This window comes from Suillus clintonianus, assembly GCF_016758775.1.
Source record: "Suillus clintonianus strain FC179 chromosome Unknown DEU56scaffold_53, whole genome shotgun sequence".
Taxonomy (NCBI): Eukaryota; Fungi; Basidiomycota; class Agaricomycetes; order Boletales; family Suillaceae; genus Suillus; species Suillus clintonianus.
This window is the reverse complement of record NW_024539277.1, coordinates 1-254,414: the sequence shown is the minus strand read 5'-3', so window position 1 is coordinate 254,414 and position 254,414 is coordinate 1. Positions and strand designations below refer to the sequence as shown.

Here is a 254,414-nt window from a genome sequence, read left to right as displayed (position 1 = left end):
AGACTTATGTCCCCAGCCGCCAAGCCTACGCTACGAGATCTCTCTAGCTCCAGTTCTTCCGCACGTCGTCGAGGAGTCGAGTGAGGCAACTCGGTGAGTGCGACATCCTTTGTTTGTTTGGGTAGTGGAGGGACAATTGGGGTATTTAGGAGGAGAGTGATGATGTCAGTGATTGAGGAATAGACTGATTTTGGCATCGGTGGAATGATACAATGCGGGTCAGGTTATGTTCAGAAATATCTAATGCTGCGGGTCGAAGAATCAAGTGAGGCGGGCACAGGTGGAACGGACCCATGCGCCCCACTGGCCCATGGCCATGGGGTTCAGTCTAGCGTGCCAAACTCAAATCCGGATGACATCACCGAGCTTCGCGGAGCCAGGTCATGAAAAATATAAATTTCCTTTAACGGCTTGCTTCACTGTCAGGCTGCGCACAAACTAGTCCCAACTTCCAGGTATATCATCAGATAACGACGTAAAGTTCAATTAACCTACAACCAGCACCAAGCGAAGATTGCATTCTTCTCAACCAGCCAGGCTTTCCATACCTGGGCGGCAGAACAAGGTGGAGCGGCGAATTCCTCGAGTTCTGCCAGTGCCAGGATGCGCTATCCTTCGAGTGGTAGAATTCGTGCGCGAGAGGTGTGGACATGACATAGAAGGACTCTATCATCAAGTTCCAGCAACTAACACCCCAAAAACGATTGCAACGACGGCTCCAAGGGCAAATGCCATGGCAGCAATGGAGTTGCGTGCAACCGGGAAGAAACCTCGCACGAGGGCCGCCTGGGTCATGAAGTAGCGAACAAGGCCTAAGGCTTATGAGAATGAATGAGGAACCAGCACAATTGTGGGACTCACCATAAACTAGGATGAACAAACCCAACAGCACCACCGTGGCACCAAGTGGTCGAGCAAAACGCTCTGGATCAATCCCTTCTTGAGTGGTATTTGCGTTTGTGGAACTGGAAAGCGTGAACAGCTGTACAAGGGCTGTGAATTAACATATGCCGTAAGTGGTTGTTATAGGCTGAGATAGACAAGCCACAGTCTCACCTACTCCTGCACTTGCGCATGCGAGACTGGTGCGAACATAGGCAAGATAGGTTCGTTCTGATGCAAGATGATCGCGAGCAACATTACCCTTGTTCTCGAGCACTAAACTCAGTTTCAAGGGAGCAGTGAACTCGCTAATGACTTCCCGAAATTTGCGAGGCTCAGTTGATGATTGTTTGCCGACTGTCTGGCTCGCGGTATGAGCCTGAGAGCCAGTTGATGAAGTACTAGGCTCGCTCGGGTGAGCAGAGTTGAACATGGATTCTGGCAGGGGGACAGAGCCAGACAGTTGACTGTGCGTTTCTTTGTACAAAACTCGCGTACGAGCGCCATCATCTGATGAAATTTGCTGGCCCATTTATTGTAATTGGAGTGTCAATTTTGGCACTTCCCCGTATTCGCGATCACAGAATCTCTTGATGAGGTAAAAGGCGTGGGTCTGATTCTGTCGCCAAATGGAAAGGGGTATACGTAGACGAGGGCTTCGTATATCACGAGAACAAAGCAAATAGGTGGGCGTTGAGCGCACTAGAGAAATTCTAGGCGTATGCGTTCCTAATCAGGTCAGCTTGGGTCATGACTCAGGTACATGTTTCACTGCATGCACATTCTTATCTTGCACGACAAAGTATTGGCTACTGACTAGTACTACCAATCTAACGAGAATACTCGAGCGCAAGCGCTCAGCGGTTCAAGTAGTATCACTATTATCCGATGCCCGGAATTCGAAGGCTACTAAGCGAGCTGCGGTCCGACTCCTTTACCCCATAGGACTTCAAGGGGAGTGACGGAAATGAAACTGGTTTCTTTGTAGTCTGGTCTGCTGGACCAGTATTGTTGATCAAAGAAACCTTCAGCATGTGAGCGTTCCATAAAATCCTTCCTTAGCGGGAGCGAGAAAAAGCCTATGTATAAATACTTCATAGCTGAAAGGTTTGACTCCAAGTTCAATTCAGCACCCAAGCGAAATGCTGGTGTATAAACACATATTCCGTACAAAAAGTGGGAATTATGTCGGAAAAACTTTGTATGGTTGTATTTGTACAGTGTGGCTAACTAGGATTAAGGCTTCTCTACACACCGCCGACTGGTTTGGAGTCTGTGATAAACCCATTGCGTGCAAGTTGTTCACGCCAGTATCATGATGATGTCAACAATTGCAGCAAACACTCGATTGATTAAACAGAATCACTGGCAGTCTTGTACAAGAAACAAAACACTCGTTCGCTTGAGTATATAGCACCGACACAAACCGCTGTATATCATTGTCCTACACTGGGGGATGAGATATGAGAGCACAACTACGCGGCTATAAAGTGCACTCACCATTGTTCTACTCCAGTTGCTCCGTTCTCCTCTGAGTGATGCATTCTTGGACCTCTTTCCATTTTTCTTCCCCTTCGAACCATTCATTATGATTGGAAGGATCTTCGTAATCAAGATCTACGGGACGCGCGCGCGAGATGTAGCTCAAGTTAGGACACATCCCAGCTAGCAGATTGCCAATGGCCGCGACATCATTGCATTCCGCATACCCAACATCTAAGCCAGCGACTTTCTCCCTGGTGATGCCAGTGTATTGGTTGTCGACGTAGACAGGTGAGTCGTGAGGGGTCAAGGTGTCTAGGTTGACCCCTAGGGAACGCAGATTTGGGCAGCGCTCAAGAATACCTGCAAGCCCGCGAAACGTCACCCCCAAACGGGTAACTCCCCAGTCCCAGTCCGTGGCAAGGTAGAGATGTTCCATTTGTGGCCAAGCAGAAACGAGGTCTAGAACTTCGTCGTCGGTGATTGAGATATGCATTGAACTGAGATCTAGATTAGTGAGCCCTGTGAAGACTCGTATCTTCCGGAAGGCGGAAGCAGTTAGTTCGAATAGGGCGTGATCGTCGAAATGGACAGGGCGATCCACCCTAACACCCAATGATTCTAAAACACTGGGTGTGAAATGCTCTGGAAGGGAGGAAAGTAGATGGTCGAGATCAACTGCGTTTGGAGCTGTGTCGATATTCAGCTGCACGCTCTTCGCTGAAATCTGCAAGGGCGCCAAAAAAGCGAGAAGCAACTCGATCCTTGCGGCAGTTATGCTGAACTTCTCCAACGAAAATATGACGCTGGACGTCGATGTCGGGTCCAGGCTGTGGCCCTCTGGCACGAGCATCTTCAGCTCCCTTAGCGGTTTTAGGGATGCAAGATACCGCAATGCCTGTGCATTGACTGCCCCCGTCTCTAAGATCTCCAAATCATCCCAACAAGCGACGAGATCAGAAAGCATGGCGCATGCACTAGCGGGCGGCATCGAACAACGAAACTCTTTGATCTTAGGGCAGGCCTTGCCCAGGCCTGCCACAAGATCGACCATTGCTGACGGCCAAAGCTTCGAATGAATGACTAGTCGAGTAAGGGTTGCAGAAATGCAGCGCTGCAGACAAGGTAGGAGCACATCACGCTTGTCATACCAATACAACTCGCGGAGCAAAGGAAACGGTAGGGATGGCGAAGCATGAGAGTCGAGGAGAGCAAGCGCGGCGTTATCGTGCAGCCTACGAAGTCTCATAGTATCATCTTCTTCAAAGGTGAGTGAGCGCACGCGGGGCGCATACTTTTGAAAAGAAGCCCAATCATCATCGGCCAAGGGTCTGAGAAGCCTCTAAAATTGATATACCGTGAGTTTCATTCAACAGAGAAGAACACCAAACCCACCACACTGTATCGGAACATTCCCGACATGACGCGATCCCTCCTGGTCAATTTTACGGGCTGAGAACGAGCGTCCTGAGGCAAGCACATGACAAGCACGTCTGGCGTTTGTATGTGCGCCCATAGGGCGTCCAGTGCCAGCTCTTGGAAAGCTCGACACGTCAACGCCAGGTGGTACAGAGTGACATACAATGGTCGGACGCCGCCGCTACCCGTAACCTGTGTCACATCCGCAAAAATGACTTTCAAAATCTCTGAGATCTGCAGGCAGGCGTGCATTTCTGGCGCAAAACACGACTGGTGACGTTGGGTGGTTATTAATTAGTATTCAAGTGGAGCAACGTGTTTGGTAGGATCTGCTACTCACCAGGCTTTACCAGGAATTATCGTGATAGAACGAGGGTCAAAAGGTCAAGGTGACTTTACTGCCAGGTGCTCGTTTAAATTTGGGGTGGTAGTACTTATCGGTCGGAAGTCTTGGAGAATCTGAACGCGTGGCCTATTGTTTACCACTAGCTATAGGGCAACTTGAGGATCTGTGACACGGCCGCGATCGCAAGAAGCTAAGACTTATAAGAAAGATGATACATCGAGTGTAAAAATCCTCTAGATAGGCTCAAATACAAGTAAAGTCAATTCATGAACGCGCCCGCAGGTACGACGACCTTTATTATGCTTTATACCATAGAACTAGACTCGTAACCAGTCTGGACTACGTCTTTGATATTGTTAAGTCTTCGTTGCTTCGACTTGTCCGTGGCATTGATAAGCTCGAAAACCCAGTGCCCACGGTCCTAGCGAACTTCGAAGGTGAACTTGGTGAAGCCACTTGTGCGCAGATGGCAGACCTCGCAATTTACTGAGCAAGCAACGTATCCATCACGTACATTCGCAGGCAGACCCAATAGAATGAAGAGGAAGGAAGACAGTCTAATTTCTTCGGCGGTCGTCATCATGCTCAAAGTTGACGACACGTGGCCGACTCACTCAGGCTTCGAGGAGTCTGGCGTTTAAATTTTTAAAGCCCGTTACATAGTCCTTATCGCACATAGTTGAGTGAAAGAGAACGTAAGATTTTATGTGAAAGAGTGGCATTTGCATCAAAAGTCTGATAAGGAGCGCCTACAACTTCCTAATGCCTAGTATTGCACAGCTCTTTTCCTGGCAGTGCGCACCTTGTCCTGATGCGTCAACCCCCTCCTCTCATTGTGCTTCCCCGGATGGTACTTGCCGTCGTCGATCTTGGGATCGGGATGGTACTGACCGTCGTTCAACTTTGGATCAGGGTGGTACTGGCCATCGTCCGAACGTTTGCCTCCAGTGGAGCTGGCGTGATACTTACCGTCGTTGAACATAGGATTGGGATGGTACCGGCCGTCGTCAAGCTTCGAATCAGGGTGGTACTGGCCATCGTCCATGCGTTTGCCAGTGCCGGCTACGGTGCGGACTGCAGTCTCGGTAGGGTCGCCTGCTGTCGTGGTAGTGGTTGCAGAGGAAGCAGTGGCCGTCCCCGTTGCAGATGTAGAGGAGGCAATCGTCGCTGGAGTTGACGAATGGGTGGTTGCGGGGGCGGTGGAGTCCGTTTGGGAGGTGGTTGCATTTCCATTGCCGGGTACTGAATTGAGTATGGTATCCACCAAAGGCGAGAGTCCGCCGGGAGCCGCAGTGGGGACGGGGTTCGCGACAGCAGCGTTTACAGGGTTGAGAGCAGCATTGGGATGGTATTGACCATCATCGTAGGCTGTATTGGGATGATACTGGCCATCATCGTAGGCTGTATTGGGATGGTACAATCCGTCGTCATACGTCGCGGTGGAAGTGGGGCTGGGGCTGGTAGTGGTCGCACCTGTGTTTGTGGGAGAGACAGTGGGAGTGGGAGTGTACTGCCCATTGTTAAACGTGGGGTTCGGGTGGTACTGGCCGTTGTCGTATGTGGGATTCGGGTGGTACTGACCATCATCGGTCCTCTTGGCCTTGCTTTGAGTAGGCTTGGCACTAGCAGCTTTGCTATGGGACTGCGTCTGTGAAGCCAAGTCAGCGAAAAGATGGCACTTGTCAGGCGCGACGACATACTGGGCTCTGACTGGACTGTACTTGGGCGTTCTTGTCCACGACAACGTCATGTTGCAGGCTGGGGGTGTTCTGCACGCCGGGGGTAATCTGCACCATCAATTTAGCAACATGACGATTTGGATAACATTGGGAAGATATACCGGATCTTGTCCCTGAGCCTGTTCGTGGGAATGGGGTTCAACGATGTATACGGGGTGTTTGTTGGTGACAGCGACAGCCCTAGCGGTGCGGTTGGAGTGAGTCCCATTCCCATTATAGCCCTGAGTAGGGTTGTTGACGAGTAGGGTATTGTTGTAGAAAACGACAGAGACATCCCTATTGGTGTGATTGGCGTGAGCCCCGTTGGGGCCCTGACTCGGAGTAGGCTGGACCAAGCCTGCGCTGACAGACGCGTACGGAGTGATAGTAGAGGAAAAGAGGGGAGTAGCGGATGCAAGGAAACAAAAGGCGAGTAGGGCGGCGAATCGAGGGGCTAGTTGGACCATGATGCTAGATATGTGGATGTAAAGAACGTATTGTAATTCTGATAGCGATGGGGAGAGAAAGAAGGAAGAGGGATACTGCAGTTCGTCCTGGCTGGCGACCGCTTTTTATCATTTTTCGACATTGCGGCGGGGGACCAATCACAGGTCGAAAAAAAAGACATAGTATGTCGTCGACGTCATCGGTGACTGAGTACACTGAGCTCAGTATTCCTGTCAGCAGCCTGGCATCCTGATTTGCCGCACTGTGCATTCGCACCAAACAGACTCATCGATGCCACATCCACATCACGAACCTGCATAAAAAAACATTTGAATGCTCAAAGGAATTGGTAGAACATACTTACCTCCAAGTCGGCGCTTTGTCGGACGTGCGACGTGACTGCAGGATGCATGTGAACTAGGCATCCTGTGTTGAGAATGCAATGATTGAGCAGTAGTGTTCAGTGATCATTGTGGTTGTCGCAATTATTCGGTACTAGTCATCGTCACACACAGTGAGCATAAGTTTACGTACGTCATGGTGCTATTCGAACGGGTCTGTGCCAGTAGCACGTGTTTCAAGCTAAGCTTGACCTCGCTCGCGCGCATGAGAACACAACCTCCGGATGCAGCTACTCACAAGAATTACTCTAGCCATCGCGCGCTCGACCTCTGTCACTTCAAGTTGCTTTGGTCCACTACGCTATGGGGTGTAGATCTTAATCTCGAGGTGCTATGGACAACTCTGGCCCAGCACTGAAGAACTCTGCGACGTTCAGATACCGAATGTTCCGCGCCGCCCGCGCTCATCAAATTTCTCGTTCACGCCATCAAAAGCTCAATGGAGCTCATGCCGAAGTAACCAGCCTTGCAGTTACCTCATGACTCTGTTGCTCAGTAAGTGTCTGTCCACATTCCACCATATTTTGCGCAGCTGATGATGGCGTTTATCCATAGGGATCAATCCACACCATTCGTCCATCATGATGTACTTATTGTTATGTCAATTCAGGACCTGGTAACAAGACGTGGAATGGAATAATGTCTTGCCTATTACGCAAGTTTACAATAGGTAGCGTGAACATCCTGCTAGTGACTGTACTAGCCTACTGAGTCCATGTCTCCATACCTCCTCTAGAGCCCACCCTCGCATGGTCCTGTTGCTACCGCCACGGTCACATTTCCCCGACCTCGTCTTTCAAATATAGAGACAGATGAGTGAGCATCACCGCGCTATTCCTGTCTGAGCCCAGTGATCATTAAAGTTTGTATGGAGAGCATACACTAGGACCATCGTGCCTCGTTGGTATCATTTTTCAAGCAGGCCACATGACACATATGCCCAATGCAGATGCGTATCAATCGCAGCGCTGGTATGCTGATGGGCTCCTTGTTACAAAGCAGAGGCGCTGATACAGCCTCTGCCCCGCCACCTCAGTCTTTCCCTGAGGATGCTGGCCGCCACTTTGAAAGTATAAATAGTATCGCTCGGTATGCCCTCCCAAACACAAGTTCTCACTTCTTGACATATTTTTGACCATGTTGACCTCTGCCAGACTCACAGTTGTAGCGCTCTTCGTGACCACAGTTCTGGCTGGAAAGCGGGGCCTATGCTGGACTTACTGTGAGTTTCATCTCAAATTATGAGTGTAACCACTGTGTTCACCATAACCGAACAGTCGATGGATCACTGTAGGATCACATTTCATGCTTCATAAGGTTCACTAACCCGTCTTTTCCCAGCGATCCCGGTGTTTTCAACAACGGAGATGGAGAAGTTGTCGCAATGTATGCCAGATGAACACCCACGTTCGCAGTCTCACTAACAGTAAATAGCTACGATTATGAAACATATGCTCCGCCTTCTACTAATGGAAATGGTGGTCTCGGATTCATCGGGATGCAGCGCTGCCTTGACTGTTCATCCAGTCCTATTGCAGATCTTGCGTCGCGTCAAGCATCACAAGGCTGGGCTAGTTAGTCACCACTCGTTACTGGATGGACTTTAGATTGATCCGTCTCATCCTAGCCGTGTTTACGCTGAATGAGCCTGATATCAACGGCATTACCCCGAGCCAGGCCGCTTCCTGGTACATTCAATACATAAACCCTTTGGTAAGGTCTTATCGCATCAACTCGAGACTTATGTCATATTTATCTGTGCTTGTAGGCAATTAAGAAGGCTCTCCCTGCTGTTACCTCCAGCACAACGTCTGGACAGGGTCTTAGCTGGGTCTCTCAAATGATCAGCGCTTGTGCAGGACGGTGCTACTTCGACTACATCAACTTGGTGCGTAGCTGTACGTGAGCTTGTTCTATTTGACGTTGAGTTTTTATCTTTCAGCACTGGTATGGGTATGTAGCAATTGGAGCTTGTTTGGTGCATCTCGTAACCTCATTCGAATTTTGAAATGCAGACAGACCTTTGCGGCATTCCAGAGCTATGTACAATTAGCCCACAGTCAATTCCCAGTAAGTTTCGCGTGCGTACGCGGTATCTATATCTCACAACAGCGAATATCCAGAATTATCAACTCGTCATCACAGAGTTTGCTCTTCAGAACCCTGCAGGTGGTCAAGCAGCTCAGTAAGCTACGACGCAGTACCTTGTTGATCACCCTGCTAATGCGCTTTTATGTATCGTGTAGGGTGACCTTCTTCCAACAAGCGTTCGCGTTCCTTGACGGGGCGTCATACGTCCAGCTTTACTTCCCCTTCTTAGCAACTTCGCCAGCGCTCTTCCAAGCGAACAACCCTTCTGGTGTCACTCTTGTGGGAACCGGGTCGTGCCTCTACAACAACGACGGAACTCCGTCTGCAGTCGGAAACCTCATGTACTAGGTTTCTTTCATCACCCCGTCCTGTGCATGCCTTGGTGAAAGATGCAGACCACAGGGCATGAAAGTTTTCGCTCGCTTCTTTATTGTATCTATTCGTTCCTAAACTTGAAATTTTTTGTTAAATGCATCAAACTGTGCCCAGATACATCCTGACTTCTACCATATGTAAGTCTACCATATGTAAGGACCAGGCGTTTGATCCCGCGGAACCAATTCGCGTCACCTCCATGTGCGCGCTCCACTCGAGATTTTCCACTCTGACTCACGCGTGTACCCCAGTCAGGCTTGGCGCTCCAATTGTGCCCCTTTCATGCCCTGGTGCGTTGTGATCCCTCCCAGTTCAACTTCCTTCGTCATGGCGTCCTGCTGCTCCTTCCACGGTATTGTTGGCATTGTGCCTCTATAGAGATAGAGGACGGTTGCAGCAATCTTACTGTCTCCGTTCTCACTTTCGGTGGTGGAACTGCGCCGCCCGATCATGTCAATATTAATCGTAAGGGCGCGGGCGCCAGTCCCCGACTCTCCTTCGTTGTCGATTTTGTCCCGAGAATCTCCGTGGCTCTCCGAAACCCTCCCCTTGTTTGTATTTTCTCTCATTATTGAATACAGATAACGACTCATCATACGTACCCTTTCTGAAATTCTTGTCTGCCTTTTTTTTGTCCCGAAAACACGAGAACTCAGAGTGAATATAGGGAACAAAATCCACAATACAGCGGAAAAAATCCAAATCGCACTGCTTTTGCATAAGGCCTTTTCAACTGACCTAACACCTCCTAACACCAAAGGACGACAATCGGGATGGAATTTTGTCAGTAGCTCACGGAGACGCGAAATTGAAAGGCGACTGAGTCTGAAAATCAACAGATCAGATGCTGCGGAACGCAGGAAACCCACCACGGATACAAAGGATCAGCAACTATCAGAACAGGCAGTCTCAGACCATCGAGCCTATCAAGAAATCTGTTGTTTAGAATCAAACGAGGAGGAGTAGACAAGTCCCCCTCGTCACATAAAGAAGAAAGTGAAACGATGTGCCTGCAAAGGATCAGCAACTATCAGAACAGAGTCTGATCAGACTATCAGAGCACGAACCACACTCTCTCTACAAAGAGCCTATCAAGAAATTTGTTGATTAGAATCAAACGAGGAGGAGTAGACAAGTCCTGCTCGTCACATAAAGAAGAAAGTGAAACGAGCAACTCATCAGGTTGGCAGAGCTCGAATTCGGCCCACGCGAGAAAGGAAGAATGTTTATTTCGACCTTTTTCTCCTGCCGACGGAAATATATTCAGACGCGACAAATACTCTCGAATCTCATTATGAGAAAGAGGCTGCAAAGCACGCTGTAAGTGAAAATGGTCACAGTCTAACTGCAACGAAGGAAGCTGGACAAAGACGAGAATACGCAACAAGTAAGCGGCAGTGTAACAAAGTTTCAATCCACCAATCTGAGATGCTCCACCCAATCTAAGATCACGATGTCTTTCAAGACATGCCGATTCCGCAAACCAACCAAAATGGCATTTCCCAGTCCGACATCCGAAAAAGACACACGGACTGTACGAGTTTAATAGAACGAACGACCGATCATGACCGTAAAATCCCTCCTCTGGAGAGTCGGGGATGCTCGCATGATTACCGCAATTGCAGGTGATGAGACCGTCGTCCGCAGGCGAGCGGATCACTTGTTAGATAGCAAGCACCATCATGATGGTGCTTCACCGGAGGGCACGAACGGGGTGACTGCTTCAAGCAAATGTGATGTGCTGAAGTGAAAGACTGCCCAAGGCAGCCCGTGGAAGGCCCACTGTTCTCGGAGTCTCCCGCCGCTGTTTTAATTTTATATTGTTCATCTAATTAGTACATATATGGTCACAATTGTGGACGCACCTTGAGTGCCACAAAAAATACCACATATTCCGTGTGGGGGGTATTTCTTCTCTTTACACCTCTTTCCATCTTTCCCTCCACTTGTATCTACTTTGTACAGTAGGGATGATGTTCTCCATGAGTACTCATGGAGAACATCATCCCCCCTGCCCTCGATAGTCGACGAGTCGTCTTTAAACTCGTTGACCAGCTTTCGAGTTGCTCTAAAGAACAATTTCTACACGCTATAAATGACATCTTGAAATTCGAGCAATCGTGTAAGGACAACATGTCCTCTGACGTCCCTTTTTCCTTTGATTTCACATTTTCACATAGTCACGCCTCGAGGCACTTCTCTTTTCCTTTGTCGTGTTTTCCTCATGCGCACCCTCTCATCAAGCCTTTGAGCCACCCTTAGACGTATATAGCCTTAAGCTTGTTTCTTACACTAGAATTAGCAGCAATAGACCGGTTTTCCCCACTCTGCTCTCAAGTCCCTCTTAGAAAATCCCTCCAGAACATCCAGCAAAACTTACTTCACGTGTTCAAATCTCACAACGAAGAACAAACGTCTTTTCATTCATTCCCCTTCGAACTCTACGGACGAAAGGTACTTGTCTTTACTGTTAATGATCGATGTTCTTTTATAGTCAACTGACGATGTTTCCGTGCAGATCATCGGACTCACTGAGGTAGATACACATATTTTCAATCATCGCAAGCTCATTCAATACTAATACTCTCGGTGATCAAGGTGGCGCTCGGCACTCTTAAATGTTTAGGCGCGGAACCATACCTGTTCGTTGCTTGTTCAGAGGTTCTCCTGCCGTTCAAGTCGGCGTACTTCAAAGTGCTGCTATTTATCAAACGCCGCAAGGGTGCATTTCCTCATGACGGTAAGTATTAGTCGCTCTTTTGTTGTATCACGCCACATATCACCATACGAGAATGCAGAGCACTCAAGAGCCGTGTATACTCGTATGGTGATATGTGGCGGGGAAGTCGATCCCCGTGCCCAACTAGGCCTCCAAGAATTACCACCCCCTCCTAAGATTCCAGCTGCTTGGACAACCTCCAGCAAGCCTGAAGCGCTTGCTGATGTCTCAGCAGCACAACAACCAGATGCGACATATGATTTTGACTTGATGCCACGTATGTGAACCTGTTGCGATATTCAGGGAGACCCACATTGACAATCAAACTTTAGCACCGGACGCTTTCGCGAGAAAAAGGCGGAAACTCGACCGGCTTGGGGAATTCATCCTGCATTGAAGAAGTCTCAACTTGCAACGTCCTGTGCTTAAGCAATACCTAGCGGGCGACGTTTAACAAACAAATGCCCAATTTTGATATTATTTGATTGGAATAGCTACCGCATCGCATCTCATCACGACTCTGATATCTGCATCTCCGGCACTTGTCATAGCAGTGTCACGAATATGGAATCAATCTATGTACTTTATATCGCATCTGGGGCGAAACGTTAAAGCCATATAAGTACAGCAGGCGATAATATTCCTGCTGTACTTATATATATGGCTTTAACGTTTCATATTTGTAATATTACATTCCTTCTACCCAGGACGAACAATCCATCCACCATCCTCGGCTGCTGGACTACTGATCCTTGAAGCTTGAAGTCTGGGGCTCTTATCCTCCGCCTGCAAATCCACAGTATTCTCCATCCCCGCCTTCAAATTCTCTTTCATTTGTAACACTCGCCTTGGGATGTCGTTCCTCATCGATGACAGTCTTCATTACCTCTGTAATGGATTTACTGGTTTCCGGGTTTCATTGTATCTTTTGTTGTCTCATCCCGTTCTTCGTGACTCTCCTCTATGGTGGGGGACTAACCCTATACCATGGTCCATGTGCGCACATAGTACTAGAATTCATGATATCATGACCCAAATTAGTTTAGCGACGTTAATATTAGAAGTTAAAACGTCGATCGATTATGAGCAATCATCTATCAATTTCGTGAGCTTTGGAATAGCCCTGCGGCTGGAAGTGTTTGACGTTAGTGCGAGCCCGAGGACAACTTGAAGCATGTTCGATCCGTGTGGAGACAGTCCTGGACATAGAAATGATAGCACATATGATGCAACTGGACCGGATCCCAAGCTGTGAAGTCTCCATTTTCAGCAACTCCGCGTAGTCAGTCTTAGTGTGATCTCACACTTCATCGATCGACGGCGAATAAGCCTCGCGATTCTGTACTGATACTGTACATGCTTCTGGCAATCTAGTATTATCTATCCTTCATCTATGATCGATCGGAAGCCATGATGATCGTTTACTTGGCATTCTGCTTCTCCCGCTCAGCACTGGCTTCTCTCCACTTCCTACCTTTGTACAGCACCAGTAAAATAATGCATTCAGTCACGACCATCAGTCCAGCCCAGAGAGTATACAAACCACCGTCGCCAATGCTATCCTAACCAACCTCAGATCCAATATTCTGTGAGCTATGATGACATCGACTCACTTGTAGAGGAACAGCAATCTCGGCAGCGACAAAAGCAAACAGACCACGGAAAGAACTGTTGGTCGCTACTGCCGTTGATGAGCGACCAGTGTTTGCATCGACAATATATGCCAATGTGCTCGTGTAGATCCATCTATCGCAGATGAGTGCAAAAGACAGTGTAAAACAAAGTAAACGTACATGGATAAAAATCCAGCGAGAAACAGCATCACACACACAGCGGCGACGTTGACCCGTTCTTGGCACACCCAGGCGTATCCGATCACGGAAAGAGGTAGCCACACCATGGCGACTTTCGTACTCTCGAGGCGCATCTGCACAAATTCGCGTCAAACGGGGAGATGGAGGCTGAACTGAAGATAGTGGGTCACCTCTGGAAAGCTAATTCCTCCATTCGCGGCCTTTAACCGAGCAAGTGTCCGATCGGACCAACGTCCACCCAATATGCTGCCGGCTACACAGCCTAGGATGGATGCGTCAGGCAGGTGCTCGCAGTTTGCTTGCGATTTACTTACCAACACCATAGGCAAGCAAAACAAGGCCGGTCTTCAGAGCATCGTAATTATAATACATCGACAATGTTCTTGCGCATGTATATGCAATGCTAAAGCTGAATGCAAAAATTAAACCTAACGCAAGAGGACATAAATTTAGTTTTAAACAACTCTCAGTAACGGAGGCATTCACCTGATGCTATCAAGATAGCAAAGTTGTTCTTGCGGCTGATAATCGATAGGTACGGAGGGAAAGGGTTGACATCAGAAATGGAGAGCTTTACTTCTCTGATGGCTGATGCTGGTATGACTGTAGGGTGTGCTTCAATGTCCTTCGAACTCGTCTGGTTTTCTCCATTCACTTGTGATTCCTTCTCTGAAATCTTTCGCGACTCGTCCATCGCTTCTGACAACTGTTGCTCTCGGAGCCTCCTCTTCAATACATTCTGGTATGTCACACTCCTCTCCTTCCGGAAGGTGTCCTTGAACAAGAAAAGGAATGCCGAGAAAATTATACCTCCCCAGATGACTAGGAACCAGAAAACCGCCCGCCACCCGAGGCCCTGTGTGAGTGCGCCACCAATGATTGGCCCCAATGAGGGACCGAGGAGAGGTGCAGAATAGAAGACACCCATCATTGTTCCTCGTTGATGTGGTTCGTATATGTCGGCCAGAGTGGCAGCTCCGATAGCGATAACCGCGCTTGAACTACTCCATGTGAGCAAGGGATTGAGGGATTGAGGAACTGCCCTACCCTGCGCCTTGCAGAATACGCATGCCGATCACCAAACCAATGGTTTTGGATACGGCTACGATTGCAGATCCGAGTGTAAACAATGCTACGGAGAAAAGGTACACCAGCTGAGCTCGGCAATGTTAATAAATGACACCCTCAAGACACAGAAACCCGAACCTTGCGGCCTTTTATCTCGCTAATTGCGCTCCAAATAACAGGAAAATTGCCTTGAATGAGAATGAAAAGAGACAAACTCAGGCTGATGTCCCCGCTGCTGGTACGTAGTTGCTGCTCAATTTGAGCATTGGCGGCTGTCCACTGGCTGTTCAACCGACATTGGTCACGATAGCATCAAGGAAACAATTTACGATTTTGTATATTCGCGCACAAACCCGCAATCATCGATGCTCCAGATATGATGATCAATATAGCGTTCTGTATATGTTTGATCAAACTCTAGTTACACAATTGAAATGGAAGGATGTACCTTCTTGGCGTTTGGCCACATTCGAGGGTCATCTTCAACTACTGCATGTTCTATGTCAAGCTTAATAGGGTCATTTGAGACATTTGAACTGGAGATGTGCGTCTGGGTGTCTGTATCCTGGATTTCCACACTCTGGACGTCAGTAGGCGACAAAGTTGTACTTTGGGTTTCTGCCATGGGCGTAAAGGCTGTCAGATGCGGGAGCTGAAACTCAAGGTCGTATGACAGGGTATGGTTTTATAAATGGTTCAGCGATGAAGCGGGTGACAAAAAGCGCACATGGTTTTCCAATGCCGATGATCAAAATATCCTACTGAATGGAACAACTATAGGGTGTCGGACAAAGTGGCCGATCGAGTAGCATGGCTACTGTAGAACTTTGTCTTCATTCTGACTATCAGATAGCCACCCTGAGGAAGGCCCCCGGGGCCGAACAAGTTATCAAGGTTACCGTTTGGAATCGTAATCATCCAGAGTGTCTGCTTGCTACCGAATGTCGGGGCCCGGTTAGTGGGAGGTGAAGTCGAGCTAATAATAGGAAGAGCTGGCCCTAGTCAACCATCCAAGTTGACCCTGTTATCCGTCCACACAAGCCTTATTACATGTACATTCTGTTATCAACTTACTAAGTATGAGTCTCACGACATGATGTGACATACCCTGACCTTCGTAATATGTCCCAAGAGCTCCCAAGAGATTGAGCTCGAGGAAACTTGATCCGACTTCGGTGAGGAAGTCCGACTGAGTCAGTCACGACTTTGGGTATAAGTCCTGCGTCAAAAAGTGGATGAGCATATTGGCCAGCACACCTGCAATTACCTGTGTGAACGAGGAATTGATTGCAGATGGCAACCAACCACGCAGATACGAAAAGCACTCTGCAGTCGTTAAAGTAACTTGAAGGCCAAGAACAGCAGTGATTACGTAAATATATCAGTTGTCTTCATTTCCGAATCCGAGTCCCGATAACACGAGCAACTTTACTTTTCAGCAAGCTTCGAGTTCAAGTAGAAGATGAGGCCTTCTGCCGCGCGGTTGCTCAACATATTGGTCCCTATAAAGAGGTACGCATCAAGTGAAACAAAAAATGTCCTTCCAGCTCTCACAATGCGTTTGGAAGGGCGGTAGACTATGCCGTGAAGATTCGCGTGAATCCTGAGCAGACAGGCATCGATCTCAATGTTAAACATTCCATGGTATGTCAAGTCTACAATTCATAAACCAGTCCGGCTGACATTAGCAATTGCAGAATCCATTTGATGAGATTGGTACGTTTGCCGTCAGCATTCGGTGGGCACGGTCATCTGACCATGTGTTATAGCTGTGGAGGAAGCCGTTCGGATACGAGAACGCCTGAAGGATGCAGTAAAATCTATCAAGGTCGTCACAATCGGTCCACCCAAGTCCGCAGAGACACTCCGTACCGCACTCGCCATGGGTGCCGACTCTGCTGTCCACGTTGAAATCCCGGAATCTGCTCCGGCCCCAGAACCTCTCGGTGTCGCGAAGACTTTGAAGGCTCTCATCGAACGACAGAAGGAGGGTGTGGACATAGTGATCCTGGGGAAGCAAGCTATTGACGATGATGCTGGACAAACTGGACAAATGCTCGCTGGCCTCATGGGCTGGTCACAGGCAACATTTGCAAGCAAGGTCGTGGTGGACCCAGAGCAGAAGGTTGCGAACGTCACTCGTGAGATAGATGGGGGCCTTGAGGAGCTCAGGTGCAAGCTTCCTGTTATAATAACAACGGATCTTCGGCAAGTCCATTTGCGTGTATTCACGAAGGTCTCAGTGGCTGACGAATACTCTCAAAACTAGGCTTAATGGTGCGTTTCATGCCCAATATTTCATCACTCTCAGTTAATTTCCGCCTATTCCAGAACCGCGGTATGCCTCGTTGCCGAACATCATGAAAGCCAAGAAGAAACCTGTGGAGAAGTTGACAGCTGTGGAACTTGGAATTGACCTCACGCCTAGACTAGAGACCATCAAAGTCACAGAACCCTCAAAGCGCGTTGGTGGTGGCAAGGTGACTCCTTTTTCCATAGCATATCCCAGTGCTGACAATTATATCCAGGTGGCAAATGTGGACGAGCTTCTCGCCAAGCTCAAAGACGCCGGCATCACTGGAAAGCGTGCGTAGCAGCAGCTTGAATGTTCCCCGCACTCACCTGCACCATGAGCTGTATGCCAAGTACTGATGATAACACACAGGATAATACGATCTTCTCAGTGATAAAAGATATTTTCTATGTGTCGTACAGTACAAATGACAACGGGTGAAATCGTATGGACGATGATACTCAGCAGCATTATAATAAGCTGAAGAAAGAACAACAGCGATGAAGTGATGAAATTGCTACACGAATCGCAAGACGGATCAGATGTGAAGGTTTGTTACAATCGAGATGAGGGGAAGATGATGCAAGGGAAAATACTGCTTAATTAAGGATGCATGTCATCACGCAGCTGCTGGCTGGGGTGTTATGGTTGAACTCGAAGCGGATGGTTCAGTGGAGGGGCTAGTCTCGTCGACGCCCTGAAATAGATGTCAAAAACTGATCGCTTGCCGCCAAGTAAACGTACCTTTGAACGACAGGCAGGGCAGTTGTTCCTTCCAGTCTGCAACCACTTATCTACACAACCTTGGTGGAATGCATGTTTACAGCTTAAGATACGTAGGTCGTCGTCTGGCACATAGTCATCGAGACATATGAGACACTATATGCAAAATAAGCTCGAAAAACATGAGAAAAGCAGGGTTGCATACCCGGTCGACGCAGTTGGTAGCGACACGTCCTTCATTTGCATACTCCTCAAGTGAATTTGCCTTAATGACTTCAAGCCCGGACTTGTCAATATCTTCTTTAGAGACAGTAGGTGGTTTCACTTGGCCGAGTAACTCGGCTAGCTCCCTGCATGAAAGTGAGCATGACACTATATCACACTCGTACCGCGTACGTACCACAATGCTTCGAACGAATCCAAGTTCCCGCCTGTGATGATTTGGTGATCGGGTGGATAATAGCCTTGAAATAAATATCAATATCCATTATCTGAAAATAGGGCAAAAAGGGTGAACTCACCACCAATGACGTAAATGAGGAACGTTCTAGAGCCAGGGGGCTCTAACGCTGCCTGTCTTGCCACAGCGGCCCTGCGACCAGGACGTAAATTCCTGATAGCATCTGCTGCACGGGACTGCCAAGAGCGGCCGCGAGATTGTCGATCCTCGGGCGAGAGTTCTGATGGAGCAATAGGGGCTGAGGTTGGTAGAGGCATCCCAGATTCACTGCCAAAGTCTAAGTCCATCATATCTCCTTCAGTGGTGCGCTCGTCTGCGAAATCGGGTGGCTGATGATGAAGGTGAGGATGGAGGTGGTGAGGAGGATGTGGCGGCATAGGCGATTGACGTTCCGCGTGCACTGATTGCAACCCCACAACGATGACAGGAATAACGACATTGCGTTGTTCATTTCCGTTACTCGGCGGTACTCCGGCGGTCGAGTCGGCGTCTGGCGTTGCGTGTGTAGTGTCCGACATCTCTGAGGGAGTAGAAGGAAGAGAAGACGAAACCGCTGGTGCAGCACCTGCATTTTGTACCCCTTCACCGTCTGCGTGTGATTGTTGTTGTGGGGCAGATCCTTGCTGTACAATCGTGTGCGCCTGTGTACTGCGACTCGCTGGCGCGCTGATAGCAGGAAAACGGTACAATCGCCACCAGTTGATAGGTGTGTGCTCAGTGCGCGACGTAGAACCAGGGGAAATACGCGGTATGCGAAATGGCATGTCTGTCTGAACAGGCTCTTGTGCAGCAGTTGAGGAATCAGTGAAAGAAGTCACACCTGGGGGACCAGATGATGGAGATGATAAGGAAGGTTCTGCTGGAGACCCTGACAAACCAGATGAAGCATCTTGAGACCCTATGCCTGTACCCGCCTCTCCAGAAAGGGTGTCAGCGTGGGCAATGCGAGGCAAGGTTGCTGTGGCATCATGAACTAGGGCGTTGTCAATTTCCAAATCTGGATCACCGCTACGTCCTAGATTGTCATCGGCTGTGCCTGGGCTCTCGCGGGCAGTGTGGGCGTCCGAGATAGTAGACGCCTCATCAGAAACGCTTTGAAGTTCAGGCATGTTATCATCGATGTCGGATGCGGCGGTGTCGTAAGACTCGTTGTCGCTCGTGCCATCCGGCACGTCTTCAGTCTCATGGTGTTCGCCTTCATGGTCATTTTCATCACCCACACCTTCATCATTGCCCTCGCCGTCAGTGTCAATAGGGACACTATCTTGCGCAAGCGCGACCCTTAGATCTGATTGGAGATCGATGAGGAAACGCTCAAAGCTGCCAGGCGGTGGCATAATGGGAACGTCGCTGGTCCCACCTCCATTGGCGGAAGTTGCTTCAACTACGGGCGCTGCGGGCCCGCTGGCGTTGGCTACACCAGGAACAACAGGTGGTCTTCCTAGACCAAGGCCCAGATTGAAAGCCCGAGCCATCTCCGTAAGCAGGAGCTCCCGTGCATCACGGGGACTGGGTCTACCTGTGCCCTCATCAGCGCCGGGCGTTCCCATTCCAGGTGTGCGAAGGCCAAGGCGATCACGTAAACTGCTCCAGACATGACGCATTCGCCCAGCATCACCTGTGGGTGTTGGCGATAGAGGTCTATCGGACATACTTTGAGGGGGCTGATTTGGTGATTGAGATAAGGGCGCCAGTCCAGAAGAGAAAATAGGCTCGGAAGTGCCTGTGAGGAGGGAAGCAGCTGTTGCTGCTGCTGCAACACTGCGATGGAGAACAAGTCAGTATTGTAATACGCATGAATCAGTCCAATGGTACGATGGGGTGGAGCATTGCCATGGAGTAAATTGAATGCACACCTGAGTAACGTTCCCAATACATCAATGCTACTCGGCGAAAGTGAGCCGGAGTTGGCACTAGATGTTTCAGAGGTTGGTGGACCAGCCCCTGTGTTAGAGCCCGTCCCCGCGGGAAGAGAAGCCGTACTTGACTGCGTGTCAACGGGTAATTGTTGTGGATAGTCAGCAGCAGTGCGGTCAACAGCCGTACCGTCTTCTGACATGAGCGGTACAGACGGCAGCATGCTGGAGGGGCGCGGTAGGATTCCAGACAAGCGATTGCGCAAGCGATCTCCGGGGGTAGACGACGATCTTTGGCGTGAAACAGAGGATGACCTGCCAATTCCTGGTGGCGCCAGATTGCCATCATTCATGGAATTTGAATTGTTTGAATTATTGTTGTTGGCGGTATTTGCCTCCGAAGCGCGGGACACGTCAGTGGTGTGCACAACACCTTGCACAACAACAAGTGTTCCCGCAGGTGGAAATTGGCGACCTAAGGGCTGTGCAGTTATGCCTACGTGAGGCTGGGGTCCAGCGGGTGCAATCGGAGGTATGAACGGCGGGTCTTCGCTCTGATTTACGGTTGGGATGTGTACTTGAGAAGATGGGTCAATCAACTCGGTAGTTGGAGCGATGACCACTTCATCTTCATCTTCCTCCGAGCAATGACGAGAAATTGAGGGAATGGGTTGAACCAAAATATCAGATGCCGGTTCAACCAATCCTCCATCCGAAGTGGTCGATATCATATCTTCTAATGGTGGACTGGGGGATGTTGACGCTTCTGGGGCTGACGGGAAGTCGTCCACAGCTTCATCTTCTCTTGCCTTGCCCTTACCGCTCTCTACATCCGCAGGAGGGCCTTGCGATCCGTTCTGTTCGTCTTGAGGTTCTGCAACCTCACGAACAGCGATAACATTGGCTGCCGGAGATGGAGAGACACGTCGCGAAAGCCGCCATTTTTTGCGCTGCGAGGCCTGAGTAGCCGAACTGTCTGTTTGGGTGCGTGGAGTTGAAGTCCTGGGAGCAAGCGATGAAAGAATGCGGTGCGACAGGGATGCACGACGAGTACGTTTCGTTTCTGCGGTGCCCGCAATTTGAGGCTCTGACAAAGATGACGATGAAGGAGTGGGAATGGAAGTTGAGGGTTCGGACAATGACTGCGATTCGAAGGATGGCGGGTTAGATCTCGCTTGTACAATGCCATTGCGACGGATCTGGATCCTGGAGGGTGTTTGGCCCATTGTACTGGTTCGACTTCAGAGAGAATTTAAAGGAATGAGAGTAGGAAATTGTGGCGGAATATAGCTAGCTTCAGAAGAAAAGCGAGAAAGCCAAGTTGGATGGCAGCGTTGTTTACTTTTAGGCGAACAAGCACAAAACAAAGGATAAGACTAAGGTACAGTAGAAGATTGTTTGATACAGAGCTCGTTGTCTGCAGTGTCTCGGCGACGGCGAAGACGGCGACGAAGTGGTGGTAGACGGCAGTGATGAGTAAGTTCAACGCATCCCCAAGTCGTGTCCGATTCGGTTATTTCCGCCACAGTACCCTTTTCTGGACACTGAGAAATCATGCCCAGCCATCTGCGAAGCTGTGTGCATTGGGCACAGCAAAAAATAAATTGGTGGGCTATCACATCCACAGGAAATACGCCTTGTTTAATAAAACAAATGTAACATGCCCTTGATCAGGCTAGCATGGTCCGTACCGTAGTTCCACATCAGCCAATCTTCCATTGCTGCCGCAACCATGGTCGTGCGGTATGTCCATCCGAGTCATTTCGTTCCGAGACGAACACCTCGTCTAGAGCTCCCTCCCACCTTCCTCTTACAACCAAAATGATGTTCACGCACGTGGCGGGCATAATTGTCCTTCATCAATACATTGCCGTTGCAAGGGCCTTCGAGACATCTGACCTTTATCCTGTCATTGTCTCGGAATATCTCGTGGTCAGTCTGCATAACAGCACTGGATCTGAAAGACGCCCTCTCGCTGGGACTAGACTGGCGAGTCGCTGATCTGCTAGATTGGGAACCTGTGTGACTCGTCGAAGGTGAACTGATATTCGAACCAAATTCATCTATTCCCATCTGACCGTGCATAGGATCGGGGTCTGCGATGAGATATAGTGTGAGCGATATACGTATAGGATAAATGATGATGGGTGACCTGGGGTGTCCCACTGCCCACTACATATTCGAATTGCTTGGTCAACGGTCATGCCCGTCCCAAATGTCAGGCGCATCTGGTGGAGATAGTTTGCAACAAAGAGAGCCGTTTCATCCAGTGATGAAGCATCCGTAATCCCGCAGTCATGATGAGAATGGATCTTAGACAGACTGTTCATGTTCTTAGCCGATTTTTCCGGTGAAAAAAAATATAGCTTACTGAGTTGTGCCATGAGTTTGACTTGGCTCCAACAAATCTAGGGGGCGATAGTTGTTATCATAGCTGAGGCTACACGGTTGGAGTGGAAGTTATTATTTGTCCTGTAGAAAGACCGAAACAACGAGCCATACCTTGTTGAAAATGTGGAATGATTCATGTCGAGGCCATTCAAGGAGCCTTGGCTTGGAATATTGGAGTCCGTGAGCTCGGTGAATGGTTCCCCGTAGGAGTCAATAGGTAGTGCTCGTCTGCGCCCAGTCATCAGCAAGGCCGCTGTCAACGGAGTATGAGGTTCCATTAATAAGAATGTGGGTAGTTAATTATGTCGTTTTCGAATGCGCGGTTCTTTATACTTTGAGTATATAAGATATACTGGAAGTTTCAACAGGCGGTCAGAAACATAAAATATATTTACCCTGAACCGTTTATGATCCGAAAACAAAATCAAATCTCAGCTTGCCAACTGTTCGATGCGTAAGCCACGGCGGCGCTGCGCCCTATCAGTGTGAAGATTGTCATGGCATACCTAGTGAGAAAGTCGGGATAACGTTAAAGGAAAACTAAGAAGTGATTGGCTTTTCCACGTTGCCACAGCTCCGAACTGATTATGGTACAGACACGCGCCAACCACGCCTCCGGATAAAAGGGTAGCATGAACAGCAGTACGACATGTGCCTGCCACCGCCAAACTTAAAATCGGGCGTGGATCTCGGAGAGGATTGACGTGCTATGGTGAATAAACAAGTAGGTCATCATTTTACTGGGTTTCACATAGTGCAAGATGACGGTGCCTTGTTATGCTTGTGTATCCTAATTCCCCCTCGTTTACCGGCGAATGTTAGATTTAGATGCAGTGTGACGGTAGGACCGCATGGAGTGTTGAGAAGAGACGATACCGTACTGAGACTTGACCTTAAAGGGTTGCACGCCCTGGGAAGTGGGTGAGGCCTCGTTAATTGTGACACCATTGCGAATCTCCTTCAGCTATGCATTCTTGTCCTGAGATTAGCATGTACTGATCAAATCAGAGGGAGTGAGTTACCATTTCAACTATTTCACTGCCTTTCCATTTTGGTAGCAATCAGCCAGGCTGTTACTAACATGGCCGCCTGATTTGTATGTATGTTACTTAGTAGTTGGGCTCAGTTAGGCCAGGATCCTGTCCTTACAAACAAAGAGTCATTAATGATCATCATGGTAAGGAAGTGGTGTACATTACAGGGTTACATTTGGGCCACCACCGAGATTCTCACAGGGCCATCGAAAAAATTTCTTCACTGACGGCAGAGTCCTTGGGAGGGATTTTGTAGGACCATTTGAATAATTTACATGGCTCACACTGAGGAGGCAGTCACAGTGGGGAAAGGGTCTTCGGTACCGGTCTTTGCAGTGCCAGGAACCGAATCAGATGAGTTAGAAAGATGCGTTGATCTTACGAGTAACGATCAATGACTTGATGTACATGTGGACTAGACCAGCTGAAACATCTCAACTTTAACTCAGCGCTCAGGGCTGGCTTCCTCGAAGCAAATTGCTCAGCTTGAACTTTTACTTTCAGCGATCCATCGACGATCGCTAAATGGGGTTAAGTGGTTTAGGATGGACTGGGCCACCATAGGCCACCATTGTGCATTGAGCCTTTTTGGTAATTTTACAAGGGACAGAGTAAGCTGTACACCGGTTACAATACTACTGACGGGCCTGGTTGATATCAATATTTACCACAGGACCGAAGCTCAATGTTAACGCCCAACTTGGGTACACAGTTGCTTCGTGATATCATCTGATGGCTTCTATTTGTGATTCGTCTAGACATATTAGCCCGACTGCTGGTAAACAGGCCATATGACAGCATGGTGTGGAAAATTCGGTGATGCAATGTCCACCCGACACAGCATCCACTGAAATGATGCTATCAGTTTGCAGGATACCCTTGCTCAAAATGCTCTGAGCGAAGAAATTCAGTATTTAGAGGCATTTGGTCCGTTGTAACTGAAATCCATTTCAGCAAATTATTATAAGTACATGAAAGCAGAACGTTCAACTTGGCTGGTTCTAACAACACCCAACTGAAAATGTATTTCACTGATCGGACGGATTCTTGCAAATAGGTGTCTGTACCGCTGTGTTGAACGGAATCGTGTGGTCTGAAACACGCCCTATACTGCCGTCCCTAGAGGCGATTTAGCACTTCAAAAGGGACAAGAAGACTACATAATAATGCCGGACATAGGGTAGTACACCCCAATGAACAATAATTCGAATCGAAAAAGGACAAGATGTGACGGACACGTTTAAGATTCATGCGTGCCCCACAAACTCGTGCCTGCAGTGTTCTGCTTGCGCTGAAGATTGTACTGAAGTGGACAACCAATGGCGGTAATGGCTAAAGAGATTTTCTTTTATGTCGTTTTTCCGTGACTGTATGGCGTGCTCGTCTGGCAGGGATGTCTAGTAGTGTGATCACTGATTAACCTCCTTTTGGAACGTCCGCACATACGTACAGGAATGTGGAATTTCCCGTCCCTTGCTTGATGGTTTTGCACTGGAGCACCTGCTGTACGTTGCTAGAGGAACAAGGCATTATACATTAATATTGTTGCACGGCTTGTTGATGTAAGCAGTGATGGTTCACCTGAAACAAGAAATCCATGACGAGACAAGATGCCTCGAGGCAGCACAATTGCAAGTGGCTCGTGGCTAGAATCCCTCTATAGAACGATCCGTAAATCACACGGTCACCAAAAACTAAAAAGTTGAACCGACATCTCGATATTTGATGGCTGCGCCGCCAATAGCAGGAGAGCCTGCCCACTGCCAGGCAGCGTGGTACAGGGCCAACTTTCCTCCTCGGCAGTCCTTCTCAATGTAAATCCATCATCAGGCCCAGTAACGAAATATCCATCAATGAGCAGGACAGTGCGCATCCGAACGGTCGCGTTTCCGTGCGTTGGATCCAAGTCCAAGGATATCCTTTACGGTCGGGATGTTAGGTGCGTCCGGATGACAGGAGCCTGCTCTCACGATGGAGTCCTGTGGTGGCGCACTTATTGCTCCCAGTGCTATCTTCACGGGTCATCCGAAGGCGATACGATGGAAGTCGGTTTACTTACCCTCGCTCGTGATGCATTGATGTGACGGTGTGCACTGTTTGTTCGGGTGCTTCGTACCTTGACGTTACTTGTGACGTCATCGTAAAATTCACATCAAACAAAAAGTGATTACGGTAAAGTTTTGAACTGCAAGGCAATCTCGAGCTCGTGGACCGAGTGCATTTCCATCCCAGCCGTCTATAGGCGTTTGATGGATACCCCACCCTCAGTGACACCAAACGCAGATGTCCCCAGATCGTAAAACGTTCTTTGATGCTGGCAAGCATCGCGCGTCTTTGAACAAGAACGGAAATTCGCGAAGAAGCAAGATTCCTGAATAAAATCCGTCATCCTGTTCTGATGGCTGAAGAAAAGTATTCGGCACCTTAATCGTTGCTGTTCTCGTGGTGAAGACAGATCGCTTGTCCGAGGTAGAGCGTTCTATGATAAAATATAATCCAGGCTCTAGCGTCATGTCGCCAACATTGTGCGCTGGAATTCCAGATGCGGAAACACCTGTAAGATTGAGAACAATCAATACCTACGAAACACTGAGCGCTTAGCAGTCGCACAGCTAACGGTACTGGCAGTCTGGAAGAAGACGACACTCACGGTTGTCTGGGATTTGCACCAGCTAAGTCGTAATAAGTGTGACTTCCGGGTTCGACACGTGACTACCAGTAGCCGCTATCATGGTACACAAGAAGCGCCGTTACGGGTGTCGCAGGACAATTTCATGCTGGTAAAGTTCAATTCAGTTTTTGCACTGGACCTTGAACCGTGAGCGCGAGATTTATCAATTCAGCCCACAATGATCATCTAACATGTTTTACCAGGTCATTGAGCGAGTTTCGCTGAGACTCATAGAGATGGAAAAGATTTGCGGGGCTGGTGCAACTTGTAACACAAGCTCGCAATTCGTACTCTACCTTCGAGTCGTTCCTTACTGCATGTCATTGATGTGGTCTAAATGATAGATCACTTCATTGAACACTGAATGCCTATTTAAGGCTGAACAAACGTCGGTCAACGTACAATGGAAGGTATGCATCACGTCCAAGATTAGTTCTCCAAAGGCGCTACCGTCAGACACGATGTTCGTCCCGTGAACTCCGAGGCGCAACATTTAGGACCATGGGATGAGTGATTTTGAGGCTCCTTGCCACCGGTGGACATGCGATATAGGGAGCAGCGAGCGTCCTGTGGTTGTACATAAAGACAACATTAATGTTAAATGTAGCAAGGCATGATCATGATGAGCAGTAAAGTAACATAAGGGTACTCTGGATGTCAAGCTGGAATATTCGACTTGATCTCCTCTAGCAAATCTTGTGCAATCTTCGCGTTTGAAACCTGCGAGAGGGTCACTATAGATGTTGTGAAAACAACGCAAATGAAAACAACTGACTCTGAGGTTGTAATGTGTCGTGACCCCATCTTCGATTACGCTCAACCGAATATATCGCGGATCCTGTGCGATAAAGCATTTCATTCCGGAGAACAGTGTAACATTCAGTATAACTGTGTAGACCGCTTCCTTGCGCATCACTGATACCCAATGTTAGTGAGACGAGCTCCGAAGATGACGTAACTTGCGCACAAAGACGAGCACCTCCACCGTCTGACCGTCGGACATTGAGTTTGAGGAGGCCAGTGCCACGCTCCTTCCACTGGTTCTGGGGGCATAGGGCATAGAGCTTGGCGCGCACGTGGTGTATCGTCTCTTCATCCTCTTCGCCAGTTACAACTGCCACAAATTTAGGCATCTGCACACCAAGGAATTGAAACATCGCACCGTCCTGTTCTTGAAGCTTCTCTTTCTCTTTCTCCTCCTCAGGTTCGTCCTCTTCGTCATCCCTACCTGCACGCAGTCTCTCACCAAATGTTGAAGGTGGTCTCTCACTATCCTGCTCCTCATCATCATCTTCCTCTCCGCTTCCGCTCTCATCAGCACTTCCATTCCACGTTGAATCCAGTACATTCACTCTAGTGCTGCTTGTCCGTTCAAGTGAACTGCGTGACGATCCTCCGTTGGGTGAATCTGCCCTCGCGCGTTTAGGATGAGGCGCAGCAAATAAAGCTTGCATGCCACCACTGGCATATGACGAAAATGCACTGCTCATGCTGAGAGGAATACGTCTCGGGGGTGACCTGCTCCTTCCGAGTGCGCTCTTAGCACGTAATGGTGACTTGGGTCTAGAAGGGAAGGGAGAAACACCTGCTGTTGCGAAAGTAGAAGTGGGACCCATGAATGCCTCGAAACCCGTACGCTTGATGGCTGTACTAGCTGGCGTCTGCTGTCCAGACCACTGGGCGAAGCTCGCAAACGGAGAAGGCGTAGGGGCATTGTTCGTTGGCAGGGGGGAAGGTGATGGTGATGGCGAAACAGATGGTTTTTTGGACGTGCTGGAACTAGCTCCTGAAAAGATATTTTGACCTTTGACAGCAGCAAACGGAGATGCTGCGGCAGCGTAGGCCATAAACCCTCCCTGATAAGAAATTTTAGTAAAAGCCTGCGAATAATAAAAAGTGACAGACGAATTTAGGTGCGGATGTCTCTGCTGCCACGGGTTTCTGTTCGGGAGGAGGCGACGGTCTCTTGGATTCGCGAGGGTTATCATCTTTGTCGGTATCATCTCTAGGACGCTTGGCAGGCTCGGCAGAGGGTAAAGGCACCAGGTTCTCCGGCCCCTGACTTGTGCCACGGTCAGCTAGCTTGCGCTTCAAACCCTTTTCCGATTCGCCACTATCAGAATCTGAAGGGCGACAGGCTGGAGGAAGACCAAGAGCCGTATCATGTGTCTCGCCAGCATCAGGCTCAGCATCTTGACTTGAAGAGACGCTAGAGGAAACAGAAGACCGCGTTATTTCAATCTCGCCTGCAGCATCCCCTTGTTGGATCGACTCCACCGCGTTCTCCTTATCTTCAGGAAATACCTCGAAGTCATCAGCATTCCCCTCGGGATCGTTCTCTTGCCCACTGAACGGCGGGGGATCATCGTTAGTGGTGGCGACGATGTCGTTGACGCTGTGTGACATTGACGGTGGTGGTCTGTGCGTTGGAAAGAGTTTGTCGGGCTGAGGAAAGCACGAACAACAACACGGTATATCCGGCCAAAACGGGAACTCAGGTATCACCTTGCTTTGCAAGGCATCCCAAATGTGGATTCAATACAATGACAAATAAAAACCACATTGAGTCAGTGAAATCCGGAATTTGCCGTTTTCCCTCTTGTTCGCATGTCCATCTGAAACCCGGCAATGTCCGTTTCTCACGGGTCGCCCAATCAGCCCCATCCAATACATCAAGTCTAATGCTAGTTTGCAACTATCATGAAAGGTGAAGTACCGCAGACAATGACGGGACAAATAGAAACGACATGAGAGTTAATATGGAGACCTGAAATAGATGGATCAAACCAGTGGCGTGCGGCTGAATAGAACTTTCGCAACTTGGTTGGTTTAATGTGCCAGAAGAAAGACTCGACATCGGCTGCAGCTTGTTTCATACCCAACACAGGCGGGCCCGCCCACCAGGCAGCGTGCAGGGCCAGCTTTCCTCCTTGGCGTCCCTTCTCAACACAAACCCATTCTCAGACCCAGCAATAAAATTCCCGTCAACCACCAGGACGTCATTTTCGAGGACTGAGGATGGAGGCTCGCCACCAATGGAGTCAGGTGTTGCAATGAGCGAAATGGACGCGTTTCTATGCGTTGGCTCCAAGTTTAAGGCCGCTTCATCTCTCCGTGGCAAATATAACATCTGTCAGAATGTTAGGTACATTCATTCAGATGATAAAAGACCCACTCTCATGATGGAACCCTGCGGTGGTGCACTAGTTGTCCCGAGGGCAATGGTGCCGCGTGAAGGGTCACCCGATATTATACGGTGTAATCGTTCTACCTTCGTTCATAAGTATGTGCATTTGATCAACTATGAGCGGGGACTTCGTACCTTGCCATTACTCATAACGCCAACATAAAATTCATCGTCCTTGAGCAGGACGTCACGACTGTCAAAACCATGCTTGTTCATTGCAGCAAGGAGGAGACGTGTAGGGTTTCCATTATCAATCGTGAATATGAGATTTCCCTCAGAGCTCAGACCACTCAGCATACGACGGGTGAGGGAGGGAGGGATGCTACCTAGTTATTCGCAGATCCGGAGTCAGATCGACCAGACCAGGAAACTCGACCGTTAGCGAAGTATGACCCATAGAAGGCTGAAGGGCAATTCCGATTGCTCCATCTGAATATATCTCGCCGTCGTAGAAAAGCGTCACCGGTCGACCTGTGATGAAAGGAGTCGATGCCGCCAAAAAGCCTAGCTGAAGGGGAAATAGGATTCATATCTTACTATCTGAGATATATGATGTACCCGCCTCATGTGAATGCGGAAAAGTGGCCTTCAGTGCCTTCGCAATGCCTTCCGGGGCTTTGTCCGAGAAATATAGTATCGAAGACACATCTTCAGGCCTGGAGTATGCATATAGCCAAGATATCATGGAAACAGGGCAATCTCAGGCCCACCTCGCCATTCTCAGCTCCACAGGCATCATCTCCTGAGAAGACGTGGCGCTCTTATCCCATATGTCGTCCCAGTTAATTCGGCCCAAATCTCCGTGAAATTCCTCGAAAAAGTTCGACTGTGCTGCAGGTAGTTGTCGTGTACTTGAGCGCCTTGCGGCATGCCATCGACCAACCTGAGGATCGGCGCGACCAGCAATCGTCGACCGGAATGTAATTCCGTCTAGCAAAGCAACAGCACACATGATGTGCGAACGGTACGCCGGTAGTGGTGACGATAGACATCCAATGTGGCGAGGAAAACGTGATTTTAAATGTGAGGTTATCACAGACAGAGTTTCCGAAGGCGCAGCAAGGGCAAACAGGAGCGTACCAGCTGTCGCTTTGGACTGCAAATGAAACCGATCAAGAGAAGTAAGAAGCGCACTTGGTGTACGAGCCACGACAGTTTGCATTCTAATCATCGCGGACAGTGTGATGCTCGTAACTTGTGTCGAGTTGGAGTTGAAAAGATATATCTCGAGGCGCAACAAGCCCCAAGTATGCAATTTTCTCGTTCTTGCAGCGTTAGAGCCTTGGCTGTCACGCGACCAGTTAGTTCACTAGCAACTTACCAGCGCGTTCAACTGTAACGATCACGTGTCACGCAGAGAGATCATTTCATTTCAGATGCACATATATACTTTATTCTATCGCTATATAACCAGATAGATAGACCTGCCCTGCATGCTCCATACCTGTCTAACAATATGAATGTGTTAGAAATTCGAATATTCATTTACTTAGCATTTTACGCTCTTTCTCCTCATTCTCATTGCGCCACGATTCTCCCTTGTACACCACTATTATAATCAGTAACTCTGCAATAGCCAAGACGCAAGCCCACGCCGTGAATAATATGCCATCTCCCCAAGCGTTCTGCAGCGAGAGCGAGCTAGCGTCAAAATCTGTGAGATATAGCAGATAACACAGGAAACCTACTTGAAGCGGTACAGCAGTCATGGCTGAAATAAAAGCCAGTGTTCCTCGGAACGAGCTATTCGTGGCTACCGCCGCGCACGAGCGACCAGGGTTGGCATCAACAAGGTATGATAACGTACTTGCGTACATCCATCTGGAAGATGTCAGAGCAACCACGACCGTGAATAACAATTCCACACACATGGATGAGAATCCAACAAAGACAAGCATGACGCAAATAACAGCGACATTGAGATGCTTATCGCACACCCAACCATAACCAATGACAGACGGGGGTAGCCACAGCATCGCCAGTTTCGAGCTCTCTAATCGCATCTTCGTAAAGAAGTTAATCAAGAGGGTTCCAGTGCAAGGGTATCAGAAAGGTTTACTTCTGCGTACCACTTTCCCTTGTTCGCTTCCTTCATCTTCCCAACTACCCGATCAGACCAACGCCCACCAATTACACTCCCAGCGACGCTCCCTTTATAGGAAATTAGTCTCTACCACCGTCTGTCCAGATGGCGAGGATCTCACCAGCGCCCAGGCAAAGCAATACCATGCCAACACTCAGCGCATCATAACCATACGCATTGGCAAGAGTGCGTTCGCATGTGTATGAAAGACAGTAGTTGAAACCAAAGACAAGTCCTAGCGAAGTCATTAGCGACATGTAATACGGGAAGCCAGCCCTCACTCACCATTAGCAGTGAGAATTAGAACATTGTTCTTTCGAGACAAAATTTGGAAGTATGGTGGAAAGGGGTTGATGTCCTTTATTGATAGCCTGATATCGTCAAGCTCTGGTGTAGAAATCACCGCTGGAGTCTCCTCAGGGATAATCGGGAGTTGGAACTGCTTCTCGAGGTCCTTGTCATGTGTTTTGTTCTTACTGGACTCAGATCCTGCGATGGTAGACTCGCTGGAACGCCGGACGGGTTCTCGGGAGGCAAGACGTCGTTGCAGGGCAGAGCAATAAGTGAGACTTCGGTCACGTCGATATGTGTCCTTGAACAGGATGAGGAAGGAAAGGAAGATGATTGCTCCACAGATCAGCAGGAAAAAAAAACTTGCACGCCAGTTGAAGCCTTGTGATAAAGACCCGCCGATTATAGGGCCGAGTGCGGGTCCTAAAAGGGGTGCAGCATAGAAGACGCCCATCATGGTCCCGCGTTCGTGAGTCTCGTAAATATCGGCCAGGGTCGCGGCCGAAATAGCCAAGAAAGCGCTTGATCTGCAAGACATCAATCCGTGCTCGAGCGTCTTAGATAAAGCTCACCCCGCTGCTTGAAGTACTCGCATAGCGATCATTACCCCGATGGTCTTTGAAAGTGCTATGATAACACTTCCTACCACAAATAAAGCCGAAGACAGCAGATAGACAATCTACGATGATCAAGATTCGCATTCTTACGTAGATCAAGAAAGGCGACCAACCTTGCGGCCTGTAATTTCAGCCATGGCGCTCCATATCAGAGGAAAGTTGCCTTGTATGAGTATGAAAGCCGCTAATGACCAGCTAATCTGACTACTTGTGGCATGTAGATCTTTCTCTATCAGAGAGTTCGAGGCTGTGAGACAATTTCAAATCAAAACCATTCAATAGGCAAAGACATGCGACGAACGATTTTGAATGTTAGATGCTAACGCAGACACCATTGTAGCTAGTGACACAATGCACAATGTTACGGTCTGGTGATACAGCGTTAACCTGGTCAGTTGAGAGCACATCATGATTTGAACGAACTTTTTTGGCAAGACTCCATTGACGGGGGTCGTCGTTAACTGGAACATGTTCTATATCGATTGTATCTTTGGTGTCAGGTGATGGCTTGACATCAGAGTTATGGGGTTGATATTTGGGTTCGGACACAGAAGTCGCTTTTTCAATGGTTAGAGTAGTCATGAGTTGCGCATTAAAAAGACGAAGCAGAAGAAGTTGAAGCCTCCGACGCAAGACGTATCGCTTCTTATACAGTCAAAGGGGTCACTCACGAGGTCATCTTGCGCTCTCCAAAAGAATATCACAATGCCGGTCACCGTGACGAGACGGCTACCGAAAAATGCACCGAATACGTGTACGCACCTTGGCGTGAAGGTAATCCTGGCCTGGCTATCCACAGCCGGAAATTGTTACGACAGAACTCCAGGCAAGTCTGTTCCAGATTTCGAAAGATACTGCCGATTTAGTCCGTCTGCCATACTCAAGCGTCAGCATTTTGCGTTTGCCTCGTGGTATTGGTCTGTATGTTTCAAGTTGCAAGCCGAGTCCAATAGCACAACGACAATCTCTGTCCGAAAACCTCAGCATGGTGTCCACTCACACGGGAGCAAAGTGATGTTGTCGAGATCGCACATAGGAGCGACATAGCATATAAACAACACCTGCCAGGATGTGAAAGCACAGATACAACGTTATTCTGATGAATTGTCATCTAAATGTATGAGTTTTGTTACCACTCTTAACCTCGCGCATATCCCGCGGTGGTGCGCGAAAATTGCCGTACTCTACGACTCCAGTACCTGTCATCAGTCAGGTAAGCATAAGCATACAACATTTCGGCCGAAGGAAAAAGGGGACAGATGATGATAAAGCGACATGGCGGCCAAAGAAGATTGTGGGATGCTGGAGGATTGCAACCAAAGAGATCGAGAAAATAACCGATCACGTACCCTTTGCTTTCTGCTTCTTTTTCTTCCTCGTGTCGAGCTCCTCAGGGGCTGGTGGCACATCATCGAGCAGGTTCGGCACTGTCGCATAATCGAATGCCTCGTCCTCGCCCGTGTCGTCCTGGTCTCCAGTTTGAGGTTTGCCCAAAACAGTGGACTTGATCCGTTTGCGCTTCTTCTGCCTGGCCTGACCCACGACTACAATGGTATCATCTGAAACAGGGGCAAGACGGTGTCGCTGATCGGGAGGAATGAACGGGATTTCTACTTGTCCAAGGATAGTGGTTTCGTCAGGCGCTTCTGCTGAAGCCAGGGTAGAGACGGGCGTCGCTGGTTGTGTTGTGATAGAGCCCGAGGAGGTGCTGGATTGGAAGATTGTCTGAGAACCGACTTTGATAATCTAAATAATGAGATGGAGATAAGAAATGTGCGAATGCAGGGATTGGCTTGCCTGTGGTTGGTTGGGTGCAATGACGAGGGTCCGGTGTATCCGTGTCACGAGGTCATGAAATTTCTTCCTATTGGCCGATATAATTGGTGCTGAACTCTGAAAAGGATGATCGCATCATAAAAGTATGCAGGTGAACGGACTTACTTGAGGCGTCGTGTGAGAAGTTAATGAGGAGCCGAATAATGAACTTCGCGAAGCCGAGTATGAACTTCCTTCGTCGGCCGCTGCGGTCCGCGGGCCGAAAAGAGACGAGGATGATGCGCGCTGAACAACTGAGGGAGACGAAACTTTCACAGACCCCCACAGTCTGGAATTTGCAGTTACTTCATCAACAACTTCATTCGAGACAGCCGAGTTGACTATTTTGACGTCTGTAGTAACCATGGGGGCCTCAACAACAACACCTGAAGATGTCACTCGTTCCACAGTGGACTTGATGACCTCTGCAAGTTCGCCTGCTCTTCGTCGTAAGACAGGCGGAACGCTGGCGTGTGAGAAGAGCGCAAGGAGCTGGGCAGCATTGGAAGGTGACCGCTCGGCTACGGTGAAAAGTTGGTGATTTGGCAGAACATATCTGTGTGTCAGGTCAGTCTTCATAAGAGCAAAGAGAGGGCCCGACAACTTCATAGAACCACATCACCGTGGTCCCTAGATATGAAGGCAATGTTTACCTCGTACTTTCATCCTCCTCCCTTGCTATATTCTCCCGCCACCGATGCAATGCCCTATACACCTCTCCAGTTACACCACCTCGTACACCATTAATCTCGCTAGCACTGTTGGCCAATGCACTCTTGTTCCATTTCCGCGCAAGTGTATCCCAACCACCTGTACCAACGCCGAGCTCTGCATCGTATGCCTCGCGGTCATATAACCTTAATGCCGTGCGAGTCGAACGCGCCAACACGTCGTTCAGTAGCACGTGCGCCGGCTTGTCAGATATGCTGCCCTTGATTATAGTAGATATTGTGGTCGACAGAGATGCTTCTGGAGCAGTCATCGTCTGCGCACGCTCGATAAGGGAGAGTCGAAGTCGATCATAGATATATAGCAGGAAGTGAGTATCAGAGCGTGCATACGTGAGCATCTCCTCTGGCAATGGACTTCACAAATTGAAAGTTAGTTGACATATCCTCCAGAGGAAAGGTGGAGGTGAAGCAAAGTTGATAATATATACAGAAACAGTCTAAGCGCGGCACAAGAACTCCTTTTGCGCGGAGCTCACACATAGTGCGGAAGCGAATTGGTTCTACAGAACCAACGTTGCGTCCCTACAATACTTTCAAGACAAAACGAGGGAAGAGAGAAGTGAAGCAAATGTGACAATGTGACAGGAATAGGCTGGCTGAAATAGTTTCAATCGATCCTATTAGGAACACGTAGGCATCAAACCCAAGGGCGTCACCCCATGTAAGATCTGTCCTGCGATTTGGAGGGGCAAGGAAAGAAGAGGAGACAAAAATAATTTCGACGCACCGAATGCGCCAATCGGCAAGCTGATACCGCTTATCAGGTATGAAGTCGCAGAATGCCTCTAGTAAATTTGCAAGGCCATGCTTCTGAAAGTCTAGCGCCTTTGAGGCATGATATGTGTCGAACAGTCCAACTACAAAAACATTGAAGTCTTGTTGAAGCCACACAATATCACTCTCTGCGCCATGGAAGACCTGAAAGTTGTTGTAAGAATTAATCGAGCACAAAAGCGCCACCTGCGAAATATCCAAGCGTACCTTGACAATCTCTGGATCTGCAAAAATTTCACCAAGTGCGTTGCTTATTGAATCCCGCACACTTGGTACCAGTAAGTCGATTATGAAATCCTCCTCACGTGTGCTGATTTGCATCAAGCAAAGAAACCCTCTGTATGTACGGTATGAGTGGTGTTCAAGGTCAACAGCAATTTCTTTTGCTGCTTTGAGTTTTGTAGCCATCGCCGAGAGAGCAGATGGAGTCGAGACGTATGTGTGCTTCGAGACGTCGGTCCCTGTGAGAGAAGCAGGTAGAATGGTGATAGGGGTCGGATGGAAGAGATGTGTAGGGAACGCTGGATGGGTGAGCTCATAATAGTAGGGGTGCGCCGATCTGCAAGAATTGAGACAGCAGTCGTCGCAAAATCAAAAAAGAACGAACAGCTTTTGTTTTTCTTCCTCGTCCATGCTCCCACTCTCGTCTTGGTCATGGAATATGTATCCAAGCGGGACACGGGCACACCACTTGTGTTCAAGAGTACGGGCCGGGATGTACGGCGAATCATTATGGTTGTCCACTTTTGTATTGAACAGCAGTTGAGGCTTTGGTAAATGAGAAGCATGCTGAAGCGCAGGGTCGAGGCGTCCTCTCTGGGCTGGGGTTTTCTATGAGACAATGAATACGTAGTACTTAGTGGTTATAAATCACAAATATTACTGGATGCACCTTTGATGAATTGTTACTCTGATTCGGTAGAGCGGGAACAGCGATAGCAGGCTCTTTCTTACGCCCCAAATAATCATCTAAACACATGTCCGTCCTTTCGAGAAGTCTATCCACCGGGTCAACGATCAGAGATTTGAAACCATCCAAGACGTCCTCCTCGTCATCCAGTGTGCCACGCCCCGTAGTACCGCTACCCACAGTGCCTGCAAGTCGCACAAGCCGGTTGGTAAGCCGGAGGACTCGTGTGGAAAGCGAGTCAAGCTCTGCAGCAAATGACACATGTATAGAACGATGGAATTCTATGTCTTGTGGTAGTGTAGTAGCAGCAAGACCAGTTGTAGCCAGTGCAGCCGATTGCACGGAGGTCGCGTAATCAGAAAACGTGTTAGGCAAGATCATAGAGGTAGATGGCCCAGCCACGGTGTTCGTGCTTGCCATGTGTTACAGCACCGAAATCTGTTTCAGTGTCGCGTACCTGGCAGCTGCGCGTTGGAGAAAGATTTGTCAAGAGTCGAGAGTCGAGACCAACGCAGCAAAATTATTTGTCACGTGAGAGATCAAAATAGCGAGTCCATGAGATTTGCAGTGCACAGGCTAGGGACACCAGTACTGACCATGGCCACTTGCATAGTACTGTAAGTCCTCAGCGACCTCAATCGCATATTCCAACACCCCGGGTTCTTACACATAGGATGAATGTCGAGAATCTCATGTTCTCGTACTATCTGATATTGTGTGGTTGAGATAATTCACTCTGAGGAGGCGAGCGGCAGGTTCGTCATATTATTTATTTTCGGTAAGTTCTGCTCGTACTTGATACTATGCACCGCCAGTCACTGCACGGGCTATATCCACTGATTGGAGATCGCGCAGATATCAGTGTTACGTTGAACCATCTATTCAAATTCTCGTCCCTGTACGAAGAGTCAGCTGGACCTTCCTCGGTCCTGCAAGCGCGGACAAATTTGTAAAGTTCAATTATGTAATGTTGGCACATTCAAGCTGATTTGTAATAAGTTCTGCACTGCCAGATTCGGAATTTTACAAGCGTCTTTGATCGCTTAAGCCACTCACCAAAGTAACACAGGAAGATGGTCCTCAATTTCTCATTTGATCAACTTCAGCGTCGCCTTGCGGGTCTGCACTTTGAGAACACACACTGAATGATGTGCTCATGGCCACGCTGGCCAAAATCCTTCCAACTTATTCCAGAATTTCAAATTCCTTCGTTATACTGCGGTCGTCTCTGTCCGGGAATATCGAGGATGACTCCCCGTAAATGCCTGATATAGTGTCTAGGCGTCAACTATGCGCTGCCGCGAGTTGTAACCACTCACAACGTGTATCAGACCGCGTACAGACTGGCACTGCTACATAGAACTCAGCGAATGATGTCCTCATGTTCTACGACCACTGATAAATACTTTGCTTAAGGTATGTTGCTGTAGATCGGTCTTTGATTGTTGCGTTTGTTGCCGGTTTGCCGCCTATATTTTCAACGGTACTCTATAAATTTGCTTCAAACACCGTATCCCCCTGTTCAAATTAGCCACCCTTCATGAATTCACAATGTCGCACATTGGAAGAGCTGACAGCAATCCTTGAGGGCTGTCAGATTCATACCAATAAGGACAATTTCATTGGTTCATGGGATTTCCACATGAACGAAAACCAGGCGTTGTGAGTAGCGCTCGGCTTTGACTCGACTGATACCCTCTAACTCCCACATTACTTACGCGATCAACAGCATCGATGGCGTTAGACCAGCTGTCTCGCCAGTAGATTTGACCTCGCCCGTAGGGTTGTCTCCATCTATTGATTTCACGGAGCATCAGTGAGTCCTGTCTCCTGTAAGGCTCCAGTAATTGACCGTCTCCCAGGTCATGGGAAAGCTTCGTCTTGAATCAAATTGCTCCTCCTACGGTCGACATACGGATGGCATCCTCTGTTGAGGCCTACCTCGTTCGTCTTCAGGCGTCACACGGTCAACATCTGACCGTTGACGAGGCAATTTTGATTCTCAGGAATTACCTGCGGTTGGCTTATCCCTCCTTGCGCAATGCACACTTTGGACATTTCGCATCTCCCTTGACGCCCGTTGTTCCTCCTGTCGGAGTTGCTCCCATGTCTCTTGACATTGTCGGCATAGGTCCAGGAACCAACGCAGGTACTTCCATGGAAGTATCAGCTATGTCTGACATGAGCTCTCATCGTCGTATCTTTGTAGACGGAGACCGCGTCAAAGTGGAGTGCTTGTGGCCTGAGTGCGGAAGGATACTTATGAAAGATAGCCACCCCCGTCATGTACGGGAGTGTCATTTGCGTTCTAGGAGAGGAGCCGTGCGCACAAATAATGATTTTCACGGCTGATGCAAGGAGCTTTGTGATGGACTGCAGTTCTCTCTATTTGACTGATTTTTGTATTAGAACATAGCGTTATAAAAGGATATCGTACGATACAATGTAAAGAATCAAAAGGACTTGATAGATTTTTCCACTTTACGGATCATCAAGAAGGAACGACTGTCTTCCTTCTATATGGTCTGGCTAGGGGAGACTAACTTTAAGGCTGGCACCATTTGGGCACCATGCACATCAATGATAGATCACGTGATCGAACGCGTGAGCGGGGCTCGAAAAGTCGAACCAACTACATAATTGCACGGCCCCGCGTTTCGTAGCATCCCTTCAACACCCGAAGCCTCTCGCTGTAAAGCCAACTGGTTTTCCGGAAACATGGCATCAATAGGCGCGGTCACCAAACAAATCGCTGCCCTCGAAATCTCCTCGAAGAAGCACCAGCAATCTTCGCGTCCCGGCCATGCCAAGCAGCCCTCCCAAACAAACGTTGCCAAACTCCTTACAAAATACGCTGCACCCCATCCTCCTACAGCAAAACCCACTCAACCGTCTGCTCTCCGCAACCAAACAAACGCAAATGCTCCAGCTCGAACTAGTAGAGCAATAACTGCCTCAGAACCGCAACCCCCACTTGACATCGGCAAGTATGATGGTGGCTTCGAGTTAGACAACGAGAAGAGGGGTGAAAAGGTCTTTGGAGAGGCAGCCGAAGCGCTTGCCCTCGATTCTAGTGTATCGGGGTGAGTGAGAATAATGTTGGTGGCATCTTATCATCAACATCTCCCTCAGAACACGTCCCACTCGAGAATGGAGTCTCCCCTCATTTGATATAGGTCGCCCTCTAGGAAAGGGAAAATTCGGGCGCGTGTACATGGTCCGCACTAAATGCGAGCCACAATATATCCTCGCCCTCAAATGCCTGTACAAATCCGAAATCATCGCTTCTCGCGTCGAGAAGCAGATCCGACGTGAGATAGAAATTCAACAAAACCTTCGGCACCCCAACGTGCTTCGCTTGTACGGTTACTTCCATGACGAGAAACGCATCTTCCTCATGCTCGAATTCGCTGGCAAAGGCGAGTTATACAAGCAGCTCTCCAAGCATGGTAGCTTTTCAGAGAAGCGCAGCTCGAGGTATATCGACCAGATGGCAGATGCTTTGACATACTTGCATGGCAAGCACGTCATTCATCGAGATATCAAGCCGGAGAATTTGTTGTTGGGAATCAATGGTGAACTGAAGATAGGCGACTTTGGATGGAGCGTACACGCACCCGGAAATAGGCGCATGACACTCTGCGGGACACTTGATTACCTGCCACCTGAGATGGTCGAGGGAAAGGAACACAATGAGAAGGTAGATTACTGGGCCCTGGGCGTACTAACATACGAGTTCATGGTTGGGAATCCTCCCTTTGAAGACCGGAACAGCGTTAACGGTAAGCAGCCTTGTTATACTTGCCCTTTCTTCAGCTGACATTTGTAATTCAAGCCACTTACCGTCGAATAGCTAAAGTCGACCTCAAAATACCATCACACGTCTCTCCCGAGGCTAGAGACCTGATAACACGGGTATGTCCACGCTGTCACTTGGTGATCTACAGACCCTGATCGCCTTGCAGCTGCTCAAATATAATCCTGAAGAGCGTATCGCATTAACTGATGTCTCACGACACCCATGGATATTGAGACATCGGCCCAAAGGGACGTCCAGAGGCGGAAGCGAGGTGTAAATATTTGTTGATCTTTAGTGTGCTAGTCTGTGCCAATGGTTTGCCATTGGACACTGTGTTTTGACTTGGACTAATATATTTATTTGTAACTGTGTCCTACGGGAGACTAACGACATCGAACTCTGGATAGAGTAGTGTACAGTTGACCGTGCGCAAATGAATCCGTGCGAAGGTCAAGTACGGCGCACCAGAGGGTGAGACTATGCGAGCCATTGGAAGTTGTGACGTACGCGGGTCGTGAAGAACATTAATTGCGATTAAAAACAAACGTCGACACGGCGTAGCTCCGCTGCAGTGTGGTCTCGACTCACAGGCAAAATTATCACGAAATGGACGGGGCATACCAATTTCGTGTGGTGCCTGCTAGAGTTAAGATGGTCGTCGACTCGTCGCGACGTCGAGTCTTGAGCGGATCCTTCGATGGGACTGCAAGGCAATGGGATGTAGAGAACGGAAAGATCATCCTCGCACCAATATTCGAGACAGGGCACGAATTCGTGAGCGCAGTCGTCTACTCGCCAGAGATGACCATGAAGTTGTCACTGGTGGAGACGCCGAAGGCGAAGACAAAGGACATCCCGGGGTCAAGTGATCGCTCGATTGGGACATGGATTAATACTACAACCTGGAGATTGCAGGATGCCCAACACGCGCCATCCTATGACCCCGGTCGTCCTTCCCACTGGGCTTGAAATCGTGTCTCCGCTGCTGGTAGATCAAGTGGTGCAAATATCGAACTGAAAGAACGTCGCTCGACAGTAGTTGACCTCCCTTGTGCACCAAGGGCAAGCGCGTATTTCCTATCTTCCTTTCTCGAATGTACTCCACCTGATATCACGGAGAGAAATGATTCAGCAAGAGATACAAAAGCTAATCCAAAAAAAACTAATGCAGGAAGCTCGCACCTTCCCAATAACGCCGTCATGCAGCAATTCAATGTATATGGCATGGCTCAAACCCAGTCATCTTTGCAACCACCGGCTCAGGCTGCCATCTCCACATCTCCCATCACTACTACGACTTCAAGCTTAAAGCACTAATCGTGCAACGATAAAACACGCTGGATACCGCCCCTAGGCCTTCGTGTACTATATGGATTCCCAGTAGTGCGACACTGTGTGGTATCTGCGCCTGGGCCCACCCAGTTCGCACAGCACCCCAGTGCTTCAATTTGAGGTAAGTACTAGGTCACTGCAGGGCATCCCCTCTTTCAAAGTCGAACCGAGACCACTTGATGAAATTGTATAGCCGCTTGACAATTTGTCCATAGAACCTTCAGATCTACGGTGAGCATCCTGTCCTTTCCCAATCATTTTTTTTACTAAGAAAGCCCATAGAGAACCAGCTCTGTACAGTCTGCTAGCTCACAAGGGCTCTAACACTACAGGACTTCTCAACCTCCAGTAACAGATATCGTTCCACTGCTTGATTACCCCAAACTTCGCCTCTGCCGCCATCAAAGTCCTTGCTCCACTCCCAATGGTCGAGCATCCGATCAAGGCTTCACGTGTTATGCCATCAACCATACTGCACCGACGTGAAAGCAGAGACATGACTCACTGCCACGCTAGTAACAAACAAAGAAGATCTTTCACGCCGATAAGTCACGCGGTTACATCCAGGACGCAAACTACTCATACTCACGCATTCCCCACCAAAGCAGCCTGAACAGGTTGAATCATGTACGCAAAACCAAGGACACCCGTCACTTTCAGTGTCGCTGGCAGATGTTGATACTATCAAAGCAGCAACAACAGCGAAAACAAAGGAGAGACGCATTGCTTAAAGAGGATGTGATGTTGGGTCTGAAGGGGACAGCAGGAAAATATTTTCCTTTTATGCGCTGAATATTGTTGTTCACACCGGTGTAGGAAAAGCCTATCTACCTGAAATGCTCTTTCGAACAGATGCATATCTGAAATTCCAGCAGATTGCCACCTAACTTCTACCTTACCTTGCCACTGGCAGTGTGAAGCAAGGTATATTGGCAACCTGGCGTGGAACAAAATATCACTTCGTAACGCGGGGTCAATGCCAGCTCGCAACACCCCTTTCGAACAAATAATATCTGCCAAATGGGTCGAGAACCGCATACATCAGCTAAGTGGATAGCAGATGATCATTTATTCAAGGGACGGCTCGCTGCGGGCATGGAACTTAATGGAAAACAGATAGGAGACGACTGAAGGGACGGAGAAAGTGAAGTACGGACCGCAGCGATGTCTCCGGACAACATATACAAAGTCATGGGGAGATGGATAGGGCATACAGATATGGTGAATTATGTCTGCTGGAGACAATCATCGCACCAATCAAGATCGGGCACGAAATACATACACGCAGTCGTTACTCGCCGGACACGACCATGATTGTGACTGGTCACTGGTGGATACAGATTATACGAGCCCTCGACTGCTGAATATCTTTTCCCCCTTGAATTTACATATTATCAAGATCTGGGATGACAAGACAGTCAAGCTTATTGCCACTCTCCGAACAAATGGGATTGTCAAATGATCGCTTGACTGGGAGATGGAACAACTGCCCGTTCGCAGTGCTGGATCACACCGACAGTATACTAGTATATTTGCCATTGCAAGTAGTATAGTCGGAATTCATAGACGTTCAATCTGCTCTGACTCATTCGAAGCCAAGGTACTGATGAATTCATGATTCAAAATCTATTTGTCAAGCTTGTGAGGGCGCTGTATCGGTGGAAACCTGCTGAGATCTTGTGTGTGATAGCCTGTTCATGACAATGGGTCTACCCGTAGGCCTCGTGAGGATAATCTCAGAAGAATATGTATCCCCGACTCCCTTAGTACGTGCATGTCCCCCTAAGGAGTCAGCGACTGGTGCTGTGCACCGTTACTATACCTCCGTTGTTGAGTGCCATACTGGGGAGTCTTGGATGCAGCACTCGAAATTCGGAAAAAAAGAGCAACAATTACTTCCATGACGAGAAACGCATCTTCCTCATGCTCGAATTCGCTGGCAAAGGCGAGTTATACAAGCAGCTCTCCAAGCATGGTAGCTTTTCGGAGAAACGCAGCTCGAGGTATATCGACCAGATGGCAGATGCTTTGACATACTTGCATGGCAAGCACGTCGTTCATCGAGATATCAAGCCGGAGAATTTGTTGTTGGGAATTAATGGTGAGCTGAAGATAGGCGACTTTGGATGGAGCGTACACGCACCCGGAAATAGGCGCATGACACTCTGCGGGACACTTGATTACCTGCCACCTGAGATGGTCGAGGGAAAGGAACACAATGAGAAGGTAGATTACTGGGCCCTGGGCGTACTAACATACGAGTTCATGGTTGGGAATCCTCCCTTTGGAGATCGGAACAGCGTTAACGGTAAGCAGCCTTGTTACACTGGCCCTTTCTTCAGCTGACATTTGTAATTCAAGCCACTTACCGTCGAATAGCTAAAGTCGACCTCAAAATACCATCTCGCGTCTCTCCCGAGGCTAGAGACCTGATAACACGGGTATGTCCACGCTGTCACTTGGTGATCTACAGACCCTGATCGCCTTGCAGCTGCTCAAATATAATCCAGGAAGCGAGGTGTAAATGTGTTTTGACTTGGACTAATATATTTATTTGTAACTGTGTCCTACGGGAGACTACACTCCTTCCGGAAAGTCTTGACTCACGTGTTCGAACTTCGAAATGGTTCAAAAATAGTGAAAATGTAATCAAGAAGGAACGACTGTCTTCCTTCTATATGGTCTGGCTAGGGGAGACTAGAAGGCGAAGGCATCTCAAAGGACATCATGGGGTCAAGTGATCGCTCGATTCAAGTTGGGACCTGGATTAATACTACAACCTGGTGATTGCAGGATGCCCAATACGCGCCATCCTATGGCCCCGGTCGTCCTTCCCACCAGGCTTGAAATCGTCTCTCCGCTGCTGGTAGATCAAGTGGGGCAAATATCGAACTGCAAGAACGTTGCTTGACAGTAGTTGACCTCCCTTATGCACCAAGGGCAAGCGCGTATTTCCTATCTTCCTCGAATGTACTCCACTTGATATCACGGAGAGAAACGCTTCAGCAAGAGATACAAAAGCTAATCCACAAAAAACTAATGCAGGAAGCTCGCACCCTCCCAATAACGCTGTCATGCAGCAACTCAATGTATATGGCATGGCTCAAACCCAGTCATCTTTGCAACCACCGGCTCAGGCTGCCATCTCCACATCTCCCATCACTACTACAATCTCAAGCTTAAAGCACTAATCGTGCAACGATAAAACACGCTGGATACTGGACTCACTTCTGGCTCTTCATATGTTGTACTATCAGGCATCAAACCAATGAGTAATAAGCAGGGGCTTTTTCTTGCTAAGTTTCGAGACTTTTGTTTGTTTCGTATGAACACCAAGCAATCGGCGGAGGAGGAACAAACTAATTTCAAGCTCTCATTTTTATAAGTATAGACTTTCGGGAGCTTACCAACGCTTGGTCCCGCCCCTAGGCCTTCGTGTACCATATGGATTCCCAGTAGTGCGACACTGTGTGGTATCTGAGCCTGGGCCCACCCCAGTGCTTCAATTTGAGGTAAGTACTAGGTCACAGGGCATCCCCTCTTTCAAAGTCGAACCGAGGCCACTTGATGAAATTGTATAGCCGCTCGACAAATTGTCCATAGCACTTCCAGATCTACGGTGAGCATCCCGTCCTTTCCCAATCATTTTTTTTTACCAAGCAAGCCCATAGATAACCAGCTCTGTACAGTCTGCTAGCTCACAAGGTCTCTGACACTACATGACTTCTCAACCTCCTGTAGCAGATATCATTCCACTGCTTGATTACCCCAAATTCGCCTCTGCCGCCATCAAAGTCCTTGTTCCACTCCCAATGGTCGAGCATCCGATCAAGGCTTCACGTGTCATGCCATCAACCATACTGCACCGACGTGAAAGCAGAGACACGACTCACTGCCACGCTAGTAGCAAAAAATCCATATCTTCCACGCCGATAAGTCATGCGGTTACATCCAGGACGCAAACTACTCAAACTCACGCATGTGCCAATATCGCAGGCCGAACAGTCTGAATCATATACGCAATACCAAGGACATTTTTTGTCACTTTCAGCGTCGCTGGCAGATATTGATACTGTCAAAGCAGCAACAACAGCGAAAAAAAAGGAGAGACGCATTGCTTGAGAGGATGTGATGTTAGATCTGAAGGGGACAGTAGGAAAATATTTTCCTTTTATGCGCTGAATATTTCTCCACCTGAAGACCCACATTTTTTTTCGAACAGATGGATATCTGAAATTCCAGCAGATTGCCACCTAACTTCTACCTTACCTTGCCACTGGCAGTGTGAAGCAAGGCATATTGGCAACCTGGCCTGGAACAAAATATCACTTCGTGACGCAGGGCCAGCTCGCAACACCCCTTTCGAACAAATAATATCTGCCAAATGGGTCGAGAGCCACATTCATCAGCTACTAGGTGGACAGCAGATGATCATTTATTCAAAGGACGGCTCGCTGCGGGTACGGAACTTAATGGAGAACAGATAGGACATGACTGAAGGGACGGAGAAAGTGAAGTACGGACCGCAGCGATATCTCCGGACAGAGGAAGTGCTTGGCGGGAGTGAAGATAGAAGTGGACTGAAGTTGTGAGACATCAACATATGCAAACTCATCGGGAGATGCATACAGATATGGTGAATTATGTCTGCTGGAGACAATCATCGCACCGGCACGAAATACATACACGCAGTCGTTTACTCGCTGGACACGACCATGATTGTGACTGGTGGATACAGATTATACGAGCCTTTGACTGCTGAATATCTTTTTCCCTTGGATTCAGATATTATCAAGATCTGGGATGATCATGACAAGACAGTCACTCTCCGAACAGATGGAACGTCAACTGATCGCTTGGCTGGGAGATGGAATCACTACCCGTTTGCAGTGCTGGATCACACCGACAGTACTAGTATCTTTGCCATTGCAAGTACCATAGTCGGAATTCATAGACGTTCAATCTGCTCCGACTCATTCGAAGCCCAGGTACTGATGAATTCATGATTCAAAATCTATTTGTCAAGCTTGTGAGGGCGCTGTATCGGTTGAAACCTGCTGAGATCTTGTGTGTGATAGCCTGTTCATGACAATGGGTCTACCCGTAGGCCTCGTGAGGATAATCTCAGAAGAATATATATCCCCAACTCCCTTAGTACGTGCATGTCCCCCTAAGGATTCAGCGACTGGTGCTGTGCACCATTACTATACCTCCATTATTGTGTGCCATGCTGGCGAGTCTTGGATGGAGGACTCGAAATTCGGAAGAAAGGAGCAACAACCCGTTAATGTGATTACTCACGATGGAAATTTGGTCGACAACCTGCACAGGTCACCATAATCAATTTGCTGACAGAAAATTATGAAGGTATTAAACGTCATTTATTCCGCCATCTACTCGGAAAGAACAACAGCGAACAGCATATCGTCTAGCTAGCGTCCCAATAACAATCACACCTGATCATCCTGCGACTTGTGAGTACATGACCTCATGCAAACGATAAACAAAACTGACCTTTAATATATCATGGACGACATGTCTGAGCGAATGCGGTTGTAATCAAGAAGACCATCGAGCGGGCCAAGAGCTGCAATAGCGATCTACAGAGGGGTGATTAAGTGAACATGTGCGGCTTCAATTCGATAAGAAAAAATCTTACGTCCTTGTCCCACAGGTATTTCTGTGCAACGCGCTTGATCTCATCCGTGGTCACAGCATCGACGGCAGACTCGATCTGCTGAGGGGTGAGACGGCGACCAGTAGTGACGAGTTGCCTTCCAATATCCTCGGCAATAGCAGTCGTCCCGTCAAGAGAGAGCAACAGGCCGGCTTTGAGCTGGCTCTTGGCGCGCTCGACCTCGACATCAGTCGGAGCCATAGACATGCGGCACCATTCCTTCAGAGTGAAATGTGCCATATCGTCAAGGTTCATGAGGTTCTCGGATACTAGGTAAATACCCCAGAGACCGGTGTCGGAGTAAGACGTCGAGAAGGACATGAATGAGTTAGCAAGGTTGTTCGAGGAGATAACGTGGGAAAGACGAGAGGAGAGGAGAGGAGATGCGCCGAGAGAGCGATCCCAGTTGCCCATGATGCTCTGCATGACCTGCATGGGGAAGTAGTCAGGTGAGCTCCAACCGACACCCTCAACGGCAATGGCGACGTGTGCACAAGGAATTGCGTCATCACGGAGACGAACGTCTGAACCGACAAAGTTTGACCGGGCATGAGCAAGACGGCCGAGAGGGATCGGGTTCTGTGAGACGGGAAGCGAAGAGAAATGCTTTTCAGCAAGGTTCACCAGCTCCTGGTGGTCAACACCTCCAGCACCAACGAGAACCATGCGATCGGCGGTGTAGTTGGTTTTGATGTAGGAATCAAGGTCGTCGCGCTTGATGGAAAGGATGTTGGCTTTGGGGCCAAGGATGGTACGACCAAGCGGTTGGTCTACAAAAGATGACGCATGAGTCTTGGGTGCGGAGGTAAAGCGAGCATGTGATGAAAGTGAAACACGCACGTTGGAAAGCAACAGCATGAAGGTGATCGAATACAACCTCTTCGAGCTGCTTGTCGACCTCCTGCTGCTCTCGAAGGATGACATCACGTTCCCTCTCAACAGCTGTAGTCTCCAATTTGGAATTCTGTAGAATATCGGAAATGATATCAACGGCGATCGGAACATCCTTTCGGAAGCTCTTTGCATAGTACACGGTCTGCTCGCGAGAAGTGTACGCATTTAGGTGTGCGCCAAGGTTCTCGACCTCGAGCTCCAACGCGTGTTGGTTGCGACGCTTGGTGCCCTTGAAGGCCATATGCTCGAGGAAGTGGGCAGTGCCATTAGTTTTGTCAGTCTCGGCACGCGAACCGGCATCAATCCAGACGCCAATTGTTGCGGTCTGAGCATGAGGATGAGACTCTGTTGCGACAGTTAGGCCATTGGAAAGAGTTGTGGTTTGCGTGATGGGAGATGGAATGTTCACAGCTGTGGCAAATGACCGCAAAGGCCGCTGGTTGGGGATGAAAATCAAGGTAAGACGACCTAGAAAAGATCAAAAACTTACAGGATTGCGCGCTGCAGTCCTGAGTGAACGAGCTACCGACGCCGACAGTGTTCTCGAGACCATTCCGAAGAAGACAGTAAACGAAAGTCCCGCAGTGCAGTTCACCAAAATATTCACCTCTTCGGAAGTTCTCGGTCTCGCGGCATATCCCGACACATTTTAATCTCCGATTTTAGTCATGACCCGTGTAGTACTAGCGTTTGATCGTGTAGTACTACATACTGTGTAACAGCAAGTATCTATATGGGATTCTGCCATCAATGCTAAACATCGCAGAGCCGGAAAGATCGTGTTGGTCGAGACCCCAACATTCTGAGCTTACTGGCCAGGTTTGTCAATGAATGCGACGTTGGACACACTTGCGCAATTATTTTTGTGGTGGACAGACTCATTCTATCTCAGACCCATACTATCATCTCCAACTGCTACATGCGCACTTAATATTCTCGTTCACAGTTCACGCTTATTTGCCGCAGAAACATGTCCAACACGCCAGATACTTCACATTCATACGATCAGACCACTTCTCTTTGGCTCGTCAATGATTGGCCTCGAGATCCTTTCACACCTTTTGAAACTCAGTGGCTGCCTTGACACTGCAATTAATTCTTCCTTCAAGATAGGGAGCGCAGCCCAGGTGAGTAAACAATCATCGGATGTGGATCGATCGCGAGCAAGCCCCTTGGGATATCTATCGGCCTTTCACTGGCAGGCCTAGCAGCTCCGTACGTTCTTCTTTGAGGACCGGAAATACACTAGATGTCAGTGTCGATGCACGTCACGTTATTATGGACATCTCTAGGTTACCATCCCATCGATCTTTGATTCTATCTTACTAAAATCAAGCAGTGAATCTTGATACACGGCAGATAGTCAGATGCCCACTGCGTCTGTGTGGGACCGCCTAGCGGGAATATACAGAACCAAGGACGACAGTTTTGTCCGTCTGCACTTGGGCAGATCTTTCGTGGCCAACGATCACCGAAGTCACCCAGAAGGCATCCTCAATATTTCGCAGTGTGATCCCACTTGTGATGCCATTCAAGCTGTGTTACTGCAGTGAAATGCGGAAGATTTGGAAGATGCAGCAAAGCAGAAAACGTGTGTTTCTGCTCATAGGTCATTCAAGGAGTGGGATAAGCATCCGCATGCACCTGCATTAAGAGGAACACTTCTAATTCAACTCATCAAGATCGGTAGCGCTCCTAAACGGGTCCTCGGGAATTGGTGTGTTAAATCTGTGTCGGGTACTTTCAGGGCCGGTGTGCGGCCGAACGCTCGCAGGTATGCGACAACATTCCTTTGTCAAAGTGATCCGGGTTGCATGATTGATCTACAAATTCGACAGTGTACGGCGCTGATGTGTTCCTCATTACGTCCTCAAAGCTTCCCAAGTTACCCATACTTGATATTGATACATCTCGTGGCAAACGTACGACGCAGCTTGACCTCACCGAAGCCACTCAACGCGACTGCCTGAAGGAATTAGTCAAGGATGCTAACGTATTCCTGCAAGCATACCGACAAGGTGGCCTTCAGGAGAAAGGGTTTGGACCCCGGGAACTTGCTAAAGTGCGACATGGTATTATATGCACCAATTTGACCGCACATGACTGGGAGGGTCCCTGGAAGAATAATCGCAGCGTAATATCTTTTCAGTTTTTATCACTACAATAACACCTCTCATTCGACTCGCTCATGCAGACTGCTACGGGCTTAATTGGGTGGAGGCTGAAGCTCTTACTAAATTCAATGGGCAACCCGTTGCGGACAAGCCAGAACCTCGAGCACTCGCTATGCAAGCCTTGGATCATGTCGTAGGCGGGTACTTCCTTGCATTCGGCATTCAAGCTGTAATCACAAAAACGATCATTGTGAGCCCCGAGGCTCAGCAACGTTCGTCGTTGTAGTCAAATTCACATATCACTGGACAGGTAAGGCAGTTACTGGGAAAGTCCGCGTCTATTTAGCAGCGGTTGCGCAGTGGCTCCGATCACTTGGGCAACTTCCACTAAATGTCGCGTTCGGAGATGGCAAACCTCTTACAAAGCGGACGATTCTACGAGATCCAGAGGTAGCTGTATTATCAGTTACACTCCGCGAGGCGACAGGTGACAAAGGAACGTTGACGGGCCTCTCAGGATGATGGCAGCTATTAACTATGTAGTGCAGCTAAGTATGTGTTACACCAGTTAAGGACGCGGTGGAAGCTCCCGTGTGCTTCGATCGGCATCAACCTGCGTGGCTGCCGCGTGTGTGAGATGCGAGGAGTTAAGTGAAATGAACTACTGGCCAGAATCAGTGCGACAGATTTCTGTCGCCAGAGTCTTTTCAAGTACAATAGGACATTCTCAATTATCAATACTCGTAATTAAAGTCGATCCACGCTGGTGTACCGACAAATACTTTCTCTACTGTGAAGGCCGCCGCCTGTGCGGAACTTAAGATATGGTCTTGCGCTACACGTTTCGTCGTGCTCGCTCCAGGGCCTGCGAGTAGCGTAAGGATCTGACGCTGGCAGCATGAGAGCACGAGTCTTACCAGACGAACTATACTCCGCATAATAAGTGGTGGATGGAATGGTCCCCCTGCCATAAACAAATCAGCGACTGGTGTCGTCCCCCTGCAATGGTACTTACTGTCCAGACCAGGGGGTGAAACCCAGAGGTCGAATACTCTCGTCCATGTAGGTGCGTAAGTATACAGCAACTGCCAGTGCATTCCATGGGCGTCCTAGAGGCATTCCGAGCTTAGCATTGCACTTAAAACACGTGTTCCGTTTCCTTAGCTTACCGAGGGAGCAGCTGGCATCAGTCACAGTGGTTGCATTTGCATCCGGTGACTAAATTGAAAATGGGATATTCATTGAAGAGAGAAACTTGAGCATCAGACCAAAAACTGACCCGGATGATTTTGGAATCGGCGATGTATGCCCCATTCTTAGTGCCACTCGTGCCTTGCCAGGCCGTGATACCACCACCACAAGCTCGGTTGGCCAAGATTACGTTTTGGAACCATCTGTTCTCAAAGTTACTCGGGGAGTTTATACATGGATTGATACACACTTACGCCATGCCAAATCCGAAAAGATCTAGCCACAATGTCAGCAGCTGCAACCCACATAATCCAAGACAATATGGCTCACAATCAGTTTGACCGTATATTATACTATCGACGACATATGTGTGTGCACCACTGCCGGTGTACCACGTATCCTGATAGCTAGCAAAGGCGCAGCCATAGAAGGAAGCATTTGCATAACTGATGGAGGTGACGAGCGCTTGAGAAATGGAATATTTGGCCTGAATCGGGTGAGATTGTACAGATGTGTAAACATAAGAACTATGCTTACAGCACGATTTTCGAAGTCGATGTTATATGCTCTGAAGTCAGTGTTACCGAAATTCTGTCCAGAGGCAGGGGCAACAGTGAAAGTTGCAGTTTCCTCGTCGGTCACCCCAGACTTGACATATAAATTATTCCAAATGTGAACAAGGTTGCGCTGAGAAGCATTCCCCGCTGCCTCGTAAGCAGTGGAAGGATCAAGCTGACCCTACACAAAAAAAAACCTCAGCAATTGAACTTCACGCCTGGAAAAGTGATTACCAAAAGAGTGAGAGGTGCGGACCGCGCAACATTGACCATTTCAAAGTATTCTCCTTCTCCAATCAGAATTGTAGCGTTGCCCGTCTGTGGCCTGGGGAATATCAAGACAGGAGACATTATATAAATGTGGGCTACTCACAGTGAATTTACAGCAGCTTGGACAGTTTTGAAATTTGCTCTGCTATCTGTGAGCGACACGTACAGGGTTCCTGACGGGCAACCGCTCAACGGGGAGGTTGTCCCACTCTTTTGCAATTGGCATGCGATATATTCCGGGGAGAGTGCCTGAACTTGCACACTTAGGCTGACTAGAAATGCAAAAAGGAGTGTAAGGTGAGTCGAATATTGTGCCATTGGTGCGTTGCCTGGGGAGAGTATAGGCCATCTGCCTACCATCGCTCATCGCGCTTATATACTGTGGAATCTCGTCAGGAGAATCCCACATGCATTTTCCAGGCTAGCAACGCATGCAAAAGAGCTGGATAGGTAGCAATCACGCTGCAGAAAAAGACCTACATTGCTACTTACGCCGTATCCAAGAGATGCAATTTCCGAGGTCATGCAGGGTTATGCCAGTCAAAAGTGTTAAAACCTACACCAACTCAGTGTACGCGTGGGAGAGCATCCAAGTCATGATCTGACCAGGAACACCACCGTTGAACGGGTTGCAAGGGGCTGGTCTCCCTGAGCCAAACTAATGGAAGGAAGTGGGTGGTTCATTCTGAAGCCGACCCGTCACTCGGACTTCATGATGTAGATCGCCGTCATGGCTGCTCATACCACTGGGGGCACACACGGCGGAATGTCACATAACCTAAGAAGCGGGAGAAAGTGATGGTACCAGGTAACCAGGGCGCTACCGGTCTAATTTTTATTATGATTAAATCGAGGAAGGTTACTATCACGGCCACTCACAATGTGTACATGACATTGATCCAGTTTAACCAGCTTTAGCTCTGAGCAGCAATTGCAATTGCAACCTCCTGTATTGGAATGGGCTGAAGAAAATGACTTTGACTCATAGAGATCGGCTAAGTAGGAACTCCGAAAATGAGTTAGAGACGCGATCGGGATTCGAACATTGCGACGTCGGAACGACCGTCACTGAGCTAACCACTCGGGTGGGGAGGGGCAACTTAAACGCTCAGTCAAAGCCAAGCTCTGACTGTGATTACCTCTTGCCGCACTGCGGGTGTGTGCGTCAAGAAATATGTTGCATGTTGCAGGTTGAAAACACGATTTTGAGACGGGGGTCTTGACAAGACACAGGTATGTATTGACTGGTGGATTGTATTCTTAGTAACCAATTTCAACAGGACGCCGCTGCTCATAGGTCACCCTCTCAATAGAAGCATTTGCACACTGGGACAGGTTGACTTACACAACACAAGCTTTAGTGCGCTCTCAAATTGTGATTCTTTTGAAATCAATCGAAGTGAAAATCTATCTCACCAATAGCCGCCGGATCAGAGACGACCGTCATCAAGGGGGGAACCTGGCCGGAGAGGGGCCCCGGCTGAGAGCGTCTAGTTTTGGTACCTCCCAACATTGTTACAAGGCCCATGGGCCACCATTGGTCCATGTGGAAAGTTCCGAGAATCAAAATTTCGGATCCGCCATGGATGTATCGAAACGCCTCGATGATCTGCATAATGGACAACCTACCTAGATGATGTATCCTGGTTTTAGGTTACGTGCCCAGGCGATTACAATCACATTCTGTCTCCTCCACGGCGCGTTGAGGCGAGCAGCCGTGCGCAATGTGGCTCGGCAAGTTCTATTGTCCCCCCTGTGCGAACCATCCCTTTCGCAGCGAATTCATCAATCTCCGGCGGATTCTCCGCTACTCAGCCTCGTTTAAGCACGATATTTTCTGCTAAAACAATACTCCAACTATCATAAATCCTATTAGTCTAGTTACTAGTAGCGAACATGCTGACTGGCCTTTAGCCTCAACTTCCGACCAGCGAAATATTGTCAACATTATATAATTTAAATCCTATTGATTCTCTACCTAGTCCGTTACGATAGAGTTGTATTATTTTACTTAGGGGACACCTGTTGAGAGCACCAATTGTACCTAAATGGACCCAGTCACTCAAAAGAGTGACAGTGACATGTGAACGAAGGCTTCCAAATCGGACTGAGTTCTGCTCAGTGGCCTTCAAGGGCTCGTTGGGTATTCCTCGTCAGCGCAGGACGCGACACTCAAACTTAAAGAATCATTTGCGGGCTTTCTTTTTGTTTTCCCGGTTAAAACACTTCAAAGATCATTTAAAGTCATCTGGACTCGGTGGACGCCAGGTCCATCCACCACAGGCCATCCTTCTATACCCGCCTTGATACCGACCATATCCCATCCAAGGCTATGGCAACTCCTTCGTCGACTTCAATCGGTCCCGGAAAGCGCGCAAGCACGTCGAAGCTTCTCAATGACTATGTTTGTTTGCACCGGACAAGCATTGTGGCATTGTGCTGAATATGTTTGCAGCAACTCGGGGACTCTCTTGGAAAGGGCGCGTTTGGTCAAGTATACAGTGAGTAAGAGGAATTCTGCGGAAATGGATTCTATACAAGCGTTGATGCATGCAGGGGCACTTAACTGGGCCACTGGTGAGACCGTGGCCGTGAAGGAGATACAACTCAGCAATATACCAAAGGGAGAGCTTGGGCAGATAATGGTGGGTCCAGGACTACGTTATTCAAGGCTTCGGGTGCATCGTTCAAGACTTCCTTCTAGTCCGAAATTGACTTACTCAAGAATTTGAACGTATGTGGCTCCCGAAACCTACATTCCGATCGTTTACCCGATCCATTCCTTAGCACCCTAATATCGTCAAGTACAAGGGCTTCGTCAAGACCAGGGAGTACTTGTACATTATCCTTGAGTCAGTACTCATCCCATCTCAAATGATGAAATTGAATGAGCTTACTTACCGTGTCAGGTTCTGCGAAAATGGATCATTGCATAATATCTGCAAACGTTTCGGTAAATTTCCAGAGAACCTGGTAGCGGTCTATATCTGTCAAGTCCTAGAGGGGCTTGTATACCTTCACGATCAAGGTGTCATCCATCGCGATATCAAGGGCGCAAATATTTTGACTAACAAGGACGGCTGTGTAAAGCTTGCTGACTTTGGTGTCGCTAGCTCTACTACAACTGGTGCCATTAATGATGATGCTGTTGTAGGCAGTCCCTATTGGAGTGAGTAGTTATGGTATATGTCCTCGCCACGATTTAACAGCATTCTGCACCAGTGGCACCTGAGGTCATTGAACAATCTGGCGCAACTACTGCTTCAGACATCTGGTAAGTACAGTCGAGCTGCTTGCGAATGAATGCAAATACCGATATATTATTCAGGAGCGTTGGTTGTGTAGTTATCGAACTCTTGGAAGGCAAGCCTCCATATCACTTCCTCGACCCCATGCCCGCCCTCTTTCGCATTGTTCAGGATGACTGTCCTCCCATCCCCGATGGCGCATCTCCGATTGTCAAGGATTTTCTACTTCACTGTTTCCAGAAGGACTGTAACCTCCGAATCTCAGCTAAGAAGCTGCTTCGTCATCCTTGGATGGTATCTGCGAGGAAGCAGATGAATGCGGCTGCGGGAAAGGAATCGAGGTCTCCAGAAGGTGGCCCGCAATCATTCACGGCAGGCAAGAGACCCACAAGCAACTATAACTACGACGAGGCTGTCCTCAAGGTACAGGAGTGGAATGAAGCCCTCAAATGTGATTTATCATTGTTCTGATCAATGCCCCGCTCATGCCCCATTAGCCCCTACACGACCTACGAAGAAAAATGGTCGCAACTCCGTATCAGAAGGTCAACCACCATCCCCAACTCGTGGTAGTCGAGATAAGCCTGCGGTGTCGCTCCTTCAGCATTCAGTCCTTGGTCTCCAGGCTTCGACCTCTGGGAACTCTGCTCTCAAAGGACCCAATACTGCCCCAGGAAAGCCATCTGCCCCCGTCGCTCTAGTGGAGAAGATCCGGGAGCCACTAGCTTTTGTCCTTCAGCCTCCAGAGGAGCAGACAGACAACTGGGACGACGACTTCGAGGATGGACCCTCATTCACCAAGTTACAAGGTTTGTGCGAGATTGAAGGATTGTCGTGGTCTTACCTTGTGTTGTTACGTAGCCTCTGCCCTCGAGAAGACGTCCATCGAAGATGACAAACCGGAGGGTGATGATAATGCGCAGACCATCAGACCAAATCGTAGCCCAGCTGGCCCCGGGACAATACCACTTGCAAGGGCACCATCTGCCGATATTGTACCCATCGTCGAAGACTATTCCGATATTGCAACTGAGGAGGACGAGCTCTTGCTTCAAGAGAAAGTGGCAGATTTCAAGGTCAGTGCATTCCTTTTTTTCCTAATTACTGACTGAGAACTCTCACAATGTCAAAGATGAAGAATTCGGTGCGCAGAGGACTCTTCCATCCTGACGATATCAAAGTCCTCGGACTCCTTTCTGGTTCTCCTGGTCCTATGTCTGCACCTCTTCCTAGTCTGTCGAGGAAAGCATCCCGCCCGTCTCTCAGTCCTATATCTGGCATGGGTCTACCACCTACAGGTTCGATACGATCACATTCGCGTTCATCTTCCTTTGTTGGATCTGGTTCAAGTGCTTCTGGCTCATTTGGTCCCGCAGAGGCGAGACGTGCGGCTAGCCATGCTGAATTTGGCAAGTATGCTGAGGACGACGATGAGGACTACGATGACATCTTTGGAAAGCCTGGCGGAACTAGTAAGTAGTTTTAGGTTAATGTATGTATGATTTCAAACTTTAGCTTCGCAGCTCTCGAACAGCCAATGCAAACCTTGCAACTCAACACGAGGTTGTCGAACAAGTCATGGGTAAGGTCTACAGTTTATTTCAAACATCTTGGCGATTGATTTCACTGCAGCTCGGAGACGATTCGGACGAAGATGATCCTTTCGCAGAGGCGAGTTATTGTGTGCCATCCATGATTCTGGCTGACCAAAAATCCTCAGATCGACGAGGGTTTTGCTGAAGATGATCTCGAGACTAATCTCCAACGTGACAAACATGCCCGGTTGTGCAACATGGTCAACCAACTCATCGATGAACTGACACCCTCGGCGCCTGATTTCCAACTGCGTGATGCTTGTGACCAACTGGTCTGTTCAATCTGACTCTATGCTTTTACAGTCTGATGCATTGCCGCATTTTTAGATCAATATCATGACAGAAAACCCTGATATGCTCGTGCAATTGGTGTCTTCACATGGTATGCTGGCAATTTTGGAGGTACTGGAAGGCAAGTGCTCCAGAGATGTCCTCATGAAGCTACTTCACATCATCAACTTGGTAAGTCAGCGAAGTAATTTGCGAGCATTGACCGAACGTTGTTGGCTAGTTGGTCACGAGCGATCTTGGGTTCTTAGAAAGCTTCTGCCTAATCGGAGGGATTCCGGTCATGATGGGTAGGTGTTGTAGCCTCGGAGACATTGATCATGAAGAATTGACTCATTTTGCAGGTTTTACCTCAAAGAAATACCCTTCTGAGTGTCGCGTGGAGGCGTCCAACTTCATTCGATTGCTGTGTCACACATCTATATTGACCTTGCAGATGTTCATCTCGTGCGTGCTTACCTCACTTTTTGTGTGCGCGCCCTCACCCCCTAACAGATGTCGTGGCCTGAAAGTTCTTGTTGACCTCTTGGACGAGGACTACACCGACCAGACTGAGCTCGTCGTCGATGCTCTCAATGGCATAGGAAGCGTGTTCGAATTGCAAACTCCAACGACTAAGAATGACTTCTGTCGTATGTTCATTCGCGAAGGCCTCCTCGATCCCCTTTCCTCCGCTTTGCTCAACGTCATGGGCAATTCCAGTCCCAACGCAGTCGAGATGAAGCACAAGATCATACAGATTCTTCTCGTATTCTCCCAAGTGACGCAAAGTGACATTCACGTACGTAACGCCATGGGGACGCGGAAGATCATCAGACGTGAGATTTTCGTGTCAATCATCAGATTTGATGCACCTAAATGATGGCAGGTCTATTACGCGCATGCGAGCTTCTGGAGATGGAATGCCTCGTTCATATGTTGAAGGCTGTGAAGCACTTGTCCATGAATGCTAATTTGCTCGAGGTGCTTCAAAATGCAAATGTCATCGAGATACTCATCAAGCTGCTGGACGAAGAGAAGGCCGGCCCTCACAGCACGGTAAGCATATGGGATCACGACTTGGACGTCACTCAGATCAAATGGTATTTCAGGAAGTGTCAAATCACATTTTCCAGACCTGTTATAACCTCTGTCGGCTGAACAAGTCACGACAAGAGGAGGCAGCTCAAGCTGGCATTATTCCATGCTTAAAGCGAGTAATCGAGACGAGCTCACCTCTCAAACAGTTCGCGCTGCCCATTCTGTGCGACTTGGCGAGCGCTGGGAAAAGCTGCAGATACCTCCTTTGGCAGCACAATGGTCTTGCGCTTTATTTGAAGCTCCTAGAAGACCCATACTTCCAGGTCAGCGCCTTGGAGGCAATCCTGTCATGGTAACGAGAATTCTGAATTGCACCCTGCCTTACAACTCACGTGAACTCAGGTTGCAAGATGAAACCGCCAAGATTGAAGATGAGCTAATTAGATCCGAGTCTCTTGAGGCGTTGCTCAAGTGCTTCGTATCCGCAAAAGCAAACTCCTTTGAGAACCTCCTCGACCCCCTCCTCAAAATCTGTCGTATCTCCACCGCACTCACCATCGGCCTCGCCAAATCTCAATTCTTCAAGCGCATCATCGACAGACTCAGCCACAGCCGCGCAGTCGTTCGTCTCAACCTCTTACGTATCCTCCGAACCGTTTGCGACGTGCACCCTAACCGGGCGATGTTGGTGGAGCGCTATGGTTTGCACGACATCGTCATGAAGCTTAGCAAGGATGATGGCGCTGTCCTGGTGCGCGAGTTGGCGAGAGAGATCCTCCCGGCGCTAGCACCAGCTCTTAGACCAGCGGGCAACAGGTCCCTGCTCAAGGGGTATGATACTCCGAAAAGCAGTCTCATAGCGCCCAAGAAAGCCAGGCGGACAGCATCGGAAACGTCTGCGGTTATGGGATCAAGCTCGTCAGTGCTGGGTCTTAGCACGGGTCCTCCTCCGACATCGAGGACGGGGATAGAGAGGGCGTTCTCGTCATCCAGACATAGGTTGGGTGATATATCTTGGCAATCTCATGGGGGACAAAGATGATTTATATATTGTTGGGTCAGACAGTGTGCTTTTTATTAATTTATTGTCCGTTCTTTATCGCTGGCTCTGCGTCGTTACCACAGACAGTACTCTCGTTTGCACATACCATATATCTCTCACTAATGACATGCAGAGAACAAACAAATCCGATTAACAATGTAATCTGAACATAAAATGTGAGCAAATTAATAGACGACAGAGCAAGTTAACGAAGACGCACAAGTAATCTACTTGCGAGCAAAGGGTATTTGGAAACCAGAGACCAGTGCCCTTGCACGATTTTGTGCACCGAGGCCCACTGCATTGGTGACAAAGTGTATGTGCATACCGTAAGATTTGGGGTACGAGTCCAAGTTGACCTCGATTTGGGGGAAGTAGCCCATGGCCTCTGGCGGCAAGCCAAACGAAACAACACCAGCCACACCGCTCGGAGACTTCATTGTTGATGATGCGGGGGGCATAACTATGCCCGGGAACTCTCGAATTCTCGGAAGCACAAATTCCGCCAAGGTGCTCATGAAGTCGTACATCTTGGGTCCCTTCAACTCGACCTTTGCACCCACTGGAAGTCCAGGGCGCATCCACCCACCAACATTTTTTTTCCCTTTCACGATCTGCACTCCATCACTCGAAGGACGACCTCCTCCGCCCTCGGTGTCTCCCGACATTGCGCGGAATGCAGCGATGAGACCAAGTAAATTACTCCGGTTGGTGAGTGCTTCCTTGAGCATGGAATGAATGACAATTTTTTCCAAACGGACGATATTCTCTGAAGTAGTCGGAGGAGCCGGCTTCTTGCCTGCCTGGGAACCACCGACGGGAGGGTTATAACGGTTTTTAGTGTATGGGTCGTTGGGGTCGTAAGTGAGACGGATTTGGCGTGGTGATGGTGGAGTGCCAGACTCGTGATTGTAAGTCATGTACATCAAGTTGTCTTGGAGAGTCGTATGGTAGTGGTCCATGAAACGACATGGGTGGGTGTCGCGGACGATGAGATTCCTGACGTGCGGAACTGGAAGACCATTCTCGTCGCGTTTGAGGAATTTGCGAATTTTTGGAGGTTTCCTGAAAGGACGGACTACCTGCGCGACGCGAACTGCTGCTGCACTCATCTAAAATGATTATCTGTGAGAATGGGTTCGGGTGTTTGAAAACTTGAACGAACCGAGCTAGTGCGAGGTCGAAGTAGTAGTATGGAAGCAAGCGGACAAGTATGGAAATAATATTTATTTGTGAATTATTTTTGTTCGGTTAACGCGCGGTGTCAGCCTTGGATCGATTGCAGTCCTCAACGTTGTTAACGACGTCGACGGTCAACTTTATCTTTCTTTCTTTTTCTTCTTCTTCTTTCTTTTAATTGTTCACTTAATAATGGCTCTGACTGCACCAGCGCAGTCCGCTCTCCCAATGTGGGACGATACAATCGTACCAACTCTGCGTAAAAGTACGTATAACATAATAACGTTCTTGTCCAGAAGCTCAGGTATCAGATTCTGACCGAGCCCGTCTTCTCTTCCTTTTTTTCCAGGACTAGAAAGCGAAAGTCGTATCCTTGCTAAACGCCTGTCAGTGGCATCTTTTTCTTCTGCGGACGACACACCAAGGTCGAACGCTCCTTCAATTTCTGGCCACACTCTGCGAGATCTGGCTCCAAATTCACTTTATTCTCCAGAACATAAGAAATTTAGTGCTATACCCAGGCCAAGCTTGCAACAGTCAAGAGGTCCTTCAGAAGCTTCCCGTCCCAGCGCCGCTTCCTCGCACAATCCTCCATATACACGCGCTCGCACAGTCTCTCAACCATACTTGTACGATTCTTCTTCTCAACCTAACGGCTACCCGAACGGACACGCTCTCCCAACCCCAGATTCTTCCTGCCCTACTTCCCCCCGCACCTCTGACGTGAAGCCCACCCGAATACCGATGGTCGCGCGGGGGAGAACCACAAGTACCTCTAGTCACGCCCAGAGTGTCGCGACCCGTACCGAAAGTCGCAATGGCGTCCTTTCCCATCAGACGCCCACTCCCGATACGTCTCCTGATCTCTGGATTGTTGACGAGACTGACCCCTCTTTGTCAAATGCTACTATTCGACATCAGAGATCAAATATCATGAACGAACCTGCTCCATTTAGCGCAAGTTCTATCAGCTCCTCTGTTCTCTCCAAGCAGTCTCACCATGACACTGGCTTCGCCCCTCCGCGGCCTTCCAATGAATCAGAAGAGCGTCCATTTGAACATTGGTACAGAGGAGACGTACATAGAAACGGTGGCGTCGGGGAGTTGCGGGTCGGTAAACGCATGGAGATGTTGCGCATCGCCAACTTCGGACACGACATGAAGTCAAACACGCATCGTTTTGCACCGAGGGACTTCTCTGCCGCTTTGGAGTACAGCCGTAGACGGAAGAGAGCTGATAGCGCTTCTGGCCCAGGGGAAAGAGAGAGTTTGTATTTGGATGAACAGGGAGCAAAGGAAGCGGATATGGTATTGGATGAGAGCCCACCGACGGACATTGATGGTGATCCTGACACTGATACGGATGATATCTATAACGCGTACGCCGGTACAGAGGACGTCACCATTCATCCATTCAGCGCGTCTACGCCTGGTCTAGTCAGATTATCTGCAGAGAATACCCGCAGCGAAGCACACCCCAATATTAACACCGAGATACCACCAACTCGGATACCCGTCGCACGTACAGCCTCGGAACCCCTCAGAGCCAACACATCTATTGAAACAACACGCAGTTCCGAAACTCTGATCCCATCTCCTCCTGATTCTATCGCAAGTTCTCGCCGGCGGTCATTTTCACGATCACAGAGTCAGTCGCCTGATCATCCACCGAGTAACAAACGCCGCACGAAGAGACCAGTGTCGCCGTCCCAGTCTTCAACACCGAAGAAACCCAAGTCGAAGGCAAAAACGCCGTCTTCCGCTGTGCGACGGAAGGACGACAGTCGCGCTTCGATCGCCTCATATCCGACTCCCGAAGGAGATGGTATGGTTGACGCCATACCTACATGGACCCAGCCAGTTCAAAAGTCGGGCACCTGGGACGAGGTGATAAGATAAGAGTAGCTATATTAATTGTTTCGCTGATCGCTTTCCAGGTGGTTCTACCGGTTGTGGCGCGGAAAAAAGGTCTGGATGGTCAATACGAGCAAGCAGATGGCAGCCCTCGTCCCAAACCTCCGGATCCTGTTGCTCCGGTGAGTGTATTCTCCGATCTCGTATCCGACCCATTGCTGATGAACCTGCATAAGGCTCCTGGCACTTTTGGTTACGATTACTCCAAGTATCGTGCGCCTCGGGGAGAGGAGATACCCATGGATGAATTCGGAAATCTACCAAGTCCAATTCAGGAGGAACCAGCACCGATACCTGAAAGTCCACTTCCAACACTACCACCCCTCACTGAAGAACCAGAGCGACCCATCCGTCCCGCCCGACGGAAAGCGGCCGCACGTCCTCCTGATTCTCCCGCACCGTTCTCGCAATACCGGCGCACAGACATTCCGACCATCAATGTTACGCGACCATCCACCGACCTCGAGTCACCACAGCAAGTACCTCACAACGATGAAGACGCAGGCGCTGGGTGCTGCAAGTGTGTTGTTATGTGATTGCGACGATTTCAAAGCATTTGCTCGTTCTCTTCATTGTCCCATGTTTTCACTTTCCTCTTTCTCATCCACACTTGCACATATGTCATCTTCATTCCTCTCTTAGCCACGCCGTTCTGATTTCATTGCATACTGGGTGTTCCTCCGTTTCCCGCATACCTTACCACTCAAGACAACTGGAGTGTCATGACTCTCGTTCACTTTCCGCTTCTTATCCTCCACCCATACTATCGCCCTGTCGCAGAACACATCTGTCCCTCTTCTTATGCCGCTCGTTTACCTTGTGTACTATGGATCCATGGCCGGTATTCACTCTCAAACTATTCTAGTGCTCTAGTACTCCGGGTAGTCAGACTCGTTTATTACATATACATCATCTTTGGTATTCTTGTTGTGCATCGCAAGTCGCAAGTCGCAAGTCCCAGAATTAGTGCAAACAATTGATAAGTGTGACATTGCTTGTGGGACGTTGGGCACGGGGTCAGGTGGTATTTTTGTCATGCATAACAACCTCAAGCGCAAGTCTCAGTAACAGTGAATGATCTACTAGCTGAAAGCAGTCCATCCTTATCTACACGCACTTCCTCCGTCAAGAACTGAACGTCCACACGATACGTCCCAACCTCATCACTCACATCTATATGTGTCATATTAGCAAACTGCGGAAGGACTTTCCCGTCCTTCGACCAGGCGATCCTGTAGCTTTCCTCGCTGGAGACAGGGCTTTCTCTAAACTCAGCAAGTGGAACCAGATCAACCTTGAAGGATCTGTGGTGATCACGTTCGCACGTTATCCTGAATTCCTCGATGAGATCGATACGTTTGAGTAGCGATAGCCAAAGGCCCTCCAAGCACACTTTGCAGAAGTTGGGCTTGGTGACGCTGCGCATGAGGCAATCGTCATTCGTCGGGCGATAAGACGTCTCATTATCTAAACTGAATCTGCGCACCAGTCTATGGCTTAAACTCTTTGGCATGAAAATAAACCACTCACGTCGGGAACATGCCATAGTGATTAAACGTCGCATTGAATCTGTTCTCGGTGTTAGATCTTTAAGATAAACGAGACAGGCGTTCAACAACATACTCAGCTTCTGTCCCATATTCCAGAATCTCTACGCTGCATAACTGCGCGCTTCCTTCGAGAGCGCTGTTCTTCAAGACAAACGAGATTTCATGCGAGCCAGCGCTCAATGACGTGTCCTCAAAAACATCATAGTGCCATCTATCGAATCCGATATCTTTTCTGGGCGCCCAGTGTAAATCGACCCCATCGAATAAAATATCCAAGTCGCGTCGATCTGGGAGGCCAGACAGCGAGAATTTGATCAGATGACGTGCGTAATTTCCTGATGACAAGAAGGAAATCGACCATGGTTGGGTTGTACTCAGCAGAGTCCACGGATATGCTTGCATCGGCATCACGGACCGTTGGGCGCGGAATATGTCATCATCTTCCTGGTGCTCGAGCCAGTGTGTCCACGTCACGGCTGAGAGATTGTGGGCGGCATTGACACCGAAATAAGCATATCCTCCGTCATATTCTTCGCCTACGTCGATGATGGAGTGACCAATCTCGTGTCGAAGGACCAATGCCCCATTTGCTAGGGAGGCAGTGGTTGTCCTTCACACTCTTTGTTAGTATGTTTAAGACGAAAAGTTAACACGGGGTCGCAACATACGTGTATTCTCCGCCAAGTCCTGGACGTAGGAAAGTGGTCAGTGTGAAATAGTGTGTAAAAGATACTGGATATCTTACCACCATATAATGGATCATTGCCTTTCGTAAGGATGTAAAAAAAATAGCTTAATCGTGCATTCCTGATCCGAAACACGCACCAAGGAGAATTGCATAGTTACATTTATTTCCGATAGACGCACAGGCCATTAGAGCAACATCGGAATTATTGGCGTATAAGCCCCTCAACTCCGTGCCATCACGGTATAACCCAAATGGAGTCCTAGGCGGAACGTTTATAAAGTAAATGATCGTGACTATGATAAGTACCTCTTAGCTTTCCCATTGACGCCCACGCCGCTCTAGGAAAACGATGGATCAGCTTAGAGCCTGATACTAAATTTTGGAGAACATTAACCTCTTGACTAGGTGAGAATACTGCCCAAAAGTTCAACAGAGGCCTGACTGTAGCAAACGTCTGATTTGCTGACAAGTCGGTGACTAGACGCATTGCATCATCAAGAAACTTGTCTCTTTCACGAATTGTATCTGTACATCGAGTGAGGACTGAGGATGTGACATGCAGAAAAACCAGATGTAAACGCACACCCGTCGGAGAAGAAAGCAAGATCGATACGGTTGTCTGACTGCCCAGATTGCAAAAGACTGACGACTTCTAACGGCGGGATGGGAACATCTAATAATGTACCATACAATATCCCTTGATCTCCAAATGGCACTTGGGTCTGGAAGCCATTGCGTGCACTTTGTCCAACAGATGATAGGTCATTCAAACACTCGAGCTGTGCGCGAAGCCACAATTCGTTGGTGCTGTGTGATAGAAAGTGAATTATCTCCTTGGCCCCAAGTGATCCAGCAGATGGTACAACATTCTGCTGCCTGATGATGTGCCCTGATGTTGCTGGCGGGAGACTCTTGTGCAGCTGCGCCTCGCCGAAAGACACGATTTCACATGAGCTAGTATTTGGTTCCCGTCGAAGGGTAAGTTGGTATGGTTGGGAGTTCCAGTGTGCACCAGCACCGGCTACGAGGGCAAATGCAACAGTACCAGTGGCCAGTAACGTCTTCATGTTTTCATTGAACTGACCGTGATCAATGAAGTATAGCGTTCAGGATGAATGTCCGATTTATATAGTGCACAGTGCACACAAACCCAAATACAGCAGTCGCGAAATCTGCCATGCATCACCTGCGGAACTCACGCTAGTCTCTCTACCATGGCCGTCAATCCAAACGAAGATACGGAATTGTGAGCTTATATTCTCTACTTCATCTACACTTGCCTATATACGTGCCCAGCAACGATGCCCTCCGCAAGTACGGTATCATTCCTCCCAAAGAAACTACTCCCCCTACTCCTTCACCTCCGAGTTCTCCAAAGCTTCACGATGTACTTGATGATCTCACTCCGGAAGAGCTAAAAGAACTGGGCGAAGAGATCACTGACGATGACCTTGACCGCGATATTGATTCATATCGGAGGCAGCGATTAGCTCAAGAACGACTGCAGCAGAAACGCGCCCGCTTTGGGAGAGTCTATCCTATTGGACGCGATGATTATACCAGGGAGGTCACAGAGGCTAGTAAGATCAACGAAGAGGGTGACGAAGAAGAAAAAGGCACGGGCGTGATCTGCTTCTTATACAAGGACGGGTCAGTTCTCATCTGTTCGTGGCACCTCAGGTATTCATTTGAATAAACCACCAGAATTCTTCGGAGCGACAGAACTTCTGAACATATACACACTCTAGCAAGTCGATATCCACACTCAAAGTTCGTGTCGATTGTGGGCAACAAATGCATTGAAGACCTCCCAGATTCTCGAATTCCCTTATTGATCATATACCGCAAGGGGGAAATACGGAATCAACTTATTGCATGGGGCGCTGATCGCGAAAGACAGCTTGAAGGCAAGCTCAAACAATCTTATGATGGCGTCCGTCACATATTCATTTCTGTCCAGAACTCGAGGCACATCTGATTTTATGTGGTGCCCTAGATCTTCCCCGCGGGCCACTCGGCGAGCGACGAGCGCACGATGGCGACGACTCTATAGAAGAAGACGATGATGATACATCTTTTCACATGCGGTCTGCTGCCACAAGCACGAATGCTCGGGCACCAAAAAATATACGGGCACAAACCAAGAAAGACGACTCAGACTCGGAATTTGAATTTGACATGTAGTCTGGGAATAATCTCTGGCTGATCTGCCTAGCTCCCTAGCCTAGGGCCCGTTGGTAAGAACCTACCATTTTTATAGTATTCAAGAGTTTGTCCTTATGTATGTACCAGATAATTGAGATTAGCAAGGACAGGGTTAACAGTCAGTTAAAGGGGTTTATTTGTCTCTATTTTGAATATGCGTGTCACGGCAACGTTGACCGCAGGGTAACACTGATCAAATGACAGCCTGCAGCGACTTCTTCTCGTCATATGGTGTTCTTAATTTCCACCTGAGAGTATGACCCTGCACTGCTATATCGGTTTGCAGACCCGAGTTCTCCCCGCAACATTAACAGGCTGCCAGGATACTTTACGGCCGTGGCTTCCATATACCGACTCATGTGACGCGTAAACCCGTGGAAACGCGTGGACCAGCGTGTTGTGTTTAATTTCAGAGCTTGTCGGTCCGGGATTCAATTTCATGCGCTCATCCGAGTCGGTCTAAGCACGACGCTTATATTTGCCTGGTTGAGAGCACAAAATCTGAACGACTAACAGCGACGACTAACAGCGGAACCTATTGTTTCCACATAGTAATCACCTGCGAAAGATGACTGCCTTCAATGAGCCGGAGGCCAAGCTTGAAGCTCTTTTAGACATCATCAACTCCTCTGCACGCCAAGCAATCGCAGAATACAAGAAAACAGGACATGGGGTCCCCAGTGCCGACGCAACAACCTTCCACCCCCTCGACCTGACGACGGATACACTTGCCCTCAAAAAGGCGATTAGGCTGCTCGAAGGTGCATACCATCAATTGAGCTCAATACTAGCACCCCCCCAACACACGGTGATGAATGTAAGTGCCGATCGCAAATGATCTCTGTTCAGCGGCTAATTGTCTTAGTTTGTTTTTAATTATAACTGGGCGTGCACAGGCGTTGCCTTGCGTGCGCGTATTGCAGATGTTCTGGACCAACATCCGGAAGGACTTAGCGTAGACAAGCTGGCGGATGCAGTCAATCTCGACAAGATCAAGGTTGCACGTGTCTTACGGGCTTTGGCCCTCATGGGCTGCTTCAAAGAAGGTAATGTGCACGCTGTCGGTTGAGGATTGTCTCTAAAACACGTAGCGCGCTAAACAGTGGAGCGAGACGTCTTCGCAAACAACCGGCTATCTCTTATACTCCAGTCGGCGAACAACACTGGGTGTTATGCGCGACTTCATACCGAGGATATCTCGAAATTCGCTGGAGTTGTATATGAGACTATGATTGACGATGAATTTTCAAGATCGCATGAGGCCGACAAATCGCCACAGGTATTTGCCTTCAGGAAGGAGGGTATTAAGGGTAATTACTTCGAAGTGATGAGGGATGACGTGAGTTTTCGTCATCACACCCCCTTAGCTACCTTGACACAGCACATTTTATAGGAAGAGAGACGCGTTGTGCGTATGGAGTTATCTATCCTCGACTGACGGCTCACAGAATCCTTGATTAGAATTTTCAGAGAGCCATGCTTGGCCAGAGCGATATCCTGGGCGCTTCTACAGTGCTGCACCGTAAGATATCACGAATTTCTAATCATTAATATGACTGAGAGGTAGGCTCCAAGACTACCATTGGGACGATGTATCGTCTGTGGTGGATGTCGGATCTGGCATTGGAGCATTTTCCACTCCCCTGGCGAAAATGTTCCCTCACCTCAGAATAACCAATCAAGATCTCCCAGAAGTTATGGTACAAGCAAAAAATGTGAGTTCAGACATCTGGTACACGTAGGTATGTCAGCGGGCACATTGTTGATATTTGATCAAGGCATGGGAGAAGAGTGCTCCTGAGGCCTTGCTCGACGGCCGCGTGGAGTTTATATCGATTAATTTTCTGGAGGAAGTACCTGTCGTTGGGAAGGATGTCTACTATGTAAGAGCCTAATTTTATTCCCATTCGTCACCAGTTAATTCAATCTATATAGTTGAGGCACGTGATCCACAACTGGCCAGACACCGAGGCAACGACTATCCTCCGTAACATTCGCAAGGCAATGGGGCAAAATAGCCGGGTGCTAATTCGTGAGTCATCTGCAATTCAATGTGCTGCTTACCGCAAAGTCATTATCTTGTACTAGACGATTGCGCGATCTCCCACACATTGCAAACACCCAGTGGCGCAGGAACTAATGGGTTGAGCATCGTGAGTCTTAGAGTGCAGCCTGGCGTATTTCTGAACTCATGATCCCAAGGCCCCTGAACCCATGTTACCGAACTTCGGGGCAGGCAGTCATAGAGCGTACCAAACGGACCTGACTATGTGGTTTGCTCTAAATTCCAAAGAACGCACTTTGGACGAGCTGAAGGTTATTGGGCAAGTTCTTTATAGTATACCTTGATCCATTGGCGACGATTGACTCATGATAATCCACAGGACCGCTGCTGGTCTAGCACTCACCCAGGTTTACGATCTTGTCGATACAATGCTCATAGAGTTCAGAATCGCTCAGAGCTAATGCTGACAACAAGATCTCTATGCATGACCTGCGTCGTAGATATATAGCGCTATATGGTAGTCACAAATCTGCCCATGGAATCGCGCGAGATACATACTATGTATGACTTTAAACTGTATGATGCGTGCTCAGCGCTCAGCGCCTGCTTCAAGCGCTGGAACGCGACCAATAAGAGTGGAGTTGATTAGTCATAAGTCAGCTGGTTTTCAGTGATGAGGGTTACACTGACTAAATGACAGCCAGCGGCTTCTTCTCGTCATATTGTGTTCTCAAGTTCCACCTGAGAGTATGATCATGACTCAAAATCAGATCACGATGTGTAAAATTCTCCACAACTGGCTGCACTGCCATATTGGTTGGCAGACCCGAGTTCTTCGGATCCCTACAACATTAGTAGGCTGCCAGGATACTTCGGAATCGCAGCCGTGTCTTACACATACCGACTCACGTGGCATGTAAACCCGTGGAAACCCGTGGAAACGTGTGGTTTTTAACAAAACATTCCGGGACCACCGTCAGGTTCTTCCGTGGAGGACTCCACCCGCGTGTTGTGTTCAACTCAAAACTTGTCAGCTCGAGACTAGTAAATGGGTGATCAGATACTCGTCCATCTTATCGTGAGCATGATCTCTGAGAATCAATGTGTGTATCCTAACCATCACAATTATATGGACTCATCGGTTTAAGCACGACACTTACACAACTTGTCGGTTCAAAACAGCAAATGGGTAACGAGATACTCGTCCGTCTGATCGCGATCATGGTCAGGATCAGTGTTACGTATACTCGAAAGACAAAGGCCGTCTTATGCTCGGCATCACAAAGAATAGAACCGTAACAGCGCGTGTATCCTGACTATCACAATTATATGCGCTCATCGGTCTGAGCACGACATTTATATTTACCTTGCTGAGGGTATAAAATATGAACGACTGACAGCAGAACTATTGTTTCTACATATTATCACCCCCGAAAGATGACTGCCTTCAATGAGCCGGAGGCCAAGCTTGAAGCTCTTTTAGACATCATCAACTCCTCTGCACGCCAAGCAATCTCAGAATACAAGAAAACAGGACATGGGGTCCCCAGTGCCGACGCAACAACCTTCCACCCCCTCGACCTGACGACGGATACACTTGCCCTCAAAAAGGCGATTAGGCTGCTCGAAGGTGCATACCATCAATTGAGCTCGATACTAGCACCCCCCCAACACACGGTGATGAATGTAAGTGCTGATCGCAAATAATCTCTGTTCTGTGGCTAATTGTCTTAGTTGGTTTTCAATTACAACTGGGCGTGCGCGGGTGTTGCCTTACGTGCGCGTATTGCAGATGTTCTGGACCAACACCCGGAAGGACTTAGCGTAGATAAGTTGGCTGATGCAGTCAATCTCGACAAGATCAAGGTTGCACGTGTCTTACGAGCTTTGACCCTCATGGGCTGCTTCAAAGAAGGTAATGTGCACGCTGTCGGTTGAGGATTGTCTCTAAAACATGTATCGCGCTAAACAGTGGAGCGAGACGTCTTCGCAAACAACCGACTATCTCTCATACTCCAGTCAGCGAACAACACTGGGTGTTATGCGCGACTTCATACCGAGGATATCTCGAAATTCGCTGGAGTTGTATATGAGACTATGATCGACGATGAATTTTCAAGATCGCATGAGGTCGACAAAGCGCCCCGGGTATTTGCCTTCAAGAAGGAGGGTATGAAAGGTAATTACTTTGAAGTGATGAAGGATGACGTGAGTTTTCGTCATCACCCCCCTTAGCTACCTTGACACAGCACATTTTATAGGAAGAGAGACGCGTTGTGCGTATGGAGTATCTATCCTCGACTGACGGCTCACAGAATCCTATGAATAGGATTTTCACAGAGCCATGCTTGGCCAGAGCGATATGATGGGCGCTTCTACAGTTCTACACCGTAAGTTATCACGAATTGTTGATCGTTGACATGACTGAGACGTAGGTTGCAAGACTATCATTGGGATGATGTATCGTCTGTGGTGGATGTCGGATCTGGCATTGGAGCATTTTCCACTCCTCTGGCGAAAATGTTCCCTCACCTCAGAATAACCAATCAAGATCTCCCAGAAGTTATGGTACAGGCACAAAATGTGAGTTCAGACATCTGGTATACATAGGTATGTCAGCGGGCACGTTGTTGATATTTGATTAGGCATGGGAGAAGAGTGCTCCCGAGGCCTTGCTCGACGGTCGCGTGGAGTTCATGCCGATTAATTTTCTGGAGGACGTACCTGTCGTTGGGAAGGATGTCTACTATGTAAGAGCCTAATTTTGTTCCCATTCGTCACCAGTAATTCAATCTATATAGTTGAGGCACATTATCCACAACTGGCCGGACGCCGAGGCAACGACTATCCTCCGTAATATCCGCAAGGCAATGGGACCAAATAGCCGGGTGCTAATTCGTGAGTCATCTGCGATTGCCTGCGGTGCTTACCGCAAAGTCATTATCTTGTACTAGACGATTGCGTGATCTCCCACACATTGCAAACACCTGGCGTAGGAACTAATGGGTTGAGCATCGTGAGTCTTAGAGTGCAGCCTGGCGTATTTCTGAACTCATGATCCCAAGGCCCCCGAACCCATGTTACCGAACTTCGGGGCAGGCAGTCACAGAACTTACCAAACAGACCTGACTATGTGGTTTGCTCTAAATTCCAAAGAACGCACTTTGGACGAGATGAAGGTTATTGGGCAAGTTCTTTTTAGTATACCTTGATCCATTGGCGACGATCGACTCATGATAATTCACAGGACCGCTGCTGGTCTAGCACTCACCCAGGTTTACGATCTTGTCGATACAATGCTCGTAGAGTTCAGAATCGCTCAGAGCTAATGCCGACAACAAGATCTCCATATACATGGCCCGCGTCGTAGCGTGCGATACGTATACTATGTACAACTTTGCTGTATGATAACTATGATTTATGGACCCTCCAAGAATAGTACTCAAGAGCGTGGAGAAGGACATCATACACCATCCTCACAATGTAGAGTACAGCAATCAAATGGTTTTATTTTCTGAGACTGCACTATGATAGAAAGAGGGCGGAATTGGACGTACAGTTTCACTAATGAAAGCCAAACAGTTTCAAACCGCGGGATCGAACGATCCGTCCTTCATTACATATGTTAGATAACGCAAGTCTCTTTACCTACTTTACATGCAACCAACTTCCTTGTTCCACCATCTTTTAGTTGTCAAACATATTCCAATGGCTTGAGTAGGCGTTGTCGGGCCTTACACCGGTGTCTCCTTTTCCGAGGAATATATTTTTCCATCTTCGTTGTTTTCCCTCACATCCGAGGTACCTCCTTGACGTCAGTACTAGCTTTGAATAAGCTGCCACAAGGCATACTTAGAACTTGATGATAGAACATCTCTAGATGGGTCACAGTAATGACCTGAACCACCTGTGTCCGTTCTTCCGTTGAGCGCTGCGGCACTGTTGCCGGGCGCTCCGCATGCATTCGAGGTACCCCTCGCGCTCGTTGTTCCGCTGGCAAACGGTCATTGCCCGTTCAAAGACGAGACAAAACTCGCATTACTCATCGGGAACACCTCCTCGATGTAAATTTTCTAGCTCGAATAATGTAGTCAACATCGCGGCGTCGGTGAAATGGGACATTTATGAAGATTAATTGTGGATCTTGAAACAAACGGTTGAGGTCGAAGTTGGGTCGAAGTTGGTCGAAGGCTGACACATTTTTACGTAAAGGAGATGCCGGCGGCACAGAGCAATCATGGACGACTGCCTTCAAGTTAGACTTAGACTGCAGTCGCTGCACAGCCTGCAACTTCCAAGGACGCACACTAAATCTATCCTTTAATGTTGCGGTGAAGCAGTGTACACGAGCCGTACATGGGTTACACGCATATGCCTCGCAAACAAAAGGAGCAGAAGTGGAAACCGAACTGTATGAGTGGCTGCCACAATCAAGAAGGAACGACTGTCTTCCTTCTATATGGTCTGGCTAGGGGAGACTAGATGCACCCCCCACAAGCTATTCAAATGGCTTGTCGTTTTGTTCAAAAACATTGTCAACATGGTTAGTCTGACTACGGGAAGGGTTTTGAGTCTTGACTCGCCTTGACGTCAGTAGTACATGCCAGGCTGGTCTTGTATCTGCGGTCTACCTGAATTATGTGGGTGTCATTCTAAACTTATTTGGAATTTAAATTTTACTCTGAATTAAAAGCCAACGCCCAGCATCGTTCGAGGACCTCTACCCGCTACTAGTAATCGAGCGGAGCGTGGCAGCGTCCACTGCTTCTACAGGAGTTCCCGCCTGGCCTGGCGAGAAGAAAAGAGCTCCAACAACTATTCCAGGCCTATTTCAGATTTGGCGGCCGCGCGCAACCTCTGTAGTATTGAATGGCAGGTGGAATACAAGAAAGGTGCTATTGCCGAGGTCGCTGCGTACTGGAATAGCCTTACGGCACAACAGAAGGAGCCCTATGTCTCTCGCTCGAAGCTGGCCAATGCTGCAAGTTTTTGTTTTCTGTCGTACTAAGTGTCGTGCTCATCTCAATCACAGGCCCAGGCCAACGTGGTCGAATTCATAGCCAATTTGGATGCAACCCTCCTGCCTGACAATCACTTCTCTGCTTGTCCCGTTATTGTTGCCTTCGTCTTCTCGCTGTCCCGAAGTGGTCCCAACCGCTTAGGTATCATGGTGCTTACGCTCATGCTGTTTGCCATACCACTGCCGTACTGTTCCGCCTATTACTTGGATTCCGTGGTTGTATGCGAATACGGCACCGTTCTGCACGCTCCTGCTTTATTCTGTTTGTTACTTCCGCATCAATCTGAATGCTACACAATCTGTTCACGTTGTTAGCATGAGCACGCGATCCCGGACGTGACAGTCTGCTGAACAACCTGCTACGTCAAGATTTCCGTGGCTCGTGGTTAGCTTGTGGTGATATCTGTTCTGGTGGGTGTACCGGGCTGGATGGCCGGTGGCAATACATTGATCATCGATCGCGCTCCCACGGCGTTAGTAGGTCGCCTGGAATCACCCGTGGGTTTTGGGCACTAGACTTTGATCGTGGCTGCTTACTGCCCACGAACACCATGACTGACACGAAGACCTCAGTGTCCTCCGAGTCCGCCCCGAGCACACCGACAGCTGATGGAGAGCTAGACAAACAGGCTCCGCCTTTATTTGGGCATGCTATGCACAAGCTCTTCGAGTTTGACCCATCTTACGTGAACCTCAACCACGGTGAGTTCTACCAGGCGATATTGATATCGTACCTTGGTTTAAGACCAATCCATTGAAGGTTCGTATGGTTCATTACCCATGCCAGTTAGAGTTGCATGCGACAAACTCAGCACTCGCATCGAATCTAACCCAGACAAATTCTTGCGCATCGAGTGCATTCACCACTGGATTGAGGCTCGTACTCGAGTGGCCAGGCTGATAGGGGCAGATACTGATGAGTGCGTTTTGGTGAATAATACATTACATGGCATAAGCACGATTCTCCGCAACTTCGAGTGGCATGAAGGGGATATCATCATTGGGAGTAAGTCAAGAATAACCACATTGAAGTTCTCCCACTTATGTTACGGTTTGTTATCCCCTTTCCCCACAAAACAGCGAATACAACTTATAATGCCGTGTCCCGAGCGATTAGGTATCTCGGAGATATCCCACCATATCCACAAGTATCCACATTTAATCTTCAGTTCCCTACCACACACGCGGAAATACTGGAAAACTGGCGAGAACATATTCGCCGACTAACTTCGGAAAAGAGCGACCTCCAACAGACTCGCAAAGTTGTTGCCGTGGTAGACGCCATCGCGGCCAACCCTGGTGTGCGTCTTCCTTGGAAAGAAATGGTGGCTATTTGCAGGGATGCAGGAGTTTGGTCAGTGGTCGATGCCGCGCATTCAATCGGCCAGGAAGTGGATATCAACTTGTCGGAGGTTAAGCCTGATTTTTGGGTATCGGTTAGCTCGTCAGTTCTGACTCGTGTATCTTGTTCTTGACCAGCTGAGCTGAACAGACTTGCCACAAATGGCTCTTTGCAAAGAGAAGCTGCGCAGTCCTCTATGTGCCAAAACGGTATGTTCCAACATTCCAGAAGTGTCGCATTGACATCCAATGAGATGGGCTAGAAACCAGCATATTATCAAATCTTGTATACCCACCCCACGCAGTTATCACTCACCTCAAGACGAAGATTACAATGGCCCCCAAAGTTTCGTAAATCTTTTTGAATGTCAGTTCTCTTGGACAAACCGAACCATATAACTTCGAACGCTCATGTCTCATTGATTGCTAGGGACAGGAACCATAGATTATGTTCCATTCCTGAGCGTGAATGCAGGTTGGTGCGAAGTTGTCATCATGCATTACTGTTTTGACTTGCGACCAGCCTTGGACTTCAGACAGTGGCTCGGCGGCGAGCACAAGATAAACGAATATACTCACAATCTTGCAATCGCAGGAGGAAAGTATCTGGCAAGTCTCCTAGGAACCAGTGTCATGGACCCTACCGGTGACCTGACTTTGAACATGGTGCGTAAATGCAGGTTTCTGTTTCCATATTCACTTCATGTTCCCTGGTTAGGTCAACGTGGAACTACCGATTCCTGGCGACATAAAATATTCGAATGAAATTAACAACCTGCTGAAAAATACATTGTTGATTGAGTGGAACGCTTACGCCGTTCATTACCACCACAATGGAAAATGGTGGACAAGATGTAGTGTGCAGGTATGGAACGAGGTGAGACTAGTATTGTGTTCGTGAGGACATCTTCTTTGTTCTTACCAGTAAAAATCAGATTTCAGACTTCGAAGTTCTCGCCAATGCTTTCAAGGACGCGTGCCAGAAAGTAGTGAAGTTTGCGAAGCAATAGATACTCGAGCGCTTCATGTACGAAACTTGGAAGAATATTAATAGCAAGATGGTGATCTACCTGCTGACTAAGCCGCGGGACTAAAGATAGCGGGACAAAAACTGCCAGACCGCAACTTCCAACGGCGCACACCATGGCAAAAACTGAGTTAATCGACTCCCATATTTCCGTGAAACAGTGTACACGAGCCGTAAATGCACTGCACGCATATGCTTCAAAAAAACAAAAAGAGCAGGAGGAAACCGAACTTTTAGCATCCAGCGAGCAATATGTGTGGCTACAAATCACAGTGAAGCGGATGCACCCTGAACACAAGATCAAACCTTTCAAAATGTAAGTTTTACTTCTCCTCCATAGGTGTGCAATTGTGACATCTTCAAGCCCGCTCAAGCATGCTCTCATCGATCCACGAGATACGCCTGTATGTCTCATCACCAAAGACCCGCAGCGAGAGTACAAAGACCTTCTCGAGTCTCATAAAATCAAATTCATATCAAGGGTCGTCGGCATCACAAAACTCAAGGGAAAATTCAAGTCCTATGAAGCCAGACGAATGTTGCTAAAAGAGAATGGAATGTTCCTGGCAGATGAGCGTGTAATTCCTTTACTGCCAGGCTTGTTGGGAAAGAAGTGGTTTGATGCAAAAAAGTAAGATTGCTCGAGACCCCCTCTATCGCTTGCATGGCTGAATTTATCTTGCAGACAGCCAATCCCGGTCTGCTTGACACGAAAAGACCTCAAGGGTGAATTGGAACGAGCCATCGAGTCAACCTACATGCATCAGAACAGAGGAACATGCACGTGCGTCTGTCTTTGCCTGCCTCCTGAACACAAGCCTGACACAACGCTGGTTGACAGGTCTGTTAAGATAGGACTACTATCGCACACGCCAGAAAAAATCCTCGACAACATCAAAATATCTCTCCCCGCCATCGTGAACAATCTAAAGGGTAACTGGGATAATGTGCAAAGTCTTCACATCAAGACGAATGCGAGTATCAGTTTACCGATATGGACATGCGAACTCGGAGGTGCGACTGGTGGACGGTGGGATGGCATGGTGCAATCTAAGGACGCACCTAAGGAGAGCAAGTCAGATGGAGACTCTGATTCAAATGACAAGGACATGGATTTGGAGGAGCATGTGCCAGAAGTGCCGGTCAGCAAAGTTAAGAGTAAGGGCACGAAGAAACCCCAAAACGAGACTGTCGAGATTGTCGAGAAGTCGGTCACGCCGAAGGAGGTGAAACAAAAACGGAGCGCTGAAGTAGGAGAGAAGAAGAAAGCGAAGATCGTAAAAAGTGGCCCGGCCAAGAGTGCGAAGGGGGCCCTCATTGGCAAAAAGCCAGGACGACCGTGATTAGTTGCTGCCGGCCCGGGTTATATAGTATGTCATAGCAGATATGTATTGCTGGTGTTGCACGATTGTTTGCGAGCTTGTTCGAATACTTCAATACTCATTAGCCCTAGGCATATACTGCCAACTCTCGAAATGTCCATCCTCGTCACTCAAATGTTACTTGTAAGTATGTACAAACTTTTGGCGCGCGCCGTTTTAAATTAGGTGAACACTACCTTCCTTTTTGGTTATCACGTTTCTGATCGGAGTCGGGACAAGACAGTCCCGATGCGACTTGGATGCCACTGTCATCCTTGCCCTTCCTTCACACCCACAATGTCCACTAGGAAGTCCACGAAGCTCCGTATACCACATTCTCAGGAAGACTGCGAACTGGTTGGCATTTTGGAACAACTGACACCTACAGAGTCCACACAGGGCACAAAGATCGCCCTGGTATGACGCCAATCATCCCTCTAACCTTAACAAAATTACTTGACGCATCGTATCTTTTCAGATTCTCCATGGGACCATGGGGTACGTTCCTACTATTTCCGTTCCTTCTCTCTTCTTATCTCACTTCAGGCATAAAGACTACTTATTCCAAAAGCGTCTTGCACTACGTTTTCCGATGGACTCGTTCAGATTTGATTTCCGGTCCGTCAACCCCCTCGTCTTGGCGTTAATCCCCGTTCATAGAAAAGCAGCGGCAATCACGAAAGTGGGGGCAAACGGAAACAAAGCGGATTTGCGAAAGACGTCGAGGACCTTGTGACGGTCGTTTCTTACCTCCGCAATGCGTATGGGTACGAGATTGATGTGGTGGTGGGCCATTCCCGTGGTTCTGTGGCCGGGATGTATTGGCTATGCACGTCTGAAGAAGGCCAACGTGCTCATGGCATGATCAATGTGTCAGGCCGTTACCGAATGCATGTGAGAGAAATAACCTCTGGCGTGCCGCAAAATAACTGAAAATAAGCGCGTGATCAGCGAATTTACGGTAGGATCAAGGGCTTCGAATGTCTAGACGGTCGGTCATCTGATATTCATTTCTAGATGCTGCCGAGACCTACAAAGAACAGTGGGACGCCAAAGGTTACTACGAGCGGACCGTAACAGTTGCTCGACAAGCAATTGTGGAAAGGATCTATCCAGAAGATCTAGAGGAATTCTCTCAGTGGAATACAGCCATTGTTTGGGACAAATTTCCCGCTCAAATCGATGTTCTGACAATGCATGGTCTCGCCGATAAGACAGTTCCTGCGTGAGTGTTTTGCGAATTAATTATATAGCGGATGACAGAGAGAGAAAATCCCATTACATCAGATATGACGCGATTATTTACTCTCGAGCACTTGGGGCAAGAACGCCTGGAACCCACAGCCTCCATTTAATTGAGGAGGCCGATCACAATTTTACAAATGTGAATCTTGATTTCTTATCGTTGTCGCTTTGCTAACAATATATATTCAGCGCCAAGACGAGGTTGTAGACTGCATCCTGGAGTGGTGGGATGGTATTGGCCAAGGACGCTTGAAAACAGGTATATTGATGACAGGCGTACGTGGCAAACTGTGATTGTCAGGGCCTGGCCCTTGGGAAAAGTAGTTGAATATACACTCTTTTTCCTGGACACCAAGGAGTGGAAATATAGTGTGAGTGCACCACCCGAACTGTCCAGGTCGGTCCCTATTTTTCTTCGGACCAGCTGCGCCGTGCCGCAGGATTTCTGGGCGCCATACGCTCTCATGCTCTGGCGCGAATCTGTTCATCCGCATGTTAGTCTCATTGTTGCTTGGCACGGAAGACTAATAAATGGCGTTGGCTGTGTAATTTCATATACTCGCTCGGGCGAATAGGTTAAAAGATAGTAATAGAAAGTTTGAAACAAACACAATAACGCATCAATGATCATCCCGGCGTGCCTCCACGGTCAGCACCGCATAGCCTACAAGTCGGATGCGCAGTAAGTATATAACACTTTAGCCAAACTTGATTCAGGCCGTTGATGTGTCGGATCCCTGGCAAAGCACAGGTTGTTGATCGGCAATCAGTTTTGCACTATGTATGCACCGCAAGTGTGCTACATGGGAGTCATCATTCTTGGACAAGATGGCTAAGCCGGGCATCCTGGCCTTTGATGCTACCAAATCAGCACAATACAAATTCCGAAATTCCCGACGCATATGTTAGGGCAGCCTAGTGTTTTTGATAACCCACTTGCGCCACCGCAATGCAACGTCCCGTTCAACGAACACAATGACATTAACCGCGCGGTGATTACTAGTTACTAGCTATTGTAATCGGATAGCAAACCAAATGCCAAATACATAAAGTAGTACAGATCTGTGGTGAATCAAAGTATGGGTCCGTATGATACAGCCTAGATTTGGCCAGGATACTGAAATGTGAATGATCTTCCTCCTCTCGTTCCTTTCCTTCCCTGCAAATACTCTTTTGCACATATTAAACTGTGATTATGCGGGGATATGTCCCAGCGCATGCGTATGGGGAGTCTGAATGTTGAATGTTGAATTAAGATAGTGTGTTATGGTTGTCGAAGAATGGGGAGCGTGGTTGGGGAGGATATAGGGCGCCATGTGGCGTCAGCTGGGTGCAGCACCTCAGAAGAAGACTGGTACGACTGTGCTAGCGCCAGCACGAATGGTGGTGCGCTGCGACGAGTATTGTGACGACTGCGGGTGTGATTGACCACGCGAGTCTGAATGGTTCGATGGTGACTGCGAGCTGGTGTTGCTCGAGTAAGACTTGGATGAAGCGTAAGCAGCTTGCGAGGTGTTAGAGGAATTGTATTGGCTGCTCATGACGCGTCAGGATAAGAAGTTATTTGGCTCGGGAGGAGTACTGGTGAGGTGGAGCTTTTCTGAATGAATGGCTGGCATTTGTGAGGGACTCTTTATAGGTAGCAGGCTCATCGCCTTTTGCTGTATTGAATTAAGAAAGATTCGAGATCTGGGCTGCCGGGACCGACACAGGCCCGATCGAGAATAAAGGAAGGGGGTGCTCTCACGGATACGCAATATGGCTTGGGAAGGCACATCACAACCAAGCTTGCTCGCAAGCTCATTGGCGCTCATGTAAGGGTAGCATTTTACCAAGCTAGCAATGGCAAGCGCGCTAAGGTTAGCACAGGCTGCGGCATCGTTCCTGCAACAGATCCGCTGTGTACGTAGATCGGCCTTTGCCGCCCCGCTCTCACACGCTTCTTACCTCCGATGCTGTACCCCGACCCTCCCTGGTGGTCCTCTTCAGATCTGGATCCTAACTCTCTTTCGGGAAAATAGTCTAAGACACATGCACCCTTTTATTAAGAACCCTTGTCTTTTTGTTTCCAGTACTTGTCGGATTCTCCTCCCCCGCAGCACCCGGCACACATGCTGTGTAGGTATACTTATGATTACCGTTTGGATTCGTCATTCATCCATATGTCAGCGCTTCAGCTTCCGAGTCACATCCAGTCAAATCCAGTGTTATCCAGTGGTAAGTTTGACTTGGTAAGTTTGATTACTAACCTTCCCCTTCTAGGAACATCCTTCGCTAGCACCCCTTCTGTGATCTGAAAGTAATTGTCTGGCCAAATTCGTGCCTGGTGCTTGGACTGAGTGTATCATACAGTGAGTCACAGTGACCACTGAATATACCCTTCTTTGAATCTCATTCAAATCCTAAACTACCTTGGCAGCGAAACGTAGCTCGACACCGAGGTCCCGAGGAATCGCCGCGTCTTGTAACGACAATAGCAATGTAAAACCAGCGAACAATGTTACATGAAACGGCACACTACCGCATACTGGGCTTGACCCTTGAAGCTTGAAATTTTTTTGATGACGGGAGGCCCCGTTGTTCCTATCATCGGCTTGATCTGGGGCTCGTTGCACATCAATCATTCTCGCACTGTCTGTGGTAAGCAGGCGTTGACATCCGGTGACTGCTCCGATGTCTACAGCACCTTCACGTTCAATGAAAAAAAAATATCACTGGCAGTAGCCGCCCGTTGATTCCGTCTCGCACTGCCTGCCTTGAGGCCGTGGCAGAATCTTATCCATAAAAATACACAGTCAACGGAAGACTTGAGGAATTCCTGATAGGCTCCAATCTCGGCTAGTACACTGTTCGCGTTCTTACTCGACTTCAACGATGATCTTCCCGCTAACAATCAAGTCTCGGCCACCGTTTCTTCCAATGGAAACAGAGTGCTCACCTATTCTTATTGTCCACCATCTCATGATGAGCGCTTTGGATCTCTGTCCAAGGATACACCTGTGGAATTGTACATATATCCGTGTCCGACGGGATGAGAAGAGCAGAAGAACAAACTCACTTTGTGGATGTAAGTCCGTATCGGGCCACCTCCGTTGACGCCAGTTACCTTATCGATTATATCGCGGAAACTTAAGCTTAAATGATGAGTTAGTCTGGAAGAACATCACATGAGACAATTTTATGACAATACCTTGCGATGAGCTCGGTCTGGTACTGTAGACTACGGGAACGTAGCGTAGAACCTTGAATGCGGAGACGCTTGTATATTATCGCGCTAAGGTTGACCGAGGGCACCTCGCTCCCTAGAAAACTTTTTGGTTACGAGTTTTCGGACTACAAGACATAATGAATGCCTACCACTCAAAGTAGCCAACATCGTCATCCTTCCATCAATAGCGAGGGATTCGATATTCTTGGCCCAATGACTTTGTCCAACGAAATCTATGACAATATTGACACCTTTGCCGTTGGTCGTTTTCTTGACCTCCGCGGCAAAGTCTTCGGTTCTGTAATTGACTGTATGTGTCGCCCCGTTAGGAATGGACCGCAACCAATCAAGTTTTTCTGTGGTAGACGCCGTCGCAGTAACCGTTGCCCTGTGAACACCGCGTGATACGTACTCAGCAAGAACGTGCAGAACAGCATCGAAGGCAGTGAAGGCCGGAATACTGAACACCGGAACACTCACGCTCCATATTCCCTTGCTATTTGGATAGCCGCAATCCCTACACCAGAAGCGCCTGCGTGGACAAGTACATGATCGCCCTTCTTGACTTCCCCGTACTTCACAAGAGCTTGATAGGCTAGGAATAGTCCCAGAGTAGTCAGAACCGAAGATGACCCGCTTACTTGGCTGATCTGCCGTTACTCACCCGTAAGATAGTTTTCTGGTATGCTGGCTGCCTCCGCCCAAGATAAGTGACCGGGCTTCTTCAACAAGAGTCCTTCGTCACAGTTTATGAACTCCGCATAAGCTCCCTGAGATACCCGTGACAGTTTTGGTCAGTAAAGAACATACAACTTTGACTTGGCCAATCGACTAACGCCGCCCACAAGACCAAATACTTCATCCCCAACAGCCCATTGAGTCACGCCTTCGCCGAGCTCAGTCACACGTCCAGAGAACTCCACGCCAAGAATGGAGGATACACCAGCGGGAACAGGATAGCCACCCTGACGCTGGTACTGGTCCATGCGATTAAGGCCAAATGCGACAATCTACCACGAGGAATCCATGCCGGACTAGATCGATTTACGTAGATCGATAAGATGAAGAAAGGCACGGACCTTTACTAAAACCTGTCCCTTTGTTGGGACTGGCTTATCTGCCTCCCCAATGTAGAGGTTCTCAATGGGACCATGCCCGCCTTTGATTAATACGGCGCGCATCTTGGACATCGTCACGGTAGCGTTGGGTGTAATGGTTCGGACGATCGTTGTTCTTTTGTGTGATTTAGTACTCGTGACATCCAAATTCTATCAAAAGCTCAACTGTAAACGTCGGCTTCCTGGAAATATAAATATTGTAAATATTTCAAATTCGAAACAAACTAATTATAGGAGATTTTTTTGTATTCCACGAAAATTCAGCGACTACCCAGCTGTCTCCGGAAAGAATGGCCCGCAGACGTCGCAGGGAAGACTGAGTTCAGAAGGTGTTCAAAGGTCACCGCTGTCGAAGCAACGTACGATGTTTAGTCGGCGGTATGATCGAGAGTTGAATTCAAACTGAGATGGCCGATGTGATTGCCTGATCGAAGGGTGCGCGATGAGCACCGTGAAATTCGTGAGAGCCCCAAATTGCAGTCGCCGTCCCCTTCCCTGTTTCTCGACCGTGCAGAATCATCGGCTAAACTGTCCTTCAATGTATAAAAGCTCACCACGGGGGGATCACGAGGAGGGGATCATGCGATACGCGGGAGAACAAGAATAGTATTCGGTAGGACAACCTTGATAGATGCCAAGGTCTGGATCATCATTCCAATGCGGAATAAAGATACACATGTGATAGCAGTAGAAGGTTGCACTGTTCTGCCGACAATCAGGTTTAGACATTCATTAACAAGAAGTTCTCATGTCCACAACACACGACGCCTGAGTGCGCCTGAGTATGCGGAAATGAGTTGGGAATAGCTAGTCCCCGGCATGATCAGCCTCATTAAGCATTGACCTCGACCTCGACTCCCCTATCAATCGGACCGAGAGAGTGGTAAGACCACGCCTCAATCCAAGAGTTGAAGATACCGGAGGATAGGATAAGTCAGCTCTGCGAGTGTATCGCGCCTCGTGGTTGATTGCAATGGATTCCCGGAATTCAAATTCCTGACCTTGAGTTCAAAGTTCGCCACGGGTAACGCTCCTGCGAATAGCCTATCAGCAGAGCGTATTATCCATGTGTTACGGGTTGCGGATTGCACGCAAACAAATTTCCTAAGACAATGTTTTCGTCAGTACTGAGTAGTTGAACCAAGTTTGTGGAATAAAATAATACCATTCAAAGACACCGTCAGTTCGTCGCCGCATTATGTGGCATGCCCTACCAAGCTCTCTGTTACATACATCGAAGTCGCCGTTCTCTATAAGTACTAGATGTTGTAGAGCCGATAGTACTAGCTACTAGTCAGGGCAAAGTCAGGGGGTCACTGTCAAAACTAGAGTTTAGGGTTCGGAAGTCGGGCAGAACCGTGGTATGCGGGCAGAAGCGGCTGAGTAAGCGCAATCTAAGTGGCTGGCCAAATATACATCATCATTGATAATATTGTCCGACAACCGTCGAGCTCACTCACTCACAAGCCCACTGTTTCGCTTGTGCTCGACGTCACCAGTAGTTTGGAGGCGCAAAGGCTATTCAGTGCAATGTCACAGTCTTACTTTTCCGCCCCAGCGCGGTCATCCTCGTCGCTGGCGAAAGAGCCTTTGCTTTCAAGTCATGGGAACGAGAAGCATTTAAAGGTGGAGGATGTCCAAGAAGCATACATTGAGCAAAAGGATCGGTTCGTTTGCATCATTCTCTTACTTTTTATGTTGTTCTAATGGTCAGGCAGTTTGGTCCAGGCCCTTGATTCATCCAAGTCTATTCTTGGGGAACTGCGTCAGTTCAACAAGGAGGAGTGGGTGGTGAGGTATCCCACTCTTCACGAGCAACCCTCCGCAGAGCCTTCATCACTATCAAAGGCAAAACCCCGTCGCTCTCTTCGCCGGTCGCTTTCCTTCGCAGATGATCCAAGCAACCACACTGAAGTTCTTTACACTCCTGTGCGAGAGGGCCTGACCCGGGCTGTCACTCTGGCGTCAATTGCTGACGCCTTGGAAGGCACTGATGTCAAGTCTGCTGATGAAGGCACAAATCAGGGCGAAAGGGACACATGCGAGGGGGAGGGGTTAATGCCGTCCTCTCAGAATGGAGATTTCAATATTCTTCGTCTGGACCTTAAGCTCGGTCCTCACGGTTCCAACACATCCCCTGCCGCTCTCGTATCGCAACTCGAAAAAGGCTCTATTGCCAATTTATTGGACGAACGTATCAGTGCTTCTGTCAATCATATGGATAAGCTCCGCCTCCGTGTAGAGGACACTTCATCAAAGGTTCTTGTCACCGGTGACCTTAATTCTGGAAAGTCCACTTTTGTCAATGCCCTTCTTAGGCGGGAGGTGATGCCAATTGACCAGCAGCCCTGCACAACCGCCTTTTGCGAAGTGCACGATGCTGCTGAGAATAATGGCAAGGAGGAAGTTCATATCATCAAGGAGGGTGCAGTGTATAGCATCTTGGACGAGTCGACCTTCACTCGCTCTCAACTTGCCGATTTGGAGACGATTGTGTCAGACAACGAGGGTGTTCAGCCAGTCTTGAAGATTTACCTTTCCGACAGCCGGGCACCATCGGAATCATTACTCAATAATGGGGTTGTTGACATATCCCTTATTGACGCACCAGGTCTCAACCGTGATAGCTTAAAGACAACGGCTCTTTTCACTCGTCAGGAAGAAATCGACGTCGTTGTCTTTGTCGTTTCAGCCGAAAATCACTTCACTTTATCCTCCAAAGAGTTCCTGTGGAATGCTAGCAACGAGAAGGCATACCTTTTTATTGTCGTGAACAAGTTCGAGCAGATCAAAAACAAGGAGAAATGCAGGAGGTTGGTCCTGGAGCAAATCAAGCAGCTGAGCCCTAGGACGTACGAGGACGCCGAGGACCTTGTCCACTTCGTTGATTCTGCTGCTGCTCTTCGACCGTACACAGCCAATCCCGCATTCGACGACCTGGAATCCTCGCTTCGTTCGTTTGTTCTCGTCAAACGCTCCAAGTCAAAGCTCCAGCCTGTCACAACATACCTCTCCAACCTCCTATCCGACGTTGATCTTTTGGTTGGCGCAAATGCTATCGTCGCCCAATCTGATCTTGACCGCGCTAAAGATGATTTGAAGCGTGTCAAGCCAGTTCTTGAGAAGATGAAGGGCAGTCAGGAATTATTGGAAGAAAATCTGGAGTCCGTGGAAGAATTGGGGGCAGAGAAGACAAGTACCAAAACAAAGGCCATCCTTTCCTCTGCCATTGAGCGCGTCGGGCAAGGCCTGCCTGGCGTGGATCATGCTACCGTTTCCCTGCCAACTTTCCCTGGGTTCCTTCGCATTTGGGATTATGCCAGAGATGTCAAGAGGGCTCTGTTGGCTAGCTTGGATGCGGCTGTGAAACTGGCTGAGGATGAAGCTCGGGTCACTACTTCTGCCGGTGTGAAGAAGATCGGCGAGCTTGGTGACGCTAATCTTCCTGAAGGAGTTGAGAAGTCGCGGAGGGTATTTATGCCAGAGGCCATGTTTTCATTGCGCTCTGGCAAGAAGGGACTCCGCCGCCGTTCCTCTTCAACAGCCACCGCTGTCGTGGCTGGAGGGGTCCACAATCTCGGCATTGGCCTCGCCCAGCGCTCGGATATGCTTGACACATCTGCCCTCGACATCTTTGACTTCCACCGGCTCTGGCTTCACTTTGCCGATGACAAGAAAGAAGTGGAGGATGAAACCAGCCCCACTACTGCGCTTAGCGTCGTCTCTGTTGGCGTCGGTGCGCTAACAATGGTTGGCGGGCAGACGTTCGGTGCCCGAGGCATTGTCGATGGTATCGTACGCATTTCTGAGCTGTTTGGAAACGAGACTGCAAGGAAATGGGCGGCTCCTGTTCTGGGCGCTTTCGTGATCGGTGCAACTGCTTACTTCGTCCTCGAGCTACCCAACACTATTCCGCGCACTATCGGTCGTCGCATCCGTACATCCCTGGTTGCCGTTGACGAGAACACAACAGAGAATGAACTCTTCGTCAACGCCCATGCTGGCCGTGTCAGCAGGGAGACACGCAAGGTCTTGCGCCTGGCGTCTTGGGACCTTAGGGAGCGATTTAGAGCTGCAATGGAAGAGAGAGGCAAAGAAGTTAAGAACGCAGAGGAGATGGAGGGGAAGGCGAAGAGAGCACTCGAGTATTTCCTGGAGGTGGAGAGAAAGACGGGTTTGATTCGACATGATGCTGGCTTGATCAGTGTATTGTAAGGTTATCATGCTTGTTTCATTTTCTTGTGCCCTTTGCTACCTTGCCGTTTACTTCTGCGCACCATGACACCTTTGTCGTTGCCGCTCACTGTCGTTGATTGTTTCTTTTTATTGTTTTATTCGTCTTTCATGCACATGCCTCTAACGTAGAATAGCGATGAAATCTCCGCACATTAGGTGATCGGAATGTGACTATAATTTATGGCGAAAAATTATCATAGCCTACATACTGAGTGCTGAGCGCTGAGCTGTGGCTAGGTCAACTTGTGCATAACAACAGTAGATTTGCGTCAATGATAGTCCAAGCTGCGTCTTCAATAGGATAGAAACGGACTACAATTAATCTGGATTTACAACCCCTCATCATACAACTTCCGGGATAATGCCACATAGAATCTCTCCAGATCCAATTTAGAGGCCAGTTCGTTCTTGACAGACTTCCTGACCTTCTGCTTCTGTGAAGTGTCTGCAGGGGGAGACTTGTTCGTCGATGGGACCTGATCGATGATCCAATCGAACACGGCGGAGAGCTTATCCGTCGACGCTTTCACAACGGGGTCACTTTCACCACCCTTGCGCATCTCCTCCCTAACCCCTCGGGAATCTCTCGGTTCCGATGACGACATCGAAGATCCACCAGCACTAGCGAACTCAAAATCACCAGACGACCCCTTCTCTTGCTTCTTCCAAGCCCGAATAAACTTCGACCAGTCGCCCAACGCCCACCCATCTACACCGACGCGACCCGTTATGCTCGTCAGGGGCACAGACGACAAGTCGACATTGAACTCTAGCCCCCGTGCACCTCTGATCTCCCAGTGATCGCAGCCCTCCATTATCCCGAGAAATTCGCCCCACCTTGCGCTCTGCACGGTCACGAGGCCGTCGTTCCCCCACTGGTCGTCCTGCTCCCATGTCAGAGGCGCATGTATATCCCTTGAGTCGGCGTGTTGACGCTTGAGGCGTTCCTTTGCCGCTCGTTCCAACTCATCGAGCACCATCTTTGGAAGACAAAGCGGGTGCCAGATGCTCATGTCGGCGGTACGTCCGGTGATGCTGAAGTACTTGACACGTGGATCATTGGGGGTAGCGGGGTTGAACACGTTGTTGAGGTAGGACGATGTTAAATTGGCATATGCAGGCGAGTCCAGGATGGACAACAAGAGCGTTGTGAAAGACGACGGCAAGGAAGCCAGTGACAAGGAAAATGAAGTCTCGCGCTTCTCAGTGGTTGTCTCCTTTTCCGACATAGACTGCTGAATCTCGGTCGTTTTCTTGAACATTTCTTCTTGGGGTTGTCTTCCGAGGCCGATATGTGTCTTGTCGTGAAGTGAAGTGAATGCACTGCAAAGCGAGGATTAAAAATCGGGAACTTACCGCGCACCAGTCCATGAAGGGGCTTCCTCTATGGGGAGTACTGATTGTTGTCAGCGATAATGGGGTATATTCATTTGGCTGCACATGTGTAATGAGATGGCGGCAATCAAGACCTCCCATGGAATGAGCCATGAGGTTGACACCTCGCCCTCTGGCCTTCTCCTGGAGTAACCGATCAAGGTTTTCTGCCCTCGACGCTATGGAGCCCGTTCTAAGAACTCAAAATCAGAAATGGTCTACTATCAAGTTTGATGACCGTACCCGGGTACTGCTGTGACAATAACGTCTGCTCCGACCTTCTTTTTGAGGATATTAAGAACGTTGGACCAATAGTGCATTCGGAGACTGGGGAATGCGGCAGGACCTCGCACATCAAATCCGTATAGCCCTATGGATCAATGTGTGTGGTTCATTCTAAATAAACCGATTATGATGAACTAACCGTGGCAGAGGACAATAGGAAACCTAGGGGCTCTGATCGGGTCATACAGTGCTGGGTTTCGCAGTAAGCGATGAATGGTATCAGTAGAATCACCCTCGGATGGTTCCTTAGGTGAAAATCCCCCCCGCGGCAATTCGGAATTGATAGCAGATGTGTCAAGAGCAGTGGTATGAGGTTCGTATGACACTTTGGAATCAGAAGGAGATAAATTTGGCGGCCATGATTTGGTGTCGTCCTTAAAGAAGCATCGGCCTGTTTATGAATTCGGACTGCATGAGTCTGGTGAACGCTGGTAAACGCCAAACGTAGTAACATGCCTTCCGAGGTCCAATGAGGGAGTGCTGGAGTCAGCCGTTTGGTTGGTTGCTCTAGAGCACCATCCACAAGTAAGCCTACACGAAGCCAGTCCCACTTGTTCGGAGACAGCGGGTTCCACCAAAAGTCATTGGAAGTAGTAGGAACTTCGGGTTTGCTGCTGGAGGTATCTTCGGCTCTGACCCTCGATATGAGGTATTGGCCAGATAATGAAAAAGTAGCCATGGCATTGACAAAACGTCGAAGTAAAGCTACGACGCGAACTGGGAAGTGGACGTTGTTCATGATTTCGTTGGAGAAACTTGCATTTGCACGAACGTGAGTGATCAAACGAGTTGCTTAGTTAGGGTGGCATAATTTAGATTTGGGACTTTTCGAGTCACCTGCTAAGTCCGACCTCCTACCTTGATCTCGCAAAATGTCAGACGAAGAGACTCTACAAAAACACCCCCACCCCGAAGAATCAGACTCTGAAGAGGAGGACGACCAGCTGGATGATGTCCCAAAGATTGATATAGACGTCACGAAGCTGACACCTCTTTCGCCCGAAGTAATATCAAAACAGGTGCGCAAGCAGCTTTCCATTGTTTGAAGCAACTCATTGACAACGATCCTTTCAGGCTACAATTAACTTGGGTACGCAGAGCTCTGCGAGTATGCATAATTTAGCAATTGAGTTATCTCTGCAGGAACGATCGGTCATGTCGCACACGGAAAATCGACAGTTGTGAAGGCCATATCAGGCGTCATGACTGTACGATTCAAAAACGAGCTCGTTCGTAACATCACGATTAAGCTAGGTTATGCAAATGCAAAAGTATGTTCCCTGCGCTTCGCGTATGATGCATTGCTAATCTCGAGATCCACCATCGTAGATCTACAAATGCGAGAACGAGGCATGCCCACGCCCAGGCTGCTATCGATCGTATCGCTCGGACAAGGAAGATAATCCACCCTGCGAACGACCAGGATGTGGTCACCGAATGAAACTCATTCGCCATGTTTCCTTCGTGGACTGTCCCGGTCACGATATTCTGATGGCTACCATGCTTAACGGTGCCGCAGTCATGGACGCTGCCCTTCTTCTGATCGCAGGAAACGAGACATGCCCTCAGCCACAGACATCGGAGCACTTGGCCGCGGTTGAAATTATGAAGCTGGAAAATATCATTATTTTGCAGAATAAGGTCGACTTGATCAAGGAAGCCCAGGCTCTTGAGCATCAAAAATCAATCGCTGCATTTGTCAAGGGTGAGTCCTCTGCCGCATCGAATGTCCGATGATGTACTCATTCTTGTTACAGGCACGGTGGCCGAGTCGTCACCCATAGTCCCAATATCTGCGCAGCTGAAATACAACATCGACGCCGTCAACGAATACATTGTAAAGCGTATACCTATCCCAGTCCGCGACTTCACTTCCGATCCCCGTCTCATCGTTATCCGTTCCTTCGATGTCAACAAGCCTGGTGCTGAGGTCGATGACCTCAAAGGTGGCGTTGCCGGTGGTTCTATCCTCACTGGCGTGCTACGGCTAGGGCAGGAGGTCGAGATCCGCCCAGGAATTGTAACGAAAGACACCCAAGGCCGGAACCGCTGCAAGCCCATCTTCAGCAGGATCGTCTCACTACACGCCGAGAACAATCACTTGCAGTTTGCGGTTCCGGGGGGTCTAATCGGTGTTGGGACCAAAATTGATCCTACGCTGTGCAGAGCAGATCGTCTTGTTGGCCAAGTGCTGGGTGCTGTTGGGAAGCTCCCAAAGGTCTATACCGGTGTGTATCTCCTCGGTTTCGGCATCTTGGGTTGTTCTAAAGGGTATACAGAGCTTGAAATCAGTTTGTTCCTCCTCCGCCGGTTGCTTGGTGTTCGTACAGAAGACAAGAAACAAACAAAAGTCTCGAAACTTGCCAAGAACGAGCTCCTGTTGATTAACATTGGTTCAACATCGACTGGTGGGCGAGTATTGAGTGTGAAAGGGGATCTCGCGAAGATTCAGTTGACTTCACCCGCTTGTACTGAGGTTGGGGAGAAGGTCGCTCTTTCGAGACGTATCGAGAAGCATTGGCGACTTGTAGGCAAGTATCTCTGTCCACTTGGTAGATTCATTTACTGACTTCCCATCAGGTTGGGGAAGTGTCCAGCGTGGAACGGTGTTAGAGTTAGACTGATTCACTACCCATTCTTGCACTTCATGTGATCGGAGTCAATCTACATCTGTATCATTTATGCAGCACGCAAATGCAAGTGTTTTTATTCCACTACACATAAGACTTGCGAGGGTCCCCGTCCCTCATTATGACTTGACTTGTAGACTCCGCCGTCGACATATCGACCTTTTAATCCCCGCTATCAACTGTGCGGGTCTTGTCCCATCAGACGGCTCTAAACTGGGATCTAAGAGTGAAGCTTTGAAGTTGCAAGTTTGTGCTTGCGCTGTCTCGAATAGACTCTACTTCTGCCCGCAGGCTTAATGTCGCCGCAAACTTTGCGAGGTTCTACACTGTTCGGTTACTGAAAATCGACAGTGCGCGTTTGGTCAGCAATAACCATGCTCTCGGCTAAATTCTTTTGTTTCTCTGCCTTGAATGCGATGGGACTCCGCGTCTTCATTTCACTGCATCATCGATATTGAGAATGCCACTCGGATCCGTACGTTTTGAATGATTTTCCCGTCTCTGTTTTCGCTTTTGGTGGAACGGTACGACGACAGAATTTACTTCGTCGAGACTCAAGCTATTCTGGTTATCGGTGTATCACTGGTAACGAGATCGCCGGAGCTGCGCTGCGCATGCTTCAGTGTCTCCACGGAGTCCCCGCAATAATATTGGGGGGTGGTATGAGCTCGACGACCTGCCCGCTGATGCCTGGTAGCCGTTTGAAGCTTTTGTCCGCTACCATCTGGGTTGTACTTGCAGTTGAAGCTCTCGCAGGTGCTCGGGACATAGGGTTGCAAAGGTCGGCGGCCTAGGAGGGACTCCGAGTACTAGTTAGCGGAGGCTAAAGACGACGACGGCGCATACGTGCGTGATTATCGTCAACTTCTCTTATACTATCCCGCATTCTCGCCGGTAACTATTTTGCGTCAAAGTCTGGTGCTGTGCAGGTTGTCGATCAAATTTCCCTCGTGGGTAATCACATTAACGGGTGGTTGCTCCTTTTTTCCGAATTTCGAGTGCTGCATCCAAGACTCGCCAGCATGGCGCTCAACAATGGTGGGATTGAACGTCTATGAATTCCGACTATACTACTTGCAATGGCAAATATACTAGTACTGTCGGTGTGATCCAGCACTGCGAACGGGTGGCTATTCCATCTCCCAGTCACTGAGCGGTCAGTTGACGGTCCCATCTGCTCGGAGAGTGGCAATAAGCTTGACTGTCTTGTCATCCCAGATCTTGATAATATCTAAATTCAAGGGGAACAAGATACTCAGCAGTCGAGGGCTCGTATAATCTGTATCCACCAGTTACAATCATGGTCGTGTCCGGCGAGTAAACGACTACGTGTATGTATTCGTGCCATCTCCCAAATTTTCAATGACTTTGCATGCGTTGATGTCTCACAACTTCAGTCCACCATCTTCACTCCCGTCAACCACTTCCTTTCCGGCCGGAGACAACGCTGCGGTCCGTACTTCACTTTCTCCGTCCCTTCAGTCGTCTCCTATCTGTTTTCCATTAAGTTCCATACCCGCAGCGAGCCATCCCTCGAATAAATGATCATCTGCTGTCCACCTAGCTGATGGATGCTGTTCTCGACCCATTTGGCACATATTATTTGTTCGAAAGGGGTGTTGCGAGCTGGCATTGACCCTGCGTCACGAGCTACGATATTTCATTCCACACCAGATTACCAATATACATTACTTCACACTGCCAGTGGCAAGGTAAGGTAGAAGTTAGGTGGCAATCTGCTGGAATTTCAGATATGCATCTGTTCGAAACAATTTGTGGGTCTTCAGGTGGAACAATATTCAGCGCATAAAAGGAAAATATTTTCCTACTGTCCCCTTCAGATCTAACATCACATCCTCTCAAGCAATGCGTCTCTCCTTTGTTTTCGCTGTTGTTGCTGCTTTGACAGTATCAATATCTGCCAGCGACGCTGAAAGTGACAAATGTTCTTGGTTTTGCGTATATGATTCAGACTGTTCGAGCTGCCCTGACGGAATATGTGTGAGTATGAGTAGTTTGCGTCCTGGATGTAACTGCATGACTTATCGGCGTGGAAGGACTTCTTTCTTTGCTACTAGCTTAGCAGTGAGTCGTGTCAATGCTTTCACGTCGGTGCAGTATGGTTGATGGCATGACACGTGAAGCCTTGATCGGATGCTCGACCATTGGAAGTGGAATAAGGACTTTGGTGGCGGCAAAGGCGAAGTTTGGGGTAATCAAGCAGTGGAATGATATCTGCTACAGGAGGTTGAGAAGTCATGTAGTGTCAGAGCCATTGTGAGCCAGCAGACTGTACAGAGCTGGTTATCTATGGGCTTGCTTGGTAAAAAAAATGATTGGGAAAGGACGGGATGCTCACCGTAGATCTGGAAGTGCTATGGACAATTTGTCGAGCGGCTATACAATTTCATCAAGTGGCCTCGGTTCGACTTTGAAAGAGGGGATGCCCTGTGACCTAGTACTTACCTCAAATTGAAGCACTGGGGTGGGCCCACTGGCAGGCTCAGATACCACACAGTGTCGCACTACTGGGGATCCATATGGTACACGAAGGCCTAGGGGCGGGACCAAGCGTTGGTGAGCTCCCGAAAGTCTATACTTATAAAAATGAGAGCTTGAAATCAGTTTGTTCCTCCTCCGCCGATTGCTCGGTGTTCATACGAAACAAACAAAAGTGTCGAAACTTGGCAAGAACAAGCCCCTGCTTATTACTTAACATTGGTTTGATGCCGACTGTTGAACGAGTATTGAGCGTGAAGGGGAATCTCGCGAAGGTTCAGTTGACTTCATCCACATGTACTGAAGCAAGCTGGGGAGGATATCGCCCTTTAGAAACGTGCTAAGGGCCATCAGTGAACCCGTGAGGAAAGTAGAAGGCCATACATTACAATATATAGTACATAATCACGAGAATTAGCATAATTCTGCTATGGACAATTACATTGTGATGTTTGGCCTTATAGAGGTAAGATGCTTGCCTGATTTTCCTACAAATTTTTATGATCGAGAGAAGCGCCTGATTTTGCTCAAACTCCAAAGGCATCAAATAATTGACCCGAAATTATAAAGGTTTACAAAGCTTTGTCTAACCGTCAAATTTATATGGTACCTGTCAGATTGATACTACCCGGAGTAAGTTAGACAGAACTACCAAAAGCGCCAGCATGACAGATTGCCTGCAACTACCTGCCATTTTATCACCAGCACCAGATAATTCTCAACCTCAAACACTCATTTTGTGAAGAAAATCAATTTTATTTATATTGAAATGCATATGTAGTTACAGGACACAAAAAGAAACAGGGAAATATAGTGGAGAGGGAATATCACAAGAGGGAGAGACTAAGGCCAGCAAGGAACCATGAGGAAAGGCCAGGGAAGGAGCACCACGAACGGCCAGGAAAGGCCAGGGAGGGACCACCACGAACGGCCAGGAAGGAACCACCAGGAAAGGCCAGGGAGAAACCACGAACGGCCGGGAAGGAACCACGAGGAAAGGTCAGGGAGGGACCACCACGAACAGGAGGAACCACAAGCAAACAGCAGATGCTGAGCTCGAGTCTCGAGAGGTGGTGGTTGTAGGACCACCACGAACAGGAGGAACCACAAGCAAACAGCAGATGCTGAGCTCGAGTCTCAAGAGGTGGTGGTTGTAGCTATAGCGGTGAAACAAGATTGAAAGGAACTTAGCGTGAAAATTTCCGTCTTGCACAAACAATGACAAACCAATTTCAACCACTTGCGGTGGTCACATGATTTGAGGTTGTCCGATAATACTACAGTAAGATTTGAGGGCAACATCGACATGCGAAGGGGTGGACCATTTTTGGTCTCACGTGACGCCAAAATGGTCGTGCACGTGAACGACCATTGCGAGACCAATCGTAAGTCACGTGATATAAGTTGAAAAAACAGAGGGACGGAAGAACGAGACTAACGTGCGGAAGGGGGGGAAGGAGAATGATGCGAAGCAAGGGCGGGGCTTGATAGAAGCGTGATAATGTAAATATATACAAAATCTGAACCATTAGTAGCGAGGGGGAAAGGAAACTGTGAGGTACTTAAAAAGACAAGCACAAGAACACCTGAATTGAAAGATCGGAATTACTACGAGGCCCAATGCTCCTGGAGATACTCGACGCGAAGGTGCTTGACACCATTGTGCACAATCAGCAGTGCGTCTGGCGTCGATTCGTCAATCTCGAGCTCCTCATACAGCTTGAACAGCACAGTCCCTGACTCTTCGAGTGTTGTTGACCGGTCGAGCAGCATCATTGCAAATGCCTCCTGCTCGAGTGCAGGGCTTTCACCAGATGGCCGGAGGAATACTTGCTCGTATATTTGCTTGACGATTTCGAGGAAGGCACGCGGATGGAAGCGCTTGCCTTCAGAGAATATGCCTGGTGGCTGTGGCCAGGGTGGAGGCGGCTCATTTTTGGACACCTGCTTGGCGCCGTCGGCACAAAAGCCCCGTCTGTGGTTGTACCCTGAGTTCTCGGGACCGGGGTACATGATTGTCTTGCAGCGGGAGCATGTGTGTGCCTTGCGGATCTGGGAAAGCAAAGGGTAGAGAGTGAGCGAACACGAAATTTTTGAGAAAGACTTGCACACCTTCTTCCCAGGCTCAGCCTTGATGAGCTCGATAGCGTGACAGTGCCTTCTCCAGAACGTTTCTGAGCCGGAATGAGCTGTATTGTGAATTGGAGCAAGTAGTTAGTGCGTGAAAAAACACCAGAGAGCAGCTGAACTCACACTTGAAGTTGTTCTTTGCCACACGGTTCATGACAGCCACTTCAATCTCGCCGAGCTTTCGGAGAAGGGCCTGGGGGTTCTTCCTCACTGTTTCAAACCCATTAGCGCGGTTCTTCTCCTCGAGACGGTAGTTATAGGACTCGGTAGCTACAGCCCACTGTTTTGGCGTCATCTTGAAAGAGATCCACGAAAACTCGGCCCTCATGTCCATAAACAAATGAAACTCGATGTTGCCAGAGATTTGCATGGCGCGGGCGTCAATTCTTGATGCGATCGTGAAGAAATGCTGAGAACGTGTCATCCCCGGAGGCCTCGGGATGGGTGTGAGATTGTTTGCGGCAGGGCTTGTCACTGCAATGGGTGTGAGATCGCTTGCGGCAGGGCTGCTCACTGCAATCTGTGGAGTGGAGTTGGATGTGACCTTGGGCTGAGGTTGGCTGGGAGTGCCGGTGCTGATGGCCGTCAGCGGCCGCGAGAGAGGAGCTTTGCAGTATGGCAACCTGCTCCTGGGCTTGAGGTAGCAGTCCAATGTGGCTGATGGAATCCCCTGCAATGCGGGTCAGTAAAGAAAGGAAGCGGTTTTCATGTGATGATGAATTGGAGAGGGGAATATGTGAATATACGAGGTAAGTGAAGTAAGCGGCAGAGAACTTACCTGACTTGGAGATGTCAAATGCCGCATGATTTTGCGGGGGCGGCAGCTTGCATGCCATACTTCCCTTTGGTTGGCCAGAATCGTCGGGTTCGCTGTCGGAGATGACAATGGTGTCATCTGCCTTGCGCTTCTTCGTTGCGTGGGGCTGAGTATCGGTTCCAACGATGGCTGAACTGGCAGAAGTGGCGTCACTGACATTGGCAGTAGCAGGATGAGGAGCGTGAGGCAGTGGCGTGACGAGGGCTGGAATATGAGGTGAAGACTCAAATACAGGTGCCTCCGGCATAGAAAGGAGTTGTGGGTCAATATCAAATTCTTCGAGGATTTCAGCCCTCGTCGACCGCAGGACGAGGTCTACGGCATCACCGTCATCGCTGAGCGCCTCAAGCATCTTGTTTCCAGACATGTTGAGATCGACAGGTGTGTCTTCGGCCTTGATGTCCAGTAGCCCACCAAATGTGGAGGCGAAGCTTGATTCAACAAGCCCAAAGTGCTCGTTCGATGGGACATCTTGGAGCTCTGGTAGGCAGCATGTGCTAGTGGTCTTCTCTTCGAGTCGGAGGTTGTTGAATTGCTTCGCGATCCTGTCGACGAGGTGAATGTGATGAGAACCGTGAGTTGATGTGATAAAGTCCGATTTGCTTGCCCTCGAAAAGGCAACACGAACATTTCGTCGAAGAACGAAGTCGTGGCAAAGGCCTGTGAAGGTCACGATTCCGCTGGTGTGCGCACGCTGGAGGGAGTTCCAGCCTTTGTGGGACCCCTCCACACGGCTTCCATCTGTTCGTATGTCCTGCCGCTGACGTTCGAGGCAGCCTTTCCGTACGTGTTTGAGCTGTTCCTCATGAACCTGAAATTGATATTAGTGTGAAACAGGCTGTTCCAGGGATAAGTACTCACTCTGCGTGCCCCCGCTGACCAAACTGTACCTTCGCATGCCCATTTCTCAAACGTCGAGGTGAGTCTCGTCTCCTGCTCGTTTCGTTCCCAGTACTTTGCGGGATTCCCACCCTCAGCATGTTTCTTCAGGATACAGGCAGAAATCTCCGCGACTACTTCCTTCCTGTGGGGATTCTTGGAGGGATTAAGGATCACAGTCGCATATCTTGCTTTTAGGATTAGCTTGTAGATTATTAGACAAAGGAAAATGTACTCGCCTCATAATGAAATGCCAGACATCCAGTTTCATTGTAGCATCAGGAAAAACAATATCCACAGCGCTGCGCACATGGCAGCAGTTGTCGGCGACAAATACTTCGGGCGGAGGGACACCAAGGGCCTCGCATCGTGTCTTGAGGCCTTCGAGAAGCTCGCTTATCTCGGCATTTGACTGGCCATGACAGAAGCGCTGATGTAGTTAGTAATCAGCACTGTCTCGTTCACTTTGCGAAAATAGCCTACCCAGCCCACAATCTCACCATTCTCATTCATCAGACTTATGATCCCCCCCTTCAGGACCTTCAACTTCTGTTTCTCTCGGCTGGTTATGATTGCTTTCGTGGCGGCACGGAATGTGTTATCGAACGAAATACTTATGCCTGTTCAGCATTCAAGGTGAGCGTCAATTGCCGATAGCAGAGCAATTCCCAAGTCTTACCAGAGAGTGTGCGAAGATATTCCTCAGACTCCCTTTCCCGCGTTGCTGACACAAACTCCTGGAAGATCTCGCTGACCATGTCATGCGAGATCGGCCTCGCATTGTACTCTTTTACGTCGTAAGGACCCGAGAACGCCCGAAGTGGATTTGGGCTGAAGAAATCCATCCCATGTCGTGTCGTTCGACGTGATTTCCAAGCTTGAAGGTAATCCAGCTTCCGCCTGTGGTACTCAAGCAAATGAAGTTCTTTTTGAAAGGTATGTTAGACCCGTGCTTGAGAAGTAGATAGTGCTACTCACGTCGGATGTTTTCAGTGAGAGTTCCCGCTGTAGATGATGGGCGTAACTCAATAACTAGATCAAACAACTCGCGAGTAACAGCACATCTGTAGAAAAATATTGGTACGTCGGCTGCCGCAATGAATGTGACTCAGCCGCTGAACAATCACCAGCCAAACTCGATCAAGCTCACCTGGAATGGACCAGTGGGACCAATTGCGCCAGAAGTCTTGGCTTGTTGTTGCGAAGCAGTGTCCTTTGATCATCTTCCTGTTGTCACGCTCACACTCGCTTTCTAGACCCTTCTTGCTTGACGGATCATTTTTGCAAGTCTCGCAGCGGAGCTGCATGCCTATCGCTGCCTCATCAAGCATTAATCCATGGACATCTCGAGGACCGGTCCCAGTCCACCCGTCCCACGAAACACCATCTGTACAATTGCACCGCGGACATCTTGCAAGCTCGGGGTGGTAGAATGGATGTACAACGCGAAGAGGCTTCAAGTACAAGACCTCTGGGTTAACTGGAGGCTCGGACTGATTGCGCTTTCGGGCATGGAGATAGGATGGTGGCAAAAAGTGAGGGCCAAGTATTGGAATCCTGCTGTCCAGGCATGGTCGCATGAGTGATTTCGCTGATCGTATTCGTGTCTTCTCTGAGATATAGTTGATGTACTCGATGACTTCAGCTTCCCATTCACACTGGCGCCTGGGTCTTGGATGGGTCATGCGCTCGGTATGTCCTGTCCACGACCCAACACGTTTTTTCACCTATAGCGCAACAGGTCAATGTCAATATGCGAAGTTCTGCATGCCAGTGCATACCGCATCTTTCCAGTTTGCCTCGAATTTTTTCTGTGTGTCTTTTGGCTCCAGCATTGATAGCAGTTTGCGTACCCCGTCCGGTTCATAGACAGACATGATTCTCTCAAAGTCTGCGAGGCTCTGCGTGCGTTGGAAGATATAAAATGTAGCTAGTACTGTGACGGTAATGGAAGGGCAATGACAATAATTTTTTTTCGCAATTAGGAGGCGGATGCTCTTTGCGCTTGACTACTTCCACCACACTAGTGTCCGAACTTGAGTTCACTCTATATTTGTGTAACTGCTGTGCCAAGTCACCGTCAAAATAAATTATTTCGTCAAGCGTGATTGGTGAGATGAACGAATTCAATTAAAGGCTCGAAACTAAGAAATGGTACTACCGCATACTATGTAGTTCAAAACTACTAAGTGGCTCCGCGTCTCCACCAAGTCCATCCGTCAAAGTCTACTACCAACTGGGGGGCAACCCACAACTATCAGATCCGACTCCATTAGCAACGGTGCAGATGCCGTATCTGTCAGAGCTCACCTGGACCCACAGATTCACACCGAGGATATTAGTGTGTGTAGTTCGGATTTGATGAACAAGTTAACCACCTTGTGATGTCCAAAAAAGCGCCCTGTCACCCGGAAAGAAGCTTCCGCCGACTCCGCAAATGACAGCACAGGTGGGTCAAACACCAGATCGTGTCCAAATAGCTTGATACTGAAATGTGGATCTGGTTGTGGGATACGGATGACGACCGGCTCTGACTGGACTCGATAGGTAAGCCATGGAGGGAGTGGGCGTTTGAAGTTGACAGTGATATCTGGTGGGCCACCAGACGTTGGGGTGCGCGCTTGACACAGATGCTCGCAACGAATGGAATCATAGACATCCCCCAATGACTCGTCCGACAAGCGATTATCATGACGTCGGAAAGCTTCAAGGAAGTCTCTGGCAGTAATGTTTCTTTTGGGATGCCCCATTTGACCCGGCTCATGAGAGATGGCACCGTGCAGGACGTCGTTCAGCTGCACGATGGCTCCTCCAAGCGCAGGCATCAATAACCCAATCATGCCCAGCGCAGGCAACTGGATTAGCCTCATACCACCGATTTGCGAACGACTCACTCGAGGAGAACGTCGAGAGGAGTGACACCATGGTTGCCCCATTCCGGGATGTGAACGGACTGAAGGAACAACCAAAGGGCTTTGTTCACCCTCAGTCCAATGAATCTGAAGGCGTCAAGGCAATGCTTGAGCACAACACGACTTGAATGCTGCAACAAATAATCACCGAGGGTCGTCATGCTGCTGGAAGAGCGATGCGACTGCATTATCCGGGTCTGTTGAGAACTGCTCGACGAATGCTTGCACCACAGGGGTTCTTGGGATGGTTCTTGAACACGGCTCCTCACGCTCGCTGGTGTGAAGAAGAGTTGTCAGCAAAACCACATTCTTGACGGTGAACTTCCGATCAGCAGGATTAGGCTTCGTCACCTCGGAGGAACATATCAGAATCCTCAGGGCGAGGTTTAGCAATGACGAGAATGTTGTTGAACAGGAAGAGGAAGGGATCCTTGCAGATATTGGAATTCACCCACCTGGAAGACTGGAGAGCATTGTAGAGTAGCCTTTCTCCTTAGTCCGTTGGAGAGGGCACGATCTGAATATTCGTCAAATAGAGAATAAACAAGAGAGCATACATACCTTGAGATTGCGCTTCAAACAACCCCTTCGCGAGATCTCCGAGTTCCGACAGAGCGACCCCTTCGCAGCTTCCCGCGCGCCTGCGGCGTGCTGGCCCCTTCGCATGACCATATTTTCGATTTGAGGCTGAGGTGATGGTCACGTGCATGATCTTAGATGACATTGTAATTCACGCAATATTTGAATCTACTTGTAAGTCAAATATAAATGAAGGAATATGATGTTGCTCACCAAACATTACCTAATTACACGAATTCATGACCTCGTCGGAAATTCTCATAAGAATATATTTTAGGTTTCAAGTGCTAACGGTGCTTTCCACGATAAAGTCTTATATCACCTTATATCACTTTGTAGTTTAAAACATAAATTAAGGGATATGGTATGAGTCAACAAGTATGACTTAACGATGCTACTGCACATTGATCGCTGCGACGGCGCTATGTCGTTATCTTGTCGCGAACTCCTGATGGTAAAATGAATTTTCAGACATCTATTGCTATGTACTGATCACTAATATTTCTTGCCGTATACATAGGTTTATTCAGCGGTAGCAAAATTATTTCACACTATATTTCTCACAGCTACCATATCACGGACTCCTCAATTCTCTGATGGCCAGTGTGCCGGAAGTCGAAAAAAAGTACAAAAATTGTCAGCAATTTTCTGACCTGCACAAGATGGACTTTTGAGAAGCTAATTATCCACATACTGACCTTGCAGCGAGATGATTTGGGCATGTTCAATTTCTTACACCGCTCTATATACTTATGTTTGCACTGGTCGACTCTGTCGGAAATTTCGAAAATCCATTTTAAGCCATCATAATGGATTACATAAAATAGACAAATTCGGCAGCACTATTTTAATGCTGATATAATATTGAGAATGCCACTTGGATCCGTACGTTTTGAAAGATTTTTCGGTCTCTGTTTTCGCTTTTGGTGGAACGGCACGACGACAGAATTTACTTCGTCGAGACTCAAGCTATTCCGGTTATCGGTGTATCACTGGTAACGAGATCACTGGAGCTGCGATGCGCATGCTTCAGTGTCTCCCTGGAGTCCCCGCAATAATATTGGGGGGTGGTATGAGCTCGACGACCTGCACGCTGATGCCTGGTAGCCGTTTGAAGCTTTTGTCCGCTACCATCTGGGTTGTATTTGCAGTTGAAGCTCTCGCAGGTGCGCGAGACATAGGATTGCAAAGGTCGGCGGCCTAGGAGGGACTCAGAGTACTGGTTAGCGGAGGCTCAAGACGACGACGACGTCGGCGCACACGTGCATGTATACGTACGCGTGCACGTTAATGATATCACTGAATATTGCAATTGCTAACAAATTCTAGACCTCTAACTTAGTCTCGCGCTGATATCCGACGGCGAATGAATGGTGGATATAAGTCCCGAGATTCTCGCCTCAGAATTCTCTTATAATCCCACATTCTCGCCGGTAACTATTTTGCGTCAAAGTCTGGTGCCGTGCAGGTTGTCGATCAAATTTCCCTCGTGGGTAATCACATTAACGGGTGGTTACTCCTTTTTTCCGAATTTCGAGTGCTGCATCCAAGACTCGCCAGCATGGCGCTCAACAATGGTGGTATAGTAACGGTGCACAGCGGCACCAGTCGCTGACTCCTTTGGGGGACATACACCTAATAAGGGAGTCGGGGATACATATTCTTCTGAGATTATCCTCACGATGCCTACAGGTAAACCCATTAATATTGTCATGAACAGGCTATGATTCACACATAAAAGATTTCAGCAGGTTTCAACCGATACAGCGCCCTCACAAGCTTGACAAATAGATTTTGAATCATGAATTCATCAGTACCTTGGCTTCGAATGAGTCGGAGCAGATTGAACGTCTCTGAATTCCGACTATACTACTTGCAATGGCAATGATACTAGTACTGTTGGTGTGATCCAGCACTGCGAACGGGTGGCTATGCCATCTCCCAGTCAAGCGGTCAGTTGACGGTCCCATCTGCTCGGAGAGTGGCAATAAGCTTGACTGTCTTGTCATCCCATATCTTGATAATATCTAAATCCAAGGGGAACAAGATACTCAGCAGTCGAGGGCTCGTATAATCTGTATCCACCAGTCACAATCATGGTCTTGTCCGGCGAGTAAACGACTGCGTGTATGTGTTCGTGCCATCTCCCAATGGCTTTGCATGTGTTGATGTCTCACAACTTCAGTCCACTATCTTCACTCCCGCCAGCCACTTCATTTCCGTCCGGAGACATCGCTGCGGTGCGTACTTCACTTTCTCCGTCCCTTCAGTCGTCTCCGATCTGTTTTCCATTAAGTTCCATACCCGCAGCGAGCCGTCCCTTGAATAAATGATCATCTGCTGTCCACCTAGCCGATGTATGCGGTTCTCGTCCCATTTGGCAGATATTATTTGTTCGAACGGGTGTTGCGAGCTGGCATTGACCCTGCATCACGAGCTGCGATATTTCATTCCACGCCAGGTTGCCAATATACCTTGCTTCACACTACCAGTGGCAAGGTAAGGTAGAAGTTAGGTGGCAATCTGCTAGAATTTCAGATATGCATCTGTTCGAAAGAGCATTTCAGGTGGATAAGCTCTTCCTACATCGGTATGAGGAACAATATTCAGCGCATAAAAGGAAAAAAATTTCCTACTGTCCCATTCAGATCTAACATCACATCCTCTCAAGCAATGCGTCTCTCCTTGATTTCCGCTGTTGTTGCTGCCTTGATAGTATCAATATCTGCCAGCGACGCTGAAAAAGACAGCTGTGATTTCTTTTGCGTGTATGATTCAACCTGTTCGGGCTGCCCTGATGGAGCATGTGTGAGTTTGAGTAGTTTGCGTCCTGGATGTAACCGCATGACTTATCGGCGTGGAAGATATTCTTTCTTTGCTACTAGCGTGGCAGTGAGTCGTGTCTCTGCTTTCACGTCGGTGCAGTATGGTTGATGGCATGACACGTGAAGCCTTGATCGGATGCTCGACCATTGGGAGTGGAATAAGGACTTTGGTGGCGGCAGAGGCGAAGTTTGGGGCAATCAAGCAGTGGAATGATATCTGCTACAGGAGGTTGAGAAGTCGCGTAGTGTCAGAGCCCTTGTGAGCTAGCAGACTGTACAGAGCTGGTTATCTATGGGCTTGCCTGGTAACAAAGATGATTGGGAAAGGACGGGATGCTCACGGTAGATCTGGATGTGCTATGGACAAACTGTCGAGCGGCTGTACAATTTCATCAAGTGGCCTCGGTTCGACTTTGAAAGAGGGGATGCCCTGTGACCTAGTACTTACCTCAATTTGAAGCACTGGGGTGCTGTGCGAACTGGGTGGGCCCAGGCGCAGATACCACACAGTGTCGCACTACTGGGAATCCATATAGTACGCGAAGGCCTAGGGGCGGGATCAAGCGTTGGTAAGCTCCCGAAAGTCTATACTTATAAAAACGAGAGCTTGAAATCAATTTGTTCCTCCTCCGTCGATTGCTTGGTGTTCATACGAAACAAACAAAAGTGTCGAAACTTGGAAAGAACAAGCCCCTGCTTATTACTTAACATTGGTTTGATGCCGACTGGTGAGCGAGTATTGAGCGTGAAGGGGGATCTCGCGAAGGTTCAGTTGACTTCATCCACACGTACTGAAGCAAGTTGGGGAGGAGATCGCCCTTTGGAAACGTGCTAAGCGTGCTGGAAGTCGGGAAGAACTTCCGAAGAAGTACAGAGATTGTCAGCAATTTTCGGACCTGCACAAGATGAGGTGACCTTTGAGAAGCTAATCATCCACGTACTGACCTTGCAGCGAGATGATTTGGGCATGTTCAATTTCTTACACCGCTCTATATATGTTTCCATTGGTCGACTCTTATGGCCGTGGCGAAACTGGATCTGTTCAACTATTTCACACACAAAATGTACACAGAGTCGCATACCATTGCCGATATGTATCAGGCCCGGGATGCTTTTGGGATTAGCGTGACTTCCCGTTTTAGTAACACGCGGGATGACAAAATGCTCGAGCTCGCTGTCCTCAACAGCGAGCTCAAATCGTGCACTTGGTAGTGCATTTGGTGTTGTATCGCGCATTAAAAAGTGGGCTTTGGAGCGTCATAGTTAACCATCTGATTATGGCCAGTTGGGACAGACCTCTGATGATCTATCCACTGGCACGACAGCCTGAGGATGTCGACGTCCGGGCCGGCATCGAGGTGTGGTCACAGAAAAAAGATGTACGTGGTTGGCAAGTTTCGAACTTGCTACACCACGAATCGTATATCAAGAACCTCGAACAGCGGCGTGATCGTTTCTGGTAAGTAATCACCTTGCAAACTTAGGTTGCTACATACTGACTCTCAAACGTGACATAAGCTCGACGTACGTATTGCAGCTTTGTTGCCAGGATTTGAAACACCTTCTGGGAGTTTCTGTTAGAGGTGGAGTCCCGTACTGTCAAGCTGGTTGACCTAGCGAGCGGATGCCTCAAAAGTCTCTCACCAGCGTGGAAGTCTTCGCATAGCTCATGTACTATAAGTACTCGCGCTGTCGTTACGGAAGGCTACAGTATCACTTTCTGCGACTACCATGGGCAATTACTTGTCGCTACTGGGTCAATCGTTCCCGTCCAAGTCGGCTTTTCTCGTCGATGATATCCCCGACCTGACGGGGAAGGTCATAATCGTCACTGGAGCTAACACTGGGATTGGTAAAGAGACAGCGAAGGTAAGCTGCGAGAGATGGGCCTTACTTCATACTGCTGACCATGGAGTGAAAGACCTTGTTGGCCCATGGTGCCAAGGTATATGTAGCTGCCAGAAGCCAAGAGAAGGCAGAGGTAGCCATCAAGGATCTGAAAGACAGCACTGGGGGGGAGGCCCTCTTTCTAAAACTTGACCTCGGAGACTTGAAGTCTGTGAAAGCTGCCGCGGAAGAATATATCAGGTTTGTCTTCCGTCGCAATGTAGGGGGCTTCTTTTGACATTAACAGCAAAGAGACCAAGTTGGACGTTCTGTTTAATAGCGCGTGAGTGTACAATATCTACTGAATGCTGTGGTTTGGATATGCTCATCTTAGTTCATAAGGGGAGTCATGTTCCCTCCAACAGACTGGTTAACTGCGGACGGATATGACCTTCAGTTTGGAACGAATGTCCTCGGTATGACGATTACATTTCTGCTCTACAAGACTCTAATTTATCTGTAGGGCACTTCTACTTTACTAAGCTGCTATTGCCCACACTCATCGCTACCGCGAAGTCTGCACCTGATGGCAAAGCTCGCGTCATTACAACTTCGTCCTCAGCACACATGCTGTGTGGTCTCAATTTTTCCGCATTTAAAGACAGTCCTGCCCGCAAGAAGATGTCTGCTAGTGCACTTTATGGGCAGAGCAAAACTGCAAGTTGACTATGTTATTTTGCGTTACCTTTTACTGACCCGTCAACAGGGCAACATTGTACAAGCATTTGAACTCGCAAGGCGCTACGGTTCAGAAGGCATCGTTTCCATACCCCTGAACCCAGGTAACATCAAAACAGACTTGGCACGCCACATGCCGTCTTTTCAACGTAGTATTTTGGTTTGCAAATATTCTGCATGCAGCTCCTTGTTGAATGCTGATGAGTATTGTGTAGAATTTGTTCCTCTACGATGTCGAACATGGAGCACTAACCCAACTCTATGCCGGTACTGCTCCAGAAGCTGTGGGGTTAAACGGCAAGGTGATTTTTCCATCTCATGACATTCGCAAAGAGACGCTGAGATGCCTCTTTCGTGTAGTATCTCGTTCCTTGGGCGAGGGTTGGTCCAACTCGAAACGATGCTCGGGATCCCAAGACAGGGGTGGCTCTATGGGAATGGCTTGAGGAACAGGTCAAGGATATTTGATACCTTTTCTGTGATGCCAGGAAGTATCGTGCATGCATATTTTTCTTTCATAGTTGGCGGATATTGATGAATCGCGGGTGCGAATCATAGTTGCGTGGTTTCCTTTAGTAAAGAGGACAGTCGGTCCTTCTTTTCAAGAAAATTGTGGATAAATCACATGGAACATGGGTCAGGCAAAGGTAGCCGGAGCAACGCTGAAACAGTGCGAAACTTATTTATTCATTATACCTCATAGAACTGAAGTACAGTAAAAATACTACCCCATGTCAAAAATCTATAATGTTGAGCGACCGATATGTACTTTGCCTCACGATGATATTTCCCTTAGCCTTTGCGACAGCTAGATCTTAGTCGCAACCGAAAGATGTTAGAGAGACATCCGTATGATAGAGTAGGAACCTCTTTCACTTACACGGCAGCAGTCCGAGGAAGTCCTATATGGTCTTGCGACTGGCACGTACATGCATTCCTTGAACCGTAGCATTCTTAATCATCATCAACATCAAGGTCGCCTTCAACGCCTACTCCCTCTCCCGCGTCATCGAACTCCATTGCGTTCGCATCATATTCCCAAGTCTCTTGATCTGCTTCTTCGTAGACCTCCACTACAGCTTCACCACGCGTTCGTTTGACTTCGGGTACAGTCATAGTCCCATTGGAATGTCGAGGAGCACTTTCGTGTAATGAATTGGATACTACAGCAAGAAGGTCGTCCATTCGGTTCCCCAATCGATCTTCGAGTTCCTCGACGATCTGAATGGCGGTGTTCAGTCCATTTTGGCATGATGCAGACCCGCACATACAACATATAGCTCGACTGGCTCAGTTGGAGCCAGGTTGACTATCTGAAGTTTTTCTGATTTCGACAATCCGAACGGCTGAAGACCACGCACGAGCTGCGTGATGCTCGTGTCTGATTGGTGGAGGGTCGGCTGGTAGTCCGCCGATAGATACTGAATAGCTTCCAGCTCGACTGTGCGAAGGTTCTCGCTAATCTCTTCAGTTTGAGTGTCATGCGAGTTCTTTCCCGCAGCCTCTTCTTCCTTTTTGACGCGGATGGCAGTTTTTGTGCGGGCGATGTGCTCCGCATCGAGCTCGCGAAGGAGGTTCAATACCTCAAAGTTTGATAACAGTGCCGACCGAGCATTTACAACCTGTTTGAATACATAATGATTTCAAACAGCACACAAAGCATGGAAGACCTTCACAATACCTCCATAGACACGTTCGTAGGTTGCAAGCCCAGGAACAGAAAAGATACACCAAACGGACTGTTTCAAAAGACATAAGGTTAGGGTTACATAACGCGGTCTTCAAAGTTCAACCCGTTTGTCCTCCCATAACCCATGCTCTTTCCAATCCCCCGTGATGGATTCCATGAGGCTCTACGGACCATGATCAATTGTTCCACTAATCTGGGCCATTCCCAACGAAAAGATCCGTACTAGACTAGTCGGCCTACTACTGACACAACTTGAAGCCAAGTCCGGACATTAATGCAGTCCTTGTTCTGGCAGCAACTCCACGCGCAGCCGCACCATCAAATCCGCAGTCGCGGCTAATCGTTTCAGATTTCTATCCAGCTTCTCTGCGACTCCAACGCCCCGAGTTGAAGGTTTAACCATGTCTCACTTCTAAGTTTTGAGCTGCCGAACAGCCGACAGCTGCCTATCAGATGATTGCCGTAGCAGGCACCAGGTGTAAAGCTATATTTTGAATCTGTAGGCCATAATTAGCAGAGAACCATCCGCATGGTTCTAGGTGCTGGCATAACCATAACGGAGGTCGCGGCGCAGTTGCGGCCCCAGTATATTTATTGTGAACTCCCGTAAACTGTGGGCCGACGAAGTTCAAGTTTACCCTCTCCCTGGAGCTTCATGTTATCTGCTCATTCCACAATGGCGGCGGCGCTGGCCTGCGTAGCGCTCTCCGTCGCACCAGTGACCGCCACATCGTACTCTATGGTCAAAGAGTACTATGGCTCCAGCTTCTTTAACGACTGGACCTTCTATAATAACTGTTTCGTGGTTTTCTTTCAAATCTGCCAAATCTGGAGCTCACTTTTTTGCAGACGATAATCTGACGAACGGAGATGTTGTGTGAGTGCAGGGTGCCGCTTTTGCGTTTGCAAACTAACTTTCATGGCAGCTATGTTTCGGCTGGGAACGCATCTGCATATCAGCTGGCGTACGTGGATACTACAACGAACCATGCCATCATCAAAGTAGACAACACTTCCACTGTAAGTTGTTCTATCAGATATCTCGTCTTCACTGACAGCTCCTATCAGGTGGTATATGACAACAAACGCAACTCCGTCAGGATTGCAAGCAGCGACTCCTACGCAGTGGGAAGCTTGTGGGTAGCTGATATATATCATGCGCCTTATGGAGTGCGTGAACTAATTTTGTGTCAAGATGCTGGTGCACTAAAATCGGTCTCTGATTTAGTGTTCCGTGTGGCCGGCGTGGTGGAGGTGAGTTACGCCCACTCTTTATATTCCACTTGAAATTTGACGAATCATGATAGTCAGGCAGCTCTCTGGCCACAGGGTGGCGAGATTGATACCTTTGAGGGCATCAATACCGATACCCAAAACCAAATGTCCTTGCACACTGAAACTGTTCGTGAACTGGTGCTCTTCTGAACTGCTTATCGTCCAACACTGACTTGTCAGTTTAACAGGGATGCACGGCGGTTTCCCAAAATCAAACCTCAACACTGGTTGCCAGCACGAACTGTTCGTATGCCGCGAACTCGGACCAAGGTTGTATTGTTACAGATCCATCGACTGGTTCCTATGGTGCTGGTTTTGCGAGCGCTGGAGGAGGAGCTTTTGTGACTGAAATGGCTTCTACTGGTATAAGGTATAATTGTTGCTTCACTGTTGGACGGCATCAATTGACTTTTTGTGTTGTTCAGCATTTGGTTCTTCCCAGTGAGTTACTGTCGAATAATGACCATTGCCAAGTACCGAACTAGCTTCGTAGAGGTCTTCAATACCCAGCTCACTGTCGAATAACGGAAGCACGATTGATACCTCATCCTTTGGTATCCCTGTTGCTAACTGGCCTTCTACGGGCTGCAACATTGAGCAGTTCTTCCAGCCCCAGAACTTAATTTTCGATATCACCCTTTGCGGAGGTACGTCAGTCATATATCGACTCGAGCATTGAGTTAACATCGGATCTTCCCAATGGATAGACTGGGGTAAGTAGATTTTGCGAGCAACGAGTGTTGCAGACTACTAAAACGGTTTCACAGCCGATGGTGCTACATGGAACAGCACATGCTCAGGGATTTGCTACAACAATTGGGTCATGGGCAATGGTACTGACTACAATAATGCCTACTTCGAAGTCGGCTACGTGAGGGTTTTCAGTACGGCAGGCACCAACACCGTCGTGTCTGCTACCACTTCTGGTTCTGGTTCGTCCCCGACGACTTCAACAACATCGAGTAGCTCGGCTGCGGGCCTCCCGCATGATGGCTTTTGGATGGCTGCGACAATACTCGTTGTCGTTGGATTTTTCAGCAGCGCTCTTTTTAGACTTGCTTGAAGGACAAACGATGGTGATTTCGTACGATAGATCAGAACATTGCTCGACACGTGATCATGTACTGTACGTATGTATAGCCTCCATTCCTGTATGCTCAGCGTCCGGAGAATCGTTGAACTGTAAGACGTCATGGTACTGTTAGACGTCATGGTTATTTTCAGGACTTACGTTTAGTGTTAACCGTTGGGATGATTATGAGTAAATATTAATGGCAGATTCGGACTTTTGAGATCCTACAACTGCAAAGAGTAAGCTATAGCTCAACCCTGGATGAATATTTCCCCTCGGACTGGTGTTCCTTCAAGTCTCTTCTAATAGGCCTCAGGGACTATAGCGTTCTATTTACGTAGGTCCTCCATCTGCTGCCGGATAATGAACTTCAAGAAAAACCGGAGCCACATGTATTCACACCAGGCCAAGTCTGACCGACCAGAACATGCCCGACACGGAAGGGAATGTGGTAAAGATCGTACAATGATAAGGGTTAGCGCACAGCCGCATGCAACAACATCATAGTGGTAGTGTATTAAAAAAGCACGGCGAGTCAACAAGCACAAGTACCTTTTCAACCATGGAGTGAGAACAAGGCACAAGAAAAGTGAGAGCATGTATACGTGCGAAAGGGGAAGGCGAGCAAAGAAACAAGTCCAAATTATCAAGCAGAAGATATTAAAGTTTGCAGCGCTTCAAGTTGCTTTGGGTCACAATGAGCATCACGGCAAATCTGCGAGAATGAAATCAAGTATATCACACTGTCATACTTGGGGCATTTGATAAATGGTTCCTTCTCTTCTCTTCAACAGTGAGGTTGTTCCATTATGTAGGATCAATCACCTTGCGTTGCGCCAGGTGCCTGCTAATCGATTCCAGAAATGTTACGCACAGTGCATGTGACATGATAAGTGAAGCACTTGGAGGGCTAAGATTCAGGGGCACAGGATCTGGTGTCTCAGAATCGAGGATAATCGAGGCCAGGGCAGGCAGGTGCCAGAAGGGGATCTGCAAATGTTGGTGGAGCGGAAATAGTTTTCCACAACGTGAGAGTTATCGCATTCAGTTGCAGAGACAACGTGCCATCAGGTTGTGACCACTGCTAGGACCCAGGGAACGGAGGCCAAGAAAACCCGGGACTGGCCTGCACTGCAAAATAAGAACTCGCCGGGTCAACCACAACGCAGTGTTAGATTACGATACCTTTCATTGTAACATTCACGAGACACAGTGGATTTGATCCGGGCTCTGCGGTTTAACAGATGGAGGGTTGAACGGACGTGAGAGATCCTTTCGATTCGAGTTCAAAGCTGTTCAAAGGAGCATACAAAGGGCAACTCGGAACCGTTAGACTGGTGCGGAAAATTCATTGTCCGGCGCCTTTTGCGCGGCTGCAGAGTAAAGTGAACACAGTGAACCTGCTTGACCGCGTTTCATTGTTTTTCCCTCGCGTTTCACCACCACGAACCGCCACACTAACCAACTAGCCGCATGAGGGTCATCTTGGAATTTTGATTCCTTTGGTTCAACTGAGTTGAGTAAAACAAATATTTAACCAATTCACCGGCAAGTTGATATCTGTTCAGTATTTATTTCCGAATTGACCTAAATTTATGCAGATATCCTGCTGTTGCTTCTTGCGCTTGCCTCGAGTGCTATCGCCTCGGCCCTGGGATTTGCAGGCGACAGTAATCCGCCATTAATGCAACTCGACGTTTGCATAAAGTAGGTTCAAATCGGGATACCTTAATTGCAAATTCCACTGCAAGTTTAACTATATAACATCGACACCTGTCCTTGCTGATGCACCTCTCACTTTCCTACCCGATATCACCATGACCAGTAGTACAAGTGCATCCATCCATACGAATCCTGCTGCCTTGTTTGGTGTGGAGGGTCAGGTTGCTGTGGTCACAGGAGGTGGCACTGGTACAGTCTTTTCCTCGCCTTGTGTCAAATCCTACTCATCATATGATATTTGTGTATTACTAGGTATCGGACTCATGATTGCTACTGCATTAGAGAATAACGGTGCCACCGTGTACATCATTGGTCGAAGGCTTGAAGTTATAGAAAAGGCTGCCAAGGAGAACAACGTATGGAATATTGCATGCACCCCGATGGCTACTCACCCCCAACTTCCCAGAAATTCGGAAAGCTCATTCCCCTACAGGGTGACATCACATGTCGCCAGTCACTCACAGAGCTCGTCGAGATTGTCAGAACACGGCATGGCTATATTGACCTCCTTGTGAATAATGCCGGCATTGCCCGCAATATTCTCCCCTCGCAATTGCCATCCCCTCTGGACGACCCTGCACATGCCCCCCCATCCATCAAGGCATTCCAAAGTGTCCTTTGGGATACTGGGTCGCCAGAAGGCTTTGCCGAGACGTTCGATACGAACGTAACCGCCGTTTATTTCACTACCGTTGCCTTCCTCGAGTTGCTTCACCTTGGCAACCTAAGAAGGGGTGACCTGCCACCTGTCATGTCGTTGCGTCCACAGGTTTTCAATACAGAAGCCTCTGCTAGTGAAGCTTCGAACGGCCGAGACTCCGCGTCATCCAGTCCCTCAGTAGCCTATCATTCCTTGCCTCCAACACCCTCACCTATTACATCCCTTCCTGCGGGATTGTCCTCCACTAATTCTGCTCATGCTCTGGGTATTCCACAGCCAACATCTCAAGTTATCACCATCTCCTCATCTGGCGCTTTCCGTCTCGATGCGAGAGTCCTATCTATATCTTACACGATGGCAAAGAATGCTTGTACACACCTCGGAAGGCTTCTTGCTAACCTTCTGTCCGATTGGGGTATTCGTTCTAACGTACTATGTCCAGGCGTTTTCCCAAGCGGTGAGCAATTGCTTCTCTAGACGTTGATTGGCTTGTTGATATATCCCTGAAACAGAAATGACATCAACTCAACACCTCACACCTGCCCTTTTGGCTCAAGCTGTCCCTCTTGGTCGCGCAGGTGTCCTTTCTGATATTTCCGGTCCTATTCTTTTCCTAGCTGGCCCTGCGGGAGCGTACGTGAATGGTGCCGTGTGGCTGGTCGATGGTGGACGAGTTGGCTCTGTCGCCAGCTCCTACCAATGATCGTTTGCTCATTGATTCGACTGGGCTCCTCAGTCCACAAATAATGCAGCGGGCCGGCCGGCTCACATATTTGTTTGCGCCCTCGGACGAGAAGTACTTCGTACTTTTTCTTGAGCGGCCCACCGATCATCTTGATTAATCTGTCATCCAGCTATCAAAACAATACCCTTATCCGCGGCTTTCATAATTCCTTGAATGCTTTTTCTTTTCATCTGGGCTGAAGAGGGCTGTTTGACAGTATTATTATCCCCTATCATCAATTTCACACCGATTTGGTTTGATTCAACATCACGGTGTCGAATTCGAATGCTCTCTAAAATAGCGACATGTCGCCGATCGATGATGAAGTTTTCGCTCAGCGCCTCGATGATTCATACAAAGTAGAGATAGGTCGGTAACGCTCATTCCTGACTTCATCTCACCTCCACGAAACCTTATCTGCAATGTTCGGTAAACTATTATGTACCCCAATCCCGTTTCTCTCTAAATTTAGACCGACAATCACGAAGCCTCCGTTACTGAAGATTTCACCCTTCACACCCACTACTATGACCTCGGTCATGGATCATGCGTCCGACGGGTGCGTGTATTCTCAAACTTGACACCGGGCTCCGTAATGTCATGCATAGATTGCAGGTAATCCCCGGTCATGATACCATTGATGAGTCGACAAGTTGTCGACAGTCTCCGTTGACCCTTACATGGGAGGTCAGATGAGAGACCAATTAACGTCAGTAGACTCCTATATGTACAGATGAGTCCACTTGTCAAGTGATCTGTGGATAGACCGTATAATCAACGATGTGACATCGTGCGGGTTTATCAACATGTAGGCACAGTATTACGTTCGAAAAAGCCCCACTATCAAAATCATATGGTCCATTCTGTCCGTCCATATTCTTCTTCAAGTCACAACTTCTCAAGAGAGCCCCTCAGCGTCCCAGGAACACACTGGATGCATCCTGTCTTTAAGCTTATCAACACTCGCAACTTACCTAGGAGCCAGTTTGTCGGTGCCGCTGGTACACATAAAGTATAAGCTGCCTCGCTTCACCCCACACGCCCCGTGATTCGTCGTTTTCTTGGCCATACCGGATTTCACGATTAAGGAACACTCCGATGCCATACATAAAGAAGCTTGTTCGCTGTCTCAGTTGGAAGTTGGCCCTCTTCTTTGATGATCAGAACACTACACCGCCGCACCTCCCCCACCCCTCTAGACTTTGCGTCCTATGCCGTCAGTCTGTTTCCGTTCCCGTGCCACATTGGCATCGAGTGCTCGTGTCATGATGATGGACAGCTGCCCATGTGGGAAAAATTCGGATGCTGACACCAATTGCTGAATTGCGCGACGTTATTGGTCGTTGTGTGTACCGCAATAGGAAGGGAAGGGTGTTTGAACTTTGCTTGGCCGAATTTGCTACGTAGGTTTGCTCAAAAACGAATTCAAAGGCCATCGCTTACCGAATCCGTTATTGCACCTGCATCAACGCTACACGATCTCCACATTCCCTTGCGGTGGTTTTCGAACGATGGCCCTGTGGCATTCCCTCGAGTCAGCCCCGATCAAATATTTGGTTATGCTGCCAACGTTTAACCCAACAGTCTGTCATCGGACCGTGAGGAAACTTAGTAGCTATCGGATTGAACTCACGCGTCACGTCTTCCATGAAATTCCTTCAGATAAGTACCTGGGCTTGTGCTCCTGTTAAATTAAGCGGCGATACGGAACTCACTGATAGTGTCAATGATTAAGTGGTGATTTTCGTCACATGCCATGTCAATTCGCGAAGGTTCGGAAAACATCTTGGAGACGGGTACCGGGAACGGGCCAGCATTGACGAATCGTTCTGCGTCATACTTAATATCCGCCAAGTGGTACGACGAAACATTATTTACTGGCCAGTGAATGGCTGGAGGTGGTGGTGCTGCAGGCTAAAGAGATCAGCTTCGTCACAGCGTCACGAACCTATAACCAAAAAACACCAAAAAATCTTCTGCAGAATACTTGTATGATAAGTATTAAGGAGTGGTTGAGCAACTGAGCAACTAGTACTGGGAGGCTGCAGAAAGGAGCAACTGCACAAAATTTCACAGGGACACAAAGGAGATCTCCCATATGCATTTTGACATTGAGTTTTGAAGCATGTTACAGATTGTGCATGGTGCTGGTTTGTACAATGTCAATGTTAATGATGCCCTTACACCGTCCAATTGAGTGCTAACAAATGCTGGCGATCACGTCGAAGGTAAGTGTGTATCTCTATATCTCTACAGTACACGCAGTGATTGGTGTAATTCCTCCGGAAACCAGAAACCCTTGTCTCTGTGACTTTACCATAGGAGCTGTGGGGTTGGTCGAACTCGGAGTGGCGTGACATGGCGAACTTGAAGCGATGAGTTTGAAATTTAGCAGGCGCCGGTGGTACTCCATTCAAACTATGTAGCATGTTACATAAGTTTTAATCATGGGTTCCGACCTTTATCGCTATCTGCCTGCTCAATATACAATCGAACATCTCCCGGCGGACTGTACGAGTGCCCTTTCAACGACACACAACAAGTACTAGCCAGCAAGTTCTGGAGACCTTCTTATTTCCCAAGGATCACAACTTTAACGACCTCCATCTCTCAAGTTGTCATCGAGGGTCTTTGTGATTCTTTGTGGGATCGAGTGCAACACGAGGTCCGTGACCGTCATCCGCAATCCACAAAGTATTTTAAGGACAGTGAGAATTTGTCCTTCCTCGTCCAGGCTAGAAGGATTGACCATCCAAGGCTCCAACATCTCGTACTGCTGCTCGATGTGCTATGATCATCGAGAGGCATATGATACTTTATATGCGAATGAAGGACTTTGTGGTCGCTCAATAACTGGCCAAAGCGGCACGAGGCTCCGGGCCATCTGCCAAATTTCAAACACCTCGCTTCGCCTGCCAAATCACTACGTCAAAAAATTCTCATCATCTTAAATTGACGCATAGTCAGAGTGTTCACGAGTCCACGAGTCTACATGTCCACGCAGTTCCTTACCATGCTTTAACTGATAATGTTTGCGCTCGTTTCGAAGCAGCTGACACGTTGTCCGTTAATTCGTGAAACATTCGCGTGAATGATGGTCCACGGAATACAAATAAGTGTAGCTTGGCCATCTGGCAAACTGGTCTCCGAGCCTATGGGGTCGCATTACAAAGAAGGTATGGTCACAAATTACTACATACGTACTGCTGGGGATCGGAACAGCACCGAGCCCATGGGCCATTTGTCAGTGATAGTCTGCATTTGCAAGATTCAGACGGTGTTTTGCCACTGAATTGTAAAATCACTGAGTGGGTGGACACCTGAGCCGCCAATCAGATAAACATGGATCCGATGCGGAGTACGACAACGCAAAATCATACCTGATAACTGGAGTAGGCAGTCGCTCCACAATTACTCACTATGGGCCACCAATTACCGCGACTAGACAGCATAATAGCCTCATGATATCAGCGCGTTTCCTCTGTCGGCGGCAGGGGAACACGATAAAAATTCCAAGCTCAAAGACTGACCATGTCGAGACAGAATCAGGTAGACTCGATGTGATATCAAACAGGTGAAATGACTTTGTCGGCACAGTCCAATGGTGATGAACCCGGAGTACTCAAGCAGATTGTAAACTGTCACTTTGTTTTCATTACAGAGTGATTGCTGTAAAGATTGTCAGTCGCAGCGGTGCCGATAGGATCACCCACTAGTACTGTCAACGTTTGTGGGTACATCGCCCTGCCAGCAAGAGCCGCTCATCCACTGCATGCAGCATTGAATATGGAATGAGAAATCAAGTAAATATTGTCATATTCCTTGTGTGGGTGAGATCGGCAACTATTGAGTCTCCGCTGTGATGTGATTGGATGAAACTGACCGACGGGAGTTGTTTTTGTTGACATTTCCAAAAGGGGACGTACAACGTTTGGAAGTGACACACAGTGACACAGCAGGAAGCTGTTCAACGCTGTTCAACGTCGTCCTTGTTCGTCGCCCGCAGGTATCTTGAATTTCTGTCATTCTTGTCCTTCGCAATCGTCTAGCAGGCTTTGACTTTCGCTAGACCGGCAGGCTCCGCTGGTCTCGTCTAGACCCAAAGCAGCGCAACGCAACGGTGCTCGCACTGTCATCAGTTCTGCTCAGCAGACTTTGCAATCGTGCTTTTGATTCTAGCATATAGTCCCAAGACTCGACGTCAGGGCTCCTTCTAAAGAGGTTTAGCTCTCATCAGAGAGCTATCTCAACCCCATATCTACCCCCCTCCTTCCAAAATCTCATCTTCTCATCGTGTCCTCGAGGATTAGGAACACATATCTACCCCCTTCCTATATCTTGCAAAAAACGTGTCTAGCGACATAAGTTCTTTCTACATTTCACCGCTAGCGGATCTTCACAAGCGTTGCATTTCAATTTTCATCCTCTTAGTTTCAATTCACGAATCATCGTTCCTTCCGGCCACCTGTAGCGCCCATGTCTACTCTTCGTCCTCCTTCCAGTCCTTCACCTTCCCCTCTCAACGCTGATCACAGTCGCTCTGCTCGCGCTTCCATGGGTCCTCGCCAAACTCTAGCACCGGCTTCCCCTCGTCCTGGTGGAGGAAGCGGTGCTCGCCCTACAAGCGAACTACTCGGTAGCGCGACCATGTTTCAGACCCCAGAATCGGAGGCAATTGACCAGTGGTTTGAGAATCTCCAAAACTATGAAGAGACTCTCGAGGAAATGGCCGCTGCATCCCTGGATGTCAATTTCAAAGAAGAATTAAGCGCCATTGAGCAATGTGAGCGCCTCGCCCAATTTCAGGCACTCCTCAATTAACGTGTTTTTGTTTGAAGGGTTTAAGGTCCTTTCTGAAGCAGAGCGCACTGCCGCTCTTTACAGTCTTCTTCAACAATCTACCCAAGTTCAAATTCGATTTTTCATTACCGTGTTGCAACAAATGGCGAGATCAGATCCGATGACCGCTCTCTTGAGCCCTGCTATTGGCGGTGAGCCTTCTCGGCCGATATTTATCACCTCACGGATTTAATTATGGGATGCAGGTTCGATGCAGAGTCAGATGGAAGCCAAGTTGGCCCAGATGTCATTAAAGAGCCCCGCACTTAAGTCGCCTATGCCAACCTCTCCACGTGTATTCAGCGGCAGTCAGAACAGGCAATCCCTTGCACTCGATACCACTTCTTCTGGGTTTCTTTCCCCAGACTCAGCTGCACTGGGATCCAGCAATGACGCAGCCGCCACGCTTGCCCACCAACGCGCCAAGCTAAAGGCAAGCAATGCAGCGCACAGGATTTCCGCGCCCATTCTTGCATCCGGCGGCAGTGACTCGCGTACTTCATGGGGCTCCGCACTCAGCCAAGTCGCAGAGCAGAATATCAACTCCCCTGCGCAAGAAATCGTTATTCCTTCTGTCAGCAGCAGCTCAAGGCCCAAAAGTACTGAGTTTAGCGGTTCCCTTGGTACGCCTCGCGCTGGAGTTGACGCCCTGTCCCCCATGGTCGGCGACAGCTGGGCCAGCAACGTCAACACACCCTTGATTCCTATGTTCTCTAAGGATGCGCATTCGCAGAATCTCGATGCGGCTGCTGCCAAGCTCAGTGACTGGAATCCTGGTACACGTGTCCCCCTCATGGCTGATCCGAAGTCCTTCCGTCGGCCGTCGAGGGGTAACGCAAGTGTAAACGCATCTGCTCCCGAGACCAACGTACAACCAAACAACAATATATATGATAATGAGGGCAATCTCGTTTCCCAGCAGCCATCCGGTCAGCGTCGGAACGTTAGCCAGGGTTCCAACGCCAACAACGCGCAATTCAACCTCGCACAACAGCCAGGCAACTGGAACACTAATAGGAGCCCCGCGTTGCCCCAATCGAACAGGTTCGGCGGGGAAGACGTGAACGGTCCCTTGAACGGGCTGGGCATGAATGGTTTCAATATCGGTGGACTTGGTAGCCCCGGACTCGGGATGGGCATGCCAAGCGCAGGGTTATTGGCGGGCATGAACCCCATGCAGATGAACATGTTGAACCTACAAGCTCAGATGAGCGCTATGGGGATGAATTCAATGACGCCCGAGGCGCAGCTTCTTGCGGCGCAAATGGCTGCTGGATTCCCGCAGAACTGGCTAGGCATTCAACAAGCTGCTGCTATGCAGCAGAGCAACAACAATAACAACAGCAGGAGCCGTGGAGGAGGACGATCCCCCGGGCTTCCGAAGACCGGTTCTTCTGGTGGAAATAGCGCGGGTAGTGGAGCGAAGAAGGATGAGGAAGACGTCGACCCCGCGTTGCTTCACGACATCCCAGCTTGGCTCAGGAGCCTGAGGTTACACAAATATACGCCTAACTTTGAGAAGATGAAGTGGCAAGACATGGTCATGCTCGACGAAGCGGGCCTGGAGGCCAAAGGTGTTGCCGCTCTCGGTGCAAGGAGAAAGATGTTGAAGACATTTGAGACTGTTCGGAAGAAGATGGGCATCGAAGCCCCTGCTGGTTCCTCCAATACCTCGGGTGGAGAAGAGTCTTAAAATGGATGTCATGGGAGTATGTATCTGCCAGGGCAGATCGAGGCATGCTACCCTCCCTGGTTGGTTAAATCTTCGCTGATGTTGATTATGATTCCATAGTTTTGTATGTGTTGACTCAATTTCGGTTTACAAATAGCCACCGCTCATATATGGACGACAATTGGCTGGTCATTATGCTTTCTCGCTACTGTAATTTCTTCTGTACACGCGCACAATCAATGGTCCGCTTGTTCATGCGATAGATACCCTGTTTTCAGTCTAACTTTGGGTGCACTGTATCTACGGCCACTGGCATTATTATCTCATTAGACGAAAGTTATTCTCGCAAGGGTCAGCATGCGTTTTGCGGGTCTTGGCTAGTCTTGTAAATACTATTTGGAGTTTAGCCCGACGACATGTTGCCTTTTGCTCTTGTGTCATAGACCGCATGATTATCAAGATCTATTGTCCAGAACTTTCTCGTTAACGTTGAATAGTTATATATGCTAACTCATAGCTAAGTGACGGGCCCAAAAAGGCATTTCTGGCACAGTCTGGAGGTGCGGGTCTTGTTTCCAGAAACCTCCAGGCTGCTTAGGACCGTCCTGGTACACTGTCTATCAATTTTGCCTCGAGGTGAAGGTGTGAACTTCATTTTCTGCTCAGTGTGTCAGATTCCCTTCTAACGCTAAACGGTTCTGCCGTTCTGCCAGGAATTGTGAGCTTTACAGCATTCTAAAGCAAAACAAAATTGAATTGAAATTTGCGGGGTGTTTGTGCGACTTCCCAGTTGCTGGATCCCAGTGAACCTTTATAGGCACGATTATCTTCTCTTCCTGAAGTTTTACAGGCCTGGCTAGGGAAGAACTATGAGGTCCACCGCCTGTAGGTTTCCATTTACAATCGTAAAGCTGTCTGAAGACCACCTTCCTACTTCCTACCACAATGAGGCCCCAAAGAATACGGAATTTGATAGCCTGTGAAGCTACGACGATTCGACGAACAAATCGTCAGCGAGGACTCCGAGGAGAGTTGCTGGCAGTCAACATGTCAAGAAAATGCGCAACGGGTAACAATGATACTATTAATGTCGATGAACCATCAAGGACAAAGAGGTTCCAAGTTCGAATATGATCACGTTAGAGACCATATTGTGGCTTGACGTACGGGCTTGGATCCTTCGTCCATTACGAGGGAGCGAACTAGTTCAACAATATTTACTTTGATGCTATGCGCAGTCTGCCCACCTCGAATTTATTTATTTATTTAATTTAAATTTTAGTCATTGGGTGTGTACTTTGTTTTCGGAGTCCGGACTGTTCGGGTGATGCCTCTTGGATCGCCGGTTAAGCCTCTCATGGTATATAAACATCGTAACTTGTCCTAAACATCGTATGAGCTCTAGTTATTTCTTTTGACTGCTCGAACAAGACAGCGCTTGCGAGCCCAGCGAGTCTATCAGAGCCGTTTAATTGTATTTTTGTGAGTTATATATACTCCTGCGCTATGCACGACGGCCGCTGACAATGCCATGGCATATGCTCGACTATTTTTTTCCGATAATAACCACCAATCGATCACCAGTTATTTCTCAGGAATCGCACCCCACCGCCAAACCTACAGTCATGCCTCTTGATCGTGGCCCATCGCCTTTCATCCCCTCCCATAGACGTTTCGAAGCTATGTCTCCCTTGGACAGTGAAGTTCACCCAGTCTTCCATGCTGGTAGAGTAGCAGTTATCACCGGCGCTGCGAGCGGTATTGGAAGAGCTGCTGCTGTCGAATTGGCAAAGTACGTGGGCGCCGTCGCTCTTGACCCCGCGAGCGAGATACTCACGAATGTGATATGTCTGCGCTAACGGTGTTGACCTGATTGACTGTTGCATTCGGTGCTTTGGTGATTTGTATTGCACCCAGGCTCGGTCTGAAAATTGCTATGGCGGATATCGCGGAAGATGTCTTGGCCTTTGCTGCCAAGGAGGTTATTACCATCGCTGGAGAGGCTAATGTCCTTGTTATTCCGACCGATGTGTCGAACATCGACGATGTTGTGCGCTTGCGCGACAAGGTCTATGAGGCATGGGGCGAGGTGAGCGAATTACGGCATTATACATTGAATTTTGTGATTCGCAATTTAATGGCGCCATTCTATCTCATCCCATTCTGTCTTGGACGAACATCCTGACCTAATTATTACCCGCAGGTCGCAGTTCTCCTCAACAATGCTGCAGTAGGTCCCGACAGCAAATCCTGGAAGATGCTGGACAACTGGAAGAAGACTTTTGACGTCAATCTCTTTGGGTTCGTCATCTGTTCGATGGGAACATGAGCGTAGTCCAACTTACGGCGTTTAGTGTGGTCAATGTACAGCAAACCTTTGTGCCAGTTGGTGTTCCTCTCTTACCTGTACTGTAAATCGTGACACTGACGGTAATAACGTCTTGCCACAGTCCATGCTGCACCAGGAGAACCAAGCTGTAGTCATCAACACTGGATCCAAACAGGGGATCACTAACCCACCGTAAGTCCGAGAATTGCACCGTTATTGGCTGGATTATTCACCATGATGTCCCGTTCGCGATACTGCGTGGTTCAGCGGCAACCCAGCATACAACGCCGCAAAGGCCGCGGTGAAGAGCCTGACGGAAGGACTCGCACACGAGCTTCGTGAAAGTGCGGCGTGCAACGTCACCGCGCATCTCTTCATGTGAGCTATCTTGCGTTCTTTCGGATGTATCCACATGAAAGCTCACGGTGATTCTCACAGCCCCGGGTGGACCTTCACAGGTCTGACCGCCCGCGACGGTGGCGTGAAACCCGCAGGCGCTTGGACCGCCGAAGAGACAGTTCTTTTCATGCTTGACCACGTCCGTGCTGGCGATTTCTACATCGTCTGTCCTGACAACGAGTCTCGCCGCGAACTTGATCAACTACGCATCATGTGGGCTGCGGCGGATGTTGTTGAAGGCAGGCCCGCGCTGAGCCGTTGGCACAAGGACTGGAAATCCCTCTTCGAAGAGTACGTCCGTGACGGGCTGGCTAACATGGATTGAGGAGAGGCGCAAAGATACACCGGTCATGTCAGGAGGAATGCGGAAGCAAAATACGTGTTCAAAGTATTATTTCCGTCGCTATCGCTTGCATTGTATAATTGTTCTTCCTATATGTAAGTAAATGATAACAACATTTCTTTCGAGTTTACTTGTTTGATAGTCTTGGCGCTAGATTGCGATCGATCACCTTATGCACATGACTTGTGAGTCCACATCTATGCTTTGATCGTAGAACTTACCGATTGCAGTCATGTTCTGTGTTACACCGCACCTATGTTGATGCTGTAGAACCCATTGCCGCGCGCTCGCCGCTCGATACTGATGAGAATATCGCCGCCTCCGCCGCGCGCTCAATACTCCGCGGAACTGACCCATTAGTCGTTTGCTAGCTCGAGTCAGCTTCATCGTTTGAACTTACCCGGAACGCAGATCTCACCTGCCTATGGAAGTGACGCTTGCCATGCGTTGCACCGCGGGTAAAATGGCGCTTGGTCATCGAGCAAGGTTCATGCCGACTCTGTGACACGGCGCTTCCCGAGTATAAATCTATTCACCGTTTCTGCATTTGAATGGTGATACAATTGAAATCAATTGGGGCCGCAATGCCACCTCAAGCTATGACCAATTCACTGACCTTAACCTGAACTCCACGTCGAATTAGCGACACCACTGTCGTGGCAGACATGGTTTCGGCTATGCAAGTGACAGTGGACGGGTGCAGAGTCAAAACATCCAGAATTCTCGATGCGGTCCGTATAAATACGCTGTCTCACCCTCATCGTCCATCGATTCATCTTTGTGGACGCGACCTTCCTGTAGATCATAGACCTATAATCACTGCTAAACGACGTGCTCGACGCCGTCCTGCCTCGTCCAAGTCCAGGCATTCACTGTGACCCCAAGATGACTCTCCTCAATGGACATGACTCCGGCGCGAGCACCGAGGAATCCCTGCAGCGTGTCAGGAACCTGTCTGGCTATGCTACGCCCGTATTCAACGGCAAAGATGAACAACGCGCCAAGGTGAAAGTTGATGTGACTGCCAAGGTACCGCAATCTGTACCTCTTGAGGTCATGTTCGCGCATCACGTCATATTAACATAATGATAGGGATTCATTCCTCGCGAGCTGGTTGAGAACGAGGTCAACTGGTTCTACTCTCAACTCGGCATCGATGACACCTACTTTCAAAATGAATCGCCCTCTGTGATATCTGATCACATCATCGCACTCTTTGGTGCCAAGATTCTCGCATATACGAAGCACGATTCCAACAAGCTCGTCATTGACCTAGAGAAGATCGACGAGAAAGGAAATAGAGCAACTTTTATCCACACCAGTTTGCCGGGTCTCACTGCTACTGAAGGCCCTGGCGCTACTTGCGAATCGAGGTATGTCAACACATAGAGTTCACCATCATTATGTTAATGCTGCTTGTGACGCAGAATTGACTCTTTATACCTCGACAACTCAACTCCGTCCGAATGTTACCGCCTTGAAACTTACCGATCCACTGGATCCATATCAGCAACAGCAGCCAAACATTTGCGATGTTACTTCATCACCAAGTGCAGCTTCCCTTCCCCACCCCCACCCCCAACTCGGGCGGATGGACGTACCGATATCCGCACTGTCTCCGACACTGCTTTCCTCGAGAGTGCGAGCCCACATACTCTTCTGGTGTACCAGAAGATCATGTGGCAGGCCGAAAGCCGCTATGGTCCTGTAATGGAAGTATACGAAGTTGAAGGCACGCGTGAGAGGCGTCTTGTCATTGGATACAAGATGGGCGGCACTTCCCGGTTCTTCAGGTGTGTTGGCCAGCATATGTGACAGTACGGCGGTTTTACCCATTTGCAGCGCTCTCTCGCACCTCTATCACTTTTACCAGCTGTTCTCGGCCCGAAAGTATGTAGAGCAGTTCTCCAATGGGATCACCATCATCTCTCTATATCTGAACCCGATGCCTGACTCAACGGCCGCGCCGATTGAACACTCCATATTCCAGGTGATGAAAGAGGCATCCCTTCTGTACTGCCTCCCCGATAACCCCTTTTTTCGCGACTCCGTTAACTCTGGACATGCTGTGCAAGAGGCGACCTATGCTTGTAAGTCCAATATTGTTAAGACAGGAGCTGGGTTGATGCTTGATTAGATTGCGGTTGGGTTTTCGCTCAACACTTCTGTAATCGCCTGGGTCCCGCATACCACCACCTCAGGGTCATCTTGGATGAGTCAAACCCTTCACACGCTGAGGTGCTCAATGATATCAAGAGACGCTTCAGAGAGGAAACTTTCACGCGGGAGAGCATTGCTCAAGTCATCCATGCACATGCGGAAATTGTGCGTTGTCAGTTTCGCTCGGTTCTCCGCGTCAATATTTCTCCAACAGATTCGCCTCCTTTACGTCAACTTCGCCATGGTACACTATCCAGCTGCGGACCAGACGTCGCGGCTGCGGTAAGTAACGAGCATGATAATATGCATTGGGGTAGCCTTGACGAGCAGCACTTAGTCCTACTCTCTCCTACCAGCGTCTTCAAACGACACAGCCCCTGTCCGACTCTGAGTTGCACGATAAAATCAGACGTGCAGTCCCGAACAAGCAAGATCTACAAGTTCTCGAGAGCTTCCTCATTTTCAACAAGTGAATCCAAAAACAATTTGATTGAACAGGTAGCTGACCTTGCCGCAGGCACGTTCTGAAGACGAATTTCTATCAGCCAACCAAGGTTGCACTGTCGTTCCGTCTTGCCCCAGATTTTTTGCCCCAGGGTGAATATCCAACACCACTTTTCGGAATGTTTCTCGTCATCGGAAACGAATTCCGTGGCTTTCACATTCGTTTCAGAGACGTTGCCCGCGGCGGTATTCGTATAGTCATGTCGAGCAACGAGGAGTACGTTTGCCTTTTTTTTGTAGGGAATCCTACAACTGAGCACTGTGCGACTAGGAACTACATAATTAACAAGAGGATGCTATTCGATGAGAATTACGGATTAGCTGCCACCCAATCTTTGAAGAACAAGGACATTCCCGAAGGAGGCGCCAAGGGTACCATTTTGCCTTCGTGCGTCATTTTCTGGTCTCTCTTGGGTGTATTTTTACTTTTCGCCCAGTCTTGGAGCACCGCCCAGACGCTGCTTCGAGAAGTACATTGATGCAAGCGTGAAACGTACATGAGCTGATTGATATATTGATCGTCCTTCCAGGCCATCATCGACCTCCTTATCCCTAGCCAAAGCTCAGGAATCAAGGAACGCCACGTTGACTTGTATGGGAAACCGGAATTGTTGTTCTTCGGGCCTGATGGTAAGATCCGTTTGTAATGGCTCGTCGAGATGACAGACAACTCGCGTAGAGGGTACGGCAGACATGATGGACTGGGCAGCATTGCACGCTCGTGACCGTGGTGCCGAGACATGGTGGAAAACGTTTACCACTGGCAAGAGTGCGATGCTTCTGGGCGGTGTCCCCCATGATACATATGCAATGACATCGTTATCTATTCGTCAATATGTTCTCGGCATTTACAAGCAGTTTGCGCTGAGGGAGACGGACATCACAAAAGTGCAGACTGGTGGTCCTGGTATGTTCCATCTTCACTTTTTGGATCTCTCATCTTTGACGCAATATTTTGTAGACGGAGATCTTGGTTCAAGTAAGTTGTATTGTGCAGTGTGCCTGTGGAGTGCATTGATTAACCACCCGGTAGATGAGATAATCTTGAGCTCTGACAAGACCATTGCTATTATTGATGGCAGCGGTGTCCTGGCCGACCCTGCAGGCATCAACCGGAAGGAACTCATTCGCCTCGCCAAATTACGCGTACCCGTGTCTCATTTCGACAAGACCAAATTGAGCAAGGACGGATATCTCGTCAAGGTCGAGGAACAGGACGTCAGGCTTCCATGTATGTTCAGCTTTCTCAATGTTCGATGTTTTCATACACATTCTGTCCTTAGCTGGAGAAGTCGTTCTGGATGGTACCGACTTCAGGAATGGTGCTCACTTCCGTTTCAAGGCAGATCTTTTTGTGCCTTGCGGTGGACGGTTAGTTTATGTCACGACGCTCCAAACACGAGCTAATGATCATTCAGCCCTGAAGCTGTAAACATCTCCAATGTCGCTGCTTTGACGGATACGGAAGGCAAACCCCACTTCAAGTACATTGTTGAGGGTGCAAATTTGTTCTTCACTCAGCAGGCAAGGTTGCACTTGGAGAAGCGCAGGGTTATCGTGTTTAAGGACTCCAGTGCGAACAAGGGTGAGATTACTTTCCTATCACCTGTTAGATGATGTTGACCCTGCTTCAGGCGGTGTGACGAGCTCCTCACTTGAAGTGCTTGCCGGTCTCGCTCTCACAACCCAGGAATACCTCGACCTCATGATCTTCAAGGACGGGATGCAGTCGGACTTCTACCGAAACTACGTAAAGGACATTCAAGCCAAGATTGCTGAGAACGCCGCCGCAGAGTTCCATTGCATTTGGCAAGAGCACGCCCGCCTCCAAGGTGCCAAGCCCCGAACGCAGATCTCGGACGAGCTCTCCATCATGCTCAACGACTTGCAGGCTAAGCTCGAACATTCCGACTTGTTCAAGGATGCCCCGAGCCGCAAAGGGGTCATGAGACGCGCTATACCCACCACATTGGTGGAGCAGGTCGGTCTCGATGTCCTGCTGGAGAGGCTCCCCGAGCCATACCAGCGCGCTCTGTTTTCGAGCTGGGTTGCTTCGCATTTCGTGAGTTTTATCCCCTTCGTGTTGCATGATCGCTATTCTCACCTCTTGTAGATTTACAGATACGGCGTTAACAGTTCTACTATAGACTTTTTTCATTTCGCTCGGGATCTTGCACAGGAATGAGATTGATTTAGCGGTCTTTGATAAACCGCATAGGCAGTGGGGTGGATATTAATGGCATAACGACTGGTACAGTGGTAGCGCTTACATGAATAGCAGAGAATAAACACACTCTCAGCAACGCCTGCTCAAAGGAATGACTGATTGGTGTAGCAGCCGCTGGCTGACTCGGAAAGGTACTTAGTATGTAGCCTTAGCTAGCTATGATTAGCCGGCGCTTACTAATCGCATAACTGTTGTTGACTTGGCTACTAGCAAGACTAAGTTAACGAAGTACTTCCTTTCCTCCAGTACTGCTCAGCGAATTCTACTTTGCACCGATGGTGAACAGTCAGTTTATTGCCGAAAAGGAGCGTCTCCTAGATCACCACCACGTGTTGCTGATAACGACTGGCAGCGTAGCATCTATCAAAGCTCCTCTCATTGTCGCAGAGCTTCTCCAAGTCTGTCCCTCTCGATGAGATCTTACTTCTGCTCACACTACGTGCAAATGTCACTAGTACCAGAATGTCAGAGTAGAAGTGGTCGCGACGAAAGAGTCACTTGCGTTTTACAACCGTGCGGACGTGGTCAAGGCAGGTGGACGCGTGTGGATGGATGAGGACGAGTGGTCAGTGAGTACACGCACTTTCAAGATGACCTTCTGCGTCTCAACGTCTATCATGAAAGGGGTCATACAAGATCGGAGATCCAATCCTGCATATCGAGTTGAGGAGATGGGCTGACATTGTCCTGGTTGCTCCCTGCTCGGCAAATACGCTCTCAAAAATTGCACACGGACTCTGCGACAACCTCGCAGTATGTTGCGCCGTTCATTTACATCATGCTCGATGGTAACCTTCTCTCTTAGACCTCGCTGCTTCGTGCGCTGGCACCTACGACGCCGACTTACATATTCCCAGCGATGAACACCCTTATGTACGAGCATCCGCTCACAGCAGAACATGTGCGCGTTGTGCGGGACATTGTGCGGTACCAAGTTGTTGGGCCGATTGGAAAGAATCTTGCGTGTGGGGACATCGGTATGTGCACTTTAGCTTTTTGTTTCCTGCTGTTGTAGATTACTTGGTTTTCTCGAAGGACTGGGTGCCATGACAGAATGGCGCGATATCGTGAAGATAGTGGTGGATCAAATGAAACTCATCCACAAAGAAGACAAATGATAATTCGATGACCAAAGGGGTCTGTATAAAACTATGTACGAGTATTGTCTCATCTTGGTCTAATCTAGAAGTCACTCTTTCGCCATCGTGTGCTAGGTTGAATGTGTGATGTTTTCGTGTATCAGAAGGTGAGTGTTTACTGCAGCTTCATAATTTTTGACATCTAGACATAGGATAGGAAAGTTAATGGAGTGATAGGATTTCTATCTTTTTCAAGCCTGCAATCTGTTCCAGACTTTGCTAGACAAGGAGGATTAGAGAAAGATCTTTAGCGTCCCGCGTCCCACTGGGCGCATTGACGGAACGTTGTTTCGATCGAATCTTCCATTGATCTTCTCGTCACATCTAGTTTTTCTCTCCTCGCCAATAACTTCCATTATGTTACAGTGCCGTACTCATTACTCAATCATTCCACCGCAAACGAGCCATCTTTCGTACCTCTCGCCCAATGTGCCCGATCGAACATCACAAACATGTTCATTCAAGGACCGCAAGTTGCCATTCTTTCGTAATAACAGACTCTGACTCCTAGGGTGAGGTCCATCGAATGATTGACGAAACTCGTGGTCTCTGGCGCCGCTGTTCGAACGTTTCGCTTAGTACGATACAGCTCGCAGATCTTCACAACATCCCTCTCGAAAGATGGTTAATCTTATGTGAGGAGTGCTACATGTCATTACATCGGTTGTTGCTAATCGGTTGTATAGCAACAAGGATCTTCTCGATATTTGAAGCCGCAAGAATTACGTTGATCTCTCGAAAGATCTTATGTGAGAGGAGTGATCTTCTCGATATTTGAAATCTCGGAAGTCTCAGGCCGCAAGAGCAGCACTTGCGCTAACACAGACAGGTGATCAGCACATCTATGGGGCAAGGCTGATCACCAAGTCTAGCTCAAATACGTCATATTGTTTCTCGAAAGGCGAAAATTAGTAGATCTTATGTGAGATTGGATCAAGTAATATATAGCAACAGCCTGGATATCATTCATAAGTAGTCTCAAGAGCGCAGTGGCCATGCACGCGCTCTCAAGTAGCGGGCAAGGGCAAGGGCTAATGTCTGAACACGGCCCGCCCGGGGACGGTTTTCCTGATCCGACCAGTGACCACTAGTACAATCATTCATATTGGATGCACGTACGAGTCAGCAGACACGATTCATGCTAACCACCACACTGGAACACCACACCTTTTTCTACTGATCTGACAAAGTGAGACTCTTTTACAGGAAAATCGCCAAATGCTGCCAACAATTCTGCCTCCGTTAAGCAAAGGTAGTCATGCAACGCACTGCAAAAGATGCTTGTCTGGCTTGCCATCTTCCCAAGTGGATGTTGATCCGGCCAAGTATACTTGATTTAATGCTAAATGGCAGCCATTCTAATGCGATTATCACAGACTGGCCCTATCCTTTTACTGCTTAGGCTCCCTGGATGTTTCCGGTGAACTTGAAAATAGGACTAGAGACTGGGAAAGAGAACAATGGAGGGAATGGATATGGAGCCAACAGACTCGTGAGCAAATTCTGGTATTCGAATATGTTGGAGAATTGAGCACAGTCACCAGACGGACATTATGGGACCGGCTTCCGAGCAAGCTCTTATATGACTGCAAAATACTCGGTGAGAATCGCTCTTCCTTATATATATATACATAATTGATTTCCAGTCTGAAGGCAGAGGGATATTCGGACCATGATAATCCTCAGATCATCATGACTTATACTGCCCTTCTCTCACTGTCTACATTGCGCGACAACTTTTCACGTCTTGACAGGAAGGGCCTGCTGAAATTCCTCAGGTCCTGTCAGAATACCGATGGAAGGTAAGTCCTACATCATGTCCGCCACTTTCAACTCATAAACCGAGGGTTCTAGTTTCTCTTCTGAGCCTTTAGGAGGCGACTCTGATTTACGCACAACGTTCTGTGCTTTTGCCATAAGCACCATGCTTGATGACTGGTCAGGGGTGGATGTCACAAGTGCTCTCCAGTTCATTCGTTCGTGTCGGGTAAGCGTGCGACAACGTTATATCAGGGGCTGTTCTAACAGTCGTCCCTAAGACATATGAAGGAGGCTACGGGCAATCACCGTTTGGGGAGGCTCTGGGTAGTGCGCCATGCCTTCTGACATGACAAAATCTCATCCACCTTCCTTGCCCAGGTGGCACTACGTATTGTGCATTGGCAGCACTCCGATTAGCCAACCAGCTAGACCCTCTTTCCGTTCAAGATCGGCAGAAAACCATTCGGTGGCTTGTACAAAATCAAGCATCTAATGGCGGGTTTCGTGGAAGGACCAACAAGGATGCTGACGCATGTTATTGCTTCTGGTGCGGCGCATCCCTGCATGTAAGTCCGTTGTGCCTTATCAGGTCGGTGGACAACTTGAATTATTTCCGTCCCAACGCACCAGATATTAGACGCAGGGGATTTGGTTGACAAAGCAGCAATGTCATCATTCATAGCTTCCTGCCAATTCAAGTACGGCGGGATTGCAAAGATTCCCGGCGAGCACCCTGGTACGTCGTTTTCACTTTGAAATACCTTTGCAGCAAACGTCGTCATAGATCCCTATCATACGTATCTCTCGTTGGCAGCGGTGGCGTTGCTCCCATCCAATCCGCCAGAAGGATCATCATGGGCACTTCATCCTCTGGATCCTTTACTAAATGCAACATACCAGACGTCCTCGTGGGCTAGAGCCCATATTCCAGCATCTAAAGTTGACGACGACGATGCTTTAGGTGATGCAGGCATATAAACGCGTGCTGAAGGAGTGACTTATTTATATCGAAGAAATAGGAGTCCCAGCTGGTCCAGATAGGCACTCGATTATGACATTTCACTGACTATTTTGGATACACCATCGGTTCATGTCATTCTTATTTCCCGAGAAATCTGTATCTCTAACAAAAGCAGGACCCTCCTCAACTTATTTCATTGCCGAGTGGGACTCTTGAGGTAAATGTGGAAGTGTCACAGACCACATTCACGCTGCAAGTGCGACATCTAAATGAATTATTAGGTTATATCCTAATCCACCCAAACCCTACTACTTGAATCACGGCAGAATATTCTTATAGTCACACCCGACGTTCTTCATAAAGCATATATATATCGTCTTCAGACGACACGCATAGACTACATATTGAGCCCAGATATCCGCAACTGCATAAGATATTGAAAGGAGTGAACCCCAGGTTACTACCAAATAGGTTTTACGGCAGGCGGAGGGTACATTGACCGCTGGGCGTGCCATCCATTGATCAGGGAGATGATATCATTACCCTGTGGAGAAAACAACGAGTGTTAATTCTATAAAAGTGATCCGGCAATATCGCATTCACCTGTATCACTGCCCAAATGTTGTCCTGCCGCGCATGTAAGTTTGCATTATCCTGCAACGAGACGGTGCGCTCCAAATAACGAGTCGTGAATTCGTGGCGGCGTACACTGCTATCGGCTGCTTGCCATAATGCCGGTCCTGCATGTCTAACCATGGCTTGGACGGTGTGCACATGTTCCACACGAACCATCTCGTGCAACAGAATCCCGAGACACTCGTGCATCATCGGTACTTGGATGAGGCCAACAGAGAACATGTCCGCTATGAAGCAGGAAAAATTCAATGCAGTATTCCACCGCTTGCCTTCAAGTCTTTTCCGTAGGGAGATAGCATTCGGATTGTTCTATGTGAGGGTGAGTACGCGTCAGAAGGAACTGCGATACTACGTACATGAGAACACCAGTATAATTTGAAGTGATCTAAGGCATACATTTGCAGGTGGGACACGAAGCAGCTGGAGTGCCACTCGGAGTGATGGTTCGTAAATGCATCACGTACTTCTCGAGCAAAACGCGCCGCCTGCGGTCCAAAGTCTTCCATGTTCGCTTTAGCCAAAATTTGCCAGCAGAAAAGCTTAGCAAGGTCGCATAATTGTTGAAATGTCCATGAACCCTCCACCAGGCGAGTAGGCAAACGGGGATCGGGTATCAGCATGCCATCTTTGAGGATCTCCAACCATTTCTCATTTGTATTAATGGGTGGAGGAAAGTAGCCATACTCTGCAAGTCGGAGGGTCGAAACCGAAGGGACAAATGCCGGGGCGTACGGGTCCAACTCGAATTTGGGCACCTGAATGCGACGCGACGATGGCTCACTAAGTTGGCTATTCTGGAGCGCATGGACTTCTGCTTCGTCGTCGACCAAAGTTGGACTGCTGCTGCAGGAGGATTTATTCAAGGATCGATCGGGCGTACCAGCGCTCGACTGCCAGGAGAAAGCTGCGGGTTCATAGTGTTGGTTCATTTGTAACCTGAGTATATCAAAGAAGGCTATGGCTAAAGGACGAGGGGATAAGGGATTGAGGGGCTGAGAGGATACGTTGGTTTTTTGTGATGAGTACGATTCTAATCCAATGTCAATTTATAGAACGGGCAAGGGCCATAATGATTTGCAGCTTTGGCGTTAGGACCTTGGTGGTGGACCTTCACCCACTGGGGCCCTGGATGATGACTGTCAAAGCTAAGTCAAAGCATAGTACAACGCCACTGGTATCCACAGTAAAGCGAGGGTGTAACACAAAGCCGCCCTGTGCACCAAGTACTGGACCATATCTGAAGACCAAGCCTTTTTGTTGCGTACAACCAAGGCCATGCACCGACACACTGTTAACATCGTCAGAACATTGATACTGTCAAAGAGTAACTTTACTTACTTCAATATTCTGGCTTCAGATGCTGATGCCATCCGACATATGTCGTTGATAAAGAAGCATTAAGCATGTTGCGAAATCTGGCGTTCACAGTAACAAAATCTTAGTCTCCCCTAGCCAGACCTATCGAAGGAAGATGACAATAACAAAACCTTATGAACCAGTCCACCGGGACTGGTGACCCGGGTGACCAGCGGCCCAACCAAGTTCTAAGTAGGACCAAGCACAATGTTGAAGCAATTTTTGTTGTGCAGAAGCACAGCCACGTATCGACGAAGTGGATCCGAGGAGCCAGTAACCTATACTCTCTGCTTTGGCTTCAGAAGTTCAGATGAGACAAGCATGTAGGAGGATTGAAACCAAGGAGTTCTGGCCACTGTACAAGGCAAATTGATTTCGTATCTGTTGGCTCACCATACAATACTTGGAGGTACATGTTTCCCCTCTCACATGTCTCTGGTAGTATATCGGATAGTACACCCGCCTGTCACAACCCAATTAAGAGTGCTGTGCGCGGGAAAGCGGGGTTCGATTCCCCGCCAGAGAGTTTTTGACTGTGTCTGGCAGTTCCAGTAGAACTCGACGTTGTCTTTTTAGTTGCAGTTCTGTGGATTTTGATGCAACCTTGTAAATGCTTCAAGATTCATTATCTTATGTAGTACTACGGACGGGTTCACGAGGAGGTGGCTGGAGGAGTGCAATGCCAGACGGCGTGAGATTCAGAAGGCTTCCCGGCTTCAAGGGTTTATAGATAGGCGATGTCATTGATCATCGAGTGGGATAGACAAGGATTCATCGGAGATAATCATTGATCTCGTTGTGAAGGCCCACCCACAGATCCCAATTGAGCTCTCTGCAACACATGTCTCCGATTGGATGATCAATCTTTATTGGAGACAATTTTCCAGAGGGAGTAAGTCAAGTTTCAGTTCGTCAAGGTCTAAATTAGAGGTGGAAAATCTACGTGGCATCGTCCAGGTTTATAACGTCGTGTCACGTTTGGTACATTAATATAATCCATCGTATTGAAAACGCAACTAGGCAGGAGAAAGCCCTCTTATCAGTCCTGATATGGCATTATCGGCCTCTCCCTATGTACAGTACGAAGTGATCCCAAAAGTCCCGAAACAATCGTTACCGTGCGAGATCCCGAGCGAAATGGAAGAAGTCTACACTAGAGCTGTTAACTCCGTATTTGTAGATCTGCGAGATGAAGTTGAAGATGATCAGGCAGCAAGAAAAGGAGATGCGGTCGACACTCACGTAATGTGAAGCAACCCAGCTCGAGAATAGAGCGCGCTGGTATGTTTCGGGAAGCCTTTCCAGCAGGGCGTCGAGACCGGCCTGCTCCACTAGAGTGTTGGGTATGGCACGTCTCATGACGCCCCTGCGGCTGGGCACGTCATCGAACAAGTCAGACAGTTCAAGCTCAGCCTGCAAGCTATTGAGCCTCATGGACAGCTCATCCGAAATCTGCGTTCGGGGCTTAGCGCCTTGAAGGCGGGCGTGCTCGCGCCAAATACAGTGGAACTCTGCTGCCGCGTTCTCAGAAATCTTCTCTTGAATCTCTTTGACGTATTTCTGATAGAAGTCTGAAGGCTTGCCGTCCTTGAAGATCATGAGGTCGAGGTATTCCTGGGTCGTGAGGGCGAGACCGGCAAGAACTTCAAGCGAGGAGCTCGTCACACCGCCTGAAGCAGGGTCAACATCATCTAACAGGTGATAGGAAAGTAATCTCACCCTTGTTCGCACTGGAGTCCTTGAACAAGACAACCTTGCGTTTCTCCAAGTGCAACCTTGCCTGCTGAGTGAAGAACAAGTTTGCACCCTCAACGATGTACTTGAAGTGGGGTTTGCCTTCCGTATCCGTCAAAGCAGCAACATTGGAGATGTTTACAGCTTCAGGACTGAATGATCATTAGCTCGTGTTTGAAACGTCGTGACATAAACTAACCGTCCACCGCAAGGCACAAAAAGGTCCGCCTTGAAACGGAAGTGAGCACCATTCCTGAAATCGGTACCGTCCAGGACGATTTCTCCGGCTAACAACAGCATGTAAGGATAACAACAAACATTGAGAAAGCTGAACATACAGGGAAGCCTGATGTCCTGTTCCTCGACCTTGACGAGGTACCCGTCCTTGCTCAACTTGGTCTTGTCGAAGTGAGCGACGGTCAGGCGATGTTTGGCGAGGCGGATGAGCTCCTCCCTATTGATACCTGCAGAGTCGGCAAGGACACCGCTGCCGTCGATGATAGCAACGGTCTTGTCAGAACTCAAGAGTATCTCGTTTGAACCAAGATCTCCATCTGCAAAATGTTGTGTCAAGGACGGCTGCCAAAGACTCAAGACACAGACATACCAGGACCACCGGTTTGAACTTTCGTAATGTCTTTCTCCCTCAGTCCAAGCTGCTTGTAAATGCCAAGCACATATTGACGAATGGACAACGACGTCATTCCATATGTATCATGGGGAATACCACCCAAAAGCTCAGCACTCTTGCCGGTGGTGAAAGACTTCCACCATGTCTCAGCACCACGATCACGAGCGTGCAACGCTGCCCAATCCATCATGTCTGCTGTACCCTCTACACGAGATGTCAGTCACTTCAATGACAAATCGGACACGCATCCTACCATCAGGGCCGAAGAACAGCAACTCTGGCTTGCCATACAAGTCAACCAGGCGTTCCTTAATCCCTGGAGTTTGGCCGGGGATAAGCAGGTCAATGACAGCCTAATTTCAAAATCAGTATACATCAACTGATGCACAAACGCGCACTTACATCGACGTATTTCTCGAAGCAGCGTCTGGGCGGCGCTCCAAGGCTGGGTGAAAGGTAAGACAACATGCAAAGGTGGGAAGAGATAATCACGCACGAAGGTAAGATAGTACCCTTAGCGCCTCCTTCCGGAATGTCCTTGTTCTTCAAAGACTGCGTGGCAGCTAATCCGTAGTTCTCATCGAACAACATCCTCTGGTTGATCGAGTAGTTCCTAGTTACGTAGAACTCAGCTACAGGATTTCGAAATCCAGAAAAGGCACACATACTCCTTGTTCCTCGACATGACGATACGAATACCGCCGCGGGCAACATCCCTGAAGCGGATGTGGAACCCACGGAATTCGTTTCCGATGATGATAAACATGCCGAAAGGTTTGTTTGGATATTCAATCTCGGGCAAAAATTCAGGGGCGAGACGGAACGAGAGTGCAACCTTCGTTGGTTGATAGAAGTTCGTCTTCAAAATGTGCCTACGGCAAGATCAGCTACCGATCAACCGCTCGCTTTCGAACCTACTTGTTGAAAATGAGGAAGCTCTCGAGAACTTGTAGATCCTGCTTGTTCAGGACTGTACGTCTGATTTTATCGTACAGCTCAGAGTCAGACAGGGGCTGCGTGGTTTGAAGCCGCTGGTATGAGAGTGTAGGACTGGGCGCTTCTCGTCAAAGCCACCCAATGCAAATACAACAGTAAACTCACCCAAGCTGTGATGCCTCATCCGCAGCTGGATAGTGTACCATGGCAAAGTTGACATAGAGGAGACGAATCTGTTGGAGAAATATTAATGCGACGTCTTGAGCGAAACTGGCAACGCACGATTTCAGCGTGTGCATGAATGACTTGAGCAATGCTCTCTCGCGTGAAAGTTTCCTCTCTGAAGCGCCTCTTGATATCATTGAGCACCTCAGCGTGTGAGGGGTTCGTTTCGTCCAAGATATTCTTGAGGTGGAGGTACGCAGGACCCAGGCGATTGCAGAAATGCTGAGCGAAAACCCAACCGCAGTCTAGTGAAGAATTAACTCAGTTCCTAGTCTCAAAAACGTCGGACATACAAGCATAAGTTGCCTCTTGCACGGCATGTCCAGAGTTGACGGAATCGAGGAAAAAGGGGTTGTCGGGGAGACAGTAAAGCAGAGATGCCTCTTTCATCACCTGGAATATGGAGTGCTCGATCGGTGCGGCCGTTGAATCAGGCATCGGGTTTAGGTAGAGAGAGATGATCGTGATCCCATTGGAGAATTGCTCTACATACTTGCGGGCCGAGTACAACTGGTAAAAGTGATAGAGGTTCGATAGAGCGCTGCAAATGAGTTTGAGGATATTGGCGCTGATATCACATAAATAGGTCAACATACCTGAAAAAACGGGAAGTACCGCCCATCTTGTATCCGATGACAAGACGCCTCTCACGAGTGCCTTCGACTTCAAATACTTCCATGACAGGACCATAGCGGCTCTCGACTTGCCACATGATTTTCTGGTACACTTCAAGAGTATGCGGGGTCGCTTTCTCAAGGAAAGCAGTGTCGGAGACCGTACGGATGTCGGTAAGTCCATCAGTTCGAGTTGAAGGGGGTGGTGGAGAAGGGAAGTTGCACTTGGTAATGAAATAACAGCGCAGCTGTTGAGATGCTGTTGCTGATATGGATCCGGTGGATCGGAAAGTCTCAAGGCGGTAACAATTCGACGGAGTTGGGTTATCGAGGTATAAAGAATCGATTCTGTGTCAGGTACAAAATTGGCATAGCAATTGTGAACCGCATCAGATAAACATACCTAGATTCACAGGTAGCGCCAGGACCCTCGGTAGAAGTCAGGCCCGGTAAACTGGTGTGGATGAAAGTCGCCCCATTTCCTTTCTCGTCGATCTTCTCGAGGTCGATGACGAGCTTATTGAGGTCGTGCTTAGTGTAGGCGAGCACCTTAGCACCAAAGAGCGCGATGATGTGATCAGATATTACGGAGGGTGACTCATTTTGAAAGTAGGTGTCATCGATGCCAAGCTGAGAGTAGAACCAGTTGACCTCGTTTGCGACCAGCTCGCGAGGAATAAAACCCTATTAATATGGCGCAATAGTGATGCACAGTGAGCATTGACTTTGAGAGATTGATAGATTGGAATACCTTGCCAGCGACATCAGCTTGCACCTTGGCGCGTTGCTCTTCCTTGCCTTTGAAAACTGGGGTAGTATAACCAGGCAAGTTCTTGACGCGCTGCAAGGATGCCTCGCTGCTAGCCCTTGAGCTTGCGGTAGACAGACCGTTGAGGGTCATGTTTGGGAGAACTCCTAGACTGGGATGAGGCTGGGACGGCGTCGAGGACATCGTCTAGCAGTGATTATGGATGTCTATTGAGAATCTACAAGTCGCGTCTACTTAACCAAGAATCGATTGATGTAGTGAATCGGGAGACAACAATGGTTACAATAGTGACAAGATTCAAGCTCGTATTTATACAGATTTATACGGACCATAACTCAAGTTTTGAGTACTCTGTGTACGGATCTTGCGCTTGCCAAGGTTAATCCGTTATGCCAGTCAAAATAATGACAAATAAAGAGAAAAAAATGGAAAAAATCGGGAAAAAAAACTGGTGCAATAGGTACAAAGTCTCCGATATACGTTGATGTACTTCATGCCGAGAAATTAATGTGATATACAAGGGCGAAGGTATCCGAGTCATACATGCATGGGCAAGTACTGCGCAGGTCCTTATTGTTTCAAACTCGGTTCTTCAAAGTGACCGATAGCGGACCAGGTGACTCCTCCATGACACCCTTCGGCGCGCGGCCAGGGTCACAGCCTTAACGCCCATTGTTACCCGGTAGTACCTCTCTGTCCGTCTGTTCTGAAGAGTTGTAACTGATGGCAACCACTTTAAGGATGAGCTTCATCGAGATCAATCCGCAAAATTATTTCGAATTCAATGAGCAAAAATAAGAACTGGTCGCGTCATCGAATGGGGTCAAATTCCAGGCTGGAAACTTCTTGAAGGGCTCATCCGTTGATGCCGGCGGATCTGAGCTCGTGCTCTGCAACAATAATCACCGTCTTCGAACCTGTCTGCCACGACACAACCCGTGATCTTGTACCTCTTTCAGCCGAGACCGTGATCACTGGCACTGTCCAACCTCCCTAACGCTCCTGCACATCAATATTTACGTGGAATTCAGGCATAGTGCCACCACATTCCATGTACATGTGGTCTCTGTAGGCCCTTACGGCTTGAAAACCTACTAAACTAGCGGCTCGCGCGGTCCGGTCCTTGTCTTTTAGGTCTTGCTCCTCGATTATGTACTGTACCATTCCGACATTAGCTTCGTCACACCGTCGTCTGGATCACCCCCGAACCTAATTGTTCTGATTAAAACGTTCGTTATCTCGCGTTTTATAACCCCCTTCGTAGCAACGACCCCTTGAAGAACGGGCGATGGAGGAAGTTGTCCAAGGAATCACTCCCTTTCAAGAACTAGACTTCCGAACGTCAATGTGCTACATACACTCCAAGGTACATTGTGACACATTCCTGGATTTGATGTCCTATCTGGAGATATCTTTCTACGCGGGAACGGTCGGTCACGGTCCAAGGAGATGTAAAATGACTTCGTGACACATGTCAGCTTTTCCCTGAAGGATATTGACTTTTCCTCGAACCAGCCTGGGGCTGCGTGATTATGGGCCGGTCCTATTCGACTTCAATTGGAGCTTCCATGCCGTCTTCCGAGGATGAATTTCGCCGTTTTATTCCGCGCTTGGCTTTCGGTGAGAAGCGAACAGATCAATTCATTACAACGTGTACATGTAAGTGGACATCTGTATTACCAACGAACAAATGACACCCATGTCTTGGTGTATCGCAGGACCCGCCAATAGGTACTTCTTCCTTCATTGATGGTTCAAGATGTTGCTTATACTGGCTCTCCTGCGCTGATTCCCCAAGGTTATCATGAGTAGGTATGAGTTCGTATGTCGGTGTGATGCCAAGCTAATGCCCCCTTATATCTGAGTGACCTGGCAGCGCTTGGTGGCACTTTGGGCAGCGAATGATAGTGGTCACTTGAACTCTGGTATACTCGGGAAGCGCCGACTCAGTTGGCACTTAGCTACTCTTAAATGACCTTTCAACTGGCTTTGCGATGTTCCGAAAGGTCTGAGCAGGGAGCAATAGAAAGACTTCCGCCTTGCTTGTAAAAGACACGTGAAAATGTGTATGGTACTCTGACTTCGGTAGGGTAGTTGGGTCTAATTCTGTAGCTTCCGAGACTCACGGATTTACCTAGAATAAATGTACTCAGTTTTAGCACAGATGTGAAACACGCCAACAGCTGGGGTGAAAACCACCGGTAGGACGCTGTACACTTTGTCCTTGTCTTAACCTTCTGAATGGGTGGGAGGATCAAAGTGCGTGATTCAGTTGCAGTCGAGGTCATGCAGTTCTCGCATGAGAGAACATGACATGATAGATGCCGAGCCTGAATTGAGTTGCCCTATGATACGACTTTGGAAAGCCATGAATCATCTGGAAATCCGCGGGGATCCATGCAGCCCTACCACAACAAATTCCAGAAACAGCTTTGCTGAATTCTCGTATTCAGTCAACATTACCCTCATCTAGGGGCAGCCTTTGAATCTAACAATATCAATATTAAAGGTGTTGTCGATCACGATGGCGAAGATGATGTGCCATTGTGTGGGATGATGCAACCTCATCAATCATCGGACGGTGCCGGCCGGAAAATAACCAATTTTGTCAGTTCTGCCGGTAGAACCGAGCCCAAGTACTTCGAGCCTTGTTTTGAACTTGTAGCTTTCAGTCGATTTCGAATAATAGACGCGCCTGGTACCCTGTTACCATGTTCCTCTCGCGCCTCGTAACGACTGCAAAACTATTCTCCACATCTGCCGTTGCCAATTTCCCAAAACTTAAGACGCACAGTGGTACAAAGAAACGGTGGAGGGCCCTCAGCAATGGGAAGTTTAAACGCGTACGTGGACCTTCCCGTTTCCTCGTTGATTTCGTTCAGCTCAACGACACGCGCAGGCACACGCAGCACACGTACATTTGAACGTCACCAAGAGACCCGGGCGAAAGAACGCACTCTGCCAGACGGCATATTCCAGCGGAGCGCAGACACCGACCTTGAAAAAACTCATGCCCTACGCCTAGCCCTACTTATTTCATAATAGGTCGGTACCTTGTTCCGAGCTGTGGAGCATCACGCTCATCACCTCCAGATATATTCTGTATTTCTTATATTATCGCGCATTCCTGCGATATATACATGACACTTGATGTCATATATTCGTCTGTTCTATAACCGTCCCTCGCAGTGGATGGTTGGTCCAGGCGCGCTTGCGATAACCGTTTCTGATAAAGATTCACCCCAGATATCAAATAAGCACGTTATATTCGAGAAATATTCGACAGTAAACAATCCTCGGATTTAAAAGACGGTACCGGTGGGAAGTCGCTGTAATTACTAGCGCGTCAATCGTCTGAGCTTGAACAAGAAGCCCGCTGGAGTGCGTGGTTATGCGGTCGTTCGTGCGTGTCCGAGTCATTTTTTCTCCCATGTGCCATCTCAGTTCTATTTCGAATTAGGGATGACCATCGAATATTCACCGGACTGGTCATGAAATCATCAGGGTTGAGTATACCTGGTTATGCTGCACATGCAAATCGATACAAAGCTAATGGCATCAACTGCACAATATTATAAGTATAGTGCGTTATGCATCGGAGTCTAGCCGCTGCCTCGACTATGTTCCTTCCCATGCCTACGACGTTATAGCCCAATGAGCGAGGCAGAGAGTGAGAAGGCGTGAATGAGGCGACAGATGGCCTGATCGCTTGTTTTGGAGGGAGATTGAGGGATGTGCCGGTATCGCGGAGGTGGGTGAGACATTTGTTTGCTCCGTTTGAACCTATTATATTTTTCACGACCACTGTATTGTCATCCCGGCAGAATGTAATGTGGCTAAGAAATATTCGATGAGCTGTTACCCAGGCCAGAGTCCTTGGGGCGGAAAAATGCCGATGCTCATTGAGAATTATTGAGACAGCTGGTATTACATCGCGGCTAGGCCTATGCTTGTCAGATAAACGGGCGCCACGGTTTTGTTGCATTCGAAACTGATCGCACTGGTATAGGTCCGGCAGGGACTCATCTTAGAAACATTAATGGCATCGGACTCGAGTTCCCAAAGCACTCACAGCTTTGTAGAAGTGTGCGGTGCTCGAACGTTCTGCGCACTGCCGCACGTGTGACACTGATGCATCGCAGTTTGATTCATTAATGGTGAGGTCATCCACGTTCCATATTCTACTTGCATCATGATGCTTACTCCTTTCTGTCAATCAAGGCAATGATGAAACTTTTCTCCATAACGCGCCTAGCTCACTAATAAAGGCGCTGGATGGTGGTATTTTAGTACAATCTTTTTACATCCACCAAGTCCGCAGCCCTCGCCCTCACCATTCGAGTATGACCATAGTTTTAAATGATCCTAGTTGGTGGCCGACAATCAGTTTGAATATCCATTTCAGCTACTTTGCAGGTTCGTGGAGATTCGGTCGAGTGATGCCAGTGCTATCTTGAGCTAATTATGACTCCGGGTTTGCAGCTGCGTTCTTTGCTGCGGTGATGTACGATTGGGGTGAGCCATGTAGTATTAAGAATCACCAATGAGTCCTTATGATACATCCAGCACTTTCATTCGGACACGAGGTAAGGCGATGTCATGACCGGAGCAGCCATTTCGCTGAGAATAGTTTAATAGGTTGAACTGGTCTGGGTGAGCAGAACAGACAAACAACACAATGATACAGCTAATCCATACAGAGGCAACGCTGGTCCATCATGACTGTGTTGTATCTCAGTGTGCGTGGCTTGTATTATGAGTGCAGTCGGTGAGTTGTGTTGACTTCAAACTATTATAGGTGCGCTATATGGGAATAATATACGCTATGTATGTTTTCGAGGCGAACAACTTGGCGCTGTACTAATGACTCTTCTCTCACAATCAGTATCAACATGCTAAGTATGTCTCCTCACATACACTATATTTCTTTATTCTGACCAGCGGCATACAGACAATATTCCGTCACTCTCGATATCAGATGTAGTGGGTATTTTACATGGATGACTGCCATTCCCGTCCAATTAACTAGTACTGCTATTTAGGGGTAAGTCAGATCTCCACTATGTTGGTTCAATACAATGACCGCAACAGCTGTGAGTTTTCCTGGAGTGTTTGATCCTTCCAGGCCCGTCACTAACATGTTTTTCAGGTATCCATATATTCCGCGCAACACTATGGATGGCTGTGGTCGCATGTGCCATGCTAGGCGGTGAGCTACTCAGCTACAATCATCAATGATGACTTGGCTGAAACGTGAGGCAAGTCATCATGATCGCTCGGTTACATGCCATGCATCAGCGATCCAGAAATACGCTGATATTTCTTGTTGTCATCTTCCTGGCTGTCAACATTTCCTGCGGAGTGATTATGGGAATAATCACCACGCATATCCTGGGAGGTAAGCTTTGCTTATGGATGAGACCCTAAGTACATCAGGCTCATAGGAAGAATACCAGGGGAGCTGGTCCTCTCTGGCACCTACAAATGCACCTATGAGATAGATGACCAACGTCTGTTTCTGTTCGGAATACTTTGGATACTGTACACTGTGTGGGAGGTCCTCGCATTGTGTCTTGCAGTGTGGATTGCTGTAAAACACTTCCGTCAACTCGGACCATCGACAGGACACGCCGTCAAAGACTTTTTCATGGTGTTAATCCAAACTCATGTGGTGTACTTTGCAACGTCAGTTCGTAATTTCAATTTGGCTATCCGTTCTACTGAAATTCTGCACGTGATAGCTTTGTTGGTGCCTCATGCTTCCATCTCAGTATTCTCTCTTCAAACACCCCGGTACGCCGATCTGTCACTGACATCTGTATGTGACTCATGTTCATAATTTATTTCTATAGACGTCAGATTCCACGGAAACTTTGATTCATGTTGGCCAGCTTGCCTTGATCGTGCAGTTGTTTGTTCTGGGACCACGCTTCGTCCTTAGCATTCGTGGGTATCGAGCTGAGCTCGTATCCGACGCAAGAACCGCTATGACTTCAGTTGCTTTTCAGCCTGAGGAGTACGTCCACGAGTCAACTGGCAGTGGTGTGTAGCACGCGAAACACTCCAAGTGACTACACTTGTCGGGCACTATGTCCACATAGTATAAGCATATCTTGAGCCCGGAACTGTTGTCTATCTGCGTGCTCATTGTGCAAACTTGAGCTGCGCCTGCTACGTCACATGATAGCTGCCGGGAAGCTATTTCAACTCCTCTCGCAACACTACTCTACTCCATCTCGTGCGATATGCTGCCAAGTCCCCGCATTCACCAATATTAATGTAACGCATTACACACTATAGTTTTTCTAATATCGCAGGCATATTACCGACGGTCCTGCGTCATCGTGCCGAAGCTCCAAAATATAAATTATGTTCTTACAAACATGAGCTTCAAGCATCCCATGTAGCATGGATTGACCTTGCGCTAATGACCCATCTCCACCATTAGTGTCAACTTGTTGAGTATGTCTCCTCGCATACATTGCATTCAGCGGCATAGTACAAATATAGTCACTCTCGTTGTCAGATGTTGTATTTTCATGGACGGTTGTCATTCCCGTCCAATTAACTGACACTCTTGGTAAGTCCGATTCTCCACCAATTTGTTTTTATAATGACCACAACAGCTGTGGGTGTTTTTGGAGTGTTTGATCCTCACAGGCCCCGGCGTTGGCTAGTTTTGCAGGCACTGGTATACTCTACGTAATCAATCGGATGAATGTGGTTACAACTGCTATGCTGTGCGGTGAGCTACTCAAATGCAGTACATCAGTGATATAGACTTGTCTGAAATGTGATGCAAGTGATCATGGTCGTTCGGTTATAAGTATGCCATGCATCAGTGATCTGGAAAGATGATGATCTTTGTTGTTGTCATGTTCCTGACTATCAACATTACCTGCGTAGTTATCAACGGATTAGACATGCATGTTTCAGGAGGTAAGCTTGAGTTACTACGGACGAAAGGTGCGGCTTATTGTAAGAATACTAGAGGCTCTGATTCTCTCTGGCCCTGTCAATACGCTGATAAGGGAGGTTCCCCGAGGGCTAAACTCTTAGGGCTGTGATTTTGGTACTCACCACTGTATGGGAGATCCTCGTGCTGCGGCTTGCAGTGCGGATTACTGCAAAACATATCCGTGAGCTGCAACGATGCAGAGGATTGACAGGGCGCACAGTCAGTGATTGTTTTATGGTGTTAATATAGACACGCGTGGCCAGTGTACTTTGCGAGGTAAGTTCAATTTCAAAGGTTATTTTTCCCACTGACACGAGCGCAACACGCTGCCACCCTGTCCTCGCAGCATCCTTAAATTCTTGTTCTAGTCTGACTCGAATCGTATACACCCGGCGCTATAATCCAGACATGTGATGATCCCATAGGGGATGTCGGTCTCAAAACATCGATAATGATAGCACAGTGGAGCATGTGTGGACGAGAAAGGCCAATCGAGAGTTGTGGCACCAGAGTATATCGAGACTCGAGAGCTATGTCGTTATTTTCGTGTAGAGGGTTGTATAAAATAATGCAGCGTTGAATTCAACAGACACCAAAATTCATCAAATTCGAGTCACTGTGGAAGTGGAGCAATGAGTCTTGATTTCTGACGCATTGATGACACAGGTCTGTTAGGGGCACGTACTTGAGAAGAAGCCTCCTCAGACCTTCACCACCCGAAGCATATTCATAACACATCCAACACACACCCAGTTTTATTTGTTGAGTGATGGTGGGTTCAGTCATGGGTATCTCAACAGACCCGTAATTCTGACGCCACCCGATCAGACTGAATATCAGGTACAGGGAGATGCCGCTTTCCGCCTCTCTCGCCGTTCATGGACTCTTTTCACAGCCAGGAGACAAAGTCAGATATAAGCCCATAGGCGGGGCGACGTCAAAAGTCAATGAGACCGTTGGAGAAATAGTAAACGTGAAGGGTACCGGCACGGTGAGTTCTGAAGAATCTGTTCGGCACGGTTGGTTGACAATGGGCGCAGGATGTTCTGTACACCATCAGAAATGACAATACCGGGAAAAGAACGACGTACCACGTAAGTCCTTTGAGTTGACACCAGGTGATGGCGACTGACGCGCTTTCAGGCCGGAAATATCGAGGGCAAGGTTCCGGAGTAAAAGTCAAGTTCTCTGTGCCTTGCCTGTGCATGTTCACTAGCGCCTTGAGTAGATGACAAGGGAATAGACAATTTTTTCCCACCACTCTTGCATTGCGTCCCCGATGACCCGATGATAACATTAAGAGTCCACCGAAATTGCCTCTGATCCCAGGATTCAAACATTAAAGGCCCGGAGCGCGAACTGAGACTTCGATGGAAATCTCATATTATTGGGGAAGCCATTGTATACTGCTGGAACAGAAAACTCCTAGTAGACGCCGTCGCTGCAGCGTTTGGCCAGATCATGAGGGCGGCCGCGCGCCCGCGTGTGACGATGACACCAACCAAACTCTGACAAAGAAAGCTCTTTGTAATTGCTTTGTAAGCCATAAAGCTGAATATTCCTGATCCATGTGACCAAGCGGAGAAAGTTCTTGAAGCAAGTTGACCCCTGGGAGGGTGCCTGCGCGTCGGTGGACGCGCGACCGGCTCTGAAGTCGGCCGCCACCACCATCATTAAGCGTATGATGTCCTCCAACGAACAACTTCTCGACCTCGGGACACCCTGCTCATACCCTCATTGCTCTCTCCTTGATTTCCTTGCATTCAAATGTCCACACTGTCCAGGCTCTCCTGCCTTCTGCGCAGAGCACTTTCGTCCACACTGCAATACTGCACACGCACACCTGGACCACGCGTGTAGCGCCAAACTGCCCTTTGTGCAGTGTTCCCATCGCGATTCCGCCTGGGGAGGACCCAAACGTGCGCATGGAGAGACATATCAGCCGTTTCTGCGAGGCGATGAATGCTATTGGTGGACGGCAGGGCAAGAGTGGGAGCAAGATATGCGCCAGGGGAAAGTGCGGTAAGGTCCTATTTGCGCCCATCGGGTGTGATGTGAGTTGAATATCTGTTCAGTGCAAGTAATGATACTAATGAATATCGTACAGAGATGCCACAAGGAGTTCTGCCCTCACCACCGTTTTCCACAGGATCATAGCTGCCCGTCGCTCATTTCGCATCGACCGAACACTAATTCTACCTCAAAACCTACTTCAAAGCGAACTATCAAACCGTCAGCCACTCCCAGCTCATTCTCGGCTATATCCGCAACTCTGCCCTCATCCAGGCCAGCCCCTTCATCCAAACCGGCATCAGCACCCTCTTCCAAGCTTTCTATCCCAATATCCGTCTCCGTCCCAAAATTATTTTCCAAGACAGATCGGTGAGCACGTCCGCGTTTCGCATCTCAGTATCCACTCATAACGCACCAGCTTTTCTTCTGTACCTGCTCTACCTATCCCTCTTGCACCCACGTCCGTATCGCTTTCGTCTGCAACCAAACCTCCCTCACCGATAATCTCTGCTAAACCTATGATCCGCTTTAAATTCATTTCGTCTAATTTCCCTTATTCAACGTCTTTCATCCCCCCATCTATCTTCGCATCTGCTTAATCCTACCCATCATACCATGTACCAATCCATCTAATGTCTCGCTGTATCAACATCTGTTAGTCTTATCAACAGACGCGCAAAGGAGGAGCGCTCGAGCAGACGCAAAGCCATGACAGACCGCACCAAGAGGGGTCTTCTCACAGAAGCAGAGAAGCTCAGCTTGGCACAAGAAGAGGCCGCACGCGCACAGGAGGGCAGAAAGAGGGACAAAAGGTGTCTTGTCATGTAGCTTTTCCCTCTGAATTTTGCTTTCGACGCCAAGGACTCCACATACCCATACTTATGCTACACCACACGCGGATCTACCCCACATTCGACCGACCTTGTATTTCCCAGGACCTCTCTTGGATTTCCATGACACTACTAGTCAGAACAAGATCTATGTAAGGCCAACTTTCGTGGTAAAGCCTGTTTCTTGTTACAATGTAATGGACGTTGTAGGATCTTGCTGAACACCACATGGACTCCGAGTCACGATTCATTTGAACGATATGAGACTTTCCTGCTGATGTTTTGTACCGAAACTACAGCTGATTTGAAGTGCCAACGGGTTCTCTAGTCTGGGTAGTGGGAACAAACGCGATGAGCGCTTGGCGCTTAGGGTTTGTGCAAGGTTCGCGGGGATGTTTTTTTTTTCAATGATGCGACTTTGTAAACGTCAATTTGACTGACTCGAATTGTCACGAACGAAGAAATGAAGCCCACAGCAGGATTTCTGTCTCTTGCTGAAGAAGTGCAGTTCTACATCCTGATCTTGCTGCCGTACCGGGATATCCTTCGTTGTTCATCCGTGAGTAGTACAATCTATTAATCAATTTGGTGTTACTGTTGTGTTGGGACCTATTATCTGACGATTGTCTTGTAGGTATGCAAGGCTCTTCGTCAGACGTACCTATCGTACTCCGAACTTCAGTACATTGTTGAACTCGGCGGTCAACAACTGCTCCGTGTCCCTGACACAAATCCCGACAACCACATTCCTATCTCCCAGCGCCTACAACTCCTGAGGAACAGAGCTCACGCATGGTTCAGGCTTGATGTCAACACTTGCACAACAATCTTTTTACCAGACCAATTTCGTAACAGTGGAACGTCATCAATACGGGTTGCCAATAGGCATCTCTGCCTCTGGGACATCAGTGATAACTCGGCCGCGATCTTGCCAATACTACCAGATGCCTCGCAACAGACAATCGAGCGTGATTGCTCTCCAATGTTGTTGCATTTAGATCCTGATGCACACACCTTCGACATGTTCATGGACCCAGCGCAAAACCTGATCGCTGTCGCGTATGCCGTTACTGATCATGATCCCAATTGGGGTGATGCTGAGATGTTCTGTATTGATCTCAGAGCCCTAGATGGAGGTGGTTATCACCCTCGAGCTGTTGGGCATACACTCTTTCTGTCGGAGCTGACTGGCTACGAGGAGCCCGTTATCGAGACAGACCCGGACAATGTCAAGCTCAAGGGTTTCGGCAAGCATATCGCTTTCTGGCGCACCCTGCAGGTGAATGATGCAAACGCTGATTTCCATCACCTGTGGGAGTTGCAGATTTGGGACTGGCAACACTCAACATCCAGTGTGAGTCCCGATCAGAAATGTTAAAATGCTGATAGATGACACTCGATTCAGTGCGTCCTCACCGACGACATAAACCCGGACTACGACAACGCCACTGATTTTTGTTTCCTCGGAAACGATAGATTGCTGGTTTTCAGCCACAAATTAAAACTCTATTCAATCGAGGATACGACACAGGCGCCGCAGCTGCTGGCGTGCTTCTTGTTGCCTATCTCAATGTATACAGGGTACGCAGAGTGCATCCTTCCTATGGAAGATAGCTTGCAACCACCGATGCAAGCTCAACAAAAGATGTGGACCTCAGACCCTCAACACCAACTATTTATATTATCCTTTGAATCATTCTGTTCGAGTCTCCTCTTCATCATTTCCACCACGATGTTCTTCAATCTTGACTTCTCTGAAGAGATGCCAGCAGAAATACCGTGGGATGACTGGGGCCCTTCAAATTCTCGTGCGTTGCAGAACCACAGGGAATGTCGTACTGGCGTTAGTGGAAATCGAGTGTTGCAGGCACGCCCCGTAGATGGCACGACGGATGACCATGGTCTATCGCATCCCATGGAGTATAGATTATATACGATGGACTTCAGCCCGTTAGCTATTGAGCGTCGGCAGGGTGTGGGACGAGTAGTGAAAGAGCCATCTACGATAATCATAGAAACTCCTGAGTCACTGCCACAGGTGACATTGACGACGAACCTGCCTTACGTCGAGGTTGTGTTGGACAGAACATTCAGGTATCCGTTTGGCGGGATCTGGATTGACAAGGACACAGTTTACCTTGTAGGGTCCCCCCATCTTTCAATAATGTGTGACATACTGACTCTTATTTAGTGTCATGGATATCAATCTGAACTCGAGGTTATTGAGATAACGCCAAGGGCGGTAGACTAGTACGGATTACAAGTTGGCAGTGGACTACTTACCAGATCGCGCCAATTGCAAGGAGTAGCCTCACAGGAGCGGATAAACTCTTCCTCAGGCAAGCTTAAGAGGCTGTACACACTTGGGTAAGGAAATGGATCCGTGTCTTGTAGGCTTTGTAGAGGGGGTGCCGCATTTGTTAGGGAATGAAGTTGAGAGATGGGTGTGCTAATGAAACACTACGGGAAGTTAGTTGAATGTGAGTGTGGATTTCGCGCGCGTGCGCTAGAGAGCTCTTGAGTGTGAGCGTGAGTTTGAGTCCTGCGGAGTGTTGAAATGGTTACTAGTTAGAATCCACGAAAGCTTCGCTTTCGTGTGGTGGGGAGGGTCTGGCTCTGCCAGAGAGCACTTCGGTGTGGTCTGGGAGAAGCACTCTGAGTCCGGGTTTTTTGGAGCTCGAAAAAGCCGAGTTTTTGAAGGGACCGGATGCAGAGGGGACAGACCCTCAAAGCGTGGAGCATGGCTCAAATACGAGTGGAGTGCCTCTTCGAGGCGCCCGACCCCAACCCGACCCCACACAACACGAGACATGAAAGAGTCCATCAAATTATTACGAGGGAGAGAGACAAACGTAAATACGTGCGCTAACTTGAACAAGAACGAATGTGCGTGCTAAAGGCAGAACTGCGTTAAGAGGCGTGACGGCGGTGATATTCGTGCATGGAATGGCCAGCAAGAACTCACCGGTCTACTGATGCGCCCGGCCGCCCACCACTAGCCCTAATACTTGCATCCTCGGTACATGTAGTCGAAGTTCGTCCAGGGAATATGAAAGGATGAGCGACGTACATTGTGCGAGTCTCGCGTAATCCACTCATAACGCACCAACTTTTCTTCTGCACCTGCTCTACCTATCCCTCTTGCACCCACGTCCGTATCGCTTTCGTCTGCAACCAAACCTCCCTCACCGATAATCTCTGCCAAACCTGTGATCCGCTTTAAATTAATCTCGTCTAATTTCCCCGATTCGACGTCTTTCATCCCCCCATCCATCTTCGCATCTGCTTAATCCTACCATGTACCAACCCATCTAATGTCTCGCCGTATCAACATCTATCAGTCTTGTCAACAGACGCACAAAGGAGGAGCGCTCGAGCAGACACAAAGCCATGACAGACCGTGCCAAGAGAGGTCTTCTCACAGAAGCAGAGAAGCTCATCTTGGCACAAGATGAGGCCGCACGCGCACAGGAGGGCAGAAAGAGGGACAAAAAGTGTCTTGTCATGTAGCTTTTCCCTCTGAATTTTGCTTTCGACGCCAAGGACTCCACATACCCATACTTATGCCTCACCACACACGGATCTACCCCACATTCGACCGACCTTGTATTTCCCAATACCTCTCTTGGAATTCCATGACACTAGTCAGAACAAGATCTATGTAAGGCCAACTTTTGTGGAAAAGCCTGTTGCTTGTTACAATGTAATGATGGTTGTAGGATCTTGCTGAATACCATATGGACTCCGAGTCACGATTCATTTGAACGATATGAGACTTTACTGCTGATCTTTTGTATCGAAACTGAAGCTTACTGAAGGGCCAACGGGGAACAAACGTAATGAGCGCTTATAATTAGCGCTTAGGGTTCGTGCAAGGTTCGTGCAGTTCGTGCAAGGTTCGTGCAAGGTTCGTGGGGATGTTTTTTTTTCAATGATGCGAAATTCTAAACGTCAATTTGACTGAATCGAACTTGTCACGAACGAAGAAATGAAGCCCAAAGCCGGATTTCTGTCTCTTGCTGAAGAAGTGCAGCTCTACATCCTGATCTTGCTGCCGTACCGAGATATCCTTCGTTGTTCATCCGTGAGTAGTACAATTTATTGATCAATTTGCTATTACTGTTGTGTTGGGACCTATCATCTGACGATTGTCTTGTAGGTATGTAAGGCCCTTCGCCAGACGTACCTATCGTACTCCGAACTTCAGTACATCGTTGAACTCGGCGGTCAACAACTGCTCCATGTTCCTGACATAAATCCTGAACATCGCATTTCTGTCTCCCAGCGCCTACAACTCCTGAGGAACAGAGCTCACGCATGGTTCAAGCTTGATGTCCACACTTGCACAACAATCTTTATACCAGACCAATGTCGATACAGTCGAACATCATCAATACGGGGGGTCGCCAATGGGCATCTCTGCCTCTGGGACACCAGTGAAGACTCGGCCACGATCTTGCCAATACTACCAGATGCCTCGCAATAGACAATCGAGCGTGATTGCTCTCCAATGTCGTGGCATTCAGATCCCGATGCACACACCTTCGACATGTTCATGGACCCAGCGCAAAACCTGATCGCTGTCGCGTATTCCGTTACTGATCATGATCCCAATTGGGGTGATGCTGAGATGTTCTACATTGATCTCATAGCCCTAGATGGAGGTGGTGTTCACCCTCAAGCTGCTGGGCATACACTCTTTCTGTCGGAGCTGACTGGCTACGACGTTATCAAGACAGACCCGGACGATATCAAGCTCGAGGGTTTCGGCAAGCATATCGCTTTCTGGCGCACCGTAGAGATGCTTGATGCAAACAATGATTTTCATAACATGTGGGAGTTGCAGATTTGGGACTGGCAACACTCAACAACATCCAGTGTGAGTCTTGATCAGAAATGTTAAAGTGTTGATAGATGACACTCGATTTAGTGCGTCCTCGCTGACGACATAGGCCCACTCTATGACTGCTCAGCTGATTTTTGTTTCCTCGGAAACGATAGATTGCTGGTTTTCAGCCACAAATTAAAACTCTATTCAATCGAGGATACGACACAGGCGCCGCAGCTGCTGGCGTGCTTCTTGCTGCCTATCTCAGCGATGAATATAGGGTGCACGTGCATCCTTCCTATGGAAGATAGCTTGCAACCACCGATGCAAGCCCAACAAAAGATGTGGACCTCAGACCCTCAACACCAACTATTTATATTATCCCTTGAATCATTCTGTTCGACTCTCCTCTTCATCATTTCCACCACAATGTTCTTCAATCTTGACTTCTCTGAAGAGATGCCAGCAGAAATACTGTGGGATGACTGGGGCCCTTCAAATTCTCGTGCGTTCCAGAATCACATGCACCAGCGTATTGGCGTTAGTGGAAATCGAGTGTTGCAGGCATGCCCCGTAGATGGCACGACCGATGAACAAGATCATCCTATGGAGTATAGATTCCATGCGATGGACTTCAGCCCGTTAGCTATTGAGCGTCGGCAGGGTGTGGGACGAGTAGTGAAAGAGCCATCTACGATAATCATAGAAACCCCTGACTCACCGCCACAGGTGGCCTTAACGACGAACTTGCCTTACGTCGAGCTTGTGTCGGACGGAACATTCAGTTATCCGTTTGACGGGATCTGGATCGACAAGGACGCAGTTTACCTTGTAGGGTCTCCCCATCTTTCAATAATGTGTGACATACTGACTCTTATCTAGTCTCGATATGAATTTCAAATCGAGCTCATTGAGATAACGCCGAGGGCGGCAGACTAGTACGGAATACAAGTTGGCAGTGGACTACTTACTTCTACATCATCTGCAGACACGCAAAACGAGATCGCGCCAATTGCAATAGGAGTCTCCTTACAGGAGGGGATAAGCTCTTCCTCAGGCAAGAAGAGGCTGTACACACGTGGGTAAGGAAATGGATTCGTGTCTTGTAGCTTTCTTCAGACGTTTGGATACCCATACGGATACGATCTCCCCGATATTGTACTTCAAACTCCTCTCTCCACTTGGATTGCCATGACACCAGTAATAACACAACACCAATGAACAACAGTAATAGCGGTACCTACTCTAGGAATGCGGTCGGGGATAAGTCGACGAATAACACAGGAAACGAGTGAAGACAGTAAGTGAAAGGAATGAATGCAGTCCGCAGAACCGGAACTGGACGAGAAAACTGCAGTGGAGCGGAATGTTCGTGGGGGATTGCATAGAACATGAAGTATGCAGCAAGAAAAGGGAACGTCATAAGTGCAATGAGAAACGTAACGTGCCGTTGGGGGTAAAAGTCAGAGAGTTCTTGGAATGCAAAATACGCGCGTGACTTGTTCATGTGCAGGGCTATCGTCCGACGAATAAGACGACTAGAATGATGAAGGGGATGTATGTGAATAGCGACACGACGGACATGACGCGGCACCGGAACCGCCATGCTTTTGCATCTACATCGACATACCCATCAGTTCGACCCAAACCCTACACTATATAATCACTCACCATGCTCGATCTGCGGATCATCCAAGGAAACGCCCTTCTCATCACCAACAACGCGCGTGCGCGGTGTGCGGAGAAGCGCAGCGATCCACCACAGAGGAAACAAAATGAATCCCAAGAAGAAGTACCACGCATGCACAGGCGATCCAGGCTCATCCTCCTCACGAAAATGCAGTGTCCAAGGCGTCTCTGCAAGTTTCTTCGGCGGGCGTCTAGGATCTCGCATATGAAACTTGCCAGAAGTTGCGATCGAAGGCGCATGCGGGGACACGAGCGCGCTGATAGGGATAGACGCCTGAGACATGCTTTGATGTTTCGTGTGATTCTGATTCTGGTTCTGGGCGATTGAGGTGGTGTGGGAGTTCCTGCTAGGGGTTTGTTGGGGACGAGCTGAACGAGTGGACGTGGCACGAGAGGGTGCGCGGGAGTTGGATTGTACACGAGCGCTCGTTTGGCTTGACCAGGAACCGAACTTGCCCACCTCGGGCGTCCGCTCTAAATTCACGCTCTGGCCCTGAATAGAGACGGGCCGTGAGTGGATGGGGGTGCCAAAAAGAGAGGACGTTGATATACGAGCGCGCTTGCGGTGGTACGATGATGGCGCGTGTGATGCAGCAGAGAGCTTTTGACCTGTGTGATTAGATTGAGCTATCAGTCCGCGTTCGGATCCGTCGCGAAGGGACAACGTAATAAAAGGTACGCACTTCGGTTGCTCTCTGGGACAGCGAATGTCGCGCGCTGCGCGTCCTTTTTCTGCTCAGGCGGTGTGGTGTCGATGTCTTCGGCCTTCCGTTTGCCTTTGGTCTTGTCGCTAGGGTTGCGAGACGCGGGAGACGGGGTACTTGGGTCCATGGCGATTGTGCGGGAAGTACGTGCGGGTGTGGGAGTGATAGTGGAGGGAGGGAGGAGAAACTGAGACGATGGGTGACCTTGTATTTTGCTTGGACCCATAGGCACGTCTAGTCTCGAAGAAGTATTGTTTGGCGAGGCGGCGCCATCCGTAGCGACCAGAGTACCATTTTGTTTTGCAGACATGCGCGGGTCTGCGTAACTTGCTGGGCGGCTATGGTGCGTCGAGGGAGGAGGAGGGGGTGGAGATGGAGATGGAGATAGGGATGGGGATGTGCGTTCCCCGCCTAGAACAAATGAGTGAGTATGTGAAACGAACGACTGAAGAGAACGTATGAGAAAGTACATGGGTGAATAGAAAGAAGAGAGACAAGATGCGGAATCCGGGACGTATGGCACAAAGCAAGATCTAAATGTCGTAAGAAGCGGACTCACCTTGGGGAGCTGGGGAGCGTGGTCGAAGTGGTGAAGGAGATGAAGGAGAAAATGATCGCGATATGGGCGCCTGTTTAGGAAATTGTGCCACGCCGCTAACGCGTGTTTCGGACCCCGGACCCGGGACACCACTTTGGGATACAGATGACCAATTGACGAGGTCAAGCCCTTCACCCAACGAAAGCCGCAGGATTTCGCGCGATACCTCTGCGGGCCATGCGGTGTTTGAAGATGAGTTGACACCTTCTGTAGCTTGTTGTGCGCTCCAAGATGCACTGTTACGTCGACGGCGTTGGGGTTTGTCAGAAATTGTTCGCGCACGGAGACGTTGTGCAGCAGGCTGCTCTTCTGAGGAAGGAGGGAAGACATCCTGCACCTTCGAGAGGCTCGCAGAATGTCGGACAGAACGGCCAAATGTCATTGATAGCGATGCAAAGAAATCATCACCAATGCCAGACGGGATCCGTGATGGGCGTTTGGGAAATGAGTTGGATCGGTCTGCGAAACCTGATGCCATGGGAGCAATATCATTAACGTTCTTGTCCTTGAGGCAGGATGACAAAGCCGGGTGAATCAAGGGGGGCAGAGGGGGTGGAGGCGATGGATGCGTAAACGTAAACGTGGACCGGCTCTCGGGTGTCGGATGGCCAAATGTTCCGGGAGAGTCGAATCCCAATTCGCGGAGGATAGGTGTAGTGAAGTATGCATTTGGGCGAGTTGTCGGAGATGTATTGGATCGTGGTCTATTGGGTGTTCGTGGATGTATTCTGGAGGACGTGGTATCCGTTGGCGATGCTTTGGAATGGATGGATGAACTGCTTGTATGATTATCGTCGGGTATCGTTAAGGTGCGCCCGTTATTGATTGCCTGCGCTGATATATCGCGAGGCGCTATGGAGGATCGTGACACACTACGGGAGGTTGTGACAGAGCGTGAACTTCCGGAAGAGCTTGTCCCTTTACCGTTCTGACTGTTACTTCTCTTGAGTGAAGGAGAATATGACATTCGTCTGGTAGTGTCTTTAGTGGGACTATGGTCTGCAAATTCTGGTACCATTGGGGAACTACGCGCTCGTTGGCGACCAAACGTGGACCAGCCTCCAGACGCAGCTAGGCGGTCAATAGATTTCGACTCGCTTAGAGGTATTTCATGGGCCAGAGAGTCTGACCCAGGTTGATCCACTTCGCAGACACTCTCGGAGATGGGTTTTGCTTGCTGTATATTGCGAAGCCCCCAACTACTGACATCTACAGTGTGTCTCCGAGTTCTGGGGCTCAGGCTGTGAGGCAGAGATTCTGAATCATCCATGTCCAAGTATGAACTCGGATTCTGGAGAATCTTCTGGTCTATGCCATAACGCACTGCCGGGGAGGTTTCCGCGGTTGAGCCCACACCATAACTGAGCGCAGCAGTGGGATGGACAACGCAGAAGTTTTCTGGTTGAGGAGGTGCAGCAGCGGAATGGCTTATGCCTCGGCTTCGGATGTGAGAGAGGAATGAATGCATCTCTCGCCAGATACCCCTGCGGCTACGCGGGTCAGTGCGGCGCATACATGAGAATCGTTGGACATACAGTCACTCCGTCAATTATAAGGTGCTGGATCGAACTCGTTCTCGTGAGGTACAGGGACGTAGGAACAGGTTGTCACCGTCCCTGTCAACACGTGAATCGTAACTATCGCCAAGCAACTGGGCAACAAAGACCGACGTAAACCAGCACGAAGGCAACAGTTGTGCGCTGATACAATGAACGTTGCCCAGCTGGGTGGAGTCGAGATAATCCCTGTTCCGGATCAGTCCTCGTAGAGCACTAGATCAACCACCCCTTCTGCAGGGGTCGACTCTATTTACGCGTCGAGGTCACATGATCATCGACAATTGATTACATAATCACACATACCTCAGCAGTGGCAGTGGCAGCTGGCACGTCCAGACCGCAACAGCGCATTGAGCAGCCAGCTGCGTCCTCGATTTTGCCCACCATGGATCGCTTCGACTCCCTGGCGAATACCTTGTCAAACCTGACCGTCTACGATATCAAGAACATGTACAACCAGGTACGTGGCGACTAAGAGTAGGGCAATTGCAATTGCACATGCTGATAGTTGTCGATGTAGGCCAAAAATGTTGTGCTCAATATCAGCGAGATGGAGTCCAAGGTCAGAGAGGCAACTAATGACGAACCTTGGTAAGCACATTATGTCCCAGCGCAATACAGAGCGTAGGAGATTCACAGGGCAACGCAGGGGCGCCAGTTCCACATTAATGCAAGAAATTGCTCAAGGGTTAGTGGCTTTCTACTACAGTAAATGATAATTGACATTTTTCTTAGGACGTTCAACTTGTAAGCCTAGCTCTCCAGCGTTCCGACCATATGTCCATTGACCTTACCCCAGCCAAAACTTCAATGAAATCATGCCATGTATATATGCCCGGTTTATGGAAAAAGAGGCCCGACAGTGGAGGCAGATTTACAAGGTGGGTTGTGCGTGTTTGATATGGCCCTTTCACCAACCCATGTCCACAGGCTCTTCAACTGCTTGAGTACTTGATCAAACACGGCAGTGAGAGAGTTGTCGACGACTCCCGCTCCCACATCTCTACGCTCAAGATGCTCAGAAATTTCCATTACATAGACGACAAGGGCAAAGATGAGGGCCAGAATGGTATGCAGTTGACAGCGAACTAAATATTGTCACTGACGTACTGCGCATATAGTCCGCAACCGGGCCCGTGAACTAGTAGAGTTGTTATCCGATGTAGAGAACATCCGCACTGAGCGACGGAAAGCGAAAAATAATCGCCATAAATACACTGGGACAGGCAACGATCCTATGAGCTTCAGCTCGGGTGGCAGTCGCTTTGGCGGATTTGGCAGCGATAGCTTCTCGAGTGGAAGTGGAGGCTATTATGGCGACAGAATGAGTGGTAGAGATGGTGAGAGTCTATTTTATCTTGTCTCAAGAATCATCATTGCTCACATCGTGTTAGATTACGGAGGCAGCTCTGGTTTCAAAGATAGCAACGGTAGAAAGGACTTCGAGGAGTACACTGCTGGGGACGACGAAACTGTTGTCAGACGGTCAGGTTCTGTCAATAGGAGTCATACTGGGTCCCGTCAGGGCACACAATCAGTTAGTTCTCCTGTCCGTACGGCACAACCTGCACCTCCGAAGCCGAAAGAACCTGAGGTCGATCTCCTGGGTGGTTTCAGTGACGAGCCAGTGACCGCTCCCCCCGTGTCCAACACGAACAAAGCCCTTCCATCCGTGGGCAATGTCAGTCTTGACGGTGAGGCGCCCATCAGAAGGTTCTTTCAGAAAACTGATCTTAGTCATGCAGATGATGATTTTGCTGATTTCCAAGCCGCGCCATCTTCACCCGCGCCGTCTTCACCTGCCCCGGCATCTGCCCCCGTCCCTACCAAGCCTACGTTGATGGAAATGCTACGGAGTGCAAGTCCTCCTACTGGCAATCGGGCACCCATGATGAGCCCATCTCTTGCCTCACAAGTTCCTACTGGATTTCCCAACACCTCCATGAGGGCACTTTCTCCCACAAACAGGCAATTTTTCCCTGCAGCTGCCAGTGGGTCATCCGGTAGCTTGTGGTCTACGTCGACGCCGCTGTCGCCTACCACATCCGTACGAACACCAATGTCAGCTGCACCCATTCCCCCCGCAGCTGCACCCCCGAAAGCTTCACCCGCCTCACCCCCGAAGTCGTCGTCGAACTTCGAGGACTTGTGGTCCATGTCTCTAGGCACATCATCGACGACCCCGACTGTCAAGTCTGGAAGCACTGGTAAATCTATTAAAGACCTCGAGAAGGAGAAAGCCCAGGCTGGTATCTGGGCGTCGAGTCAGAAACCAGGGGCGGCCCAGATGGGAATGGGTGGATTCGGGAACTTTGGTGGAATCGGTACCTCCGGTGGAGCCTCTTTTGCTTCTGCGAGCGGTGGAGATGATCTCTTGCTGTGAACCATGATTACAGACTTGATCGTGCGGTTCGGTGCAGTTGCTTGTTTAATGTTGCGGCCTTGGTTCATAAGTTTATCTGTTATCAATTTTTTGCGGAATTCTGGTGTCCGTGTGCAACTTCCAAGTCCATCATGCTCAGGAAGAGCCGGATTCAGCTCATATTGTAGAAGCCTTGACATCCATTAACACAAGCTTTCTGTGCGATAGGTGTGAAAGAATCCACGCTACAGCATTAACAAAGTAGGTGGTGCAAAGGCGGTGGGGTAAGTATACGATGCAAATTTGTGCATCGCCGTGACACTCGTAAACTATATGGAAAATTATTGTAAAATGGTCGGCATCCTTGATTCGCGCAGTGCCATGCATGATGTGGCCGAACTACATCGTTGAACTTAATGTCGAGAAATTTACGCCTCGCCTCCGCGAGAAGTCACGTGATCTCGACAACACCGCCTGTGGGCCACGAACTTGAGATAACTAAACTTATCCTGAAGCGGTTCTCAAGATCTCAAGCGTGGCAACCACGTCTTCAGGCAGCCGCAGCGAGACTCTGATCAAACTTAAACTTACAGTGTGTTGCATAAAAAAAACTGCGTCTCCACAGCTCGAGCCTATTTGTACCTATTTGTTCCGGCCAAATCATTCCGAAAATAGACTTGTCTGTGCCGCTCTCTATACATTTCTCTTCTCTTTTTCGGCAATGCTATTCCGTTCGGCTGTTTTTTGGCGTTTGCCCCTTTGCTACTTCTAGTGATCTTTCTCGTTTGATGGCCTGCGATAACCCCTGTAGGCACTTCTTGTACTGCTATATACCAAGGCCATCCTGCATTATGAATCACGAATTTGACGGTTGTGCTCCTTCATAACTGAGCTATCATGTTGTACCCTTTGCTGCAACTACAGTTCGCATTTTTTTTTCCTTATTCAATTCTGCTTCATTTTTGATTCACGAAACATGGCGCCCTCTCGGCTACAATTGCGTATGAGCAGAGTCGGGGACCGGCGCGGGCGCCGCTACGATTCGGTATCTTGGCTCACAGTGTGGAAATGTGGCTACGCAGTTTTTTATGCAACACACTGATACTTTTCACTCAGCGCTCAGCCACCACACCTACGCGTTGGTACCGGTAAAGTAGATCCGTCACGGAAATCCAAGACCCTATTGGTTGAATATCTTTCCCTTAAATCGAAAGATGAGTATAAGAGGATCCAGCATGTCAAAGTACAGTGACCGTGATCCAGCCAAGTATTACTCTCCTCTTCAACGTGGTGCTTGTCATGGCTTTACACTATTTTCCAAAGGTGCGTTTTGAAAAGTAGAAAAATATGTTGTCATAGAACTGAACTAGTACGCTAGGCTTTCATGTTCTATGGGACTCTTGATGAAAGAATGCTAACCGAAAAGCAAACACTCCCCGAAGCCCTCCGTTACACATCCTTTTTAACGAGAGTACTGTGTTTTCTTGCTCTCGGACGCCCCGATCTTGATGAACACTGGGAGTCTCTACAATCCAAGGAAGAATTCGAAGACGTAAAGACAAGGCTATGCTCTATCCTGACTTACACTATCACTGCAGTAAGCTCTTCAAATCTCTACTTACGTTGGCGCTAACATGCCAAATTTCGAAAAGGCGGGCCTGCTTCTCGCTACAAGTGGTGTTTTCGTAACCACTGGCTCTCCCGTGTCACATTTTGACTATACCTCGCCTGTCCCCTATTTTTTGCTCTTTATATCACTCATGTTGGCCATGATTGCGATGCTGACATCTGGCTTGAGCATGATACGCTGGCTACACACCGATCGGCAGTGGGCTCAAGAAGTGAGGGCTATTCTCACTTTACCGGCTACACTAGTTGACTTTTTATCAGCAACTCAAGTCAGGCGGCTATTTTATCTTGTCTTACCTCTTGTCGATCGTCATGCCCATGTCCTTCGTTGGCTGGTCCCTGAATTGCTTCATATTTGGTAAGTTGCTCCAATAATTTGATGCTCTTGATTCTAATGTATTTCATCCGCAGCCATGCTGATTACTGGCTTCTACTCCACAAACACGGTTTGCTGCACCTTCACCGCGCTCTGGCTGGTCATATACGTCGTCATCATTGGGACAATATCGATTGAATTCACGTGGAAGTATAGGAAAAGTCTCAAATTACGCTGATCTACATACTTACCGGCAGGAGTTTCTCTCTCCTCTTGTTACGTTTCGCAACCATTCCATTTCATCCTGGTCTTCTCACTTCGAGCTGAACACAGATATGTAGTAACATTATGTGGTGTACGATATATTAATGCAAATAGAGTTACGCAACTTTCTTCCGTGGCCTACCCCTTTTTACCGGTGACGCGTCCGAGTCAGAATTAGCGAGATAACCAAAGTTGCGTTTTATCGGCTCTACATAGCCCATGCCGAGTTCGCGTAGGACGGCATCTTCGCTTTCGCCTTCTACGAATGCCCAATAGCCTTCCTGTGCATCCGCTGGGAGCGATGGATCAGAAGTCCATCTCCACAGGCCGAATTCATTGAGGAGCAAGCCCAGTTGCGTAGCTTTTTTATGAGTGCCGACATAAAACTCCTTGTCCCCAGTCAACGCAAGTAGTGCTGCACCCTTCGATTTCACAGGGGCAAGGCTACGCGCCATTAAATCAGTGAGCCAAAAGATCTTAATCAAAACTTACTTCAAGTCCAATCGAATATAAACGCCCTGCTGCTCACGGATGCGCTCGATTCGTTGAGACCGTTCTTCCCAAGTTCCGTCTGCAGTCCTTTCAGGTAGACGTATCACACCCTGCCACTTCCGGATTCCCGGCGACAACGTCTCAGCGATGAGACCACGGCTTTCGAGTGGCAATACCACATCACGCAAGAGAAGCGAGTCTTGAGCTTCCTGAACCTTTGTATATGGCATGCGAAAAGGCGCCATGCTATATCGTTGGGTAACCGAGCCATTCTTTGATGAGGGCGTAGGCACGTGAACATGAGAAGGGTGTGTCAATAGAATATCAACGCCCGGAGATGATTGGGCACCCCGTCGGCTATTGAAGTTAACACAGTAAAAAGGGAAAGGATGCAGGCTGCTTACTAGCTACCCACGAGCTCAACATTATATTTGCAAGAGATATTCTCCGAAATAAATTTCTAGACAGTGATGAGCCAATAGAGCGTTCTTTGAGTAATTGATCAATAACGTACGACGAGTAGCTCGGCTTGACTTCTCCCGACAGGTCGTTCGAGATCTTCGTTGTATCGCACGGCGGTTTGCTGCGGGGCACTCAGCATGTCAAAGAATTTCGGTTTCTTCAGGTCCGCGATGGATGTACAACCCGCCTTAATGAGAGCGTTCGCGGTCATTACGCTGTAGTTACACAATTTGTCAGAACACCGTTGAAGTCAACCCGGGGTGAACGTGTAGTACCCAAGACCGGAAACAGATGTCAATGACCGAGATATCATTTTCTTTCGTTCCTCCTCAGGATCAGAATTTTTTTTCGTCTTGCGTTTCGGTGCCTCGGTGCCTCCTTCAGATACCTCGATAATAGCTCCCGGAGCCTGGAGACATGCATGAAACCCATGGACAATGGCAAGACATCCAACACCTACGGACATAGTCTTTACCCGACAAGAACGCGTCTATCCTGTTGCTAATTCCGACGCCTACACCTTTCAGCTGAATAGAATCCCTCTCAGTGAGTATTAGACTCGCGGAGCTACTGGCGAATAGTTCTGACCTTTTTCACCTCAGCTACGTTCCGCACCGGTTCCTCCAGTGCGCCAATAGCCTCGATGGCTCGTGCAAACGCGCGAACTTTGTAACCATTTCTGTTCGGACTGGAGTCTTCATGCTCTAAATCTATGTCGGGGGTTGAGGATTTCCGCAGTCTAAACTTCAAGGAACTCACTTTGTGACAGCATTTGGAGGAGCTCATGGTTCGGACCGGGATTGGTCGTCGAAAATGCTTTCCTTGAGCACGAACAATGGGAGAATAAAGTAGTCGCCCGAAATAGTGAGCGGGACAGCATGAAGCTCAATACTCGTCCTGATTCTCCTCCGAGGAGCCTGTTTGAGTGACTGCAATTCTTCGAAGCACTGAATTTGATTACATAACCTTGTTTTGCGTCAGGTGACAAATTGTTCACTTACACAAAAGGAAATTCCGAGCGAAAAACTCAAAAGTACACAGAATCACAGATACAAATCGTTCACTTCAAAAAAATGGCGATGAAGCAGAACTTAAAATACGACAGTAAAGCACACATGCGAAACGAATACGATGATAGGGTCATCGCTCCAGCCTAGATACCTGCCATCTGCATCCTAGCTTGCCCGGCTGATTGTGCTCCTCCTTGTTGCCCTACGGCACCCTGCACCTGCTGCTGCCCAGGTATGGATTGACCGGGTTGCGCCAATACCAGACCCTGTCCCATCGCGAATGCTGGGACTGTCTTCTCCTCGAGGTCTGCGTAGCGAACGCTCATCTCTTTACGCTCTTTGCACCAGTCATCGGGATTCCACCATGTGTATGTTCCTGCTTCGCCGCCTGGGATTTTTGATGATGGAGCGCTGCCGCTTTCTTTCGTTATCCAAATCCGTAGGTCTTTGTGGTATCGCCAATTACGATTCCACCTGTAAAGCCACAAGTCAGTCCGAATCCACAAGTTAATGCAGCCAAAAACAGCACTGTGGGACGTATCGAAAGCTTTCTGGGACATGAATGGAGACCTACAATTCTTGCGCTGCAATTTCTTGTAGTGCATCCCTCGGACTTGAATAGAACATGAAAAACAGCGTCTCATCACTGAATGCTCCAGCCTTGGCTGGTCCTAATGCCGGCGGTTGAGCGCTATAACACGGAGGCAGATGAAAATCAGGTTCAACGCTATGGGCTGCAGATTGATCTGCCCACGGCGTAACAAATGTCGAATACAGGTTTCTTTCATGCAACATAAGCATAAACGGTCGGTAGTCTAGTAATGCATGACATACCCCTCATATCCCATGTCGAGTCCCATTGCTCCCAAATCTGTACCGACGCTGCTCAGACCTCCATCTGCGTCAACACCAGCGTTCTTAATCATTGCGAGCAGGCCAAGGAGCCCCCACCGGTCTGCTGCAGACATGAGCACCTGCTGTGCGGGAGTCTGTGGATGATGGTGAGCTTGTACAAGTGGATTATGTGTCGGTTGTGGATTATGCAACTGTGGGTGCGCGTTGTGCTGATGCGGATGTATGTGATGCGTTCCGTTTGACACATGAGGACTTACTCCCGGAGGTGGTACACCGGGTGGTGCAGTAAGATCAGCACCGGGCGGTGGGTTCTGCGATTGGGACGGGTTCTGGCCACTTAGTGGCTGCTGGCCTGCCTGACTTCCCAGTGCTGGGAAATCATCAGGGCCAAAGTCTCTGCTCTGTGCCACTACACCTGCAGCTCCTGACCCACTCTGCCCTGCCTGCGTTGCATAACTTGTGATGTTAGAACCTGGTGCAATTGCAGGTGTTCGGTGTGCATTTTGTTGCTGAAGGGTTGGTGTTGGATAACTCCGTTGTGGTAACGGGTACTGCGACGTTGGGTAGGGAGAGCGAAACTGCGACGACAAACCGGCTGGAGGAGCAAGACTTGGTGGTCGCTGTGGTGGTTGACCTGAGCGGAACTAATTGTAACAATGGCGCCAGAACAAGCTGGGAACACACCTGGTCGGTTCATTATGAGTGAAGAATTTCTGCTACAAAGTCGGTGTTATTGTGATATTAGATGCGGCGAAGAAGAGAAAACTCACGGCAACTTGGTTTGACGGTTTCTGATGTTTTGCGGTCTTAGCTGGTGGACGAATATCTTATGTTGATGTTTGTTTGTTGACCTGTAGCCTTTGAGTTTTGCAAAGAGAGCGCTTGTCGGTTAGGAACGACCGTCAACAACAAGAACGACTTTGATGCCGTCAGCTTGGCAGCTTGGCTATCCTCAGGCGGAGATATTGAGCAGCGCTCCCAAACACAGCAGGCATCAAAATATGTGCTGTCTAGCTCCAGCTGAGCTGCTGCCCTTATATTGCAATATTGTGCATGACGCATGGTTGTTGCCGACCTGCGTCCTGCAGCAAACCTGTCCGACTAGGCGTTCAGCAGAACCGTCCCCGCTTTATTTCTGTGTAGATGCGCTTGCACAACGACTGACTCTAGCAGCCACCCGTCCGGATACCCGATCCTGATGCCGTTCCAGCCGTGACCTCACACACTCTCTATCCGATATCGATCCTCCAGATACTCCTTGCGGTGATTCTGCGGTCTTGCCCCATCCATAAAAGAGGTCCATCTTCGACCGACCAGCAACAAAGATTTCACACACCCAGGTGTATGACCTTTTCGACTTCCCTCGCTCGTCTCGGACTGAGCAGTCCAAACAGAACAATTTTCCACCTCAATAATACATCGACTTTTGCAGACAACCAGTACTCGCTTCAACGCACCCAATCCATGACAGGTCTATAACGCGCGACGCGGCCGAACCACGTTCTGCAACCCCGAACATCGTTACGTTCTTGGCCGTTCGGTGTTGCCAATTACCAATCACTACTCTTACGTCGAGTTAGCTCACCAGTTGTGCCTGATCTTCTAGTAGGAAATGGGGTGAGAATCTAGCTCCATTAACAGCGCATCAGTTTCGTGGAATCGCTTTTTGCCTGAACGATGTTTAGCTCCGGGTTTTTAGCCTCTGTAAGTACATGAAACGAATGACATAATCGTGCTCCAGGATACGCCGCTTGGTTCCCGTGGTGTCACATGATTGTTATTTTGCAGTGAGCCCTTACTTTTGCTCGTAGTCCCAAGCTTTCGCCGGTCGGCCGAGAATGCGATTCAAGCGTCTGATAATTCGTAGGCGCGTGGCTTTGGAGGGCGCAGAGTTCAACTAATCGACTCCTGATAGAGCCATGTTCTCGGCTGTGATCCATTCAATCAACACCTCAAAGGGGACTTGTGGTTATCCATTATCTGGCAAGTTACCCGCCAAAGTATACTTTCCCTTTTGAAAGATCGAAGCACTCCATGAAACCTTTTTGTCCTCGTACTACAAATTGAATCGTGCTATATATAATCACGAGGAAAGCGCGCCAATGTCGAATTTATGCTCCGACACGCTCCAGCACGAGTTAATTTATTTCGGTTTGTAAGTAAACCCTGCAAGCCATCGATCGGATTGATCAGTGCCAGATACCATCAATATCCTCTGATCAGACAAGATGCTCACAGTGACACTGGTATGTTCTCTTCATGCCTACGAGATCCTTCTGACATTGCTAATGGGTACGCGCAGATTAGACATGGAGAGTCCACGCACAACGTGGTAAGGCTGAGTGAGTGGTCTGGTGATACCCACTGATCTCGAGATAATTGCAGCAAGCTCTCTGGTCGGGCTGCACGGAGTGTCCACTCACAGAAAGAGGTCAGTGGTAGCTCGAACACGCGCCTATCTAACGAGCATCACGACTGATCTTGGCTAATCAGGGACGCAGGTAGGCCTTTCTCTCGCCTATCCATCAGCCCAAGCTAACCCCGAGAACAGCAAGCACGCGCCGTAGGCGCATACTTCGCGAACACAAAATTCACCAAGATCTACGCGTCCCCTCTACCGCGCGCACGGGACACAGCTCAGGCAGTACTCGACGCGCAGCCCACGCCTAAGCCGTCTCATGATTTCACCATCGCCCTGATCAGAGAACAAAGTTTTGGTGCCGCGGAAGGCCATCAGATATCCATACGGGAACCAGGCAAGACACTCGAAGCTCACTTTGCAGAAGAGAAGTACCCGTTTTTGTATGAAAGCGAGAGAGGACGTGGCATTTCCTGGCGGGGAGTCTGTGGAAGATCTGGTGAGGAGGGGTGAGAGGGCAGTGAGGGAGGTTGTGCTGCCGCATGTGGCGAGTGTTGCGAGGTCGGGGAGGGACGAGCATATTGCGCTTGTGAGTCATGGGTTGTGTATCGCGCAAGTGACGGGCGCGATTGTGAGATTGGGCGGGGGAACATGGAAGCGAAAGGGACCCATGGTCAATACGGGGTGGGTGAGGGTAGAGGTACAAATTCAGGTGAGTGTGGTGGACATTGATTATGAGGTGGTGTTCACGGATGGTGCAGGGCGGGATACCAGTGGAAGTCGGGGATGGCGAGGTTCCTCCGGTAGAAGTGATAGTGACAGACGAGGGCAGGGCAGATCACCTTGAGGGCCTTGTGTGTTGGTTTCGTTTGTGATGTTGACTGACTGACGAGAACATGACTGACAGCTCGACGGAGGCCCACTTCAAGGCATGAAAGCGATTATGGGTGGAGGAGTGGTGGTGGAGGGAAAGAACGCGAATGAGGCGGAGGCTATCGCACAGACGTCTAGTAGGAATCGGGTATAGAGCTTGTCACATATATATTTCAGATAATTGACGCATGCAAGTACTGCTGGTACTAACTGGGCGTGTGGTCTGCTGCTCGTCCGTGGGAGTCGGGAAGCTTAATCGTGCACTCTATAAATAGCGCAATCTATCGAGGACTTGCCTCATAGAGGGGCTGGTCACCAATATTCTAATAGCCCAAGGCAGTGTTACTTAACCGCCAGCAATTTTGAAAATGCCTCACTTTGAAGTTTGAACGGGCGGTGATGAGACCCAGATGCATATGTGGGCCACTGTCTGACGTGTGAGATTTTACAGACGTTTGTGTTTGATTTGACAAAACCCCACTACATACGCCCAAAATTTACACTCGCCGAATATATACGGAGCCGCTGGGCGACCGGGATGTTCTATCGCATGTTCGTGGCCTCGCTGTTGCCCCTAGCTTTGCAATGGGCAACGACTGGAGGAGCTGCAGTGCTGGTTGTGTATTTTACTCCGACTGTGGTAAGTATTTTGATACGCATTTATCTGCACCCGTTGCTTATTAGCGGCACGTGACAGGGCCTTGGTTGTAGATCTCGCGGCAACGGAATCTATGGAAGGGGAAGGGTGCAGTGACCTTGCCGTGGAACCAACATTGCACTAGACCCTGTCGGGACCTACTCGGTGGTCAAAATCACGGAAAATCCCAGACTCCTTCAGGTACAAATTCTCAACTTGCCCTCGGCCGAGTGGGTAGGAGTCTGGGAAAATCCTAGTCGAGCCTCGTGGAATAGTTGGGACTCCAACTTGTCCAAGCTCCAAGTTGACAACGGTGACCAAACCATGACAGTCCAACCAAAGAACGCATCCACATATAGTAATAGTTCATCATATCTCCAAGATAACGGTACGACATGAACACCGCTATAATCAGTAGGCCACAGCAGTCACCACTATTTCTCGACTTATAAAGTGACCTAGCGATTATATAGCATGACTCGGATATCCACTAATCTATCTGTCCTCTTCAAGTTCTCTTTAACGTGGTGCTCATTATGGCATTGCACTATTTTCCAGAGGTGCGCTTTGAAAACATGGAATGATATGCTGCCATAAACCTGAACTAACACACTAGGCTTTCACGTTCAATGGGACTCCCGGTGAAAGTTCACTACGTGACAGAGAACAAGCACTCCCAGAATCCCTTTGTTACACATCCTCCATAACGAAAGTACTCTGTTTTGTTGCAATAGGCTGCTCCGATCTTGAAGACCATTGGGAGTCGCTGCAATCCGATGAAGCATTCGAGAAGGTGAGGGGCAGCCAGTGCTCTATCCTGTCCAGCACTATCTCCGCAGTAGGCTATTCAACTCTCTGCAAGTTCAAGCCGGCGCTAACGTAGCCTAACGTTTCAAAAGGCGAGCCTGCTTCTCGCGACAAGTGGTATTTTCGTAACCACTGGCTCTCCCGTGTCATATCTTGCATATAATTCACCTGCGACCTATTTCCTGCTCTTTATGTCACTCATGATGGCAATGATTGCGATGCTCACATCTGGCTTGAACATGATCCGCTGGCTACAAGCCGATCGGCAGTGGACTCGAGAAGTAACCGTTATTCTCGCTTTACCCACTACATCGGCTGACCTCTTGTCAGCAACTCATGCCAGGCGGTTACTTCCTCCTGTCCTACCTGTTATCGATCGTTATGCCCATACTATTTGTTGGCTTGTCCCTGAATTGCTTCATATTTGGTGAGTCACCCAGTAACCGGATGCTCTCTTGGGTATTCACATATTTCTCCCGCAGCGATGTTGGTAGCAGGCTTCTACTCCCAGAACACGGTCTGCTGCATCCTCACCGCAGTCTGGCTGGTCATATACGTCGTCAGCATTGGAACAATATTGATGGAGTTTGCGTGGAAGTATGCGAAATGCCTCAAATCTCGATGATCCAGATACCGTCAGGAGTTTCCACTTTGTTTTCATTTGCTTTGTTACGGCGTTTGACTACGTATTGTTTTGAAAGTTAGTGTTCTATGTCGTGAAATATGCCATGTATCCACTGCTATAGCTACCATCTATATGTACATATGTATTAGGTTCTGTCGTTTTGCGAATATCTACAGGATTGTAATTTGCACGCGTGTGTACCGCGAAATTGTTACAGTCCTTAGATTCTATTTGACTTGAAGCTTGAAGCATGAATTACTGTCTCAGTCTGCGTGCTAATGAACCTGTGCGTCCTATACAACAGGCGCGAGCCGGAGTTACTAATCCTGTACATAACTTTGGTATTGTTGACAAGCACGTCTGCAAGGCTATGATGATTCTACTTCCTAGTAGCAGTCAAAGTTCTCTAGTTTCTGTGTTCAGATCCGTTTAGCTTGATCATTATGCGAGGAGGATACATTCGCATGTTCATCTCCTGGCTGGAACAAACTGATTTCAAGCTCTCATTTTTATAAGTATAGACTTTCGGGAGCTTACCAACGCTTGATCCCGCCCCTAGGCCTTCGTGTACTATATGGATTCCCGGTAGTGCGACACTGTGTGGTATCTGCGCCTGGGCCCACCCAGTTCGCACAGCACCCCAGTGCTTCAATTTGAGGTAAGTACTAGGTCACTGCAGGGCATCCCCTCTTTCAAAGTCGAACCGAGACCACTTGATGAAGTATAGCCGCTTGACAATTTGTCCATAGCCCCTCCAGATCTACGGTGAGCATCCTGTCCTTTCCCGGTCATTTTTTTTACTAAGAAAGCCCATAGAGAACCAGCTCTGACACTACAGGACTTCTCAACCTCCAGTAGCAGATATCGTTCCACTGCTTGATTACCCCAAACTTCGCCTTTGCCGCCACCAAAGTCCTTATTCCACTTCCAATGGTCGAGCATCCGATCAAGGCTTCACGTGTCATGCCATCAACCACACTGCACCGACGTGAAAGCATTGACACGACTCACTGCTAAGCTAGTAACAAAGAAAGGATTCCTTCCACGCCGATAAGTCATGCATTTACATCCAGGACGCAAACTACTCATACTCACACTGCCGCATATTCCGTAAGGGCAGCTCAAACAGTCTGAATCCTTTGCGCAAAAAACAGGACATCCGTTATTGTTAGCGTCGTTGGCAGATGTTGATAATATCAAAGCAGCAACAACAGCAAAAACAAAGGAGAGACGCATTGTTTGAGAGGATGTGATGTTGGGTCTGAAGGGGACAGTAGGAAAATATTTTCCTTTTATACACTGAATATTGTTCTTCATACCGATGTAGGAAGAGCCTATCCACCTGAAATGCTCTTTCGAACAGATGCATATCTGAAATTCCAGCAGATTGCCACCTAACTTCTACTTTACCTTGCCACTGGCAGTGTGAAGCAAGGTGTATTGGCAACCTGGCATGGAACAAAATATCACTTCGTGACGCGGGGTCAAAATGCCAGCTCGCAACATCCTTTTTGAACAAATAATATCTGCCAAATGTGTCGAGAGCCACATACATCAGCTAGGTGGACAGCAGATGATCATTTATTCAAGGGAGGGCTCGCTGCGGGTATGGAACTTAATGGAAAACAGATAGGAGACGACTGAAGGGACGGAGTACGGACCGCAGCGATGTCTCTGGACAGAAAGGTAGTGGTTGGCGGGAGTGAAGATAGTGGACTGAAATTGTGAGACATCAACATATGCAAAGTCATCGGGAGATGGATAGACATACAGATACGGTGAATTAGGTCTGCTGGAGACAATCATCGCACCAATCAAGACCGGGCACGAATACATACACGCAATCGTTTACTCGCCGGACACGACCATGATTGTGACTGGTAGATACAGATTATACGAGCCTTTGACTGCTGAATATCTTTTTTCTATGGTGCTGAATCTGTTCAACTATTTTTACTCGAGTTTTAATTGGTTTAAACAAGTTGAATCTACGGTCGCACTCGGCTCAGGCCGAGTTTCGGGTCTGTGCGTACACGCGTCATCATCTGACTCATGCTCTTGACTGAGTCTCCTAAACGCTGATGAGTGGCTGAATCCTGTGACTTTGGTCCTTGAGCTTAACCATCATCTAGCGTTGAGCACTCACTGCTTGCGCACCCACTGCGCCTTTAATTTATTTACTGTTGAACTGTCGTGTTACACTCCACTTCCGTCGTACCTCCATGACGAGCGATGCCCCAGTCGGAACATCACTTACGGGACCCGGAGTCTCAGGGTCTTCAACTCAAACCGACGTTGGCAGAACGTCTTCATCCCAACAAGACCTGGCGGAGAAATGTCTTAACATCGTTGAAGACTACAAGCACAGCCTCATCACAAAATCTGAGGCATTTATCTCTATCGCAAAGACTGTCACTGCCTGCACCTCAGAAGCCACAGACGAAGCGGAGTCTTTTATCGCGAATCCATACTTCAGCATGCTTGAAGACTGGTCCAAGCGGCAGGATGACACCAGAGGGTTTGGTGAGCACGAGCCAGATGTTAGACACCAATCCGAAGACAGGGAAACTCTCCCTCCTAGAGAGATTGAACTTGAGAGAGAAGTTAGTATCCAGCGAGGTGAACCGGCTCGAAAGCGAGGCAAACTTGACCTCGCCTGTCTCGTTCGAGCCGAGCAATCAAGTACAGGAGGTCAGCTCTCCGCAAACCTTACAAGAACTAACGAAATCCTCCTCAATTGGTCGCAAGACCCCAAAGAAGTTCGACGCCGACTCATGTATCACCGATGCAGCCCGGAATTCCATGAAGCTGGATGGGCAGAAATCGTCGCAGGCAAATGTGTCAATCTTGACGCCGTACACTCCATCATCTCCTCGTCATGCACCATTGACAAATGTACCGAGACTATCGGCGACATTGAGATCAAGTACGCAGGAACATCAGAAGCAGTCGCGAAGAAAATCACCACCGCAATGCAATGGACCGCAGCCTGGAATAGGGCTGCCAGAGCCATCAAATTCGCGTTCCCTCATCGAGAGGATGAGCTCGCTACCTATGGAGAATATATTACCACCAGATTCGACCGTACGCTCGAACGGTCACATGAAAGAATTATCAGGTATGACAAAGCCATCAGGAATAAAGCCGCAAACTCGCGCAGGGTTGAACTCTCAGACCTCGCCTCCTTCATTGACATCTACGAATCTCATTTTCAGTCAGATGGTAGACACCACGACGATGAAAAGCAGACCAAGCCCAGCGCATCTTCGCGGGACAAAACTACCTTCAGTCGACGTGAGCCCTGTCGCAAATGGAATGCCGGAGACTGTGCTCGCAGTGCGGGAACCTGCCATTACGCACATGTCTGCTCACATGAGCAAGACGGCAGATTATGCGCAAGACGACACACGGAAACGAAGCATTTCGAGGAGTCTAAGCCCAAACCCACTTGAACGGCCATTTAAGCGCCCGCGTCATAGACGGGGCCTTATATGGTCACCAACGGATGTTTCTTTCAGTCCAACTGCGCGGTCAACTGAATATGCTGATCCTGTCCCCTCACCTCCACTAAACGAACTTTCGGGCAGTGATGCAGCTCGGACTATTGCACGCAGACCGGACTTGTTTCGTATCGTTACGCCTATAAACGTTGATCGGTTCGAAGACCTTCTCTTGGACCATCCAAACCAACCTTTCGTCAAATCCGTCTGCGACTCTTTACGTCGGGGTTTCTGGCCATGGGCCGATACCTCAGACGACTCGTACCCATCCACTAACGACAATTCCACGCATACATGCTCCAAATCTAACGAGCAACAACAATTCATCGAGGATCAATTGCGTGAGGAGATACGTTTGGAACGAGTATCAGAGAGTTTCGGTACCGAGCTTTACCCTGGTATGTATAGTGTGCCGATGCACACTGTACCCAAGCCACATTCTGATAAACTTCGCTTGATCGTTGATCACACTGCGGGCGAGTACTCACTGAACTCCATGATTGACAGAGATGCCATCAAAGGTACCAAGCTGGATGGATTGCACTCGCTCGGAGCTTCGCTGCTTCGCTTCCGTGAACAACACCCAAATGTCCAGCTGGTAATGTTCAAATCTGACGTGTCGCAGGCTTTCCGACGTTTGCCGATGCACCCGCTATGGCAGGTCAAACAAATTCTGACAGTCCACGGTCAATGACACGTCGATCGTAACAACAATTTTCGTGTTAGGGGTTCGCCAAAAGTATGGATTTCGTTCATGTCCCTCGTAGCATGGATTGCTATACATCGTGCCCTCATCGACGCGCTGAAAACTTACATGGACGACTCATTCTCCTTTGAGGTCGCGGGTTGTCTGCTATATTATCCTCCGTACGACTGCTATTTTCCCGCTAAACAGACGCGTTTACTACAATTATGGGACGAACTCCGACTTCCGCATGAACGCCCCAAGCAGGTGTTCGGTGCACCATTGACTGTCATTGGCTTCGATGTCGACCCTAATTCCATGCAAGTATCCCTTCCTGTCGACAAAAAAGGCGAATTGGTTGCAGAATTGCGCCGTTTCGCACGCAAGAACAGTCGTTGGTCGCTTCGGGAGTTCCAACGACTCGCAGGGTGGTGCGAGTGGAGCTTTAACGTTTTCCCACTCTTGAAACCTGGTCTGTCGGTTCTATACGACAAAATCAGGGGAAAGAACAATGCATTGGCACTCATTCACGTCAATAACGCTCTCATCGACGAGCTACTTTGGCTCGCCGACCATATTGAACGTTCTGATGGTTTGCACCTCTTCAAATGCGTGGATTTTGATCCGAGGAGTGATGAAGTCGTTGTCGCCTATACTGATGCTTCCAGCGTTGGCATGGGATTGTGGTTTCCAGACGATAATTTCGCATGCCAATGTCACTTGCCCACCGACACCCCTCACGACACAATTTTCTTCTTTGAGGCACTCGCTGTTTGCTCCGCTATTCATGCTGTTGTCAACATGGACGAAACCCCATCACAACTGCTCATATACACTGACAATATGAACACAGTCGCTATGTTTGATTCACTCCGCGCGAAACCCGTCTACAATTCACTCCTGCGCTCCGCTATGGATATTTTGATCACCTACCGTGTTGACCTGCGCGTGGAACATATCCCCGGTCAGCAGAATGTGATAGCAGATGCGTTGTCCCGCTTTCATAACGAGCTTGTCAAAGATCTCGTGCCTACCGCTCTAATCTTTGACTTCGAACCCCCTCGGGATGCGTTGGGGGCGTCGAAAAAATGATCCCATGCGCAACCCAGTCCAGGCAACCCGTACGGGAAGCCTGGACACTTGAACGCTTGCAATTCGAGCGTTCTCTGGCCCTTGGTTTCGCTATCGAATCGACCACTGCGTCCGCGTACGATTCTCATTTGAATTCCTATCTTAACTTTTGTCGGCTGCACAATCGCCCAGTCCAACCAACAGACGACACTCTCTCTTACTACGTCGTCTGGTTATCCCATTACATTGAACCATGTTCGGTCGATTCCTATCTGTCTGGCATCGTCAATCGTCTCGAATCACATTTTTCAGGCGTACGAGAAGCACGAACTTCTTTGCTCGTCACGCGCACGCTCAAAGGTTGCAAACGCCGCTTATCCAAGCCTGTCCAGCGAAAACAACCACTTAGCCTCGATGATCTCTCCCTCGTGGCTGACGCTTTCGCCTCTTCTGTCGAGTACAACGACATCTTGTTCCAAACGCTACTCGTTACCAGTTTCAAGACTTTGCAATGCTTAGCCGAACTGTGCTGGCCCAACGCCGTTAAACATCAATCCTATCGCAAAGTCCCTCTGCGGCACTCTCTATCATTCACAAATGGCTCAGCGAGCTACACTCTCCCGCACCACAAAAGTAGTAGTTTGGGTGTTGGTTGTGAGATCTTGCTTCTCGGCGAACCTCACGCTAGGGTAGATCCATTGAAGCTATTCCATCGGTACGTTTGTGCTCGTGACGAAAAATTTCCACACCATCCACAGCTCTGGCTCACTTCAGCTGGAACTATTCCCACACGTGTGTGGTTCATGCGCTATCTACGGCGTTTCTTCCCGCCAAGTATTTCTGGGCACTCCATGCGAGCTGGAGGAGCAACAGCTCTTGCTGCAAGCGGCGTTGCCCCTGCGCTGATTCAGGCAGCGGGACGCTGGTCTTCAGACGAGTTCCAGAAATATATTCGCAAGCACCCTTTTCTGCTTAACCTTCTTATTCATGGTTCACACCTTCCGTAACTCATTAGGATCGACAGCTCAGACTCACTGCATCATTTTTCGCTAAAAGTCTCCCAAAGGCTCAATCACCTCTCCGTCCCAACGACTCATAACCCAAATTGTATTCAACGCACGCACCCCATCCCAACGACTCAATCATAACTACGTTCAAAACAAAATTATAAATTATAAAAAAAAAATAAAAAAATAATAGCCTTATAGTGGTTTTGTCGAGCTTGACAAATCAAGCTCGTTTTCTTGCCTCGCGAGGTCGTATCCGTGTACGAATTGTTCTTGCCTCGCGAGTTTTGTCGTGTCTGTGTACGATATACGTTTTGAAGCCTCTCTTCATGTACGACGAGCTGTCGGTCTTATTCCTAGTGTTACAAATTGATTGCGGGTCCTCCAAGCTTCAAGCTGGAGGATCCCGGTTGCCTAAACTCACTCAACGAGTGCCATTGGACCCTTGTGCAAGTTGATTCAACACAATATATATGCACACATACACAAAGGATTTACACAACACAAGTCGCGTAACTACCGTTGCCGAGATGTATCAGGATGCTTTAGGATTAGCGTGACTTCCCGTTTTGGTAACACCGCATGACGATGAAATGCTCGAGCTCGCTGTTGAGGACAGCGAGCTCAAATAGTTGCCTAATCCTTCACCCTTTTCACTAGTTCTTTTGAGGGAAAAAAATCACCTGTAGCTTAACTATGGAAGGCCACCAGATATCCATACGGGAACCAGGCAAGACACTTGAAGCTCACTTTGCAGAAGAAAAGTACCCCCTTTTTTTTTATGAAAGCAAGAGAGACGTGGCATTTCCTGGTGGGGAGTCTGTGGAAGATCTGGTGAGGAGGGGTGAGAGGGCAGTGAGGGAGGTTGTGCTGCCGCATGTGGTGAGTGTTGCGAGGTCGGGGAGGGACGAGCATATTGCGCTTGTGAGTCATGGGTTGTGTATCGTGCAAGTGGTGGGCGCAATTGTGAGATTGGGCGGAGGAACATGGAAACGAAAGGGACCCATGGTCAATACGGGGTGGGTGAGGGTAGAGGTACAAATTCAGGTGAGTGTGGCGGACATTGATTATGAGGTGGTGTTCACGGATGGTGCAGGGCGGGATACCAGTGGAAGTCGGGGATGGCGAGGTTCCTCTGGTAGAAGTGATAGTGATGGATGAGGGCAGGGCAGATCACCTTGAGGGCCTTGTGTGTTGGTTTCGTTTGTGATGTTGACTGACTGACGAGAACATGACTGACAGCTCGATGGAGGCCCACTTCAAGGCATGAAAGCGATTATGGGTGGAGGATTGGTGGTGGAGGGAAAGAACGCGAATGAGGCGGAGGCTATCGCACAGATGTCTAGTAGGAATCGGGTATAGAGCTTGCCACATATACATTTCAGATAATTGACGCATGCAAGTACTGCAGTGGCCTGGTCACTGTCTGCTGCTTGCCCATGGGAGTCGAGAAGCTTGATCGCGCACTCTATAAATAGCGCAATCTATCGAGGACTTGCCTCATAGAGGGGCTGGTCACCAGTCTAATAGCCCAAGGCAGTGTTACTTAACCACCAGCAGTTTTGAAAATGCCTCACTTTGAAGTTTGAACGGGCGGTGATGAGACCCAGATGCATATGTGGGCCACTGTCCGACGTGTGAGATTTTACAGACATTTGTGTTTGACAAAACCCCACTACCTACGCCCAAAATGTACACTCGCCAAATACGGAGCCGCTGGGCAACCAGGATGTTCTATCGCATGTTCGTGGCCTCGCTGTTGCCCCTAGCTTTGCAATGGGCAACGACTGGAGCTGCAGTGCTGGTTGTGTATTTTACTCCGACTGTGGTAAGTATTTTGATATGCATTTATCTGCACGCGCTGCTTATTAGCGGCACATGACAGGGCCTTGGTTGTAGATCTCGCGGCAATGGAGTCTATGGAAGGGGAAGGGTGCAGTGACCTTGCTGTTGCTAAACCTACCTTTGTATCCCAGGCTCATGGTTTTGGTTCCATTCTTTTCCTTCTTTGCTTTCACACTGCCCTAATTCTTATACAGTCCTTCCGGAAAGTCTTGACTCACGTGTTCGAAATGGTTCAAAAATAGTGAAAATGTCGAAAATTCAATTAAATCACTTTCGAGTTTTGTATGCCTCTGAACGGCTTCAAAAACATAATATCTCACACGTTTGTCACTCAGACTCGTCATGGTCTACCAGAGGATCAGTCGCGATTGAAAAGAACGAGCCCTGTACCTGCTTTTGGAGGAAGGATGGGACATTGAGCGCATTGCTGTTGCTCTCGGAGTATCGCCAAGAAGCATAGAGCAGTGGAAGGTAAATTATGATGAACATGGTCATATTAACCCTCCTACACCAATCATGGGTCGCCCTCGCTTGCTGGATCAAGTTATGACAGACGAGATCCAAGAGCTGCTAGCTGAAACCCCGTCACTGCTACTTGACAAGATTGGCGAATGGCTCGCCATATACCACGATCAGCCTATATCGACGTCAGCTCTCCACGAAAACCTCAGGGACCTTGGTCTCACCTACAAACACTTGAGAAGGGTCGCGGCCGAACGTGATGATGGTTTCCGAGCTGATTGGTTGCACAACATGACAACCAACTATACAGCTGAGCAGCTTGTGTTTCTGGACGAGTCAAGCAAAGATGACCGCACCATACTCCCTAGATATGGTTGGTCGCTCAGTGGACAAGCCCCCTTTGATAGGGTCAGCTTGAACAGGGGCATTCGATACAGCGTGCTGCCGGCTCTCACCATCGACGGCTATATGACTGTCCGAGTCATCGAGGGATCTATAGATGGCGCAGAGTTCTACAATTTCGTTGTCAACGACGTAGCAAGTATATCCTTTTCAGTGTCTGAATTTTCGCTGATCGAATCCGCTGCAGTTGCCCAATATGAACCCATTCCCGAGCCCCAATAGCGTGATTGTCCTCGACAACTGTTCCACTCATAAGAGTGATGCCATACAAGAAGCTGTAGAGGCATCTGGTATGCCAAATGCTACTTTACTTCGCCTGCAAGTATCTGACACCTTTGTAGGTTGTTTACTTATATTTCTGCCCCCATACTCTCCGGATTTCAATCCGATCGAGGAGAGCTTCAGTTGCTGTACGTTCGACTACATTTCATTTTATTCTGTCGCTCACACTTCCATTACAGTGAAGAACATCAGCAAATCAGTTCACTCTGGACAGTGCCGGACAGTGCCGGACAGCCCACAAGGCCCACAGCTTGGTCCCAACTTTACAGAACCCCACAGAAGGCTTCTTCTTCTGTGGGGTTCTGTACAAAACACTACATAGCACACTACTGTAGTCAGAAATTACCTATGTGTCTTGAGATACCAGACAAAATCCTGTGGATTTCCGTGTACAGAACCCCCAGAGCGCAGTGCTGTAGTCAGAAATTACCTATGTGTCTTAGATACCAGATGAAATCTTGTGGGTTTCTGTGTACAGAACCCCCAGAGCGCAGTGCTGTACTCAGAATGTGTCTTAGACACCAGATAAATTCTCTGTGGGTTTCCGGTCTCACTGGACACGAACAGACAAAAATTCAAATCATATCCAGCATATGTTGATTAGATAACAGATAGCAGTGCAGTACATCATGTGATAACGCGATAGGTAGAAAACGTAAGCGAGCTACAAGCAGGGGGAAATGAGCGACCTCAATCAAGCAAGATCTCGATATCAGTGTGGTGGGACATGTTGTTGCCATCGAGTTTGCAAGACGCCGCCCTACATGAATACAAGTTAGTGTGCTAGACTTGTTGGAAGCAAGAGGACTTACCATCCAGCCTCAGCCCACGATTGGAGCTGCTCGACCAACTTAGGACCATGGTAGGAATGTTCAATGATTTCTTGAAGCGACTTTAGTGCAGATGCATAGGTTGGGCGATAGTCCTTGGTGGTGAATTTGGGGAATGATTTTCCATTCCCGTTTTTTGCGAGGCCGTCGAGAACGCAAACGAACTATGAAACGAGTTAGTTTGTCATTGAGTGTGAAAATTATAAAAATAAAATACCGCAGCAGAGACCAAAGCCAAGCATGGCAAAGGCAACTGCATGCTGAATATGTCTGGATGTCTTCGAGCGATTCTATATGGTCCAGTGTACATGAACACAATGATGGCATCGCGGAGTGCAGGGTTGGCAAAGTTTCGTGTTTTTCCCTGCAGTGCCATGTTATTTAAATACTTATAAAATTATACGGGCAGCATACCTGTTCGTCCACACCATCGTGTAGAAACTTTGAGCCCTTCTTTAAGTCAGTAGCCACACCTTCCACCCACAAAGCATGTTCTTGAGGTGGGATATTTGACAGGGGGACAAGGCCAGGCATGGCTGAGGCAATCACAGCAACGTTCTTCTTGAGCTCAGAGCGCCAAGTCGAGAGATCTTCATATAACTGGATAACGGGAAGATGAGATAACAGCGAACAAAAAGACTGGCGATATATACTTACGAGTTTCGCCATATTGGGCTTGTGAATAGGCCAATAATCTGGTACTTGGGTCAGATACACATGCACTAGAGAAGATCAAAGCTTACCAGGTTCAAATTGTTTACCGGCTGTATCCCACTGGTAAAGAACAGCTAAAAGGGCCTCACTGACAGAGCCTGCCGAGTCTTTAACTCGAGCTGGGAACACATTCTCTAGCACATGCTGGGCATGACACTCTTCTTTTGCGTCCTCGAGGAAACTCTTCCAGTGGGCTGGGTAGAACACCAGCTGCGTAGGCTTCGGCCCATCAGATGAACTTTTGGATTTGGCTGATCGCTGAGTGTTGACTAGAACCTTGTTGTTCTTCGGATCCTTTGTCGTGATCACATGGCGTAAGAGCTCGAGGGAAGCTGGGTCGGGAAGACGGGGTCGCCTGTTCTTCTTATGATGGCGATTTAAAATGTCGTCGGCTACATCTGCAGGCTGGAAATGAAGTTGTTGAGTGCTTGGGGGCATGCCACCAGACGGACATCATACCTGAGAGCTGTCAGGTTCCTGAATACCTTGAGTTTCATTGTTAGAGACATGTCGAGCACCTTCCGAGACGATTGCATTACTTGACGGTTCGTCAAAAGCTAATGTTTGCTCAGCGTTCATGTCATCTTCGTCGCAGGAGTATTGAAAGTCGAAGTCGGGAGGAAGAGTGGAAGTAACATGGACTGGGGAAGGTTCTGGTTCTCGAGAAAACCCTATGAAATAATCAGGGTGACCATGGTGAGCATCATATGCAAAAAGGCACTTACCTGGGTGTACATGATGGCGCTCGCCAACCTCAGCCCAACCAAACTCCCTTTCACCAGCATTGTTACTGTCATTAGAATCATCATCGTCTTCGCCACCCACACTACTTTCACCAGAGCCTGAAGCGTCCAAATCTTCGGAGTCGGATTGTTGCAATGAAAGGTTGGTCCCAGGTTCAGAGCCGACTGTTTGTAGGGACGGGTCCAAAGAGTCCTTGGAGAAAGTCGGAACAATGCGCGCAGTGGACGAAGGATGTGAGTCTAAGGTAGCTGAAGGTGGCACTGATCGTGGGGCTGGCCCACTAGAAGAAGACTGATGGCCTCCAGTAAGGCTTTGAACAGCGCTGCAGGCATGATTCTTGGCGCCTTTCTCGGCCATCATGGGGTCTACAAAAGAATTGTTAAGCACTTGTGTTCCAGGTGGCACAATTGGTGGGCTGCCTTGAGGCATTTGAAATCCAAAGCGTCCGCCCGTTTCGCAGAGTGATAAACCCAGTTGCAATGATTGATAGCTTGACTCAATGCAGGTGATGTCCTGAAATAAAAATGAGCGCTTGACTTAAATATGATATGATGTCCTCACCGGTTCAGCTTGCGAGTCAGGGACAGAAGACGTCTAGTAGAACGATTGATCATTGTATCACCAGGAATGAATAAAGACAAAATTGCTCACCTTGGCTTTTTTCCCCTTCTGATGGGAACTTGTGATGGTAGAGCCCATACCGTTTGAGGCACTATACGGCGGAGGAGGCTTCTAAATATTGAACATCAGCCCCAACTGCACGGTTGAAAAATTGAGCTGACCTGTGGACGGCTGACACGGTTTCTTCAACGCGGTTCTGGAGCAAGAGGGTTTGCTGAGATATTCGGCGCGAGGGTCGTAGATCCCTTAGGTTGGCTTGTCCACGTTGGGGCCACCAGAGCTGCGCCAACTTTCTCTAGTTGAGCATTCCTTCCTCCTGTACCTGCACCAGAACGACCAGAACAACGAACGGGGGGAGCATTGACATCGGAAGATAGCTGTAGTGACACCAAACCAACTTCATCTTCTGTCCGCACCTTCTTTCCTTGCCCAGTGAGCGCTGGGACACCAGATTCTGCAACTTTGCACTTTTTCTTCGTCCTTTTGGGGCTAGATGTAGCTCGGGGACGAGGAGGCATGATTGAACTGGCAAAGGGTAGGAACACCTGGCAGAAGGAAGATAAGCGACAAGACCCAGAAAAATTCACTCAGCTCTTAAGGGAGTCGACCCAACCAAGCAGCATGTCACACTTGTAGGCAGTATGACTCGACCAGCAGTGTAAGTGACCGCATTCCTGCAGGAATATAGTTGAATGGAGGATTGCGTGAGGAGAACGAGCTCAATCATCAGGAAATCGACCCGAAATTGATATGACCGGATATAATTGGTAATCAGCAAACATTATTACAAGTCATGTTTTAGCCTTAGATATCATTATCATGGTGTCACACATATATGAACTAAGATATGACTATGCAAGACATGTCACCTTGATGTATCTTGGCTATCAGGAAATCAGCACAAACTTGTTGTTCCTAGATTTAGTTGACAAACTCAAATCAACAATCCACTGAATTATATAAGATTATATACAGAGATAAAGCTTGATCATAGGCATGACAACTTGGTATTAAATGAACAAACATCAGTCATATTACTTGTGTGCCTGAACTTTCTTGAACACACCACTTTCTAGTATTTTGCTTATAACTCACTAGGATCTTAACCAAAAAATGTCATGAGACTATGGAAAGACTACCCTTCACAAGGGCTACAACTTTGATTTTCATCGGAAAGATTCCCACGGTCTACCCTAGTCATTCCTTATCTTGGTCCTTAATCAAAATCCTAGTCCCTAATAACCAAAAACTCGAAATTTCATCAAGTCTTTCTTTACTATTGTATTCCTGTTGGTATTCTTAGTCTTAATAAGCAAACATCAGTCACATTATTTGTGTGCCTAAACTTTCTTGAACACACCACTTCGTAGTGTTTTGCTTATAACTCATTAGGATCTTAACCACAAAATGTCATGAGACTATGGAAAGACTACCCTTGACAAGGGCTACAACTTTGATTCTCATCAAAAAAGTTGCCACAGTCTACCCTAGTCATTCCTTATCAAAATCCTAATGTTGATTTTCATCGAAAAAGTTGCCAGTCTACCCTAGTCATTCCTTATCAAAATCCTAATGGTAGAGTATTATATTAGACTTAGAAAGTATCATATTTTATTTTAAGTCCAATGGATATGGTATATATGTCAGTTGCTGCCTAGATATATACAAGGTCATGTAGTCTAATGGTAAGTGATGCTTGAAAGTGTGTGAATTGATCAGGTGATCTCAGGTGGTAAGTTGTAAGCTGGAGGGTTCAAACCAAGAAAGTGGCATAAATTCAAATAGAAATAATGATTAGTAATTCTTTTATTTTACTGACCATAATATCGAACATTATACAGGCCAATTGTGTGACAGTTTTGTCTGAAGTATCCTAGCATTATAATACATTGTCAAGGATGGCAGGTGTTTGCAATATGTATCATATTTGTGCCTTTGGTGGTTTCTGCCAGTGGAACCTGCCTATCTAAAGCTTTGTCTGGCCAAGTGCAATTATGATAGATATTATATAAATTTTATGATATATAAAGCTTTATAAAGCTATGTCATTGTCGAGTCAATTTCCTGATGATGTTGTAACGTTAGTCATATGGGACGTTCCCAAAGTTGTGGGAACAGCTGCGATGAGTCACTACTTCTGAGTTGAAGGCAGGAAGGGGTAAAACATGTAATGAATACTACAATGCAAAAATGTAAACACTTCGCGAGCGAAAACCATATACTAAGTAGCTGCATACACAAATGAAATCAAGATTGACAACAAAACCGCCTAGCTACCCCGAGTTCGATGTCTTGTTCCTCTTCACAGGTTCAACAGTCCACTCATCATTCAGACCTCGCTTCTTCACTGCGGTGCAATCCAATTCCTTTTCCCTCATGATCTCTCCTGATGCATGCACATCCTGCCTATGCTTATCTACCAACCTCTTGCGGAGCAACCGTTCAGGGGCCAGCTCAGGCTCGCCCTTAAGAAGTTCAGTAATGTGTTTGTCCAGGATCTTGAGCAGTGCATCGAATTCAATGGGTCGGTGGAGAACTTGGCCATCAACAGCGCCGATCTGAACTGGAAAATTGAGCCTCAGGAGGTTCATCCACTCCAGTGCAAGCGGAATAAGATCCTTGAAGTAGCCGTCAAACTGCGCTTGGAGTGCAGCTTCGCCTTTGCCCACTGTGTAGAATGCAACCTTGTTCTCAAAGCACCCCCCGATATTCCGGTTGCTCCCCACATGCGGAAGCCATGCTTTCGAAGGGTTCAAATAGTGTTCTACACCAAGAGGGCCGCTGTACTCGATGCAGATATAAGTGAAGACGTAAAACAGCGATTCGAGATCATCTGAATAGTCTTGCTTGACGAATTCGATTTCCAAAGGTGACGATGATGATGCCCCTTTTTTTGCGGTGTGGGAGATCAAGATTTTTTTCACTTGCTGCAGGAGCCGCTGCGACATGAACGGAATTGTGCCCTGCAAGTTGAGTCAGTAAATTTACTCCTGAATCAATGATCCACTTACTGTTCCACCAATAGCATATGTATTCTCTGGTGTGATAGTCACAGTGAATTCCCAGTTGATCAGCATTCCAAGGCTATTACCATTGGCATCCTCAATCATCGCATTGTGGAGGCTGCAATTGCGGTGCAAGATACCCCATCGATGCGCTTCCTGTTGAACTGGGAGAACAATCGCCAATTAGTATCAACATGTATATCGCGAAGGAGGGATACTTACTGGCCACAATGTCGCGTATAGCTTGAACAAATTCCAACTTTGTTCGAAATTTATGCAAAGGTCACCCCCGGGGCTTCATGACGAGCCGAAAATGAGTGTGCCAAGTACCGACTAAGCTGGGTAGCTCTTGATATTGGTAAATCTTCGTGTTGTTGACCTCACCAGTTGAAAGCTTAACCTTGCTGAATTCTACGAGTTCTGGGACGCCACGGACACCCTGCATATTCTTCAACATAGCAACCTCATTCAAGATATCTTCATCATCTGCATTCCCAAGGACCCAGTGGTCCTTGATGATGTACTCTTCGTCATCTTTTCTAGCCAAGTAGCAAACGGTGCCACGACCAACCAGGCCATGACTTGAAAATAAAACCTCCAGGATGTCGTACCAGTTGTCATTGACTTGAATTTCACCGATTGGCGACAAATTCAGAGGAATGGAATGTTGGGCAATAAAAGGAGCTAGCGAGGTGGGAGTGGCCAAGGGAAGCAGTTCAGAGGGGAGTGTAGGAAGACCAGTCCTAATATCGGGCCGCTCATCTCATTCAAGGGAGGGGAAGGTGCTTGATAGTAAGGAATCACCGCCGAGAGTGTCTAGGCGACGTGAGGGCGAAGGTTTGTATGATGATGCTGAATCATATCCTGACTCGTCCGACTCCTTGTCCGACTCCTCGCCTGACTCTTTGCCTGACTCCTCACCTGACTCCTCTGACTCGCCTGACTGCTCGCCTGATGCTGCATCTCCTGTCTTCGCCCGTATGACAGATTCACTGGGGGGGTCCCTCTTATTCCGGACACGCAATCTCCTAGGAGGAATGGAACGACGGGATAAGACAGGGAGTTTGAGCTGTCGAATATTCATTGTCGTATCGAAACCGATGCACTCGCCGTTACCGAAGACAATAGCTAAGAGGATCTGTAGAAATTTGTTCTTCTGTTGGCTGATATGGAATGGAGGGGATACGGCAGAACCAGAGTGGTCGTATACGTGGACACGAAGCTCGCGATAGTGGCACCCCTGGTTGTAGTATTAGACCTAGTAAAATGGGAACTACCAGTTTTGCCATAGACACTTTTGACGGCAATTACCAGCAGCGCAATTTGACCTAATCCATGGCATTTGTCAGGCCCTATTTTGCTGGGTGTGTTGGCTTTCACAGCCGCATTTTTTGGATTTTTGAAACTCAGCTATGTTTTCAGTCACAAATGTGTTTTCCACATTTGTCAGATGTTTTGGTATGTTTTATTCTGCAATTTTGGCCTCCAAAAGCGGAAATTCACAAAACACATCCTGTTTTGGTCACCTCCTCATGTCAGGCCTCCCCACATTATTCCCACACTCCGCATTTTCGCATTTTTAGTCACCTACTGTGGGAATTACCCCACAACACCCAAAACATCATCCCAATATGGTATACCACATAATTATAATTATTCCCACACCCTCCCCACCTCACTGCAGCTTCACCACTACACCACAATAGGTCCCCCCTTGTATCTAAGTAGTAGTTTGGTATATACATGTATAATATTATATAATAGACCGCTTTTTTTGTCAATTTGTGTGCCTGCTCATCCTCCAGGGCCTTTTTCAAACAGGCTAGGGTACAGAACATTTTCGCATTTTTGCCCCTTTGATAGGGGGGTGTTCCAGGACATTCAGAACATATTTATGAGCATATATGAGTAGATTCCCATCTTGATTTCACCCCCTGAAGTGTCCTACATCAATAGATATAGCACATATGCAAGAAAACACAGAATATGTTCTCATTTGATTATTTCTAGGTGAACAGCCTTGTAAAAATGATTCACAGCATCTATTTAACAATAGGAACAATGTATCAGGAGCCCAGGACCATAGGATAATTCCCTGTTGCATGGTGCCCCCCCCCTCTCCTGGTGATTTACCCCCTGTGAAAATTTTTCCTGTAGGACCGGACCTCAATTGAGGTAGGGGGTCTATTCCTATGTATATTTGAGGTAAGTCTATCATATAGCTGACCCAGGACACACATAGGATCCTGCTACAGGAACAAAAACATAGAAAATCGCATTTTTGACACTTTTGATGTTTTTTTAGTCCCTTACACTTGCACAAATGACCAGACCTGCTCATATATGATCAGTAGTACATTCACAAATATGTTTTGTGCAAAGGATCAGCCCTACATAGGGTGCAAATGTGATATATAATGTACAGGGGCTTTTACTACTGATAAGAAGCCTACATAGTAATCAAGCCTGTGATAAGTAATCAAAGACCTGGGATATGTCCTATATATGCCCCTGATGATAGATTTGAAGATTTAGAAAAATCCATCAAGGACTGACTGAATGACAAGTAAAACCACACATGTGTGAAAAGTGACAATTGACATCTTTTCACACAAAGTTACATTTATATATGATACAGGTCAAATATTTCATTAACAATATGTAGGATACATTGTAGACTACTAAAGGAACATATACTACATACTGCCCTGAGGTTGAAGGGTGGTGGAAGGGATGTGGTGTATATCTGAGTTGACCTAGCATTAAAGTGCTACTATTGCTCAACTGACCATTTTCGATGTTTTGGGTCTTTGAACTTTCCCACACTCAATTTCTTATCTATTTCACTTCCTCAGCACTCAATTCTTGTAGGATTGTTCTGTACATTTAGGACTGTGATACCGAGTATATTTGAAATCTACTCCAGGTGTCTGATTATTAAATTTCGATGTATTGAAAGTATGGGATCCTTATCAGTAGAAATAGCAAGTATTCACACTAACTCAAACCTCTGGCCTATTTTGAGCTGATCCTTGTCACAAAAAGCAAGTATATATACTATGATAATGATATATGAACAGGTTGTATTATTTATGCAAGAGTAAGATACTGAAAACATCAAAAGTGTCAAAAATGCGATTTTCTATGTTTTTGTTCCTGTAGCAGGATCCGGTCTATTCCTATGTATATTTGAGGTAAGTCTATCATATAGCTGGCCCAGGACACACATAGGATCCTGCTACAGGAACAAAAACATAGAAAATCGCATTTTTGACACTTTTGATGTTTTCAGTATCTTACTCTTGCATAAATAATACAACCTGTTCATATATCATTATCATAGTATATACACTTGCTTTTTGTGACGAGGATCAGCTCAAAATAGGCCAGAGGTTTGAGTTAGTGTGAATACTTGCTATTTCTACTGATAAGGATCCCATACTTTCAAGGCACACAAATTGACAAAAAAAGCGATCTATTATATAATATTATACATGTATATACCAAACTACTACTTAGATACAAGGGGGGACCTATTGTGGTGTAGTGGTGAAGCTGCAGTGAGGTGGGGAGGGTGTGGGAATAATTATAATTATGTGGTATACCATATTGGGATGATGTTTTGGGTGTTGTGGGGTAATTCCCACAGTAGGTGACTAAAAATGCGAAAATGCGGAGTGTGGGAATAATATGGGGAGGCCTGACATGAGGAGGTGACCAAAACAGGATGTGTTTTGTGAATTTCCGCTTTTGGAGGCCAAAATTGCAGAATAAAACATCTGACAAATGTGGAAAACACATTTGTGACTGAAAACATAGCTGAGTTTCAAAAATCCAAAAAATGCGGCTGTGAAAGCCAACACACCCAGCAAAATAGGGCCTGACAAATGCCATGGATTAGGTCAAATTGCGCTGCTGGTAATTACCATCAAAAGTGTCTATGGTAAGAATGGTAGTTGCCATAATACGTAGGTCTAATACTACAACTACGGCTGATAGTGGTTGCATAAAGATAGCATCAGAGTGAAGCGCCTCCAGGGCTGGTGCTTCAAAATGATATACGCCTTGGTATCAAGGGATTTTGCGGCACACTTCCCTGGCCGGTACTTGCTGCTCGTTACCTCAGCGACGACCTTGATGCCTGCCCACCCAGGGTCTGGTTCATCTGACATAACAATGTCAGGTTTGCGGGGGATGTCTTCTCCCTTGATTGGGGTGGTTGAGTGGGCCCCACTCCATATACAATTTGCTTGCTTAGTTTTGAGTCCACTGTGTTCAGAAAGTGCCGCCGTGAGGGCGTTCAAAAGCCCTGCAACTACGTGCTCAGTAGTCAAGTTACTAGTAGAATGGGAAGCACTGCCTCTGGGCACCTGACTCCCCCCCCCCCCCCCCCTCAGCTGTCCCTCCTCGTATTTTTTACCCTTTTTATTTTTGCGCTGTTTTGGAGGCGGATCCGGCAGCCCCCAGTTCCACATCTTCACCTTGCTATCCCAAAGCTCCACAGAGTCTTTCGGTTGAAGTCGACAAAACTGATTATCAATCCGCTCGTTACAATATTGAATCTGAGAGAGAGGGATCCGAAGATCCTCTGCACGAGGGGCTTTCACCTTGAAGGATTGAAAAATGATGGATAGAAGATGCCCAAGGGGGGCGCTTCGTTTGATATGACTCGCGGGCTCCTCAAGGACTAGTTGATTCAGCTCTTGAGTAGTTAGCTTGTCCATCATCAGCACATCATGAATTAGAGGAACTTTGATGTAGGATCCCAGTTTTATCCTGACCGCTAGTGTTGAGAAATATTGTTTCTGTTTCGACTTTGTTTTTGGCTTGGATGATTTGGAGGGCATTGTACTCAGTGATGATGGTCAAAGGTTGGCATGGGAATATGTGCAAATTTTTCTTATCTCTTATCAAACTCGACTGCATAAAGACTATATACGTAGTGAAAAGCAATACAGATTGTTCCAAAAAAACTACATTGAAAGAGGGAAGTAAGTGCTTTTGTCCCAAAAATGATTCAGCCATAACTCCGACACATGCTCGACACTATTATAAGCAGTAAGGTGATTGTCTGCGGCGGCACCAAACCAAGGAACTAGATTAACGGGTGCGCGCAGTTGTGAAATTGGTACAACATCCCCCATACAAGTCCCGTTAGACCATCTTGCCCTCTTGAGGACATGCATCTGCGTAGTTGGGTTGCGGACACCAATGATGTCGAAGCGATGAACGTAGCTAAGGAACTGATCTCGCCATGCCCAGTGTGCGCCGGTCTTGCCGAGGGGGTGAAAAATGAGTCTGATTTGGGCGACAGTGTGTCCTGAAGGATGAGGTTGATAACAGGCATTGGGAAAGGACAAATGAGTGTAGTATGACTTGCCTTGAAGACTGCTAGCAGGCCACAAGTGTTCCGCTTGGGTATTGACAATGATTGAATCATAGTGTCCATATGTCCAAGGTTCACTTGGCGGCGCACAATTGAGAGTCTGAGCTGGCCGAATATTGTGAACATTGTGAAATTCTGTATCTTGCAAGCAAAGTTTAAACCATACTTGAACTTTCTCAAAAGGAAGCGCAGCATGATCTCTCGTTTATCACATCCATTCTCGATGCCAACCCATCCCTATTTCTCGACGAAATTCAAGAGCAACTCCTTGAAGCACGGAATGTGGAAGTCTCAATTGCCACACTCTCGTGCAGCCTTCGTCGGCTTGCAATCATGCACAAACAGACATCGAAGGCAGCAGCAGAGCGAAATGAGTTGCTCCGTGCAACCTGGCTGGCGGAATATGGGCACTTGCCAAAGGAGTATTTCGTGTGGATTGATGAGTCTGGGGTCGACAACCGAACAAACCGGAGACCAGATGGCTGGGCACCATCTGGAAGGGCATGCGTGCGACGGATGTCGTTCATACGTGGTCAGAAATTTTCCATCCTCCCAGCACTTTCTGTAGATGGTGTCATAGCTCTAGACATTTTCGAAGGTGCAGTCAATAAAAAAAAATTCATAGGATTTCTGCACGAGCAAGTTGTAAGTCCAATTGTTCTTCCGAGTCTTTATCTCTCGCTCAATAGCTTCACAGGCCCCCAAACTCACACCATTCCCAGGTCCTCATAGTGCTGTCGTGATTGATAATTGTGCCATTCACCATGACGAAGATGTCCGGCACATAATCGAAGGACTCTGTGGTATGTGTTCTGTAAAATGATCTTCGCTGTGAAAATTAACTGTTGTTCGCAGGAGCCAAACTCATATATTTACCCCCATACTCCCCCGATCTTAATCCAATTGAGCAGACATTTCACTCAATAAAATCTTGGCTGCGTCGTCACAAGGCCAAGGCCACTTCCATAGATGCTCGACCTTGGCTTATCCACCAGGCAGCTATGTCTGTTTCATCCGAGGATGCAGCTGCCTGGATACGAAACTGTGGTTACGAGTGATGTGACATTAGACAGATCTTTTCAGTATCATATAGGATAACTATTCTGACACCGAAAGCAAGAAAAGTATTAAAGAGTGTAAATAAATGAATGTTATTGAAGGATGATTGGCCTACTGCAGACGACGCCTCTTAACTTGAAGACGGTCATTCCACTCTCTCGCAAACATCTGGAATTTCAGCACTCGACCCTCAACAACATCCATTACATCAGAGAGATGAGCCACTGGCACTTCGCCAACAATATCGGGAGTCAAGTCAAGGTCGAAAAGAATACTTCCTGAATCGAGGATATTGATCCCTTTAGCCTTGAGGAAATCACCTAGACATGTTTGTATTTCCGTGCCAGCAGCAGGAGTTGGGGAGAATGGAGAAGCATCACAAGGACGAACCGGAGTGGAAGGCACTGGCAAATTAAGAGGTACAGCCTCAGGAACTCTTGGGGGTGCGAGTCGTTCCGTAATGAGTGGGATCATGGCAGCAAGAAGCATTGTTGTGGCATCCTGAGAGCCAGTTGAACTCAGTGAAGAACGTGGACCCGTACAACCACGTGGCTTGACAGCATCAAGCCGACCATCACGTAGAACATCAAAGTCAACCGTGTTTGGTGGCTCGTGCTTGGTGGCATCAGCAGCAGCCTGAATGTGACATCAGTAATGAGAAAGTCGTGAGGGGAATCAAATTACAATGGCAGCAGCCCATAGCTTCAATTTACGACTGTTTAATCCCAAATGCTCGCCAGTCGAGGCGATGTAGCAGTGGCCAGGTTCGCCATGCTCGCCGAGATGTTTCTCGCATGACCACTTGTTCTTCAGCTGCATGATAATAGCACCATGGATCTGAGACTCCTCTGAAAACGAGTCAACACGAGGCACCTAGGACGGGTAAGAATGTGTGTCAATGACCATGACTTGGACTACCTTGGTTCCATATAGAAGTTCTTCGTCCTGACGAGTGACTGTATCACCATGAGGAAGAGCCTATACAGCGAAATAGTCAGAGTTATCCCAGCTCGTTCATTACAACATACCCGTTTTCGGATTCTGAAGCCGTCCATGGTATCCACGTCGAATTCTACATTCACAACACAACTGTCCTTCTTTTTCTTCAAAAGAGCAGTGCGAGCAACATCAAAATCATGATCATTCTCAATAGTCAAAGCACCTGTCTTTCCGCCGCTGTGAAATTTTTGTTCAATTTACAACACAGCTACTATAGAACAATTTACCTCGATCCTGTCCACCAGAATCGGAATGCTGGGCCAAAATGAACGCCAGGGCTATACTGATCATCGAGATCATGGACACGAAGGAATGCTGTAATAAACTCGACACGAGACATGGTCTCGATGCGGACGTGATCAGACTTGATGGTCTTCGTCTTCTTGGAGGACAACTTTCCACGACCATTGCTCGATGAACTCCTCTCGACGACCAAAACGAGCATAGTGACTGATACCAGGTGACCGGCACTATCTAATGAAGCCAAAATATAGTCAGTGAACCACATGGTGCAAATAAAAAATATTATACCTTGAGATACACTGATCTGCTCGCCTGATACTGCAGACGGAAGGACCTGAGAGGCGGCCAGAGGTGTGCGATTACCATTTTCAATAGCGAAGTCACTGTCATCAGCTTGAAGATAAGTGTTACGACAAACCTCCTCAATTTCTGCATGTGAATGGTAGAAACAAGGAGGGTTAACACCTCCATCTATAAGACAATCAGCAATGAAACTAACATTACAATATACCTTACCAATCCATGCAGGATTCCTAAGCCAACCATCTGACGGACGAGGCTCACGAGGCAATGGGACATTTTCCTTGTCAGACAAGAAAGCCCCATGGCGACGAGGAGTTGGTGACACCTCGGTCCATGATTCTGCTGTCTCAGCACGCTGCATTGTCCAAGACGAGAGCAGGAGTTGATAAATGAGTGTGAGGATTGAGGGTAGTTTATTCACAAAGATTGTACCCACCTTTTATGCAGACGGTGAGACGACAAGATCTGTTCAAGCCAGAACTATTCAAGACAAATTAGTTAGATATGCCTCGTCAGCTGGTCAAACATAAATCAAACTATACCTTGTAGAGAAAGTTCACGTCTGTCAAAAACGGGCATAGTTTGCCTGAATACAAGAAAAAAACCTGCAGGGAAGACGGGAAATTCAGGCAGTGAGTTTGTGCACATATTGACCCTGCCAAAGAGGCCGGAGCTACACTTCAATTGGGAGCCTCATGCTCAACATTGACTGCATTTGGATGTCATAAGACCTAAGAATGAAGATTGTTAGCTCGAAGGGGGACAAGCAGAGTACATACAGTATTGCTGTGCGAAGCTTCGCGTCTGCGCAGCGTGACAGTGGTTGCTGTGGTTAGGGTTAGAGGTTTGGCGGAGGTATGTTCAAAATTTACACCCGCCAAATACATACAAACATATTGTATCCAAATCAAGCACTGAACGTTTTTATGCAATGCACTGTACATTGAGATTCACGCTGTTATACTGACAAGCCTGTGACAGGTTCTGTCGTCAAGTTGGGGGATAGTCATGGCATTACCGTTCAGCTAGATTGATGTGCTCGAGACACTACGTTAATTTAATTGTCGCAGAATTTCTGTAGTACCTTGTCAAAATTTAGCAATAGTGTTTTGTACCGCTTATTAAATTCAAGTGTTTGACTGTAGTACTGTCCGCACTGTGAGCTATTGTGCAAAATAATTGTCTGTGGGGAAATTTGACTAGCTAAGGAATTAAATTACTACAGACTTCGAGCAACTGGCTAGTTCTGTCTGTGATTGGAAGGTTGTGCGAAGTATGTGTCTGTGCATGTATGTCCATTGTGGCGTCTGTCCGCACTGTGAGCTACTGTGTGAAAAAGTCTAAAATAGCATTATCTGTGGGGAAATTTCCAGTTTGCTGATGAAGTGGCTTTGACGGCATTGGAGAGATCTCCAACACAGCCAATTCCCGGAGCAGGACCTTTGTGAAGCTTGCTTCAGGGCCATAAATGCCGAAAATGCTCGAGGCTGGTATATGCATAGTGGCTATCTGTAGCGCGGACAATATTACATGGAGGGGAGTAGCTAATAGTCGTCGGAGCATTCAGTTACTGTATTAGACATAATCTAACATTCAAAAGAGTGACAGTTATGCTTTTCTGCTCGACTTTGAAAGAGAGTGGTGCAAGTTTGCTGAATTTTCAATTTAATTGAATTTTCGACATTTTCACTATTTTTGAACCATTTCGAATACATGAGTCAAGACTTTCCGGAAGGACTGTATACCAAATAGCGCAAGGTAGTGCTCAAAATTGGTTACTTAACTGCCAGCAATTTTAAAATGCCTCACTTTGAAGTTTGAATGGGCGGTGATGAGACCCAGATGCATATGTGGGCCACTGTCCGACTTGTGAGATTTTACAGACATTTGTGTTCGACAAAATCCCACTACATACGCCCAAAATTTACATTCACTGAATACATACAGCCCAGTTTGAACTGTATTTGCGTGAGAGTCGTGGAACCAATTGTGTGATGTCATAAGACTGCCCAGGGCCAAATATTGCTTCGAATTCCGTGACACTGCCTCCGCCTTTAACGTTACTTCCACATGTAGTATATAGAGCGTCCAAAGACTCCCAATCAGGATTACGATTTGGCAACAGCGCGTCTTGACACCGCTATAATTAGGCCACAGCAGTCCCCACTATTTCTCGAGTTATTAAGTGACCTAGCGATATAGCATGACTCGGATATCCACTTATCTATCTGTCCTCTTCAAGTTCTCGTTAATGTGGTGCTCATCATGGCCTTGCACTATTTTCCAGAGGTGCGCTTTGAAAACATGGAATGATATGCTGCCATAAAACTGAACTAACACACTAGGCTTTCACGTTCAATGGGACTCCCGGTGAAAGATCACTGCGTGACAGAGAACAAGTGCTCCCAGAATCCCTTTGTTACACATCCTCCATAACGAGAGTACTCTGTTTTGTTGCAATAGGCCGCCCCGATCTTGAAGACCATTGGGAGTCACTGCAATCCGATGAAGCATTCGAGAAGGTGAGGGGCAGCCAGTGCTCTATCCTGTCCAGCACTATCTCCGCAGTAGGCTATTCAACTCTCTGCAAGTTCAAGCCGGCGCTAACGTAGCCTAACGTTTCAAAAGGCGAGCCTGCTTCTCACGACAAGTGGTATTTTCGTAACCACTGGCTCTCCCGTGTCATATCTTGAATATAATTCACCTGCAACCTATTTCCTGCTCTTTATGTCACTCATGATGGCAATGATTGCGATGCTCACATCTGGCTTGAACATGATCCGCTGGCTACAAGCCGATCGGCAGTGGACTCGAGAAGTAACCGTTATTCTCGCTTTACTCACTACATCGGCTGACCTCTTGTCAGCAACTCATGCCGGGCGGCTACTTCCTCCTGTCCTACCTGTTATCGATCGTTATGCCCATACTATTTGTTGGCTTGTCCTTGAATTGCTTCATATTTGGTGAGTTACCCAGTAACCGGATGCTCTCTTGAATATTCACATATTTCTCCCGCAGCGATGTTGGTAGCAGGCTTCTACTCCCAGAACACGGTCTGCTGCATACTCACCGCAGTCTGGCTGGTCATATACGTCGTCTAGTACAACCGCAGCTCGGCTACGGCCCGCTCCGGCTTGGCGTTCATTGGTTTGCAAGTATTTTGGCTATCCAAGTGAGCCAGGCTACTTATGTATAGTTTGGTCTGGTTCGTTAGCCGTTTGGAGTCCCGCGAACCAACTGTGAGCCAAAAATAATCAACAGCGGCTCGAGCTGGCTTGAGGCCAGCTCAAGCTGATTTATAAATACGAAATCACGTCTCTGTTGAAGTCTCATTCCCGGTTAGTTTGACTGTTGCTCCTCGAGGCCCCAAGGCTCAAGTTATCTCATAGTATACCCACCATGAACCATAAGGTCCCGATACGAGTTGACGGTAGATTCAGACTCGGAGATGTTTTGGGATCTGGTTCATACGGTGTGTTGTTCACAAGCTGACTATGATTTTTTAAAATTAACATACTATGGACCCTACTTAGCTGTTGTGTACCACGCTCAGAACATCATCAAAGATGATGCTGTTGCCATCAAACTTGAATGTATCACAACCCAGCCATCTTCTGTACAGCGCGAATACGCCATTCTGAAACGACTTGAAGGTGGCGTTGGGATACCTCGCGCTCTCTGGTTCGGTCGAGAATCAACATATCATGCTTTGGTTCTCGGCCTCCTTGGGCCATCACTCCAAGATCTTTTCCTCACACATAATCGAAAATTTGGCCTTCATACTGTTGTCAATCTAGGAATCCAACTGGTAAGTCGGTTCGTGCTGGGTTGTTGCAGATAGGCTAACCCATTTTCCAGCTCTCACGTCTTGAGTACATCCACTCGAACAATTATGTTCACTGCGATATCAAACCACAGAATGTCTTGGTGGGCCTTGGCCATTTGAAGCACACTGCATTTATAATCGATTTCGGTATCGCGAAGGAATACTGGGACACCGCAACTAGAGTCCATATTCCCTTTCGTCACAATCAACGTCTCACTGGCACTCCTGCCTTCGCTTCAATCAACAACCACTTAGGAGTTGACCCGGGTCGTCGCGACGACCTTGAATCGCTTACATACATGTTGATCTATCTGTTACGCGGCTCCCTTCCATGGTTAACTAGTGACCACGAAAAACTCTCCAGCTCTTCCATACTCGAGCGCAAGGTCAACACCACCATTGAAGTCTTATGCGATGGAATTCCCGTTGAATTTGCAAGTGTTCTCATCTACACGCGCTCTCTTGCATTCTCGGAAGACCCTGACTATGGGCATCTTCGTTCATTGCTTTGTGGTCTTCAAGCCACCTTAGATGTGCCATCTACATGCTCGCTGGATTTCAGCATGCCCGATAATCACATCACACATCACCCTCCAATCTCCAATGGACCCTGGATGGCCGAGGCTGGCCCCATATCTGCCGGATGCAACACCACTTCGCAGATCTACTCGTGTGTGAGTATTCTGTCTCGTTTTCCCATTCACAATCTGAAGCTAATTTTGATTTCGAAGTTTACACCAACGTAATGCCTCTCCCATGCACCCAACTGCACTGCGGAAAAAGCCATTAGTTGCTAGATCACGCTGTTGAATATGTCTTTCTATCTCTACATAACTGTACAGTGTACAAGTCTACAATGTGTTTCTCATAGGTTTCAAACCGTTCAATGCGGTCAAATATATGTCGACAAATGTGCGTCATGAACCCTAGGCCTGATTCCCGACTCCCGAGGGCCGACTCGACGCTGAGTCACGCAGCTTCTTATCTTTTTCTCACCCTACCATCTCCTTGCCCATCCTCCTTGCAACTTGCAAGTGCTGTTTTTCTGCAAATCAGTCGGTCTGCTACAGAAACAAACCTGTCCTGGATACCTGTACCTTACTCCTAAAGCCTGAGTCCCAACATCTACCAGTTTCGCCTTATTGGATCATATCGCTATCATGATTCATGAGTCATTACCAACCTCCTGGATAACGCATGGGGGATTTTCCACAAACACCCCACTCCCCTTCCACTGTATCGCAATTAAATGCTCAATCAATCAGTAATCAACTCCTGGATTGAAGGTAAGCATTAATTCCCTTGACCCATTGGTTGATATTTGAAACATGTGTTCAGTGAGCGTCAAACCACCCACCCTGACAACGATGGCAAACCCTCTGCAAACATGAGATGTCCCTTTCACTGGATGTCCTTGCTATATCGCAATCTGGCTTCTGGACAGCCAGTTGAATCTGAGGATGTAGGTAAGCTTTACTGTGGCTCGATATTAACAACTGATTGCGAGATCTAGGGTACATCAGAACGCACATCTTATAGATCGGTATCCCTCTCATTGGGTAAGTAGTGGGCATCGGGGAAACCCCACACATGTATTGTGCTGCCTAGGACCACTCGAATGAACAAGATCTTACGGTATGTACCCTGCAGTTGTCCTCCTGGTGCCATATCACAATTAATAATGTTGTTCAGACCTTAGCTTGTGCGTACATGTTGGACTTGTCATTAGTTGACTCGGCACTGGTGTTTCCCTGCTATTTCCCCTGACGAAGATACATAAAGACCGTGTCTTTGAATCTTTACTGTCACTCAAACATGCCTCCTCGTCGACGAGGGCAGAAGTCTCAAGTTTCCACTGTGCCTACTCATGCTGCTCTAACTCCTACTGCCGCTGCTCCAATCGATGCTCCCCCCATCGTTACCCCCCATCGCTGCCGATATTGCGCCCATCGCTGCCACTGTTGCGCCCATCGCTGCTGCTGTTGCTTTGAATGCAACTATGCTTCAACACCCCCAAAGGCAGCGGCAACTGCCTCTGAGGTTCCGCAATAATAGCCCAGTTCGTACTGGCACTAGTCGCACACCAGATGATGGAGAATACATTGACATCGGCAATGTCTCCGGGGATGAAGAAGATAACTTGCCTGCCCCCAACGTTGGGGCTCCTCCAGTTCCCAGCCCTCTGCAGACAGTCACTAGTACTATCTACTCCACCCAAGTCGATCCCTTGGCTACGGGTGTCCGAGGAACGCAGCCTAGAAGCACTGCTGATATCAATCACTTCTTTAGGGAAGATCCAGCCACTAAACGCAAGATTTGTCGAATCTGTGAGTGAGTTTTGCGTCTGCAATTATTTCATTCTTTCTTACGGCCTTGTCCAGGGATTTGCAGAAGGTGGACAGTTCACACCAGGTTATCTCGTATAGGAGCACAACCGGCACTTCTGCCCGTCATACTCATGCTTTCTATCACCACACTGATGTTTTCCTGGAAGAGGCGGAGCGCCTATGCTGGCCTATCTTCATACAACCACTCAATGAGCGACTTGCTGAAGGGTGGACTTTGGCAGCTATACGTGACAGGCTTAAGGACCCTGCATATCACATTGAGTCGCTCGGTACCATCCCTAATCAGGGACACGGCAATTTTCCGCCTGGAACCACCTTTTCTCCGGAGGATTTTATCCCAGATTTCAGCATTGATGAGATGCATCGTCAATTGGTGAAATTCATAGTGGCAGACGATCAGGCAAGTTGGTATTACTTTCTACATGCCCTTGCTAATTCATTTTCTGCAGGCAATAAACATTATTGAATGCGTTGAGTTCCGACGCCTGATACATTTTTTGCGCAAGGATTTGACCGATTCAGACATTCCCCACCGCACAAAACTTTGTGAGCTCATAATAATCACGTGGCAAGAGTATTTCCAGGTGTTGAAAGGTGATCTTGCCATGAGTGTCTAGTTATCGAGAATCCCGCCATACATCTTATGTATTCTTACAGAAGGTGCAAGGAAAAGTATCCTTCACATCTGACCTCTGGTCTGATCAGAAGCTCCGCCCCTTTATGGCACTTACCGCTCACTGGATCGCCAAGGAAGAGCGGACATCAGTACTCGTCTTAAAGGCAGCATTAATTGCATTTCATCACGTTCCAGGAAGTCATACCGGCAAATCTCTTGGTTCAGTAATACTGCACCTCCTCGATCGTGCTGAAGTTGCAAAGGATGTGAGTGTTCAGCTGTACCGTATGATGTGCTCTGACTTCGTTTAGCCTGGACACTTCACGTTGGACAACGCGGCCAACAATCAAACATGCATGAAGGAGCTATCACATTTACTCGAAGAACGCAACATCGAATATGATCCAATCGAAAACAGAATCCCATGTTTTCCGCACGTGATCAACATATGTGTGAAACATATTGTTGACGACTACACGACAGCGGATTTCTCATCCATGGAGAAGACCTGGAATGTTTGTGGTCAAATCATCGACAAGAATGAGTATGTCGGCGCCATCATCGGTAAAGCTCTCGAATGGGCCAGAACTCTTGTGCACACCATCCATGCATCAAACCAGCAACGTTCGAATTTTAGGGATACCATCGTGATAGGTAATGAAAACGATTGGTTCCAAGGAGACAAAGGCGAGCCTATAAAGCTCCCTGAAGTCGAACTCCTGCTCGATGAGCCAACCCGCTGGGATTCGGTTTATGTTATGCTAAATCGTCTATGCAATCTACGTCAGGTGAGGTTTCATCTCACTGAACATTTGTGGTGGGCTAACCATTGCCCAGGCAGTTAATATGTTCTTCGATTCTCCCAATCAATGCTCTATAAACGACAAAAAGTTGAGTCCAATAGAATGGCATTTTCTACAGGACTTCGAAGTTATTCTGGAGGTCAGTATCAATATCTTCGTAACTTATGTCACATTTAACATTGTCATTTCAGCCCCCCCATAGAGCTCAGCAATCCATGTTGAGCGAGAGCACTCCCATGTTGGGTCGTACGGTTCTGGTGTTTGAAAGGTTACTTGAGGATTGGAAGCAGGTGGCCAATAGCGCCCCGCACTGTGCACCGCTCATCAACATTGGTTTGACTTGGGCGGAGAAGTATGATGACAGGATGTCCTCCACAAATGCATATGCTGTTGCGATGTGTAAGTCCCTCACATTTTTATTAAATTTGATGTCTTACGATCGGTTTATAGTCATGGACCCCACATGCCGAATGTCATGGGCCACAGATCATTGGGATGAGAACCAGGTAAAGTCAGCAAAGGAATTCATTCTCAAGCTGGTGCGTCTATCTATCTAGCTTCAGCATGCGCTCATATGTCCTGTAGATGCATGTCAAGAGAGGACAGTGGACCTCCAATATGCCGGCTCCAATCCAACGACCCTCGAGACTACAATCACACACGCTAGGCTCCCGTATCTACGGACTTCGTGAGGGGGATGCACTGCCGGTTTGTGACGATATCATCCAGACAGTCGATCAGGAGTTTGGGGCTTATAGCACAGCTAATATCAGCCCCAAGGGAACAAACATACTCTCCTTCTGGCAGGTGAGTCTTGTCTCCGTCAAGTGTTACAGTAACATGGCCCCCCTATCTTTTTCTCACCCTTTCACCTTGTCACACCGTCACAACCATCACCTCTTCACGATTCATCATGATGCTTGATGCACACTTCTTGATCCCCACCAACCCTGACCTTCTGTGACAGAAGCTAGACGCTTCCATTGAACCCTTGATCTTCCGCCTCACGGCCTGTACTTCTATTTCCCTTGATCTTCTCATGAACCCTGATCCCTGACCTCATGGTCATATACCCTCGACCCTACCTTCCTGATATATCTATCTTTAGTTCCTTGACCTGCCCTGAACACCGTTCCCATTCCCCTATATATAGTTGACTCCATTGTACTGTATTTCCCTAACTTGAATCTACTGGGTTTTACCTGAACGATTACCTGATCTCCTGATCCTGATTACGAACTGCTATACTCTTGGATCGCTATCCTTGAGTCGACATTACCTTTTGATTCTCTTAGACTATCCGTCTTTGAGTCGATACCGATCTCTCGCCTAGACTTCATAGTCGACAGCGAAACCCTTCTTTGGCTTCGCCTTAGAAGCTTACCTATCCTTTAGTCATATCCCGACGGCTAAGGCTATCGGGTATACTGACATTCCGACTCCTGATTGATAACTTAGAGGACGTACTCTCTTTGTTAACCATCCCAGTTCGAACACGACTTCTGTCGTAACATCAAGTGATGTATTTTGTTGTTGATCACGAGGTTTTGACCAGGTGTCTGAGGGGATGTTCCCAACGGTTTACGCCATCGCTATGGACTACCTCCCAGTCCAATCATCTGCTGTTCCCTGTGAGCGAGTGTTCTCGTCGAGCAGCGAAACATACACGAAGAGGCGTAACTGCATCAGCCCGATCCTCATGGAGGCGCTACAGATGGTGAAGTTCTCCCTAAAAAAGGAGCAATTAAATTTCACCAAAGGCTGGGCGGCATCGCAATGGGCCATGGAGACTGCGGTGGTATCTGACAATAGTTCTGATGAACTTTTGGGACCCGTCTCAAGTGGACCTACAGATGACAGCCGTGCATATGACGCCGTTCTCAAAGCCATCGCAGAGCATGAGTGCGATGGCATCGACGACGACGTTATCGTCTATGACACTTGATCGTTTATCTTTGTTTCTCACTTGTTGTTTACCATCACACACCTTACGATTCGTCTTGCATTGTGTTTGGATATTGAATTTCAGTTGTTTTCTGACAGTCTCCTCGTCTATCCTTGATATATGTTGAGCTCGAGGATCGCCCTTCTCCTCAGGTGAAGCCAAGTTGTTGGGGATTCCGTCTCGGGCACCACCCCGCCCGTACCAGAGAGTGTCTGTTGGCACTATATCCCCATTATTGGATACCCTGTGAGTGCCCCCTATGACTATCGCGAGGCTCTCGTTCATATCATGGTCTTGTCTTAGGCTCACTTTCTGACTGGCTTTCACAGAGTTTTGCCCCCCGACGATGTACTACACAACGATTCCACTCGTCTCTGAGAGACCTAACAACAGGCGCTGGGATGCCTCAAAATTGCGTGAACTCCGGAAGAGGCTAGATTCTGGTACGATGAGTTGCTGGTGACTTTTTGGATGGCGAGATTGTCGACTTGGCTTCGGACTGGCTGGGCAACATGGTAGGTATCCCCACACCGAGTCCGGTTGCTGTGGCTCGTAAGTCATCGGTGCCATCCCATATGCCATTCACACTGCAGGTGGCGAAATCAATCTGATGCTGAAGTTCTCAGCGAGAAAGGACGGGGACAGGTGCGCGTTTCCATCATGCGTGACGACATCACTTACCTGACTCACCAACGCGCACGGGCGACACATTCAAGAGATAGAGACAGTAGGTGATTGTTTGGGCCATCCTTTTGCAGGTCAGTGATTAGATTCTGGATGCGGGTCCTGAAAGTAGCTCGATTGACGAGCTCGCTGTCCCAGAATGAAAAGTGCTAGTTCATTTACGCTAGGATCAGTCACAAGCAGCCCAACAATGACCTTCTCAACCACCGCTTATACAAATTGCCATGGATCTGCTACCGTCACCATTTCATACTTTGGACAATGGGTCAGTGACACATCTCTAGGCAGTGTGATGCCTACGCACGCAATCCCAGCGCATCCCCCTACTCCCGCCTTCCGCGACCAAATATCTTCATCATCCAACGCCGCCACCTCAATCTCCACGGCATTCTCCTTCCAGCTCTTCGCCCCGATGTGCGGTGTTTCTTAGCCACACCTTCCTCATGCAGTTTTCGTGGGCGAGAAGCGCTGCACATTTGCTGATTTATTCAGTCTTAGAACACTAACAAGTAAACCACTCACCTCATCTTGGGGAGACATCAGCGCTAATTTGATTGTAGATCAGACTGATCAGTGTGTTGGGGAGTTGACAAGATGCCTTCCCTTTTCGGCTTCACGTACTTAATTTTTGATTAGTCTAAATTTATTTCTAATTTATTTTTAACTTCAATTTAAAAATATATTTGAATTTTAAACTGGCTTTAACCCCTTAAATTGACTGAACTACAGTTTATCGAGTCGAGTCGGACCGTAGATTATATAAACCGAAGTCACGTGCTAGCTCGGTTATTTACAGGTCCGGCTACGGCTAAAGCCGGCATTAAGCCGAACTTGCGGCAACACTACTCATGCCCCTCTTCCTCTTCATCAGAAGACTCTACAAACTCAGCGCTTTTGGGACCTTCCTGCAGCTGGGTAGAGTTCTTCTTTGCTCTCTTCGAAGGCCTGTTATTCTCCTTGTTTAGTCTGGACTACGTCTTTGATATTGTTAAGTGTTTGATGTAGTCAGACTGGTCGATCTTGGAGTGATTTGGCAGGCAAAGTGAGGAGTTTGAAATTTGGCAGATGCCGGTTGTGCCGCTTTGGGTAGTCATTGTATTTGGACAGCGCTGACCACACAAAGTTCCTTCATTCGCATCGTACAAAGCATTGTATGCCTCTAACTGATTATAGTGCATCTAGGAGCAGTACTAAATGTTAAATAGGACAATCAAATGATACCTTTTCATGCACTATACCCACCCATGATGCGGCCTGAACATTTGGCTTGGATGGTCAATCCTTCCAGCCTGGACGAGGAAGGAAAAATTCTCGCTGTCCTCAAGATACTTCATGGATTGCGGATGACGGTCATGGACCTCATGCTGCACTCAATCTCGCAAAGACCCTCCATGGCAACTTGGAGGGAAGGTTTTTTTCGGAGCAATGCACTTGTGCAATTTCTTAATGTGTTGGGCACCGACGAGCGAGCAAGCAAGCACCTCCGTGTCAGTTTGCGACCCCTTGCTATCGCAATGGTTATTGATGAGGTTGACACTGAGATGGAGGCCGCTAAACATATTTTTCATATGTCATCGAAAGACATCACCCCCGAACTACTCCTCTCGATTAACCTCGACACATTTTTGACAGAGCCATTACGAGAAACCACTCCATTGCTACGCCATGTCCTTCTGTCAGCTATGCAGACAGTGCGAGCTGCCAAGGAGAACAAACATCAGAGTGCTGAGACAGTAAGTGTTTAAATTTCATTTTTGAACAAAGTTGATAAAAGAATGAATAGTGCTGTACTGTGATCGAGTCCCAGATTGCGAACATTCGCTCCCAAAACAATCTCGCCTTCCAGATGATCCACGGATTATGCTTATTCAGTGGTGGTTCATCGCGCAAAACCATCGATTTGCTCGCACACTGTGGACTTTCTCCTGCCTACGACACATTACACAATGCTCATGCCACCATGACTGACGGCCAGATTCAGCGTGCACGTCTAGTATCTCGTGGACCGCATATGATCGGATGGGATAACATCCAAGTATCCACTTCGATTCACGTTGAACAACGTCCCTTAGCTCCACCCAAAGTCCAATCGGGCACCACAACTATTATCTACCCCCTTCGTAACACAACAATGCGAGACATAGAGCTTCGACCTATACTAGAAAACCGTGCTAAATGCAACCTGATTACATTCGTCGAGGACGTCCGGCCTACACGTTCGCAAATGTGTGATATGTCCGAACATATGGTCCTTGACATCATTAAAATTTTAATCGACAATCATCCTGGTTTTGAATATCTCGCGAGTTCTCCAGCATTCAAATATCACTCCTACCGACCACCACCTCCGCAATCAAAGACTCAAGAGTATGTGTTGAGAACCACAACAAATGACGAGTCCACCACTGACGGCAACATTAAAGTTGCACGGAATGCATACCTAGAGCAGCTCGGATTTGGCCCACATGATCTTGATACCCAAGCAATTCCTTGTATCAATGATCAATCAACAAACTCCCGAGTTCACAGTGCCCAGCTTTTGCATTCAGACGACATCAGCTCGATAAATCGTATGGAGAACTTCCAACTTGCACCTGGCTTCTTCCACGTCCAACTCAATCTTATCTGCGTATTCTGCATATGCATCGTGGTTCGATAGAAGACACTGGAGGCATGCAGTACTACATCTCATTGCTGGGAAGGGTCAGACTGGGTGCTGAACATCCTGATTATCGCACTCTTGTTTCCTTCGCCACGCAAGTACTCGTAGGGAACACACTCCTCTATTGGGAGACAGTTTCAAAGACATGTCTTACGGCTCTCGCCGAAGCCAAGCCAACATTCGGGGAAATGAAGTCCCTCGCAACCAACATCTATCACACCTATGTTTCATCAAGTGCCCCCCGTCAAATCTCGGGAGTTGACCCAGAGAGTGAAGACGGTATTCTTCGCAACATCATCCTCCTCAACTGTGACCTCCTCATCTTCTACGAGCTCGATCTCGCCATCTCGTCAGGTGATTTTGGCCGAGTTGAAATTTTCCTCTGTACTCTCACAATGATATTTGCTGGGGCTGGCTGCAAAAATTACACAACGGAGTTACTTCACTTCATCCAGAACCTCAAGAAAAACTGGACTTCCAAGTTTGTGTAAGTTGTATTCCTTTTTCTCGAAGTGCAGCTCTCACAGATCCTTTTATCTAGAAATGTCATGCATGACAACATGCTCATTAACATCTCCGGTCGTGATGGTCATGCTGTGGGTGTCGACAAAAATTGCAAGCAAAACATCAACTTTCAAAAGGTATAACTTAACTAACAGACTCAGAGTATGATCTATACTGACAACAGGTCTGTTTAGAATTGGTTTGCAGCGAAGGGACTGCACAGCACTTGGGAACAGCTCGGAGACTTGGCACCGAACATCCCTATATATCGTCCACTCAGACGTCAGTTTGCCAAGGCCATGGGAAGTTTGTGGGGCGGGACTACACACACGACACCTAACAGCTCAATGTCCATTAAAAAGTCATGTCAAAAGCGAAGGAGAAAAACTTGCATGTCTACACACCTGGTCGTATGGCCAATAGACGTGTGAAGGATCTCCTCCTTGATGGGAGTGCACACTTGAGATCAAAAGGATTTGACACATTCACGAAGGGCTACACAGCATGGGTAAATAACAGTGCAGCATTTCCAGAGGAAGAGGATGACATCAAGGCTTTGATGATTCGAAATGCAGTTGAGGTGCATGAGTAGCGTACAATATTTAGCAGTCCCATTCTAATATTCTAGAACCATCCATGCCTATCAACTTAAATGCCCTTTTCTTTGGCTGCGGGTTTGGTGACTTGAAAACAGATTCAGAACGTGGATGTCGAACAGCAGCAGAAAGAGGAAGATCGAGATCCGGTGTTGCACATCGACTGGACTGCGGAGACGATGTGGGGTTGTATGAGTTGACTAGTGTTGTGTTGTTCTCCGACTCCAGCTCGAACGGCATCTGATTGGAGGTGAGAGGTCTTTTACCTGCTCGTGTGGGCTTCTTTGGGAGGGACCTGTTGTAACCATCAATGACACTGTGAACCTGCTCGCCATAGGAATCTGCCCATTCGCTGCTCTCCTCCAGAAACGAGACCACGTCAGCAGTTGATTCAAAAGCAGCCTCTTCTTCTCGTGCGAGCTTGCTTATACTCAGATCGGAAAGAACCCATTCATCTAGCCAGCCTTGAGTGATGTCGTCATTGGAGAGGGCATTCTTCCGCCAGGCTTGGAGCAGTTCTTCCAATGGTGGGCGCTGCTTTGTTGGACGGTATTTTTTGTGTGTCTTCTTGGGCTGGGCTTGTAGATGAACACTTTTTGTTTCCGAATCGAGTCTAACTTGCAGAGCGATCAATGGTAACGTTTGTCCAGGCAGAAAGTAGTTGATGTTCGTGGTCGTGTCAAGATGCTGGTCGCAACAAAATGCGCTGTTGTATTCGAAAGCTGCGCTACCAGTGTCAATGCTCAGCTCAGTGAATAATCTCTCTTACCTTCGGCTGTCGTGTCACCATTATATTCAGCTAGGAATTGTCGACGGCACGTAGAAGTGTTCACAAAGTCGAGCATAGCTGGATCGGTACGTCGCTCTTTTGCCGTAGGTTTCCCTTTGTGCAAGACTTGAGTGTCGTTGGTGCTCTTGTATGCCCACTTTTCCACGATCATCAAGACATGACAAGGCCCCCGGTCCCATCCGCCTCGTCCAGCCCGCTGTTCATGCTCAGAGACATCGATAGTGATACCGAATTGGACCACGAGCCGTATGTCGCGGACATTGATTCCCTGGAACGAGGTGAGCACAAAGTTAGCTATCAACTAAATTAAATGTTGTCCAGGAACAGTCACAGCGGACGCTCCCGAAGTTGCAACTATGCCCTGAACAAGCCCATCTGGCTTTCGGAACTCGTCGAACACCATTTCGTTGTGTTCCACGGACATGCTGGAATGGAGGTGCCGAAACTTGAATACACGTCGAACTGCCTCGGGTAAGCGAGTGTTGAGATATCTTGCGACAGCCGCAGTACTGAGTTTGTGATCTATGAATATGAGGGACTTCGGAGGATAGGACATTGGTGGATGAAACGGCTCGGACACAAGAAAATCGAGGTTGCTGAAATTTTTGATGGAATCGACCATGGGAATCACTGCATCACTGACATTGGGGCGGTTGGTGGTAAGCATGAAAGTATCTGTCTGATCCCTCGGAAGATTCAGAGATTTGATGATCCGCTGGAGCATTTCGTGAGGTAGAGTTGCCGAGAAGAGGGTGACGAGAACATCGACTGGGAATTGCAGCAGTACTTCGGCAAGCTTGCCATGTGCTGTGCGGAATGCAAGCTTCTCGCCTGGCTTGGGCTCTCCAGCTGTAACAATAAAATGTGCTTCGTCAATGAAAAAGAAACCAATCCATTTGATAAAATTCTGGTCCTTTGACATCAGCGCGAGACGTGGAATATGTCCACCTTCAGGAAAAAATTGTTCAGGTGTAACAATGAGGTTACGGAAAGCTCCTGTGTACACGCGCTGCAGGAGAAAATCACATTAAAGTCATCTAGTAGGACAATGACTGCACATACATTCCAAAGATTCTTGTCAGACGGAGTATCATGATTAATCGCGATTGTTACAGTAACATGGCACCCCTATCTTTTTCTGACCCTTCACCTCTTCACCCCGTCATAATGTCACACCTTCACCCCTTCACGATTCACCATGATGCTTGATGCACTTCCTGATCCCTGCCGACCCGGACCTTCTGTGACAGAAGCTAGACACTTCCTTTTCCCTTGATGTTCCCACAGAACCCTATCCCTGACCGCATGGACTCCTGCCTACTCATGCCTACCCGATATATCTTTCCTGACCCTTGTACGATTACCAGACCTGCCCTGAACACTGTAGTCATTCCCTATATATAACCGATCCCTTTGTACTATTATTCCTTAACTTGATTCTACTGGGTTTTACCTTGACTTGTATATTCTCTTGAGTCTGATCACGAACCCACTATACTCTTGGATCGCTATCCTTGAGTCGATACCTCTTTTCTCTTAGACTGTTTGTCTTTGAGTCAATACCGATCTCTCATCTAGACTTAACCGTCGAACACGAAACCCTTCTTCGGCTCTCGCCTTAGAAGCTTACCTCCCCTTCCATTCTGTCACAACCTGATGGCTTAGGCTACCAGGTATATTGACGTTCAAACCGATACACGATAAGATAGCTTAGGACCGTCGTCCTTCGCTTACCCATCCCAGTCCGACTACGACCGTTGTCGTAACAGCGATCGAAGGAATACTGTACTGCTCAAACTCCTGAACCTATGATTCACAAGGACAAATTTGATATTTTGACGGCAATAAAATTGTATATTCGCCATACGTGATCACGCTGCAGCAGTTTCAAAGGTGTGATTGTGATGGCTGTCTTGTCCGGAGAAAGAAGTAACGGGAGAATCATTGCGAGGGTCTTGCCGGAGCCTGTTGCAGCTCGAAGTACGACGTGTCTTCCAGAAAGGAACGATACGAGACATCTGAGTTGAAACAACTTCGGATGTTGTGATCCTTGGGAAATGAAATCGAGTCGCGAGAAGGCCTCGAGAACTTGCTGGTGTTGTGTCGTTGAAAGCGCACTCGTAAAGTCCGTCGGGAGATCTTCAATCGCATCTCGAGCAGCGAGCGATAAAGGTTGTATGGAACTCATGTTTGAAACTTAACATAGCATATAGTCTGAACGAGCGTATGGTAGACGCATAAGTTGTGCTACATACGATCGAGCACCGCCGGCACGACCGGCACCTACTAAATTTCAAACTCCTCGCTCCTCCTGCCAAATTTCTCCGAGATCGACCAGCCTGGCTTCGCCACTCGACTTGTCTGTGGTATTGGTAAGCCAGGCTGGTCACGAGCCTAGTCAGGCCTCCCTTGCCATGCATATGGCAAATTCGAAGCTGCCCATCTATTGCGTCTGTGGTTCGAATCTCCCCAGTGCCAAGCCTCCATTGAATAAACGGATTTTCCGTGTGTTTACTATTGGTTACGGCGGTGGACCCAATATATATATATGGCTGTGCTAACCGTATTACAATCGGGTTATGATTTGGGGCGGTTCGGTCAAGGCGGGGCAGAAGAACTTATCTCAGTAGGTATTGAAAGTTTCAGAGCACCCGTGCCGGTTCAACAGTTCTCATAGCGTTCGAGTTTCATTGCACACCCCACTGTTGAAGCCTAGGCGAGGTGTAAGTACATCGAGCACGTTACTCGGACTGATATGTGTGAAATTTTTCATCAAGACATGAGCAGAACAAAGTATTATTGTGTCTACATATAAACGACACCTAAAGGACGAGTTCAAGATGCTGTTGGGGTTGTCATGGACACCACTATCAGCGAAGATGCAGTTGAGAGCAGGTCGTCGCTCACAAACCTCGCGTGACAGTCCTCCAAAACCTCCAAAACTACGCCCGACATTCCTCTAACCCCCTTAAAAAACATTCCTCCAAAACCTCCCCAACATTCCTCTCAAACCTCGCGCAACAGAACATACCACGACCTCGTTACATATTCCGCCCGTGGACTCGTGGGGTGCGGAGTAAGCGCTACAGAGGACAAAGGTGTTCTTCAGTTCACAGAAGAGGAGGGCCACTTACCTCGAGAGGAATGTGGCTGGATGTTTGAGGAAATGGGCGGGACGTTCTTTCAGGAGGGACGTCTTGGAGATACTGAGGTCAGCGCAGACCAAGAAACCCAGTCTGAAAGACCGTGGGAAGGTCGAAAAAGCGCTGCCAAGGAATACGCTCGATCCAAGGTGTTTGCACTACAGTAGGGTACGGTTGAAAAGTCACTTTTTTTCAACAGCTGTTGAATATTACTGTTAATAACTGTTAATAACACTGTTGAAAAGTCGTCACGTCCTGAGGCCTGTTGAATATTGTGAAAAAATCTAGGTGTGTGGGAATATTCTGAATGAACTTCTGAGGCTCAGAAAAATGCAACCGGACCCCCCTCCCACCGCCAAGCTTATTTGTGACGCACTATGTTATTCCCTGCACCTGAATCTCTTACCCTTACCGAGTTTCGGGGTGTGCTTGAATACTTGCGGACACTGTTACAAAATCTGCCAACTGCCTTGCCTGTTGGCACTGCTTTTACGTCAAAATACCTCACATTCTTGAAATTCACGATCGACGATGAGCTGCTAGATCGCACCGGAAGCGAAATAGGGGCATTGAACGAACAATTCAAACAGATTTTTGGATGGAAAACTCGCACAACAGGATCTGGGATCATAATGATCGAGGAGCGAGGAGCACCTATTTGTGCAGTTGTTGATGTACTCAACAATTTCCATGTCAAATACCCTACAGACAATGTCATTAAGAAATGGGCAGTTGACATTGGTATTGGAGTACAAGAGATATACAGCCAACATAACACCGAGGTACAGCATTATTCGACCGAAATGAATGCCGTCACCTGATATTTTTTCACAGCTCCCACCGAAGAGCACAGCCGGTACAAAACAGCAACAGCAGACATTGTTAGACTCCACAGTACGTTGCATGATGTCATTTATCGTGATTTGAAATTAATTTAGCGCTGGCAGAAAGCTTTCGACATCCTCGACTGTGTTCGATAATTCCCAGACTGTTGAATCAACTGCGAGCTCGAGGGGCCGTCCTGTCCACACCCTAATGCAAAAACTTGTAATCAAGACAGCCATCATGTCCGAAGATGGCAAACCAAAAGTTTCCTGGAAGTGCATTTCATGTGACCATTCACGAAAAGGCTCGCCACAGGAGAGTCGTGTCCTGAAGCACTCTGCAACCTGCAAGAAGCTTCCTGTACATCTTCGGAACGAAGCTATCACTGCTTCGAAGGACACATCACTCGGGGCACAACTTGTTGAACTCGATGACCAATGCAACACGGCACCATCAGTCGAGGTACAGCCCCATATGGATGAGCCACCAGCAAAACGGCCTAAAAACCAGGTGGCGCTGAATGTTGCACCATATCGTGATGCGGGGCGAAAGAAGCGAGAGGAGGAACGTCAAATTTTCCAGACGAAGGCTGATCATATCATCATGCGTCTCATCTGTGTGCGCGGGTTTGTTCCGACCGTCATCGATTCTGATGAATGGAAAGAATTGATGGTTCATCTGAACCCACATTATCATGCCACGTCCTGTAATACATTCACCGACAATTACATACCAAAAGAGGCCGTCTTCGTTCGCCAACAGCAGCTCAAGGAGTTGAAGAAGCAAACCAACCTAACACTTACATTTGATGGCACAAGCACACGAAAACCACAGTCCCTCTATACTGTGCACGCGACTACACCAGACCGGACAACACACTTCTTAGATGGCCACGAGGACTCTACTGCCAGTCACACAGCTGCATGGGTGAAAGAAAAGATGCTCGAGGCCAGTATCTTCTATTCTAGTATATACACTGTTGCTTGAACTAATGATCCAATTCTTCAACAGACTATCTATGAGGTCGGAGAGGACAAGTGGGCTGCTATCTGCTCAGATAGCACAGCAGTTACCAAAAATGCTCGACGTGAAGTCGTTAATACAATCCCGACAATATTAGACTTATGTGATGCTTGTCATCATTTGCATAATACCATCAAGAACGTCACCCTATTGCCAGAGTTCGAACAGGTATGTAAAATCTTATTTGAACTTTGATTGTCCTCGATTCACAATTCACGAATCATGCTAGATGCTATCACTACTCAAACCCATTATCAAGCATTTCAGCAAGTCCACGATCTCCGCAGCACATCTTCGGAAGGAGCGTCGGGTTGATGACAACGACGAGACTGTGAAGGCCCTTCAAAAAATTGGCAAAACAAGGTTTGGAACTCACTGGTCAGCTGCGGTGTCACTCGAGCAGTGTCTCCCAAATATACGAAATCTTGTAGAGAAGAAGGTCGTCAAATTCAAGGCAAGTTCTTTGAAACACAATCTCACATGGTACTGATTCAGTAGAGTCCAGAACCGTAAAGTGAAGGACATGTTTCTAAACCGTGTCTCCCAAATATACGAAATCTTGTAGAGAAGAAGGTCGTCAAATTCAAGGCAAGTTCTTTGAAACACAATCTCACATGGTACTGATTCAGTAGAGTCCAGAACCGTAAAGTGAAGGACATGTTTCTAAACCGTCGTGCATTCCAGACGTTGGAGCAGGATCTCGGTACTTATGTCACACTCGTGGGACCATTCATCCGCTCGCTGTGGTCGCTGGAGGCATCCCATGCGAACACTTCAGATGTCTTCGTTTTTTGGCTCGCAATTGCTGCAACGCTGGAAGAATTATTCGCAAAGGGTGAAGATCAGACAGGGATACCAGTTTCCCTCGCACGACGCATTACTGCCATCTTCAACAGCCGGTGGAAGGAATTTTTCGGTAACGATGTTTATTTCGTTGCTTTTGTGCTTGATCCACGTATGTTGCTTTTGATTCCTTACGTGTCCTCACTGATGTCATTTCGTAGGTTATCCTCTCTCAGACAACATCATGAAATCAGCATTGGCAGCCCCAACCATCCGTATACCAGCACAGATACCAAACACGTCTGCAAGTGCTGAGCGTCCGATGCCTCATCCACGTGCTTACCATCGCGTGAAAGAATTTCTCAAACCTATGCTGCGCGCAATGGTAGAACACGATGAAGTACACGAACTCAAAGACCCAATCTCACTGCTTGTGCACGAGATTGGAGCAGCTGGTGTTGTTGATGAGTTCAGACGTCAACTCGAGGCTTATTTTCACAGCGAGTGGCCATTCAATGCCCCCCTTCAAGATGGAAACACTCTCGTATGGTGGAACATGCTTCTACCTCATCCCCATGCTCGTGTTCTTGCTGTAAGTGTTTGCTTCTTGATTCTCGCTGTCACACTAACTCACTCGCTGTTCTGTAGGCTCTCGCCGTCAAAATTTTCTCAGTACTGATCAACTCAATGCCTGACGAGCGAACAGGCTCAAAGCTGACGTGGCTCAACTCAGCGATACGTGGCAACCAAAATGCTCAAACACTCGTCGATATGATTCAGATTGGCCAGTGGTATGGTACAAAGGTGCGTAATAGTTAGTATATGCTGCATCGAAAATTTACATAACACTGTACTATAGGTTGAAAACTCGAGACCACGCAAGGAACCCTACCGCCCCACAGTCAAGTTCCGCGATATCGACAAAGACCTCCTTCGCGCTGTTGCCACAGGAGTCAAGCCAGCTACTGACAATGTCACACCTGACGTGGACACTGGACACGACAGCGAGGACTCGGAGGACTTGCCGGATGATGTCGAAGATGACGTCGTAGACCGTCGCGAAGATGATGAGATGCCGGAGGACGATTTTTTGCAGGTGGACGAAGATATTCACCTTGGCTCTCCTTTATTGCGTGATTTGATCTCTACGGTACCTGTCGTCGGCTCGCAGAATGTTCGAGCGGCCCAGGACAATGTGCCAGTGTCGAAAAAGAGGGCGACCAACTGGAATTTCTCATTTTTCACAATTTTTCACTGTGAAACCTTTATTCACGCTGTTGATAAATCGTTTTCAACTAGTTAATAACTAATTGTTGAAAAGTGTTTAAAACACCTGTTGATAAATGGCCCGAGGTGGTCTATTTATAAACCGCTGTTGAAAAGTCGTGTCGATTTTTCAACCGTACCCTACACTACAGCGCTCACCATATCATTTCCTCTACAGGTTTTTTACCATTTCAGTAATTTTTATGTGCGTGCACATTCCAATTCGGGCATATCTACCTGGATTTTGTGCTCATGAAAGGCACAGAGTCGTCTTCGCCCAATTGCGCTCGTCGGCTTCATCCTCTCTGTGTTCTTGACAATCATCGTGTAACTTGATTACGGTAGCATGGTGGACGGGGTGGAAAAGTGTCGAGAGGCCTTGCAAAGCTGTCCCCCCGGTCATTCACTTCGATCAACGTCTCTCAACAATCTTGCCCTCTGCCTTCAAAACAGATTCAAGGAGCGGGGTGTCCCGTCTGACCTTGATGAGGCCATCGAGCTCCATCGGGCTGCACTACTCCTTCATCCCCCTGGTCATTGTGATCGATCAACGTCTCTCAACAATCTTGCCGCCTGCCTTCAAAACAGATTCGAGCAGCGGAGTGTCCCGTCTGACCTTGATGAGGCCATCGAGCTCCATCGGGCTGCACTACTCCTTCGTCCCCCCGGTCATTGTGATCGATCAACGTCTCTCAACAATCTTGCCATCAGCCTTGATGACAGATTCGAGCAGCGGGGTGTCCCGTCTGACCTTGATGAGGCCATCGAGCTCCTAAGGGCTGCACTACTCCTTCATCCCCCTGGTCATTGTGATCGATCAACGTCTCTCAACAATCTTGCCGCCTGCCTTCAAAACAGATTCGAGCAGCGGGGTGTCCCGTCTGACCTTGATGAGGCCATCGAGCTCCATCGGGCTGCACTACTCCTTCATCCCCCTGGTCATTGTGATCGATCAACGTCTCTCAACAATCTTGCCGCCTGCCTTCAAAACAGATTCGAGCAGCGGGGCATTCCATCTGACCTCGATGAGGCCATTGAGCTCCATCGGGCTGCACTACTCCTTTGTCCCCCCGGTCATTCTGATCGATCAATGTCACTCAACAATCTTGCCATCAGCCTTCAAAACAGATTCGAGCAGCGGAGTGTCCCGTCTGACCTTGATGAGGCCATCGAGCTCCTAAGGGCTGCACTACTCCTTCGTCCCCCCGGTCATTCTGATCGATCAATGTCACTCAACAATCTTGCCATCAGCCTTCAAAACAGATTCGAGCAGCGGGGTGTCCCGTCTGACCTTGATGAGGCCATCGAGCTCCATCGGGCTGCACTACTCCTTCGTCCCCCCGGTCATGCTAATCGATCAACGTCTCTCAACAATCTTGCCATCAGCCTTGATGACAGATTCGAGCAGCGGGGTGTCCCGTCTGACCTTGATGAGGCCATCGAGCTCCATCGGGCTGCACTACTCCTTTATCCCCCTGGTCATTGTGATCGATCAATGTCACTCAACAATCTTGCCATCAGCCTTCAAAACAGATTCGAGCAGCGGGGTGTCCCGTCTGACCTTGATGAGGCCATCGAGCTCCATCGGGCTGCACTACTCCTTTATCCCCCTGGTCATTGTGATCGATCAATGTCACTCAACAATCTTGCTGCCTGCCTTCAAAACAGATTCAAGGAGCGGGGTACCCTGTTTGACCTAGACGAAGCATTTAGGCTGTATGTGCAACTCTCCTACCTATCTCATGCCGTCTCTCGCGGGGATCTTACTGCTGCCAAGTCATGGGCCACCTCTGCCGAGGAGATGAACCATGAGTCTGCATTGCTTGCCTATCGAACTGCATTGAAATTCCTAGATCAGCATGTTACCATGTTGTCGTCTTCTCCGCGCCATTTTGATGTTGTCAAGGTGGCCATAGCTTCGCTTGCCATGGACGCTTTCTCGTGCAGCGTCCGTCATGGCGCGCTAAAAACTGCTGTGGAAATGGTGGAGCAAGGCCGTGCAGTATTCTGGACCCAACTGGCACGCTTGCGCTCACCACTCGATGAACTTTCCCTGTCCGGTGACACCGGCGCAGCCTTGGAGAAAGAGTTCAAACAGCTGAGCTTGGGCCTTCGTAGCGCGTTCCATCAGTCTACAGAAGAGTCCCCACAAATACGACAACTGACCATGCAATGGAATGATGTTGTCTCCCGCATCCGCATGCAGCCTGACTTTTCTCGGTTTCTCCTGCCCCCACTGTTTTCTGACCTCCAGAAAGCCGCTGCAGAGGGTCCGGTCATCATTGTCAATGCTAGTGAGTACAGCTGCGACGCCTTGGTTGTCCTAAGCAGCCAAGATCCTGTCCACGTTCCACTTGATATCACGCGTACCGAAGTCTCCGAGTTGTCCTCCGAGTTTCAGTCTATCGCAGAGCAATTTGGTTGTTCCGATCATCAACTCAAGCTTGTGGGCATCCTCCGCAAGCTCTGGCATCACGCCGTTGACCCCGTGGTCCAAGCCCTTAGGGTGTCTAATGTTCACCCTGGCTCACGTATCTGGTGGTGTCCCACAGCTGAATTCACTCTGCTTCCTCTACATGCAGCAGGACCCTACGAGAGGAAGAGAGACAACTTGTCTCAGATTTACATCTCCTCTTATACCCCCACTTTGACGACACTGGTTCGTGCAAGAGAACGCGTTTCTCGATATGCGTCAACACAACATTTTGTTGCAATTGGTCAAGCGAATCCGGACAAAGGGAAGGAACTCAAATATGTTGCTCCTGAGTTAGCCGCCATAGCTCAGTGTCTCGCACCCATCGTGTCATCCTTCACGTCACTCCGAGACAGTCTCGCGACAGTGCAGGGTGCGCTCGATGCCCTAAACCATAACCAGTGGCTCCATCTCGCCTGCCATGGAATGCCGAATCGAACACAACCGTTCGACTCCTCCTTTGCGATGCGCGATGGGCCGTTGATGATCAAGGACATCATCCGGTCCAACTGGCAGAATCCAGAATTTGCGTTCTTATCAGCCTGCCACACTACCGTGGGCGATGAGAAGAGTCCCGACGAATCGATCCATCTCGCCGCGGCAATGCAAATATCCGGATTTCGCAGTGTCATAGGTTCCATGTGGTCTGTTGACGATGATGTTGCACGACAGGTTGTGTCTGTTTTTTACCGCAACCTGATTGATGGCTCAGGGAGATTGGACTGCACACGCGCTGCGGTAGCGTTGCACGAGGCTGTGAAATCGTTGCGCAAGAAGATTCCGCTAGAACAGCAAATCGTTTTTGTCCACATAGGTGTCTAGTTTGATTGATTCGTCATACTATTGTATTTTTTGTTATCTTGATTGCTTTCATTCCCCCGTTGTCCCACCTGGATCTCAGTTACTCACATCACGTCCGCACGATACTTTTGTTTTTGCATTGTGTACTAGTACTGCAAGCATCGTTCCGTTGAATAAATATACATTGCTTTGTCGAACATACAAATAAGCTGGCTGTTTACAGCGGGCTTTATGGGATGGGCTGGGGCGTAACTCTTTCTTTGATAATATCGCTCTCTGCGGTTACTAAGACTTTCCATGATACATGATGCAGAGAGATCATGCTTCATCCTACATGCTACATATCATCCTTGTTACATAGAAGGGGACGAGCCACAACCGGCCATCAATATGTAAGAAATCATCATACAGTTTGTACCTTGAATCAGAAATAATGTTGGCAAGCTCCAATGTGCGCTTTAAATTCTTGGATAAGATGTGTTAGACCTGCAGGTACTGCATCCGAAGTTATACTCACTCTGGAATATGCTCTCGAGATGCGTAGAGCATGACATGCAGCCGCAGCACTAGCTCAGGGATGTATATCTGCCGAGTTAGCTCGCGGGAACGTCAATCTCCTGTCTCATCCGGCATCGTTCAATCTGAAGTGAGTACTTTTACGACTTCATCGTAAGCCTGGTCGATAAGTCCCCTACACATCCAGTTGCGAGGGTTTCTAGCAAGGAACTTGTCCGATCGGGGATGATCGATGATCGATGATCACCAGCTGAGAGACGTAGAATGCGTGGTCTGCGGTGGGACTGACTAACTGTCAGCACACGGGAAATAGACGTGTATGTACACCGTACCTGTCCTCCACGTGAATGCTACCCAGTGTTTCTAACGTAGATGTTGTTTCCCACTCTTCTTCCTCAACTGCATCTTCCTCTTGAGATGGTGGCGAAGGCATATTTTCTGATATTGCCAGGCCTCCGTCCTAGAAGGAACCAACTAGTTTAATCATGTCTGCGGAGTGTTTCTCCTAGCATATAATACTGATCTGCGCCCATAGGTGGTTTTCCCATGTCCGACATGCAGACTTCAGGACGCTGAATGTTTGCGGGCAGGGCACAAGAGCTGCATAGAGAATTCTCTCTGGATCGAGGAGGTGGGGCTTGAAGGACGTGTTAAGAAGATGGTACACAAACGGTTGAATGGCGCACATTCAGGACTGCTCTTGCACATGTTGATTTCCACAATTTTCATGAGTTTCCCTGCCATCCTTCGACATCCTCAGCGTCATCTCGTTTATCGTTAACTGTTGGAAAATTAGAGATACACAGATGATACGTGGAGCTTGACTTACCAGTAGCGAACCACGGATACTCGCAGCTCTCCATGACTGATGTGCTTTCCTGCATAATTGGACTACCTCATCCAATCTACCAGCACGGACAAATGAATAGGCTTGTGCTAGGCTTTTCTCATATCCCTTTAAAGGATCGCGTTGCCGGCAGTGCTTCAAGTTCGACAAGCTGTTATTTGGCTCACGCCGTCAGCAGCTGCTAAAGATCGACCATCACCTCTGTTCATAGCCTCAGGATCTAGCTCTTTCACCAGACTGTCTCTGATTCCTGAGCCTGTGCGTAGAGCCTGCACAATATTATTTTTTGTGAACTTCCAGTATCCTGTGGTGATTCCTGGATGTTGCAGTTATGGGGCGGTTTCATGAAGCCATTCTCGAACCACTACGAGTTCTGCGAGGAGCATTGACGAATGTATCATTGTGTATGAATCATTGCTTGTGCTAATGTTGATATGGGTGTGTAAGAATCTTTTGCGAGCAATATATGGGGATGGACGTGTGGTTCTGGTTCGGTTTTGCGTGCACTGCAGTTGCCTTGAGAACTGGCAACAAGACCGTATTAGCCTTCCTCCCGTATTAGCCTCCGAATCCGTAAAACGTCGAGTTCCTCTTTGGAGTAGTGCTGCCGTGGTCCGGTTCAGTCCGGTTCAGAGGGTCGAGGACGAGAACCAAGAACCGAACCATGGTCCGGTTCTGCAAAATCGTCGAACCCAGAACCAGACCCTTGCGAACGGTTCGGAACGGTCAGGTTCAGTTTTTCTGGGGTTTGAACTCGAACCGAACCCAAAAAAATTCCAATGCGGGCGTGGTTACGGACTATTCGTGGTGAGAGCCTGTGGTCAGGTGCTGAGAGGGCTCGCCTCCAGCTCGGTGACAACGCTGGCGAGGATACCAATGCCCTGCGTACTATGAGGCATCTCATTGTGTGTACAAAGGTATCCTTACAGTATGTTTGGGGGGTCTGCTCGAGTGTCCTCCAGGTGTGAGAACGTCCACGCGAACGTCCGAGTACCCTTTCTCAGCAACCGCAGTGGACTTTAGAGTTCGCGTGCAACTAAGTCAATGAGCTATCTTACCTCCTTCATCGACGATCATTGAGATGGAATCTTCTCCATAGGTCTTTACGAGATATTCCAATTGCAGCAGCGCCCTACAATAAGATGTCAACGCTGACTGGTCAAATCAAAAGCGCACTTACAGTAGGCCTGCCGCGCTCCTCGTCGATGCCATAAGCCAAGATGTCCAGTCCGATTCAGTCGCAGCGCAACATTAATAACCACTGAGCAGGTTCACAAACACTCCACGTACAGTTTAGGGATCCGCACGGGTAAACCCCCGGGTACCAGAGCCCATACCCGCACCCGTACCCGGCAAAAACCCATACCCACACCCGTATGAGGTTTACCCGCGGGTACCTTCTTGCCCAGCCTTGTTCCTAGCGCGTTCACGTTCGTGCCACCCACACCGGTTTTGACATTGGCATTGGTAGCCTCATTGTTGTTGGGGGCTGTTGCAAATGGCTGGGGGTGGAAGTTGGCAGTGTTTGGCGTGGAGACGGTGGAAACGGTGGTGCTGGGAAGAACGAGCCATAATGTTGCTGGTGCTGGAGTTGGCGGCATGACGAATACAGACGCAACGGAGACAAAGGACCAAACGAGTCCGCAATGGGAGGGGCCGTGGCTGCGCGGTTGTTGCACCTGGAGCGGTAGTATGAGTATCAGGAGCAGTAGGTGTTGCGGGAGTTAAAAACGGCGTCTATGGTAGTTGAGGTCAGCATCAGCATCATCACACACCCAAAAACACATGAAACGAATTGAAACGAATTGAAACACGCACCAATCTGAATTGAATTGAAACGAATTGAATTGAAACGAAACGAACTGAATCGAAATGAATCGAAACATGTGCAATCCATGAATGAACATTGTGGACGCTGCGCAAAGGACGAGGTTCAATATCAACGTATTGTGGCCGCAGCGACAAGAAAAGTGGACGTACTCAACGCCTACAGTACCAATATGTTCGCTGATGGCGGCAGAGCCAACTCGGACGCAATGCAAGGGCTTCGCGGAAGAGGGAAGTGGTGGTATCAATGTCTTGCAGATCGTTTTGAATGTAGCCTTGAAGGCGGGCCCATGCAAGGTTGGTGAGAGCCGCTGCGTGGTCAGGATGGTCGACCATCTAATCTCCATTGATAATGCAGGTGACTCGTGAGATGATCTATAAACCGAATATTAGTGTTGAATCGCGTCCACAGTGGACAGTAGATCTTCAAGGCCAGCTTCTTTGATGATGGCGTGAATGTCCCATGTGTATGCATTTCCGTTTTCGGAACCTGAAAAACCATAGTCAACCGTAAATCTCTGAAGTTCGAAAATAAAATCGGTTCGGGGTTCGGGACGGTTCGGGACGTGTCCGAACCAACATAGAACCGTTCAGCCAATGCAGAACCGAGAACCGTACTATGGTCCGGTTCTGGCTGACACCTGGACCATGGACCGAACCACACAAGAACCGAACCAAAGTTCGGTTCGAACCATGGTTCGGGACCGGACCACAGCAGCACTACTTTGGAGACGCATCAGAAGACGTTCTATTCCATGGTATGAGGGTCATCCTGCGCCTGATTGGCTAAGATGGATTGGTTAAGATGAGTACCTTATGTCGAGAAATTTACGCCTCGCCTCTGCGAGAAGTCACATGAACTGAACAGAATTTCAATTGTTGAGCTGCCTCGAGTAGTACGCTCGCGTCCAAAGCGAATCTGCGATGATAAAGGTGTTGATACTACAGCATATCAAACATTTTTGGCCAACAACGTTGCAACGCTGGCGGGTGGGAAATAGAAAACGAGATTGACGCTCTAACACAGGAACCTCGGTCATGGCTGTGAGAGGCTATGAGTCAAAAGCAAGGATATTTGAGAAATAGCGGATAAGGACGACAGCTGTGCTCACGTTTTAGAATCATTCCCTCTATCATTGCTTGCCTCTTGGTAACATTCAAAACGACCAATATCGGGCCCACAGCACACGAGAGCTCACCACAAAGTGCTTCAAACGCATCCAAAGAACACCTTCCCCCCACTTGACAGTTTCACTCGTGGAGACGCAGCTATGGCTTCCACGTCAACAAAGGCAGCCGTCACGAAATCGATTCTCAAACCAACAATGACTTTGAAGGGTCACATAGAGAGGGTTCAATCCATATCCTATTTTCCAGACGGCCAGCAAATGATCAGCGGATCTTGGGACAAGACCGCTCGGCGATGGGATCTGAAGGCGGGTAAGGAGATTGAGAAAGAGCAAAATATTTGCGAGGAAGAGGTAAAGGCAGTGGCGGTATCAAGTGATGGTCGATGGGCTGTCACTGGTGGTGGAGGTTATGCTCGTGGGGAGCTGAAAGCCTGTGAGGTTGAGAGAGGGATTGTGAAAACATTCGAAGGCCACTCAAGTGAAAACAGATGCATTGATATATCGGCGGACAGCAAGCTGCTGGCGAGCGGGTCCTGGGATTGGACAGCGCGGATATGGAACTTGGAGACTGGCAAACTTGTGGCCGGTCCATTCAAGAGCGTTGGTTGGGTGACCGCAGTTCGATTCTCAACGGATTCGATGAAGCTCGTAATCATGTTAAATTTTGGGGAACATGATTACGAGCTTCATCGAATCCGTTGAGAATCGAACTGCGGTCACCCAACCAACGCTCTTGAATGGACCGGCCACAAGTTTGCCAGTCTCCAAGTTCCATATCCGCGCTGTCCAATCCCAGGACCCGCTCGCCAGCAGTAGTGTCCTGTAAATGTGGTGCATGCTAATTTACAGGTGCTAATTAGCAATGCTAATTAGCGCTAATCTACTGTGTTAATTTGCGAGGCCCAAAACATACTGTTAATTTGGGTTAATTTGCTCGAGATGTTTTATGATACAGCGGATCTGGTTGAGTCGCCTGCCAGAATGAGAATATAGCAATATTGCACAATTTTTGACTCGTTGAGGCAAGCCAACTCATCAAACACCTGCCAATACTCATGGAGGCTGACTCGGAAAGACACGACAAACTTAACCTACTCGCGCTTTACCTCAAAAATCTCCCAGATGATATACCATTGGTCCATTCTTCAGCCACAGCATATGGCTTTGACTTTTACGTTGCCGACGATGAAGACATTTCAGACATGGGCGAGATTGGTGCCCTAAATCGTGAATTCGAAATTCGACTGGGTCAGCGCAATAACGGGCCAATCATATTCAAAGAGCGAGGCGCAGGTCTCGAGGGTGTTGTTGATGTGCTGAAGGCATATCTTGAGGAACACAAGCATTCGAATGAGGTTGTATTACTTCACAAATGGGTGGATGATCTCGTCACAGCTGCCGAGCATGCGTACATGTCTGCGAAGGTCTCAGTAAGTGATTACGAAATAGAAGCGGATCGAACACACTGACATTCATAACGAAACATAGTTGCCTCAGCCAGCAGATTCTGTCGTAGATTACCCCAGTGGTTCGAACTCCAAAAAGCCTGCGAAGCTGGATAGCAAGGTGCTTGCTAATCACGAGGATCCTCGCTATGTGGACTTGTCAGACCCCAAAGACACCCGGAAGGGTGGTGCAAAGACTCACCCTCTGCTTCTCGAAGGCTCGATGCGATGCTATGTGCTGCAGAAGGGTCAGCAAAGGCCACCAAGTCCAACAGCAACCACAAAACCACCTACTGGAGTGAAGCAAATTTTTCGTTGCATTGCTAGCAAGGGATGCAACACCACATGGGCAACACCACGAAACAAAGAACGGATCCTGGACCACTTGTCAAAATGTGGCTGGCTTGATTCTGACCTGCGGAAAAGAGCAATTAGCGAGCTCGGGAAGAACGCGATTGGTCCTCCCGCACATATCTCATTGGAAGATGATGAGAGCCACACTACCACCGCTGATGATGGTGGGAAGCGACTCAAATCAGGCTCAAAGGGTGGGAAGCTGCCAGTCAAAGCATACATTGGAGAAGGGAGGAAGATCTTGAAGGAGAATGGTGAATACGCGATCATGAAGTACCTTGTCTGTTGTGGAGTTCCACCAACAGTTGTTGATTCCGAAGAGTGGAAGGAGCTGATGGCCGTTCTAAACCCAAACTTCATTTCTCCCAGCTCTTCGACTATTACCTCACATCTGATAGTCGACGAGGCTGCTAAAATCACCATCGCTATTGAACAATACCTTGGCGCATCACGGAACTTGACAATCACATTCGATGGAGGCAAAATCAGACATCCGAAGTCTTTCTACTCTATCCATGTCACGACCGCAGATCGGCGATGCTTTTGCATGGCATTGGATGACGGTTCTCGTCTATCACACTCGGCAAATTACATTGTCGAGGCACTTGAACGTGTAATCAAGAACGTGGGCCCATGGAACTTCTGCGCAGCAACATCAGATAATACCGGAAACACGAAGAAGGCTCGGAGGCTACTTTGCGAGCGTTACCCACACATTATCAACCTTCAAGATGCATGTCATCTTCTTAACTTGGCCGTGAAGGATATCTGCTTGTTGCCTGAGTTTGAGGATGTGAGTGGGCATCATTTTCGTCTCGTTACGAGGCTCTCGTAAGCTTACAGTTTCCACTTGCTCTACTATCTAGGTCATTCAACAGGTCCGAACAATATTGGCACATATGAGTCGCTCAAGCTACACAATGGAGCATTATGATCAGAAACGAGCTGATCTTGGAATCTCTCGTGGGCTGGAAGCCATTGGTGACACTCGCTTCGGCACTATTTACTGGGCAGCACTATCTATCCAACGTGGATTACCAGCATTTCAGGCTGTCGTTGAAGATACTGATCTTGGTATTGACATAGCAGTAAGTCTGCAGCTGTTTGCTTGACATGATGATAATCTCATTCTTTAGTCTCTTAATGATATTTTCGTCCCGGGAGGTGCAAAATTGAACTTCGAACTCGAGCTCTCCAAGCTTCTTGCTGTTATTGGGCCGTGGGCCAAAGGCACGAGATGCCTCGAGGGTGCACACGTCACACCCGACCAAGTTTACTTTGTATTTCTTGGCATCTTAGCTCAACATGAAGAAGACTTCCGCAAGAATGAGTTTCGACTTCGAAATAGTACCATCGGGAGTGTTCGTCGAATCGCGAATGCCAGATTTGATGAACTCATCAACGAGACTCCTCAGATGCACGATGTTTATATAGCCTCGTTCGTCCTTAACCCAAGTATGATTTCATCGTGCTACACACATGGACCTTACTCATAAAATTATACAGTGTTTCGTAATGCTCCAGTGTATAAACAGGCCATTCCGCTCGCCATAGACCCCATCCTGATCAATCGAAGCAAAGACAACATCACATGTGCATCAAAACCTCCCCCCGAAATGTCAAAGCGAGCTGCTCTCAGCATTCAAAAAATTTTGCAGCGCGAGTATGGCAATGTGTACGACGCTGATGAATATACCAACCCAAAAGCCGAGATGCAACGTCGGAACCCTGCACTTGCACACCTAACTCCAGCGGAAGCCCTCGCTCGTCTTCAGAGTCAGCTGAAGGCTTATTTCCGTGCCGAAGATCCATTCAACCGCAAGATGCGCTCGAATGAAAGCCCGCGTGATTACTGGCGAGCACTCTTAAAATCAGGAGACGAACTCGCTGATGTACTTCCGGTGAGTATGTTTTCCTTGCTTTTTTTTGTCGCTGACTATATCCATGTAGATTATTGCAATCAAATTGTTCTCCGCAGTTCCAATTTCTATGGCAGACGAACGCACTATGTCCACTATCACATGGTTGAACTCTCCTCGCCGTGCTAATCAGAATCTCGGGACACTTCAAGATCATATAAAAATTCGACAGTGGCATCGTTATAAACCTGAGGTATGTGTTTCTAACTGGTCTTTCCGAGAACACCAACCTCAAATCACACTCATACTATGCAGATTGCGAATCCCGCCAAAAAATTGCTTGTTCGATGGCGGGACATGAACGACACTATTTTCCGCAAACGTACAGCTTCAGATATGGATATGTCTGAGGACCTCCCACTCCCTGGACGCCGTCCACCTCAGCCAAGACCCTTCCACTCCAATCCATCCAATGATGCCGGTGATCCTAAGTTTCCCGATGATGGTGCTGAGTGGCTGAACGACGAGCGAGGACTGCCGAGCGACTTTGAAAAGGTTGACGGCTCACACTTCTTGCTCGCGGGGGCAAATGCTCATATCGAGTTATGCTCTCCCTATCTCCGAGATTTCCTGGACGAGACGCCCCGAAACGTTAATCCACACGTCAAGGCATCAACAACGTCGTCCCTTGTTGCATCGTCGTCGTTAGAGGCACTTCCCGATGCAAAAGCTTGGGATGCATGGCCGTAGAACCATTTTAACCCTAATTAACTGTTAAATTCATCACATTTACAAGTAAATTAGCGCTAATTAGCTCAGTTGCAAATTTACGCTGATTTACAGACGTTAATTTGACCTTGTGGATGGTGTCTGCAAATTAGCAGCGTTAATTTGGCCTCAGACCAAATTTACAGGACACTAGAGTACATTGAGGTCTGGGATGTCCAAAAACAGAAATTGGATGTGAGCATAAGGAGTTCAGGCGGACGAACATACACAACTACACCAATTTTCTTTTTTTTTTTTGGACAAGTGATTTGTATTAGTAGCAACTGACTAGGTCTAGCTCTACGTATACACACTATAGCGGGGTTTCGGGGAAACTCCGGTCTGAGGAAAAATGCATTTATGCACTTCCGCGATAGGCGGGGTGTGTGGGACTCTTTACTGCCTAGGGGCCTCGATCGTAGAGGGCCTGGGTGGTCTAATACCCACTAAAACCTCGAGGGCGGTAGCCCAGTCTTTTTGGATTTGAGGGTTTTGGTTTGTTTGGATGACGTTTTCCCAAGTATGCGTTATTAGTTTTTTAAATTTTTTTGTTCTTATGATTTTCTTTGCGGATATTCTATCTAGTTGTATTCTGCTATTTATTTTGTTTGTCCAACGTTTCACTATGTTTTCATTTGTGTATGTTTTTTCGTTGATGGTGCTGTCGCATCTAATGACCCATATTAGGTAAGCTGATTCTGAGATTAGGATTCTCAGGAGTCTTGATGCGCCTTTCTTCTTATCTCTCATACTATTATCTTCGTTTTCATCATCGGCGGGGTTTTGTCTGTTGTGTGAGTGTTTTCCAATGTGTAGGTTGCCGCTTCCTAATATTGTTCCTAGTGTGATTTGTGGCCAGGCGCCGAACTTTGTTGGCCATAGGTCTTTGGTGAGTTTCCAGATTATATTTTGTGCGTTGTTAGGGCACTCTAATATTATGTGTTCTAGGGATTCGATTTCCGCGTGGCACATTGCGCATCTAGCGCGGTGTTCGTGTGCTGGTATGTTCAACCAGTATTCTCCTATGCGGTAGGCACCATGTAACGCTTTGTATAGGAATTGGCGTATGTTTTTCTGTATGTCTTTGTTTCGGCAACCTAACCAGATTGCGCTGTCTTTTTCTAGTTCTTTCGTGAGTTCTTGGATTGCGTATCTTGCGAGGTCGAGGTTACATATCGTCGTTCTTCGCGGTGGGTTTTTTGGTTTGTTCGTTTTTTTAATTCCTTTATACGCGAGGGATTGTGTTATTGATGATATTTTTGCTCCTTGTAGGTTCCATTCATCGGGGATCGTTAGGTCCACTCTGTCTTCGTCCTCCTTGTTTACGCCTTCTAAGGCCAGTCGGTCTGCCTGTTCGTTTCCCTGGTCTCCGCTATGCCCTTTCGTCCATATAAATGATGTTTGAGCTGATCGTTTTCTTAGATGATATATCGTTGCCTTTAAGTGTTCGCTGTTTGCGATACCAATCCATCCTATGTTTTCCCAGTGGTGTATATTTTTGGTGAGTCCGTCTATTACATATCTAGAATCTGTTATGAATGTTATTGGGATATAGGGCTCCGTTTGTTGTAGTGCGATTAGGACCGCCGTTATCTCTGCGATCTGATTTGATTGTTGTTCGCCAGGTATTCTAATTTTTTTATTTTGTTCATTTCCGGTTGATATCCATATTCCACTTCCAGATTTCGCGTTATGTTTTCCATTATTGAGGCACGATCTGTCTGTATAGATGGTTATTCTATCCTCCAGCATGTTTAGTCCTCTCGCTGGGTTTTGTAGGCGGTGGGCTGGTCTATCCGATTGTTTCGAAGGGTCAGTGAAGATTCTAAAGCAGTCTGCGAGTGTAGATCAGGTTGTTATTGTGGGGTCAAAGATGATCTCGCCCCTTCTCCTTTCGTGCGCTTGTTGGTTTTTTTCTTTCCTGTTATGGGTGAGTGATAGTCCGTCTTTTTTTGGTTTCATTTTGGTGTTTAGTTTTGGATTTATTTTATTTAGGATCTCTTTTGCTATTGTTGCGCATTTGTGAGGGTTTTCGCAGCCTTTCATTCTGTCTTTTATACAGTATTTGCAGGCGCAGTTCCTCCGGGGGTAGTGTTTCTTATTGTCATTGGTTGTCTCGTTATTGTTTGGTGAGATTTTTTTGCTTATTTTGATCAGGTGTTTAATTTTTTGGGCCTTATGGTTGTTTTGTAGGCATGTATCTCTTTGTTTATTATAGGTCTTTGGCGGGGCTCCTAGATGGCACCACGCAGGTAGTTGTTTTTTCAGATTTTTTGAGAGTTTGATTGGAGCGAAACTGACATTGTATTTTTTTGCTATTTTTAGCATATTTATTATTTCTTTTGGTATGTTCGTTGTTCTCGCTCCTCTCGTTGGTGGGTCCCACGATTGTAGGAAGGAGTTCAGTTCCGGTGTGTTATTTATTCCGGTCGGTTTAAGATTATTGATTATTATATCCATGATGAAAGCCCATGCTGGGCGTGAAGTTGTGAGGTCTAGGTATGAGCGGAGCCATGTCATCTCTATTGCTTCGTTCCTTGCTCTAATGTCTATCAGATTTATCCCTCCTTCTTCTCTTGGTTTTTGTAGTTGTTCCAGGCTAATAGGTGAGGATTTTTCGTTGTTCCAAATAAACTTTCTAATTATTTTATTTAGGGTGGTTTCTATATTCTTTGGCATGCCCTGTGCTTTAGTGAGGAACTGTGACATGCCCCCTGCTACCATTTGTGCTATCAGTCGTTTTCCGTCAAGGGATGGGTGCCCTTTGTTCCAGTGATTTAGTGTTGCGCTGATCTTATCTAGGATTGGTTCCCACGGCGTGGCGTCATTTGTCTTGTTTCCTATCCAGGCGCCCAAGGATCTTATTAGGTGTCCATCGGGGGCGATTCTGATGGAGTTTTCGAGGGGAGTGTCGTCAGGGTGTAGTTTTCTGGTCATGATTACGCGTTCTCGGTGAGTTTTCGATCCAATTGGTATTATTTCTGTTTTCTCCATGTTGAATTTAGCACCTGAGGCGAGGCACCACTCGTTCAGGATATTTTCTAGGTCGGAGTATTTATCATTTTTATTTAGGTATATTGTCGTGTCGTCGGCGTAGAGGTTTACTTTGATTCGGTGCGTTATTCCTGGGATGTCATATCCTTTTATTAATTCAGAGTTTCTTAGGGTGCACGCCAGGGGTTCTATAGCAAGGTCAAAGAGAAGGCACGAAAGTGGGTCACCTTGCCTAACGCCTCTTGTTACTTGAAATTTTTCGCTTAATATGCCGTTTATAGCTACCTTCGTGTGGGCGTTTGAGTATAGGGCTTTGATAGTGTTGATGAACATTGGTGGGAGGTTGAAGGTTTGTAGCGTTTCTATCAGGTAGTCATGACTGATTCTATCGTAGGCTTTCTCTTGGTCCAGTGCGATCAGTGCGCCGTCTTCTTCTGTTATATCGGCATATTCGATCATCATTTTTGCTAGACGGATTGGGTCAAAAATCGATCTATTGGGGATGAATCCACATTGATCTGTATGTATTAATTTTGGGGCTATTTTGGCTAGTTGTATTGCTAACGCTTTCGTCAATATTTTATAGTCTGTGTTCAGTAGTGTTATGGGTCTGTAGTTTGCGATTTCGGTGCGTTCCTTTTTTTATATATCGGGCACATCCATCCTAATGTAAATTCAGTGTCTTCGTTGACACCTTTTATTTGTATGTCATTTATTACTAATGTAAGTGTTTTAATTATGTTGAAGCTCGGGGTGTCTTGTTCGGTGTCTTTTAGGTGTTTCTCGTGGAGGCGTTTCCATATCTCATAAGGTATCCCATCTATTCCTGCTGCGCTTCCTGATTTTGATGTATATAGCGCTTCGTGTATGTGGTGCTCTTCTAGGGGATTGTTTAGGGGGGAGTTATTTCCGTCAAGTTTTTGTTTGGTTGGTACTTCTTTCATTGTTTTATGTTTTATCTCATTTCTCCTTAATTGTAGTGTAGGGTGGTCATTTTCTTTTTGTAGTGCTTCGTGGTGGTTTCTTGCTATCTCTGCCATTTTACCGGAATGTGAGGTGAGTCGATTTGAGTTCGGGATTTTTAAGTGGTGAATGATGTCCCTGGGTTTTTTGGGGGTGTTTATTTTTGACCAGTACTTACCGATTGTTTCTCCTTCAGCGTTCCATTTCGCTCTCGAGCGTAGTTGTATGTTTTTGAATCTCTTTTTTTCCAAGTGGTTAATTTCATTTTCTAGCCACGCTTTTTGTCTTCTCGTGTCGCTATTTGTGTCTATGTCATCATTTCTTAAGGTTAGTTTTATGTCTTTCTCTAATTGTTTTATTCTGGTGTTGATTTTGTATAGGTTTTCTTTAGTCGCTTTTTTTGCTTCTTGGCGGATTTTAATTTTGAAGTCTTCCCAGATTGTTTGGATGTTGCTTTCATTTGGTTGTCGGTATGTCTCTATTTTCTGTTGTGCTATTCTTCCAATTTGACTAATGTTATTTAACAGTTTTTCGTCATTTATTAAGCCAAGCGGCCAGGACCATCGCCCGTTTCCTATGTGCGGCGTGTTTGGGGGTGCGTATCTAACTAGTATCATTTTGTGATCGGTTGGGATGGCCGATGTGCATGCTGACCAGTCGTAAAGGCTTTTATCGTGTGTGGGGGAGGAGTATATTCTGTCCAGTCTCGAGTAAGAGTTGGAGTTGCTGTAGAATGTAAAGAGGCGGGATGTGGGGTGCGTTTTTCTCCAGTTATCGTGTATGTTGAGACTTTCTCTTAGGTCTCTTAATGCATCCGTTGCGTTTTCGTTGTCTGGGCGTGCAGGTGCTCTGTCAAGAGGGTCCTCTGTTAAGTTGAAGTCGCCTAACATAATGTCTATTTGTTGATTGTTACTTCTAGATTCAACTTCTTTGATTTTTGACCAGAAGTTGTGGTGTTCGGCAGGGTTGTTCGGGGCGTATACGTTGAGTATCCTGAGTTCTTCATTGTTGTGCCAGCGGGTTTTCAACATTAGCGCTCTGCCAGGTATGATTTCGTTGTACTCTATGTTCTCGATGTTCGTTAATTCTTTGTTTAGTACGAATGCTACCCCTGCTGATGTTCCAGGTCGTTCTTCATCTTTAGAGTTTATTACTTTTAGTCTGCGGGAGTACAGGTTGTTTATTTGGTCTTCGTGGTCTTGAGTTAGGTGCATCTCTTGTAGGCATAAAATTCCTATTTTTTTCTCTCTCATTACTTGGTGTATGACTGACCATTTTGAAATTGCGTTGCTTTCTAGTTGTGTGGATGTTCTCCCTTTCACGTTTAGGGATGCGATGAGCAGGTTCGCTCTTGTCTTTTTCTTCTGCTTTGGTTGGTTCTCGTTGATGGTGTTTGTTTGCGTAGGGTTTTGTGTTGCCGGGTGGGGCGTGGGGGAGTTTCCACCTCCGAACTCTCTAGTAGCGTCTTCAAGGGTGGGCCCGGTGGTTTGGAGCCCATCCTCTCTGCTTCTTGAGAGGAGAAAACCAGGACCAGGGATGTTACCGTAATGGGGGATTGTGAAAGTTGGTGGGGGGGGGCGGTCGGATTGTCAGCCTCTTCCGGAACGACCATCAGGAAGGGTGGGTTGTCATATCCCGGGCAACCACGGTGGACGTATGCTCGTGCTTTCGGAGGTAGGTGTCCCGTCACCTTTGCTCTTTCGGCGGTGGCTTCAGCTTCTCAGCGCGGCTGGTCCATGACCTAAATAGGTCTCCGCTATTGGCAAGTGCCGTCGAGGCTACCAAAGCTTTCCTGTCCTGCGGGGCAGTCAGTATATTTGGGCTTTGGGTTAGGGGGTTCCAGAAAGCACCTCGGCAGACTGGTTTGATCGGTTTGGTGGTCTATTGGTCAGGATTTAGACTACCTTTGATCCTTTCTCGTTGTGTGGGGGTTTCTGATGTGCGTCGTGCGGTGTGTTGTAGGGTGGGTATTTTTGTTTTATTTTTGTAGATGGGTCTTTGTATGTTCGTTTATGTGGTAGATTTATTGTTTTTATTTGAGTTCATGGGCGTGTTTGCGGGCTTTCTTTTTGTTTTCTGTTCTAAGTTTTCAGTTGGGAAAGACTGTGATTTAAGCAAATTGGCGCGAGTGAGATATATGGGACATGGTGTAGGGGTTGGTATGGGTCTAGAGCGTGGTCTGAGGGGGGATTGGGAGTATGTATTGGTAGTAGTTCTCGGTCGAGTATGTAATGGGTTCGTCGTGGTATATACTTGTGCGCTGAGATGTACTAGGTTAGGTGCTTCGTCCAGGTCTCCCGCCCCTCGCTTTTCCTGTCTGGCGGGGGCCCGTTGTTACTATTCCTGTTGCCTACTTTCGGGCCGTTCCAGTTTGGGGTGAGTGGGGAAAGGGCATAGGCCACGCGGGTGGGCGAGGGAGTGGCAGATTTGGCAGGCGAAGAGCGCCGTGGCAGATCCACAGCCGTCGAGGTTGGTGGGGTAGGTGAGGGTGCTTAGGAAGATTCTGAGGTCGGTCCATGTTTTTGCGTCATTGGTTGGGCTGGTTGCAAGGATGTTGAATCTGGGGACAGAGAGGCCACCCGGTATCTTGAAGTCGAGCATCTCGACCCGGCAGGACATGATGAAGTCTCTGGTTGCCTTATATATCAGTTCGTCGTCCGGTAGTCCACATTTCGAGAAGAGTTCTTCAATGCGATAGCGGTTTTCGTCATGGGACCAGGTTTCGGTAACGGCTTGGAGGATGGTGGCTGTGTCTAGGGTTGTGAAGCCCGATAGGCCAAAAAGGAGATCTGGGGGGTGTGTGCAGTTGAACGGGAGGGCTTCGAATGTTAGGTCAGTTGTGGACCATATGCGTTGGTTAAGTATGAGATTCTTCGTCTCGTTGGATACTTTGTGGACCAGGAAGCCGCATGGGAGGTTCTTTGCTCCTTTTCCTCCCTGGGGTTGCGGGGGGGAGACGCGAATGGAGGGGGTTTCGTTATGGATGGATTCTGCGATGATGGTGATGTTGGCCCGTAAGCGTTCCGCAATAATGGCGGTTCTCTCAGCTACTTCTTTCCCAGAGTGGTCGAAAACCCGGACCATGAATTTCGGGTGCTCAACCTGGAACCAGGCGAGCAGGACCCTATTATCCAGGTGGTCGAATATTTGCGCTGAATGTGACATGTGCACTGTCGGGAAACCCCCGATTGGGGCTGGGGTAAATTGGGGGAGTATCGTGCCATGGGACGTGCCGTTCTGACTTAGCACGGATCTGTTCATGTCTGCTAGTGCTAGATGTGCCAGAATGGTTTGTTCTTCGGGGGAGGGTACATGGTTTACGTTGGGGCTGGGGGGTTCGTTCATCATGTGGTCTGCCGTGGGGTTACTTGGAGCGTGGATAGAGTTTGCGAGACCGTCAGAGGGTGGTTCTGTACTGCTAGGGTTGGACGATTTTACGTTGAACTCCTGGTATACAAGGAGGTCAGGTTGGAGCGGGTGGACGCGGTCTGTGTTTCCTGTGGGGGTCGGTGTGTCGGGGGGGGGAGTGTGGGCTCAGGGGTTGGTGTGGGGATGGGGGGTCAGGTACATAGGGTATCGTGTCCATAGCGAGTTCCAAATCGTCTTCTTGCAGAGTGTTAGGGGGGAAGTATTTTGGCCCGGACCGGGTTGATTGAGATGAAGGGCGGGGGGTATTAGGGTATGGGCGTGTGGCTTGGGAGATGGCCTTGAGGGATGTAGGTTCTTTTTCTTTCATCTCTGGTCGGACGGGGAGTTAGATTAGTGGGGGGATGGTTTTATACTTTTTTCCTAGTTGTGGTGCTTCTCGTTTTGGTTTCGGGTTGGTTCGGTGTGGGCATCGTGGCCGGGTTCATATTGATGTTGGCTGTGGGTTATCTATGCTTGCCGGTGGTTGTTAGTTTGCATGAGGTGTTGTTAGCGGTAATAGGAGCCTTTGGGTGAGGGATTAGTTCGGTTTTTTACGTGCGTATCTGTGTTGTTGTGCATGTTTCTTCGGTTTTACGTGCGTATCTGTGCTGATGTATTTGATTTGTCGTTTTGACGTACGATGGGTGTCTTAGTTTTTACCTTGTTGTATTTTTTAGTCTGTTTTTATTGGTGCAGGCGTGTGGGCGTTTTCAGCGTGTTTTTCTTTGCAACGTTTTTGTTGGTGAGGAAGGTTCTAGTCATATTGTCTTTTGGGGTTCCAAGGGTGGGTCGTTGCCTTTATGTTTTCTAAGGTTTTATTGATGTGGTTTATTGGCCAGTTTTTTCTGTGAGCGACGACAGCTCGACCTTGCCCATGCTTTTTTCAGCGTGGGAATTTCACGTCCATGGTGGTGGTACGAGAACAAGGGCCCCCCACACCAATTTTCTGGACAAACAAAAACAAAAACATCTTAGCCGCATTCAGCTTCACAAACGACGACCCCACAACAATATACGAGTTCGACGCGTCGACGCTGAAGACTGTCGGAACTCCCTTCGAAGGGCACACCCAACGTATTTCCAGTCTAGCACTTTCATTTGACTCCACCCTCCTTGCCAGTGCTGCTGAAGACAATACCATCAAGCTCTGGGCTTACGAGTCCCGCCAACCCCTCGCTTCCTTCGACGTTAAAAATCCCCTTCACCTTGTCCTCTCACCCGACTCGTGTCAGTTTGCTTACACGACATTCGCCAACGATGATTACAATGTCTACATATGCAACACTCCACCTGACGTCCTTGCTCAGGACGAGGTACGCATTCGACACAAACACCTACTGTCTATATGCTAATATTCCCTTACAGACAAGTGCACGACCCCTCAATAATCTGCTAAATGTACGCGTCTCGTTTGCTTTACTCATTGCACCACTCATCCATCGCTAATGTTGCAGTCTGATGCAACTCGTCGTCGTCCTGCCGTGCCCCACAGACCAACAATACCTATCATACCTATAGCGCGGAGACCTACGCCTACAATACACCCGCAGCAACCCATTTTCCTTCGCCTCCGCAAATTTCTTCCCTTCTCTTCTCGCACGAATGCAGTGCGCCCTGTTCAACCTCATAATCCCTTTGATGTAGGTCATTTATCTTGGTTCTTTCACATTTGACTTGACAGTGACACCACAGGTCTCTGCTACATTACCCCTACCATCATCTCTCTCGGGGCAGGCCGCAACTCGGTTTGAGCGTGTCAGTGTTCAAATTCAGTCAGCTTGTGATGCATAACTAAGTGTGTATCCAGTTCGAAATAGATTCTCCCCCTCCCCCCTCGAACGCTCCGGTCTCACATTTCCTACGACAGCACCTTTCCTTCCTCATGCCAAGACACAGCCATGGGCCACCAGTCGTTGAAGTTGCACCAGGGCGGAAGTTCACTGTAACCTGCATCTTCTTACCTGTCATCACCTCTTCACTAATTTGTGCCCCATAGCGACTGCTTGCTGCCAAACTACCAGAATACAGGAAAGTCAACGACACCCGACGTCTGCCTGGACAGCAGGCTGGGGCGCCCCAGGATATCGACTGATCTGACATTGATTCGCTTCCAGACGTGCATTGGTGCAAGGTGTTCCTGTGCTACTGTTCGTGCTGGTCGCACGGCAGACCGAGGATGCCTCCTCGATGGCACTTGCAGCGTGTTGAACCCCGCCCGGCTGTCACGACAAACGCTAGTACCACGCAACCATAGTGGTGCTCACGGTCGCAGTTAATTATATGTAATACATTACTCCACTACTGTATCCTCCACGACTGATTATATCTACGCTATCTGTGATGCTTGGCGCATCTGCCAAATCCTGTCACAGCACGAACTTGAATGATTCGGATTACCATCCTCTCACGTGTGCTCATCTTAGCTGACGTTATCCCCCGCAGAATACTGGTCAAGGTTGAAATGACCTCATTCTATATCATTCCTTTCATGAATTATCTTGGACGTCACTGTGCTTTGCACGGACGTCGATTTGGTCTAGTGGGACACTACCTGCTGTGATACTTTGCCCTGATGATTCAACGATGAACACGGTACGGCCCATTGCTCGCAAGGATCATTTGGACTTTTTACTGCTTCTGCGAATGCCAGACTCCAGTGCGATGGTCAAGGACTCCATCATGGAGATTAATCACCGTGTTGAAGCTTAGTGCGTTCTCTTTCCCTGACTGTCAGTGTATCTCATCCTTCGCTGTGATTCTCTGCAAGAATCTCGTATCAGCTATTATTGAGGTCGTCGCAAATGCACGTTGGCAAGTCTACTTCTGGAAAGGTTCAGGTATAGTAGGAGCAGGAGAGGCTACATGACATCGGGTATAAGACACTTTGTGTGTAATACCGAAGCTAATATGCCTGCGAAATGGAGATACGTACGCAGTTAGGATTGTGTCAAGGGATCACTTTTGAGTGGAACGAGCCCCGCTCTGGTGAGTAGTATAGTATCGTCACTGGAGTTCGCCGAGCGCTGTTCACGGCTATTTACTACAGAACGGCACTGCTCCAGCACCTCACCATGTGCTATACGGGTGGATTAAGGATAGACGAAGATATACCTGAGAGTAACTTATGAATTGAAGATCATCGCATCAATTTTCCTATCAGCTGCTCTTACACTTCTCGGAGCGCCTCATTTGCGCTTGGGGAGTTTTTGGAGCCATCATGATAGTAATGCTTTCAATTACTACTGCACCTCAAACACACCACATATGCAAACATGTTGGCTGTCGTTCGTTGATACTGTCTAATGCGAGTCACCACGCCCACTTGGCAGTGAGTTCGAGCTTTTGCAATCCTCTGCTGACTATGGGTGTCGTTAGGGCTCCTCGTGACGGCGCTCTTCGAGACTCTCTTTGAACGCAGTACCCTCACGTTGTCGTGATCCTGAATCGCTTCCTGCCAGTGAGTAATGCTGCTTTACCTGCCGACGCTGATCAGAACAGTTCACAAGTGGGTGGTACGTGCCGGATCACATTTTATTTGTCTCCGTACTCAAATAAAATTTATCCGGGCGGTCGCCCACGTCTCAAACTGTAATCAATGCGCAGATAAGTTGTTTTTAGATGTTGTGCACGCACGCCTCAGGCTGTCATTCTGGTGCTGGGTGACACTGTTACACAGGAAACCCAACCCAACTCGCCAGTGCCGGTACTAGTGATGCACACGCCAATTGATGATGCGGACACGCAGTAACTTCTCTATCTCATATGTCACGTAAGACACTGATTTTTGGACATCGGCACTTGACATCAGAATCATTCAGGGGTAAGTAAGCTTGAACAAAAATGCTGAGCAAAAGTTGTAGATGCTGAAATATTCACATGTCTGCGAGGACGTGAGAAAGCCTTGGATGAGCATGTGTTCGAGAATGGTTGTGCCTATGGAAAGGTAGTCACCGTGCGGTCTCTGTACAATGTTACAGTGTGTTGCATATGAGATTGCAGTGCGTGTTTTTCAAAAACTCGGCCTCGCCACCTTTACCGGCACTTGTATTCCTAACTAGGTCAAGGGATGTGACATGTCACTCTAGCCAGGGCCTGCCTTACAAGATGTGACATCTAATTATGGTATACAAGTGCCGGTAAAAGTGGCGAGGCCGAGTTTTTGAAAAACACGCACTGCAATCTCATATGCAACACACTGTAATCGCGCGTCTGCTGGCGTCCAGAGCGAAACTGCAGAATGGTTTAATGCTACAGCATTCAGACATTTGAAACAGGCCATCCGGATACGCTGTTCACAAGCAAACAACACTGGCGGGTGGGAAATTGAAACGAGATTGACGCTCCAACACAGGAACCTCGGTAATGGCTGTGAGAGGATGTGAGTCAAAAGCAAGGATATTTGAGAAAAACTGGATCTTGCACCTGTGCTCACGGTTTAGAATCCTACCCTCTATCATTGCTTGCCTCTTGGTAACATTCAAAACGACCAACATCGGGCCAACAGCACACGAGGAGAGCTCACCACAAGTCCTTTAAACACGTCCAAAGAACACCTTGCCCCCGCTTAACAGTTTCACTCCCGGAAACACAGGCATGGCTTCCACATCAACAAAAGCAGCCGTCACGAAATCGATTCTGAAACCAACAATGACTTTGAAGGGTCACGTAAACAGGGTTGAATACATATCTAATTTTCCGGACGGCCAGCGAATGATCAGCAGATCTTGGGACGAGACCGCTCGGCGATTGGATCTGAAGGCGGGCAAGGAGATTGAGAAAGAGCAAGGAATTCGCGAGGGGGTTGAAGAGGCAGTGGCGGTATCAAGTGATGGCCGATGGGTTGTCACTGGTGGTGGTGAAAATCGCGCGGAGCTGAAAGCCTGTGAGGTTGAGACAGGGATTGTGAAAACATTCGAAGGCCACTCAAGTCAAATTCACTGCATTGATATCTCTGCAGACAGCACACTGCTGGCGAGCGGGTCCTCGGATAAGACAGCGCGGATATGGAACTTCGAGACCGGTGAACCTGTGGCCGGTCCATTCAAGAGCGTTTATTCGGTGGGCGCAGTTCGTTTCTCAACGGATTCAAAGAAGCTCGCAATCAAGTCATATACTGGTTCGTACCTTGAGGTCTGGGATGTCCAAAAACAGAAATTGGATGTGAGCAAGGGGGATTTGGGCAAACCATCAATATTAAGGACATCTGCGCCAATTTTCTGGACAAACAAAAACAAAAACATCTTAGCCGCACTCGATTTCAGCTTCACAGACTACTTCCCCACAACAATCTACGAGTTTGACGCGTCGACGCTGAAGACTGTCGGAACTCCCTTCGAAACACCCGAGGCCGTTGGCAGTCTAGCACTCTCATTTGACGGCACTCTCCTCGCCACGTCCGACGACACCATCAAACTCTGGGCCTTCGAGTCCCGCCAACTCCTCGCTTCATTTGATGTTGGAAGTGCCCTTACCCTTGTCCTCTCACCCGACTCGTGCCAGTTTGCTTACACGACATCCATCAAAAATGATTACAATATCTACATTTGTAACATTCCACCCGAAGTCCTTGCTCAGGCCCGTGCACGTGTACGCATTCCCCGCAAACCTGCACGAACCCTCAATGATATACTAAATGTGCGCATCTCATTCTTTTACTCATTACACCACTTACTCATCACCGTCATTGCAGTATGATGCAACCCATCGTCCTCCTGCCATGCGCCGCAGACCACCAATACCTATCATACCTATGACGCAGAGACCTCCGCCTACAATCGACCCGCAGCAACCCATTTTCCTCCGCCTCCGCAAACTCCTTCCCTTCTCTTCTCGCGCGAATACAATTCCTTCCGTTCAGAATAATATCCAGTCTCGCGGTTCTCTAGATGTATGTCTCTATTTCTTGCTCCGTTTGCCGTTGACTCGACACTTGTGCTGTAGTTCCCTGCTACGCTGCCCCTACCGTCCAATCGCCTTCATGCAGAAAGCCCTCCATCGACTCCCTTCAAGGGGAAGCAAAAGGCGCGCGAACGGAAACGAAAACCTGCAAAAGTCGTCGACGTTCCTCTCGGACAAGCTACCTATGTTTGTTTTCTGATATTCCGTTGAGCTCATGAGATCTGACCGCGTCATTTGCTAGAACGACGTTGTTGGTGTGGACAACGGAAATCGACCGTTTGTTCTCTTATTTTGCTTAAGCTGGTTCCAGAAAAAGGAGAAGAAGCAGGTTCCACGCCCAGTATATGATGACGATCCTGAGGACGACGACGAAGAGGAGGGGAAGGAAGACATTCTCAATCGTGTCGCTGTGTCTCCTCCCAGGTATAATCCGTCAATTTACTCATTAAATTATTTCGTTGATGCCAGTCTTTTAGGGTCCAGTACGAAGAAATTGAAATGAAAATAATGGCTAGTCAGTCACAGCCAGAGGCTGGACCATCTCGCCTTGCAGTAATTGACGAACACGTAGAGGGGCAGTCTTCGTAAATCCGTCGAGCATTTCATCTGTTGAGTCTCGCGTTGTATCTGTAGCTTTATGACACCATGTTACTTGCTTTTCTGCGTAGAACGATTGTTCAGAACGAGGGTGTATTGACACGAGATAAGCTAACAGTTTGGAGTATTTTGAACGCCACGAGCCCACAGAAAATTAGTCATGGCAAGGGATAACACAGTCCTTGCCATGGCGAAGCTGCTACCTGCAGGGTTCCATCCATTCTTAGTAATATCTTCAATTGCGCTACAAATAACCACCCCAAGCATCATATATTGTCCTCTTAACATATCTCATTCACGAACCACGAGCGATATGAGCGAGACCGTCAGCGAACCTGATTCCGTCATCAGTTTCAACGAGAACGTGTATCTGTCCATGCAAAATGCTGATATATCTATGGTGCTGGATCCGTTCAACTATTCCACACAAAATATGCACACACACACAAAGGATTTACACCCACAGAGTCGCGTACCGTTGCCGAGATGTACCAGGATGCTTTGGGATTAGCGTGACTTCCCGTTTTGGTAACACCGCACGACGACAAAATGCTCGAGCTCGCTGTCCTCAACAGCGAGCTCAAATAGTTGCCTAATCCTTCACCCTTTTCACTAGTTCTTTTGAGGGAAAAAAAATCAACTGTAGCTAAGTAACTATGCTATTTTGACCATAAATCTTCCATACTTACAATATTCACCCATTCCTGTCATATATTTATACTGGGCGCTCTGAGGGGCTTATTATGGGCTCAATTAATGATGTATTTATTGTATAAATATATTAGAACTTCTACAAAGCCAGAAGTATACAATTAGAGTCCAGAAAATACCAGAAAAGCGGTCAGGGTGGGGGGAGGAGGAGGTGGGGAAGGAGGGTTGTGTTGTCCAAGAGTAAGCATAGTTAAGCTACAGGTGATTTTTTTCCCTCAAAAGAACTAGTGAAAAGGGTGAAGGATTAGGCAACTATTTGAGCTCGCTGTTGAGGACAGCGAGCTCGAGCATTTTGTCGTCGTGCGGTGTTACCAAAACGGGAAGTCACGCTAATCCCAAAGCATCCTGGTACATCTCGGCAACGGTACGCGACTCTGTGGGTGTAAATCCTTTGTGTGTGTGTGTGCATATTTTGTGTGGAATAGTTGAACGAATCCAGCGCCATATATATCCACTGCGACCTATGTGGGGAAGGCTCGACAAATCATAGACCAGCTAGCGACGAAGCAAGACAGGTAGCATCAGTAAAATCACACATTACTTAATCTTACTTAAACAGACTTAACTCGCACTTTTGTAGCTTTGCAAAAAGGGATCTACTTTGCTAAAATTCAAACTTGAACATATTCAGAAAAAAATTGTTGAGTTATATTAACATGCATGTTTTATTATATTTCACACCAAAAAACAAAGAGATATGCCGAGTGAATGATGCATGAGAGTGCAAACATTTTTGAGTAAAGTAGAATAAGCTGATTAAGTAATGTGTACATTTACTGATGACTAGATCGAAACCCCACCACGCGTAAACAACGTGAACGCATCCAGGGTTCTAGACGCGATGCTGAGGAACGCTCGCCAAAGCGGCGGCGAAAAATCCGAGCGTTTTACCGCCTGTGCTATCTGCGCATGTCCGGAGATCTATGAGCAAGTCAACCTCGCGAGGACTTGGTTCATGTATCTGCTATGGCCATGTAAGTTATAACTCAAGTGTCTGCCACGAATACCAAATGTGATTTCCCCTTGGTAGTCACAGCCGGATCTCACAAGCCATCACACCTGATCTCTGATCAAACCACGCCGACTATTGACGACACCTATGTTAGCCTCGTAAGTGCCCATACGGAACGGCGTAGCGGATTTAGGAGCGATGTATGTTCCACTGTCAGAAAGGTAGTTTTCAGCGTTAACTCCAACAGCTTAATCGGCGACACGGTTATAGATGCGTTATCACCGGTGTGTGGGATGGAGAACACAGGCCCGCCAGTAGCGATCAGGCTTGGGCGATCTTGACAGGAGCGCATATCCTGAAACGAGCCATCGGTGTTTTCACCCTGGATCGGGTAAGGATTTCTCTGCCAGGTCGGCATTAATTCTGACCCTCGAGTTGGATTACACAGGCACATACATACTGCAGCTGCGACGTTGAACATCATTCGACAATACTCAGGAATATTCGAAGAAACTATTCAAGATATGGCAAGGCTCGTAGGTGATCCTTCCACCGGCGTGATGCTCCAAGGCGATGTCCACACTGTTTTTGATAAGCTAAAAGTATACCTCGAGCAGACGGAGGTGACTCTGCATGCTTTCGTCCTCGTAATGCCTCATATTGATCAGCGCTCCAGCGAGAAAACGAGTACGTAGTCAAAGAAGTTAGCAGCGGGTGGTGGATACATCGCGACGTTCTCGATAGAACTATCACCTTCCGGAATCACGCTGCTCCTACACGAGACATATCGTTGCCTAACCCTCATTTCATCGTCCTACATGCAGCCATCTCTCAAATTTTGCATATGAGCGGTGCATCCGAGGTATTCGCACAGATTTTGGACCTCTATGATGGAGCAGCAGGAGGCAATGCCCGAATTCTGAAAAGCAATGGAAATCCAGTCCATCAATTATCTTCGATGATGTCTGCACTGTATATCAGCGCCTCGTTGGAGTCCGCTGCATAGAGGTTGCAGTATTGTCTGCTATGTTGTTGGTGTGAGTCCAATGAGCGTACCATTGGACCTAAAAACATGTACGGCACGCGAGATACAAAGATGCAGCCTCGCAAGGGATAGTATGTGCTAGGTACTGTTGCAAAGTCGTACCACATGGCGACTCCGGTGAATCCAATCTTTGACCACTCTCTGGGGGAATTTGGGGTTGGATTCATGCCTTTACTTCCCGTGGAACAACGAAAACCGCTCACGACAGGTAACCCGCAAAAGAAGAATCCAGATTCATGTTACCCTGAAGAACCTGGTCCGATGGTAGCATCAACAGTACAGCGGGTCAGCCTGTCCAATACCTCCGTCATCATCGGTCGCTTTTTCGGGTCTTCATCCATAAGTTGCGACGAAATCTCAAGGAGGGTATCGCGATCCGTGGATGGGCGACATTTGTTGCACAGCTCCTCTAATGTCTTTCCACAGGACCACAAGTCCGCCCGGATCGCACTGAAGAGGTCATTACCAGTGGCTACCTCAGGGGCGATATATTCAGGAGTGCCCGCGATGCCACGAAACTTATGTTCGACACCCTTGACTCGCAAAGACCTGTTGAAGTCGATGACAGTCAGACGGCCGCCGTTGACAGGGATCAAGATGTTTTTCGGCTTCAGATCCATGTGCGCCACGCCGTGTTGGTGCATGAAGTCTACCGCTTCGAACAGCTGTTTAGCCACAGACCACAGGTGTGCACTCGGCTACAGCCGATTCCTCGGATTCGAGGTACTCAAAGATATCGCGGATCCGAGCGTTATCGGAAGTTGTAACATAGCACAACTCGGTTTTGAGGACGACGAAAAATTTGTGGACCATGGCCAGACTCAACGGGAGACGCGACAAGTCAATTAGATTTAAAGACATCTCATAATTACATTCTGAAAAAGTAGAATTGTCAGATAGCGACCTCATGCGATTTACGACATACCAGAACTCATGTAATCCCGACTGCCTACGTTGAATTCCATATTGACAAGATTAGTTGTCGCCAGCCCAAAATCTGCAATACGGATGCCCGACCCAGACTCAACACAGAGAATGTTCTCTGGATTTAAGACGCGGTGATATACGCCGGCGGTGTGACAGACAAATATGCCATCGAGAAGCTCGATGAAGGCTTTCTTAATGAGCGGAACATTTCCTTCGTACGTTCGCAACCGGATGGCGGTAAATAGGTCCCCACCAGGGCAGTAGTCGAATACGCAGTACATGTATAGTCCTTCCTCGATGATGTGGTGAAGTTTGCAAATATTCGGCGACGACGATCTAGATACCACGTAGTGGCATGCGATCTCTCGTTTCTGCCACATGAGACCTTCTCGGCAGAGCTCTTTGTTTCGCAAGCACTTGATGGCATAGTACACAGGATTCCATGGGTCTGACTGAGTGTCGAGAGCGAGATAGACGGTTCCGGAGGAGCCGTAGCCAATCAACTCGACCAGCTTGAAACGACCGTGGCCGACCCACTGACCAGATAAGTTTGGAATTGGGAGTGCTTCCTGTTGATAATTCATTGCTGATCAGGTTGGTTTGGAAGGAAGCAGTTTCAAACGAGACGTGAGGTTGAATGTTAAATTTGAGGGGCGAGAGTACTTGGTTGATGAGCTGGTATCAGGCTGGGTTGGTTTTAGGGGAAAAGAAGGGGACGGCCCATCATGAATTTTGTACTTGAAATCGACGTGGTTCTCTGTCTCACTTGCATGTCGGATTCACATCATGCTGAGTCATCATTAGATGATGAGGTCATCTCAATCCAGGCTGGACTTCGTCACTCAACATATTTAACCACTGCATCAATCACCTATCCTTAAATACCACTACAAAACTCAAATCAAATATATACACACTCCGTACCCAGTACCCGTGGTTGATTACTTGGATGGCTTCCAGTGTTACACTTATCTCCGCCAGTCGACGCATCTCCACCAGCCTGGAAAGCAATGGACGTTATGTGTGTTCCCCCATCGGACCTGGCCACGAGCTTGGCGTTATATTTATGAACGCTGAGGCCTGAGGATCAGACGTGGTCCCACATCACCAAGATTCCCCAAATTGGAGAAGAGCTAATAAGAGCTGTCCATTGCCAAACGGGTCACGCTTGCGCTCACGCACAAAAAATTCCGTCGATATGAACAGTCCACTCGGAAGCTCCACCGATGGAGGCTCTCCCTCCGGGTTGACTTCGCCTGTCTTCACCTCTCCCTTCCTCCGTCCAAACTCTCCTCCATGTCTGCTGGACGAGAGCCAATCATTTTCCCTCGATGCCTCGCTCCCGCAATGCGCACCACAAATGAGCGCTTCTTTACATATACGTGCGACAACGGACATTGGTGTCCAAGTTTCACACAATTTTACCTCCTACCCTTCTTCTCCCTCATTATCCCCGTCAAGGACACCTCCAGCTCAAAAACCAAAAGCTACGCTCAAGTCAAAGCCATCGGTAGCCACATTTCTTGCTCCTCCTCCTCTTGCGCCCCCGCCTACAATATCATTTGAATCCACGCAGATTCCATGGAAGGGCCTTCCCTACGAGGCCGCTCAATGGACGTTCACCTCACCCGAACTACAGGAGATAGTCTCACGTGCTATCAGGTTAAGCGCAAAAGAGTCCTTCATACGCCTCCTATCCCTCCAGGCGCTCGACACAGACATGGTGAAAGAAGCAGAGCGTCTCGAAGAAGAGCGTCTAGCAGCGCAGGTCAAATGGAGATTCGAAATGAACAGGCGAACCATGCTGATGCAGGCGCTCAACTCCTGTGCCGGTGTCCTCGCAAACTCAGGAGAAGGCGATAAAGATAATGTTTTGGGAGGCTTGATATCTCAAGTTTCAACTTCTATTGCTTCGTGCGACTCTATTCTTGCATCTATTCTGCACATGTCAGACCAGCAGGCGCAAATCTCGGTAGTTCAGCACCGACATTGGGCTTCAGCTCTCGGGATTGCACTTCGCAAGCTGAATAAGGCATTCGAGCGTCAAGGAGAGGAGATGAAACGCGCGCTAATACGTATCCAGACGCTCGAGGATGAGCTCGAGGAGGCCTGGAGAGAAGCGGAGGGCATGGCCGCCGAGATTGATGAGATGGAGGAGAGCGAGGATGAACTTGATGATATCGATGACAACCAAACACTTGGAGACATGACCATCAACACCGATATCGCACAGGTCATGGGTGTCACCGCAAAAGCTGTCTTATCCAAAGCTACTCTCATCTCCCAAGTTAAGCACGTATCATCCGACGCTAAATCCGTCAAGTCTGTCAAATCCGCCAAATCCTCCCGCAGCAAACGATCCAAAGATGGCCCAAATCGGCTTTCACGCTTTTCTGCAGCAAAGACACGCTCACGCACCGCATCCAATGCCAGCCTCCGTTTGCCCAAGGGGCTGCGCACTCCCACATCATCTCATATGCCAGATGATCCGCCACCCATGCCTGCACTTCCGGACGCCTTACAAGGATGCTCGTTCCTTGATATGGACACCACCGGCGCAGAGTATTCCCGTCCACTGAGAAAACAGCTACCTAACCGTGCGAATTCTCATCATGTTCTCATCGCTCTCTAACTTCTGTATTTCAGGCGCTCCCGAACCAACAGTTTCCCTCCCTGAACCTCCCCATACAGCAGGCCTTCCTCGAACCGCCATTCCGTCCATTTGGATAGACGCCGACTCATGCCCCGGTCTGCGACCGAACGGCCTCGATCGCTCTCACTCCATGCAGATCTTTCCCTCACTTCGACAGGGCCGGCGAAGCGATCTCGTGATGAGCCTCTCTCACTCTGATCCTGGAAACTCACCTGTAGAAAAGGCCGATCCTGTTTTGGGCGGCTTGGGGGCTGTGGCTGTAGTGGATAAACCACTTCCTGCGGACAGACCTGTGCCTGTTATCGATCGGCCAGTATCTGCTGTGGATCGGCTAGTGTCTGGTGCGATGGACCGACCGCGTCCGAGTGTGGATAGGAGGAGTTCTGGCTCACACAAGTTGATGCCGATGCTTGAAAGGTCGACTGGAATCCCTGCGACTCTTATCTCTGGTGGGAGGTATTACTCGCGGGGCTTACCCAGTTACCGGTCAACGGAAACTATTTCTGAGGGCGGGACCCCTCCGCGGGCGGGAACGCCAAATATTGGTTAGGCCGGGACATAGTCCATGTCATCAGGCCAGCTATGCATTGTTAGGCATGTAGAACCCTTCCTCCGAACGGACCAAGTTGACTAATTGAATCACTTCAATCAGATATCATTCACATTCCATTTATACGCACATATGTTCCTTCACATCTACGACCCATCGGAATTCGCATGCATAATCATACCTGCTGTATAACATCCTACTGACGTATAATCTTTTCTTGATATCTGTTACTACTGTTTGCACGCTCATGTACCTAACTACTCACACATCGGGGTTTGCAGTATTTAAGACAGGCTTGAATGTCGTGCGAAATGTCAAGATAATACTTAAAATTTAGGTTGTCGTCTAAGCAGAAGTGAAATTTCAAATATTAACGAGATCTTGCATGACATGATAAATATAAAGCATTAGCAAACATTTTGTTGCCGGCCGAACGTTAACGACAATAAGAAATATAAATATATATTTAATGCTGGCCTAAACTTCAAAATGAAACTTCACATTTAATACTCGAAAAAACTTCAAGCATTGCATGTGACTGAATGCCTGCTCAAGTATGAAGTTTAGACCGCCACTTAGACGGGCGTCAAAATTTTAAATACCCCCTGAGGATAAATGTGAAGATAAAACATCAAGTTTTATCTCCAGATAAAATAGATCGCCCGACGATCGCCCACTCATCGCCCGCTCACCGCCCGCTCACCGCCCGCTCACTGCCCGCTCACGATGATCTATACACGATTCGCCCACTCATGAGTTGGGAACACGAGTCTGATTGCTTGTATATACAAATATATGTAGTAGAGCGAACTGAAGATCAATCACGAGATAGAGATAATATGACTACAGTATCACTTGAAACCGCCCATCGAGCAAAGTGACCAACAACCCAGGATACCTTGACATTTTCTAAGTGACTACTGAAGCTTGATGAGTACATTTTCGCGGGAAAAGGAGGATACATAGCAAATGGATTGATGGTCTGATCATGACGATCCAGCGGGACGAGTCTGTGTACAGCAAACACAAGTTCACCTGCGGGCATGGCATAGATATGTCGAATGCTGCCGGGGATAGGAGATGATAGTCGGTCACCCCGAGGATAAAAAAAAACTTGACTATTCCCGACGTGAGTAGAGGCCCTGCTGTAGATAAGACCGTTGAATTTTAGTCGTGCGCGTAATATGGCTGTGCGTCGTTTGATGAGCACGTACAAGTCTTCAGGTACAGCAACAGCTCTAGCGGAGGAAGAAACCTGTACACTGTCGTCCAAAGGATCCTCGGCAAGTTCTTCACCGAGACTTGTAGCGCTCTTGGGAGCGTACATATTGTCAAACAGAACTTTGCACTCTTGAATAGCTGGCGGACAATCCGGTTGACTTAGCCAACAGCGAAGTTTTGAAGTTTTCATAAAAGAATATAACATTGTAGTTTCCAACTCGCCTTGAAAAAAAATCAGTTTTGCTACTAACTAGTGCTCCGTAAAGACCCACCAGTCTTGTGATTTACTGGAAGACGCTGAAGTATTCCGATTAAATGTTCGAAAGGAAAGCACCACCAAGAGTGGGCAGGGCCAAATAGAAGTAGATAGTCGTATATGTGGAAGGCAGCATGGTGATTCGGACGCAAAGCAAAGGTGGGGTGTATCTTCTTCAAATTTCCAACATAACGTGCAATGTGGGAGCGATATGCATGTGCTCTCTCTGCAGAGGTTGTTCAGGCACACGCGAGATAAACTGCGCAAACAAGTTCCATAGTGTGATCGAGAATAGCTCTAAGGTGGGTCCCGATTTCATCAGAAGGATGCGAAGTGCCAGCCCCCCACAAGCTCACAAGGGCAATGGGAATGTAGACGGTGATTAGGGAGCGCCACTCGTCCGCTTTCATCGTCCCGGCAGATGCACTTCCAAAATCACTTGGGGCCGAAGTAAACCAAGACGGAATGGTTATCTCCTGGATGACGTCTCGAACACGATTGAGTGCATCTGGAGAATTGAGCCCTTGTTCCTTCTGCGGAGCAGTAAAAGGTTTTCCAAGGCGCTAAGAACAAACATTGGAAACTCGCTCGTAAACAGGGAGCGGCACATTAAGAACTTACCCATTCCGCGAGAGCTTTGACATAGTCAATTTTGAACAATCTACTAGATTTCTGGGGAATGCATTGCAAGGCCTCGCAAACAAACTTGAGGGGTCCCGTATTCTTGTGAGACAGAGATTTTTTTAACCTTTCCAGGTTTTCGTCATCAGAAGGCAATTGGGAAACCAGAAGGGTGCGTATAGAAGCGACCTGAGTTAATTCCTTGGAAGTCATCCCCAGAGGCATCTTGTCTAAGTCACACGAAAATGAAAAGGCTGGAGGGGATGAAGTCGATGAAGTGGTCGACGTAGTCAAACCGAGAAGGCTACGGGAGTGATGCTGAACTAAACCTTCCAATATGCAGTGCATCGGGTCGACGACAAGCTGGTGTGAGGGGTCCCAGTATGGTAAACGCCACATCTCTGAATAGTGCACTCCGTGAGCTTTGAATATTTTCTCTCGTTCTGAGGTCGTCGCAGCGTCCCTCCACTGCTCAGCAAACTTCCGGAGTTCATCTTTATCACGAGGTTCCCAATTTTCAAAGTCCACTCTACCGTAGGTGGTCTTGTGGTAGCAATTACATGCGCTACAATAGAAGTGACTGCCGGTTCCAGCTAAAGAGGCAAGATGACGAGCGGCAGGAAGATCACAAACAGCCAGAGCAACAGCGCTGTGAGCGAGCCAGCCGGTAGGAAAACAAGCAGTCTTGGAAAATTGGATACCGCGCTCCCATGAATCTACCATGTCATTGATAAGTGGTCGGATGTAGTGATTGAGATGCTCGAGGGACGGTTGTTTCGGACCCGGGATAATCCCTGCAAGATACATGTTTTTGGGTTTGTACCTAATATCCAATGGTAGATTCAAGCACGCCATCGAGATGATTCCAGAGGATTTGCTAGCACCACGCAAATTCATACCTTCAGGATTGAAGAAGTCCACGTGAAGAGTGAAAGCATAGCGTCCTTCGTCTCCTCTATCGATAAAAAGTGAACCTGGCTTTGGGCCACCAAACTGACGGAGAAATTTAGCTTCGAATGCGTGTTTCATCAAAGGCGGATGGGGAGAACTGATTGAGTCCTGCAAATCGTCGCAGGCCTGATCCATCACCGCCTCGATATCTGCACAGGAGAGGAGGCCAGCGAGGTATTCCTTGAAATCGTGGTAGACGAATGTCTTCTTCGGCCGGAGTACTCCATGACAGCCATGGTCAAGTAATGACTCACCGCATTCGGCCTCTGGCGTGGGTTGGTGTGTGCAATGTTCAGGATATGTAGGAACAGTTGAGCCGTCTGCATAATGTGGGCTGTAGGTGCAGTGACAACTGGAGCAGACTGTGTAGACGACAGTTTTCTCGGTGAGATGGAATTTTGAGAGTGCAGTTTCGAAAGTTGTTGGAATTTGTCTAAGCACATTTTGATGGGGATAGCTGAGGCTACCATCCGATCTCCGGAACACGAGGAATAGCAGGATTGAGATAAGTCCCAAGATGCAATCACAGCCTCGCCTACTGACTCCCATGACGACTTTACACATCACGCCGATGAATAAGGCGACCTGTGTGATTTCGTTGTACTGAGTCAGCGGAGATTCATGGTGAATATCTATTGACTGTTAGAACACGATCATGACGAAGATAGTCAACTCTTACCGGCATCGAATTTGACCGCTGTACGCAAGTCCATTTCGGGCGGCTTGTGACTATTGAACTGGGCTTCCAAGCCATCCATCTCCAGCATGATTGCCTTCTTCCGCGCGACCACAATGTCTGCATGTTGTTTGAGGTTCTCCACAGCTGTGCGAAGCACTGGTAGCTCACGACCAACATGATCGAAATTACCAGCAAGCAAGAAGCGAAAGCACTGCTGAACACAGAACTTGACGTTATCGAGGACTGTGAAGGCCTTCACGGTTGGCCGGTGTCTGATCTTTTTGGAGACGTCGCAACAATCAGCAGTTGCAACACTGGGTTCTTGTGCAACGAAAGGATCCAACAATGTGAGTCGCTCAAGATCATCTACCAGAGCTGGAATAGATACTGGTAGAGTGGGGTTGGGGTGCTCCGGAAGCCCAGGCATATGTGGAGCAACAAGCGGTTCATTGTCGGTAAGGGTGAGTGTGCGGAGCTGTGAGGCTACGAAATCCGCGCCATCATTCCTGCGATCAGATCCAGCAGCATGAACAAGCACAGCATGTTCTGCTTGGATACGTTGTAAATGGGCGGCCATAAGGCGTTCTGCAATGAGCACCCCCTTAGGTGTGCCATCATCAGCACGATCGCCGGTTTCGATGCATTCCTCACAGATGCACCGTTTATATACTGTGCGGGACACAGGCATCAAGAGCGGGGGTGACGATAAGAGTGATCAATAGCAACGACAGTATGTACCATCGTTTCTATGAAATGGACAGGGAGTGAGAGTCGTAGTGTTGGAGAGCCAGAACCACCTGCACAGGCAAGCTTTTAAGTTAGACGAAAAACAACGACAGAAGAAACAACTTGCAATTTCTAGTAATGAAACAACAAGAACAATGATCGGTGGAATACAACAAAGTGTTGTAATCACAGAAATAAGCCTAGTACGAAAACGTGAAGTTCATTAGAACAACTACCAAACGAGGAAATAGACTAGCTATGCACCTATGGCGAAACTGTGGGGAAGAGGTGACAGGCTACCACGGACGTCAAGTGACTTGGAGTTGGGACGTTGGCGATGGCGACGAAATTAGAGAATGCCGGGCACGACCGTACATACAGTCGTACCCTGGGAGAAGGTCATGGAAGGACCACGGGTGTTGAGCCGGGGAGTGACTCGGAGTTGGGACGTTGGCAATGGCGACAAAATTAGAGAACGTTGGGCACGACCGTACATACAGTCATGCCCTGGTCATTCGTTGTCGACGAGGATGACAGGCTCGGCGGTAACAACGGCCAAGCCTGGTGGCGATAAAGTACGATAGGCATGACCGTACATACAGTGGCTCAAAAAAGTGTCCCAATGTTTGCCCAGTTTCAAGTAATTGCATGATGGTGAGTCAAGGTGTGTGAATCTGATGTGGCAGTGCAGACATATTTGGTAGTAATACCTTCTGGCTTGAATCTGAGCTATGTGGCGTGGGAAACGGAGCTTACAGAGCGGAGATATGATAATTCTACAATTGTGACTCATTGGGACACTTT

The 254,414-nt window shown here is 48.2% G+C and overlaps 90 protein-coding genes and 1 non-coding gene across 91 annotated transcripts in view; 49 read left to right on the top strand and 42 right to left on the bottom strand.

The window, feature by feature from the left end:
• The window catches only part of DEU56DRAFT_452867 (uncharacterized protein), a 780-nt gene extending 422 nt beyond the window's left edge, over positions 1-358 (bottom strand). Inside the window, exon 1 of the mRNA XM_041346289.1 lies at positions 1-358. This exon is cut by the window's left edge and continues 4 nt beyond it. Within this exon, the coding sequence (XP_041206789.1) occupies positions 1-197 (197 nt within the window). The 5' untranslated portion in view covers positions 198-358.
• A 314-nt stretch (positions 359-672) lies between these two features.
• Positions 673-1,315, bottom strand: DEU56DRAFT_757510 (uncharacterized protein; the record flags this gene model as incomplete). Its single annotated transcript, XM_041350137.1, has 3 exons — positions 673-812; positions 862-993; positions 1,057-1,315. The coding sequence occupies 3 exons, from the start codon at positions 1,313-1,315 to the stop codon at positions 673-675; spliced, it is 531 nt and encodes a 176-aa protein (XP_041206788.1).
• A 952-nt stretch (positions 1,316-2,267) lies between these two features.
• On the bottom strand, positions 2,268-4,327 carry DEU56DRAFT_452830 (uncharacterized protein). The gene is made up of 4 exons (XM_041346287.1): positions 4,124-4,327; positions 3,760-4,053; positions 2,383-3,706; positions 2,268-2,326 (listed from the first exon to the last, which is right to left on the bottom strand). Exons 2-3 carry the CDS (start codon positions 4,033-4,035, stop codon positions 2,390-2,392), a joined length of 1,593 nt encoding a protein of 530 aa, XP_041206787.1. The 5' UTR covers positions 4,036-4,053; positions 4,124-4,327; the 3' UTR covers positions 2,268-2,326; positions 2,383-2,389.
• A 483-nt stretch (positions 4,328-4,810) lies between these two features.
• DEU56DRAFT_981844 (uncharacterized protein) lies at positions 4,811-6,801 on the bottom strand. Its single transcript, XM_041359864.1, has 3 exons — positions 5,970-6,801; positions 5,830-5,916; positions 4,811-5,777 (listed from the first exon to the last, which is right to left on the bottom strand). Exons 1-3 carry the CDS (start codon positions 6,312-6,314, stop codon positions 4,896-4,898), a joined length of 1,314 nt encoding a protein of 437 aa, XP_041206786.1. The 5' UTR covers positions 6,315-6,801; the 3' UTR covers positions 4,811-4,895.
• Positions 6,802-7,832: 1,031 nt separating this feature from the next.
• Positions 7,833-9,134, top strand: DEU56DRAFT_739870 (uncharacterized protein; the record flags this gene model as incomplete). Its single annotated transcript, XM_041348771.1, has 9 exons — positions 7,833-7,921; positions 8,037-8,081; positions 8,130-8,269; positions 8,323-8,408; positions 8,464-8,583; positions 8,638-8,652; positions 8,715-8,765; positions 8,819-8,880; positions 8,942-9,134. The coding sequence occupies 9 exons, from the start codon at positions 7,833-7,835 to the stop codon at positions 9,132-9,134; spliced, it is 801 nt and encodes a 266-aa protein (XP_041206785.1).
• Positions 9,135-13,196: 4,062 nt separating this feature from the next.
• Positions 13,197-15,427, bottom strand: DEU56DRAFT_813520 (vacuolar DHA amino acid exporter). The gene is made up of 10 exons (XM_041353673.1): positions 15,211-15,427; positions 15,092-15,158; positions 14,901-15,034; positions 14,742-14,848; positions 14,181-14,695; positions 14,009-14,122; positions 13,865-13,956; positions 13,674-13,807; positions 13,494-13,626; positions 13,197-13,442 (listed from the first exon to the last, which is right to left on the bottom strand). The coding sequence occupies exons 1-10, from the start codon at positions 15,385-15,387 to the stop codon at positions 13,302-13,304; spliced, it is 1,614 nt and encodes a 537-aa protein (XP_041206784.1). The 5' UTR covers positions 15,388-15,427; the 3' UTR covers positions 13,197-13,301.
• Positions 15,428-16,169: 742 nt separating this feature from the next.
• DEU56DRAFT_813507 (uncharacterized protein) lies at positions 16,170-17,516 on the top strand. Its single transcript, XM_041353672.1, has 7 exons — positions 16,170-16,274; positions 16,331-16,406; positions 16,460-16,478; positions 16,532-16,970; positions 17,032-17,039; positions 17,094-17,242; positions 17,291-17,516. Exons 1-7 carry the CDS (start codon positions 16,225-16,227, stop codon positions 17,354-17,356), a joined length of 807 nt encoding a protein of 268 aa, XP_041206783.1. The 5' UTR covers positions 16,170-16,224; the 3' UTR covers positions 17,357-17,516.
• Positions 17,517-17,697: 181 nt separating this feature from the next.
• On the bottom strand, positions 17,698-20,297 carry DEU56DRAFT_739862 (uncharacterized protein; the record flags this gene model as incomplete). Its single annotated transcript, XM_041348769.1, has 7 exons — positions 17,698-17,934; positions 17,984-18,124; positions 18,175-18,242; positions 18,300-18,551; positions 18,627-19,019; positions 19,245-19,999; positions 20,095-20,297. The coding sequence occupies 7 exons, from the start codon at positions 20,295-20,297 to the stop codon at positions 17,698-17,700; spliced, it is 2,049 nt and encodes a 682-aa protein (XP_041206782.1).
• A 1,511-nt stretch (positions 20,298-21,808) lies between these two features.
• On the bottom strand, positions 21,809-23,116 carry DEU56DRAFT_452399 (uncharacterized protein). Its single transcript, XM_041346286.1, has 5 exons — positions 22,992-23,116; positions 22,597-22,928; positions 22,466-22,534; positions 22,247-22,416; positions 21,809-22,190 (listed from the first exon to the last, which is right to left on the bottom strand). The coding sequence occupies exons 2-5, from the start codon at positions 22,761-22,763 to the stop codon at positions 21,853-21,855; spliced, it is 744 nt and encodes a 247-aa protein (XP_041206781.1). The 5' UTR covers positions 22,764-22,928; positions 22,992-23,116; the 3' UTR covers positions 21,809-21,852.
• Positions 23,117-24,529: 1,413 nt separating this feature from the next.
• On the bottom strand, positions 24,530-25,525 carry DEU56DRAFT_452392 (uncharacterized protein). Its single transcript, XM_041346285.1, has 4 exons — positions 25,232-25,525; positions 25,101-25,176; positions 24,970-25,032; positions 24,530-24,916 (listed from the first exon to the last, which is right to left on the bottom strand). Exons 1-4 carry the CDS (start codon positions 25,390-25,392, stop codon positions 24,767-24,769), a joined length of 450 nt encoding a protein of 149 aa, XP_041206780.1. The 5' UTR covers positions 25,393-25,525; the 3' UTR covers positions 24,530-24,766.
• Positions 25,526-26,310: 785 nt separating this feature from the next.
• DEU56DRAFT_813475 (uncharacterized protein) lies at positions 26,311-28,672 on the bottom strand. Its single transcript, XM_041353671.1, has 5 exons — positions 28,096-28,672; positions 27,353-28,046; positions 27,158-27,304; positions 26,593-27,105; positions 26,311-26,523 (listed from the first exon to the last, which is right to left on the bottom strand). Exons 1-4 carry the CDS (start codon positions 28,594-28,596, stop codon positions 26,684-26,686), a joined length of 1,764 nt encoding a protein of 587 aa, XP_041206779.1. The 5' UTR covers positions 28,597-28,672; the 3' UTR covers positions 26,311-26,523; positions 26,593-26,683.
• Positions 28,673-28,712: 40 nt separating this feature from the next.
• On the bottom strand, positions 28,713-30,689 carry DEU56DRAFT_813472 (uncharacterized protein). Its single transcript, XM_041353670.1, has 6 exons — positions 30,088-30,689; positions 29,940-30,033; positions 29,704-29,885; positions 29,513-29,657; positions 29,366-29,461; positions 28,713-29,320 (listed from the first exon to the last, which is right to left on the bottom strand). The coding sequence occupies exons 1-6, from the start codon at positions 30,546-30,548 to the stop codon at positions 29,063-29,065; spliced, it is 1,236 nt and encodes a 411-aa protein (XP_041206778.1). The 5' UTR covers positions 30,549-30,689; the 3' UTR covers positions 28,713-29,062.
• A 124-nt stretch (positions 30,690-30,813) lies between these two features.
• On the bottom strand, positions 30,814-32,851 carry DEU56DRAFT_953566 (major facilitator superfamily domain-containing protein; the record flags this gene model as incomplete). Its single annotated transcript, XM_041359189.1, has 10 exons — positions 30,814-31,002; positions 31,066-31,198; positions 31,247-31,380; positions 31,437-31,528; positions 31,582-31,695; positions 31,746-32,278; positions 32,324-32,430; positions 32,482-32,615; positions 32,670-32,736; positions 32,792-32,851. Coding segments are annotated over 10 exons (1,518 nt in total), but the record flags the coding sequence as incomplete, so codon positions are not given.
• Positions 32,852-33,380: 529 nt separating this feature from the next.
• Positions 33,381-37,084, bottom strand: DEU56DRAFT_813456 (ribonuclease H-like domain-containing protein). Its single transcript, XM_041353669.1, has 9 exons — positions 36,581-37,084; positions 36,296-36,519; positions 35,896-36,247; positions 35,642-35,832; positions 34,837-35,268; positions 34,310-34,739; positions 34,166-34,261; positions 33,718-34,114; positions 33,381-33,567 (listed from the first exon to the last, which is right to left on the bottom strand). The coding sequence occupies exons 1-9, from the start codon at positions 37,016-37,018 to the stop codon at positions 33,476-33,478; spliced, it is 2,652 nt and encodes an 883-aa protein (XP_041206776.1). The 5' UTR covers positions 37,019-37,084; the 3' UTR covers positions 33,381-33,475.
• Positions 37,085-37,651: 567 nt separating this feature from the next.
• DEU56DRAFT_813454 (uncharacterized protein) lies at positions 37,652-39,082 on the top strand. Its single transcript, XM_041353668.1, has 3 exons — positions 37,652-38,260; positions 38,328-38,414; positions 38,461-39,082. The coding sequence occupies exons 1-3, from the start codon at positions 38,139-38,141 to the stop codon at positions 38,948-38,950; spliced, it is 699 nt and encodes a 232-aa protein (XP_041206775.1). The 5' UTR covers positions 37,652-38,138; the 3' UTR covers positions 38,951-39,082.
• Positions 39,083-39,249: 167 nt separating this feature from the next.
• On the top strand, positions 39,250-40,787 carry DEU56DRAFT_813449 (kinase-like protein). The gene is made up of 4 exons (XM_041353667.1): positions 39,250-39,681; positions 39,731-40,380; positions 40,434-40,513; positions 40,564-40,787. Exons 1-4 carry the CDS (start codon positions 39,317-39,319, stop codon positions 40,672-40,674), a joined length of 1,206 nt encoding a protein of 401 aa, XP_041206774.1. The 5' UTR covers positions 39,250-39,316; the 3' UTR covers positions 40,675-40,787.
• Positions 40,788-43,419: 2,632 nt separating this feature from the next.
• On the top strand, positions 43,420-44,113 carry DEU56DRAFT_452181 (kinase-like domain-containing protein). The gene has a single exon (XM_041346283.1). It carries the CDS (start codon positions 43,653-43,655, stop codon positions 44,073-44,075), a length of 423 nt encoding a protein of 140 aa, XP_041206773.1. The 5' UTR covers positions 43,420-43,652; the 3' UTR covers positions 44,076-44,113.
• Positions 44,114-46,995: 2,882 nt separating this feature from the next.
• On the bottom strand, positions 46,996-48,901 carry DEU56DRAFT_813437 (Metalloenzyme, LuxS/M16 peptidase-like protein). The gene is made up of 5 exons (XM_041353666.1): positions 48,791-48,901; positions 48,247-48,736; positions 47,389-48,176; positions 47,244-47,329; positions 46,996-47,194 (listed from the first exon to the last, which is right to left on the bottom strand). The coding sequence occupies exons 1-4, from the start codon at positions 48,851-48,853 to the stop codon at positions 47,246-47,248; spliced, it is 1,425 nt and encodes a 474-aa protein (XP_041206772.1). The 5' UTR covers positions 48,854-48,901; the 3' UTR covers positions 46,996-47,194; positions 47,244-47,245.
• Positions 48,902-49,667: 766 nt separating this feature from the next.
• DEU56DRAFT_872135 (CoA-transferase family III domain-containing protein) lies at positions 49,668-51,050 on the top strand (the record flags this gene model as incomplete). The annotated part of the gene is made up of 7 exons (XM_041355759.1): positions 49,668-49,821; positions 49,873-50,019; positions 50,048-50,074; positions 50,139-50,372; positions 50,495-50,664; positions 50,730-50,901; positions 50,968-51,050. The coding sequence occupies 7 exons, from the start codon at positions 49,668-49,670 to the stop codon at positions 51,048-51,050; spliced, it is 987 nt and encodes a 328-aa protein (XP_041206771.1).
• A 98-nt stretch (positions 51,051-51,148) lies between these two features.
• On the bottom strand, positions 51,149-52,750 carry DEU56DRAFT_739879 (carbohydrate esterase family 8 protein; the record flags this gene model as incomplete). Its single annotated transcript, XM_041348772.1, has 10 exons — positions 51,149-51,279; positions 51,332-51,378; positions 51,430-51,523; positions 51,584-51,632; positions 51,694-51,808; positions 51,860-51,881; positions 51,936-52,092; positions 52,143-52,343; positions 52,397-52,487; positions 52,536-52,750. 10 exons carry the CDS (start codon positions 52,748-52,750, stop codon positions 51,149-51,151), a joined length of 1,122 nt encoding a protein of 373 aa, XP_041206770.1.
• Positions 52,751-54,533: 1,783 nt separating this feature from the next.
• DEU56DRAFT_451960 (uncharacterized protein) lies at positions 54,534-59,739 on the top strand. Its single transcript, XM_041346281.1, has 21 exons — positions 54,534-54,836; positions 54,888-54,933; positions 54,989-55,077; positions 55,137-55,166; positions 55,220-55,284; positions 55,342-55,601; positions 55,655-55,706; positions 55,761-56,131; positions 56,178-56,489; positions 56,542-56,756; positions 56,813-57,152; positions 57,204-57,262; positions 57,313-57,351; positions 57,401-57,547; positions 57,603-57,737; positions 57,787-57,853; positions 57,908-58,010; positions 58,059-58,381; positions 58,432-58,601; positions 58,655-58,935; positions 58,986-59,739. The coding sequence occupies exons 1-21, from the start codon at positions 54,765-54,767 to the stop codon at positions 59,623-59,625; spliced, it is 3,816 nt and encodes a 1,271-aa protein (XP_041206769.1). The 5' UTR covers positions 54,534-54,764; the 3' UTR covers positions 59,626-59,739.
• Positions 59,711-60,815, bottom strand: DEU56DRAFT_451994 (ribosomal protein L5 domain-containing protein). The gene is made up of 2 exons (XM_041346282.1): positions 59,846-60,815; positions 59,711-59,788 (listed from the first exon to the last, which is right to left on the bottom strand). Exon 1 carries the CDS (start codon positions 60,735-60,737, stop codon positions 59,853-59,855), a length of 885 nt encoding a protein of 294 aa, XP_041206768.1. The 5' UTR covers positions 60,738-60,815; the 3' UTR covers positions 59,711-59,788; positions 59,846-59,852.
• A 23-nt stretch (positions 60,816-60,838) lies between these two features.
• Positions 60,839-63,651, top strand: DEU56DRAFT_813409 (uncharacterized protein). The gene is made up of 4 exons (XM_041353665.1): positions 60,839-61,069; positions 61,154-62,691; positions 62,742-62,840; positions 62,895-63,651. Exons 1-4 carry the CDS (start codon positions 60,997-60,999, stop codon positions 63,252-63,254), a joined length of 2,070 nt encoding a protein of 689 aa, XP_041206767.1. The 5' UTR covers positions 60,839-60,996; the 3' UTR covers positions 63,255-63,651.
• Positions 63,652-63,703: 52 nt separating this feature from the next.
• Positions 63,704-66,073, bottom strand: DEU56DRAFT_813402 (IgA peptidase M64-domain-containing protein). The gene is made up of 9 exons (XM_041353664.1): positions 65,540-66,073; positions 65,351-65,481; positions 65,263-65,294; positions 65,094-65,215; positions 65,014-65,034; positions 64,937-64,955; positions 64,342-64,878; positions 64,249-64,287; positions 63,704-64,196 (listed from the first exon to the last, which is right to left on the bottom strand). Exons 1-9 carry the CDS (start codon positions 66,021-66,023, stop codon positions 63,767-63,769), a joined length of 1,815 nt encoding a protein of 604 aa, XP_041206766.1. The 5' UTR covers positions 66,024-66,073; the 3' UTR covers positions 63,704-63,766.
• Positions 66,074-66,121: 48 nt separating this feature from the next.
• On the top strand, positions 66,122-67,462 carry DEU56DRAFT_451772 (thioredoxin-like protein). The gene is made up of 5 exons (XM_041346280.1): positions 66,122-66,202; positions 66,253-66,606; positions 66,661-66,863; positions 66,917-67,193; positions 67,249-67,462. The coding sequence occupies exons 1-4, from the start codon at positions 66,171-66,173 to the stop codon at positions 67,138-67,140; spliced, it is 813 nt and encodes a 270-aa protein (XP_041206765.1). The 5' UTR covers positions 66,122-66,170; the 3' UTR covers positions 67,141-67,193; positions 67,249-67,462.
• Positions 67,463-67,729: 267 nt separating this feature from the next.
• Positions 67,730-69,510, top strand: DEU56DRAFT_914362 (O-methyltransferase-domain-containing protein; the record flags this gene model as incomplete). The annotated part of the gene is made up of 10 exons (XM_041357617.1): positions 67,730-67,978; positions 68,027-68,207; positions 68,265-68,500; positions 68,555-68,569; positions 68,623-68,683; positions 68,737-68,876; positions 68,940-69,044; positions 69,097-69,193; positions 69,250-69,314; positions 69,364-69,510. 10 exons carry the CDS (start codon positions 67,730-67,732, stop codon positions 69,508-69,510), a joined length of 1,296 nt encoding a protein of 431 aa, XP_041206764.1.
• A 1,049-nt stretch (positions 69,511-70,559) lies between these two features.
• On the top strand, positions 70,560-72,843 carry DEU56DRAFT_451723 (O-methyltransferase-domain-containing protein). The gene is made up of 12 exons (XM_041346279.1): positions 70,560-70,852; positions 70,901-71,081; positions 71,139-71,374; positions 71,428-71,442; positions 71,496-71,556; positions 71,610-71,749; positions 71,812-71,916; positions 71,968-72,064; positions 72,121-72,182; positions 72,232-72,353; positions 72,414-72,659; positions 72,726-72,843. The coding sequence occupies exons 1-11, from the start codon at positions 70,604-70,606 to the stop codon at positions 72,493-72,495; spliced, it is 1,350 nt and encodes a 449-aa protein (XP_041206763.1). The 5' UTR covers positions 70,560-70,603; the 3' UTR covers positions 72,496-72,659; positions 72,726-72,843.
• Positions 72,844-74,588: 1,745 nt separating this feature from the next.
• DEU56DRAFT_859817 (pyridoxal phosphate-dependent transferase) lies at positions 74,589-76,588 on the top strand. The gene is made up of 10 exons (XM_041355311.1): positions 74,589-74,597; positions 74,665-74,888; positions 74,947-75,192; positions 75,267-75,622; positions 75,679-75,737; positions 75,791-75,894; positions 75,958-76,002; positions 76,051-76,193; positions 76,246-76,404; positions 76,463-76,588. The coding sequence occupies exons 2-10, from the start codon at positions 74,738-74,740 to the stop codon at positions 76,535-76,537; spliced, it is 1,338 nt and encodes a 445-aa protein (XP_041206762.1). The 5' UTR covers positions 74,589-74,597; positions 74,665-74,737; the 3' UTR covers positions 76,538-76,588.
• A 62-nt stretch (positions 76,589-76,650) lies between these two features.
• Positions 76,651-78,082, top strand: DEU56DRAFT_813385 (ribosomal protein L1p/L10e family-domain-containing protein). The gene is made up of 4 exons (XM_041353663.1): positions 76,651-76,870; positions 76,919-77,185; positions 77,240-77,338; positions 77,396-78,082. Exons 1-4 carry the CDS (start codon positions 76,671-76,673, stop codon positions 77,895-77,897), a joined length of 1,068 nt encoding a protein of 355 aa, XP_041206761.1. The 5' UTR covers positions 76,651-76,670; the 3' UTR covers positions 77,898-78,082.
• A 49-nt stretch (positions 78,083-78,131) lies between these two features.
• Positions 78,132-79,786, top strand: DEU56DRAFT_813382 (Alpha/Beta hydrolase protein). Its single transcript, XM_041353662.1, has 8 exons — positions 78,132-78,332; positions 78,394-78,413; positions 78,462-78,533; positions 78,584-78,809; positions 78,867-78,876; positions 78,933-79,140; positions 79,203-79,299; positions 79,350-79,786. Exons 1-8 carry the CDS (start codon positions 78,165-78,167, stop codon positions 79,452-79,454), a joined length of 906 nt encoding a protein of 301 aa, XP_041206760.1. The 5' UTR covers positions 78,132-78,164; the 3' UTR covers positions 79,455-79,786.
• A 1,066-nt stretch (positions 79,787-80,852) lies between these two features.
• Positions 80,853-81,851, top strand: DEU56DRAFT_451680 (uncharacterized protein). The gene is made up of 4 exons (XM_041346278.1): positions 80,853-81,278; positions 81,330-81,377; positions 81,439-81,511; positions 81,580-81,851. Exons 1-4 carry the CDS (start codon positions 81,003-81,005, stop codon positions 81,666-81,668), a joined length of 486 nt encoding a protein of 161 aa, XP_041206759.1. The 5' UTR covers positions 80,853-81,002; the 3' UTR covers positions 81,669-81,851.
• On the bottom strand, positions 81,752-83,625 carry DEU56DRAFT_813373 (quinone oxidoreductase putative). The gene is made up of 9 exons (XM_041353661.1): positions 83,448-83,625; positions 83,205-83,378; positions 83,033-83,138; positions 82,849-82,963; positions 82,518-82,756; positions 82,351-82,462; positions 82,219-82,294; positions 82,099-82,157; positions 81,752-82,046 (listed from the first exon to the last, which is right to left on the bottom strand). The coding sequence occupies exons 1-9, from the start codon at positions 83,556-83,558 to the stop codon at positions 82,019-82,021; spliced, it is 1,020 nt and encodes a 339-aa protein (XP_041206758.1). The 5' UTR covers positions 83,559-83,625; the 3' UTR covers positions 81,752-82,018.
• Positions 83,626-85,016: 1,391 nt separating this feature from the next.
• DEU56DRAFT_953466 (uncharacterized protein) lies at positions 85,017-87,942 on the top strand (the record flags this gene model as incomplete). The annotated part of the gene is made up of 2 exons (XM_041359188.1): positions 85,017-85,153; positions 85,205-87,942. The coding sequence occupies 2 exons, from the start codon at positions 85,017-85,019 to the stop codon at positions 87,699-87,701; spliced, it is 2,634 nt and encodes an 877-aa protein (XP_041206757.1). The 3' UTR covers positions 87,702-87,942.
• Positions 87,936-90,172, bottom strand: DEU56DRAFT_813367 (alpha beta-hydrolase). Its single transcript, XM_041353660.1, has 5 exons — positions 89,838-90,172; positions 89,521-89,772; positions 89,340-89,466; positions 89,079-89,289; positions 87,936-89,020 (listed from the first exon to the last, which is right to left on the bottom strand). Exons 1-5 carry the CDS (start codon positions 90,118-90,120, stop codon positions 88,052-88,054), a joined length of 1,842 nt encoding a protein of 613 aa, XP_041206756.1. The 5' UTR covers positions 90,121-90,172; the 3' UTR covers positions 87,936-88,051.
• An 81-nt stretch (positions 90,173-90,253) lies between these two features.
• DEU56DRAFT_739838 (uncharacterized protein) lies at positions 90,254-92,005 on the top strand (the record flags this gene model as incomplete). The annotated part of the gene is made up of 7 exons (XM_041348766.1): positions 90,254-90,400; positions 90,456-90,471; positions 90,513-90,652; positions 90,711-91,086; positions 91,139-91,609; positions 91,661-91,924; positions 91,962-92,005. The coding sequence occupies 7 exons, from the start codon at positions 90,254-90,256 to the stop codon at positions 92,003-92,005; spliced, it is 1,458 nt and encodes a 485-aa protein (XP_041206755.1).
• Positions 92,006-95,156: 3,151 nt separating this feature from the next.
• On the top strand, positions 95,157-95,670 carry DEU56DRAFT_813356 (uncharacterized protein). Its single transcript, XM_041353659.1, has one exon. It carries the CDS (start codon positions 95,373-95,375, stop codon positions 95,562-95,564), a length of 192 nt encoding a protein of 63 aa, XP_041206754.1. The 5' UTR covers positions 95,157-95,372; the 3' UTR covers positions 95,565-95,670.
• Positions 95,671-95,804: 134 nt separating this feature from the next.
• Positions 95,805-97,824, bottom strand: DEU56DRAFT_813354 (uncharacterized protein; the record flags this gene model as incomplete). The annotated part of the gene is made up of 4 exons (XM_041353658.1): positions 95,805-96,562; positions 96,623-96,699; positions 96,764-97,310; positions 97,387-97,824. 4 exons carry the CDS (start codon positions 97,822-97,824, stop codon positions 96,119-96,121), a joined length of 1,506 nt encoding a protein of 501 aa, XP_041206753.1. The 3' UTR covers positions 95,805-96,118.
• A 966-nt stretch (positions 97,825-98,790) lies between these two features.
• On the top strand, positions 98,791-99,409 carry DEU56DRAFT_451297 (uncharacterized protein). The gene is made up of 3 exons (XM_041346277.1): positions 98,791-98,972; positions 99,032-99,272; positions 99,390-99,409. The coding sequence occupies exons 1-2, from the start codon at positions 98,857-98,859 to the stop codon at positions 99,135-99,137; spliced, it is 222 nt and encodes a 73-aa protein (XP_041206752.1). The 5' UTR covers positions 98,791-98,856; the 3' UTR covers positions 99,138-99,272; positions 99,390-99,409.
• On the bottom strand, positions 99,328-100,293 carry DEU56DRAFT_813348 (uncharacterized protein). The gene is made up of 2 exons (XM_041353657.1): positions 99,467-100,293; positions 99,328-99,416 (listed from the first exon to the last, which is right to left on the bottom strand). The coding sequence occupies exons 1-2, from the start codon at positions 100,019-100,021 to the stop codon at positions 99,369-99,371; spliced, it is 603 nt and encodes a 200-aa protein (XP_041206751.1). The 5' UTR covers positions 100,022-100,293; the 3' UTR covers positions 99,328-99,368.
• Positions 100,294-100,459: 166 nt separating this feature from the next.
• On the bottom strand, positions 100,460-101,445 carry DEU56DRAFT_451251 (uncharacterized protein). The gene is made up of 3 exons (XM_041346276.1): positions 101,397-101,445; positions 100,647-101,335; positions 100,460-100,590 (listed from the first exon to the last, which is right to left on the bottom strand). The coding sequence occupies exon 2, from the start codon at positions 101,270-101,272 to the stop codon at positions 100,661-100,663; it is 612 nt and encodes a 203-aa protein (XP_041206750.1). The 5' UTR covers positions 101,273-101,335; positions 101,397-101,445; the 3' UTR covers positions 100,460-100,590; positions 100,647-100,660.
• A 4,938-nt stretch (positions 101,446-106,383) lies between these two features.
• DEU56DRAFT_739839 (uncharacterized protein) lies at positions 106,384-107,685 on the top strand (the record flags this gene model as incomplete). Its single annotated transcript, XM_041348767.1, has 8 exons — positions 106,384-106,521; positions 106,574-106,740; positions 106,787-106,822; positions 106,882-106,955; positions 107,003-107,200; positions 107,262-107,377; positions 107,433-107,519; positions 107,578-107,685. The coding sequence occupies 8 exons, from the start codon at positions 106,384-106,386 to the stop codon at positions 107,683-107,685; spliced, it is 924 nt and encodes a 307-aa protein (XP_041206749.1).
• A 256-nt stretch (positions 107,686-107,941) lies between these two features.
• DEU56DRAFT_813324 (HRDC-like protein) lies at positions 107,942-109,017 on the bottom strand. Its single transcript, XM_041353656.1, has 3 exons — positions 108,899-109,017; positions 108,489-108,839; positions 107,942-108,438 (listed from the first exon to the last, which is right to left on the bottom strand). The coding sequence occupies exons 1-3, from the start codon at positions 108,902-108,904 to the stop codon at positions 108,172-108,174; spliced, it is 624 nt and encodes a 207-aa protein (XP_041206748.1). The 5' UTR covers positions 108,905-109,017; the 3' UTR covers positions 107,942-108,171.
• Positions 109,018-109,419: 402 nt separating this feature from the next.
• On the top strand, positions 109,420-111,478 carry DEU56DRAFT_813316 (glycoside hydrolase family 16 protein). The gene is made up of 11 exons (XM_041353655.1): positions 109,420-109,704; positions 109,757-109,784; positions 109,834-109,927; positions 109,976-110,077; positions 110,136-110,161; positions 110,215-110,308; positions 110,371-110,552; positions 110,608-110,623; positions 110,676-110,829; positions 110,890-110,895; positions 110,950-111,478. The coding sequence occupies exons 1-11, from the start codon at positions 109,563-109,565 to the stop codon at positions 111,243-111,245; spliced, it is 1,140 nt and encodes a 379-aa protein (XP_041206747.1). The 5' UTR covers positions 109,420-109,562; the 3' UTR covers positions 111,246-111,478.
• Positions 111,479-113,071: 1,593 nt separating this feature from the next.
• DEU56DRAFT_757478 (NAD(P)-binding protein) lies at positions 113,072-114,340 on the top strand (the record flags this gene model as incomplete). The annotated part of the gene is made up of 4 exons (XM_041350136.1): positions 113,072-113,165; positions 113,229-113,332; positions 113,383-114,094; positions 114,150-114,340. The coding sequence occupies 4 exons, from the start codon at positions 113,072-113,074 to the stop codon at positions 114,338-114,340; spliced, it is 1,101 nt and encodes a 366-aa protein (XP_041206746.1).
• Positions 114,341-116,954: 2,614 nt separating this feature from the next.
• Positions 116,955-117,813, bottom strand: DEU56DRAFT_757477 (uncharacterized protein; the record flags this gene model as incomplete). Its single annotated transcript, XM_041350135.1, has 5 exons — positions 116,955-117,149; positions 117,197-117,284; positions 117,374-117,513; positions 117,566-117,616; positions 117,781-117,813. 5 exons carry the CDS (start codon positions 117,811-117,813, stop codon positions 116,955-116,957), a joined length of 507 nt encoding a protein of 168 aa, XP_041206745.1.
• A 1,024-nt stretch (positions 117,814-118,837) lies between these two features.
• Positions 118,838-120,893, top strand: DEU56DRAFT_914348 (uncharacterized protein; the record flags this gene model as incomplete). The annotated part of the gene is made up of 3 exons (XM_041357616.1): positions 118,838-119,144; positions 119,200-119,352; positions 119,407-120,893. 3 exons carry the CDS (start codon positions 118,838-118,840, stop codon positions 120,891-120,893), a joined length of 1,947 nt encoding a protein of 648 aa, XP_041206744.1.
• Positions 120,894-122,331: 1,438 nt separating this feature from the next.
• Positions 122,332-124,236, top strand: DEU56DRAFT_813281 (uncharacterized protein). Its single transcript, XM_041353654.1, has 9 exons — positions 122,332-122,664; positions 122,790-122,961; positions 123,076-123,173; positions 123,227-123,257; positions 123,323-123,393; positions 123,469-123,579; positions 123,640-124,038; positions 124,086-124,128; positions 124,214-124,236. Exons 1-7 carry the CDS (start codon positions 122,399-122,401, stop codon positions 123,923-123,925), a joined length of 1,035 nt encoding a protein of 344 aa, XP_041206743.1. The 5' UTR covers positions 122,332-122,398; the 3' UTR covers positions 123,926-124,038; positions 124,086-124,128; positions 124,214-124,236.
• A 592-nt stretch (positions 124,237-124,828) lies between these two features.
• On the top strand, positions 124,829-128,792 carry DEU56DRAFT_953320 (NADH-dependent glutamate dehydrogenase; the record flags this gene model as incomplete). The annotated part of the gene is made up of 18 exons (XM_041359186.1): positions 124,829-124,972; positions 125,036-125,316; positions 125,371-125,736; positions 125,786-126,033; positions 126,081-126,268; positions 126,318-126,385; positions 126,441-126,572; positions 126,621-126,824; positions 126,879-126,995; positions 127,045-127,093; positions 127,138-127,237; positions 127,287-127,514; positions 127,569-127,586; positions 127,641-127,838; positions 127,891-127,978; positions 128,026-128,192; positions 128,242-128,669; positions 128,721-128,792. 18 exons carry the CDS (start codon positions 124,829-124,831, stop codon positions 128,790-128,792), a joined length of 3,096 nt encoding a protein of 1,031 aa, XP_041206742.1.
• Positions 128,793-129,109: 317 nt separating this feature from the next.
• Positions 129,110-129,952, top strand: DEU56DRAFT_872113 (flavoprotein; the record flags this gene model as incomplete). The annotated part of the gene is made up of 5 exons (XM_041355758.1): positions 129,110-129,232; positions 129,290-129,403; positions 129,459-129,587; positions 129,640-129,811; positions 129,870-129,952. 5 exons carry the CDS (start codon positions 129,110-129,112, stop codon positions 129,950-129,952), a joined length of 621 nt encoding a protein of 206 aa, XP_041206741.1.
• A 1,239-nt stretch (positions 129,953-131,191) lies between these two features.
• Positions 131,192-132,712, top strand: DEU56DRAFT_872112 (terpenoid cyclases protein prenyltransferase; the record flags this gene model as incomplete). The annotated part of the gene is made up of 9 exons (XM_041355757.1): positions 131,192-131,298; positions 131,350-131,465; positions 131,518-131,573; positions 131,627-131,775; positions 131,828-131,960; positions 132,013-132,058; positions 132,113-132,300; positions 132,365-132,470; positions 132,519-132,712. 9 exons carry the CDS (start codon positions 131,192-131,194, stop codon positions 132,710-132,712), a joined length of 1,095 nt encoding a protein of 364 aa, XP_041206740.1.
• Positions 132,713-133,176: 464 nt separating this feature from the next.
• DEU56DRAFT_450450 (uncharacterized protein) lies at positions 133,177-134,350 on the bottom strand. The gene is made up of 2 exons (XM_041346275.1): positions 133,688-134,350; positions 133,177-133,640 (listed from the first exon to the last, which is right to left on the bottom strand). Exons 1-2 carry the CDS (start codon positions 134,258-134,260, stop codon positions 133,218-133,220), a joined length of 996 nt encoding a protein of 331 aa, XP_041206739.1. The 5' UTR covers positions 134,261-134,350; the 3' UTR covers positions 133,177-133,217.
• Positions 134,351-135,119: 769 nt separating this feature from the next.
• On the top strand, positions 135,120-135,213 carry DEU56DRAFT_t79. The gene has a single exon. It is a non-coding gene; the product is annotated as a tRNA-Asp (tRNA).
• Positions 135,214-135,538: 325 nt separating this feature from the next.
• Positions 135,539-140,023, bottom strand: DEU56DRAFT_813257 (NADH-dependent glutamate dehydrogenase). Its single transcript, XM_041353653.1, has 17 exons — positions 139,579-140,023; positions 139,231-139,511; positions 138,810-139,175; positions 138,507-138,754; positions 138,271-138,458; positions 138,154-138,221; positions 137,971-138,102; positions 137,721-137,924; positions 137,549-137,665; positions 137,455-137,497; positions 137,306-137,405; positions 137,029-137,256; positions 136,760-136,975; positions 136,621-136,708; positions 136,407-136,573; positions 135,930-136,357; positions 135,539-135,869 (listed from the first exon to the last, which is right to left on the bottom strand). The coding sequence occupies exons 1-17, from the start codon at positions 139,777-139,779 to the stop codon at positions 135,801-135,803; spliced, it is 3,144 nt and encodes a 1,047-aa protein (XP_041206738.1). The 5' UTR covers positions 139,780-140,023; the 3' UTR covers positions 135,539-135,800.
• A 2,284-nt stretch (positions 140,024-142,307) lies between these two features.
• Positions 142,308-142,621, top strand: DEU56DRAFT_739930 (uncharacterized protein; the record flags this gene model as incomplete). Its single annotated transcript, XM_041348773.1, has 2 exons — positions 142,308-142,439; positions 142,496-142,621. The coding sequence occupies 2 exons, from the start codon at positions 142,308-142,310 to the stop codon at positions 142,619-142,621; spliced, it is 258 nt and encodes an 85-aa protein (XP_041206737.1).
• Positions 142,622-148,238: 5,617 nt separating this feature from the next.
• Positions 148,239-149,395, top strand: DEU56DRAFT_872110 (uncharacterized protein; the record flags this gene model as incomplete). The annotated part of the gene is made up of 4 exons (XM_041355756.1): positions 148,239-148,368; positions 148,415-148,608; positions 148,662-148,936; positions 149,227-149,395. 4 exons carry the CDS (start codon positions 148,239-148,241, stop codon positions 149,393-149,395), a joined length of 768 nt encoding a protein of 255 aa, XP_041206736.1.
• Positions 149,396-149,754: 359 nt separating this feature from the next.
• On the top strand, positions 149,755-151,746 carry DEU56DRAFT_450203 (uncharacterized protein). Its single transcript, XM_041346274.1, has 3 exons — positions 149,755-149,956; positions 150,032-150,751; positions 150,803-151,746. The coding sequence occupies exons 1-3, from the start codon at positions 149,861-149,863 to the stop codon at positions 151,586-151,588; spliced, it is 1,602 nt and encodes a 533-aa protein (XP_041206735.1). The 5' UTR covers positions 149,755-149,860; the 3' UTR covers positions 151,589-151,746.
• Positions 151,747-153,385: 1,639 nt separating this feature from the next.
• Positions 153,386-155,164, top strand: DEU56DRAFT_757469 (uncharacterized protein; the record flags this gene model as incomplete). Its single annotated transcript, XM_041350134.1, has 5 exons — positions 153,386-153,481; positions 153,557-153,833; positions 153,924-154,276; positions 154,328-155,056; positions 155,108-155,164. The coding sequence occupies 5 exons, from the start codon at positions 153,386-153,388 to the stop codon at positions 155,162-155,164; spliced, it is 1,512 nt and encodes a 503-aa protein (XP_041206734.1).
• A 386-nt stretch (positions 155,165-155,550) lies between these two features.
• DEU56DRAFT_450119 (uncharacterized protein) lies at positions 155,551-157,010 on the bottom strand. Its single transcript, XM_041346273.1, has 3 exons — positions 156,598-157,010; positions 155,897-156,541; positions 155,551-155,841 (listed from the first exon to the last, which is right to left on the bottom strand). The coding sequence occupies exons 1-3, from the start codon at positions 156,926-156,928 to the stop codon at positions 155,741-155,743; spliced, it is 1,077 nt and encodes a 358-aa protein (XP_041206733.1). The 5' UTR covers positions 156,929-157,010; the 3' UTR covers positions 155,551-155,740.
• A 333-nt stretch (positions 157,011-157,343) lies between these two features.
• DEU56DRAFT_698202 (uncharacterized protein) lies at positions 157,344-157,847 on the bottom strand (the record flags this gene model as incomplete). Its single annotated transcript, XM_041347272.1, has 1 exon — positions 157,344-157,847. A coding segment is annotated over one exon (504 nt), but the record flags the coding sequence as incomplete, so codon positions are not given.
• A 1,265-nt stretch (positions 157,848-159,112) lies between these two features.
• Positions 159,113-161,406, top strand: DEU56DRAFT_813207 (uncharacterized protein). Its single transcript, XM_041353651.1, has 9 exons — positions 159,113-159,235; positions 159,296-159,366; positions 159,425-159,463; positions 159,511-159,522; positions 159,575-159,656; positions 159,706-159,844; positions 159,897-160,115; positions 160,170-160,469; positions 160,521-161,406. Exons 1-9 carry the CDS (start codon positions 159,161-159,163, stop codon positions 161,156-161,158), a joined length of 1,575 nt encoding a protein of 524 aa, XP_041206731.1. The 5' UTR covers positions 159,113-159,160; the 3' UTR covers positions 161,159-161,406.
• Positions 161,407-162,127: 721 nt separating this feature from the next.
• DEU56DRAFT_813205 (uncharacterized protein) lies at positions 162,128-163,402 on the top strand. Its single transcript, XM_041353650.1, has 5 exons — positions 162,128-162,460; positions 162,516-162,734; positions 162,790-162,978; positions 163,028-163,124; positions 163,178-163,402. Exons 1-5 carry the CDS (start codon positions 162,437-162,439, stop codon positions 163,318-163,320), a joined length of 672 nt encoding a protein of 223 aa, XP_041206730.1. The 5' UTR covers positions 162,128-162,436; the 3' UTR covers positions 163,321-163,402.
• On the bottom strand, positions 163,403-165,239 carry DEU56DRAFT_813200 (uncharacterized protein). The gene is made up of 8 exons (XM_041353649.1): positions 165,060-165,239; positions 164,889-165,010; positions 164,765-164,827; positions 164,576-164,709; positions 164,353-164,515; positions 164,243-164,298; positions 163,839-164,195; positions 163,403-163,790 (listed from the first exon to the last, which is right to left on the bottom strand). The coding sequence occupies exons 1-8, from the start codon at positions 165,178-165,180 to the stop codon at positions 163,463-163,465; spliced, it is 1,344 nt and encodes a 447-aa protein (XP_041206729.1). The 5' UTR covers positions 165,181-165,239; the 3' UTR covers positions 163,403-163,462.
• Positions 165,240-165,301: 62 nt separating this feature from the next.
• Positions 165,302-167,060, bottom strand: DEU56DRAFT_813195 (uncharacterized protein). The gene is made up of 5 exons (XM_041353648.1): positions 166,936-167,060; positions 166,850-166,881; positions 166,145-166,799; positions 165,885-166,091; positions 165,302-165,784 (listed from the first exon to the last, which is right to left on the bottom strand). The coding sequence occupies exons 2-5, from the start codon at positions 166,860-166,862 to the stop codon at positions 165,454-165,456; spliced, it is 1,206 nt and encodes a 401-aa protein (XP_041206728.1). The 5' UTR covers positions 166,863-166,881; positions 166,936-167,060; the 3' UTR covers positions 165,302-165,453.
• Positions 167,061-168,413: 1,353 nt separating this feature from the next.
• DEU56DRAFT_981798 (phosphoglycerate mutase) lies at positions 168,414-169,603 on the top strand (the record flags this gene model as incomplete). Its single annotated transcript, XM_041359863.1, has 7 exons — positions 168,414-168,497; positions 168,551-168,596; positions 168,659-168,666; positions 168,717-168,967; positions 169,029-169,236; positions 169,286-169,378; positions 169,432-169,603. 7 exons carry the CDS (start codon positions 168,414-168,416, stop codon positions 169,549-169,551), a joined length of 810 nt encoding a protein of 269 aa, XP_041206727.1. The 3' UTR covers positions 169,552-169,603.
• Positions 169,604-170,110: 507 nt separating this feature from the next.
• DEU56DRAFT_813176 (uncharacterized protein) lies at positions 170,111-171,645 on the top strand. Its single transcript, XM_041353647.1, has 5 exons — positions 170,111-170,594; positions 170,651-170,872; positions 170,934-171,122; positions 171,172-171,268; positions 171,324-171,645. The coding sequence occupies exons 1-5, from the start codon at positions 170,571-170,573 to the stop codon at positions 171,464-171,466; spliced, it is 675 nt and encodes a 224-aa protein (XP_041206726.1). The 5' UTR covers positions 170,111-170,570; the 3' UTR covers positions 171,467-171,645.
• A 6,795-nt stretch (positions 171,646-178,440) lies between these two features.
• Positions 178,441-179,140, top strand: DEU56DRAFT_449631 (uncharacterized protein; the record flags this gene model as incomplete). Its single annotated transcript, XM_041346272.1, has 3 exons — positions 178,441-178,776; positions 178,826-178,918; positions 178,972-179,140. Coding segments are annotated over 3 exons (549 nt in total), but the record flags the coding sequence as incomplete, so codon positions are not given.
• A 6,762-nt stretch (positions 179,141-185,902) lies between these two features.
• On the bottom strand, positions 185,903-188,472 carry DEU56DRAFT_757462 (uncharacterized protein; the record flags this gene model as incomplete). Its single annotated transcript, XM_041350133.1, has 7 exons — positions 185,903-186,592; positions 186,641-186,798; positions 186,857-186,877; positions 186,965-187,396; positions 187,439-187,874; positions 187,946-188,044; positions 188,314-188,472. 7 exons carry the CDS (start codon positions 188,470-188,472, stop codon positions 185,903-185,905), a joined length of 1,995 nt encoding a protein of 664 aa, XP_041206724.1.
• Positions 188,473-190,620: 2,148 nt separating this feature from the next.
• Positions 190,621-191,481, bottom strand: DEU56DRAFT_757461 (uncharacterized protein; the record flags this gene model as incomplete). Its single annotated transcript, XM_041350132.1, has 1 exon — positions 190,621-191,481. One exon carries the CDS (start codon positions 191,479-191,481, stop codon positions 190,621-190,623), a length of 861 nt encoding a protein of 286 aa, XP_041206723.1.
• A 758-nt stretch (positions 191,482-192,239) lies between these two features.
• DEU56DRAFT_718455 (uncharacterized protein) lies at positions 192,240-192,503 on the top strand (the record flags this gene model as incomplete). Its single annotated transcript, XM_041347636.1, has 1 exon — positions 192,240-192,503. A coding segment is annotated over one exon (264 nt), but the record flags the coding sequence as incomplete, so codon positions are not given.
• Positions 192,504-192,536: 33 nt separating this feature from the next.
• On the top strand, positions 192,537-192,843 carry DEU56DRAFT_739869 (uncharacterized protein; the record flags this gene model as incomplete). The annotated part of the gene is made up of 2 exons (XM_041348770.1): positions 192,537-192,665; positions 192,718-192,843. 2 exons carry the CDS (start codon positions 192,537-192,539, stop codon positions 192,841-192,843), a joined length of 255 nt encoding a protein of 84 aa, XP_041206721.1.
• A 347-nt stretch (positions 192,844-193,190) lies between these two features.
• DEU56DRAFT_914323 (uncharacterized protein) lies at positions 193,191-194,985 on the bottom strand (the record flags this gene model as incomplete). The annotated part of the gene is made up of 7 exons (XM_041357615.1): positions 193,191-193,715; positions 193,764-193,952; positions 193,998-194,057; positions 194,108-194,255; positions 194,306-194,552; positions 194,610-194,792; positions 194,838-194,985. The coding sequence occupies 7 exons, from the start codon at positions 194,983-194,985 to the stop codon at positions 193,191-193,193; spliced, it is 1,500 nt and encodes a 499-aa protein (XP_041206720.1).
• A 1,904-nt stretch (positions 194,986-196,889) lies between these two features.
• On the top strand, positions 196,890-197,964 carry DEU56DRAFT_902407 (uncharacterized protein; the record flags this gene model as incomplete). The annotated part of the gene is made up of 6 exons (XM_041356594.1): positions 196,890-196,913; positions 196,970-197,146; positions 197,253-197,441; positions 197,491-197,587; positions 197,643-197,677; positions 197,726-197,964. 6 exons carry the CDS (start codon positions 196,890-196,892, stop codon positions 197,798-197,800), a joined length of 597 nt encoding a protein of 198 aa, XP_041206719.1. The 3' UTR covers positions 197,801-197,964.
• A 59-nt stretch (positions 197,965-198,023) lies between these two features.
• Positions 198,024-199,196, top strand: DEU56DRAFT_739852 (casein kinase I isoform delta; the record flags this gene model as incomplete). Its single annotated transcript, XM_041348768.1, has 3 exons — positions 198,024-198,096; positions 198,158-198,432; positions 198,483-199,196. 3 exons carry the CDS (start codon positions 198,024-198,026, stop codon positions 199,194-199,196), a joined length of 1,062 nt encoding a protein of 353 aa, XP_041206718.1.
• A 6,894-nt stretch (positions 199,197-206,090) lies between these two features.
• Positions 206,091-208,604, top strand: DEU56DRAFT_914320 (uncharacterized protein; the record flags this gene model as incomplete). Its single annotated transcript, XM_041357614.1, has 6 exons — positions 206,091-206,579; positions 206,630-207,475; positions 207,526-207,995; positions 208,050-208,149; positions 208,207-208,318; positions 208,375-208,604. The coding sequence occupies 6 exons, from the start codon at positions 206,091-206,093 to the stop codon at positions 208,602-208,604; spliced, it is 2,247 nt and encodes a 748-aa protein (XP_041206717.1).
• Positions 208,605-208,614: 10 nt separating this feature from the next.
• Positions 208,615-210,598, bottom strand: DEU56DRAFT_757455 (P-loop containing nucleoside triphosphate hydrolase protein; the record flags this gene model as incomplete). The annotated part of the gene is made up of 5 exons (XM_041350131.1): positions 208,615-209,330; positions 209,378-209,666; positions 209,724-210,407; positions 210,461-210,472; positions 210,575-210,598. The coding sequence occupies 5 exons, from the start codon at positions 210,596-210,598 to the stop codon at positions 208,615-208,617; spliced, it is 1,725 nt and encodes a 574-aa protein (XP_041206716.1).
• Positions 210,599-215,046: 4,448 nt separating this feature from the next.
• On the top strand, positions 215,047-216,475 carry DEU56DRAFT_889467 (uncharacterized protein; the record flags this gene model as incomplete). The annotated part of the gene is made up of 4 exons (XM_041356266.1): positions 215,047-215,344; positions 215,394-215,764; positions 215,821-215,976; positions 216,032-216,475. The coding sequence occupies 4 exons, from the start codon at positions 215,047-215,049 to the stop codon at positions 216,473-216,475; spliced, it is 1,269 nt and encodes a 422-aa protein (XP_041206715.1).
• A 120-nt stretch (positions 216,476-216,595) lies between these two features.
• Positions 216,596-219,917, top strand: DEU56DRAFT_449566 (CHAT domain-containing protein). Its single transcript, XM_041346271.1, has one exon. The coding sequence runs from the start codon at positions 216,785-216,787 to the stop codon at positions 219,731-219,733; it is 2,949 nt and encodes a 982-aa protein (XP_041206714.1). The 5' UTR covers positions 216,596-216,784; the 3' UTR covers positions 219,734-219,917.
• Positions 219,918-220,318: 401 nt separating this feature from the next.
• On the bottom strand, positions 220,319-220,661 carry DEU56DRAFT_981794 (uncharacterized protein; the record flags this gene model as incomplete). Its single annotated transcript, XM_041359862.1, has 2 exons — positions 220,319-220,512; positions 220,561-220,661. The coding sequence occupies 2 exons, from the start codon at positions 220,659-220,661 to the stop codon at positions 220,428-220,430; spliced, it is 186 nt and encodes a 61-aa protein (XP_041206713.1). The 3' UTR covers positions 220,319-220,427.
• A 102-nt stretch (positions 220,662-220,763) lies between these two features.
• DEU56DRAFT_449562 (uncharacterized protein) lies at positions 220,764-221,177 on the bottom strand (the record flags this gene model as incomplete). The annotated part of the gene is made up of 2 exons (XM_041346270.1): positions 220,764-221,009; positions 221,058-221,177. Coding segments are annotated over 2 exons (213 nt in total), but the record flags the coding sequence as incomplete, so codon positions are not given.
• A 35-nt stretch (positions 221,178-221,212) lies between these two features.
• DEU56DRAFT_813137 (uncharacterized protein) lies at positions 221,213-221,674 on the bottom strand (the record flags this gene model as incomplete). Its single annotated transcript, XM_041353646.1, has 2 exons — positions 221,213-221,389; positions 221,645-221,674. A coding segment is annotated over one exon (177 nt), but the record flags the coding sequence as incomplete, so codon positions are not given.
• Positions 221,675-221,896: 222 nt separating this feature from the next.
• On the bottom strand, positions 221,897-222,676 carry DEU56DRAFT_981792 (uncharacterized protein; the record flags this gene model as incomplete). The annotated part of the gene is made up of 4 exons (XM_041359861.1): positions 221,897-221,956; positions 222,003-222,070; positions 222,134-222,207; positions 222,366-222,676. The coding sequence occupies 4 exons, from the start codon at positions 222,674-222,676 to the stop codon at positions 221,897-221,899; spliced, it is 513 nt and encodes a 170-aa protein (XP_041206710.1).
• Positions 222,677-225,108: 2,432 nt separating this feature from the next.
• On the top strand, positions 225,109-225,423 carry DEU56DRAFT_697280 (uncharacterized protein; the record flags this gene model as incomplete). The annotated part of the gene is made up of 1 exon (XM_041347250.1): positions 225,109-225,423. A coding segment is annotated over one exon (315 nt), but the record flags the coding sequence as incomplete, so codon positions are not given.
• A 160-nt stretch (positions 225,424-225,583) lies between these two features.
• On the top strand, positions 225,584-227,841 carry DEU56DRAFT_953211 (uncharacterized protein; the record flags this gene model as incomplete). Its single annotated transcript, XM_041359185.1, has 6 exons — positions 225,584-225,725; positions 225,777-226,426; positions 226,698-226,919; positions 226,968-227,286; positions 227,338-227,732; positions 227,782-227,841. Coding segments are annotated over 6 exons (1,788 nt in total), but the record flags the coding sequence as incomplete, so codon positions are not given.
• A 2,465-nt stretch (positions 227,842-230,306) lies between these two features.
• On the bottom strand, positions 230,307-230,786 carry DEU56DRAFT_739775 (uncharacterized protein; the record flags this gene model as incomplete). The annotated part of the gene is made up of 1 exon (XM_041348765.1): positions 230,307-230,786. One exon carries the CDS (start codon positions 230,784-230,786, stop codon positions 230,307-230,309), a length of 480 nt encoding a protein of 159 aa, XP_041206707.1.
• A 1,786-nt stretch (positions 230,787-232,572) lies between these two features.
• On the bottom strand, positions 232,573-233,629 carry DEU56DRAFT_872103 (Endonuclease/exonuclease/phosphatase; the record flags this gene model as incomplete). Its single annotated transcript, XM_041355755.1, has 2 exons — positions 232,573-232,654; positions 232,692-233,629. The coding sequence occupies 2 exons, from the start codon at positions 233,627-233,629 to the stop codon at positions 232,573-232,575; spliced, it is 1,020 nt and encodes a 339-aa protein (XP_041206706.1).
• A 1,123-nt stretch (positions 233,630-234,752) lies between these two features.
• Positions 234,753-236,151, bottom strand: DEU56DRAFT_914310 (uncharacterized protein; the record flags this gene model as incomplete). The annotated part of the gene is made up of 2 exons (XM_041357613.1): positions 234,753-235,862; positions 235,984-236,151. 2 exons carry the CDS (start codon positions 236,149-236,151, stop codon positions 234,753-234,755), a joined length of 1,278 nt encoding a protein of 425 aa, XP_041206705.1.
• Positions 236,152-236,728: 577 nt separating this feature from the next.
• Positions 236,729-238,066, top strand: DEU56DRAFT_953205 (uncharacterized protein; the record flags this gene model as incomplete). The annotated part of the gene is made up of 6 exons (XM_041359184.1): positions 236,729-237,136; positions 237,189-237,221; positions 237,278-237,463; positions 237,516-237,578; positions 237,631-237,765; positions 237,820-238,066. 6 exons carry the CDS (start codon positions 236,729-236,731, stop codon positions 237,913-237,915), a joined length of 921 nt encoding a protein of 306 aa, XP_041206704.1. The 3' UTR covers positions 237,916-238,066.
• Positions 238,067-243,750: 5,684 nt separating this feature from the next.
• Positions 243,751-245,436, top strand: DEU56DRAFT_981791 (uncharacterized protein). The gene is made up of 6 exons (XM_041359860.1): positions 243,751-244,003; positions 244,060-244,181; positions 244,229-244,391; positions 244,447-244,604; positions 244,658-245,168; positions 245,239-245,436. Exons 1-5 carry the CDS (start codon positions 243,871-243,873, stop codon positions 244,985-244,987), a joined length of 906 nt encoding a protein of 301 aa, XP_041206703.1. The 5' UTR covers positions 243,751-243,870; the 3' UTR covers positions 244,988-245,168; positions 245,239-245,436.
• DEU56DRAFT_716947 (kinase-like domain-containing protein) lies at positions 245,434-245,697 on the bottom strand (the record flags this gene model as incomplete). The annotated part of the gene is made up of 1 exon (XM_041347604.1): positions 245,434-245,697. A coding segment is annotated over one exon (264 nt), but the record flags the coding sequence as incomplete, so codon positions are not given.
• Positions 245,698-245,884: 187 nt separating this feature from the next.
• On the bottom strand, positions 245,885-246,667 carry DEU56DRAFT_813124 (kinase-like domain-containing protein). The gene has a single exon (XM_041353645.1). The coding sequence runs from the start codon at positions 246,535-246,537 to the stop codon at positions 245,941-245,943; it is 597 nt and encodes a 198-aa protein (XP_041206701.1). The 5' UTR covers positions 246,538-246,667; the 3' UTR covers positions 245,885-245,940.
• Positions 246,668-246,953: 286 nt separating this feature from the next.
• DEU56DRAFT_889463 (uncharacterized protein) lies at positions 246,954-248,585 on the top strand (the record flags this gene model as incomplete). The annotated part of the gene is made up of 1 exon (XM_041356265.1): positions 246,954-248,585. The coding sequence occupies exon 1, from the start codon at positions 247,152-247,154 to the stop codon at positions 248,583-248,585; it is 1,434 nt and encodes a 477-aa protein (XP_041206700.1). The 5' UTR covers positions 246,954-247,151.
• Positions 248,586-254,414: the final 5,829 nt, after the last annotated feature.

Excerpts from the sequence above, each read along its gene's own strand:
- DEU56DRAFT_450450 (XM_041346275.1), bottom strand. The coding sequence starts at position 134,260 with ATGAACCAACACTATGAACCCGCAGCTTTCTCCTGGCAGTCGAGCGCT. Across the intron at positions 133,641-133,687 it reads AATTATACTGGTGTTCTCAT|AACAATCCGAATGCTATCTC; the intron begins GTACGTAGTATC and ends ACCCTCACATAG.
- DEU56DRAFT_981791 (XM_041359860.1), top strand. The coding sequence starts at position 243,871 with ATGCTGAGGAACGCTCGCCAAAGCGGCGGCGAAAAATCCGAGCGTTTT. Across the intron at positions 244,004-244,059 it reads CATGTATCTGCTATGGCCAT|TCACAGCCGGATCTCACAAG; the intron begins GTAAGTTATAAC and ends TCCCCTTGGTAG. Across the intron at positions 244,392-244,446 it reads GGTAAGGATTTCTCTGCCAG|CTGCGACGTTGAACATCATT; the intron begins GTCGGCATTAAT and ends TACATACTGCAG.
- DEU56DRAFT_813316 (XM_041353655.1), top strand. The coding sequence starts at position 109,563 with ATGTTATCTGCTCATTCCACAATGGCGGCGGCGCTGGCCTGCGTAGCG. Across the intron at positions 110,078-110,135 it reads TATATCATGCGCCTTATGGA|TGTTCCGTGTGGCCGGCGTG; the intron begins GTGCGTGAACTA and ends TCTCTGATTTAG. Across the intron at positions 110,309-110,370 it reads TGTCCTTGCACACTGAAACT|GGATGCACGGCGGTTTCCCA; the intron begins GTTCGTGAACTG and ends TCAGTTTAACAG.
- DEU56DRAFT_452830 (XM_041346287.1), bottom strand. The coding sequence starts at position 4,035 with ATGCACGCCTGCCTGCAGATCTCAGAGATTTTGAAAGTCATTTTTGCG. Across the intron at positions 3,707-3,759 it reads GAATGTTCCGATACAGTGTG|AGGCTTCTCAGACCCTTGGC; the intron begins GTGGGTTTGGTG and ends TATCAATTTTAG.
- DEU56DRAFT_813176 (XM_041353647.1), top strand. The coding sequence starts at position 170,571 with ATGGCATTGCACTATTTTCCAGAG. Across the intron at positions 170,595-170,650 it reads CATTGCACTATTTTCCAGAG|GCTTTCACGTTCAATGGGAC; the intron begins GTGCGCTTTGAA and ends CTAACACACTAG. Across the intron at positions 171,123-171,171 it reads ATCGGCAGTGGACTCGAGAA|CAACTCATGCCAGGCGGTTA; the intron begins GTAACCGTTATT and ends ACCTCTTGTCAG.
- DEU56DRAFT_449566 (XM_041346271.1), top strand. The coding sequence starts at position 216,785 with ATGGTGGACGGGGTGGAAAAGTGTCGAGAGGCCTTGCAAAGCTGTCCC.
- DEU56DRAFT_859817 (XM_041355311.1), top strand. The coding sequence starts at position 74,738 with ATGACTGACACGAAGACCTCAGTGTCCTCCGAGTCCGCCCCGAGCACA. Across the intron at positions 75,895-75,957 it reads TTTCGTAAATCTTTTTGAAT|GGACAGGAACCATAGATTAT; the intron begins GTCAGTTCTCTT and ends ATTGATTGCTAG. Across the intron at positions 76,194-76,245 it reads GTGACCTGACTTTGAACATG|GTCAACGTGGAACTACCGAT; the intron begins GTGCGTAAATGC and ends TTCCCTGGTTAG.
- DEU56DRAFT_813409 (XM_041353665.1), top strand. The coding sequence starts at position 60,997 with ATGGCTCTGACTGCACCAGCGCAGTCCGCTCTCCCAATGTGGGACGAT. Across the intron at positions 61,070-61,153 it reads CGTACCAACTCTGCGTAAAA|GACTAGAAAGCGAAAGTCGT; the intron begins GTACGTATAACA and ends CTTTTTTTCCAG. Across the intron at positions 62,841-62,894 it reads CTCCGGATCCTGTTGCTCCG|GCTCCTGGCACTTTTGGTTA; the intron begins GTGAGTGTATTC and ends AACCTGCATAAG.
- DEU56DRAFT_813456 (XM_041353669.1), bottom strand. The coding sequence starts at position 37,018 with ATGGCAAGCACGAACACCGTGGCTGGGCCATCTACCTCTATGATCTTG. Across the intron at positions 36,248-36,295 it reads GAGGAAGAAAAACAAAAGCT|ATCGGCGCACCCCTACTATT; the intron begins GTTCGTTCTTTT and ends CAATTCTTGCAG. Across the intron at positions 33,568-33,717 it reads AAAGAAGCAGAAAGCAAAGG|GTACTGGAGTCGTAGAGTAC; the intron begins GTACGTGATCGG and ends GACTGATGACAG.
- DEU56DRAFT_451960 (XM_041346281.1), top strand. The coding sequence starts at position 54,765 with ATGGCAACTCCTTCGTCGACTTCAATCGGTCCCGGAAAGCGCGCAAGC. Across the intron at positions 56,132-56,177 it reads GTGGAATGAAGCCCTCAAAT|CCCCTACACGACCTACGAAG; the intron begins GTGATTTATCAT and ends ATGCCCCATTAG. Across the intron at positions 58,011-58,058 it reads ACCTTGCAGATGTTCATCTC|ATGTCGTGGCCTGAAAGTTC; the intron begins GTGCGTGCTTAC and ends ACCCCCTAACAG.
- DEU56DRAFT_813205 (XM_041353650.1), top strand. The coding sequence starts at position 162,437 with ATGGCTTTACACTATTTTCCAAAG. Across the intron at positions 162,461-162,515 it reads CTTTACACTATTTTCCAAAG|GCTTTCATGTTCTATGGGAC; the intron begins GTGCGTTTTGAA and ends CTAGTACGCTAG. Across the intron at positions 162,735-162,789 it reads TGACTTACACTATCACTGCA|GCGGGCCTGCTTCTCGCTAC; the intron begins GTAAGCTCTTCA and ends AATTTCGAAAAG.
- DEU56DRAFT_813472 (XM_041353670.1), bottom strand. The coding sequence starts at position 30,548 with ATGATTAGAATGCAAACTGTCGTGGCTCGTACACCAAGTGCGCTTCTT. Across the intron at positions 30,034-30,087 it reads GTGGAGCTGAGAATGGCGAG|GCCTGAAGATGTGTCTTCGA; the intron begins GTGGGCCTGAGA and ends TGCATACTCCAG. Across the intron at positions 29,462-29,512 it reads GCGTTATGAGTAATGGCAAG|GTAGAACGATTACACCGTAT; the intron begins GTACGAAGTCCC and ends TTATGAACGAAG.
- DEU56DRAFT_813449 (XM_041353667.1), top strand. The coding sequence starts at position 39,317 with ATGGCATCAATAGGCGCGGTCACCAAACAAATCGCTGCCCTCGAAATC. Across the intron at positions 40,381-40,433 it reads AGACCGGAACAGCGTTAACG|CCACTTACCGTCGAATAGCT; the intron begins GTAAGCAGCCTT and ends TTGTAATTCAAG. Across the intron at positions 40,514-40,563 it reads CTAGAGACCTGATAACACGG|CTGCTCAAATATAATCCTGA; the intron begins GTATGTCCACGC and ends ATCGCCTTGCAG.
- DEU56DRAFT_451994 (XM_041346282.1), bottom strand. The coding sequence starts at position 60,737 with ATGAGTGCAGCAGCAGTTCGCGTCGCGCAGGTAGTCCGTCCTTTCAGG.
- DEU56DRAFT_981844 (XM_041359864.1), bottom strand. The coding sequence starts at position 6,314 with ATGGTCCAACTAGCCCCTCGATTCGCCGCCCTACTCGCCTTTTGTTTC. Across the intron at positions 5,917-5,969 it reads AGGCTCAGGGACAAGATCCG|ATTACCCCCGGCGTGCAGAA; the intron begins GTATATCTTCCC and ends TTGATGGTGCAG. Across the intron at positions 5,778-5,829 it reads TACAGTCCAGTCAGAGCCCA|ACGCAGTCCCATAGCAAAGC; the intron begins GTATGTCGTCGC and ends TTGGCTTCACAG.
- DEU56DRAFT_813356 (XM_041353659.1), top strand. The coding sequence starts at position 95,373 with ATGAGGAAAGGCCAGGGAAGGAGCACCACGAACGGCCAGGAAAGGCCA.
- DEU56DRAFT_451251 (XM_041346276.1), bottom strand. The coding sequence starts at position 101,272 with ATGGGGCAACCATGGTGTCACTCCTCTCGACGTTCTCCTCGAGTGAGT.
- DEU56DRAFT_813402 (XM_041353664.1), bottom strand. The coding sequence starts at position 66,023 with ATGAAGACGTTACTGGCCACTGGTACTGTTGCATTTGCCCTCGTAGCC. Across the intron at positions 65,295-65,350 it reads TATTCTCACCTAGTCAAGAG|AGCGGCGTGGGCGTCAATGG; the intron begins GTTAATGTTCTC and ends TCGTTTTCCTAG. Across the intron at positions 64,288-64,341 it reads GAATATGGGACAGAAGCTGA|ATTCAATGCGACGTTTAATC; the intron begins GTATGTTGTTGA and ends CACCGAGAACAG.
- DEU56DRAFT_813367 (XM_041353660.1), bottom strand. The coding sequence starts at position 90,120 with ATGAACAACGTCCACTTCCCAGTTCGCGTCGTAGCTTTACTTCGACGT. Across the intron at positions 89,467-89,520 it reads TCCTATTGTCCTCTGCCACG|GGCTATACGGATTTGATGTG; the intron begins GTTAGTTCATCA and ends ATTGATCCATAG. Across the intron at positions 89,021-89,078 it reads CCTTCATGGACTGGTGCGCG|ACACATATCGGCCTCGGAAG; the intron begins GTAAGTTCCCGA and ends CTTCACGACAAG.
- DEU56DRAFT_450203 (XM_041346274.1), top strand. The coding sequence starts at position 149,861 with ATGAAGCCCACAGCAGGATTTCTGTCTCTTGCTGAAGAAGTGCAGTTC. Across the intron at positions 149,957-150,031 it reads ATATCCTTCGTTGTTCATCC|GTATGCAAGGCTCTTCGTCA; the intron begins GTGAGTAGTACA and ends ATTGTCTTGTAG. Across the intron at positions 150,752-150,802 it reads GGCAACACTCAACATCCAGT|TGCGTCCTCACCGACGACAT; the intron begins GTGAGTCCCGAT and ends CACTCGATTCAG.
- DEU56DRAFT_813324 (XM_041353656.1), bottom strand. Across the intron at positions 108,439-108,488 it reads AGCCAGTCGAGCTATATGTT|ATCGTCGAGGAACTCGAAGA; the intron begins GTATGTGCGGGT and ends ACCGCCATTCAG.
- DEU56DRAFT_451297 (XM_041346277.1), top strand. The coding sequence starts at position 98,857 with ATGATCCCCCCCTTCAGGACCTTCAACTTCTGTTTCTCTCGGCTGGTT. Across the intron at positions 98,973-99,031 it reads ATGCCTGTTCAGCATTCAAG|ATATTCCTCAGACTCCCTTT; the intron begins GTGAGCGTCAAT and ends GAGTGTGCGAAG.
- DEU56DRAFT_813124 (XM_041353645.1), bottom strand. The coding sequence starts at position 246,537 with ATGAATTATCAACAGGAAGCACTCCCAATTCCAAACTTATCTGGTCAG.
- DEU56DRAFT_813437 (XM_041353666.1), bottom strand. The coding sequence starts at position 48,853 with ATGGTCTCGAGAACACTGTCGGCGTCGGTAGCTCGTTCACTCAGGACT. Across the intron at positions 48,737-48,790 it reads GGACTGCAGCGCGCAATCCT|CGGCCTTTGCGGTCATTTGC; the intron begins GTAAGTTTTTGA and ends ATCCCCAACCAG. Across the intron at positions 48,177-48,246 it reads TCATGCTGTTGCTTTCCAAC|ACCAACCGCTTGGTCGTACC; the intron begins GTGCGTGTTTCA and ends CATCTTTTGTAG.
- DEU56DRAFT_813195 (XM_041353648.1), bottom strand. Across the intron at positions 166,092-166,144 it reads CTCGACATGGGATATGAGGG|AAACCTGTATTCGACATTTG; the intron begins GTATGTCATGCA and ends GTTGCATGAAAG. Across the intron at positions 165,785-165,884 it reads GAAATTGCAGCGCAAGAATT|GTGGAATCGTAATTGGCGAT; the intron begins GTAGGTCTCCAT and ends GTGGCTTTACAG.
- DEU56DRAFT_813475 (XM_041353671.1), bottom strand. The coding sequence starts at position 28,596 with ATGTCACACAGCGTCAACGACATCGTCGCCACCACTAACGATGATCCC. Across the intron at positions 28,047-28,095 it reads AGACATCCGCACCTAAATTC|GGAGGGTTTATGGCCTACGC; the intron begins GTCTGTCACTTT and ends ATTTCTTATCAG. Across the intron at positions 27,305-27,352 it reads GAAGCTTCAAGAACAGGACG|TTGTAACTGGCGAAGAGGAT; the intron begins GTGCGATGTTTC and ends AATTTGTGGCAG.
- DEU56DRAFT_813382 (XM_041353662.1), top strand. The coding sequence starts at position 78,165 with ATGCGACTTGGATGCCACTGTCATCCTTGCCCTTCCTTCACACCCACA. Across the intron at positions 78,414-78,461 it reads ATTCTCCATGGGACCATGGG|GCATAAAGACTACTTATTCC; the intron begins GTACGTTCCTAC and ends ATCTCACTTCAG. Across the intron at positions 79,300-79,349 it reads CCGATCACAATTTTACAAAT|CGCCAAGACGAGGTTGTAGA; the intron begins GTGAATCTTGAT and ends ATATATATTCAG.
- DEU56DRAFT_813520 (XM_041353673.1), bottom strand. The coding sequence starts at position 15,387 with ATGGCAGAAACCCAAAGTACAACTTTGTCGCCTACTGACGTCCAGAGT. Across the intron at positions 15,159-15,210 it reads TGTGGCCAAACGCCAAGAAG|AACGCTATATTGATCATCAT; the intron begins GTACATCCTTCC and ends AAACATATACAG. Across the intron at positions 13,627-13,673 it reads CTCGCTGGATTTTTATCCAT|ATGGATCTACACGAGCACAT; the intron begins GTACGTTTACTT and ends CATCTGCGATAG.
- DEU56DRAFT_451772 (XM_041346280.1), top strand. The coding sequence starts at position 66,171 with ATGGCCGTCAATCCAAACGAAGATACGGAATT. Across the intron at positions 66,203-66,252 it reads CCAAACGAAGATACGGAATT|CAACGATGCCCTCCGCAAGT; the intron begins GTGAGCTTATAT and ends ATACGTGCCCAG. Across the intron at positions 66,607-66,660 it reads TGCTTCTTATACAAGGACGG|AATTCTTCGGAGCGACAGAA; the intron begins GTCAGTTCTCAT and ends ATAAACCACCAG.
- DEU56DRAFT_452399 (XM_041346286.1), bottom strand. The coding sequence starts at position 22,763 with ATGGAACCTCATACTCCGTTGACAGCGGCCTTGCTGATGACTGGGCGC. Across the intron at positions 22,535-22,596 it reads CATTCCACATTTTCAACAAG|CCTCAGCTATGATAACAACT; the intron begins GTATGGCTCGTT and ends CCAACCGTGTAG. Across the intron at positions 22,191-22,246 it reads TGGGCAGTGGGACACCCCAG|ACCCCGATCCTATGCACGGT; the intron begins GTCACCCATCAT and ends ATCTCATCGCAG.
- DEU56DRAFT_813507 (XM_041353672.1), top strand. The coding sequence starts at position 16,225 with ATGAGGCCTTCTGCCGCGCGGTTGCTCAACATATTGGTCCCTATAAAG. Across the intron at positions 16,275-16,330 it reads ATATTGGTCCCTATAAAGAG|GGCGGTAGACTATGCCGTGA; the intron begins GTACGCATCAAG and ends TGCGTTTGGAAG. Across the intron at positions 17,243-17,290 it reads AGCGCGTTGGTGGTGGCAAG|GTGGCAAATGTGGACGAGCT; the intron begins GTGACTCCTTTT and ends AATTATATCCAG.
- DEU56DRAFT_813257 (XM_041353653.1), bottom strand. The coding sequence starts at position 139,779 with ATGTCCTCGACGCCGTCCCAGCCTCATCCCAGTCTAGGAGTTCTCCCA. Across the intron at positions 138,755-138,809 it reads GGTACTTCCCGTTTTTTCAG|CGCTCTATCGAACCTCTATC; the intron begins GTATGTTGACCT and ends ACTCATTTGCAG. Across the intron at positions 137,925-137,970 it reads AGCTTCCTCATTTTCAACAA|GCACATTTTGAAGACGAACT; the intron begins GTAGGTTCGAAA and ends ATCTTGCCGTAG.
- DEU56DRAFT_813207 (XM_041353651.1), top strand. The coding sequence starts at position 159,161 with ATGGATCGCTTCGACTCCCTGGCGAATACCTTGTCAAACCTGACCGTC. Across the intron at positions 159,657-159,705 it reads AGTGGAGGCAGATTTACAAG|GCTCTTCAACTGCTTGAGTA; the intron begins GTGGGTTGTGCG and ends CCATGTCCACAG. Across the intron at positions 160,470-160,520 it reads GGGCAATGTCAGTCTTGACG|ATGATGATTTTGCTGATTTC; the intron begins GTGAGGCGCCCA and ends TTAGTCATGCAG.
- DEU56DRAFT_450119 (XM_041346273.1), bottom strand. The coding sequence starts at position 156,928 with ATGTCTGCAAAACAAAATGGTACTCTGGTCGCTACGGATGGCGCCGCC. Across the intron at positions 156,542-156,597 it reads TGTCCCAGAGAGCAACCGAA|CTCAATCTAATCACACAGGT; the intron begins GTGCGTACCTTT and ends GCGGACTGATAG. Across the intron at positions 155,842-155,896 it reads TGATCCGCAGATCGAGCATG|ATGCAAAAGCATGGCGGTTC; the intron begins GTGAGTGATTAT and ends ATGTCGATGTAG.
- DEU56DRAFT_451723 (XM_041346279.1), top strand. The coding sequence starts at position 70,604 with ATGACTGCCTTCAATGAGCCGGAGGCCAAGCTTGAAGCTCTTTTAGAC. Across the intron at positions 71,557-71,609 it reads CGCTTCTACAGTTCTACACC|ACTATCATTGGGATGATGTA; the intron begins GTAAGTTATCAC and ends GTAGGTTGCAAG. Across the intron at positions 72,183-72,231 it reads GAACTAATGGGTTGAGCATC|GCCCCCGAACCCATGTTACC; the intron begins GTGAGTCTTAGA and ends CATGATCCCAAG.
- DEU56DRAFT_452392 (XM_041346285.1), bottom strand. The coding sequence starts at position 25,392 with ATGCGCACTGTCCTGCTCATTGATGGATATTTCGTTACTGGGCCTGAT. Across the intron at positions 25,033-25,100 it reads TCATGGATTTCTTGTTTCAG|CAACGTACAGCAGGTGCTCC; the intron begins GTGAACCATCAC and ends TTGTTCCTCTAG. Across the intron at positions 24,917-24,969 it reads ACGGGAAATTCCACATTCCT|ACATCCCTGCCAGACGAGCA; the intron begins GTACGTATGTGC and ends TCACACTACTAG.
- DEU56DRAFT_813373 (XM_041353661.1), bottom strand. The coding sequence starts at position 83,558 with ATGTCCAAGATGCGCGCCGTATTAATCAAAGGCGGGCATGGTCCCATT. Across the intron at positions 82,964-83,032 it reads ACCAGAAAACTATCTTACGG|CCTATCAAGCTCTTGTGAAG; the intron begins GTGAGTAACGGC and ends GACTATTCCTAG. Across the intron at positions 82,047-82,098 it reads ATGGTGGACAATAAGAATAG|CGGGAAGATCATCGTTGAAG; the intron begins GTGAGCACTCTG and ends CTTGATTGTTAG.
- DEU56DRAFT_452181 (XM_041346283.1), top strand. The coding sequence starts at position 43,653 with ATGCTCGAATTCGCTGGCAAAGGCGAGTTATACAAGCAGCTCTCCAAG.
- DEU56DRAFT_813385 (XM_041353663.1), top strand. The coding sequence starts at position 76,671 with ATGGCAAAAACTGAGTTAATCGACTCCCATATTTCCGTGAAACAGTGT. Across the intron at positions 76,871-76,918 it reads AAGATCAAACCTTTCAAAAT|CCCGCTCAAGCATGCTCTCA; the intron begins GTAAGTTTTACT and ends GACATCTTCAAG. Across the intron at positions 77,186-77,239 it reads AAGTGGTTTGATGCAAAAAA|ACAGCCAATCCCGGTCTGCT; the intron begins GTAAGATTGCTC and ends TTTATCTTGCAG.
- DEU56DRAFT_813281 (XM_041353654.1), top strand. The coding sequence starts at position 122,399 with ATGCCATGGCATATGCTCGACTATTTTTTTCCGATAATAACCACCAAT. Across the intron at positions 123,258-123,322 it reads TACAGCAAACCTTTGTGCCA|TCCATGCTGCACCAGGAGAA; the intron begins GTTGGTGTTCCT and ends GTCTTGCCACAG. Across the intron at positions 123,580-123,639 it reads GTCACCGCGCATCTCTTCAT|CCCCGGGTGGACCTTCACAG; the intron begins GTGAGCTATCTT and ends TGATTCTCACAG.
- DEU56DRAFT_813348 (XM_041353657.1), bottom strand. The coding sequence starts at position 100,021 with ATGACCCATCCAAGACCCAGGCGCCAGTGTGAATGGGAAGCTGAAGTC. Across the intron at positions 99,417-99,466 it reads GTGAGCTTGATCGAGTTTGG|CAATATTTTTCTACAGATGT; the intron begins CTGGTGATTGTT and ends CAGCCGACGTAC.
- DEU56DRAFT_451680 (XM_041346278.1), top strand. The coding sequence starts at position 81,003 with ATGGCAAGCGCGCTAAGGTTAGCACAGGCTGCGGCATCGTTCCTGCAA. Across the intron at positions 81,378-81,438 it reads AAATCCAGTGTTATCCAGTG|CACCCCTTCTGTGATCTGAA; the intron begins GTAAGTTTGACT and ends ATCCTTCGCTAG. Across the intron at positions 81,512-81,579 it reads TGGACTGAGTGTATCATACA|CGAAACGTAGCTCGACACCG; the intron begins GTGAGTCACAGT and ends CTACCTTGGCAG.
- DEU56DRAFT_813454 (XM_041353668.1), top strand. The coding sequence starts at position 38,139 with ATGAATTCACAATGTCGCACATTGGAAGAGCTGACAGCAATCCTTGAG. Across the intron at positions 38,261-38,327 it reads ATGAACGAAAACCAGGCGTT|CATCGATGGCGTTAGACCAG; the intron begins GTGAGTAGCGCT and ends CGCGATCAACAG. Across the intron at positions 38,415-38,460 it reads ATTGATTTCACGGAGCATCA|GTCATGGGAAAGCTTCGTCT; the intron begins GTGAGTCCTGTC and ends ACCGTCTCCCAG.
- DEU56DRAFT_813200 (XM_041353649.1), bottom strand. The coding sequence starts at position 165,180 with ATGCTGTCCCGCTCACTATTTCGGGCGACTACTTTATTCTCCCATTGT. Across the intron at positions 164,516-164,575 it reads ACATCTGTTTCCGGTCTTGG|CGTAATGACCGCGAACGCTC; the intron begins GTACTACACGTT and ends GTGTAACTACAG. Across the intron at positions 164,299-164,352 it reads GTCAAGCCGAGCTACTCGTC|AAATTTATTTCGGAGAATAT; the intron begins GTACGTTATTGA and ends ATCACTGTCTAG.